General features: G+C 40.0%; 9 protein-coding genes across 26 annotated transcripts; 2 read left to right on the plus strand and 7 right to left on the minus strand.

Moving 5' to 3' along the window:
• Positions 1-7,189: 7,189 nt before the first annotated feature.
• Positions 7,190-44,537, minus strand: rasef (RAS and EF-hand domain containing). Of its 8 annotated transcripts, none has more exons than XM_051951195.1 (31): positions 44,337-44,537; positions 41,938-42,085; positions 41,604-41,764; positions 41,018-41,064; positions 40,784-40,888; positions 40,262-40,422; positions 39,282-39,436; positions 38,883-38,966; positions 38,377-38,443; positions 38,056-38,178; positions 37,825-37,952; positions 37,582-37,698; positions 37,268-37,375; positions 33,113-35,559; positions 27,931-28,263; positions 21,997-22,143; positions 21,293-21,383; positions 19,796-19,891; positions 18,294-18,371; positions 18,069-18,184; positions 15,902-15,970; positions 15,694-15,760; positions 15,286-15,371; positions 13,844-14,147; positions 13,337-13,477; positions 12,515-12,665; positions 12,135-12,216; positions 11,857-11,971; positions 11,265-11,372; positions 9,341-9,417; positions 7,190-7,845 (listed from the first exon to the last, which is right to left on the minus strand). In XM_051951195.1, exons 14-31 carry the CDS (start codon positions 33,427-33,429, stop codon positions 7,743-7,745), a joined length of 2,481 nt encoding a protein of 826 aa, XP_051807155.1. In that variant the 5' UTR covers positions 33,430-35,559; positions 37,268-37,375; positions 37,582-37,698; positions 37,825-37,952; positions 38,056-38,178; positions 38,377-38,443; positions 38,883-38,966; positions 39,282-39,436; positions 40,262-40,422; positions 40,784-40,888; positions 41,018-41,064; positions 41,604-41,764; positions 41,938-42,085; positions 44,337-44,537; the 3' UTR covers positions 7,190-7,742. The 8 variants fall into 8 exon arrangements, with proteins under 8 accessions (XP_051807155.1, XP_051807156.1, XP_022052547.2 ...); XM_051951196.1 differs by having other exon boundaries at positions 27,931-28,260; positions 40,741-40,888; XM_022196855.2 differs by having other exon boundaries at positions 40,741-40,888.
• A 117-nt stretch (positions 44,538-44,654) lies between these two features.
• Positions 44,655-109,638, minus strand: frmd3 (FERM domain containing 3). 4 transcript variants are annotated; one of them, XM_051950520.1, is made up of 16 exons: positions 109,067-109,638; positions 89,710-89,814; positions 87,613-87,655; positions 81,145-81,226; positions 75,782-75,879; positions 73,725-73,848; positions 72,087-72,174; positions 70,406-70,494; positions 70,064-70,127; positions 69,643-69,678; positions 66,420-66,508; positions 63,870-63,944; positions 62,414-62,482; positions 62,203-62,327; positions 51,298-51,535; positions 44,655-49,927 (listed from the first exon to the last, which is right to left on the minus strand). In XM_051950520.1, exons 1-16 carry the CDS (start codon positions 109,169-109,171, stop codon positions 49,447-49,449), a joined length of 1,911 nt encoding a protein of 636 aa, XP_051806480.1. In that variant the 5' UTR covers positions 109,172-109,638; the 3' UTR covers positions 44,655-49,446. The 4 variants fall into 4 exon arrangements, with proteins under 4 accessions (XP_051806480.1, XP_051806481.1, XP_022052541.2 ...); XM_051950521.1 differs by having other exon boundaries at positions 81,145-81,223; positions 109,067-109,636; XM_022196849.2 differs by lacking the exon at positions 69,643-69,678 and having other exon boundaries at positions 109,067-109,632.
• A 323-nt stretch (positions 109,639-109,961) lies between these two features.
• Positions 109,962-118,095, plus strand: LOC110953037 (IDNK gluconokinase). Its single transcript, XM_022196852.2, has 6 exons — positions 109,962-110,390; positions 111,262-111,310; positions 111,862-111,892; positions 111,980-112,066; positions 114,246-114,289; positions 115,076-118,095. The coding sequence occupies exons 2-6, from the start codon at positions 111,273-111,275 to the stop codon at positions 115,446-115,448; spliced, it is 573 nt and encodes a 190-aa protein (XP_022052544.2). The 5' UTR covers positions 109,962-110,390; positions 111,262-111,272; the 3' UTR covers positions 115,449-118,095.
• Positions 118,096-141,098: 23,003 nt separating this feature from the next.
• LOC110954508 (ubiquilin-1) lies at positions 141,099-148,444 on the minus strand. The gene is given in 12 exon segments (XM_022199074.2): positions 141,099-142,496; positions 143,969-144,137; positions 144,251-144,366; positions 144,704-144,787; positions 144,934-145,055; positions 145,273-145,375; positions 145,497-145,529; positions 145,532-145,669; positions 145,856-146,118; positions 146,351-146,454; positions 147,740-147,882; positions 148,078-148,444. Coding segments are annotated over 12 exon segments (1,671 nt in total). The 5' UTR covers positions 148,330-148,444; the 3' UTR covers positions 141,099-142,352.
• Positions 148,445-149,588: 1,144 nt separating this feature from the next.
• gkap1 (G kinase anchoring protein 1) lies at positions 149,589-158,725 on the minus strand. Of its 2 annotated transcripts, none has more exons than XM_022199076.2 (12): positions 158,613-158,725; positions 157,914-158,180; positions 156,143-156,301; positions 155,768-155,845; positions 155,044-155,179; positions 154,815-154,843; positions 153,785-153,946; positions 153,422-153,508; positions 151,065-151,128; positions 150,870-150,940; positions 150,690-150,767; positions 149,589-150,070 (listed from the first exon to the last, which is right to left on the minus strand). In XM_022199076.2, the coding sequence occupies exons 2-12, from the start codon at positions 158,160-158,162 to the stop codon at positions 150,029-150,031; spliced, it is 1,155 nt and encodes a 384-aa protein (XP_022054768.1). In that variant the 5' UTR covers positions 158,163-158,180; positions 158,613-158,725; the 3' UTR covers positions 149,589-150,028. The 2 variants fall into 2 exon arrangements, with proteins under 2 accessions (XP_022054768.1, XP_022054769.1); XM_022199077.2 differs by having other exon boundaries at positions 158,585-158,700.
• Positions 158,726-159,479: 754 nt separating this feature from the next.
• Positions 159,480-169,809, minus strand: LOC110954510 (kinesin-like protein KIF27). The gene is made up of 15 exons (XM_022199078.2): positions 169,228-169,809; positions 168,330-168,530; positions 166,271-167,277; positions 165,913-166,056; positions 165,602-165,766; positions 165,200-165,396; positions 163,957-164,078; positions 163,648-163,785; positions 162,889-163,106; positions 162,301-162,324; positions 162,010-162,180; positions 161,696-161,872; positions 161,329-161,556; positions 160,841-161,039; positions 159,480-160,696 (listed from the first exon to the last, which is right to left on the minus strand). The coding sequence occupies exons 1-15, from the start codon at positions 169,523-169,525 to the stop codon at positions 160,095-160,097; spliced, it is 3,891 nt and encodes a 1,296-aa protein (XP_022054770.2). The 5' UTR covers positions 169,526-169,809; the 3' UTR covers positions 159,480-160,094.
• Positions 169,810-170,887: 1,078 nt separating this feature from the next.
• qng1 (Q-nucleotide N-glycosylase 1) lies at positions 170,888-179,412 on the minus strand. Of its 2 annotated transcripts, XM_051951182.1 has the most exons (6): positions 177,136-179,412; positions 175,980-176,127; positions 175,101-175,213; positions 174,331-174,474; positions 171,601-171,796; positions 170,888-171,494 (listed from the first exon to the last, which is right to left on the minus strand). In XM_051951182.1, the coding sequence occupies exons 1-6, from the start codon at positions 177,334-177,336 to the stop codon at positions 171,265-171,267; spliced, it is 1,032 nt and encodes a 343-aa protein (XP_051807142.1). In that variant the 5' UTR covers positions 177,337-179,412; the 3' UTR covers positions 170,888-171,264. The 2 variants fall into 2 exon arrangements, with proteins under 2 accessions (XP_051807142.1, XP_022054779.2); XM_022199087.2 differs by lacking the exon at positions 177,136-179,412 and having other exon boundaries at positions 175,980-177,004.
• A 138-nt stretch (positions 179,413-179,550) lies between these two features.
• Positions 179,551-193,096, minus strand: hnrnpk (heterogeneous nuclear ribonucleoprotein K). Of its 4 annotated transcripts, none has more exons than XM_022199082.2 (17): positions 192,978-193,096; positions 191,882-191,959; positions 191,595-191,758; positions 191,087-191,184; positions 190,698-190,754; positions 189,668-189,711; positions 188,046-188,118; positions 187,508-187,621; positions 186,998-187,126; positions 186,397-186,722; positions 185,802-185,849; positions 183,996-184,035; positions 183,210-183,225; positions 182,719-182,751; positions 182,473-182,540; positions 181,745-181,914; positions 179,551-180,432 (listed from the first exon to the last, which is right to left on the minus strand). In XM_022199082.2, the coding sequence occupies exons 3-17, from the start codon at positions 191,650-191,652 to the stop codon at positions 180,402-180,404; spliced, it is 1,305 nt and encodes a 434-aa protein (XP_022054774.1). In that variant the 5' UTR covers positions 191,653-191,758; positions 191,882-191,959; positions 192,978-193,096; the 3' UTR covers positions 179,551-180,401. The 4 variants fall into 4 exon arrangements, with proteins under 4 accessions (XP_022054774.1, XP_022054776.1, XP_022054775.1 ...); XM_022199084.2 differs by having other exon boundaries at positions 179,551-180,731; XM_022199083.2 differs by having other exon boundaries at positions 191,882-191,955; positions 192,978-193,026.
• Positions 193,097-193,159: 63 nt separating this feature from the next.
• On the plus strand, positions 193,160-202,686 carry rmi1 (RMI1, RecQ mediated genome instability 1, homolog (S. cerevisiae)). Of its 3 annotated transcripts, none has more exons than XM_022199079.2 (9): positions 193,160-193,421; positions 193,535-194,176; positions 195,860-195,970; positions 197,306-197,455; positions 198,302-198,372; positions 198,589-198,712; positions 198,859-198,940; positions 199,752-199,941; positions 200,656-202,686. In XM_022199079.2, the coding sequence occupies exons 2-9, from the start codon at positions 194,015-194,017 to the stop codon at positions 201,905-201,907; spliced, it is 2,142 nt and encodes a 713-aa protein (XP_022054771.2). In that variant the 5' UTR covers positions 193,160-193,421; positions 193,535-194,014; the 3' UTR covers positions 201,908-202,686. The 3 variants fall into 3 exon arrangements, with proteins under 3 accessions (XP_022054771.2, XP_022054773.2, XP_022054772.2); XM_022199081.2 differs by having other exon boundaries at positions 200,683-202,686; XM_022199080.2 differs by having other exon boundaries at positions 193,556-194,176.
• Positions 202,687-218,703: the final 16,017 nt, after the last annotated feature.

A 218,703-nucleotide genomic window follows, 5' to 3' on the forward strand; every position in this document is an offset into this window, starting at 1 on the left:
CAATCTATCAGACTTTTGCTGTGGTATTGCATACTAAATTTCATGTTTTTTTCTGTTTTTTTAAAAAACGTTTTTAAAATTATTGAAAGCTGAGCTGAAACACTGGATGTAAGACACAGAAAAGTTGCCTTTTTGCAGATACAAATGCTAATCTGACATGTTTTAGTATTTGCTTGTGAAAATTCTCAGACTAATCCAGCAATGATACGTTACTGATTAGTCCACAGACTCATTGGTAAATTCAGTTTTACAAACCCAGGCCATTTTTCCTTGTAAGCACGCAGTATAATAAGCTAAGAAGGTTTATTTTGGTTTATTTTTCAGGAAATTAAATTCTAAAAGTGCAGTAGTTTTAAAAATAATTCATCAGGTACAAAGAAATTGAAACAACACGATGATACACATTTCATATATTACAGCGTATACAGCAATAAATGTTGTTTGTAGTGCAAGAAGACTTACGCACAATGCAACAAGCCCTTCTTGTAGTCTTGTATTATAGAAGGCTGCTGCCCTCTTGCCTGCACAAGTGGTATAACACACAGCGTTGTGAACCACTAGATGCACACACATGAACTTACGTTGTTGTTTTGGAATCTACAGTGAAGAGAGTAACATATGATAAAAAAAATGCACAGGTTCCAACATCAATAAAATCACAATTTACAAATCACAATGGGGGCGGCATGGCTCAGTGGATAGAGTGGCTGTCTTGTAACCAGAAGGTTGCTGGTTCGATCCTTACCTGCTGAGCTCATGTCGAGGTGTCCCTAAGCAAGACACTGAACCCCAATTGCTCCTGGTGGGTCATAGTTAGTGCCTTGCATGGCAGCTTCTGCCATCAGTGTGTGAATGGGTGAATGTGATGTATTATGTAAAGTGCTATTTGCAATTCATGCCTGAAAACAAACATTTAGAGCTGAAGACTTGGTGGTGCTTTATGCACTTTGATTTACTGCACTTGATTTGCACACACCACACACACACAGGTGTTCCCGAGGGAGGGGGGCATCTGTGATAGAGGAAGTGGGGTGTCACCATCTGGAGAGGTCAGAGGTCAGACAATGGGTCCACTGGTCACTCTGATGACATCTGGGACAGCAGACTGTCTGTCCAAATCCACTTCCATGTCAGACACACACCAGCACACACACACACACACAGCCTGGTGCCCCAATTTATATCTGTCTTAATGTTTGTCTGGTTTTCGCAGCGTCAAAAGGCACACAAAGTCACAGAACTGTCTTGCAGTCTGGCTCATGCGGTAGTGATGTGTGTATGCATGTATTTCTGTACTAAATTGAATTTAATTAATAACTTTTAAATGAAGGTTCAGGAAAATCTTTGAGCTTGAAATGTAAGTTGAGCTTTGAGCATTTTTTTTTTTGGCTTTTTTGCCTTTTACAGTAAGTGATGCTTTGCTCTTCTTTGAAAGCAACAGATGCTTCATCAATTTTTATTCCACATTTAGTAAATATAAATGGATAGAAAGGTGTGTAGGTTTTTATACCAAAGCAACAATTTAACAAAAAACTTAAACCAGAACATGAATAAATGCTCAAAGGGATTAATTTAGCTTTACCGTGTAAACATGTTTATCTATTTTCCTCTGCAAACCATGTTCCAATATCACAAATCTGCCTTTTTTCACTTTGACTTTCAGAAAGAACAACTTATTTCTCCAAAACTGCACAGAATCATGCAATGAATTAGTGGGTTTTGCGTTGTTGTGCATTTGCTGAACCTGCAGGTGCAGAACAGGAACGACAACCTGCTCTGTCTCCTCTACACTAATATATTCATTACTGTCATTAACCTTTCGGATGCACAGTCCCCTTATCTAATTATCCCCCTGTTACCGCCGAACACACACTCACACACACACACTCAAACACACACCATTCAGCTGCTTCTACATACACACCCCGTCCCCACCACCGCTACCCCACATGTTGTTTGACAAATGAGTGGTCTCGCCTCATCAAGCACATGACAATGTAAACAGATGGGAGGTGGAGACAGGGACCCGTGCCAACTCTAAACACACAAACACACACCTGCTAACACACACACACACACACACACACACACACACACACACACACACACACACACACACACACACACACACACACACACACACACACACACACACACACACACACACACACAGTGCAAAATCCCCAACATATGTTGCAGTTATTCTAACAGCTATGCTTAGAGACACTTCCAGACGCTTGGGGAGCTCCGGCTAACAGGAGGGTCTTTTAGAGCTGCAACCAAGAAGAAAATATCAGATTTATTGATTTGTCTTCTCCTTTGTGCCTTTAATGAGGATGCAGATTGCTTGTATTTGAGTTTGAAAGAGACAAGACAATCAAATCAAATATCACCAGGTCCTATTGTCTGTGTTGTAGTTGTCGTACAGTGGCGGCAGTACAGTGTTAGATCAGTGCTTTTTAGGTGCAGTATTAGGGTATCTGCATGTGTGACAGATTAGTGGTGACCTACATTGTAAGAAATCACTATTTTGTTGATGACAAAGAAAAGTCTGGGCAAAGTTGAAGGCCGTTGTAGTGTTAATGGCCCAATAAATTTATTTATTACCAATTTCGCATTTTTGTCGAATAGCATTATTTTGTTTGTGGTCTCTTAGCAAATACCTTGAGGTTTGTAACTGATGAGCTGCCCAGAATTTGGGAACCTTTAGCTTATGTACATTATATAAAGGAGGTAAATTTTTTCTCTCTTAACAAGCTGTAAAATTAAAATATTGCATGTAGGCTATAAGAGCATCAGTGACAACAATGCCACCACAAAATAAAGAGCGTAATATCACCTAACAGAAGCACTTGAGTTAAACATGCACTTATACTTGCATTTTGCATTTTTAGGATATATTTTTTAAATTAGAATAATCCAGTTGTTTTGACCTGGAGCATGTACAGCTAGTTATAGAACATTTCCTTCCATCCAGCAGGCGGCGCTATGACTTTAGCTTTAAATCAGCATGTGAATGTGATCAGGACAGGACATTGATCATACATGTAAAGTTTGAGACAGATTGGTGCATGTTCAGGGCAGTTGCACAGCATTTCCTGGTTCATGGCAAATTGCAAATTTCCAGAGGTCACCATTTCTACGCCCTCAGACTTTTGTGGAGCATTTTGATAGCTTTTGATCACCCATGCCTGCTGTACATCCTGGCCAAATTTCAGCTCTGTTTGAGTATATAGCTTTCGAAAATGTGTAAAAAATGGCCGAAAATCGTCAAAAATATGACACATAATTCAAAATGGCTGACTTCCTTTTAGTTTTTGGGCATAGATGTCAATTACATTTTTGTGTGTCTCGACCAGTTACATATGCCTACCAAATTTCATAACTCTGGATGACACGCACTGGCTGTAGTAAATGTTTGAAATGTTCCAGGTGGCGCTGTGGAGCCATTTTGCCACAGTCAGGTGAAATTCCCCTAAAATATATCATGGTTTACCAATCTCGATGTGTTTTTGTCAAGCTGTTGAGCATCTTTAACCTGTCAAAAAGTACTTTGTTACAGCAATGATTCGTTGCCACCGCAGCAACGTTTTATGAATCGTCAAAATCTTCACACTGTGGCATCATCTAGGCATGAACACTGAGCTGTCAAATTTCTATAATGATATGACAAAATATCGGGCAATGGGACATGCAAATGTAATGACAAGAACTCCCTGTTGCCAGTAGGTGGCGCTATGAGTATTTCTAAATTCATGAGTGTGGATATGTTCTGACCCGGCCTGATGTCCATCACATGAACTTTTTTCCAGATTGGACCACATGCAGCTGAGATTTTAATAATTCAATTTTCATGGCGAAATATCGAAATTCGCCGTGCCTCCACAGACACGCCCTTTGATGGCGAGTCACCATTTTCTCTGGGAATCATCATCAACATGTTTAGGCTTATGTCACCGAATTTAGGGTGAATCTGATAAACCAGTTGACAATAGTACATCAAAGTGTAAAAAATGTGTATTTCCTGATACCACAAGGTGGCGCTATGACTGTGAATGTGTATAACTACATGGATGTCGTCAGGGTGGGACTCTGATCATACATGTTAAATTTCAGGCAGATTGGAGCATGTTCAGGAGAGTTAGACAACACTTCCTGTTTGATGGCGAAGGATCGATATTTCTGGGAGTCACCATGGCCACACCCTTTGACTTTTGCAGAGCATTTTGATAACTTTTCATCAGGAAGGACTGTTGCATATACTGGCCAAATTTGAGGTCTCTCAGACTTACCCCCGATGAGTTATTAATCAGAAAAAATTTACAGCTAATTCAAGATGGCCAACTTTCATGATGTGCTGTATATGCCCCCCAAATATTGTGGCTGTCGATGAAACTTCGTGGCAGTTGGCCTAATGACCACTTTTTCAATTGTACAGGGGGCGCTATGGAGCCATTTTGCCACACACATGTGCAACTCCCATAAAATATCAAATTTTTCGCCAGTCCTGATGTGCACGCTAAGTTTAACGCATTTTGGGGTATGTTTAGGCCACCAAAGTGGAGTTTGAAAAGATGGGAAAAGAGTGAAGAAGAAAAAGAAACCCTAGGGTTTCAATAGAGTCCTTCAGCACCGTTGGTGCTCGGACCGTAAACACGGACCATGTTGGAAGTCAGATGAGACTGTGGCATGTGGCATCTAAAACATGGTGAAAGGATTCAAAGTGCTTCAGACTGAAATATTTCTATAGTGTGACATGGGAATAGCACATAGAGGCAGTGTAGTTTTTGTTCCGCGAGATGAGATGTGATCATACATATGGGGATATCAAACAATTTTGAACAGTCTGTCCTCTACTGCATGTACAATATTGAAACTGAATTGTGTAAATACTTAATTTAAATTAAAAATGAAAGCTTTAGAGAAAAAATCAAATCTTGCTACATACCTAGTTTATGTTGCAAAGTTAAAAAACTGTTGGATACTTATGTAATTGATTTGAGTATTTTTTATTCTTTTATTATGATGTATTTGTGCAACACGTACATACATAGATACTTGCATTTGCATTTTTAGGATGATTAAAAAACAGTTGTTTTGACCAGTTGTCTGTTTATCATCTGTTAGGACAACTTTTGAGTATGTACACACGTGGACAAAATTGTTGGTACCCCTCAGTTAAAGAAGGAAAAACCCACAATTCTCACTGAAATCACTTGAAACTCACAAAAGTAACAATAAATACAAATTTATTGAAAATTAAATAATCAAAAACAGCCATCACTTTTGAATTGTTGATTAACATAATTATTTAAAAAAACAAACTAATGAAACAGGCCTGGACAAAAATGATGGTACCTCTATAAAAGATTGAAAACTATTTGACCAGAGTGACATGATTAACTCAGGTGTGTCATTTAATTGACATCACAGGTGTTTCCAAACTCATAATCAGTCAGTCTGCCTATTTAAAGGGAGACAAGTAGTCACCCTGCTGTTTGGTGAAAAGGTGTGTACCACACTGAACATGGACAACAGAAAGCGAAGGAGAGAATTGTCCCAGGACATCCGAAAAAAAATTATAGACAAACATCTTAAAGGTAAAGGCTATAAGACCATCTCTAAACAGCTTGAAGTTCCTGTGACAACAGTGGCTCATATTATTCAGAAGTTCAAGACCCACGGGACAGTAGCCAACCTCCCTGGACGTGGCCGCAAGAGGAAAATTGATGACAAATTGAAGAGACGGATCGTTGGAATTGTATCCAAAGAGCCCAGAGCAACCTCCAAAGAAATTAAAGGTGAACTCCAAGGCCAAGGTACATCAGTGTCAGATCGCACCATTCGTCGTTGTTTGAGCCAAAGTGGACTTCATGGGAGACGACCAAGGAGGACACCACTGCTGAAAAAAACTCATAAAAAAGCCAGACTGGAATTTGCAAAAATGCATGTTGACAAGCCACAAAGCTTCTGGGAGAATGTCCTTTGGACAGATGAGACCAAACTGGAGCTTTTTGGTAAGGCACATCAACTCTATGTTCATAGACTCAAAAACCAAGCATACGAAGAAAAGAACACTGTCCCTACGGTGAAACATGGAGGAGGCTCAGTAATGTTTTGGGGCTGCTTTGCTGCATCTGGCACAGGGTGTCTTGAAAGTGTGCAAGGTACGATGAAATCTGAAGACTATCAAGGCATTCTGGAGAGAAATGTGCTGCCTAGTGTCAGAAAGCTTGGTCTCAGTCGCAGGTCATGGGTCTTCCAACAGGACAACGATCCAAAACACACAGCCAAAAACACCCAAGAATGGCTGAGAGAAAAGCGTTGGACTATTCTAAAGTGGCCTTCTATGAGCCCAGATCTGAATCCCATTGAACATATGTGGAAGGAGCTGAAACATGCCATTTGGAGAAGACACCCATCAAACTTGAGACAACTGGAGCTGTTTGCTCATGAGGAGTGGGCCAAAATACCTGTTGACAGCTGCAGAACGCTCATTGACAAATACAGAAATCGTTTAATTGCAGTGATTGCCTCAAAAGCTTGTGCAACAAAATATTAAGTTATGGGTACCATCATTTTTGTCCAGCCCTATTTCATTAGTTTGTTTTTTTAAATAATTATGTTAATCAACAATTCAAAAGTGATGGCTGATTTTGATTATTTAATTTTCAATAAATTTGTATTTATTGTTACTTTTGTGAGTTTCAAGTGATTTCAGTGAGAATTGTGGGTTTTTCCTTCTTTAACTGAGGGGTACCAACAATTTTGTCCACGTGTGTATTGTTGGCAGTTTGCTTCGATCACATTTAAAACAGAACAATATACATTCACTGTATCTGAGGAATGAAAATAAGAGCTCTGCTTCCTGTCACCTCTCCTTCATATTTACCTACATTTTCATTGCGTATACCAGATTATAAAACTAGTTTTTAAAGCATTTGTGGAAACTTAAAGTTATCTGCTACATATTCAGTTCCAAATATAAATTCTATAACACGAAGTCACCCTCAGTGGGAAAAAAGTAACACTGCTGTGGTATAAAGACAGTAGTTTAAAGACAGTATATGTACATATATTGTTAGCTTAAACTTCTCACAAAAGTCTCTGTGTCACCATGTTGATAATCGATGACATTCATTTTCAATAAAGTCTGACATCATGGTTGGTGCAAACAACAAACTTCTAACATGCTGAATAAACTTTTTATTCCAGAACATAAACTAAAGATAACTAAAGTCATGAGATGAGTTTATAATAATATGACCAGGTATGAGTCTATTGTTATTTGTGTTATTTTCACATATGAACCATCTACTAAACTAACTTTCTGTCCTCTGTCATCTGCAATTACTTTTCTCATCACATGAAAATATCACTTTTCTATCACATTCATATACTTTGCTTCACTTTCTTCTCATGAATTTTACACTTTCCCAGGTGTTGTTCTCTTTTCATACTTTTCTTGCATCTTCACAACATGGCAGCACCAGTGTAGGAAACTGTGTGTTCTGGGAAACATCTGTGAAATATGTGTAATAGCATAATAGAAAGTGAATGTAACTTTCACAAAGCAACAGGTCTGTACGGACCATCCACATGTAAAATTCTTCTGGCTGTTCATGATGATGATTGTTCCTGTTGTTGTTTTGTCAGGTTTATGCTTTTTTTTCATTTCCTTGTTCCACTTGTTATGAGTTCACATACAATTACAAGTGGAGGTCCAGCGCTGACGAGTTCAATCAGGTGCAGCAAGAGAAGTTTGGTTTTTTCCTTGGAGCGTCTAATTTGGGCATCGACTGATAGCGACTTTTTTCCTCAAAGGTGGCATACTTTGTTACCTGCCTGTGAGATGAACAACAAAGAGGAGGAGATGCAATAAGGGAAAAGGGGAAAAACAAATCAGATTTTAGCATTGTCTTTATTATTTGTCCGAGCGTCACCAGTCACCTGTCTTCATCAATCACCTACTCTCACTACAGCCTCGATAACAAGTACTATAAAAATGTTCATGAAAATGTAGACATGGGCTATTTTTTGTGGTTTCTGTTTAAAATTATCAATTTTTTTGGAATATGTACAAATTTGAGGACCAGTTTGGCCTCCTTTTACTTATGAAGGCAGAAAATGTCAGGATTAAGAACTTAAGAACTACTGAACCAGTTAAATAAAAGATAAACCTGAATTTATTACTATTTTACACAAGGATGGTATCTTCACAGTGTTGATGTCAGAAATCGTTTTTCTCTGGATATTTCAACTTGTGGCATGAAAACTTCTTAATTGATGCATTCCAGTATCCCACTATCTCAGCCAGCGTAGACTTAGATTTTATTGCTGGGGAAGGCCCCGGTGCAAACGGCATCCCAGCAAATGTGCTGAAAGACTGTGCCCATGAACTCTGCCCAGTGCGACACTAACTATTCTGTGAATCCTTTGGGGCTGCGACCCTCTGGAAAACCGTCACCATAATACCTGTACCCCAAAAAATCTCAATCATTATCACCTTGTCACCCTCATTTCAATAATAATGAAGTGCCTGGAGAAGCTGCTTCTTAACATCATCTTGTAAGTCCCCACCCCACAGCTTGACCCCCTTCAGTTTGCTATAAGGCCACAAGGGGCACAGAGGATGCCGTTGCCTGTCTGCTGCACATCACTCTTCAGCATGTGGACTCTCCGTGTCATTGGGCAGGAATCCTCTGCATGGATTCCCGTTCAGCTTTCAATGCTATCCAAAAGCACCTGATGATCCAGATGTTACACCCTCGTCATGGGTTTTATGAGCTGGAAGCCCAAGTTATGTAAAAATAAACAAATAAATACTTGAAATCATTTAAATTGTGGGCCCTGAATCTATAATCTATGAAAGTTTAACTTTTTGAATGGAGTTATGGAAATAAATAAACTTTTCCATTGTATTCTAATTTTTTGGAAAGGGTCTGTAGATACAGAACACTGAGATCATAGCAACCCTGAACAAAAGGCCAAGGTGATCTGGCCAGAGTGAAAACTACACGTGCATGTTGAACAGTGTTTTTGTAGAATGTGTGTTTTTTTGTACTTTCCTGTCAGTGTAAATAAGCAGAATGGTGCTGTGGTGAATAATTTCCCCATGGGGACAACAAAGTGTAAGTCTAAGCAACTGATATTGAATGGAATGCATCTAATAGTTATTACTTACATCTTTGCTCAAAAAATGAAACATCTACTACATTTCTGACAGAAAAATAAACTATCGGTGCTTCAGTGTTTTCAATGTTAACTAATAAGGTCAATTTGCCTTAGAAATGTATCTAAATATACACGTTTTCTTTTGACTGAAACAGCTGTATCTCACCTGGCCAGGTGCAGCACAGCCTCCAGGATGTTGGAGCCATCTTTAGCACTAGTTTCACAGAAGAGAGTGTTGTATGTCTGTTGGGTAAAGACAAGAAATGATTATTGTTTAAAGATTAAAGCTTGCATTTGTATTTGGGTGAAAGGAGGATGTTGAAAGGAGAAAGAACAGAAACAGAAGAGGCTTTTTTTTCTATCTGGAAAGGAATGAAGAGGAAGAAGGGAGGAGATAAATGAGGAACACCGAGATGCTAAAAAAAAAATAAAAGAACACAAAGGCAGGAGGACAGAGTGAAGAGAGAGTGTTGAAAATAGAGATCTCTGGAAGAACAGTCCAGTTTCCAGTTTCTGTTCATCTTTGCTTTAAAAGTGTGATATATTGAAGGTAACCGAGTCGCTCTGGATCCAAGAACTGTCTGGATTTGCAGAAATTTGTTGGGCATAAGAAACTCCTGACTATGGATGGTGGCGGTGGATATCTGTGTTTTTGATTGACTATAGTTGAGCTGAGTTTCGTGTTTTTATCGTAATCTTCCTTGTCTCTTACAAACACATCAACACCTACGAGAGCTGAACTGAAATCATTGTTACGAACTACAAAGTGTTCATCTACTTCTAAACATTTTCTCCCATACACACACAGTCTCTGTAATTATTTGTGCAATTTACATAATCTGAAGGCCATTTGATTTTTCTTATCAGGACAGTGAATTTGAATTTGGCTATGGGTTGATATTTGACGTATGTCAGGGCCCTCTCCTCGTCCCCTTCCACCTGGCATCCCATTTCCTTTTTCCCATCTTTTCCCCCTCTCTCCTCTCTCCCTCTGCTTCTCTCGCTCTCCCCTCTCTCTCTCCCCAGCACAGCACCAAGTGGAGCGCAGCTTCACGGCTGCCTCCACTTGGCAATTACTCCTGCTCCAGTCCTCCGGCAGCTGTGGCTCGTCCCGTGATTACACTCTCTGCAATGAAAAGACCGGTTCATCCTCCCACACGCCGCCAGATTGTCAGACTTGCTCCCTCAGTCAGTCACTCTCTAGCCTGCCTTGCTTTCTCCTATGTCTCAGTGTGAGAAACATTAACCCTGTTTTTCCTCTGCCTTCAGAGGACCCAGCTGCCCGGATTCCCTCCTGCCTTGCCTGTCTCCGCGTTCCCCACCTTGGACCCCAGCCGCATCGTGTCTCTCCTGGTCCCCTCTCTGTGGCTTCCCTCCTGCTCTCTGGACCCTCCTGCCGTCTCCAAGTTCCACTCGCCACTCTGACGCGCCCAGGCCACCAGCTCGCGGCTTCCTCATTCCTCGGCGCCTCTCCATCCCCGGCTCCCACTCCACCTGCTGGCCTCTGTCCGCCAGGCGTCCTCTTGGCCCCATCTGCCACACTCTGTCCTCTCCTGAACCGCCTACGGCCGCTGGTCCCCGGCGCCGGAGCTCCCGACCCGGTCTCATTCTTCCACCTCCCTCTGGTCTCACCCCTGGCCCATGCCTCACATCCTCACCTCCTGTCCCTACAACAAATCTTGTTCAACTTTATTTTCTGCCTCGGTGGCATGGTTCTCTGCTCGGGTTCATTCCAGAAACGTGACAATCTATGACTTTAACTTTGGTTCCTGATGATTTAAAGGCCATTTCTGTGGGAGATACTTTGATATTTCAATAACATTTGGCTTGTATATGACCAGATTTAAATGATGAAATTGAACTGATGGCTGTGGTTCCTTTTATAAAGTGCATTTTTATAGCGAGCGTGGCAAGCTTGTGTTTATTCCCCTGCCTGATGCCCAACTCCATTTATGAATATTATGGATCACATCATGCTACAAAGGTAGGAGTTAAGTGTAATGAATTTACTAAATGTTAAAAACAGTCAACAAAATATAAAGTAAATAATATAAAGTAAAGTAAGATGTGTAGGTTTTATTTGTGATTACCATGGCCAGTTTTTCGCCATAGCTGAAAGGAACACAGTTCACTGGATCTTGTCTGAGATCACACTTATTACCCACAAGCATGATGGGAATATTTTCACGGGATACATCCTGTCAAGCAAAAATAAAAGAAACTCAGTATTGTAAACTTCTCTGTTGTACATCAGAATGTGATTTCAGGATTCATGCACTGAATACACACAAAAAAGAAAGAAATGAAGATTCAAACTTGGTGTGACATCAAACAGCACTGTGTGTACATAGTTCATTATGCCAGATTACACACCATACATGCACACACAAAAAGTTACAAAACAGCAGATCACAATCTGTACATGCTTCACATCCAAACACTTACAGATCTGCTGCATGGAGAAAGAGAGAAACAAGCAGGATCAATTAGCAGGACATTTCAATTAATTTCTTTTTACTCACAATGTCTTATGATACAACAAATGCTGCCAGTATGAATCACCACTGTACTGTAGTATCGCCATGGATAGATTTTTTTACTGTCTCCAATATTATGTTTCTGGAAATGCCTTGCAAAGTGCATCGGTGAGTAACTTCCTGGCAGAGGAGAGCATCGCTTTACCTCAATCACGTCCACCCAGTCTCTGACATTCAGGAAGCTCTTCTCACAGGTGACGTCGTACAGCAGCAACACGCCGTCTGCCCGGCGGAAATACGACTTTGCGATACTCCGAAACCTGAGAGGACGACAGAAGATGGGTCAAGTTAGACCTGAACACGTCGAAATATAATTTTTTCCAAGTGAGGTGTCAAATGAAACCTAGATAAATATCGCTTGTCCACTTTAAGCTCGAGTTGTAGAAGCCCCACACCTGTAATAATAATCACAACAGTACACACCTCTCCTGTCCTGCAGTGTCCCACAGTTGTAGTAAAACAGGCTCTCCATCCACGATCAGTGTCTTCATCTGGAAATCCACTCCTGAAAAGCAAAGGAGACACAACCCAACGTGTCAAAAATACTCAGATGGTAGGAATAGAAAAGGCACATTTTGTATGAAAGTACAAAGTCTGTGTATCAGTGGCAGCGTGTGATCAGATTAATAGATTATTCAACTATGAATTCATATTTTGTGCTAAAATCTAATTCTTACTCTGTCAGCAGACACCTTTTATTTATTTTTAAGAGTTTACAGATAATAGTTTTTGCTAGAAGAGACAATAAATAGCTAACTATGCTACCTGAGTATTAACAAAGAGTTTAAGTTAGTCTGACTCACCCAGAGTGGCGCTGGAGTTCAGTTTGAACTCATTCTTGCAGAGGCGGAGCAGGAAGCTGGATTTTCCCACAGCAGCATCTCCAGCTAACACGATCCTGTAGGCCTTCTCTGATGTCATGTAACCCAGATCAGCACTCTCCTTCTCCTCCTTCTGCAGAAGACACAGAAAAAATCAGATATCAGTTATGTTTTTGGAGCACTGATTAGTTGAATATATTTGAATTCTACACATCCGAATGTATTTTTGTGGGTAGCATGGGTCATTTTTCAAGTTTCTGTTTTCCTTTTTGTGTCACTCTTATTGTCCGACTCAGCAATGTCCAATACATAAAAAGAAAAACCCCGAAAGTCCCACCAGCAAGGGCTAGAGATTTCAACTACACAATACAAGGAGTGCTTCAATAAATAAAGAACACAGCGATGGTTTTGCTAAGCTTGTCCAGAGGAAAGTGTTAGTGAAAAGAAAAACAATTATAAAAAATCCTTTATCTTGTGATAAAAAAATCCCCAAATCCCTCAATATTTTTTTCAGCTTACTGTTAATGAGATTCACATTTTTCCTCATAGATACCTGCAACATTTCACTAAAATCTGGCTGTTGGTTTTAAAAATACATGTTGGAAATTTTCATATGGTTGCACAAGACAAAGGATCAGAATCAGTGTCTGTAAATAATAAATCAGATTTGACTGAACTTTGACTGGGAACTGCAGAGATATTTCACTCAGAGTCAACAGAATTCAACAATCTTTTTCTTGACTTTTCAGAGTGGTAGAATGCCTCCCACACTCCTATCTTTAATTCATAACTTTCCTCTCTTACCTGAACACTGATGGCACTGAGGGCTTTCCTCATTGTTGGTGCATCAGGTGTTGGGATGCTGATTGATTCTGATGGCTTCCAGTCCAGAACTGAGCTGCTGTCTGACCCGAATGAGTATTCGCCGTCCTGAGTCTCTGCTGGCTGTGACGTGGACACAGAATCAGACAGTTCAACATCTGGAAAAATCTGCACAGCTAAGTCATGTCAACATTCTTGCGTGATTGTCTGTGTTGCATGTTTTGACTGTCAAAGCACCTTGTAAACGCTGTTTTTAAGGGTGTTATATGAATAAAGTCAGTATTGTATTGTTATTATACAATTTATATGACAACATATTTGCGAAAAATATATTTCAATCAGATTCACCACATTTCAGTGCTAAATAGCAAATGTCACCTGCTAAACATCTCTGTACTAACTCTGTGAGTGTGCTCTCAGCCTCACATAAGCCATGCTTTTCTATGATAGATGAATGTATGCAAAGCTGAGGATTTCTTATTGCCTCACATCAGTGTCAGAGTTTTCTCCCATCATGCTGTCATTGTTGTAATCCTCCCCTTCCTTCTTCTTCTCCTGCCTCTCTTCTTCTTCCTCTTCTTCTTGACCTTTGACGTCATGCTCTGAGTCGTAGCCTCCGTGCGAGCCTCTGAGCGTCGACATGCCGCTGTCCACGTAGATCTCCGGCAGACTGTCCTCCTCGCACTCGCTGCTGTGTCGGCGCCTCAGGCCGGGGTCACACATGGCCAAGGCCAGAGTGTCGCAGCTGGGCCGGTGGGTGTACAGAGGAAAATCGTCTGCACGCCGGCAGACCCTGAGGAGGAGGTCATGAAATAAAAATGTGAAAGCTGCATAATCTCTGTGTGCTTCAGGGGGAGACTGACTACCTAAAAAAAAAAACTCTCATACTTGTAAAGACATTTCATGCAGGAGTTTTGCCTTGGTGTATTACCTACTGTAACCCATATCTGATTTTTTTATTTTTTTTATTTTATTCACAACAACTACCTGCATGGCAAAATACAACTATAGTAAGCAGGATTTCCTATTCATGTACTGCTTTTTCCAGTGATTTTGGCCTTTCACAACATGTTAGGTCGCATACTAATATTCATCATTATCTTTTTCATGCATATACTATATTTAATTAGAATGGCCAATCTCTGTTTTTCTAATGCACTTTTTATTTTTTCATAAAAATAATTGTTTAACCTTCTGAACCCCATGCAATTTCTAAATGTTTTCTTTCCATTCCTGTGACATTTTTAGACATTTTATTGCATCCTGCTATAAGTTTTTACTTACCAAGGAAAAGACTGTAAACATTAAACATGCACTCCATCATGACACCAAGACATCAAGACATACCATCAGATAATACTATAATACTGTGCTGAGAGGTAGAAATAAAGATCACACACTCATATTCATTCCCTTCAAAAGAACATACACTTGTGCATCCCATATTTAAGATACAAAAACTTGCTATCGATCAGTTGATCCTGCTATATCATATGAAGACAATACTGTTATCATAAACACCAAAGAATCACATGAGTCTCCTTTTGGTTTGTACAGCATCTTAAATAAATATTTCACAGCATGTTTAACATTTATTTTACTACTCTCTAAATAAACAGTCAAGTGTTCCTGGGGGGAAAACTTCTTAATTTGAGGTGTTTGTCACTGTGTACCATATGCAGATTGATTAAACCTGAAAAAACAGATCTGCAACTAAACCGCTGAAGCTGCTAACTCTGATGAGTTTTGGAAACCACTTGTTTCTGAAAGGATAAACTATAGTAAAATTATTCAGGAATAAGAAAATAAAGTGGCCAATAGTGTAAGATTGGTTCTTGTGCAGAGGATAGATAGATGATAGAAATTAATCATCTCATAATATTCAGGCTTCAGAAACCCTTTGGACAATCTACATTGTTCGCAGGTCTTACCTGTCCATTAGGACGAATGGTGATGTGTAGCCGATGCTTTTACTTCTGTTTCTGTTCTTAACCTCTGGTGACCCACCGCTACCAGACTGGAACAGACAACAGTGAAAAATGAGTCTTCCAGTGTTTATGTTGATTGTTTCCTGGCTGTCTGAAGTGTACTACTTTTGTTTTATTTTACAAGTCCCTTTGAATGAATATTTTTGCTTTAAAGTGTGATTTTAAAGACTGAATGCTGCTCTGTAACATCTCTTGTTACTATGACTGCCTTTTAATTCTTCTAAAAAAGGTTGCAGAATCACAATACTAACTTTACACAGAGTCCAACCAATGGATGAAACACCTTCAGTCTCTTGTAATGAATTAAATGAAGAAACTTTTGAGGTAGTTTTATTAACCGTGCAACTTTACCTTTGCGATCCTCTCCAGAGCAGCTCTCAGACCATCGTTACTGTCATGAAGCTTCCTGTTAGCTGTCCTATTCACACACACACACAAACGCAAAATGTATTGTTATCCACATATTCAAACATTTCTGAGTATATCTCATGTGTCATTTTGTTATCTTTAATATACTAAAATCAGTTACAGTAAATGTGTCTGTTATTCTCTGACTTACTGCAGAATCTCGATCTGACTCTCCAGGATGTCTCGCTCATCAGAGAAGTGTTGCATGAGCTCCTCATCTCTGCAGCAAAACACACAGTCATTGAATTTAAATATTAACCTTAGTTTAAATACATCATTCTGAATTTGAATTAGTAATGCATACAGTAAAGACACAAATGTTTATTTTAGCTTCCATTCCTGCATGAAACACTAAAAACTAGTTGTCTAGTGTATTGATAACTTTAAACTGATAAATAATACCTAAAGTTTGAACAATACAGCATTTGCTTATGCTGTACAACCATTCCGATGCAATGTTCAGAAATAAACGCAGTGATGTAAAAGAACGTGAAGAAATAAAATGAATGCAACATTTGGTGCCACAATTCTGTATCAGGTCATAGCCAAACCTTTTAACAAAGGTAAATATATTTATTCTTTGAAACCTGGAAGGTGCTTGATGTCCTTATTGATTACATTTCATAATTTGATAATTCAAATGTTTCTGAACGACTAAATTCAGCGGCAACCAACAGTCACATGATAAAACATCAGGGACTATTTAGATAAACTTTATGCTGTGCTTCTAGACAGCAGAGATGAGACAGGTAAGGAAATAAAAAAACAAATTGAAAATATAAGTAGTAATCTATCATATATAACACCACCATTTATTTTTCCAGTACTGGTAATGTCTGTGAACACTTGGAAAAATGTTTTTTTCAATTATTTGTAAGGAATCCAACTTTTAATTATTCTTTTTTGATGATTGATTGTGTGATAACTTTGCTTTGCGGGCTGCACAGTAGCTCAGTGGTTAGCACCATCACCTTGAAACTAGAAGATCCCTGGTTCATGTCCCAGCCTGGGATCTTTCTGCATGGAGTTTACATGTTCTTCCTGTGTATACGTGGGTTTTCTCTGGATACTCCAGCTTTCTTCCACAGTCCAAAAACATGCTAAGGTTAATTGGTGATTCTAAATTGTCCGTAGGTGTGAATGTGAGTGTGATTGTTTGTCTCTATCCTAGCCCTGTGATAGACTGGTGACCTGTCTAGGGTGTTACCTGCCTTCGCCCTAAGTCCACTGGGATAGACTCTAGCCCTCCCGTGACTAAAATGAGGATTAAGCAAAGTAAAGATAATGGATGGATGGACTATATTTTGCTGCATAAATGTAATTTTTGAGTTCTCTCTACTCTTAGCCACAGGGGGCTGTATTCATAGAGGTACAGACTTCAAATGTAGTGAAAAATGCCCACAGTGAGTAAAAATGTAGCAGGAGCAAAGATACAGAGAATGTGCTTGGAGTTCATGCTGTTATGTGCTATATAGATTGCAAAAAGTAAACTAAATATTGAAACTTCTGCATATTTCAAGTGATCACAGTATCATCATGGCCCTACTTGTACATAACATGTACATTGTGACTTCATGTGGCTACTGAAAGACATTACATCTCATATATGAATATCACAAGACACCTTGAAGACGGAGAAACAAGTGTCAACATGATGGGCTGGTCTGAGGAGTGTCTACCTGCCTGTGGCTCTGTTGCTGTAGTTGCTAAGTAACACTTCTGAAGAAGTTATTGTGTGTGTGAAGTCACTCCAGGATATCCTGTTTCAGCTCTGACAAAACATAAACCCCCCCGAGAGCGAACACACTGGAGGTGGGTCCTCCATCTCTCTGTCTGTCTCCGTCCCACTGAAACTAAATTTCTCAGGGGTGGGTTGTTTGAGAAGCAGCTTGAGGTCAGATTGATTTACTTAACCTATTGAAAAGTATGAATTTGATCACTTGGATCTTTCTGCATGTAATGTAGAACAAAGTGCAGGTATTTGTAATTCTCAAGTAAGCCTTTGAATGAGGAGAGACAAATGTGGAAAAAAAACCTGCTCTGCAACTTCATATCAGCAGTAACTCTGGGTTTAGACTTTCAGAGTAGACAGTGAAAGTAAACAGTGTGTTTGTGTGTGGACCAGCTAGACACTGTGTACTCTTATGACACAACTCATTTTTCTTCTCAAAGTGAAAAATGAAAAATGTATCCACTAATTTATGACCAGCAGAGGCATTCCAGAAAACAACCCAGATCAGAACTTTGATACTGAAGCCTACTATACTGCACAACAAGTGAAGCATGCTTGCAAATACCCCAAACTATGATCGACTCACCGTTCAGAGTTGATGCTTTGGTCTGTTAACTCTGTTTTCAACGAGTCCATCTCACTCTGCAAACAGGCAACTTTGGTCTGAGACTTCAGCAGCTCCTGTTTTATCTTCTGGTTTTCCTGCAGAGACACAAAGCAAAATGGTCCAATATGGATAGGAGCAATCCAAAATTTACAGATATAACAGAAGCATTGGCTTAAAAATGAGCTAAAGTATAGCTAGTCTCACCAGTGTTAGCTCACTGATCCTCTTCTTCAGAGCTGAACTCTCATCTTTCACAGCGATGTTCTTGTACTTCTCTTCAATCTGATGGACAAGTTCATGTATTTAGGATTAAGATTATTTGACTTTCAGGTAGGTATCAGTCAGAATCTGTGTAGTTTCAGAAACTGCATATACTATATACTATGCAGAAAAATGCTTTTTCTTGACATCTAGTACAGCTATACTGCTTTTAAATAGCAGTTTTTTTTCATATTTAAATAGGTTAAATGCAAGCATCTCTGGCTGACAGTAATTAGGACAGTACATCAACATATGATTGTATTTGCTTAAGTACATATTTCATATACTGTAACTGTAATGTGAAACATATTATTACTGTGCAAATACTGCCTATTATCTACATGCTGGAGGGGACATTCTAGTACTAAACAGGTCTGAATTCTACTTAAAGGACAAGGACTACTTTGTGTCTGGTAATTACAGAACTTAATGGTTTAAAACAGCATGTGGAGTTCCCCAAGGCTGCATTCTGGGGACTCTTCTGTTCAATATGTACATTCTAGCACTAGCTTCAGTTGTGGAAAACAATTAAATATATTTCCATAACTATGCAGACAACACTTAAATTTACATTACGATGTCACGAGGGAACTGTAATGATTGGATGGGCTAGAATTTTCACAAAATGAAGTGATTGTTTTTGAAGCAAAGGAAGAACAACTGAAAGTCAACAATCAGCTTCAATCAGTTGTGATCTGTTTCAACAACAAACAACTATGTATATATATATATATATATATATATATATATATATATATATATATATATATATATATATACTATATATATACTATCAGACAGCTGCAGCCGATTCAAAAAAGCTGCTCACTAAGTGGATCACATCACCTCAGTTCTGAGATCACTACACTATCCAATAGATTTCAAAACACTGTTGCTGGTTTATAAAGCACTGAGCAGTTTTTGACTAAAATACATTTCTAATCTGCTGCTGGGTTGTAAGATCTCTCAGATTGTCTGGGACCAGATTACTTTCTGCCCCCAAGTCAAAATGAAACTGAGACAGCTTTAAGTTTTGATGCTCCGCACACTTGGAACAAAATCCCAGAAAACTGAAATTATGCTGCAACTCTCAGTTCAGTTAAATGAAAGCTGGAGACTTTTGTGCTTGCCGTTCAACGCACTAAATTTTGAATATCTGTACCTGTAACTTTTACTTTCCATTTGAACTTTTTATTCTCTATTTTAACTGTATACTTTGATTTTTCAATTTACATTGCCTTGTTTTCTTTTTACACATTGCCTTGATGCTTTTTATGATTTATGTGAAGTTTGAATTGTCTTGTTGATGAAATGTGCTGAACAGATAAACTTGCCTTGCCTGTTTTGTTTTCAAAGGTGTGCTGGTATGATGTCAGTTCATTTAAGTCAACTATAAACTTCTGTGCAGCATCTGACCAAAAATAGCAAAGAAGTAAAAAGTTTACCATCTGCATCCTCTGGACCTTACACTGCAGCTCACACACTTCAGTTTCATAACCTCTTCTTAATTCATTTAGCGCGGCCTCTGCTTGCTTTTTCTCCTACAAAAACACACATACAAACACGAACAATGAGCAAAAATGAATTAATTACACATATTAAGATGACAGTGGGTCTCAAAGTGTGTATGTCTCTGCGTGTGTGTTTGTTTTTTCACTTCTGTGACAAAGTAATTGATGCTATTTTAAGGCAGATTGTGAACCTCTGATGGAGGAGCTGGAGAATCAATAAGTGTAGAAGCAACTGCACTTCCACAGTTTCCAAAAATACCAGGACTGCGTGCACATGAATTACAGTGTGAGAGAGCACAGGTGAGAGCCGCTCTAATTTTGTTTGCTTTTCCTCGACAAAACAAACAGCAGCTTGCTAAGTGGAGAACACTTACATAAGATTCTTACACGCTGAGATAAGAAGCAGTTTATGTTTCCGCTGAGTTTATAAAAAACTCCAGGACAAAAGATAACATTAAATTACCTCACATAAATCCTGATCCAGAAAGTGTGCTGCTCTAAAATCGTCAGTCTTTAATATATTTCTTAAATTTTATGTCAAGTCTGAGCTAAATATAGTTATCAAAGCTAATCATTTCAAAGGATTCCAGGAAATATCCTCAGCTTTCATGAAACTCACAATCCAGCAGGTTGTAGTTAATAGAAAACCGGTGATGGAGGATTCTTTACTTTTGTAAAAGTGCAAATACATCATTGTACGAGTAGTTCGTAATGAGTAAAGGTCCTGCATGAACAAGCCTAGTTAAAGTGAGTATTGTAAATTAAAGTCCTTTTTCAGTTTCTCTGGCAGATATATTATTATTATATACATATATAACACCATTATATTATTAATACTGAAGTATCAATCTGTCAGCAGCATTATATTGTTGTAGCTGCTGCAGGTGTGAACTACTTTACAGACAGTTTTATGTACAGGAACAGCAGATAAATCTGAGGTCACTGAATCAAAAATAGAATCAACTCTTAACTCACTGTTTTCTGCAAACTGTGTGAACAATGATTCAGTGGTCAAGTTTTCTACAACTTCACATTATTTAGAACCGCAGTGTTTTCATGTCAGACTTAAATCCCCATTGGTATGCAGCCGGGACTCTTTACAGGTTATCATTTCCATCCACACACGGCCCACAAACATGGACATCCTTATCATTTTAAACTGGAGGCTCAAACATGCTCCAGCACCTCCATCTATCTACTGTTTTATATCCACAGCATTGTGAAATCCAGCTGATCAGCAGGCGTGTCTGAGTTTGCATCAGTAATCTGATATACAGCTGCGTATGTTTGTTTGACATGAGGGAAGAGCTGAACAAACGCAACCTGCTTATCACTTTGCCATCACAACCTCCAGGACAGGATACATAGCAACGAACTAAAAACTTATTTGAATGTAGTTCTTCTGTGTTTGTGAGTCTGAGTCTGTCCCACCTGCTCTCGAGTTCTTCTTTCTGCAGCATGAATACGTTGGTCCATCTCCTCCTCCATCTCGCTGAGCTGCATTGCTGCTTGGTCCTGAGCTCTGTGGAACAAAAACATCATCATCACTGTACTCCATAAACCTCCATCTTCCATTATCTACTGTTTTTTAACTCAGCCTCATCACAGGCAGCTGAACAAAACTTAAGAAAATGAACCTGACATACATGTTCAGCATGACAAAAAACTGGAGCACAAAACCATATAACAAAAAAGGGGCACACAATCCTTTGTATCTGAATCTTCTAAGGAGGTTATAGTAGATTTCTACAGAATACAGTCATGGCAGCACAAAGATCAACCACGAGATAAGCGTTCATCATTCAGACTACATTTGGCAAATGTAATCCTAATACATGGCTTACTGTCTCATGGAGATACACATTATCGTCAGGTTTTTCCTTTACAGGTTACATAGGAAGAAATTTCAGGAGAAACTTCTCCCTTGTAGGCACATAATCCCCCAAATGTCTCTACAGGTCATGTAACAGTGGATTTAATTATACCTGTGTTTTACTAAAGAGGCCTATAGTTTCACAAAACATCCACAGTGCCATTGAATATGAATTTCAGAGGTAAAACCTTCGTTCTTCATGGTCGCATAAAGGATGCAAAGACCATGTGTGTGTGTGTGTGTGTGTGTGCGTGCTGGTCACCGTTTAATTGCGAGCGCCAGGTTCTCCATCTCTGAGTTCTGCTGTTTGATTTCTTTGGTGAAGTTAAGGATGACTTTCTCAAAGTGAGGAATCAGTCTGGGCTCAGTCAGGCTGATGTTCTGGTACAGTGTTGCTGCCTGTTCATCCCTGGAAGAAAATACAGAAAACTGACATCAGCTCTGCTTTCTCAATACATTATTTTGTTTCCTGACATGTACACAGTCAGATTTTTCGCAAACACAATTTCAGACCAAAATTAAGGAATTATAGTTTAGCTTTATCTAAAATAAAGCTGACATTAACTGCAGCTTGCTGAAAGTAAAACTATGTGCATTATCAGTTCTAGCATTAAAAACAGGCGGCTGACGCAAAACAATTTGATGTGCTGTGAAACTGGATTACAATAACCAGCAAACTGAGCTCAAGAAGTTAAACTGTGAGAAAATGTAACTTTTTGTGTACTAAAACTCTTGCTCGTTCCTGGAGATTGTGCATTTCTACTTTTTGACTAATATACATTGATCAGCTAAATCATGAAAACTGCCTGCTTTATATTGTGTAGGTCCACCTTGTGCCACCAAAATAGCCCTGATCTCTTGAGTTTTGGACTCTTCTGAAGGTGTCCTGTGGTTTCATGCACAAAGACGTCAGCAGCAGATCCTCACTCAAGCACACTGCCACCTTTCTATCAGAGCCAGCATTAAGTTTTCATCAGTCTGTGTTTCAATAACTCTTTTGTGGGATCAGACCACCCATGCATCAGTGAGTGGTGCATCTGTTGTCCCTCTTTGGACCACTTTTTCTGAGGACACCAGACAAGATCTGCTGTTTTGAAGATGCTCTGACTCTGTCGTCTAACAATCACTATTTGGCCCTGATCAGATCTATCAACTGCTTCCAGCACATGAACTTCAAGAACTGACCTCATATGTGCCACTGTAACTATTTAACGTCAATCCCTTCACATGCATAATGGCAGCAAAAACAGTCTTTGGAGTTTAATAGGCCAATGGGAGTGCAGTGCAGCTTCGAAATACATTAACATTATTACAGACAAATTGAGAGCATGCTTTGAGTCAGACATTTTGGAAAACTGCGCAACTTGTTTCTGACTGCCTAAAGAAAAGATAAAGACTTTCCCTTTGGTGAGTTGCACGTCATGACAAAGAGCAGAGAGTGCAAAATCAACAGTAAATTGTTGTTTATTTGATACTAAATAGTAGAAAAGTAGAAAATGTACTAAAACACACACTTATTTAAGAAATATGCATGTAGCTCCTGTTCTAGTTCCCTAAACAGGATTTGAAACGACTTTAAAAGACCTGACAGCTACTTTTGATGCATTTCACTTTGTTTGTGACACTGACACGCCACACCGTTTGTCTCCATAATTCTCTGACAAGAAAATATCGATCCCATAAAGTTGTGTCAGATTGAAATTAAACCTCAACAACATCAGCACCATTACACATTTTACCCACCGTACATTATTACCGTCATTATTGTAATGCAGTCATAAAATGATCTTGCATCGCAGCAGGCAGGTAGAAGTGGGTCATGTGAGTGCACAGCGTGTGTTTGACGTCTGACAGGGTGGACTGGCTGTAATCCTCTGTATATAGACACTGCTGCACGTCAGTCAATAGCTCTCGGTGACACAGCACACGGCAAAGTTACACACAAGATACAAGTTAGATTGTTTGTGCTTGTTTCTGTCGTGCTGATCATGATAGAAACAAGCACAAACAATCCAGCGTCAGACCTGCAAAGGTATAATTTAAACAGAGATAAACAGAAGCAGCTGTTAGGAAGCAGCTGATGGAATCAAAAGCTACTGAAAGCCATAAAACCCAAAATCTAAAATATGATGAACAATGTTTTTGCACCCAAATTAAGTCTTTTTTATGTCCTACAAGGATTTTCTTTTGGCTCTTTTTACAAAACCTGTTTGTTTTTAATGTATTTGCTACTTGCATTTAGTACACAAACTTCCCATAATTCATAACTTGCCCGCTGTACACAAACACAGATAAACAGCATTTGGCTCTTTTATCAAAAGAAGAAGGGGATCTTATGAATCAGGAACCATCTTTTATGGCACATCATGACCCCTGACAATTTTATTCACTTTCTCAGTCAGATGAAATATTACCAAAATAAAATACCAAACCTAATAAGTAGGTCCAAATCATATTAACACTATGGATAGAATTGATTTTTTGCTCTTAATGTCTCTTCTTGCACGCACAAAACATGCTTTCATCCCCTTAAAAACAGACATTTGTCTAAAGTAGGCAGTGTTCGATATTTTCTAAACCATCATCGCTCAGCTGACCGATGTAACAGCTGCTGCAACTATTTGAGGATAAGAGGGTGCATTTAGCAGACAGGACCACTGTGACAATCAATGTCCTGATGCCACAGCACAGCAGCGCGAGGAGGAGTCCCATGCCAGGCCTGAGGCAGCGTACACACACGTACAGTACATTTTTACTGCCGAAACACAGTCACACGCAATATATAAAATGTATAAATACACGGATGCAGATACAGATACATGTCCGACGAAACAGGACTGAGTATCAGTGAAAAACATATTGATACTAACGTTAATTTGATAGTTTAGGTGCTGATAGAAAAAACAGGAGCAATCAGCAGAGTTGTGTTTTCTGCAAAAAAAGTTGAGAAGTTGTTGAAATGTCTTGATAACAGCAGCTGAGCAAGAAATTTGGAAGAGATTTACAAAAATGTCTTTCCAGTGATTTCAAATTGTATCACCTCTCAACGTCTGCATTATTTATAAGTTGATTAGTTGAGTAATTTGTCTTTTAAACAATCCAGTCAGCCCAGCTGCATGAACAAGGTTACAAAACCACCTGTAAACTCCAGAACTCTCAGTTTTGGATCAGGGTGTGTCTATCTGCATGTTTGCACCATGGCTCTACATCAAAAAGAAGAGGAATTAAAAAAATCTTATTCTGACTCTTCACAAAGATGGAAAAGGGCACATGAAGAGCAGCTACCAATTAAAAATCTGTCACACATTTGCAGCAGGAATTAGGAGGTAAAGAACTAGCAGAAATGCAGAAATGCAGTGGTCATCTTCCCAGAATGACTCCGGCTTGCTCTTTAGCAGGAAACCGCTGTACTGCTAAAATGCATGAAAAGTAGCCTGATGTATATTGGGAGTACATTCTTTGGTCATAAATTTGTTGAGCTCAGATGGGGTCCAGCGTATTTGGTGTGAACACGGTCAGAACTACCACAGTGAATGCATTCTCCCCACAGTGAAGAACAGAGGTGGGAGTGGATCGATGTGCGGCTGCATGAGTGCAAAAGACACACAGACAAAATCACAAGAGTTTTTAAAGATTAAAAAAAGTAAAAATTATAAACTGACCCGAGTATGTCACCTGACTTAAACCCAACAGGAAATCTTTGGGGTAGCAAACAGCAGCTGAAACAGAAAGTCTCTGAAGAATATAAGAATATCTCTAAAGATGTTTTATCCTCCATGCTGAGGAGGTTGAAGTCTAAAGGTGAACATACGTACAGCACATTGAAAAGCAGAAGACGTAAATCTCTGACAAACAGATTTTGTTGCGCTGACTTTCAACTGTCCTGCATGTTCGACACTTTATGACATTTCAGCAATTTTGCACAGAGGTGTACTCACTTCTGTTGTATACTTGATCAGGAATATTCTGGTCAAGGAAAATTAATTAAAGGTAATGAGGGTTAAAGTTAAATTCAGGTCACTTTAAAGAAATGTAGTTTTTTGCTAAATTATATTTTAAAAGACAGAAAGCTAAGACTAAGTTAGATTTGCTTGCATTCTAATGTTCCCATCAGTGAATAAGACGACTGTAGATAGTAGCAATAGATGATAGACATCAATCCATGGCTCATATAGCAGACGCCTAACTGTACACTTGAGTTAAACGTATGTTGTTTGAGTCTTTGCCTTTCCGGTCATTGATTAAAGCCCTAAAAACTCATCTCTGTTTATCACAGGTACATGTCTACAATGCAGTCAGCTTCACTAACCCATTCAAAGAGAACTTAAGCAATTGAATGACCTCATAGAGAAAATTTTGCAATAATTAGCGTAAGTTCAAAACAGTGTAGGAAAACTATCAGATTCATTAGCTGCCGGTTGCAATAATACAGTACATATGATAAAACTGTGAGATAAATGAGGATTTTATTTGCAAAATGGTTTCTCAGTTTATAAATAAATAGTTTCCTTCCTGAGCCTGATGTCCAAGAAAAAAAAAACTGTGCTTGTTCATAAAACCTGTTTCTCCTTGGATTTAATTTTATATGCTACCTCTCCCCTGTCAAACAGCAAACAAAAGAAAGAAAAAGAAAAACATGACATGTGACAATCACAGTCCTGAACCTAACGGAGCAAAGTGTCCATCTGTCGACACTAACTCTACAGTCCTTCATTCCTTCAGTCATTAATGATAATACTATCATTTCTTAAAGTAACAGTGAAATAGTATTGTGATTAAATTATCTAGATTGTGTAATCTCCTTCTAAGGTTACAGTTAAAAACAAAAAAGTGTTATTATATAGATTTTTGCATTTTGTGTAATAACAGAATTCAGTGCACCAAGCATTGGTCTTTTTTTAGGTGTTTCTTACACTTTTATTTGTTATTTTATTTCCACAGGTATTATCCTGTTATTTCATTATCCCAATATTAATTCCATCTAGCCCGAAAGTTCAGTTTCACCGTAACACCACAGAGAATAAGTCTGATGGCTGCAGGGGAAAAATATATGTAGTGATAATTCTGACAAATATTGTGATATTAATTATAATTTTAGAGGAAAAGGAAACAGTTCCACTTTTTTCCCACTGAAATAAATGTAAAAATGATTAATTTTGTTACGTCTCTGAACCAAACAAGCCTGTTACCCTAAATCAGGAGAATCAGATTTGTAGGCATCTGTTTCATCACAATACTTCATTTTTTTTTGTATATTGTGACACATTTAGTAAAACTCTCAGTTTCTGCAAGCTGGGTATTGCTCTTGACCATATCGTGAATTAGATTAAATGTTGGTCAGTCGGTCAGTTGCTGTAAAGAAATGTCACTCGGCTGACCTAAACGTTATGACTGGCCTTACACAACTCAGAGAGCTCAGCCGCTGTAAAGGATGCAGCCTAGATTCAGTCGACTCTGCTTGGCTACAGTTGTGATACGAGACTTTTTGAAAATTCTATACATTTTTATCTCAATTTGGTTTACTGGCACAGAAAAAAATGTCATTTTTGAGTGGATGTTGATGCTTTAACGCCTAGGATGCAGAATAGAAGGTTCCATTTTCTCTTGGAAACTGATTTTTTAATCAACAAATCATTAATTAAACGTGTGTCAGGAAAATTTTCTGACTGAATAGTTGATTAAAATGTTTAAACTTTTAATCAGCTGGTCTCTCTCTCCATGCATCTGCTTGTTTGTTAGAAACTGTGCCCTCTTCTCATTTTATTGCACACAGAGAGCAGATACATAATTTTGTCTTTAAATCTTATTTTTCTGTTTACCTCTATTTATGTCTGAGATACATTCAGAAAAATATGAAGACCTGTAACACATCTAGGAGAACATACACACACCTTTTACATAACAGCACGGTCACTGACACAAACATGTCATCCACATGTTATATTATGGCTGCTCGAATATTTTGTAGAAAGGTAAAACAGTCTACTCTACTAACCTTTTCCACTGTTTTACGGTTTTTCCTTTTTATTTCTGAGCTGCAACATTTAACTTCCCTGTTGGGATAATTCATGTCTCACTATCACCTTTACGCAAACTGCGCTCACTGTTGAACACATCCCTATCACCTCAGCATTTCCATAATTTAACTGCATCCACCCATCTGTGCCATCTCCAGCGGACAGGTGTGCGCTCTTACCTGGGGATGAACTTTGCCTGCTCTCCCAGCCTCCTCTCGAAGTTCTCCCAGCCGGCGGACACGTCTCCTCCGTCTGACTCCATGAAGTCTCCGTAGCGGTCGTGGAACCCGGTGATGAACTCCTGGAGGGTGACGGTTCCGTCGTCGTCGATGTCCAGCCGGCTGAAAATCCGGTCCGCCTCGGCCGCGGACACCTGCAGCTCCGTACAGATGGTGAGAAACTCGTTCTTCTCGATCCGCCCGGAGTTGTCCACGTCGTAGGTGTGAAAGAGGGCGCGCAGCCGCTCCTGCTCCTCTGCGCTCATTCCCTGGATGTGGGGATGTGGCTGCCTGCTTAAAAAAAGGGAGGCGTCTGCGTCAATTGGGGTGAAAATCCAGCAAAACAGTCGCTCTTTTATTCTCACCACAAAACCGAAAAGTTGTAGCTCCCAACTTCCAGACTTAGTCCACTTTTATCCAAACATTTCGACAGTTGTTGCGCGTTTCCAAAAGTTTGGATGGAGTTAATCCACTTAAATGTTTCTAAAAAATGATCAGTGAATCAAATAATGTGATACTTTAGCTCCACTGGCGTCTTCATCGAGTTATGATCCGTTTTGTTACAGCCAGCAGGACGGACAGAAAAGAGCTGCTGTGTCTGACGCAGGTAGATGACCTGCTATACCTGTGTGTGTGTGTGTGTGTGTGTGTGTGTGTGTGTGTGTGTGTGTGTGTGTGTGTGTGTGTGTGTGTGTGTGTGTGTGTGTGTGTGTGTGTGTGTGTGGTCACTCCTCTATTTCTAACAATACAGTTCTGGGCTTCAGGTCAAACGAAAGTCACTCCACTGTGGGGAAAAGCTAAATAGCCTGTAATGTAATTGAACAAACTTTAAGAATTATAGAACCAAATATGATGATCCTGCTTTATTCCAAATCACAAGAAAATAACTTTATGTACCTGAAGTGCAGGAATACACACTGATCCACTATGTACTGCAGTCCGTGTAATTTGCATCTCTACACTGTAAAAGTTTTTATTTTAAATTTTTTGAACTATTTACCATTATGTTACATTTTTCCTGTTCTCTTATATTATTGACAAAGACTTGTAAAATCACAGGAAACATATTTATTTACAAATTACCTGTAAGCCAAAACTGTACATAAGGTTGACATCAAAAACATGCACTTTTATAAAAGATCATTCATCTGTTTTACATTTGCCTGTTAAAATATCCCATTTTCTAAACTGTATTTTAATCAGCAGAAAGTACTAGTTTAAATAGAATCAAACTGTGTAATTTTGCAGTCACACAATGCAAAATAATGGATTACTATTTGTAAAAATATAACATTTTTGATTTAAACAATTTTTGCAGTTTTGGCCATTTTTTGAAAATAGTCAATTTGAAAATTAGACTTTTTTCTGTGATATTAACAGGCATAGGCGTCAGTTTAGGGGGGGACGGTGGGGACGTGTCCCCCCCACTTTTTGTCAGGGGTCATTTTGTCTCCAACACATTCAAATTCTTCACATGTAAGCCGTTGTAAACCCAGTTATTTTCAGTAGTATAGAAAATTCCGACGCCCTGAACGCACCATCCGCACTCGGCCGAGAGTTGCACAGACATGCAGCACACCTTCGTGAGGTTAAAAAAAAACAAACAAAAAAAAACGCCCAGATGCTAAATTTGCGCCAGTGCCAAGTGGAAGCTCCGACCAGAGGCGTGCAGGGGCAAAATTTCGGCCTGGGAGAATTAGTACTATAGCGGCCCACAGACCCTTTTACCTGCATTTACCGATACCCCAACAGCTTGAGCCACCGCCTTTGGTGCGGTGGTTGTGAGTTCAAGCCAAGCTTGTGGCATTTTGCCGCCATTCTTCGACATTTTCTCAAAGTGCTGTGGTCTCCATCCCCCCCACTTTTAAAAACAAACTGACACCCTTGTTAACAGGTACTATCTGTAGTTTAACAAACTAAAAACTTTTTACAGTTTAAAAATTATTGACCATTTTCTAAAATAATTTTTATACAATCTCCCATTTACAATAATAAAATACGTAAAGATTCTGAACATGATCTTTCAGAGGGTCAGATTTGTCACATGTTCCTTCACATACCTTTTTTTTTTTAGTCATGTACTAATAGTTGCAACTTATTTTTTAACCCCATAATGCAGATCCACTAAGAGGCCATGAGGCAAGAATGAAACATGGACCTGATATGTTCAGCCTTGTGCTCCCACTCAACTTGATGAAATGCACCATGTAATGAAAATATTGATTGGCTTGTTAAAGGACAACACATTGCACCATCCATCCATCCATCCATTCATCGTCTTCTGCTTTTCTGGGGCCGTGTCGCGGAGGCAGCAGGCAAAGCAGGTCATTCCAGACATCCCTCCCCCAGCGATACTTTCCAGCTCTTCCTAGGGGAATCCCGAGACGTTCCCAGGCCAGATGAGATATATAATCCCTCCATCAAGTTCTGGGTCTGCCTTGAGGTCTCCTCCCAGGTAGATGTGTTTTGAAAACCTCTCTGGAGGCATCCAAATCAGATGGCCAAATCACCTCAAGTGGCTCCTTTTGGATGTCAGAGCTTCTCACCCTATCTCTAAGGCTGAGCCCAGCCACCCTGCGGAGGAAGCTCATTTCAGCCGCTTGTATCTGCGATCTTGTTCACTGCCCAGAGCTCTTAAGCATCGGTGAGGGTTGGGACATAGATGGACTGGTAAATTGAGAGCTTTGCCTTATGGCTCAGCTCCCTCTTCACCATGACAGTTCGGTACAACGCTTGCATTACTGCTGACACTGCACCAATCCCTGTGTCCATCTCATGCTCCATTTTCCCATCACTTGTGAACAAGATCCTGAGATACTTGAACTCCTTCGCTTGGGGAAGCAACTCCCCCCAACCCAGAGGGAGCAATCTACCGGTTTCCAACAGAGAACCATGACCTCGGACTTGGAGGTGCTGATCTACATCCCCGCCGCTTCACACTCTGCCACAAACCACTCCACACCGCTGTGAGGAAGCCAACAGAACCACATCATCCGCAAAAAGCAGAGATGTGATCCTGAGGCCCCAAACCAGACACCCTCCTCACCCTGGCTGCACCTTGAGATCGTGTCCATGAACACGGTGAACAGGATTGAAGACAAGGGGCAGCCCTGGTGGAGTCCAACACCAACTGGAAACGAGTTTGACTTTGTGCCGAGTATGAGGACACAGCTCTCACTTTGGTTGTACAGGGACCGAATGGCTCATATCAGCGAGCCTGGTACCCTATACTCCTGCAGTGCCTCCCACAGAGCCCCTCAGGGGACACAATCATAGGCCTTCTCCAGATCCACAAAACACATGTGCACTGGCAGGTCGAACTCCCATGACCCCCTCAGCAGCTCCGCAAGAGTAAAGAGCTGGTCCACCGTTCCACGACCAGGATGGAATCCGCATTGCTCCTCCTGAATCCGAGGTTTGACAATCGGTCGGAGCCTCCCTTCCTGCACCCAAGAGTAAACACTCCCAGGGAGGCTGAGAAGCATGATACATTGCAACATACTGTAACCGTTTAAGGTTGCATTCCGCCTGACAGGAACTTCAGAAAACGCCGAGTCATCAGTCAAAAAAATGAAAACTACTTCAAATTTTGCTGCAAAGTATATTCTGTGACGCCAACCTGCAAGGCACTGTGTTCACTACTTAACATTTAAGTGAACAAAGGTGAAAGATCTTTAACTTAATTTACAATTGGACAGATGTGCTTTATTTTGGGCTGAATTGTACTCTTCATGCAGTGGAGAGAGAGTGAAACAAGTTGCTGGTGGATCACTTTATCAGGTAAATCTTCTTCTCTATGGTGAAATTTAAAAGAGTTGTGTCCTGTTTGTGATCACTGTGAACAACTGTGTAGATAATGTAACAGTCCAACTGGATTTCCTGGATCCTTTTGTTTAAATGTCTCACTGGTACCTTAAATAACAAACTGCCACCAAGGGAATCCCTGAGGGCTGTTTTCCATTTAAATCTCCACTCAAACTTAAAAACAGATTTTTCCATGTCATGTGTTGCAGGCCTGACAGCTGCTTTATCTGTGAATAGTTTGCTTTCATAAAAAAACAAGACAGAAACAAACACATCAAGCTTATTAAAAGGTGCTGAGTCAGATTACTGTTAATCTATCATATTTTAATTTACATTAGAGTAATGCTTATGCATAAGGCTTATTGTTTAAATAAGTTCTTCAGTCATTTTATGGTTTCACTCACATCAAATTCAGTAAAACCTACTCAAGACATGGTTGATCAAAAAATTATGTTTATTTTTCACTGTATGAAGTAGGCCAAAGTGACACTCCAGACATGTTCTGAACTCCAGTATTAGCACTTTAAACAACATGAATTACTTTATTCCTTTTCTAGATTTAAAAAAAAAATGTTGTACTTTGGCAGCAGCATTGTAATGTGTTGTTTTCTGAGTTCACATCTTAAAGGCATTATGGAGGATTTTTTTTTGTTTAATTTGTCTGATTCACATAAAATGAATATACTGACCTTTAGTGGACTTGTATGTATGGTCTCTAAAAGAATTAAAAAAACAAAAACAAAACTGTGGACATGGCAGGACCTGAAAAACATCAGCCAATCAATGCGCTCGGGCCGAGGCGTTTAGTTTGCTCCCTTTCCTGTCAATCAAAAATCTTCCGGCTCAGGCCTAGTTACGTAGATTACGTACACCTTGGACTTACGTGTTTTGTGTATGTGTATGTGTTGCTTTGGTATAGCTTCATAGTTAGCTGGCGACTTGTTTTGCTCATCTTTTTGTACATAATGGCAGATAAAGATCCAGGGGGACCCAGCTGTAAAAGAAAGCTTCACGAGTGCTACGCAAGTTTCTGGAGGGGGGCGTTTCTTCGTAAATGTTAAGAGGGGGGAGGTTAGAGGGGGGTGAGGGAGAGGTTGTATGTGCGCATGCGCATGCTACGTTCAAAGTCGTAGGAAATTAAATCTCCTCTAACGCCTTTAAACCTTGAACTCCCCCAAAAGAAGACTTCACCCTGCAGGACAAAACATGAAAAGTGAAGCTCTATAAACAAAATTGTCACTAAATGTGATCCACTGTGCAGAATATATTCTTTGCAAATTGTCAATAACTGCACTCAGATATATGCTTAAAGCAGCACCTATGACTTTCCACCTCTCACCTGGATGCGACATGTCCTTCGCTGATTGAAAATCCTTCCACAGTTGAGGAGCTCTTGTTTTCTCCGGCGTCATCGTGTTCTTCCTGGTGTTGTTCTTGAAAGCTGCTGATGAACTCCTCTAAGGTCACTGTCCCGTCTTTGTCGACGTCCAGGCGGTTGAAAATGCACTCTGCTTCTTGGGAGGACACATTGAGTTCTTTGCAGATAATAGAAAATTCATTTTTTTCAATGCGCCCTGAATTATCCACATCATAGGCGTGAAAGAGCAAACTCAGATGGTTTTGTTCTTCCTGGCTCGTGGTCCTTTCAGATGCCATACTTTTTTTCTCTATTTTTTTCTTTTTTTCAATAATGTGGCTTTCGAGAAAAAGAAGGACAGGAAGAGGGTTGAGCTATTTAAATAAATTTACCATTACATTCCCTTTGAGATGGTTGGAAGCCAGCAAGTAACCTAAAAAATTCTGCTACATGCCTGAAAAAATACTATTGTTGAAAGGAGTTAGACTACAGCTGTAGGATTTGATTCATTCCCTCTGATACCTCACTTTTATATTCTTACTCCTCCCTTGCCTCTTGGCTTTCTTACATGCAGACCCCTCCTGACAGTTTGGCACCAGTAAAGCTCTCCATAATACAGAGTTGGCTCTGTTGAAGGTTTACAATGGCATCCTCTTGCCAGTTGATTCAAGTTCTCATGCCATTTAGTTCCACTTGATCTCAGAGCAGCATTTGATACTGTTAATAATTATCTATTAAATCGTCTGTTATGTGAAACTGGTCTCAAAGTACTGTGTTAAAATTACTTACCTCCTATCTGAAAGACAGAACGGTGTCGGTCAGAATACCCAACTGTTTATCTTCTCCTGGCATCCCTCAGGGTTCAATCTCAGGGCCACTCTTTATCTGCATATGTTGCCCCTGGGCTACATGTTAAAAACTATATAGGATATCACTGTTTTTATCACTGATATACCGACAACACACAGTTTTACCCTCCAGTTACACCTGACCACACTGGTCTACTGACAAGCTATTTTTTTTAGCTCTCTTGGCCTCTTTGAAAATGTGCAAACAAAAGTTGGCATCTTCCTGGACTCATCCTTCAACCTAACAAACTTGTAGCAGCAGCATTGTGAGAGGCAGCTTTTGTCAGCTCAGAACCATCACCAAACTGAAACTGATTTTATCTCACAAGAACCTACAAACAGTGATCTATGCATTTACAAGTCTGCAGTCAGACTACTGTACCTTCCTGTATATGGGGTTGACACAGTTCAACCATGTTTGATTACTGTCAGTATAGAATCAAGCTGTTCTGCTTTTAAATGTTACAAAGAAAAAACAGCACATCACCCAATTGTGGCTCATTTGCAAAGGTGTCCAGTTAAAGGCAGAACTGAGTGAAAAGATTTCACTATTTGTCTATCACAGATGGCATGATAAATGCAGTTATGCAGCTACAGTGGCTGGTATCAGAGTTGAAGACTACTTCTAAACAAACCAAAAACAGGAAAATGACTGTGTCCAAAATGCTGCAGATGGAGCGAGTAGATAAAACAACTTTGTTTTACCTTGAAACAATAAAGAAAACCTCACTGAAATACCATTAACATACAACTGACATGTTTCCTAATGTGCTTTTGTTTGACAGTTTGCCATTTACTACAGATGCAATCTACAAATGTCTTTGAATGTCAACAAAATGTTCATTATTCCCATCTAATCTTCAGTGGCACATGTATAGGAAGACACTGTAAGTGATGCTTGCATGTATCTTAAATGTAGCAGTGAGATGCCTCTAACTCGCTAAACAAACAAACCAGCATAGTTTAACAGTAAGTACATCTTTTCTGCTTGATCTGATGAGAGAGTGTGGAGTTTTATTATAACTTAGAGGCTATTAATGACCCAAAGCAAACATTAAAAGGTAGCGAACTCCATCTAAACTAAAAAACACAAAAAGCCCTTTCAAAGCCTCCAACACAGCTCCATTATACAGATAAAAAATATTCAATGCCCTAAACGTCAGGATATGAATTTATAACACATCTGAAATCCATATCTAAACACACACAGTCAGGCACATATAGACTACTTTAAAGGCTTTTCTAATAACCTCTGTAAGAAATCGTCTTTCCAGACCACAGAAAAACTAATTTAGTCCATTATTGTAATGTCACAGTGGAAATAAATATAAAATGCTTTATTATTAGGATCTGAGCACCAACGGTGCGAAGACCCTATTGGAATGCTAAGGTTTTTTTTTGATTTGTGTCCATTATCTGTTACATTAGGCTCTTTGATATGTTGTGTTTATCTTTTCAGTTGTGTATGTACATTAGTGCCTGAGTCAGGGCAAAGGATAAACTCTAACAGTACTGTTAACTTCTCTGATCTCCTCTTCAGTGGGGACACTGGCACAGCCATAGAGATGCAGCAGCTTCAATCTAAAAGGAGAGAAACAGGAATACAGCACAAAGTGTTGTGAATGGAGGTTTCCATACATTTGTAAAGACCATGTACATAATGACAGTCTTGAGTTTCCAAGTGTGTTTCAATGATTCCATCACAGAAAATTTAAAGTTTTAGGCATCATTGGGAAGTCTTGTCTGCCATGATATACACTGATCGGGCATAACATTATGACCACTGATAGGTGAAGTGAGTAACACTGATTATCTCTTCATCATGGCACCTGTTAGTGGGTTGGATATATTAGGCGGCAAGGGAACATTTTGTCCTCAAAGTTGATGTGTTAGAACAGGAAAAATGATCCCTTGTTACACCACCAACAGCTGATATTATCTGTCTTCAAAAAGTCACACCAAACAGTTGTATTCATTGTTGCAGTGTTGTAACACTTTTTTCATGGTTGGTGAAATGAACGAATCGAGCACTGTGCTCATCATGAGAAGGAAGAAAGGTCTGATTATTTCATGTTTTGTAAATGTCAGATCTTACAAAAGCAGCACATATTTCACACCAGTTAACTTTCTCTGCATGTGATTTCTTTAGTGTGTGTCAATAATTGCAGTTCTTAAACATTGTTGTAATTTAAGCCCAAGACAGACACAATACATTATGTAACTGTTTATCAAGTAAGTGACCACCAATATGTAATGGCTGCACAGAAAATGCTCTCCTGTTAAGTAAACAGCAATGAGGATTCTGATAAAAGAGGTAATCCAGTCAGACAAATGCAAACAGTAAACCATCTGGACACAAGGAGGATGATGCTGGGGTGGTGGAGAGGCGCTGGCAAGAGGTACTGGCATAAGTGTGATCTTTATAGTAACAGTGATAAGTGTCAGGTTATAATGTCCATGCTTTACACCTGAGTAAATATGACTGGATGCTGTGCAGCTGTGAAGGAGCCAATTAAAGCATATTGTAAAAGATTACAAGTACAGTGCTTCATAACGCATCCCTTCATGAGTGCTCCCCTCCTGTCAATCGAGAGCAGAGACTCAGCTCTCTGAATGGCCTTTCAAATGTGGCATCAGACAACAGCGTTAAGAGCCACTGAGACATTTTTACACATACTCCCTCTGGTGTTAAAATTGAAGCGGCAACACTCGAGAGCTTTTGACATTTAACTGTGTGGAGAATTAACAGCAATTCAGCATGAAAAAGTGTTGAGGAGCTAATACTAGACCTGAAACTGAACCCTAACGATCTAAACCCCGAATTCACCAAAAATGACACCATTTGTCAGAACTACAATCTGTCTTTACAGAATCGACGGTACAAATCAACTGTAACATGCCCATTCATTAGGAAACGTGACCAAATCGGAGCTTTGAATTCATCAGAATCCCTTCATTGCACGTCTTATTGAAACCCATAATAAAGTCAATCAGAACAACCAGGAAGCCACGAGTGATCGACCTGCAAACGATCACGTGACAAAAATTCAAGGACTCCTTTTCAGCTGAACTGCAGGCAGTGCAGTAGATAATAATGGAGCCAATTTAAAACTAAGTATTCAAATATCTATATTATGTATAGCTGCCATCCCTTTCATGATATAATATATCTTGGAAAGAATGCTGCACATGTTCATTCTCGGTTATGTGAAACTGATGTTGGCACGAACTGACTCCTGAAAAAATAAAATGTATTTCTGCTTACATGTGTGTGTCTGTGTATGTTTACCTCTGGCAGTGTCTGCAAAGCTTCAGTATTTTCTCTGAGGTGATGTGGCAGAAATTGAGTTTGACAATTTGAAGCTGGCCACTGCAGTAACTTGACAACAGAGAAACCCTGTGTCACACATACACACACATGCAGAGGGTCACAGTAATATTAACTTATCTGTGTCATTGCTGATACAAAACTGCATGATGAGATGGGATCCATTTAAAAGTAATGACAATTTCTTTACCAAATAAAGACATCACATGATGGGATCATCATGTATGACACATCACTACGCCACAGGTCAGTTTGCTATGTGATATGCGACATACCCTCTGTTTCCTGTTCCAGTGGAGCTGAGATCCAGCTGTTGAAGTCTCCTGCAGCCCAGAGCCAAAGACTGAACGCCTGCATCTGTTACTGCTGGACAGCCACTCATATTGAGGGATCTGACTCACAGAGATACAAAAAGATACACAAACTCTATAGCTGTTAATTGCCAGGATACACCTACTTTGTGTTTTAGTGATATTCTGCAACGGGATACTTGTAAGTCAGTTTGTGCGTGTCTGTACCTGATAGAAGGTAGGTATTTGCAGATGTTATGCAGCGTCAGGTCAGTAACTTCAGGACAGGAGCTAAAGGTGAGATTCTGAAGTTTGACACAGTTCTGGAGTAAAGTATCCACTGTGGCATCATTGACCTATTTGGAGATAAACAGAGGGAGATAGTATATTGAAATCTCCAGGTAAGAATGTCTTACTGAGCTGTGCCAGTGGACTGAGTCACATATTTTAACAACTTACCACCTGCAGTCCGGTGAGATTCAGTGAAATGAGACATTTGAGTTGCGATGCCATCACTGTGAGACTGTGCACATTGACTTTTGGCACCCGTCCGATGTTTAGATGCTGAAGGCCAGGGCACATCTAAAACACAGAAAGTGAAAAAGTTATGTATTGGATGATATATGTTGCACAGCACATGCACAGTTCTACAGAAGAAATGTAAAGGCAAGAAAAATGTTTTTCCACATGGTTTATGATGCTGAACAGCACAGCATGCCAATTTGCTAGCAGTTTTAAACAAGACAAATCAGGTTTAATTGCTTTCTTCAAAATAAATACCTCAAATATTGCTTGCAGACAAGCTGGAGTGAGGAACTGACAACCAAACACCTCCAACCTGCACAGGCTAAAGTGAAAACACATTAACATAAACACAAACAAGCAGGTGCATCCTAATAAGATGTTACAAAAATCAATGACAAATTACGCATTATATGCTGTCAGATTGCAGTGTTGAGAGTGAATATCATCATCTACAAAAGGTGCAAAAACACAGGCAGTGAAACTGTTGAGATTGTATTTTAATAAGTAATCAGGTTTCAGTTTCGCTAAACAAATATAGATGCGACATGGTTGAATAATATCATTTACATTAAAATACTTGGTGCATGAATACATTTATGCAAACAATTTACAGAAAGTAAAAGACAGGAAAACACAGCCATAAGCACGTGTAAATGTTCTGCCTGCTGCATTTTACTGCCCCCATTAGCCTGCAGTATAGTGTGAGCTGCAATAACATTGTATAGTGCATACATGTAGTCATACATGGGGAAAATTCTGACCTCTCTTTGTGTCTCATGACAACTTTTTTAAGAGGGACATCAGTGACATGGCAGCCATTCAGGACAACAGAGCTCAGCTTTAACCTGTAATCAACAAGGATAAATGAGGGATTATTACTGGAAAGCTTCTTTATGTCAGATATCCATCCATATATCAAGTCAGTTGTATCTTTTCTATGACTGTGTGTGTGTATTTACTTGCATTACTCGTGTTGTACGAACATAAATCTGTGTTCATGTTGCAGAAACCCGACTCCCTTCAAGAGATAAAGATGATGTCCCCATAATATAAATCATTAAACTGTAAAGTGAAGACATGTAGCAGTAAAAGCATCCCAGGAAATGAATGTAAGCCAGTGTGTTGTCCTCTGATTTGATGGAGACTCTATGTTTACTGACCCTGTTCCACAGACACTCAGAGTTTCCACTCCTCTGTCTGTCGCTCCACTCCAGCTTACGTCCACACTGGTCACATAAGCACACAGCTGACCAATCAGAGACAGCATCTGGTCACCATGGAGACCAGGACCAACACAACTTGTGACCTTGAGTTCCTGTAATCAATAAATGACTTCATGTGAATGATTTCACAGAATGTAAGGTTTAAACTGTATTCTGGGTAATTTGCATAAAAGGCAATTAAAATACTTCAAAAGAAAAGTTTGTCACTGAAATTCACTCACAATATACAGAGTGTCCCCAAAAAACATATACACCTTTAGCAGCTGATAACTAACCTCACACCACTAGACTTCTTTTGGGGATACCTAAAAGACAAAGTCTACACAATGAAACATCAGTTTGAGAACAGGCGGTGACAAAACAATAGAATGAAGTTTGTAAATTCTTCTAAGTGTTGAAAATTAAACAAATAACAATAAACACCTAGTTTACAATTATTTAAAGTGTGTATACATTTTTTGGGACACCCTGTATTGACCAGCAGGAAGTAGCATTTTATGTTCTGTATTTGTATGTGTTTCATTAACACTGACAGCAGGAAGATGCATTCAGGATGAGGGGTCAATAAATAAGCTCTCAGTGCAAAAACAGAAAATGCATCTAAAAATTCCCTTCATTATTTTGTTTTTCTATTTACTCCATTCTAAGTGGAAATATTTTGACGTAACACTCAACACAGTGGTTTATTGATCAGGAAGTTAGAATCGTGTAATTTCAGGGCCACGCTGGTTAATCATGTCATGGCAGATACGCAAAAGCTTTTTTCAAACATCCCTTCCTTAAAGGTTTTCAACAGGTGCTCTCTGATTCTGAGACTCTCCTCTGAGTAATCATTAAAATACTAAAGAATAAAATGTTGCTTGTCACAGCAATCTCTCGATTTGACTCAGCAGATTCTGATTTACTTGTACTTTTACCTCCAGAGAATTCCTGCACAGAGAGAAAAACCTCTCCAGCCCACAGGTGGAGACGGACAGACCACTGCAGCTGTACAGACACAGACTGTGGGGATGACGTCTGCCCACATTCAGCAACCAGTGGTCAGTTAAAGACGAGTTTTCAATCCTGAGATCTTTCCCTTCAGAAACATAACGAGAGAGACCAAAACACAGACTTTTGTTTATTCTATGAAACTTTTCTTTTACGTCTAAACCTCGGCTCTGACCTACAGTTTGTGTGCAGGTCTGGGTTATCTCACCTATGTTTGTCCAGGGAGTGGTGCAGTACAACACTGCACTGCTAGGACTGACATCATGAGAACACACCATGTGCTGCGACTTGGAAACGTTTGGGTGATCCCACTAACAATATTTCACCTCGACTTTGAAAAGCAAAATTATACTGAACTCACTGCTGTCAAGACACTTTTCTTCCCCGTGAGAAGTGTTAAACTCACAAAGCATGCGATCAGAAGCCAACGTGTGCAGGCGGCGGCAAACCTGCATCAGTCTGCACAGATCCCCATGAGGCAGCAGACACAGGATGGACAGCCACACTTCATCAGGTAAGCACAGCCAGCAGTCACTTACAGGGACACCTGCTGGCTGATGGGTGCAACAACAACAACAACAACACAGGTCATGTTTAATCCAAACAGACAAGGTTACAAATATGTGATTGCTCTATATGCTTAAAAATCTAAAAAACACAGAACAAATGTAAAGATCTCTTACACTGTACTGACATCTGTCATTGTTCAAGCTGGCATGCACTGTCACGCCTGTAAATGCAAACAAAAAGTGATATATTTATATTCTGGTAGTATTCTGTTATCATTATCAGGACTAGTGGGATGTACTTGCTTAAAATCAGCGTAAGTTTTAGTTTAGTAGCTTCTCCTTTGCTGCCCTTTCATTTCATAACTTAGAAATTAAATATATTACTGATATAGTCTGACTAATCTTAACCCTAAAACCTCAAAATAGCAAGATTTTTTTCCCCCCATTTTAGAGGTTACTCTCCACAAAGTGGCTGCATAAACACACTGTTGTCACAACAACATGCCCAAGTATTTTAAACCTCCAAGAAAGTCACTTTTGTCTGACTTCCTGCTGGATCGATGCCTGATGTGTGAAATTAATTTCAAATGAGGTCCTAAAAAGGAACAGAAACAAATTTGCATTACAGCTGATAAAAATCAGTTGGTCATATCAGGTGTTGGTGACTTGACTTTAAAAAAAAAAAAAAAAAAAAAAAACATTTACAGTTTTTTTTCAGATGTTTTGTAAGGTTTTGTCTATCTTTAGTTTCTAAACTTACCCTCAGTTGGTGATCTTGGTAGTGGGTCATCATGATGATGAAGTGTGTGTGTCTCTGTAGGTTGCAGAATTGTGTGTGCGTCCATGTGTTTTCCTCTGCCATTTGGACTGGTGTGTTTCGAGGAGTTCAGTGTCTTTGTGTACTTAGTTGTTCCTTGACAGCTGCTCGAGACACAGTATATCACAAGTCAGTAGGTTTTATGTTAAGTAAGCCAGGCTTTTATTTTGAAAAATGAATATGATTTCCAGTGTTCAGTGTTTTAAAAAAAGAAACAGATTCAAGTTTGCACACAGAATTAATTAATTAATGTTCATGTGACTTCTTGATCTGTCACCTTTGCAGTGTTCCTCCAGACAAGGACATGTTTGAATTTCCATGGTTCTTCCACAGACCTCGAGCTTCATTTCTCTTCTGGGGACCTTTGACAGTCCTCAGATGACTCCTCCTGCTTGGATTATGTCTAGTTTTGTTTTGCAACAGGCCTGACCACAGACAGAGAGGGAAGAAGACAACATAGCTGACTACTTGACCCTTTAAACGTCAGGATGCCTTGGATTAAATCCTCGACGCATGATGTTTCATGGTTTTTCCACAAGAAACAGGCAAACGTTTTATAATAACATATGACATTGTTTGGCAAGTCATTTCACAGGCCCTAACATCAATCCTGTGACACCTTGGAGGAGCCCTGACCCCTGGATAGTAAAAGTAAAATATATGACCTTACAGTATCGAACATCTGCCTTCATATATGATATTTATTACCTGGTTTAGCAGGATGAGCAGCATTTTCTTCCACTGAGGAAACAGCATCAGGTTTGGTCCTCAAGGGCTCCATTGGTGTATTCATGACATCAGTTTTGATTAAGTATTCTACAGCTTTCTTCATTAAATCAGGATGGATTTTGCCATTAGGGTCCAAATGTGCATTGTTAATAAGAATTTTCTTCCCACACAAACTCCTACTTTTAGTTCTGATGCCTGTAGATTTTTCTCCGAAAGTCATGTTGTCACAACATTTAAGATCTGTGTGTTCAGAAAGTGTGGCCCTGTTGCTTTTGTATTGAGATTCGTCCTGGTTTTTACTGGTGACACATGAACTCCTCTCCTCTGTGTTTTCTGCACTTTCGCCTCCTGTGTTATGAAGATGTTTTTTAGTCTCTAAGTTTGTGATGTGAGAGTTCACTTCAAAGTGAGATGCAGGTCGGACTGCTGCTTTACCAGATCCTACAGTTTCTTCAGATGTCTTCCTGCCTTTTTCAGGCAGCTGTGTGAAGCATCCTGATTCAGTATGTTGACTTTGTCTCATTCTGAGGTGATGCAGCTGATCCACACATAGTTGGTACTGCTCATATACAGTCAAATGTGATGCTAGCTTCAACTGGCAGGTGAATCTGGGCGTTGCAACTTTTGCTATCTCTTCAGGTATCTTCTTTGGACCACTGTGGCTCATTTTGTGATGTGAATACATGCCAAAATCTGAGCTGGATTCTTGTAGTTTATGCATATTTCCATAAATTTCCTCCATCGTGTCATCTTCTGCTTTCTCCTTTTCATCTTGTTGCGCTTCCTCAACCTCTTTCCCAAATCTTTTTTGATTTTCTGTCATTTCTGTTTCCGTCTGAACTCCAGCTGTTTTGTAAATCATGTAAGTAAAATCATTGCTTTTTGGTTTTAAGGTAGTCACAGCACCATAAGCTGTGCTCTTTTTATGAGTGGCATTGCTCCTGGATGATGAGGACTCTTTGATGAAGTGTGCTGCAGGATTTGTATTGCTGTCAGATACGTCTATGTGCTGCCTTTGATTAGACACGTGTAGTTTACTTGTTTTACAATAATCTTGGCAAACAGTTTGTTGATAAGTGGTATGTTCTAGCCCTCTACTTTTCATATCTTCTCTGTTCTCCGGCCAAGTTTCCTCATTTTTCCTAGGGGAAAAGGTGAAAGGAATGTCGAGATCGCATGGAAAGGACGGGTTATATCTACCGAGGTAATTATTTTGTTCGCTATTTTTATAATATGATGATCCTGGTTGCCAAAACTTCTCCAAATCCCCTCCTCCATGCACCTCATCATTACCTACAGCACGGAAAACTGCACGATGGTATGTAGCTGCAGATAAATGGTTATATGCCGGGGCTCTTCTGTCTGTTTCTCCCTGTTTGACATAAGCCAGTATCAAGCTGTCAGCTCTGCAGAATTCATGGCAAACCTCTGATCTGTTATGGAGGAATCTTTCAGCTCAGTCCAACACATGGCTCAGCTTCTGCTGCTCACTGAAGAGGGAATCACTGAGGAGATGAAGCTCCTGATTGACGCTCTGCCTACAGTTCCCAGCATCCTCCAGGAGATCAGACACAGGATGTCTTGCACCTGTAATGTTATGGCTTGTCTCCATTGATGGATGTGGCGTTTGCAAAGTTGTGTGTCAAATTTGTTATTTGTTCATGGTATTTGTCTTTTGGAAATAACTAATCCAGCTCTAAATTTCTTTCTCCTCACAACCTCTTACGGCCTTCATGTACTGTCTTGTGTTTTGTCACAGTCTGTACAAATGAATGACAACCCTGTCCTGTTGACAAGAAACAAAGCAACCATTTACACTGATTTCATACATAAGCAACACATGTACACATTCTCTCTATTATTCATATAGTGTTGGATTTTGCATATTTATGCCACAAAACAACAGCTAGTGTGATTCAGCTTTGGATAATAAATAGTTGCTCTTACCCAGAAGATTTCCTGACTTCTGTTAATCTCAGTTCTAGTTAGAGAAGGAATAGCAGCATCCACAGGTGAAAGCATTGGCCAAATAGAACTATTTGTGGCTCCAGTCCTGACAGTAAAATCTGAACACTCCTTGTATCCCAGAAATCTTGTGTTGCTCTCACACAAACATCACCATAGAGATGGCAACACAATCTGTAGTACCTCTGTTCTACCACACGAGGGAAACAAAACTCTAAAAAAAAAACATGGAAAGTAGTAATGACAAATGTGCATTCAACAGACTGTGACACAAAAACAATCCACACAATACTGGCCATATTTCAATATATAGTCATTAGGGAGTTTTATTGTGGCAGTATTAACATATAAAACAATCCATAGTTTCTTTTATAACATACAAACATTCAAAATTTTCACTTCACAAAGTTCATAAGGCTTGGTTGTCCCAGAAGAGAGAGGGTCATTACTGAGGGATTTTTTTTTCCTTTTATTTGATTCTGCTTAAATTAAATCTCCCAGAGTTTCTTATTAAAGAGATTGAAAGAAAAGAAAAACAAAACAGACAAAAAACAATTAGACTAACAAAGAGAACAACGAAACAATCAGTCTGACTAACAGTTGAAAACAACATAGGGACCGTGCAAGAGAATCTGCTACTGTACATGCCCACACAACACTGAAATAATATAAAGTATATTTTCCTCTTATACCATGTGATGTCCAGCAGTTTTGCATATAGTAGACCTGAGTTCAAATATTTAAAATCTCAAATAAATGACTTAAAAGCAGTGCTTATGAGTTGAATTAGACGGTTAAAGCATTTTTCTTAGATTTGGACAGGTAATTAAATTTAAGGTTTGTAAATACTTGACTCCTGTCAGGAACGTCTGAAATTGCATTAAGAAATACATCAAATGTGACATGGACTGCTGTGTGATCTTGGTGTTTTATATAATCACAGTTTTATTTATGTGTATAGGCAAAAAAAAAAAAAAAGTTGTACTCTCAGTCCATCTATATGTTGTTTGTCAAACACAAGAACTCAAGTTCAGTAGCTCAAAATAAGAGCTGAATCTCAAAGTGGTTAAATTCCCCGTTAAAAGGCTGCAAAACTTAAAAAATGAGCTACAAACTAATATAATGCTACAGTGTCATATGGGCCAAGATCTGTTTTCATCACAGAAACAAAAGGCCTTTTTTGTAGTTTGTAGTGAGCTGAGGTGTAGTTTTACTTTCTTTTAACTGTCCAGTTGTTTTAATGTGTCTGATTACAAACTGAACATTTCTATAATGTTTCTGATATTCAATTAATAGTGTAATTAAGTTTCTTTGAACTGAAAGTGAATGAACCCCAAACCCTGCTTATGGTATACAGAAGCTAACATGCTAGCATGCTCCGTTAGGAATGAGGTTAGGTGTTAGTGCTAACATTTAGCTTTAATGGTTTACAAACACACAGCGAAAGCACAATGAAGCTAACTAGTCAAACATTTTCGGGGTGCTCTTTACGAGATTATAAAATGACATTTTTCCAAGGCGCAACCTCTTTTTTTTTTAGATTGAGATGTAATCAGACTGGATCTACTGAGAGGAAGCTAACAGATTAGCAACCACATAGTTAAAATGAGGCCCAAAGCACAGTGCAGGATGTGTTTTGTTTTTTTAAAGAACTGCTTAGGTGACTAATGCCTAATTCTGGGTGACTCATGTCTTTCCTCTTGGTAAAAACAGAGAACATGCATTTATCTAAGATGGATCGAGACAGCCAAGCCTATATCTAGATCGCTTTACAGAGACAAGACACACAGAGGGAAACAAAGGAAATCTTTACCCGCACTGGGGTTTCTTTTGCCACAGCTATAAACACGGTATTTACAGATGAGGGCATGCAGTTTGCATTGAGAGGTCAGCAAAAGGAGCCGAGAGAGAGATTCCTCGGTTTAGTCACAGAAATAAAGGGCGTCTGTGTAGCTGTGTACATGAAGCCTTTACAGTTTCTTTTAATTTTAAATCTACAGTGAATCCCTCGAGCATTTTGGCGCCAGTGCATCAACCCAAGGAGATGTTACAAATGAAGACAGGATGATATCCCCCCTCTGTTAGTGATCATGGGAGGAAGGCGATCATTCAGCAGTCCTTACAGATCAGCAAAGCTCTTTTCTCAGGATCTGCGATATTAAATGCAAACATTGTCATCATAGTGGTTTGGCCCTTTGCTTGGTTTCACCGTTGAAACTCAGTGCATGTGCTGTAGTAGGAAAATAAATGCTTTGTCCCAAATAAGCATGTATCTGTTGTTTCTGCATATTTGCGATATGCATAAAGCCCGTTAATGCATAAAGTCTACGGAGTTGCACGACAACACAGCTGATAGTATGCAGCAGCAACAATGGAGAGAAGTAAAATGAGGGGACTGTGATGGTTAGATGGAGTATGGAAATAAATTTTAAAGCATTAGTTCAGTTCTTTATGAGAGCCTAAATACTGTCTGAGAGCTTTAATAGAGAAACTGGCCAATGTAGCCCCAATGCTGCTCATTTCTAGCAGCATGGACGCTCAGCTATAACGGCCAAACTCCTGGCTCTCAACAGTGAAGACTTTTTGTGTAGATTTTTAATGAAAATGACACAGATGCATACATAGTGGAGTGAAATTAGGCTACAACAACCCAGACAGTCTGCAGCCATCTTTATGTCTGGCTTTACACAGTGTTTGGATACTCCTAATAGCATAATAGCAAGACATATATGAATGTCATGAGTAAATTATATAGTGTATGCTGTGATTAGATGCAGTGTTCTTTTTCTTTTCTATTGTTTTTATTTTCTTTAACATAAATTGATAATGCCCTTTCCTGAGAAATCTAACTATATTTTGAACACAGCATTATTGTTTTTTTTAAACATCTGTTTTTTTTTATTTAATCTGAAGTCATCTCTCATCACTGTTCCTCTTTGCTCCCATCTGTATTTAGAGCCACTATACTATAACCAACAGGCACCATCTCTACGCTGCACTAATAATGTTTCGATGGCTGGAAGTTCCCTCTTCTGATCATGGCTACAGGAGTTTCAGATTTGCTTAAACTCTCACCTTCATGTACTTACAGTACACACACTTGTATCACAAAGACCAACACATTCTCATACAAACTAACTTTTGCATTAAGTCACAATCTACATTTTCAATCCTTTGCCTATTTTTTTCTTAAAATTTTTCATAAGTTTTTGCCTTGATTGTTTTTTTATTTGACTCCACAGACTCCTAGCGATCTGGTATTAAAACATTTTCACAAGTGCATATCCATGAACGCAGCCCGACTCAAACCAGAATCCCATCATTCAAAATTCACCATTAAACATCTTCCCTATGTATAACATCGTACCTCTGTCATGTTGGTCACAGATTGTGAAAATACTACCATGTACTCATATGTAAAGACATGTACACCCCATGATGCTATCACAGATCTTCGAAAATGCTACAAATTGTGTTTAAGTTGCTTCAGAGAGTAAAATGCTGATCTGTTTCTACAAGCTAAGTAACTGCAGTTGAATTTGTTCGTCTGATCAGCATCTTCGGCACAAATACATTATTTGAATGAGAGGTTTAGACAATTAAAAGCATCACTTGTCTCTTCATGTGTCATTAGTAGTTGGAGTACTCAAAGCATTCTGAATGAGTCAATATATCTCTTCAGTTTCCCCTAAACATCCACAGAATCCCAACTAAACTAGCACATAATAAACCAACAAATGACCAGCCTCAAGTCTAAAATCATGGATAACTGTCCCATATAGTCATTTCACCTCATGAGCCTTTATGTACCATTTTCTTCCTTTAGCATTTCTATACATGTTTTCTCTCAAATCTCTCCGTCATGTCAAATGATACACTTTTAGCCTTAACCAGTGAGCTAACATTTAGTTCAGAAGACATTTATAAGTTCAACAAAACACACATCAGCAGGCTGAAGTTTTACACCTGCCTCCCTCCTGTTTCCAAAATGACATCACATAATCTGAAACAGTTGAAATCTGTGGTCCGTGTAAAAGATTTTGTGCTATAACCTCTGTAGGAAAAAACCCAGGGTGCTACCGGGCCAACAAACGCTGACGGTAGACTTAAAAAATAGTTTAAATTTATCGACACCCATCACCCTGATAAACTTCATTAAATGAGCTTTTTTTTTGTTGTCTTTTGTAAACTCTTAATTTGAAAATAAGCTCAAAGTAGATTCTCTGACTGAAAAATTCCTGAAAGATCTGATCACATAAAAATGTACAAAACGTTAAAAACAACTTATTTAAGATTGGTATTAATTATCAATATCTCTCTTTTGTTTTTTTTAAATATATAATGTACCTCTGACTGTGGCTATTGTGTTCAGTGGCAAATCGATCGTTTTGCTTTCTGTTTCCACCCACTCCGTCATGACTGACAGGCTCTGCGACCAATCAGGTGTTCTGCTCTGAGGATGAGAACCAATCAGAATGATTGATACTTACTAAAGAGTCTCTCTATCAACTTGTCAGCATCAGGAGTGAACAGGCCTTTAAAATAATTTTGTAACAAACCAACTCCTTTTGACCTTTCTCTGTCCATGACTTCCCTCATGAATTTCTTTCATCAACAAGTTCTTCCATGAACGCAGTACTTCTTGTCTTTCTTTTCTGCTCATTCCTGCCAAAAGTGTCAATCTTAACAAGTGACTGAATCCTATAATTAAATCTTATTTCTCTCTTATCTATCTTTTCTTTAAGGCAGTAAATCATGGTGCCAAAGGGGCGAAACAAATTACTTGTTTCAGTGTAAGTCAGTCAGAAATACTGTTCTGGGAATCCTAATAGTAAATCAAAGTTTTCCCCCCTTTTGAATCAAAAACACCAATTTGCAACCCATCCTAGGTGATGCAGTGCATCTTTGCATAAAATAAAATGTACTTGATCACAAGTGAAATCATTTCAACCACTTGGCAGATTGTTTTTATTGCCTCAAAAGATGCCTGTTGTTAAGACTGAACATAAGATTAATTCACATGTTAAGACAGACATTTGGGCTTGTTTATTTCCCCTGCAGTGACTCTCCTTCCCTTTCCTTCTGCTCCTCTTCAGTCAGACCAGATGTTCTCCATGGCCGTGCTGATCTTACACAGGATCCAGCGCCGCAGCGGGCAGTAATACTCGTAGTGAAACTGCTCAAACTCTGGCGTCTGGCGGATCTCGTGGAGGAATGACACGTCGATGTCTGACTCCAGCAGCAGCAGCAGCATCGGCACAGTGACCAGCAGGACGCCCATCACCACAGCAACGAAGCGGGCCATGCTCAGCACACAGGCGTTGACTCTCTCATTGGACGACAGCAGGCGCAGGCTGCTGGTCAGGACTCCACTCATTCGACTTCTTGCAGCCTGGCGGGTTCGTTCGTAGGCCCGGTCTCGCTCCCTCTCAGCCTCCAGCTGGGCCTGGATGTCGGGGTCAGCGTGGAGCTCCCTCAGCAGCCTGGCGGGGCTCTGAACCGGAGAGGAGAAGAGCAAGTCGACCCCTCCCTGACCGTCATCTACCGGGGTGGGAAGCATGCTGGCACAGGGGCTGCCGAGGAGAGAGAAGACATTCAAACACGTTTAAAAAAACACGTTTTGTTGAGATGCAATGGGCCTAAAAGAGGAAAAAGTCCTTCTCGCAGGTTATGTCTGAAGTGTCATTGTCTTTTGGCAGTAGCAGAAGTAAAAGTAAACAGTGATAGTTATCAGGTGAAGCAAAAATACTTCAAGGTCTTACAGATACATAGGACTATAGACATGTGTGTCTATAAAATAGGAATATCAAGTTGGTCAAGTGAAACATCTGAAACACTCCCCAAAATCTAAATGTGATGTTGTCAAGAGCAATTATGTTTGAAAGAAAAGGGCCAAGGAAATCCAAAAACATTCTGCAAAAGAGCAGAATATATATCTGTTGTATTACGGTACCACAGGAAACAGTGGCTAGCATGTTTTGTTTAGACAGCAATACATAAGCAATGTTCTGCACTTTCATACCATTACTGAACATCTATTTACCTCTTACTCTGTTCAACAATGTGCAGTTTGACCCTACATACTGCAGATATTTTGCTACTTACATTTTTAATTTGTTTAAATTCTTGTCTGCCATTTTCTCACAGCCTGCAGTTTAATGGTGCCACAGTTGTGCAGAGGAAAGCAGTAGTTGTTGTTTTTTTGTTTTTTTACGGAACCCGAATACTGCAAACTATTTATTTTGGCAAATTTTCAAATAAGACATGTAAAATAAAGCACTTTTTTGATTAAACATTAAATTTCAAGCTTAGAACCGTTAAACTTTAGATACATAATCAGTTCAAGAAACACTGAACAGTTTACTATACAGTGATTCTGTTTTTTCATTTTCAGACTCTCATAAATGATGGACTTAAGGTTAAAGAGTGTGAATTTGTTTTTTACTGCATGAATAATTATAAGACACTTTGGAGGTATTTTTTATTTTAATTTTATTCTATATATTCAGAGCTTTAATAATTTCTTGTTAGCAAACCGAGGCTTATTTATAGATGCAATAGATGTGGTGAACATTAGCAGTAATTCAGAGGCACATTTCTGTTGACCAAATACAACAATCAGTCTCCTTTTAGTTCTGTTTTTGGACTATGGTCTCTATGGGAAAAGCCTTGCTATCAAACTCATAAATGCTCTTTTTCATTGCTAACTTTTGTCTTTGTCAACTGTTTCACTGAAGCAGGCAGCTAATGGGTTTAACTTGGAGTTTGTTCTCAGAAAAAAGCTGCCTGTCAGAACCAAAAACACTGTGATACTGTGTATTGTGAACTTAAACAACCAGAGCGAGAAAATTAAACATTCTGCTGAAAGAACGAATAAAGTATTGCTAAAATAAAAATGTCGAATGAATGTGTTTTGGATAGTTGATTACAAAACCCTACAGACCTGTAGGTGAGCTCAGAGATAGTGAGTGGGCCACTGCCCTCGTCATCTTCCTCCAATTTGTCTTCAGGTTTGGGTGTTTGAGGTCGCAGATTTGAGGTTTCCATGGAAACACGGGGAGGCTGCAGGTCGATGCCCAGAGCAGAGTTTCCTCCATCAGGACTTTGTTGCTCAGCGTCTGTAGGTGCAGCTGAAGGTTTGAGAGGCGACAACGGGACAGAGTCCTTCACAGCAACAACACCTGGTCAGGGAAAAAGACAGAAAGACAGAAGAAGATTCATCATATACTTGAAAAATAAGCAAAATAAGGCATTTCACTATGCTAACTCCATAGTGTGACTAGCACTATAGAAAAATGTAGACATTTAGTATTAATGTTAAAAGCTTGTTATTATTATTATTATTATTATTATTATTTTTACAGTTTTCAGGATGGAAAAAAATACACAGGATGCCACAGTAGTAGCTTCAGTTTGATATGAAGGCTACCAGATTATTCATAATAATTTGGCTGAACAGAGGTGCCACACCTTTATCAATATTCAGTTTCTGGGTAGTTTTTAAATGTCTGTTGCATGTTTCAGTGTGGGAAAACAGTGACCAATCTCACAAATTAAATGTGATTTTTGTATTCAACAGTTCCTAAGGGCCCTCATAGCTGTTTTCATGTTACAGTTGAACACTTGAACCACATGATGGCGCTCCTGTATCACCTAAAGATTGAGCATTTGGCAGTGAAATGAAAAATTTGCATACCAGCATGAAATAAATGCCCTGAAAATGTAACAGCAATTCTCCATTTTGTTAACTCCAAGTGCGCGTTGCAGCTGTAAGCCACTGCATTTGGTTTACGGAGACAATAACTCCGGTTACTGTGCGAGTGACACAGTTAAGGCTGTGATGATTTTCCTGATGCCGTTTAAACTGTGACTGTGCTCATATATGCTAATTTCAGTTTCTAGTAAAACAAAAATGATGCACTGTGTACGTCATTCCTGATGACATGACGCAGTCTGACAACAGAGCAGCTGCGTGTGGACGCTTTTCACTCTGAGGTGTTGATTTAATGATGAATTTTTGATACATAACTGATGCCCCAAAGCACACGATGAATCTGAATCTGTGATCAAGATGTGTGTGTGTGTGTGTGTGTGTGTGTGTGTGTGTGTGTGTGTGTGTGTGTGTGTGTGTGTGTGTGTGTGTGTGTGTGTGTTAGTGTTAAAAATAAGCCCAGCTGTCTTCCTGTGGTGGATTAAGCAGGAGCTGGGGGGGGTAAATGTCCAGTGATATATGACTCGGCTCATTAACACCTCTAATCCAGACTCTGTCTTGCTATCTTACGATCACACGTGAAAAATAACAACCACGCTTAATGGTTAATCATACATTACCAAAAAAAAGAAGAAAAAAATACAATTTTTGAGAATCTGTAGCCTCTTAGTTCACCAGCTCACAAACAAAGGCTGACGATTCATTGTGAAATAAAGATGTTTATATTTGCCACAAACCTGACGCCGACAATATTCTCTTATACAAAGACTCAGCCACAGAAACTCATGGCCAAACTGACTAATCAGTTACCATGCCAACTGATTCAAATATGAATTGAGAGAAATTAAAGGAGAGAGGACAGAAAAAAAGAGTGAGAGTGGAGAGCCTGAGGAGCAAGTGGTGACAGCTACCATGGAAACAAAGTCAGCAAAAAGCCAACAAGTGTCTGAACTCAGGGATGGGAGAAGAACGACATATTGTACTTGGAAAAAGGGAAGCAGGAAAAGAAGAAAAACTAGGCAGAGTCTATGATGCTGGAAGTGGACAGATGAAAATTTATGCAATTCAAAAAATGCTGCACCAGACTTGGCCTGTAATAAACTGAGTTTATTGTAATTAATCATCTCACTACCTACTGCAGGGTGAGACCAGATTGTTACAGAAAACAGATTTAATACTACAAATCAAAGGATGTCTTCGTACTTGGGTTTCACGTGCTTCAAATGTTAAAGTAGCTGCTTTACAGTGAAGAAAGCGTAATTCTCTGATGTTGATGGCACTGCATATAGTGTTGTGCAATTTTTCCAAAATGAATACAATATATAATAAAATCACGTGTCTTTAACTGGCTTTAATTTGCAAGTGAAATACTAACTTCTGATAAATACAGTTTTGGTCTTCCCTTACTTTTTGCCTTTTGTTATTTGACAGAATCAACTCAAACATAAAGCCCAAATATTGTGGCAAGAAAATAATCATCAGATGATCCTACAGACATATAGAAACGCTTTAAACATGCTAAATGCTGTATTCTCTTAAAACACCTCGTTCACAATGTCTTTGCAGTCCAGATCCAACAGAAGTACCAGGATCACAGCAGGTATTTGACTCAGAAGGCTTACAAAAATGACTATCAGGAAATGAAAATGGCAACATTAGTATTTCCTTACTGTTAACAATGTCTGAAGCAAAGTTCAGCTCAGATGATAACTAAATAGACTTGAAATCAGGAGGATTGAAACATTATTTGCAAGTCATAAGAAAGAAATCCTATGTTGCGACTTTTAACTGAAGACAGCTATGATGCTACTGCTGCTGCCCCATTTATAATCCTGTCTGCTTTCTGTCCTGTTAGCTCAGAGTCAAACGTCTCCTCGGATGAGGTGATTCACACCACGAGGTGTTAGATTCCTGCGTGGCCACTGAACATGCACGCAAACACACACTAATGTACACACAGCACAGAGGTTTCCCCTGTTCTGCAAGTAACAACAGACGTATTCATCTCTGACATGTAGCCTCATCTTCAGCACCCAGTCATCTTCAAAGTATAATTATCTCTACGACTGCACATGTGTGCAAGAATAAATCTGCAAGTTTTTGTATCAAAGGTTTACTCAGCTCTCAGTATATTTGTTTTTTTTTTTAAAAAAACATCTAAATGTTTTAATTTCTGCTTGAATAATCAGTTCATTGTCAAATAAAGTTATAAATCTAACTTTCTCGCAAAACATTTTTTAAACCGTTGTTGCAAAGTGCTAAAAAGATAAATGAAGCACCGTGCTTTGTAGTAAAAACACCTAGTTTTCATCTAGAAAGCTACAATCTCACTGTTCAGTTCAATTCACCGTAACTGTAAATGTTTCCACTTACTTGTCAGGAAACAGCCTTTTTCACTTGCTCCTCTAGTCTCAAGTGAAAAGCAGGATCAACTGTATCACTCCTAAGGCTGTGAAGATTCAGTGTCAGAGTCAAGAGCACCTCAGTAAGAGGTGAGCCAACAGGAGGACTAGAAAATGAAGCCTGTGTGTGTATCCTCAAGTCCAAAACACAAATTTCAAACGGGTTAGTGCGAATGCATGAAGAAACCTTTGGTACATCACATGATAACAGTAATTAAGGGTAATCAATAATAATTAATAGCAATTATTGTATAATTTTTATATCACTTTTGAACAAATAAGCTTTAGTGTCACTTTGCGAAATGATGCAGCATTTTTTCATGTTGTTTTTGAAGCCAAAACTTCTCATAAATGATCATGTAAACAGAAAAAGAAAAGCTCAAAAGTCTGTGCTTCAGCTTTTCTCTTCTCTTCCACTCAAACTTTCTACTAAAAAAAAATCTACCATCTAAATAATTAAAGTGCCTTCTTCCAATCTCTCATCCTTTTATGTCACATTTAATCTGTTTTCCATTCACACATAAAACATAGCATGCAGAAGAAGAGCACTATACTGAAGGTATTATGTTTTTTTAATGAGCTGCATAGTGTAAAATGTTGCAAGTGACATGCATAGTACATTGTGGTTGACTGTTCAAACACATGGCAGCCCACACACACACACTCGCATCTAAGAAGTCTCCTGAGAGTCACAGGATGTTTGCTAGATTACACTTACAGTTTGCACCATGCTGTTGCCACAACAGATCTGGCAACCCAACAACTGATCTAAACAAGCTCACACAGTTAATGTGCTTTTGTCTCTTGGTTGGATTTTCGACATATGTTTAACCCTAGTGTCGTCCTGCAGGTCAAATTGACAAGTTTTAACATTTGAAAATGTGTGAAAAAATATATTTTCACAGTGAAACTTCTGATGTCCACATTTTTCAACATTTTTGGGACATTTTTGCACCTTTTTTGGTGGAAAAAAGAATTGTTTAAAAAATGTTTCTTTAAGAACATTCACAAAAAATTAACCATGGTTGACTTTGATGTGAATGTTTTTTTAAATACAATATCAGAAATTTTGCTGATATGTACGTATGTAATCACTTTAGGTATTTTTTAGGATTTTTTTGGAAGATTTTTACTCATTTTTGGAGAATATTTACGAGAATTTTCTTTCAATTTTTTTAAATAAAAAATTTTAAGGGAAATTTTAAGGAATCAGTGGAATTTTCTTCCTGAAGGTTTTGCAAATTTTCAGAAAATTGGGGATTTTTTTTGCTGAATTTTTGGATTTTTCAGACACGAAAACAATATTTTTTGGTGCCCCAAAACAAAGACAACAGAAGGGTTAAAACTGAAAGGCGAAAGGCCTGTTTTTGTGTGTGTACTGAAAGCATAAAGAAACTTCACTAAATGACATGTATGAACTATAAAAAGTTGCACCGCATTCACTGCTTATATAGCCATTCATCTTACTCTGTTCCAGTGTATTTCTCTGATGTGCAGTATTGGTTCCAGCGATGCGTCCCCCGTGACCCACCAGCCGCACATAAACATCCCGCGCTGTGTGATTGGCTATACGTAGATGCAGGCTGCGACGTGTCGTTATCTTCACCTGGCACCTCAAGGCCTCTGCCACCACTATTGATGCTGCTCGCTCGTCTGCAGCCTCCCCTGGGTGGAAAACCTGGAGAGGCCCTGCCTGTCCCTCCTCCATCTCCTCACCCTGCAGTATCTCTGGCGTCAGGTCGAGCCCAAGTCCCCCTGCTTTGCTCCCACAGTGCAGCGTCTCGTCAACACTGTCGCTAACTCCCAATTCCAAACTGCCCTGCATGAGGCCGCCTCCAACATCACTGCCGTTTCTGTGTTCAAGAAGCTCCATCATTTGACCTGACGACAAACCTCGGAGCAGCTGTCTGCAGAAAGACTCCCACACCCCGACTGACTGAGCCAGCAGCTGAACTCAAACACACTCGTGTGGACAAAGACGCACACGCCGAAAGAGATGACGAAAGATGTCCACTAGACACTCTCTCTCTCTCATACACAGACATGGTGGGCCCTCCTGTGAATGTCAGCGATGTTAACAAAGAGTAGAGGGGGCATTAGAGGAGGATCAGGCCCAAAGCTGCAGTTTCTATATATAACCAGGTGGTCCTGACTGCAGAGGGGCAGCTAATCTAACTGATTACAGCGGGGCAGGCCTGACCCAGGACGGGATGTGGATCACTTTCTTTTCCTCTCTGCAAGTCTCTCTTTATCTTGGTCTTTCCTCTATAAGACACTTAGTTCTGTTCAGCTACACTCACACAAAGACAAACTTCATTCACTTAAATACAATCCTCTGGGCTTTGTGATGACAGATGAGTTAAAGTGGACACTGAAAAGACCAACATTTGACATTAATATAATGTATACAGTAGTTTGTTTCAGAAATATTTTAAACTTGTGTCGCTTCCAGGGTCTTAGTTGTGTTAGCTGATGCAGGAGTGTTGATGAAGCCTCGACTGGGAGGCACAAATATGAAGGCGATGCCCCATGAAACACCCATGAGTGATAACCCCAGTCTAAACACAACCATTGTGTGTGTGTCAGTGAGTGAGCATGGATTTTGGTAGATAAGGAAAGAACAGGCTGTACAAACAGAACAAGGTCAGCACTGACCTTGGGTCAGCTTCTGGTTTCCACTCTAATGGCTGAGATTAGTGCTCTGAATATAGACGGTGATCCTAGACCATCTCGAGGACACTTTATCCCAAAGTCCTTGCAGCAGTCTTCTTAAAAAACAGTCACCATTTGACTGTTCATAGGTGAGAGGCATGTTTAAAGTGGACTAGTTGGTATTATGTCTTGTCTGATTACATAAAAAGGGTGAAAGCAAAATAGCATTTTTTGGACCATTCTTCCAGCTCTTTCCACATCCAATAATGGAAAAGGTATGAGTGAGAAGATGAGGGCCATCTTTTACCTTCCAAAACTACAGTGCAAAGTGACAAATCACTTCACCCTGTTACTGAAACCTTTTGTGTTCTTCATCCAACTACTTCAGTCAAGTTTGTTGAGTACAGTTAAATGATAATGGAGAGAAGAATAACAAAATATGTATAATGCTATCCCGATATTGTACAATTCATCACATTTCACCATCCTCTACAACAGTAGGCATCTTGACTCTTTGAACTACAAAATTCAGCATCAAGTTTGAAATGCATGGTACCTTTACAAAAATGATTTTAAAAAAATCACACCATTTATTAGAGCCTCAAACTGTAAAAACAGATTTGTGATGGGCCGTTCTGTCTGAGGATATCCAAATTCAAGCTTAAAATTGTGGCATTTCATCAAAAACAGTTTATTTGCCAAAATAAGCTGTTTGCTTTAACTAGATTCTATAAAATCCCAAAGAATCTGCACTCCTTCAAACTACTGTAAAACCATAAGTGCTTCAGCTGCAATCAACAGTCATGTGGCAACAATTCAGGGAAGGTCTGGAGAAAATTCAGGTTTTTTTATACAGAAAGCAAATAGGAGACAAGACAAATAAAAAATGAAATTTGCACAATATCTATAGAATGTGGAGCCTCTATTTTCCCCCTAGTACTGAAACAGTTGCACATGTTGATTGCAGGTTTTTGTTCCAGTTTTATAAAATAAATAATTAAAGAAATTCAATTTTTGTTTCTTTTTGCTTCTTTCAATTACGGCTTCATGACTAAAGACCCATTTGAGTTCTCTCTACTTCTAGCCATGGTTGTGCGGTAAGCCTCTATTTAAAAAAAAAAATAAAAAAAATTAGCAACTACAACATTCACTATTTCACTGAGTAGCACACAACACAAAGTGACATGAAGTGCAAAAGGAAACGAGGCAAACTGAATCTCATGTTATTACTCAGCATGTTTCCTGTCGGTGGTGCATAAGGCCTTGATTTGATGACTACCTCCTGCCCCTCCCAAACTAACCAACTGAGACAGCAGAGGAAGAATTGATTTTCTTGTAAATGGGATGACGGGAGATGAGAGGGCAACACAGAGGAGGAGAGGCAGATAAAGTGTGGGGGATGGCCGTAAATTCAGTCACAAAAAGCAGGAAAGAGAGAGAGAGAGAGAGAGAGAGACAGATGTAGGGAAGAAGTCTGTCAACAGTTTAAAGAGAGTGATAGGGACAACAGCAGCTTGATTGTATTGTTCACGTGTGAAGACCTGCAGAGGAGGTTTCAGGTCGATGTGCAGAAGTCAAGGAAGGTGAGGAGGGAGAGTAGGGTGTAAAGTATGGAGTGAGTATTTAAGTAATACGAGAGGAAATGGAGCATGTTGATGAAAAAGAAAAGGTCATGTGATGGATGGATGGATGGATGGATGGATGGATGGATGGATGGATGGATGGATGGATGGATGGATGGATGGATGGATGGATGGATGGATGGATGGATGGATGGATGGATGGATGGATGGATGGATGGATGGATTTACACACAACAGCAATGACAACCCAGCAGTAAGAACACACCTGTACAAGCGCATCATGTCCAGTGAGAATACAATGAATGTTTCGGGATTTTCTTTACCCCAAGTTCTGTGTCTCAGGCTACAGGCTGCTCTGCCAGAACTCAGCTAAAAAGAGACCCTTCAGACATTACTGAGGGATGAAAACATACTTCCACCTCCTTCTGACTGTTGGATTATAAAGATAATTGCACATCATACATTGGAAAAAAAAATGTAAGAAAGGGTAATATTCCAAAAGCCGGGGCACAAAAAATATCTCATGAAACCATTTCATACAAATATAGTAATTAAGAGTCAGTAAAATGAATTTTCAACCCTAATTTTTTAAGAGACTATCTGCTTTTATTTGGCTTTCAATGTTTAATGAAGAAAGTTTACATGCTAAAAAACAATGAAATTTCTTCTAAAATCGATCTATGAATATATACTATTTTGTATATGATATTAATATAAATAACAATAAAAATTGTTTTTTTTGGCAGATTACCAGTGCTTATAGATGTTATACATCTATTGTGAAAACTCTCTCACTAACATGAAAATTTAGTAAAATTGCAGAATCAACTGTCAACATAGTTTTAGAAATATATTCACAGGATTAAACTTGAATTCAACTGCTTCATCTATTAAATAGAAATCATTTTTAAAATTCATAATTATATATTTTAAAGTCTTATTATGCCAAAAATTTAAATTTTCGCAAAAAATTGAATTTTATTGTTATTCATAGTGACAGATTTTTAAAGATATTTACGTTACAAATGTCAATTCACAACGTATTTATGTAATTCTATTTATAGTCTTGCGAATCACAAATACATGTGAAAATTTCAGATTTGGTTAAGAGTGTGACGTCTGAGAGGCAGTAAAGAACGTGCCAGGAGAAGGTGACGTGAGAAGATGGTTCCTAAAAAAGCAGTTTGGGCCTTAAAGTGAGGTGTTATTACATTTTTGTTTAACAAAAATTCTGTATGAGTGGCCCCTTAAAAACAAGTGATGTCATGGCCCTTGTGCAGATGGTAAATAAATACTAATCAGAGCAATCACCAGCTGTAAACAATGTGTGTAAGTGATACAGTTTTTAGTCTGGTAGTGTGATATGCACTCAAAATAACGAGGAAACACAAGAATAGCGACATCTCCATTTCCCATCACAGAGCGTCTGTGTTTCTGTTGTTCTGATCGAGCTTCATCCGCTCAGTCAAGGTTGAACAAAGGTGAATTCTGACCAGCAGGTTTGCCAGAGCCTGCCGGTGATCGCATTGCAAACAGGAAACACTCGTTTGATTTTGTCCATCATTATGTAACATGATTGCACATTTTCGTATTTGAAATGGCTCAACAACTGACAGCACTCTTTTCCTCTCTTCAAAGCCTCCACAAGCTACTTCGGATTAGGATTTTGTGTTTTCTTTGCAAATCATCCACACAGTGATCTGACTGAATATCTTACTTTGGCTTCAGTTCAGAGAAAAGCAAGTGTTTTGAAACAATTGGTCATGTATGACTTTTATTTTTGTCACCTTTTTCGCACCAGGTTATGTGAGAAACTGACTAACGCCACTATTTTACATAACTTTGCCTTCCTCTTCTTCCACCCCTCTCATATCCGGTGTCTGTAAAATGACCTTCCATTTGTCTTACATTCACCCTTCCTTCCCCGTTCTGTGCATCCATTCCTCCACATATTGACCATACATCCTTCCTAACCTTTATTCATTTTCTCTGGCCTCATATTCTCTCCATCCCTTTTCTCACATCATCTCATGTAACCCTACCCTCTACTCTTCCCCACCCACTTTCTTCTCCCCAACAACAAGATTTATGCTTCAATCAGATAATAGGTCGCCAAGGAGAGTGTCAGGAATAATAACAGCGAGAGCAGGCGACAGAGAATGATGATAACATGCAAAAAATGTCACAAGGGACACACTAAAACCTACTGTGTTGTGAGTACCTTTTATGGGCTACATAAATCTGCTGTGGGAAGGTTGTGTCCTGGGGGGAAAAGCCTTAAAATACCCACCATTCTGTGCTGTTTCACTGTTTTTTTCTCTTGGGCAGTGTTGCTCTATTCGGTCACATAACCTCATGAGGGAGAAACAGATCCTACACCCCCTCCTTCCAATGCACTGATGTAACAACTATGGCTGCATAATTCTGCTGGAAATGCCCCAATGTGTAGGCTCAGCATTTCTTAATAATGTTCTAATAAGTTTCTTTCCAAAGAACTCTGTAATGTGATACTAGTTAGAGGGGAAAAGATGGCGTAAACTCCCCTTAATTAATTCTGATCAAAGTCTTTCAGTGTTTTGGGTGCAGCAGGTCGGCTGAACATGCAAAGTGTGTAATTTCCTCTACAGGCAAGTACACGATTCAATACTAGCAGAGGATAAAGTTTCAAATAAAACATAAATAATAGATCAATATTTACTTGGAGCTTTTCTTTCACACAAAAATAACTATATGGTTCCTAAAATTTGTACAACATGCCACATTTCTACTGGAAAATTTCTAAGAACCTTTTGGGAAATTCTTAGAATGAACAAAAAGGTGTAGAAAGGTGCATTAGGATGACAGTCTGGTAAAGAACTAAAAAAAATGCAAAAACCGAAGAAGAAATAGCATCGAAAATGTGATAATGAAAACACATTCATGCATTATTTATGCATACAGGGTTCACTGTTGAAGGTATATCGCAGTTTATAAGACTTTCACTTTTATGATGCGGAACTGAAAGCCACAACCAGTATTTGTTCACAAACAGGAAAACTCATAATGGTATACACAAAAATACACACACACACGTACAAGCACACAAACAGAGTCGGAACCTCTTGGGAGCCTAACAAATAACGTCTCAGAGACTTTTTCCAGAACAATCCGGGTATATGGCAGTGTTTTTGTGATGTCACAACTGTTACCCTGTGAGAAAACACACACACACACACACACACACACATATACACATGGACACACTCAGACACATACAGGCATGGTGGGATCCTTAGGGAGGATCATGGGAAGGGTATTTTTAGTGTGCTGCAATTGGTGTCTCCAGGGAGACAAGACTGATGGAAGGATTGGAGCATCAGCTGCTCAATTAACGCTCTGTCTGCGCGTTGTGCATGTGCTGCTGCTGCTTTCAACACAAGGGAGACTCCATGTGACTTTCCACAGGTCTCTGACAGGAAGGCACGAGTGTGTGTCTGTTGTGTGCATGTGCGTCGTCCTACCGCTGTCCGCCGCCGTCTCCTCGTACTCGTTGGTGGAGGGCAGCGCAGGTACCAGAGGTTCCATGTTCATTATGAGATTCTTGTGGCTCAGAGAGTTAAAACTTCGACTCTGACCAAACTGGGCTCTGAAAAATAATCAACAACACTGATTGTAAAGCAGTTATAAAACTCTGCATAGTTGTGAATACAGGTGATCCGTCACCGGCCTTACCTGCGCACTTCTGGAGGCTCTCTCAGAATTTTGGAGCTGGCTTCTATCACCTCCTTGGCTACTCTTCCACTAATAAGGAGATATACACATTAGAAAGCAAGACAGGTGCAAGTGTGGTAAAAGAAATACTTTAATCAATATTTTTTCACATTGCACATTTGAAAATTCAACCACAGAAGACTTTGCAAGATAAAACAAATGCAAAAAACATGAAAACGGCACAAAAGAATCAAAAGCAGCCAACAAGCGGCACTGATAGGTGATTACTGTTCATACTATAGTCTGTTAAAGAATCAATCATTTCTGTTTTTAAGCGACCTATTTCAAAATAGTTACTGCACAAGTGAAATCTTTAATATGTTTTGAAATTGAAATGGAGAGCCAGATGAAAACTGCTAAAATCAGGACATGATGTTTTCAGTAGCTGCTGTAGGTTGGAGACCAGAATGTCTGAGATAAATCAGGCATCAACACATGAGGGGGCTGATATCATAAAATAAAACAGTTTTGCTGTTGTTGCTCATAATCCTCACGGTTTCCGCTGTGCAGACAGTTTCCTGCCAGCAGGGTCCGCAGCTCCATTAGTCTGATTATTGGGCAGTTTGAGCTTCTGGATTGTGATCACTCAGTTTGAAGCCAGCAGGCTCCACCATCCCACCTCTTAGCCTCGTAAAGGTTGTAAATTAGAGGGTGAAATAAAACATCTGGTGCGGTAGACATGCACTTCACATCTCAAGAGACAGTCACATCAATACTCTGCCGAACTTGGCTGGATCAACACAAGTTGGATAAAGATCTGATCTGATCTGCTCTGTTTCACACAAATTACCTCCATTCGTGGGATAAAAATCTCTCTTCTGTTTTGCTTTGCACAAATGACCAATTTCCATATTTCCGAAACAAACTCCACCATATGCTATTACTCATCGTTGAGCCCTTAAGCCAAACTGCTTTAGCTAGCTGATGAAATGGAGCAGAGTGAAGTGTAAGCCTGGTAAAGAGCTTTGTCTGAGAGCAGAATCAGGGATAACATGGCTCCAATAACAGACTTATACTGAGGCTTTCCTGTGTTATTAGGGTCAGTAAATCACAGAAACCAGGATATAGCTGCCGATGTACAACGAGGAGAAGCAGCATTTGGTTATGCAGGGTCTTGATAAGCTCAAAGAAAAACCAGCACACTGTATGCAAAGTGAGTAAGTTTAACATGAGGTTGTTGTGGTTCCAGAAATTCAAAGATAATCGTCAGTTTGGCAGCAAAACGCCTTAAAATATAAGGTGCTTGGAAGACAGTGGGTGAACGTAAATGAATTCATGTCCCTAAATTCCAGCAGAACGTTCTCTTAAGTGGTTCCTTTATTTACTGTTTTCCAACTCCTTTCTTTCTTTCATCACATATTAAACATCTTGTTCGCTGCACCCACACTTATGAAAACTAACTTGAACGCCGTCTTACCTGTATCTGAACCTGCTGCCTTTGAAGAAGATGTTACTGCTAGAAACTGTCTTTATCTGACTCGACTTCGCACACCTGTCAGAAAGACAGAGGAAGGAATGAAAGAGACACATGCAAAGACCTTCATCAATACCTGGCATTTAAAGCACAAACGCTCAATCATACATGTGAATGACACTGTCTCATCTACCTTAAAACTTTCAATAGCAGTGGGTTGCTGAGTCTCTTATTACTGGAAGGTTTTTCATTTCAAATGTTTATGCTGTAGGTCAAGCTTTCATTTTGTGGTTCAGGATCATTCATCATGTGAAACCCAGACTCCAGATGAGCAGGGATGGTGCCACAGTGGAGACACATACACCTCCGCCATGTGTCCGCACAGCTCTGCTTGGCTGCCATTTACAAACTCAATTCACTCTAAATTTGATTTAGAGGCTCTGATGCTTGTCTGACATCCGAGACGACATCCACTCCCGCTCTGGTTGCCTCTCAGAGAGACATGAGCTGCTGTCATTAAGAAGTCAATATGCAGGTCTGTACAGTGTGGGCTATTATCACAGAGCTTTTACAACTTTTTAACTACATCTTTTGTAAGATATTTGTTTTTTTTGACGATCAGTGAGGAAATTCATTGCTTTAAAAAGAGAAAAGCAAAGGAAAATCAGGTGGAAGTATTTAAAAACTAAAACGAGGAGAAAGTATGAGTGAGCAGAATGACTGCAGTGAAGTGGGAGCAGTAAGACCTTCAGCGTGAGTGACAGTGTGGAGGAGGAAGGGCATCATAGCGACTTCAGTCACAAAGCGGCCTCCAATTCTGACGTCAAACCTTTGGAAAATCTCATCTCCTCCGGCTCCTCTGACCAGCTGTTCACAGCCGGTGATCCTTCTTATCCTCCTCCACACCTTCTTCACGCCGCATCCTTCGCTGTTTGTTCTTTCACTCGGTTATTTTCTCTTCCCTTTGTTCTCACACAGCTCATAAGATGATATCGAAGGCTCCAGGAGAGCAATGCGATGGGCCTCAACTGCTGTTTCCAAGGTCAACTATGAAACTTGAACCTCGTGAAATCAGCTTGAAAAATGAGATGTATCAAATTCTTGTCTTATTTCTCTCTGCGTGCAGAAGGCAAAAGCGGGAAAAGCTGCTGGGAAAAGGAGAGATGGTTCTGCTATTTTTTTTTGTGCAACAACACCGACAACTGTTTCCTGTGTGGTTCCATCAATTTCAAGTTTATTGAACTGCTTTGCTGATTTTCACTCTGAACCCTAACTGAGGTAAAGAGCTTATCCATTTTCTCTGCTCCTGTGCATTCTCCTTGGCCACAGGTAAAAGGTGATTTTAGTCTGTATTGTTAGAGTTTGCCTTCACCCGAAGCTCGGTTCCATTCCTGCAGTGCCAGCAGGGTCAATCGTCTTTGCAGTTCAGAGCGACGGCCTCAGAGCAATCAGCTGCTCCCCAGTGAGGGACAGCAGCACATTGTTGCAACACCACAGAGGGGAAGTAAAATGAGAAGAAAGACTGACAACTTGCTAAAAATAAAAGTGGAGCTTAAGGGACATTTTGCCTAGATGTGACAGTCAGAGGAAAAACTGAATGACGTGTAGAAGTAATTCTATCTGAATATATTTAAACACATGTAAGATCGGCTGCAACAGATATTCACCACATAAGTGCAATCTACATCACATTATTTGATAAAAATTGAACTTTGTTTACATTTTTTATCTATTTAGTCTAAAAATATGCCGAGGTTAATTGATTATTCTAAATTTGCCCGTAGGTGTAAGTGCGAGGGTGACGGTTTGTCCTGTTTTTAAGCTACTGTATTGTTTTAAGTTATTTTCTTGTTTTACTGTGAAGCACTTTGGTCACCCTTTGGGCTGTTTTAAAGGGCTATATAAAAATAAATGACTGATTGATTGATTGATTTACTGAGAAGTTTTTTCTGTATTTCTGAAACACACAAAACAACAATAAATAGATAGAATTTCCATATAATGATGATAAATATCATTAAAGCTATAACTGTGAATAACCAAAAAGAAATCCAATTTAATTTCAAAAATTTTTTTTCACGTAAAAGATAAATCAGTGAAATATAACTTTAAGACTGCAAAAATATTTCTAAAATAAATGCAGTTAATGAAAATGAACTGAAAAATAAGCATTTGCTTGGTAAATTTTTAGATCTTCTATAATTACAGAAGATTTCATGATCTATATAGATTGTTACTCTGTGAAAATACAGTTTATCTTTCCATCTATCTATTGTTTTTACACATCTACCGTAAATGTTCTCCAGTAAACACAAGAAAGCCCATAAATACACATGATCACATGTACAATTGTAGTTTAATCATGGAAAGTTACTGTATTTTATGAGATTTTGTGGCACCTCAGTTAGCGAAACACTGTCCAGTTTTAACAGTGCAAATCATATGGGTTTTCCGATGGAAGTGGTGTTTCGGGTAAATAATCCTGCATAGTCTCACTGATTTCAGGATAATCTCAGTAAAGGTAAGAATGTGTGTGTGTATTAGCAGACGTACTTATAAAAGGCCTGGTTCTCCACTCCGCACTTCCATAAGTGTTTACACGCTGCAGGGGTTGAGGTGTGAAATGTCAACACCAGTTTCTTCTGCACAGAAAAAGACAAAGACACAGAGAGAGAAAGACACTGTGAGGATGAAAAATGAGATTCCTGGAAGTGCGTGAATACGGACAAGAGAAGTGCTGAACACAATAGTGAGGGAGCTGAGTAAAATGCTGACCTACAGACCCAAAGCTGGAAGCTTAGCACCATATAAAACAGATATAGTGATTCGGCCACAGCGCTCAGCAGTAAAAGGGCTTGTAGCTTGCAGAAAATGGGTCTTTGAGGGCTAGGACGAGGGATTTATTCCTGTAAATGTCTGGTTTTCAGTCCTGTGTGTCTGGTAACACGAGATATCGGATCGATACCACTCAACAACGAGGATGGAGGGTGAGCAAGAGGCAGAGAAGAAAGAGTGAAATCAATAACACAGCAGTGACTGACTGTAACACAGAAACAGGCATGAAGATTGGGGTTTGAGTCAAAAATTGGTCCTTGTTGTACAGTTCACAGCTCTGCAGTGGTCCACTTTCTTCCCTTTTTTCCAGTCAGCCAGATTTCTCAGCCCCCTCATTGTTACACATGTGTTGTTTTAGGTACATATGTACTGGTTACACACATGCGCTGCAGTGGCCATGTGTGTGTGCTCGAAGGCAGGTGAAAGTGCCAGAACTTGGTGTTAAAATATAACAGATTGTCTTTCGTCCCACTTTGGCTGACATGCAAAAGTGCTTTTACAGCAAGACTTGACCTTTTAAGATGCTGATTTTATTGCTTCTCAACTCTGAAGAGAGGCATTTACATGCAACATTACACAGAACATTCAGGAGTACGAGCAGCAATTACAGAAGTGACGTCGCTCTTTCTGTTGTCACAGGTTGTAATGTAAAAAAAACTTTTAAATGAATGCTTAAAATTTACTTCTAAGCTGCCCCCTCAATAGGTAACCACAGAGGTGGGAGCTTGGAAAAAAAATTACATGACAGATAAATTGTTTTTTGAAAGACACGTGACGTGAATATTATAGAGCCAAGAAAAGTTGTCATCAGCTCAAGGTGGGACAGATAGGTTAAAGAAAACAGAGGGGAGGGCAAAGAGTGAAGTCATGGAGTGAGTCGTCACACAGTGCAAAAGGACATAAACTGTTTCAAATCCTGATGAATTACAATGCTAAGTGAAAAATCTACACACACACACACGCACACGCACGCACAATTACAATGAAGAAATCATTGACACTGACAGAGTTCTAGATTATGCATCACATTGTTATATTGCATAATCTATCATTTACTCATAATGGAGCTAATTTTGATGATGTGGTTGTGAGAAAGAATCACACAGGACAGGAATAGTAATTGAAAGCAAATATTTTCACTGACAAAAACACAAAATAAAAGTTTGCAGAGCTGATCTCAAACAAAAATGATTAAAAACAGTGAATGAAACAACAATACAGACAACCATTGTGTACCAAGACACAAAACAAAATGACACAAACAATGATGAACAACAGCAAAATGAAAAAGATGAACAAGGCTCCTCCAATAATAAACTAAGGTGAGGGCAGGACTGTAGGGAGAGGTGTCAAATTGAGGATTTAACAGTGCTTTGTGCTACTATTATTGCTTGTATTTACTCACCAGTGATGACTATGTTTACACACAGAGAGAAGAGACAGAAACACAAAGATAAAACTGCATCTTCAGCCCTTCATGAGTTGCCAAAGAGACAAACAGGCAGACAGACTGACAAGTTAAGCAGCAATGAGAGAGCTGGTTTAAGCTTCTGTAATGAGAAGAACAGTTATGATACTGATTGATTGACTGATTGATTGATTGATTGATTGATTGATTGATTGATTGATTGATTGATTGATGAGCTGGCTGACTGGTAGATTAAAGAGCAACCTGGCTTTATGTACAGTAATCTCCATTTTCAAGGGTTTTTAAGCCACTTCTGGCTGAATCAGTGAGGATTACTGTGGGAGCTAAAGAGCAATATCAGCTGTAGATGCTGCAAAATAAAGTATGCAGATGCTCAGAATCTACCACAGCTCTGCTGGATGATAAACACCAAGCATACGGATGAAGCATGTGTCCCAAATACAAGACACCTGTTATAGTACAGTCAATATTTGTCATCTAAATTTCAAGTAGAGACATCCAATATGTTACACTTATTGACTTCTGCATAATGTCCAACTTGAAAATTACTAAGGGACTGAATGTTGACCTACTACTAGACTAAAATAATATATCCATGATCATGATCATACATATTCATATAGATGTAGATATACACACACACACACACACACACACACACACACACACACACACACACACACACACACACACACACACACACACACACACACACACACACACACACACACACACACACACACACACACACACACACACACACATATATGTGTGTATGTATTTCATTTGATTTTTATTTATTTTTTATGTTTTATCGTAGGTCTATTTTACATATTTACTGCAAAATACTATTTACTTGGTCTGTTGCAAGTCTGAATGACAACAAAACTGAGCAATGACTGCATTTGCAACTGCAAATGAAACAGCATTTTTCTGCAGACTTGGACGCTGACCGTGTTTATATATTGTACTGGAGAAGGTGTTGAGTAAATTTATTATTGAGGTGATTTATTACTAATGTTAATGTTTCCTGTTTACTGTGTTAAATGTTATCTGCTTGATTTGTGGATATGGTGTAATGTTTCCATTGTAAATGCAGGTTGTGGATGCTGGCAGGTTTTGAGCATTCTTGTATTTTAGTCTTTTAATCTAAATAATTTGGGGGTTTATTGATGATTCTAACTTTCTGTGTTATTAAAAGTTGCAGAGTTATAGCCACTTCTTATTGAAAATGGCTTTGTACCAAACATTTGCTTGATGAAACTCCAGCACTAAAGTGTTGCAAATAAATATCATTTTGCAAGTTAGACTGTATGCAGGAGTCTGAAACTTTCGGAAAAGCTTTTCCTTCTCCTACGCACCTGACTCATGAAATAAATGAACAAAGAGTTCCTCTGTCTTTATTTTCTACTTGTCAAAGGTGTATATGACATGAATGAAGTGACGGAGGCTTGTATTTGGGCCACAGTCGACACATAATGTGAGTGAGGAGGTTAGTCGTAACACACCCACCATCCTGTTACAGTGAATCCTGCCTGTTAAGGAGATCTGAAACAGCGGCACACATATACAGTGTGTGTGATGGTGGACAGGATAACACACAGTAGAGTTTTTTAGCACATTTATCTGACATAACCATTACACAGATGAGGAAAGGGGGAAAGGGAAGGAGGGAAGAAGGGGGAAAGAGAATGAAGGATGCACAGTTCACTTGGAGTCCACAAACAATCACTAACACAAAACTGAATCCAAGTAAACACAGATGTAACTGTTCATCTATAGCAAAGTCTGTTTGTATAGGAGTACTGAGAAAATGTTAGCGGTTGGGATCTCACAAGCCAACATGATGAGGAGTTCAGTACGAGAATACACTGATTATCATCATGATGGAAGAAACTACAGTCATCATTTTAACCGTTAAGAAATGACTCACCTCTTTTTGAATCCCGATAACGTAAAAGGTTTTCCCTTCGAACTTCAGTTTGCTGACATCAGCCCTGCAAAGAACCAGGATGTTATGACTCAAAAAAACATGTACAGGATCAGGGTTAAAGCAGACTAAATGTTAAAAGCTAATTAATATTAGCAAAAATTTAAAAACAAAAATAACCACAGTTCAAATTGATACACCATGCATACTTTTGATTTGGCAAATCAAATTCCTCCTAGTTAATATTATAAACTGTATTACAATTAGGTTCTTGTATAATAGAGGTTACACATTTAATTTCCATGTTTGCAGGTTTATATTTAAACCTTGGGTACAAACTTATACCATTTGAGGAGGTGGATCCTCTTGTTTCCCTGGAAGACCACAAACCCTGTGGCTGTGAACCCAAGAAAGGCGGTGGAGCCTGTGAAGTCCTGAGGACACACAAACACAGAGGCAGCGTGTGAGGCAGTGCACGGCATGAGGGGATACAGGTGGACTAACAGCAGGGATGCAAGTAGGCTGTCCCTGTTCGCCATAGTAATTGCTCCTACACAAAATCACGTTTGCTTCAAGCGTCAACCCCTTAATTAACTAGAATCAAGAACAAGGCAGAGAAAATGCAGAATCAGTACACTCAGTTTGGTGTAGTGAAGCAAAATGAAACTAATAACAGCTGCAGAGTGAGAACAGACACAATATGTTCCCGTCACTCTGCAGTATTATTGTTTATCATCTCTAAATCTCCTTTCCTCCGTGCCTCTCTGCATTTCTATGTAAATCACCCTCTTTTCATTTAGTATTTGTCACATTTTCTTGCTTACTCTCTGATTCTTGATCTTAACAGCTCTGCATGTGCATGACGCATCAGTGGCAGCAATAACGCCATTTCCAGCAAACTGAAAGAAAAACAGCCCGTCTGACAAGAGTGGAGGAGATAAAGGAGATCCTCTCCAATAGGCAGAATTTAAATATCTCGTTAATCTGCTTAGCATGCTCTGATATGTCTGTTCATGAGAGGGTGTCCCTGTTTCACTCTGACTGACTGGATCAAGGATGAGAGTGAGCGAATGGCAAGCTGTAAAATACTGTTTTTCTTTATCAGATTCAGTCAGTTCCTTCTATACTGATAACGCAGGCTAACACCAAGAAACCAGTACAAGCAGATAAAGTAAGATGAAACACAACAGTATATTACAGTATATCCGTGTCAATAGTGTAAAGATAGAATCAGTGACATTGATTTGTTAAAGCTGTGACCTTTTCTGACCAATCAATAAGATAATTGATTCCAGAAAGTGGTGGTTTCCTTGCAGACCAGGCAACTTCAGTTCACCAAGTTAATGTTTCCAGAGGTGCAAATGTAAACTAGAGGCCGTCTTGGATCTGATGATACTCACTGACTTTTCCTCACACTCGTCACTCCTCACAGATTTGCTGACAGATTGCTTGCTGACAGCAAAACTACCCGTGTGCATAGTTGTCAGTTTAATATGCAAATTAAGGGTAAACAGGGGAAGGGTAAACAGGATGGGTGAGTATATGTCTCCACTGTAATTGGCACAGTCATGCATGAACAACTAAAGTGAATATTTACAGTTGTTTAATTGATAATGAAGCCAGAATTTGCCAGTTTTGTTTGCTACGGGCCCTCATAGTAACACATTTTAAAAGAGTAAACAGTGGCAACAGTATGTGTAACTTAAATTTGCTCACCTTGAATACTGACCACAACTTTAATAAATTCATAGTAGTTATTAAAACTGCAACCAGTAACGGATGAAAGCTTTGGGTCAATCTATGTTGAAAATACTGGATTTCAAGTCATTAGGTTTAAAGACATTATGTAAGGACATTTTGGACACAGCTGAAGACATGACATGAAGGTCCTCTAAGACACGAAACAATAATGAATTACTGAGGCATCAAGAACAAACTGTGGCACTACTAAATGGGAGATCTGCATGAGTTTAATCGAGAAACCTTCAATATTTGTTAGAAAATGCAGATTCTCCACTACTGTTACCTTGCATGGATGAGGATCGACTCCATACGTTTCAAGGCTGTGAGCTCTTTGGAGCATATTCAGCTCTGCTAAAGCAGCACACTGGCCCCTGAAACAGAAGACATGACAGGATATTGTTTTTTTCAAGGAGTTAGAAACAGCAGGTACTGTCCACTGCTTATCTACTTTATTGTGTGTAGACGCAGCAGCAGAATTGACAGTCGCTTATGAACTATGAACTGAGTAAGTCTTATACTGTGTTTGTTTGAGAAAAAAGTAAAAATCATGGAAAGACTGATGAACATTCTCTGTTGTGCTTAGACACAACATTTTACTGCATTTCTCACTAATCAGAGTCATCACTTTGGCATTGTTTTTGATTATCTGCTAACATTTTGCAGAAACAGACATATTAGCAGAGGCCAAGCGTCTGGTTGGAGTGCCGATGCTTTATTTTCTCATTAGACTAAGTGCTGCAAAGTCAAGAAACTGAGTGAGAAATGTTGCTTCTCACCGAGACTTTAGACACATAAATTAAGAATAAAACTACACGCACATATGCACGTGTCTACATGCACATAAAGGAAAGCATTAAACCCATTAAAAAACTTCTTGACTATGACTTGCAGACATACGAAGTCCACAACATTCAGAAACCACCTGAAGTCTCTACAGCTCAGCACTAATCTACATGCTGTTAATCCTGTCAGTCAGAGCCACTGGGGCAGACAGAGGGCACTTGGCATCATATCCCTCCGTGCTCTGGGAAAAGAAGGATTTGTCTTTGATGTTCTCTAATCACTGTAAGTGTGACGGTCACAAACCTCATGACACTATTCATCAGCTGCAGCAACACACAAACAACCCAACGAACGGGATTTATGTGTATAATATTGTGTTTACTGTTATCATATAATGTAGGAACTTAGTCTGCATGTGCAGTGTATGGAGTAAGACAATGCATGAGTCCTAAATTTAAACAGTTTTCGTTTTTTTTTTTTTCTACTCCCATCATTGTGTTTGTACAGAAACCTCGGGTGCATTAATCTCCTCATGTATTAATTCACCCTCTCCCTCGTACTGGAATTTAATACCTTAGAGATTTTTTCTCTGTAAATAGAGGTCAGACAAGTTAACCGTACTGCTGAACAAAAGTCCTGAATCAGGGCTTATGCATATGTATTGTGTCTGAGCAGTTTTCAAATGACCTAAAATCTGAGCCTCTGATGCTAAAGAACATATAAAGATCTAATTTATCCAAGTCTGAGTGGTTTTCAACTGAATTTAAATTCAGATCATCCTGTAGCTACAAGCAAAGGTGTCCGAGCCAAGCTTGAAATAAATAATTCATGCTCATTCCTCCGCAAATTAATTTCGTTTTTTATTTGCTTTTAACTGAATCTCGACTGAAATACCTTCTGCAAGACAACAAACAACAAATCTGTGGGTCTCATCCAATTTTGTCTTTATCTAGAACAACACACAGCATTTTATTGTCTGCAGAGTAGAAAATCGTCTCAGCAGCCCATTTTGAAAAGCACAAATCACAGGAGTGAGCATCTATGCCTGTCACTGACATCAAACAGTAAACTGATAACAGAGACTCTGATCCAGACAACAAAGAATCCCACTGAAAACACAGAAACACATCTCTTCTACCTGAGCTCATTCTTGTGAATTTCCATAATCTTCCTCTCCAGTTTGAGGGACTGTTTAGGGAATAGTTTGAAGTCCCTGATGTAGTCTGACGGGTGCTCCTCTGGGTCATAATCCCCGAGCTCAGCTGAAAGGACAGAATGAAAACAGCGTTAAGATGATCTGGAAGCAGATCAAACACTTTTGCAATAGTGTACATGCAGCTCGGATTATCTGTTTTAAAGAAATACATTAACTCTTTGACAAATACGCTTCTTGAACTTGAAACGAAAACAGGTGAAAAAGGAGGCAGCAATTACCAACAAGCAGCGCCATTAAAGGTCCCTAATAATGACATTTTATTTGTCAAATGGGAAGTGATGAGTTACAAGTTTATGGGAAATTAAGCGGCAGACTACTCCCTGTCCTTGTACAGCTATTTCCTGGAGTCTAATGGATTTAACAAATATATTAATTTGCGACTAGAGATGTTGATAGGAGGACAATGTTAACCTTGGACAGAGTCATGCAACAAGTTTCCAGTCTTAATGATGACTTAGATTTAGCATACATATATGATGCCAACCTTCTAATCCAACTTTACACTAGAAGGAGAAAGAATACTTCCCAAAACATCAAATGATTTCTTTAAAATCTGATTTGAGTCATCAGCATATTTGCTAGTAGCTCTAGCCTTAATAAAGGTTGAAAAAGTTTATGTTATTTCCACAGGAGATGATGTTCATAAGCAGTTGAGTCTGATAACCCTGATGGATTTGTGGTTTCAATATTGAATCCGGGACAAACTTCTATCAGACACTGATTTGTCTTTTAAATCCATTCTTAATTAGCACTCATAGTAAAGGTTAAATCTAAAAGTTGCCTGGAGTTTAATTAAACAATAATCCTCAAACTATTCCCCAGCTCTATAATCAACACCATGACAAAGTGGGACAGAGACCTGTCCTCGTTAATCAGAGCAGCCAATGATACGCCACAGACACGCTGCACGTCGAGATAACTCAGCCATTCATGCTCTGCTCTCTGGGGATCCGAGCCAATCAGAGTGTGTTAGCTCAGTGCAACGATTTGTGTATCAGCCAGAAGCTTTCATTTATATGTTACATCTCAGCTAATTCTTTTCTTAATCCACATTAAAGCAAGTGGCTCTGCACGGTGATACAACATTAAACTGTTACTGCTAACTGACTGAAGAAAAAAATCCCCTTTTTATTTCTGGTCCCAGCGGTACGTACACGTTTCTTGGTGTTTTATAACGTAGGATTACAACAACCGCCTGATGACTTCACATGGAGCCAGTTAATGAGGCGGAGACCTGACGGAAGGTGGGACTGATTTGGTGCTAGAGCTCAGAACCTAACTGCACCAGCTCTTCATAAACTCAGCCTTAGCCTCAGTAACAAAACTCTTTGCACCATAAAAACTAGTTGTGTAAAATAATAATAATGTACTGCATGGTGAACTGGGAAATAAAAAAACTACATTTCACAAACTATGCCTCTAACTACAAACTGTGAAATAAACTATGCCCTTAGCTAGCTAGATAAATAGTCCTGTACAGGCATGCATAGTTTGACATTTACCATTAATAAATGATATTTAAATAGCAGAGTAAAACCTGCAATTAGTGACTCCTAAAACTCTTTTTGTCTATTTCATATAGCAGCTTATGTATGCTGCTGCACAGGCTGTTGACTTTTGATCAGACAGAACTAAAAATACCAGCCAGCATGTTTAAGCTGCAGGAATTCAAAATGCAATTCAAAGCAAGCAAGAAAACATCTAATTATTGAACACACAGAGTGATAAGCAGAATATAAACTAAAATCAAAGTATTTAAAACCATGATACAAGCAACATGAATCTGCACATCTCATCTAATGTGCCTTTGTAATGCCTATCAGAGAAGCTGCTTCTTATACTCAGGAGTAAATCTTAAAAAATCATAAACAATAAAATACAATATGATAATAGTCTGTAAGGATTCATTTGTAACATGTTAAATCTTCAATGGAGTCACTGGATCAATATCGGATAAACGGATTGTCAGCAGGCCTCACCCTGTATGATGCAGGCTCCCAGATATGCAGCTTCAGCGAAAGGACAGAGGAGACGACCGTGGTAGATATCTCTTTTCAACTGGAGGTACAGGAGATACCTGGACACACAGCACACAAAAAGACACAATGATAATGTCAACCTTAAGTACTCTCTGTTTGTTCTTTAAGCTGAATTTATGGTTTATTTGGTTTACAGTCAGGCAGCGCATGGAAGCAAAATGTCTGCCTGATTATTCTCACTGCATCAAAGTGTGAATTTAATATATATATTTTCATAAACTTACATGACACTACACAAAGTAAACTCCTGCGTTATTTCGGAGCATCAGTCTTCGCAATAGTATTTCTAAATAATTGAGTCGAATTCATTAAACCAATACAGCCACAGTCCACAGCAGAATAATAATCTGGCTGTGTTGCTATGGCAGCTAGATTATCACCATGGAAACATCAACCCTACAGCACATTGGTGCTGTAGTTACTATGGAAACTGCCTCAACGCAGGCAATTTTACGCATGCCGCTGACATTGGTCTTGTGCTACCACGAAGACAAAAAATTAAAGTGATGCCAAAACATGCGTTGCCATGGATACAAATGAGTTTCCGGATGAAACAACATCAGCCAGTCAGAGCACTGAGTCAACTGACTCATTAAACTTGTTTTTAAAGTTGAGTGAAAGAAGCAGCAGAAGGAAAGCATGAAAGATTGAATGGAGCGAAAAGCCTGCTGCCGTAGCTAAATAGTTTTATTTATAGAGTCGGTCTGCAGCCGCATGGAGGTTTGTCAAATTGGCCTAAAAACACAGCCATCTATATTTACATGACCTCCTCAGTTGTGTTCAATTTAGTTGTCTTTCTTTGTCAGATGCTGAATTTCCTCCTTTTTCCAACTGTCTTGACCCTGCAGTTACTGTGTCATTTACACGCTTCTGGTTTTATGTGAGAGGAAGTTTAGTGTGTTCCTCAGGTTTGCTTTTCTGGATTCACTCAAATTCTACTGTGCTGACTGAGGTACCTGTAGGCAGATAGATCACAGGTTCTTTAGTCTATCGTTCAGATTTTTTGTGACATAGTAAATTGTTCCTAATGACTTCATATCAGTGTTTTCTGTTTATTTTGTGTTATCTGGAAAAAAAAAAGTGCAAAAAAACAATTGTATTAGGGTCTGAGGGGGCCTTGTCAAAAGCACCACATTGCATCTTTGCACTTTTAACAGAAGGAAATACTTGTTGAGTTCATGTGTTATGGACATTAAATTAATGTTTGTCTTCTATTATAAGATAAGACTGTAAAGCAGTGTGTCTGTGAGTGAGGGGAGAACAAATAACCATTTTTGAGGCTGCAGAGGGAGGAGGTCTGCAAGGAGAAAGATCTAGGAAGGTTTGCTCAGTTTGTCAGAGCTCCAAAACAATCTAGAGTATAAAATATAAAGCAGTGAATTGTGAATGACCGGGAGTCTATTTCAGTTATTTAATATTCTGGTCAAAATCACCAAAAATACCAGAAAAAATTAAATACCAGAATTGTAAACAAGCTTGTATGTAGAAAAAAATGGGTTAATATTTGCTCTGACAGCTGTTTCTTAGTGACACTAGTAGGTTGTCCTTGTTTGTGAAATATGTTGGCAGATTAACAGTTAATTATGAATCGGTGCCCAAAGTATGCATAGAATCAGATGCCATAATTGCAGAACGACAAGTGAGGACTTGAAAGTTGAAGTAATTTGAAGTCTTTTCTCTTTCATTTAGCTCTCTCTCAATCTCCTGTTTGTTCCTCTTCTGCTCTGAGGTTTTTATTTCCTTTCTCGTTTACTACATTTCTAAAAAATATGATTTTATTTAACCTTTATTTATGCAGATAATCTTATTGAAACACAGGCTCTCATTCTCAAGAGAGACCTGGCCTCAAGTAACACAACAAACAACATTGAGTCACTGACAAACAACACTAAGGGATCTGTGCTACACAATATAGTAATATAAAACACTGAGATACAGACAGACAGGTTAGTGACAAAACACAACACAGATATCAAAATGGATGTACGAAGCAATAAAGTTAAGATGTAAAAACACTAAGAACAAGAACAAGTCCTAAAAGATATTTCCGTAGTATTTAAAAGAGGTTTGAAGTCCCCAGGGGAACAAGTGGGACAGTTTCAGACTCTACTGAGTTCTCTGAGGGGGCAGAGTAAGAAAAAGCTGTTTTACTGAGCTCTGTGGGCACTGAGAGGACGGTGAAAGCAATGAAGTCCTGGGAACGTAGACTATGGATGAACAGTTTATGTGACATGAAGGAGGATAAATATGTGGGCAGCAGACGAAGGATGGGTTTGTAAATGAAATGATACCAGTGGAGAAGTCTGCGTGTCGACGGTGATGACCAGTTAACCATTGAGTACAAAGTATAGTGGTGTGTGAGGGGTTTACAGTCTGTTATATATCTAAGAGCTCCATGATAAGGAGCATCCAACTGTTTGAGAGAGTGGGTGGAGACATTCATGTAAACAATATCTCCGTAAACAAGTGCAGGCAAGAAGGTGGCAGCAACAAGCCATTTCCTGGCATTAAAAGAAAAACAGGATTTGTTACTGAAAAAGAAACCACAATTCGAATTTCAGTTTCTTTAAAAGATTTACGATGTGGGTATTAAAAGAGAGGCTTTCATCAATTGTGATACCGAGGTGTTTGTAAGAGGGGCACCTTGTGTGGTTATAAAAGCAGGGAGAGCTTCTGGCACCGTCTTTTTTTCTTTTTCTTTTTTTTTATATATCAGAAAACAACATAACTTTTGTTTTTTCAGTATTTAACACTAATCTAAGGTGTAACAGATGTGACTGAATGATGTCAAATGCTGCCTGAAGATATAAAACAGAAGGGCAAGAGTGTTCGTGCAACAGTAAATGATAGTGTCATCAGCATAAAGATGAACAGATGCATTTATGTTTTGACCCACATTGCAGACATAAATAGTAAAGAGAGTGGGTGAGACAGAATCTTGTGGTACACCTTTGGTAATATCAGGAAAGCTGGAGGAGAGACATAAGGGTTTATTTTGTGTGGGTCAGCAGCAGATGTGCTTTGGGATATCTGAAAAAGCAGCAAACATGCAACTCACTTATATAACCAAACTAAAGATCAAATTGTATCAGAAGAGCGACTTCATAAACTAAAAGTATTTTGTCATGACATGAATGTCAGTTCTAGAAAATCCTGTCAAACCTTGGATTACATCCAATGCTAAATATTTACTTTTAATTCCTGCTTTCCACAATAACTCTGCATGGAAACTATCTGTCTGGATCTGGCTAGAGAAATTTGGATAAACACAATAATTATTTATAAGTGTGTGATGACACAAGAACTGTGGTCTCCTGCATTTAAACCAGACATGCTCCCTGCTCATCCTTCACCCTGACCTCCTAAAGCATAATTTGTACCCAGACATGCGGCGCACTGGAAGCAAAATATGAGGTGCAGAATAATCTAATGCATATGTGATTCTAAAGAATACTGTGCTGTTGTTTTTTGGTCATCTATTACTGATATTTGGGGGGAAATGAAGCAGCAGAGGAAACGGCAGACCTTAAATAACGTCTTGCAAACCAGAGCACGTACAGCACATGCTCATTAGCATAAAAGTTTTGTGGGTTTTGATGATGAAAAAAATCCTCTCAAAAATAACTCGATATTGAGCACTCTGCAGGATTTCATCACTGGCTGCACTTCCTTCTGAACTTTCAGCTCAGCTTCATCTTCCTCTCCAAACTCATCAGTAGACTGCCAGGGTAATTTTATTCCATTAGGACTCTGAGATGAGGCTGTTTCTTTAAATCACACCAATGAACAGAAGTGGACACAAACCCACATAAGCTGCAGCAATTTCAAACTGCAAGGGCATGAAAGGGACTTTTAATAAATATATTTTTTAAAAATGAATAAAAAAATCTAGTGAGACGCATCAGAAACGGAAGAATCTGAGAAACAAAAAAGAACAGAGAACTAAGTTTTAAGGACACCGATGATGCACAGAAACACTTTCAAGTAGTAAAAGTTTAAAAAAGACAGGGAGAAATGCCAATTTGAGCTGAGAGAGATGTGGAGAGACACCTGAGGGAGGAGAGGAGTTGTGCTGGCGGGGAGGAAGAAGGAGGACAAAGAGAATCCAACAGAAGGGGAGGAGGAGACACCTGAGGGGTGAAATTAGACAGAGTCGGAGTGGAAAGACTCTTAAAGGATGGAAGAGAGACAGTCAGGAAGACGGGAAAGCAGGGATGCAGGAGGAGAAGAGTGATTGATGGTGAAAAGCAGAGATAGTGAAACATGACAGCTCAGATGGGGCAGAGAACACGAAACAGTTTCCCTGCTGAGTGAGCATTTCCAATTATCACGGCGCCTGAGAGAAGGTGTGTGTGTGTGTTTTGGAGGAGGTGATGTGGAGGTGGGGGGTTGAAATGCTGCAAATGTATTTTTCAGTATCTGGTTTTGCCATGTTAACCTGTTCCCAGCTACAATTTCCAGAGTTTTACTGCCTTCGGTTCCAGCAGACCTCAACACTACATTTACATGTAAAAGTACAGATGCACTCCTTCACAGAAAATGAGTCTCATGCTGGACAAATAACTACCAACCAGCACTACAACTGCGAGAAAACATTTAAGCAATTAATTGCACATGAAAAGAAAAAATATATATTTAGAAATAACCTATGTGTGTAATTTTTATAGACTACCAAAGACCAAAGAAGGAGAAGCAAATATATCTCTGCAATTTGATAAAAACTGAACAATCAGACAATTATGCCAAAACTAGACTATTATGTTTCTGGGATATTACATTATTTTAAACAATAAAACACTTAGTGAAGGCTTGGGATGGTACAATACAAACAACATGCTGTTTTTCCCATGAATTTCTGCTTTTATTAATATTATCAATCATGGTTCATGCATTAAATTAGCCTATTACTGATCCATGAACCCAGCATGAAGGTGATTAATCACCAATTAACTTTAATGAAGATACATGCAAAGCTGTTCTCGCCGTCATTATCAAAGCGTGGCAGCGCAAAATCAGAGATTTCCCCCCACTTTAACTCAATGATTAGAAAAGAAAAATAAACTCTCGATATAGTGTAAAACCAAGCAGAACAAGCAAACCAAACACAGTAGCAGCTACTTTTAATCTGTTTTTTTATTGTTATTGGTTGTATTTTTAGTAATAGAAAGAATGATAAATAAAAGCAATCCAATGCAAATGTTGAGTCTTTCCTTTCTGACTGTGAAAAAGTGACTAAAGTGAGCTCCTCCACAGTAAGCACGCACACTGCTCATAACCCATCCTTTGTCTGTGTTAGTTCTTACCTGGTGAGCTCTTCCTTGATTTTCATCGGCTCGTGGGGATAAAACTTGACCCGGAAGCACATAGTGTACGGCTGCTGAGCTGCTGAAAGCAACAGACACACAACAAAAAGAAGAAATGTTGAGAAGAGACCAGGAGTGATAAGACAGCAAGGAAACAGACCTGGAAACTAGTAGTAACTTGTAGAAAGGAATTAAACCTGAAAGAAAGTTTGGAGAAATGAAAGAAGGAAACAGAAGAAAAGTGGAGGATGAAAGAGAGGAGAGGCGAAAAGACGAGGACAGATAAATGAATGAGGTCAAGAGAAAAAGGGAGCAGAGCGATGAGGATTATGTAAAACTGAAAAGAAAAGGAAACTGAGGACAAAAAAGAAATCACAGTGCGCCTCTAATACTGATTAGTCATTTGATAATTACAGTAATTACTCATCACACATGCACACGCTCGCACACACACACTTGATTTGAACTGGGGTCTGTTTCTTCTCCTTTGATCCGAGTCCTGAAGCATTTCATTCCTGCGTGTGTGTAGCTGCAGCTGGAGAGGATTTCAGCTTTGAATGCTATTTAAATATGCACAGTAACATACATACACACTTACGTAAGTGCTCACACACACACAGAGTCAATAATAGGCTGTGGGGTTTGGATCAAATGACAGCAATAGTTTAAACTCCCTCCTGAGGTATCATGCATCTCACAAAACAGCATATAAACACAATCATGCACACACATGCTAATATTCAACGTTTGCTTTGTGAAGTTAGTACATTTGGAACACTTATAGGCAAATAAATCAACATTAAAGCCTCACAAGTACCAAGTCTTCATTAGTATATCCATGTCTATATATAATACTTATACTTGTAGTAAGAAGTCTTAGTTACAACTGTGAAGAGAAGACTTCAACTTGGAGGTCTGACAGGTCAAGGTGCAGCAAGAAAGCCTTTGCTAAGACGTCAGAATAAGAAAAAGAAGCTTACGTGGGCCAAGAAACACCACCCATGGATTACTGAAAATTGGAAGAAGGTATTATGAACTAATTAATTAAAATTAAAATCTCTCTGGTTCATCATGAAGGATTTTTGTACACTGTCGAGTAGGTGACTCTATATGTTTGACATCAACTGTCAAACATGGAGGAGGAAGCGTGATTTTCTAGGGCTGTTTTCCTGGATCCAGGGTCGGTGACTTATACAGAGTGAGAGGAACCCTGAAGAAAACGACTACCACAGCATTCTGCAGCACCATGCAGTACCCTCTGGTATGTTCCTAATTGGTCAGGGGTTCATCCAACAGCAAGATAATGACCCAAAACATAAGTCCAAGCTATGACAGAACTACCCTATGAAAGAAGAAAAAGATGGTAGGATTGAAAACATGGAGTGACCAGCACAGTCTCCAGACTTAAAGCCCATGGAGCTAGTTTGGGATGAACTGGACAGAAGAGTGAAAGCAAAGCAACCTACAAATGCCACACATTTATGGGAACTTCTGCAACAGAGTTGGGAAGAACTTTCTGAAGAATATTTGATTTCCATTGTGGAAAAAATGCCACGAGTGTTTTCAGCTGTTCTATCTGCCAAAGGTGGTGCTTTGATGAGTCAAAAGTTTAGAATACACTTTGGTTTCTCAACAAATTTTTTGCAAATTTTTTACTTCATTTGTTTATTTGTTCTATGCTTGCATTTCAGAGTACAATGGGATATTTAAATGCATAATTTCCAATGAAAAAATGGAAAAATTTGGGTGTTCTAAAAGTTTTGACCGGTAGTATATATCAAATGATTCAAAATTGTATCACCTCAAAATATTTGCACTACTTCTGAGTTGAACAGTAGGGTATCTGCTTGTGAAAAAAGTTTAAATGTACCATCATAAAATTACATTTGGAACTGAATACAAAAAGACAATCTTTTATTTTTCATTACTTTGTATGTTCAACATTATTTTTAGTGACTAACTCAGTACATCTTGGCATAGAGGATACCAAGTTTCTGAAGGGATGTTCTGGTATTCATCAGAGACATTTTTTTCAGCTGCTCTTTGTTGGAGGACTTCTGTTGCTCTGCCTGTGTTTATAAAAATATCCAAAAGGTATTCTATTGGATTCAATTCAGGTAACATACTTGGTGGCCAAGTCACAGTTTTCACTTTTTCCTTGTTAAAAACTCTTGTGTTATTTTGGTAGCATGCTTTAGATGATTGGTGGACATAAATCAGACACCATTTAGTTCACCGCATATTCGATATCCAGTAGCTTTAGACAGAATTGCACTTGTTCTTAAAGTAAAGCTTATTTGATTGATGAGAGCAAACAGCGTATTAAAAGTAGTGATGTTACGAGATGTGCCGAGGCTTCGAAGCGTATGCCGAGTAATGGAGGGGGCGTTTCCACGAAGCGCGTATCGAGGCTTGCTTCATTTAGGGGAGGAGCCAAAAATGATGACGTCCGAAGCCTCGTTGCCTGGCTGAACCATCTGACTGCTTCGGAAAGTGGTTCAGATTTTGCATTGAATTGAGACATTGTCGTTGGAAAATCTTAAGAAAATCCTGTTTAGTTGTGAAACCATGTTTAGTGGTGAATTTTGAAAGCTTCCTTCTCGAGCTCTGACCTGCTTGGCCAGTTTGAACTGGGAAGGTACGCCCACTGGCCTGTATTTACAGTATATATAGGAGGAGAAGCAAAGGAAAGTTTGCTCTGAATGCACCAAAGCTGAGAATTGTACTCACTGATATGGCTTCAGTGTTGGAAGTAAATGTTTGAAAGTTTTTTTCCCCTTCATTAACATTTTTGCTTTTGGAGACTGCAAATAAATGGCTTCCTATTTTTCCATCATTTTTTTCCAGCAGTTTTGTCCTCCACAAAACCTCTGTCCTACCTCCACCTCTCCTTCTCCATCCAGGGCTTCAGACTCTCTTCAACCCTCCAGCCTGAGACTCAGGTACCCACCACCTACTCACTCTTCAGGCAGAATTATAATTTGATAGCACAACATTACAGAGCCTGTCATTTGCTAAGTAATCATGGTGTAGTATATTTTACTGTTATAGCACGCAACTAAAACTGTGAGGTCAACACAGTGATATTTAAGAAAACTTAAATTAATGGAGCAAATTTAATTTAATCACGAAGCAACATACAGTGCCTATCATAAGTATTCACTCCCTTTGATGTTTTACCCTTTTATTGCTTTCATAAATCAATCATGGTCAATAAAATTTGGCTCTCTTAACACAAAAATTTATTGGAAAAAACTCTTTAATGTCAAAGTGAAAACAGATTTCTATAAAGTAATGTTAATGAAAGAAATTTATATAAATAAAAATAATTGTTTGCATAATTATTCACCCCTTTTTTAATTTAATGGTCTAATTCAATAGAGGTCCATCAAATTGTTGCCAATAGTCTCACAATTAGTGAAATGAAGATCACCTGAGTGGTGTGGGTGTGTTTCAAGTGATTGAGTTGTAAAACACCTGTGTCTGAAGGGTCCAGAGAGTGGTTGATCAGTATTCCTGGCTACCATTACACCATGAAGACAGAAGAACACTAAGCAACTCAGGGCAAGGGTTGTTGAGAAGTACGATTCAGGGGATGGTCACAAAAAAATTTCCAAGGCACTGAACATCATCATCGACATGGAGCAAAATTGCAGTGGGCAGATGTGCAAGATTGATTGAGACCTATCCACACAGACTCACTGCTGTGATTGCAGCCAAAGGTGCAATTTTTTTGTTAAAAAAGCTAAATTTTATTGACCATGATTGATTTATGAAAGCAATAAAAGGGTAAAACATCAAAGGGGGTGAATACTTATGATAGGCACTGTATATGAGTTATGATTTTTATGGAGTTACTTTCAAAGGAGATGCTTAAAAAATGCTCTGATAGGCAAAGATTCTAAAGGGAGCATCAAAGAAGAAAGGGAAAGTGAGTATCCTGTAACATGGGACCAGGAATCATCACAGAGTGCCCTCACCACTCTCCCTTTAATGGCAGGATCCTCTGCGGTATTATCTAGCTATGAAAAACAGCACACATCTACATAATACATGCTGAGCCATATGAAAGACGCAATCCTCCCACCCGCTCCCAAAGAACTTGAGCTGCTTATTTGCTCGGGCTTTAGGGACGAAGATGCTTTTTCTGAAAACATTTTAGAGAAAGTGAATTGGCACAAAGCACACACTCGTGCGATGTGTGACGTACGCACGTAAGCTGGGACGCACAAAAATAAATGAAATACAAGCCGAACAAATACATACAAACCTAATTTGAGAGTAAATCCTGCCACGGGGAGAACTTATGTGTCAGTGCAACTCAGATCTATTCAACAGTCTTCCTCCATCCCCCCATCTCATCTCTTTTTCTTTCTTTTCACTTTCTGTCAGCGTCTCTCATCTCAAACTGCCTCTCCAATCTCCTTTTTTTGCTTTTTTCTTCCCTAATCTGACTTCTCTCTTTAGCAGCATTATCTATCACGGTCTCCTCTCTCTCTCCCCCACACATTTCCCCTTTATCACTCTCTCCCCCTCTCTCCCTCCATCTCTCGTTGCAATTTTCCCTGATATCCTCAGCCTACCCCTCCTGTCTTCTTGCACATGTTCTGATGAAGCAGAATGCACCACTAATAGCTCTTTTATTAATTTATAACGGGACAGAAAGAACAGGACAGTCATTAGAAGGTTGGGTGAACTTCAGACGATGACTTGAAGAGAGACAGGGAGGAGGAGAAGGAGGAGGAGGAGGAGGGAGGAATGAAAGACCGAGGCAATCTTTTTAGACTAGATGGAAACTAAGTGATGTCAGAGAACACGTACGGAACGATTCCACGTACGATGCTTACTTCTAAACCTGCTCTTCTTTCACGGAAATCTCAAAAGCCCTGCATAAAATGTGGCTGAAAGTGTAATTCGTCTTAAAATTTCATGAAGCAAAGGCAGAGTTATCCCCACTGGTTCCGTCTGTTGCTCACATCTTGCAATACAAACAGACTTTCACATTGGCATTTTAGAAACTCAGGTCAGCCAGTGCAAGTGCTATAATGTCCCATTTACAAGGTTCTCATTTTATATTGACTGCCTGCAAAATGTAAAGATTAGTCTTTTTTTAATAAGAATTATAGGCAAACATCAAGAAAAACCAAATGCAAGATGTTCTGTAGAGTAGCTCAGAAGACTATGAATTTCTCCTCTTCACCTGTATGTAACCTTTTGTTTAGATTTCATCTGAATCTACACTGTTCCAAATTCCCAGAGGTTTTGTTGAGCTGGTGTGACACTGTAATGATTAAGTGTTCTTTTAAATTCTTTAAGCAGTGCGCATATTAACGTACACAGACCAACATAAATGCCAACCTCAGAGTGAGATGCGAGAAAGAGCCTGGATCATTCACCTACCAAAAAAAATGCAACATCACTAAGACCAGTCAAATTCTGTTATTGGTCATGTCCAGTAACAATCAATACTCTCTGTGTTGCTGTATGTAGTTAGTAATGTCCATCCATCCATTATCTATACACCGCTTAATCCTCATTAAGGATTACCCTGGACAGGTTGCAAGTCAATTGCAGGGCTACAAATAGAGACAAACAATCACCCTCACATTCACACCTATGGACAATTTAGAATCCCCAATTACCTCAGCATGTTTTTGGGCTGTGGGAGGAAGCCGGAGTACCCAGAGAAAACCCATACTGCACAGGGAGAACATGCAAACTCCATGCAGAAAGATCCCAGGCTGCGGTGGGGCACGAACCGGGGATCTGCAAACCACTGAGCTACTGTGCAGCCCTAGTTAGTAATGCGACCGGTAATTTCCACAGAGTTTCAAACATCATCCTTTCAATGCTACATGTTGCAAGGAACTTTACATGTGGATGCGCTTCTCCACTGAAGGCAGCTTGTTTACTTATTCTCGGTTGTAAGCTTGAGCTCCCCTGCCATGTCTGTGTGTTTGACTTTCTGGTTGAGCTTATTTCCTTTTTGGGTTGCTTGTCCCTCTGGCACTTTGCTGTGTTTCTGAGAAACCCTGCTCTTGTCAGTCTGTCTGTCTTCATTGTGTCTGTGTTTGTCCCCCGCGGTATCACTGAAGGAAAAAAAAAACAACTCACTGTCCGACACGGTCTGGCTCTGTCACTAGTTCCAGCATAAATGTTGGGTGATAAGGTCCTAAAACTTAAATGTAGGACTGTTACAACCATTTTTTCATAGAAGAGGTTCATGCACATATATGAATTTTTAATTCTTCTTTTTTTGGTCCTTGCAGCCACTTTGACTCTGTTGCGTGCTTGATGTTGTGTCCCTGTTGAAGTCCCTGTGGTGTTGTCTGTTTGTTGCAGAGCTTGACCCCCTCACACTACAGTGACCCTCAGAAGACAAACACACACACACAAATATTCACACACGCACTCCTCATTGTTACACACACACACTGATGTAACAGCAGGAGCAGAATGGACACTTACACTTCATCTGCCTCACCACGGGCTTATTGGGCTCCAGCCAGTGCTGAAAGAGAGAGAGAGTGACTGTGTGAGTGATGCAATGTTACTGTACTGTAGAAAAAAAGTGAAAAAAAAATGGAAAAATGTTGTTGTGGTTGTCATGACGAATGTTAACCTATAATAAGGTGGTCAATTTCGAAGTGCACAGAAATGAATATAATATGCAACAATTTTCCAGATCAGAAGAATCTTTGTGTTTTTGATTAATTATTGAATAAAAATATTGTTTAAATTCAGCAACTCTCATCACACAACCTCAGTAGATTAGAAACAAAATTAAAATCACATCATAAATCATATTAAATGCATCACTGGATATATCTTAGACTGCTATTAAAAGATGTGATACCATGTGTTTGCTGTATATACGCTCATTTACAGCGTATTACATACTGAAGTTAACCTTGAATTAGGCAGAAGGAACAACTTTTATTAAGAACATTACTATTTTTTGTACTATTCTGCTCACTTGGAAGCTCCTCAGTAGTCTGACCTGTTTGCCCCTGATCAGCCACTGGAGCAGTTGGGGGTTAAGGGCAACTTAGAAGTGACATTTTTGTTCTCTGACCTTTGTGTACATTTGTAGATTAGGTGTAATAGCTGCACCCATGATAAAACATTTTTCCTGACAGTTGCTTTAACAACTTTGCTGTGGGTTTGGACTGTAGTTTTAAATCATCTTGCGTTTGAATACAAAGCCTTTGACTGTAAGATTTGTTTTCATTGCACTGTATTGTACTCTTTAGTTTTGTATTGTAACACGTCTCGCTGGTTTTCTTGTTATTGCTTTCTCACGTTGCACTTTAAATACAGTCTCGCTGGGCTCCTGTTGAGACGAGTCGTCTGGTCTCTTCTCTGTGTGGGCTGTTTGAAATATGGAGCCTGGTCTTGTTAATATTAGTCACTTGAACTTGTAATGTAATGTACCGACTGTATCCTGACTAATATCAGACATTTCTCAGTTTGGCCACACTGACTGAGTACAACCTTTTCCTGTTAGTAAGAGTGATTCAGGTTTTGTGTTTTCGTTTCTCCACTGCCCATATAACTTTAGAATGGAGTAAAAGTGTAAACTGTGGAGTATCATTTCTAAATTGGCAAGTAGATTTTGTCAGCAGAGGCAAAATGGCATTAAAGCTGTCCAATATAGTGCCTGGGAGACGGTCTTGGAAGCTTTCACAGAAAAGCACAGGGAAGTAGCTGTTCAATACACTTCAAGCGAGTTGAGGAAGTTGCCAAACTAACCAAACTAGTCACCAACTGTAAAGTCTTTTGTCTTGAAAAGCCAAAGAATGCTGTTTGAGAACCCTTCCAATAAACACTAATCTCTCCTATAACTGCAGCTCCTGGAGGTACCAACAGCTCTTTGAAACCAGTCGGGGGAATAATGAACCCATTGTGGCTCATGGCACTGTTGTGTCATAGTGCACCGTGGTGAGCCAAAAGAGACACTACAGTAGAGGATGTGTAACAAAAAACAACATAAAAGTGAAAATTATGCTCTACCGAAAGGAAAAATTAACGATTTGCTTGGGAACTGTGCATCTGGTCAATGTCCCCACCTCAAATTACTTGACATCTGCGCAGTGAATGAGAGTCAGCACAAAACACTCAGAGAGAAAGCTGCCATTACAGAAACACTTGCTGCTTTCTTTCACTGTAATTGTTTTGGAAAACAGCACAGCAAAGAAAAATGCATGAAAATCAAAATTTTTACAACCATTTCTTGTCTCAAATTAAACTCAAAGATTAGTCAATTGAGCAGTTAAAAACAATAAAAATAGTTCAAATTAATTCATTAATCAATCAGAAATGAACTCATTATAGAATCTGAAATATTTCTCTATTTTAAATCCCTACAAGTTAAATAACTTGCGGTTTTGGACTGTTTGACAGACAAATCTAGATTCACTCTGGGAAATAGGGATGTGCATTTAAACTGTCCGTCTAGCACTTTTTACACAAAATGACAAATCAATGAACAAAGTAAATTGACGACGCTTGCTGAAAATCTTACTGCCTCAAGACTTTTGGTTGCTGTGTGTTTGTCATAGTTACCCTTTGTTTCTCAGGATCCACATATCGAATCCCAAAGTAGTCTTTCTCCAGCAAGTTGTAGTGATTACACACATGGTCCAACAGGAACTGGCCTTTGGTGTCTCTCTGTAAAGATACAAAACACATCAGTCCAGAATGTTATTTTGTGATCTAGAAGCGTCCAATACTTTGATCTGAGCAATCTTTGCCGTTATACCGATAAAAACCCATAAAGTTCAGTAAAGATTCTCCATCACACCACCACATTCCCAGTGAACAACCCCCTCTTTAATAATATCCCTGTGATGCACATATAATGTCATCAGGGTAAAACATGTTAATGGAAAGAAATACGTCAGCAACTTTTTGGTCTCTTGGTGAAAATTACTCTTTCTTCATCATATTGTGGACTCAGCCTGCTAACGTGCCAGTCAATACAGTCTTTATGTTGTTCCTACACAGTGCAGGCACACTACAATCAATAATCACTCTGCCTTTTATTACTTGCTCCTCAGTCAATATCTACTTATCACATGCAGACGTTCAGAGGGATTCTCAGTCGCTTCTGTCAGTACCTTAGCACAAAATATGTCTTGGCATGCAGGGAAGCCATGATTGTACTCACACACATACATAAAACTAAGCTCATATCCATGGATGCTGTTTACTTGATTTAAGGACACGTTTCAATGTGTTTATCCCATATCGGAACAAATACTATTTCCATTCTTACCTTCAATCGACTGACTAAAGCCGTCAATATTCATCAGATTCTCATTTTGTCATATTACATGCATCACAGATCCCCTCTTCCCTGAGTGAGCTTCATTCCTGTAATGGCTCTATAACCTGCTGATGGAGGTGAATACTGTGTTCAGTTAAGCAGGACTGATTGATTCAGTCAGAAATCGTCCGATTGCCCTTGTTGTGATTTACTCACCACCGGGGAAACATAAACGTGCACATCAACGCACACATATAGAGTCACAGCTGTCTATTTGGCCACATCTTCTCAATAACACAAGTCAAATTGCGAGTCATCACTAATGTCAGCACACCATGAAATAAAGAGAGGTCTCCATGGCAACTGATTACTTCCTCTATGCATTTACTTAACACACAAAGTCTTACGGCACTTGTCTTGATTGTCGTTTTTTGAATGTGAGGCACTTCAGACACTATTTCTAAGAGCGTTTCATTTCTTTCTTGTTTATTTTGAGTTGAGAATGACTAAAAATGATGCAATATAAACTTAAAGTAGCCCACATCTCTGTTGCTTTCTCCTCCTGTCCAATGGCTGCCACATCAGCAGTGGTCAGTCTGTTCAGCACCTCGTCAGCAAACAAGCTCCAGACTTCAGCTTAACTCATTAGCTTTGCTCACAGTTTCTATGTGCAGACATTTGCAACTGAAATGCATCGCAGGCTAAGTGACCGACGTCAGCTGACTTTGTTGGATGTTTGTCACAGAAGCACCTTTTCAGCACAGACTGGTGGTTTGTTAGACTAAAAGCTGAGTCTCTGATGTCCAGTCTGTTCAGGTGCAAAGTTATCTTCCAGAAAGTTCAGCATCTGAGCCAGCAATTTCTTCAATTATAGCAGCACCATCAAACAACCTGTCCGATACCTGAAAGGTGATCATTATCGACTCTATAGGAGCACTTTGCTTATTCTTTCAGTTTAGATCTTCTTCATGGCTCTGGCTTTCCCACTTTTAAAGGTCAACTCTTCGGGGGAAAAGGAAAGTAACATTTAAGAACACTAAATGGTCAAGGTTGAACTGAGGTTGAAAGTATTTTAATTAATAAGAGGTTCTTGAAATGACCCCATAAATCAGCACAGGTTACACAAAAGAAGGACCAAAGGGCAGTGGATTCTATTAAAAAAAGGAAATTAATATAAACAGCACGAAGACTTCCAGCTAGACATTTTAAGATATTAGACATTACAGGGGGCAGTTCAAATGAAATTTCACTGTATATGAAAGTGTGCAATGACAATAAAGGCCTGATTGATTGATCGATTAATTGATTGATTGATTGATTTCAAAATCCTACATACCATAATTCTAAGAGGAACACTCCTAAACCTGACATTTAAAAAATTCTGTTTAATAAAATAGACTTCAGGGTAACCTCTTAACAGTGAGGCATGTTTCCTGCAAGCAACCACACAGCACACAGGTCTGCTATGAACAAAACTCCAGGATAATGATCATGAGACCTAGTGGCAACCTGGATGTACCAAATCAGTCACTCCAAGAGACAGTTTTCCAGAGATTTTAAATGGCAGCTGAGATGACTGGTACAGCTTGATTGGACTGTAGCACTGAGGATTTGGTTGAATCCATCAGAGTAAGAGGCAGGGCAAAGGAGGAGTAGTCAAGGTGACAGACTGAGACGGTCACCAATTCAAGACCAGGGGTTTGCACATGCTAATTTGCTAGCTTTCGGTTACTTTTTTTTTTCTTTTTTAAATCCGCTTCATATTCAGAAACAACAACAACAGTAGCAACTTACAAACTGAAAATATCAAGTTTTGCCAAAAAGATCTGGATTGTGCAGGAAGGCAGCCCTGCTTAACTTCTTTGATAAATTACTAATTTTAATAACCGTGCTTGCCTCCCTTTGCAAGGGCATCGTTGCTACATCCTGGGCTTCGCAGCACCTCAGATTGTGATTGGTTAAAAAAAAAGATACAAACATCACAGAGCAGTTTCTCCCTGTAGCAGAGTGATAATGAAATGCAGCAAGACCACTGTCCAGTGCTGACATAGCACCATGGAGAATGGTCTGGTAATATGCAACTCAGCATCTCATCAAAACAACTTTGATTTTCACAGTGCACAGACAGAGTCAACTTAAATAGTCCACTCAGCTGCTTCCAGCCGTCTAGATTTTCTGCACTCCTGCTAGTGTTAAATAAAGATGCTTCATGTTAATTGAGCTTAACAGTCGAAGTCTTTTTTGTTGTCAGACTCAATAAATGATATTTACCTCCAATTAACTGTGCCTTTACTCTTTCAGTCATTCTCATCTCCTGCAGCCAACTGTTTAATGTGTTTATTATTAGGCTTCTTCTGATGGTAGAAAGGAGAAACAAGTTTTTTTTTTTCCTCTTTTTTTTCAGATGACCTTTAAGTGCAAAGAGTCATGTAGTTATTCTGTGCAAATGCTGTATACCTAGAAATATGAGTCACGCAGCATCTAATGCCTTTATTTTAAGCTAATTGAAAGAGCTCATCATGACTGCATTATGTCACAGATTCAGTTTATTTTCTGACAGTCGCCTGTGTTGACTCACCTCTTGTCTCCGGTCATCTTACTTCATTTTACACAAACATAAATTCCTGTTTGTGTGTCATATTGGGTAAACACTGCAATCTCTTGCCAAGGGAACCTTTAAATACATTTCTTGGTGAGTCATACTCCATTTCTCAGTAAACAATCTTTTATGCACAGTAATTGTTGGATACTGAAGGTGTTGACAGAGCAGCCACAAAAAAGCAAGATATCTCTTGTAAATATCACAACAGCAGCTAAAAAAAAAAAAAAAAGTAAAAACAGAAACAGCTCAGTGAGTAGGAATAGTGGTCTTATAGGACTGCCCAGGATACTACAGCTGCCTTATGCTGCACACCAATCAAAGCAGAGCAAACTAAAACCCAGGTTTAGTAGATGCATAAAGGACAAACTTTTATGAAGCAGTCAACAACTTCAGGTCAGTGCAAACAATGAAGTCAAATTAAATATAAAAAGGGCGCTCCAGCACACTATCCACAGAAGGAGTTCATATATAGGTTAATCTTACAAACACACAGCACAGTGCGGATTATCACTTCAATATTTAATTGACCACCATTCCCAGCTGATCAGCTATTTTTACTGAAGACTGTCGAGCACAAACAGGAAAACATGCAGTTGCCATATCAGCAAGATGGATTGACGTGTTTTTGAGTGCTGAAAAGTAACAGTAATGTGATTACTTAAAAATGATTTAGGGATTACACAATGTAATCTGTGATTACATTTTGAAATTCGGTAATTTTACATACCTTTGACAGTTAGGAAGCTTGTTCATCATCTTTCTGTAAGTGAAGGATTAATATCAGTCCAGATGTCTTGGAAAATGTTGTATGTTTTGTCTTTAATTAGTCTCAATGACTGGATGTACTGTAGATTGCAGACATGATCCTGTCATTGGTCACACATTTCATGAAGTGCTGTGTTCTCCCCTTCTGATATCCATGAACTACCATTTTCAAAATCTACTGATCTCTGGACTGTAACTTACACGCTGAAAATTCCACACTGTGCTGCGAGCTTGGATCGTGTCATAAAGCAGCTCTGGTAGTTTGGGTGAACATCATCAGTGTGTTCTGACGATGCACGGTGGTTGTGATTGGTTTAAATAAATACAAACACACCAGAGCTTTATTTTAGCATGACAGCAGAACAATAATGAGATGCAGCTAGACCATTCTACACAGCACTGTGTCGGCACTAGAGAATGGTCTAGCAAAAGGAGGCTAGTAAGTAGCTTGTGTAGCTCTGCCACTGTTGATCGTGCTTCCAAGTTCACTACGTTTTTATTTATTGCAAGGCTGCCGGTTTGATTCCCAGCCCCTCCGCATGGGGAAGTGACCTTGGGCAAGCCACTGAACCTTAAGTTAACCCCAACGGCAGATGACATCTTTCATGATGGGTTCTCTGCTATCTCTGTGTATGTGTGAATGGCAAACATTAAACAAGGCTGTAAGTGCCAGTCAGGTAAAAAAAAAGAAAAAAAAAAGTGATGTTTACTAGTAAGTGCAGAACGCTTACCAATTTTGGTCTCTGCTGAGCAAAATATCCAACTCCTCATTTGCTAAATGCTCCACTATAGTTGAGGAGATAGTCTCTAGCTGTTGGGGATGTGGAGTTCTTTACAGACTATAGAACAGATAATAGTGTTCAAAAACATCTCAGCACAGTTAGGTGGAAGTCCTCTGTGGCCTTTGTTATATCACCACAGCAACAATCAGCTATAAGTGATCTGAGAGACAGATTGTCCCTGTTGGCTGGTTCAGGTTCACCGTTATATCACAGTGATACCAGTAAATCAAGTGTGTGTTCTTGTAGCCGTGATTTTCTGCCTGTGTGTGCACATATGAGTTAGGTAAAAACTCTCTGTGTAAGCTACATGCCTCCATCAATATTTGTGTGTTTGTGTGTATCTGTCTACATCTCTTTAGGATTTTCGGCTGATCCATGACAGCAGTGTTACTAAGCCGTTAAATCTGAGCAGCAAGCAGACAGAGACACGTGGAGGGAAGAGAAGAATAGAAGAAGCAGAGTGAAAGCAGCAACGCTGTGAGCTGCTTCCAGCCAGATCATCAAACGACACCTTTCCTCTGTCTGGTTCTCGGGGCAGACGCTCGTAGGGAGAAGAGAGGTGGACTGACGCCAGGCGAGAAGAAAGAGAAACAGACCAGACAGAGAGTGAAACAGGGCCAAACATGCTGAGAGGCTGAAAGAGAGAGTAGGCAAAGACACGGCTAAAAAAAGAGGGAATAAAAACAGATTGGAAGATTGACTAGCAAGGTAGAGAGGAAGAGGCAGAGTGAGGATGAGAGATATAAAGAGTCTATGCCATGTCCAACAAGGGCTGGATACATATTTTATATATCCAAAGGCTGGACATTAAAAATTAACCTGGTCATTCTGTCTCTACATGATCTCACCTAATGATGGCAAAGTGCTCCTCTTTCAGCCTCGCCTTTCACACACAGACACACATTTTAAATACAGCCTCAGCGTGGAGTGTGTTCAGTTTAGTTTAGTTTCAGTTTAGGCAAAGTGCACTTTCAAGTGTGTGGTTGAGTGTGTGTATCCTATTTTTTTCTCGTTAAAGCAACTTCCAGCCAGCCAAGTCCAGGCGCTGGCCAAGCGGAGAAAAAAACGAAGCAGAAAAAGTAGAAAACTCATCCACACGCTGAATATAAAAACACGCAAGCGATCAATTATTTATCCCCACATCTATTGTGGACTCACAAAACCGTCTGCTAAATCAAAAGTTTTGACCTCTACAGCAGTGTGGAAAGAGTCCTGAACAAATTGAGCCACACTTTGTGACTCTCGCATAACTTTATTACATTTGAGTTTGTCTGAAAGATAAATCAACCAACCAACGAGAAAGATGCTCGAAAACACTATTCTATACTGTTTAAAGGTTGTCATAGAATCTTCACTAATCTTGATTTAAAACTAGATTTTTTATTTAAAAACTCTCCATGTATAACATGAATTTTCATTTCTTGTAGTCAGTGTAACAATTGTACAGATGAGCAACAACTGGGATTGACTCGGCCAATAATCGAGTCCTTGAGTTCACCAGAAACTTCATTTCTTACACGTATTTCTCTCATTTTGCTACTTGTCTCTTCATGTTTATTGATTAGAATCAGAAATTCGATGGAACAATTGCACGTTTAAACATTTTCAACTTATGCAGCCTCAATGTGTCTGCTTCTTCCCACTGACTTTGCATGCGGTCAGATTGTATGTGCTAGCCAGACCATTCTGTGGTAGAAAATGGGGTGGGCGCACAAAAAAAATGCATAGGCTCTATGCTCATTCATAGTTCTGATGCCTTCAGTGACAGCCTACAATGTAAATACCATGAAATGAGAGGGTAGTTTATATTGCAGTTTGGAATCCAACACAGGTGAATGAGAAGTTCTGCTCATGACTTTGTGCCCACTGTAAGTCATGCACTAGGACCCTGGGCGCCTTGGCCCAGTTAAACATGGCTTGTTGTTTAATTAATATGCATGCCAGCTCAATTATGACTGGTCCTTATCGAGTGCGACGCAATTCATTTCATGACACGGCATACCTAATTGGCTGAGCTGAAACGTTGCGAGAGAGGAAGCATTAAATTCCTGCGAGGCCACTGTGAATTCAGCAGTCCTATCTGCATGCACCGGGCAAGAGGGAACCACAGGAGACAATGAGAGGGAATGGAAATTTAAAGATAATGATATGCCCCTCTTTACCTCCATGCAAACCAGTTTAAAGCCTAGTAACTGCTGCTCAGACAAATGCTACACTAATTCATAGCTTTCGTCTCTCTGCTGTCGCTGCGGATCTTCAGGGAAATGGAGATTTAAGACACTAGCAGACCAATTTGCCAATTTATTTGCCAATTAGGATGAGTGTGTAAGCAGGCTTTTGTGTATGTGTGGCAACATTGTCCTCCTATTATTAACAGTGCCAGTATTCGTAAAGCCACTTTGTGTTTACCACCCAAAACCAGAGGCCTCGAGCCACCCAACGGATCAATGTGGGGGTTTGATGAGGATACAGCGGAGACAAATCAATGTGCTGGCCTTGGGGTGTGGAGAGAGCAATGCAGAAGATCAAAGTAGGAGATAAGACTGAGTTTAAACCTCTTTGCTTTCTGTTTCTCATGATGCAGCAACCCCATTTTTTTCCTCTTTTTCCTTTTTTTTCTCCTCACTGTCTCACAGAACCATACATGTTCTGCTTTGGTTAGTTACAGATTTTCATTGAAACCACCTCTGTGGAAGAAATAGTCAAACCCCACACTAGTTTTTTTCCATGGGTGCAAGGTGTTGACAAATGAAAAAAAAATGTTACATGTGCTTTGTGTGCCAGTTGTGGCCTCACTCATCTGCAATATCTAAAAACTTTAGTCTCTCCTCTAGGATTTAAAGTGAAGCTTTGACTGCACAGCAATAGTTTGTAACGTTCCATTCAATTCCTCTTTTAAAAGGTTATTTTTTGATCATTTTAATATGTAGACTGCAAGAAAAAAACAGAGAAAACTGGGATAGTAATATCTTGAAAACAGATTTTAAAAGTAAGCTACAGAGTCAGGATGCAAATACAAATCATCTGAAGGGAAGCTGACTCCAAGATTAGAGCAGAGCAGCAGGGGATGAAACACTTCCAGTCAGGGAGCTGAATTATGGAACACATTCAGTATATTTTATAAACAGATGAACCTTTGGGTCGACCTCAACACTATCATCCCTCCCTGTAATAGCTTCCATTAATCACACCACTCATCAGCAAATGTTTAGTAAAACTATGCTGTCTTTGTTTATTTTTAACTGAAAGGGGTCACTGAATGAAGCAGTGAAGAGAAAAGGCAGGACGTCGTATGTCAGAATAAAACCCACACAGCTGCAGTTTATTATTGATCTCATGAGCTGCATTAGAGAGTGTGCCGAGTTTAACCTCTTCAACCACTGACCCACAACAGAAATGGACTCTTGCCTGGAGCAACAGACTTGGCAGCTGGAAAGATGTGCATGTCTCATCATTAATGTGGTGTGGACAACTGAATATTTTCTACTCTTAATATTTCACTGCAAAAATAAATAAATAAATCTTGTTTAAATATGGTTAAATACCATAGTTTTACACTCACATATGTAAAAGAAACACTTTCTGTTTTTTTTCCACATTCAAAATGCAAATTAATGTTTTTTTTCTGTGATTTTACTAGACATTAGCTGGAATTGAACAAAAACAGCAAAAAATCTACTCTCAATATACTTTTTTTCTTAAATAGCAGAAAATGTATGTAGAATAATGATATTGTTTTTCTTGAAGATAGTTTAAAACTGTACAAAAATAAATACATTCTTGTAGTGTTCATCCCCTGATTCAGTGGTTGGTTGAATTGCACTGTTGGTCTGTCAGTTCACAAATTTAGTCTTGACCAATAATATTTTATTCAAAGAAACAGTTATGTCACACATACACACACACACACACACACATATATATATATACACATATAAACACTGGAGTGTTTATACTGGAGTGTTTTGCTCCAATACTGACTGTTTTGGTTTTTCCTACTTCTACAACGGAGGTGTAAAGTGCAAAATCAACATGACTTATATAGAGTTTTTTGTTTTTAAAAGGTGTTAATTAACAAAATCTTACTTTACTTACAAGTGATTACTTCTGATTTTCTAACATGACATTTATCTTTAGTCTTCTTGTTTCAAAGGGATAAAGTTCAAGTATCAGTCATGTGGTCACATCTCAAAATGATTTTATTTCTAAATATACTTCAATTCCTAATCTTACATTATTTAGCTGATAATCCTCCTCATCCCTGTGTATGACACTCATAATACAGTGACAGTGACCTTCTTCCAGTGTGAGGGAGAGAAGCCAATTACCTTATCATTACCTGCAATGCTCCAGAGATGCTCACAAGCATACTACAGAGGCATGCACACATGAACACACACAGCATAAAACATGTCATGTGCACCTACACTCAGTGAGTTCATAGCTGGGCACACAGCCTGATAAGCTTTGAGGTAGAGCCATAAATTACCAATACAGTGCCAATCATAAGTATTCACCCCCTTTGATGTTTTACCCTTTTATTGCTTTCATAAATCAATCATGGTCAATAAAATTGTACTTTTTTAACAAAAAAAAATTATTGGAAAAAATTATTTTATGTCAAAGTGAAAACAGATTTCTATAAAATAATGTTAATGAAAGAAAATTATACAAATAAAAATAATTGTTTGCATAATTGTTCACCCCCTTCAAGTCAGTATTTAGTAGATGTACCTTTGGCTGCAATCACAGCAGTGAGTCTGTGTGGATAGGTCTCAATCAGTCTTGCACATCTGTCCACTGCAATTTTGCTCCATTCTTCTTTGCAAAACTGCTCCAGCTCTGTCAGGTTGCGCGGGTATCGGGCATGAACAGCCCTTTTCAAGTCCAGCCACAAATTCTCTACAGGATTGAGGTCTGGGCTTTGACTCGGCCACTCCAGAACATTTACCTGGTTCTTTTTTAACCATTCCTGTGTAGCTTTTGCAGTATGTTTTGGATCATTGTCTTGCTGGAAAATAAATCTTCTCCCAAGACGTAGTTCTCTTGCAGACTGAAAAAGATTGTCCCCCAGGATTTCAGTGTATTTTGCAGCATTCATTCTGCCCTCTATCTTTACAAGCCTTCCAGGTCCAGTTGCTGAGAAACATCCCCACAGCATGATGCTGCCACCACCATGCTTCACAGTGGGGATGGTGTGTTTTTGGTGATGTGCAGTGTTTGGTTTCCGCAAAACATGACGTCTTGTCTGATGGCCAAAAAACTCAATTTTGGTCTCATCAGACCAAAGAATCTGCTTCCACGTGACCATGGAGTCTTCCACGTGCTTTCTGGCAAACTCTAGTCGAGATCTAATATGACTTTTCTTCAACAGTGGCTTTCTCATTGCCACTCTCCCATAAAGCTTTGACCGGTGAAGAACCCGGGCAGCAGTTGCTACATGCACAGTCTCTCCCATCTCAGCAGCTGAAGCTTGTAACTCCTTCAGAGTAGTTGTAGGGGTCTTGGTGGCTTCTCTCACTAGTCTCCTACTTGCACGGTCACTCAGTTTACGAGGGTGGCCTGATCTAGGCAGATTCACACAAGTGCCATATTCCTTCCATTTCTTGATAATTGATTTCACTGAACTCCAGGGGATGTTCAGTGCCTTGGAAATTTTTTTGTAACCATCCCCTGAATTGTACTTCTCAATAACCCTTTCCTTGAGTTGCTTAGAGTGTTCTTCTGTCTTCATGGTGTAATGGTAGCCAGGAATACTGATCAACCACTCTCTGGACCCTTCAGACACAGGTGTTTTACAACTCAATCACTTGAAACACACCCACACCACTCAGGTGATCTTCATTTCACTAATTGTGAGACTATTGGCAATAATTTGATGGACCTCTATTGAATTAGACCATTAAATTAAAAAAGGGGGTGAATAATTATGCAAACAATTATTTTTATTTATATAAATTTCTTTCATTAACATTACTTTATAGAAATCTGTTTTCACTTTGACATTAAAGAGTTTTTTTCCAATAATTTTTTTTTTGTTAAAAAAGCTAAATTTTATTGACCATGATTGATTTATGAAGGCAATAAAAGGGTAAACCATCAAGGGGGGTGAATACTTATGATAGGCACTGTATATGGAGCAGAAGAAGTTTCTGTTCTAACGAATCTCTGTGTGGAGCTGGACACTAACTCACAGGTTGGCAGGAGAGAAAGAGTGTGACGATAATGACATGACTGCAGCTGCAGCGCTGCTGTTATGACTGTGTGCACATGACGTCTTATCTTTGCACTGCAGCAGGTTCAAAATATTGTGCCAGACAGCCAAGCGAACCATCGGAAAAGAAAAGAGGAGCTGTGTGTTTTGAAAAGAAACAGCGAGTTTAAATCTGTCACTTAATGTGACTGATCTGTTTGTTTGCTCATTTGCACCTTTTTTTTTGTACCACAAATTAGTGCATCTCTGTGTCTGCAGACTCGTCACTGTCTCTCAGTGATGCACTAAGGAAGTGTGCGTGCTTCCAACAAAGGTTAATACACAAAATGAGGATGTTTATGGCATCACAAAAACACAAAGAACATTTTGTACACTAGACAAAACTCTGCTTTGCAGATGGCGTGCTGTACCTGCAGTTTTCTTTCTATCTATTTATACTCTAAATGCATAAAAAAACTACATTAATGCAGATGTGGTTAAACTGATGCTTGTGAAGATGTTGTGTATATTTATGCTGTTTGCTTCAATTAAATTAATGTTCCAGCAAACAAAGTGCACTTCTGTATACCTTCACTATTAACTCATGGAAATACAGGAGATTGTAGACTGCTACTGTTTAAAATGATTCACTTCAATTTACATACTCAGACGTCCTTTAAAAAGTATAAGAACTGAGTGGATTATCCGGTGGAAATAATGTAAATTAAATGCAATTATGTCAAACTTGTTATTTTCAGTAGTTAGCTCAGCTGTTCTGAATAGAGTTTTTTATTATTAGAAACTGAGACAGAAGCAGCACAAAAAGCTGATATTTCTCAGTTTGAGAGTATGAATGACACCTTAAACCATATCTGCCAGATGTTGATAAAAACAAAAAGATACAAATCATTTAGAAAAGGGCTTCAAAACACCCTCTCAGGTTAGGATGTTAAGCTCTGTTTCCATTCTTTATCACATGTCCGCTCTTTGTTTAGCCTTTCTTACACACTGGAATTAGTTTCAAATTTGTTTTCATAGAGATAACAAACGAGCTTGTTTCAAAAACAGGTAAAATTATATCTTTTCTTGTCTCAATAACTTTTCCTTAACCTTCTGAGCCCAAAACTTGCCGGGTAGTTTGTAAAAGCATGTTATCTTCACAAAAATTGCCAAAATTACAGCATTTATCGGAGCCGGAAACTGTAGCAACATAACGAATTGTAGGATTTTCAGCTTTCTGACTTTGTTTTACCAGACAAATAGCTAAATATAAGCTGATAATATTTAACTGGTCATGAAAATTACTCTATTCTACACATAAAAAAGCAGCCCTCATCAGTTTAATGCTGAAGTCATTAATGACTCGATAGGGATCAGCAGTCAGATTACAAAAATATGGGAATATTCAGCTAAACTGCAGACTGTGCTTCCACTGAGCTGACAGGAGACAAATCAAAAATATAAAGAGCAAAATATCTACAATATGTACATCACCATTTTTTCCCAGAATGAGTAACACTTGTGAGCACGACTTAATTTTTTCCTTTTTTTAAGTTTGGAAAAACAATAATTAAGAAAATTCAACTTTGTTTTCAAAATAGTTTGTACAATATATGGCACTGAAACTTTAAAATACTGCACAGAAGACATTTCTGAGCTCTCTCTACTTCTACCCTTGGTTGTGTTGTTTCCATAGAGATGCTGGGCTTTACTCTGCAGTGAAAAATGGGCCTACAGTGAGTAAAAAAATGAGACGGGAGCAGAAAATGCACCCTGAAATTGCTTTGGTTTCAGAAAGTTAAACCAAATTTAAACTGGTGCAAATGACAAATCATGATAAGAATCAGACAACACTCACTTCATAGTCTTGAGGAGGTGTGGAAATGGGGTGAAGATGAATTGAACTTTATGTCCGTCCTTAAAGCTTTAAATTAAAGGGCCAAATTCAAAAACAGACAAAGCCAGTCAGAAGTCAGAGGCATGCAAACATGTAAACTGAAGGTAAAAATATCTGAAATGTCATTTTACAATCACCACTGATTTCCTAAATAGATTCACACATGCATCATTTTAACAAGAAGGTGGCTAAACCTGTGTTTGTTGCATGAAATGCCATGTTTTCTGTGTGTTTGTTCTGGTTGCCGCTCAGCACGGTGACAGGGTGTGAAATGTTTGTCCAACAGCAGGATAATCTGATGCTGAAGTGTTCTGGAGCAAAGCAGAGCATACCAATCAGCTCCGTGGTCGACCTCTGACCTACCTGAGCTTCTCTCCCTCCTACTCTTTTGTCGGCTGGTTTTCATCTTTCACTCTTTGCAGATTCTTTTCTATCGACAGTTTTATGCTTCCCCCTCTCCTGGTTTCCCTGTTTTCTCTCCCCCGTCTTCCTTTTTCAAAATCGGCTTGCCCTGCCAGTCTCATTTCAAATCTATTTCATGTTTTAATCTGCTTAATCTTTTTTTTCTCCACAGCCACTCCAAATCATTGCCTGTCCTATCCTTTCCTACACCCTGTTGATTTTTTCCACTGCCATGCTCACAGCTCATGTATCGCGAACCAACCACGTCAACCTGTGTTTTGTCTTGCCAACCATCTCACGTCCTCTCTCCCTTCGCCTTGATGCGTCCCTCCCTCCTTTCCTTCTATCCTGCTGCCTCATCTTTCACTGCTCCCTTTCAGTTGCGAGCTCAAGTCAGAAAAGGATTATTTTTCTTCCTCTTTAGTCATCTTCGGGGAAGCATCAAAGAGGTGCCGGCAAGTGGGACAAGAATAGAAAAACTGAGGCTATTTATAACTTGCTCCAAAGAATGCCTTCTACCTAAAACAAGAGCACTGTCTCAGCTTTGCTCTTACACACAAAACAAAGCTGGCAAATAAAAGACCACCAACTCACACACACCTCCCCTTGAGCAAGCAAAAAGCAGATGCAATTGAAAAGCAAAACCAGCATTGACGTGCACCTTTAAATAGACAGTATTAGTGATGTATTGATGATACGACCTACAAAAGAATAGAAACAGAGCATTCAGCAGGATATATTACAAGCCTCCGAAAGTTAAAGTTGTTGCAAGTTCCTATGCAGCCAAGCAGTAATTTCTTACTAAGTATGGTGAATTAATGTCCATAACTGCAGAACTTTGGCTCAGTGGCTACTTTTAAATCTTTCATGCACACTCCAAACGCACACACGAACTGTATGCACACATTTACACACACCGGCGATGTGGCGCATCGCTGACAGCTGACTGATGTTGGCCTCATGAAGAACAGTGATCTCCTTTAATTATACATGATGTGTCACAGAGAAGAGGGAGAGAGAGAGAAAGAGAGGGAGAGAGGGAAAGAGGGAGGGAGAATGAAGATATAGATGAGCGATGTAAAAATAGAAAGTGAGAAAAGGTGGTCGCAGGAGTAAATGCGGGGATGAAAATGGAGCAGAGAGTAAGCGGGGGGAAAGAGGGAGCAGGAGATGGAGGAGTGGAAAGGTAAGATGTCGCGATGGAGGAAAAGAGGAGAGTGAATGATGGCGAGGAGAGGAGGTGGAAGCAAAGGAGGTCACTGTGTATTGATCTGGACATGTCTCTCCTGCTGCAGGTCTGACTTAACATTACCAGTGAACATGAGAGCAGCAGGACCGACACGTTTGCTGCCCCCCCCCCAGGACTGTTACCACACAGAGAAAAACACACAGAAACGTACCCAAACCCTCTCTACCTGCCTTATACTCTGCTGTCAAGCTATTCTTAGTGTCATACAAAACTTAGAAGTAAAAATAATTATGCTGTGCTGTAAGCTGCCATCATGTCTCATGACCCACAAATGGAAAATCTTTCTAAAAACAACATTCTTCTTCTGTACATATTGAGGGAGAAAATTAAGCTTGCTCTTATGCAGACATACTGTATGTATTCATTTATTTCTCAATTCATCATACTACGTTCAGAGCAGAGAAAACCTTTTCTTTCTCTTGACATTGCTGACTAAGGTTTATATTTTCTACCACAGATTACAGCCAGACTACTGAACAAAAATGTAATATTCTAACCATTCTTTTTTTACATTGGGGCATATGGACAACATGAAATCACCGGGTATGCATCGTATGTGAAATGCTAATGAGCGGATAGACAGTGGGGTCATAGACCATAAACCACAAGCCAAAGCAAAGAGCTAATGAGGTTGTCAGCGCTGCTTGTGAACGTTATCCCTCTCATCCTAACGGGCTCGGTGAGGTTGGCAGACTTTTGGGGGGGGGCAGGATGCTGTTGTCAGACATCCAGAGCTGTCTGGAATGATTTTGTAGCCAACAGTGGTGGAGTTGTGGACATTCAAGCAGCCCTGACCGACTTGCCAGCAGCCAACAGCTCGTTCCCGTCTTTATCTTGCCATCTGGGGCATCATGTCATTTTAAAAAAAGCCGCATTTTAAGGTGGACATTTATTCTCCCTATAGTCACAGAAGTGTCCATGTACTGGTCACATTCTGTGATCGTTGCTATGAAAAAGCCACACTTGACAAAAACGTGGATTAACTCCGTGGTTAAGAATTTGTCAATAGATGTACGGTTAAATAACCTTTTGCACACAGCTGGCTAAATTGAACCACTTCTGAACAAAAATGGATATTAGATTTTTCACTTTTTCTCTAAGTCAGAAAAGAAGATCATTTGCGTTGTACTATTATTGTCACTTCTGCATATCTAATGAAAAACAGGCTGAAAAATAAGGCAGAATGGGACTGAAAATGGTTATTTGACCGTTTAACCCATAGACAGACCTCACTGTACCCAAGGGGCAGTTAATTTTCACAGCTCTGTGCATCACCTTTACACACATTATCACTCTAGAATGACATACAGCTTAAATAATGTAAGACACAATGCCATATCACAACCACAGCCAGAACAACGTGAAAGCTGCTTTAACTGCAGGGTCAAGTATGAGCCCAAAGAGCAGCATAGTGAAGTGGGCACTGAGTGGGAGTGTGATGACCTGTGCTGTGGTATTTGTGATGGCCTTAAAATTGAGGTCTGAGAGGGTGGGTGGGGAAACCTACTGTCTTAGCAGCAATACTGGTTTTGCGGTTTTTGGCAGAGAGCACGGTGAAGAAACAGGTAGAGCAGTGGAGCAGGAAAGGATGGGCTGAACAATACTTTCATACAACAGGAGGAGAAGAAAGCGGACGACATACTGTCCTTTGTGTTTACAGATAATCAGCCTTTATTGAATGTTTTTTGGTGAGTTGGTTATTTATGTGTTTGGATGAAGGAATAAGGAAGATAAGATAAGGACCAATACTCTGAAAAGATGTCTCCAATGTCATGTTTTCTGTGTTTCTCTTGTGATTTGTTCAGCCAAGGGTAATCACATTTTCTAAGTAATATTTTGGGTTGAACAAAGTAAACTGATAATGTTCTGTAGCAATAAATGCTATCTGTGACTGATCAGTGAGTTGTATATGAGAAAACAGCCTCAGGTAGTGTTCAGCCCTGATTACAAGACAGACAAAGACATTGGTGAAGAAAGCATGGTGTACTAGAGCAAAAAGTCCAGTAATATAAGGCAGGCCACTTTTCCTGACTTCCTCTGTAAATTCTTTCTGTATCTAAACCAAGATTTCTGCAAAAAATGTATCTCTTGACAAAAACTCCAAGAAAATACTAAAATCTGCTTCAACACATGCACAAAATCTGTTTTAATTGTCTTTGACTCGATCAGATTTGGATGTATTCTTTCAAAACTTGCACTGCAATGAAGCTGTGTATGTAGTGCTTTTACATCTTTCTTAATGCCTTTTATGTCTTGTGTGAAGTTTGAATTGCCATGCTGATAAAAGGTGCTATGCAAATATACTTGTCTAGTTATTTTTGCATTTGAAGTCATAAATCCGCATCCACATTTAGGCAAAATTGCATCGTCTACCGCCTCAGAATTATTCACACTTTCTGTGGTGTTTCAAGATATTTTAAAGTCTTCAGGATTATCCATGCAGTGCCAAATGTTGTGCCCCAAGGGGAGCTCAGTATTATACCCCTGTGTATGCAAAGTCAAGAACTGATGCCTCAAAGGAAAGTAAAAGGAAATAAGGGCATCACAGACTCACCCTGAGCACACTGTTCAGCCGTGACTCGTGCTCAAAAACACAATTTGACCAACAATTTGAAAACACAATTCTTGTGATTTTATGCATTCAATCTGGTGCCGTCTTTGCCATCTTATCCTGACCTACATATTCTGCACAATGGGGAAAAGCAGAGCAGACAAAATAAGAAAGACAGACCGTGGCGGTGCAGAAGGGGGGGAAAAAAGCAAGCTGATAAAGTAGGAGATGGAAGTCTCTGTATGGTGGAAAGACGAGAAGTGCTGTTGTTGAGCAGCAGAAGTGTAGCATGAGGAGCACAGGATGTCATGAAATATGTAGGAAGGAGCAGCTCAGCACCGGAACACAAAGCCATTAAAGAAAGCTCTGGAAAAATGCAGTCAGCTAGAAATATAAATGTCCATTTCCTTATCGTTCATAGATACAGACACAGCTAAGAGCACTTTTCACAGTCGTGGGGCCCCTGCATTCAGGCTTCTCCGGGTGAAAAGCCGCACTTTAATATTCTCTGACGTGTACACACAGTTTAACACACTTTTTGTGCTCTCAAAGACACAAGCACAGAGGCGTACATGCATGTGAGCACTAAACACAAAGACACAGACACTACTCACCCTCCTTCTCTTCCCTGTGCACCTTATGGTGTTTTGTAAATCATTAATTGGGTACATGCAGAAGACCGGCAGGACAGTTAGTCTGACATGCAGCGAGTTTTACTGAGTCTGTTCAGGGTCAAACAGCAGAGCCGAGGCAGCAGGCGAACTCTTCTGAGGGCCATTTAGGATGGGATGAGGTGCAGCTCGGCTCAGTTTGTTCAACTCACTGGACTGTCAACAAGCTTTGGCAGCCATATTGTGTGTGTATATGCAGTTCAGCGCTGCACGTTTTCCGCCTTTTTAAACGTGTGATCTATAAAAATGAATCATAATTTGGCAGATTAACAGGATTTTACATTTTCCTCTCTGGCAGCAGTTGCAGCTCAGGGCTGTGGGGGCCGTGAAGCCACACTGGATGCAATTTGTGTAAGAAAACAGGAAAAATTGATATTTTCCTTTGTTCAGGCAGCCCAGGGAGGTTTCAGTAACAGAACTCAAAAGAGAATAGTAAAGCATCCACGGACTGGAGCCAGTGATTAAGTTTTCTCTCTTCCTCTTGATCTCAAGTTTACTGGAGGTGTTGGTTTGTGCATCAGTTACTTGTCTGCTTAAATTACAAATCCAAATCGCACAGGAGTCACTCAAAACTGAACACTGTCATCAGCCACACCCTCAAGAGTCTGCTTTTTTCTGATAATTTCTGATGAGTGTTTTAGAAATCACATCTTCCTGCTTGTATTATTCATAAGCCGGATCTAGAATTTTCAAAAATAATAAGGAAGAGAGGTATTTTTTGAGGGGTGTAGTTACTTATTATTCAATAAAGACTCTGACTGGAACTTCTTCAGTCATTCTGAAGGAAAGAAAAGGCTCTGAATTAGTTGCAGCTCTGATCGCCTCTGTTCACAGACAGATTTTAATCTAATGATTCCACTTAAAAGCTCATATCTGAGGAGCAGGTGAGTCTTTCAGCTCAGAGCTTAGATTAAATCTCCAGCAAAAAAAACAACAACCTTGCATTTCCAAGAACGGCCTTCATTTCAGCTTCAATGCAGCCACTTCTCAGCTGTACAGTGACTTTTCTTGGCTGTCTGATTGGGTGGAAACAACACCATCAGCTCCAGGGCAGACTACAGACTGTGTTCCTCTCTCACCCACACACATGAATGATGCAATCAATAGCCCAAACAGTAGTAGTTTCCATCCCTGTCATCATTACTATCATCACCACCACCACCACCACCACGCCCATGGAGCTCCATCATATCCTCTAAGTTCATCCCAACTTCTCTCCATCATCACTCAACTCATCACTGTTGCTTTTTTCTCTCCACTACATGTCTCACATGGAGCCAAAGCAGCCTCCTCTCCAGTAAATCACAGCAGCAGCATGGAAACAAGAAAAACAGCATGGCTTGAACAGAAATGATGTTGATGGTGATCTAATCAGCAACATAATCAGCAATAATGGGTTGCTAGAGGTTTCAATCGATAATTTTAACTCACTCGCAGCGCTTTAATAAACAAAAATTAAAGGTATTTCTACTACTGCATCCACGTGATATTTGTAATAATCACAGACCACAATGCATGGGCTGGATGAGGCGCTCCGTCTACCTGAATACTGCAGGAGATCTCGGAGTCGTCCAGTAACCGGATCGTGCACAGGATCTCCTGGTCCAAGGAGCGGATGCTGGGGCTGCGAAACCGGAGCATTTTCATCGTTCTGTCGGTTCTAGTTTCAGCTCCTCATGCCGGCGGTTCCACAACACACAGACCAGACGTGCACAGGAAAGGCTGCTTTACGCGGAGGACTCACGCATGCAGACGTGCGCTAAACCCACATGTATGTCAGACTCTCGTCACCCCTTGAGACGCCCTTGGAGATGAATGGGTGGATGGAGAGGTGGATGGGTGGAGAAGAGGATGGAGGGATGCAACAGAGCGGGAAGGAGGAGGAGAGCTTGTATCCGTCTCCTGCCTGCCCACTGATGGATCTATAGGATGGAGGATGGCTTTCTCCCTTCCCCTCTCTCTCTCTCCCTCCCTCTGGCTCAACCCCACTTCACTTGTCTCTTCAAAATTCAGCACGAACCTTCACACTGTAATTACAGGCTTATGTGGTGATGCTGATGAATGTAAACACCCCCTTATAAGAATTTTATGTTTTCATAATTCAGGAAGAAATATTTACGTGATCCGCTCATCCAAGTTTTAAAAATTAATAATTAGTCTGTGAGCTCTCTGAGGGCGTTTTTAATTAAATTGTATGGTTAAAATCTATATATTCCCCAGAGCATGTAACAGCCGCTGGAAAATGGAATAATATCTTTACTACATCTCCTGTAAGTTGTGGATTTAGCTATGTGATGGTAGGTAATATGATCTTCATTAATAATTCATATTATTATTCATTATTTCAGTTGGTGATATAAACATAAGCAGTTACGAACACAACTGCGTTTGTCTGTGATTATTTAATTTCCATCGATAATGACGTCAAAGACAATTTGGACGCACTTTGAGCGCGCTGTCCCTTTAATTGCAAACGTAACCGACGTGCTCTTCGTGCGTCATTACGCATCTCAGCGATACAATCCGCCGCCACGGAGCAAAGTGTACGCAGATTGTATAATAAACAGAGCACACGAGATTCTCAGATTCAGCAGCTTTACTGGGTGTTCCGCATAATTCCATGTTCTTCCTCTAATACTAGGCTTGTTTACCTCAAACTGTAGCGTTTATTCTGTTATTCAGGGGCTGAAAAAGCTTCAGTATGGTTACATGTTGTGTTCACTGACCGGCCGCACATGTAGCATGGTTTTTGTATGCGACTGTTTGGGAGAAATCCCGGAAGCTCCAGTGTAACGACCTCCATCTGCTGATGGAGTGCAACTCAGTAGGTTTTTACTGAACCGCTGCACCTCAATGCAAATTTAAGGTAAATGGACGCTACTGGAGTATTTTCTTTTCCGTATCACACTACATTACTGCCGTATTTATTTGTCAACTACAAATAAAAGTGCACACAGAATTTAGGAAAAGATCTTTTTTTTGGTAAATGATACAGTTAAGTTAATATGTTCGCTTGGCAGTAAATCATTCAACAAGTGCTGTGATCATATCAAATCATTTTCTCAATTTCAAATGTATATCCCATTATTGGCTGCTTTAAAAATATTTACATGTAGTTTTATTCAATTAGAGACGATTAGGCTATTACTTAGACAAAACCACCATTTTCAGTTTTTTTTTTTTTTTTAGCACACTAAGCAATTTATGAATCCAGCAAGTTGATCCTTAAGGCAAATAATCAAGAGTTGCACTCTTGTAAAATGCAGTTTCTCTGTACTTCACATCATTCCATAAGCCACCTTTCCCTTCCGACACTCCTGGACATATTGTGATTGTGATTATGATTATCATTATACTGTTGTTTACTGTTGCTATTGTTGCTCTACTGTATGATGTATGCTGCTGTAACATGGGAAATTTCCCCAGACACGGGGAGTAATAAAGGATTAATTATCTTAAAACAAGTGGAGCAGTAAAATCCTGTTTTTATATTCATGCATAAGAAGTAGTCATAATACATGCGAGTCACTGTAGCCATTTATCTCTAAAGTGTATTTAAATCTTTAATATTTTAGGTAAATGTTCCTGATTCTGCTTACAGGCATTTTAAATGCTTACTGTTGCTTGTGATGGAGTATTTCCACATCGTGATATTAGTACTCAGTTTTGCTTAAAGGATCTCAATACTTCCCTAAATACTGACTGAATTAGATTTTTTTTCTCTCTCTCTGTTTTAGGACAGGACAAGATGATCTACATCATCATGGGAGTTTCAGGTTGTGGAAAGTATGTGTACTGTCCGTTTTTATTTATTTTGTGCAACTTTATAAGGTGGTATCTCACATAAGAAGGAGAGTGCATCCAGCACATGTACATTTTTGAATCACACAAGGGAAAAAATAGGTAAATGCTTTGGAGAAAATAAAATAGTTTATCAACCACGAGGTGATAGTTCATCAACTATTAATGTATCGGTTACATAACTAGGTACAGTACACTGGTGTCTGTTTCCACTTCATTGAACAGCCAGACCACTATGTCACAGGAATGTCATTTAACACCTAAGCACTAGAGAAGGGCTGCTAATAATGGTCTTCTAAAGCCTGAGCTGATGGTCTCAGATGATTTCCAAACACCAGTGAGGAAGAGGAATGCTTGGCATGAAAAATGGCTGAAATGATTTCCAAAATAGTCTCCTATCAACGGACAAATCTGATAATTCACTTGATTTCTACCATTTCTGTGACAGTGCACCATCTTGAAAGTGTTTTTTTTGTGTCCAATGATTTAACTGCATCAATTCTGTCGTTTGTCTTGGTCTGTTTTTGTAAATGCAGAAGCAGCTTAGGGATGTTCCTGTCTGAGAAGGTAATTATACCCTCTACACACACACCATCATTTGTTCCCATGCATGTACACCTGATACTCACCTGTCCACGTGCATTTACTCATCAGCTCAGCTGGCCGCTGCACGAAGGGGATAATTTCCACCCACAGGCGAACATCGACAAAATGTCTCGTGGTGAACCTCTCACAGACCAGGTTGGCCTATTTGTGTGTGTGTGTGTGTGTGTGTGTGTGTGTCCCTGGAGGAGTCTTGTCATCTCTCGTCAGTCATTCATGGAGTTCACCATTTCACTGCTGTCATGCCTAAATTATTCCCTCAGACTTGCCGCCGCTCAACAAGTAGCTGGAGGGAGAAAGCAGATAGAACTGCAGGGAGGGCTGCTGAGATTTTCATCACAGCCCCCGGTCCTAAAACTCACTGGAGTCATTTATTTTCTGTTTGTTCAATATTTATCTGTTGTCTGTCCATGCTGACTTTTACAATAAAGGGAGACCTCCAAACAATTGGCTGGCTCCCTGCCAACGTCGAGTATACAAGCCTACAGGCGGAGCAGCTTCTGCCAACGTTTGGCAGCAGTTTGCTGGTAGTGGTGTTTGGTGGCTCATGATAAACTCCCACTCAGAAGTCTGCTTTGAACGGTGAGGAGAATTACCCGGGGACCCGCTCCATCCAACGTTTTGGCATATTTTAAAAATAGTCAACAGTTGGCAGATTGAGAATAAATGATGAAGTGAAGCAGAAATGTAAATACAGGATTACTGTCAGGCTTTGGCAAAAATGTGTCTTTCATGCCAGTATTAGAGTTGGCAGGCTGGAGCTGGTGTAACCAAACAAGACATGGGAGTGCTCAGAAGCCTGGATGTAAGCGAATGTGACTCCTCTCAAAAATATGGAACTTCTGTTTCGCTGTAACCAAAATAGGACCGATTCTATTTTGGATCGCAGAGTAATCAAAGGTACATTTGTGCTGCTACGTCTGTCTGCCTGTTTGATTCCGATTGGTTCTTTAAAATACTATTTCAGTCCATTAAAGAGAACATATTGGGAATGTCAGCCCGAAATCTGAGTAGTCAGAACCACTGTAAATACATATTCTGCTGCATCAAGCTCACTACAACTATGAGTGTCGATAGCTGCATACATTTTTTTTAGTGTTTTCAGGAGAATCATCCTTGCATAGGTTTAAGAATATGTTTTGTTATTTAAAGAAACAGCTTATCTCAGTGGTGGCCAGTATAGAAGTTCATGTGACTGGATTTACGTATCTAGTTGCAGTAAAGCTGTACTCATGACCCTGCAAGAGAGGAAATGTCTTGTCTTGGTTTTCTCTGCAGCCTAAACGCTGTAAACTGTAAACCCCGTAAAACCAAGAAAATAAGATTTATTTTCCTTCTTTGCATTATTTTAAATTACCCTTTGAGGAAGACGATAATCTCTTATTTCTCAGGCAAAATTACATTTTTTTTTGTCCTTTTAAAGTAATTTTTCAGGGACTTTTTATGTCTATATTAGGCAGTGCACAATAAAAAAATTACAGGAAATAAGAGCGAAATAGGGAATGACATGCAGCTAAGGTCAATGGGTGACGCAGACTGGAGACGATACACATCACAGTCAGCGCTGTGACCCTCGGGCCAACAGGGCTCACCTGAACATCTCTGAAAAAGGTTAAGAACTGCATCTTTAGACAACAGTAGATCTAATTTGAACAAATAAAAAAAAAAAACCATACCAACTGGAAGATTAGAGTATTCCAATGTGCGGTCTAACTAACTGCCCCTGTAACCATCATCTAATAACTGAGAAATTTAATATACAATCTTGAACTACAGTGCCTATTGAAAATATTCACCTTTCTAGGAAGTTTTCCCCTTTTATTCTTTTTCAGTGTTGAATCATGGTGAAAGGTATGTGGCTATTTTGACAATGTTTCACAAAAGTGTCTTTAATGTCAAAGTGAGAATGCATTTCTACAAAACACTGTCAGCTATTTAAAAATATGAAACAGAAAATAAATGACTGCACTTAAATTAATGCATATATGCAACCCTCTATTCGTGCCACAAGTCCTACAGATAGTGAAATAGAAACCATTTGAATGCAGTGAACGTGTCTCAAGTGATTATAGTATAATGTCCAAGTCACGGAATATCCCTTGGAGCACAGTTAAATCCATATGCTGAAATGCATTTTTTTTTTTTGCAAATTCTTGTTCAAAAAGGCAAATTTGATTGACAAGCATTCAAGGTTGAAAAGCAATAAAAGGGCAAAACTTTCAAGCAAGGTGAATATTTTTATGAGCAGTGTACAATCTGAAAATATGCTGCTTACAACTAAAATGTATCCTGTTATGTTGTTTCTTTGTCTCCTCAGGACAGATTGCCTTGGCTTCTCAAACTGCATGAAGTCATTGAAAGGTGAAACTAAACCAGTTCTTACATCAACACACACAAATTCAGTCGTGTTTCCATCACTTCAAAGGACATTACGTTGACTTAACTTGAATTTCCTGCAGGCTTGCCCTAACCTTAACCTCAAACTAAGTCTTCATTCTAAAACATAATGATTTACATGATGGGGATTTTGCTTCAAGTCCCCAAAGGGTAGGTGGGTCCTCACAATGCCGCTGTATAAGCTGATTTATGCCCCCACAGCTTCAGTAATACAAATACACACTCAGAGATTAGCACACACACAGACACCTTTGGGAAAACACAACACATATTTTAATGACAGAGAGGAGAAGATGATGGGTTTAGAGAGTGACACGGAGCTGAAGAGCAGAGCGGCGAGGTAAGAATATGCAGGCGTGAAATTGTTGAAAAAGATCAAAAATATCAAAGATGGTTTTGAAAATTGAGATGAAAACCAGAGAGCGAGGAGCGGGAGTTTGGGAGAGTAAAGACAGATTAAGTGAGTGAGAGTCTGGAGACGAGGTGAGGGAGAAGTAAAAACTGTGCCATCTTTTTCTTAAAATGTCTGTGGCAACATCAAAGGCTTCTTTTCCTCCACACTCAATAGCACTTTTTTCTCCGTCCGCTCATCCTTGTATCTCTCTTCACCTTCTTCTCTTATTCTGTTGCTCACCAAAGTTTGCTTTAAGTCAGTTTCCCCTTCATTTTTACCATTTTACTGTTGTCCACACACAACTCAGCATTTATTCCCATTTATTCACTAACTGTGTGCATGTTTTCCCATGGCAGCGAGAGGTGTTCAGGTTCGGATGCCCTTGTGGCCTGCTCTGCCCTGAAGCGTCAGTATAGACAGATCCTCCTCCATGGCTCCAAAGCCCTCACTTCCTCCTCCAACCCATACCCAGACATCTTGCCTCCCTCTTCTCCTGATGTCTGTTTTGTCTTCCTGCATGGTGACTACAACTTCATTCACCAGAGGATGGTGGCCCGGAGGGGACATTATATGAAAGCAGACCTGTTGCGCTCCCAGTTTGACTCTTTAGAGCCTCCACTGGACGATGAGAACGTGCTGTCACTGGACATCAGGAAGAGCATCGCTGATATGGCTGCGGAGGTCGAAAAGCACATTGTGAGCTCCAAGTCGGCAGCAGCGAATCTGTAACCACTGCAGCCGACCAGAAGTGCTTTCAAGTTGCTGTTGGTTAGATGTCAAACCTGAATAACTCAAAAACTCAAGGGGCTGGATAGCCGTGAAATTAAATACAAACATTCGTGGTCCAGGGATTTGGTACTCTCCGACTTTTCCTGTATCACCTCAAAGAATGGGACATCTGTAATCCAGGGTGACATGTCTATATATTATGAAATAGTGTATGAATATCAGCACTTTTCTGACATTTGTGTTTCACATGACTGAACACTACCCTCCCATACATTAACCTCAAGCCTAAACGTTTTGCATGTCATGTTACACACTTCAAAACTTAAAAGTGTACACTTAACATGCAAAATTTAACCTTTATTTGAGATTTATATAGACAGAGAGACAGCAGATACAGGGGATGTTTGAATGTCTGGGCTAGCCGGGAATCAAACCAGGGACTTGAGGCTTTTGCACCCTTGCAGTTTGCGCCCTAATCTCTCAGCTACAGGTTAAATTGCAATTACCTTTTTTTCATCTACAGACAGCGACCTAGTGGATTTTTGTTCATGTATCTTTACAACTATTGAATGGATTGCTGTGAAATTTGGTGTGGACAGTCAGGGCCCCCAAACAATAACTGATTTGGTAATTCAATAAAATTTCATTATCATGATGGTCACTGACATGAGGCCTCTGTTGATGGTTGAAGACAAAGGCTTCACTGCAATGATCTTATTTGCTTTGTCAGTCCAAATCTTCTATTTCTGAATAAAGAAGCAGAAATTAAAAATGTGTTTTTTTTAATCCGATTCATCGAAAAAATAATCGACCGATTAATATTAAAATAATCGTTAGCTGCAGCACTAGTTCAAACGATTAATGTGCCTAAGTAGAGGTTCACAGAGCTCCCAGCATGTAGCATTTAATCTTGTAACAGTCCACATTCCACATCTATTCTGAATCTAGTTTGCATTTTAGTAAAGATGAAAAATAAAACACAGTTTCAGTTGTGCCTCAGAATCACAGAAAAGCATGTGCAGTAGTGGGCGTTTAGCTTTGATCCACTCATTAGTGCTTCAGCAGACAATGAAGTAGAGAATCTTTGTGATCTTCGGGCGCATTTATGATTCTGAAAACTTCTAGTTAGCCGAAAACATTTGAAAACACTGTCGAAGTGTCATTCCAGTAAATGGTGCAGAGGAGTGTTTGAACTGCAAACCATCTGAACTGGAACTAAAAAGTAGGTTTTTAATTTTACTTTATGAAAGTGGTTTTAATCTGCAGTAGAACACAGGGTCATAGTGATGTTAAAGTTTGCACTGTGAAGATTCAGGGGTTTTACAGTAATTGTTGGAAAATCGTCAGTCTGATTATCTATTTTTAAAAATCTTTAATAGTTCAAATAAATGCAGTGGAGTTTCTATTCCTAATTTGTCTGACCAGTTTTGATCACAAAAGCAACAGACAAGCAATAAACTGTTACAATTAAGAAACTAGAACAAGGGAATGTTGATTTTTTTAAATTATGGTAAAATCAGTGCATGATTTACTTCCACTCTACAGAAAGTAAACTGCCTAATGTATGAAAAGTTTTTGTACGTTTCTCTAAGCGTGGTCTGTTATTTAACACAGATTTTAAATGACTTGTGATCTTTTACATGTTACCTTAACTATTAAATGTTTCTCTCCTGCTCCATAACAGACTTTTAACAATGTTCATTTATGACTAATTTGCATTAGAAAACTGATTAATTTAGCAGCAAGCAAATGATGTTTTTATTCAGTCTACTGCACCGACATCAAAAGCACCAAACAACAGTTAAATCTTCACACCGAATAAAGTCAAATGATTCAAATTCAACACCTTCTCGCACAGAGCAAGTCAAGGCTTCGGGATGACTTATTGACATGTTCAGGCGACACACACAGGTGACCCTGACTGTGACACACACACCTCTGTCACACAGAGCTGTTTTTGTGGTGTGACTCATCTTCAAACCTCAGCCTAAGTATTTTTGGAACTTCTAATCCAGAAAACCCCCCTTGGCTACTCTCATATCTCACACACCCAGTCACACACACACACACACTGCTGGAGATTAAAACCCCCTCAGTCTGGCAGCAACAGACAAACACACACAGGTTGTCAAGCAGATCACATACACGCATATCTGATGACGGACTACGTGTCTTGTTTGTCAGGTAGTTGTAGGGTCTGAGAGAGAGGACCCAGAAGCAAAAATGCAAAATGGAGAGGAACCTGTCTCACACACACAATACACTTTAGATGGTGAAGCATCACCTTTTAATACTATCATGTGCTTAATTTCCATTACTTACAAATTTACATAAATGTACCCATTAATTACACAACAAATGTCACAGTTTGTAAGTTATTTTGATGTTGAGAACTCTCGCGTTTAAGATGAAGGTTTTTGCCTCATGTTACACTTTAGGTCAGTGGCGTGCACAGACATTTTAAGGGGCAGGTGCTCAACGGGGGGAAAAAGGGCACCTTGTGTGGCGTGTAAAACCACTGGCTGCCTTAATATAACAGTGTAAGATTTGAAAAAAAAAATCACTTTCTGTAACGTCATTTATTTTGATATCTTAATAATAACACACAAAGGGTCAATAAAACATTGTACCGTAGCATTGTAAATGACATGTAGCTCCCTTTCTTTGTCTTTCTTGATCCTTTCCCTTCTGGGCATGCTGCGATTGGTAAGTGAAAAGAGATAGACAATACCAAGACTGATTCCTGACACTAGGCTACAACAAGGCAGAAAGCTACTTTTTCTTTTTGTCATTTAGCAAATAAGTCACAGCAAGTGTTACCTCTACCTAATGTAGGCTAATAATAAACCTACACAAACTAAATATTCAGTTATAGCATACTGATCATATGCTGTACCAATTCACCAAATAACTTTGGTTGTGTGATCATCATCATCACATTATGTTGATTAATTGATTATTAGTATGGGGAGCCTGGGGCTTGTTAAGCAGGCAGGCTAAAAAGGAGAGAGCGTCTCCAGGTGGGTGGTTTCAGAGTAGCACAAGGTATAAGGTGGTTCGGTTAGAGGACAGGCAGCCAGACTTTGCAGGTTATTGGTATTTATTGCTGGATAACTCAAAACGCTGTTGTACTATAGGAGTGTTTCAGATGACGTCACATTTCCAGGCTATTAGCTGGTCCACCATATTGGGTGGCAAGTGTTGCGGTCAGGAGTCAGCGAGCAAGAGAAATAGTTTGAAGTGGCAAGATAAATATAGTTTGCAGTGTGACTGGGGACAAGAATGGTGAAAGCCTGTTGTGTCCACGGCTGCCACAACAGGGCAGAAGGCCCAGTTAAACGGAGCTTCTTTAGAATTCCCACAATAAGGCTTGCCGAGGGTGAACAGACTAGGAAACTCAGAGGGCTGAGGCACCACACTTGGCAATTAGTATCCGTTTTTTTAACCCGTATTGTCATTTTCACCTTTACTTTGTATTCTATCATTCAATTTGTCTTCCATAAATACACTTTATTGTGGTAAAATAAACTTTTAGTGCAGGAACTGCTTTGAAAACACAATTAAAATCTCGCAAACAGTTAAAAGTCTTACTCAAATTTGATTATTTTATTTAAAAAAAATACATTTTGGGAGTTTTAATGTATGCCGAATGAAAGATAACAGATGTATAACTTAGACAATTGTGGAAATTAGGTGTTTCAACTATTATTATTTGCTTTGACCTAAAGATCTTTTCAAAATAGCTGCTTCTCAAAGCAAGGATTCGCGTTGCCCCAACACGACACCATACTGGGAGGTTAGCTCACATTAGCGTGATCCTAGCCAGACTCCACTGTTTATTCCAGTTAATTTAATTTAGATAGACCAATGATTAATAGAAAAAAATCATTAGGTTCATTGTTAGTTAAATCGGCAACCTGAATTAATGCTGTTTTCGGATGAATTCCACACCAAACTGTGTTCAAAATCTCAGCAAAAAAAAAAAATCTGTGTCTGTGCTACTTCCTCATATTATGAGCGCAAACAGCTGAAACTTACTCAAATTACTTCACTTCAGGCAGGCCGTTGTGGGTGCTTGTCCAGTCCTTCTGTGTAACCTGATAAGGATCGATGCCATCAATTAACTCCAACTTCCTCTGATATCTGTCTTTTGAAGTGCTATCAAGTGTGTCAATATACTTTTTCAGCTGAGTGGCAGCCATAGCCAACAAATATTAGGCTAAAAGATAAACTCCAGTCACGGACTCAACAAAGTTTGCCACTCAAAATGGCGCTGAGCTACTTACTGACCTGGATGTGTGATGTCAGTGAAACACTCCAGCTGTGGCAGATAGCAGTGCTGTGATAGCTGTGTTTCTGAAATATTACAAACAAACAGGAATAATAAATCAGTGACACATTTGCCATAGGTACAGCCACAAAAAAATAATAATTATACTGAGAAATAACATAAAATACACAATAGCACAAACTGCAAAATACTGTGAATGGCTTAGCATTTCAATCACATTAACTCACTTAACATTAGCAACGCAACCAGACAGGCGCTGACAATTGACAACGTGATAGGCTAATAGCTTAAGCTAATGTCCATCACATAAAGTATCAGCAACAACCAACAGGTAACAATGAACAGTGAACGCTCTACACTGGGGGAATACAAGACCACTCACATTTGGTCATTTACACACAGCAAGTAAAGGAAAAATGCAACATGCATTCAGTCCGAACATCTGCATGGGAGAAACGAGTCAACAAACTGCAGCTACAGAAAAAACACAAGGCACTCGAGGTGCGTTCAGAGACATTAAAGAAAATACATTAACATTCGATTAACTCAGCAAAGGACGAAATGCACAGCACAACCCAGACAATATTCCAGTCGAAATATGAAGGCCTTCTAACACGGGCAATTGGCTAATTTAGCGCTGCATGAGACAGGCAACTTCACAACAGAGACAAATAAATGCACCGTGTGGTTTGGCAACCAAAGCTTATGAACAATACACTTGATTCGTTTAGGTGTTACCTGGATGGTGGCTACAGTCAGGGTGGAGATGCTGTGGACTGTGCAGCTGCTGCCACACGCGTGTCCGCTCCTCGTGTTCACGTTACGAGATGGGCGGGGCGAGTCGCGGCAGGTGGTCGTTTGTGTGAGTCCGTGCGTGTGTTTAATGTTTTTTTTTTTTTTTTTTTAAAGAAGAGACGGGAGGGTACCTGCTTGATACTGAGGGCAAAGAGCAGGTGCTCTAGCACCACCTGGTGACTATCTGTGCACGCCACTGCTTTAGGTAAATAACATAAGAATAATGATGATAACTCAGATCTCCATTTTGTAAGTCTTAGACACCAAATAATTCAGTTCTATAAACCAAAATAGTTGAAAGAAAAGAGGAAGTTAAGTGTAACTGTCCCCTTGTGTTACTGCGGTCAAGCCAGCCGCCTCTCGTTTCTCCGTAGTCAAGCCAGCCGCTCCTACATTTTCAGTGCGCTCTTATCGTCAGCTTACGGTAAATGCACGACCGCGCATCAACTATTTCCGGTTTAAAAAATAAAGCGCTGCATTCGCAGATGTATTATACAGGGATGTTTTAAGTAACTGACTCAGCTTAACTGTTAACTATCGAATTGTACGGCTAATATTTACACTAAATAAATAGCTTGAAGTATAAGAAGCTGAAAACTTGTTTATCTATCTATCTGTCTGTCTGTCTTAAAAATTGTGAATTCAAATAAAAAGTGATGTGTGTCATCCCAGTGATCTATTAGTGTGATAATAAAATAAACCTCAGTCGAAAAGTCACATGATCTGGACCGAAATGAGAAGACATGCTGATATTTACATTAAAAAATGTTTAATTTTTTGCTTTAAAATCTTTTAAGCAAAACTATTTCTTCTTCTTTGGCGTATGTTGACCAGGTAAGGTAGCATTGTGATTCTGCATTAGTTTGGGGTCAATACGTCACATGACCTGAGAGCTATTGAGCAAAAAAAGCTAATATTTACTGTAAAAAAACTGTTAAAAATCAATAATGTCCTAAAATCAAATATAAATTGCCGTATATTGACCATCTTTAGTAGCACTATCATTCTGCATTAGTTTGGGGTCAATAAGTCACATGACCTGAGAGCTATTGAGCTAAAATGCTAATATTTACTGTAAAAAAAACTGTTAAAAATCAATAAAGACCAGAAATCAAATATCAATTGGCGTATGTTGACCATCCTTAGTAGCACTATCATTCTGCACTGGTTTGGGGTCAATACGTCACATGACCTGAGAGCTATTGAGCAAAAAAGCTAATATTTACTGTAAAAAAAACTGTTAAAAATCAATAATGTCCTAAAATCAAATATAAATTGCTGTATGTTGACCATCTTTAGTAGCACTATCATTCTGCATTAGTTTGGGGTCAATACGTCACATGACCTGAGAGCTATTGAACAAAAATGCTAATATTTACTGTCAAAAAACTGTTAAAAATCAATAATGTCCTAAAATCAAATATGATTTGGCGTATGTTGACCATCCTTAGTAGCACTATCATTCTGCACCGGTTTGGGGTCAATACGTCACATGACCTGCGAGCTATTGAGCTAAAATGCTAATACTTACTGTAAAAAATTAATAATAAATTCATTAAGTATCCAAATGGTATTAAAAGTGCTGTGTCTTGATCAGTCTGTTTCATACTATAATCCCAAATAGATTTGGAGTCTTTGGGTCACATGACTTGGTAGCTATTGAGCTAAAATGCTAATACTTACTGTAAAAAAATAATAATAAATTCATAAAGCATTCAAATGTAATAAAACCTGGTGTGTCTTGATCACCTTTTATAGTCCTGTCAATCCTTATTGATTTGGAGTCTCTAGGTCGCATGACCTGGGAGCTATTGAGCCAAAATGCTAATATTTACAGTTAAATATCAATATAAAATATGCAAAGTATCCAGATGGAATAAAAAGTGCTGTGTCTTGATCACTCTATGAGTTGCTCTAATCCTGCATAGATTTGGTGTCTGTAGGTCACATGACTTGGGAGCTATTGAGCTAAAATACTAATATTTACATATTGAAATTAATTAAAAACTCACTAAAAAAATATTAATAGTCTCCAAAAGCAATAATAAAGTCTCTGTAATAAACCAGGTCTAAATCTATTTAGCCAAAAGATCACATGACCTGGGACTTATAGAGCTGTAATGCTCATAATTACAGTATAAAATACATGAAAAATTCACAAAACATATTAATTGTGTCCAAATGTTCATTCAATGTTTCTAAGTGTGACAAAGAATCTATGAACTACAAATCCCTATATTTGAGTGCCGTAACGTATCATAACATAATGTAACATAACGTCACGTCAGGTCTTTGCTCTTCCTTTTTCTGCCTTACGTAAGTTAACCGATAATTATCAATGAAATAAGTATCCAATCGACTGAGCCCGTAACACACGTGCTGCATAATATCCAGAGTCAGAGTTGTGGGATGGGTCGTTTGAAAAAAGGCAGAAGTATAGCTCAGTGGGTAGAGTGGCTGGATGGCACCCGAGAGGCCGGGGCTCGATTCCAGGTGTGAGTAAGTGAGATAAGCATAGGGACTTTAGGAGTGAGTGAGTGTGATGAGTATAGGAGTGAGTGAGAGAGGTATAGGAGTGAGTGAGATAGGCATAGGGAGTATAGGAGTGAGTGAGATATGTATAGGAGTCAGTGAGTAAGATAGGCCAAGGGAGTATAGGTGTGAGTGAGTAAGATAGGCAAAGGGAGTATAGGAGGGAGTGAGACAGGCATAGGGAGTGTAGCTCAGTGGGAAGAGAGGCTGGCTGGCACCCGGGAGGCTGGGGTTCGATTCCAGGTGTGTGTGAGTGAGATAGGCATAGGAAGTATTGGAGTCAGTGAGTGAGATGAGTATCGGAGTGAGTGAGACAGGCACAGGGAGTATAGCTCAGTGGGAAGAGAGGCTGTCTGGCACCCGGGAGGCCGGGGTTCGATTCCAGGTTTGAGTGAGTGAGATAGGCATCGGGAGTATAGGAGTGAGTGAGATGAGTATAGGAGTGAGTGAGATAGGCATGGGAAGGAAAGGAATCAGTGAGTAAGATAGGCAAAGGGAGTATAGGAGTGAGTGAGATGAGTATAGGAGTGAGTGAGACAGGCATAGGGAGTATAGTTCAGTGGGAAGAGAGGCTGTCTGGCACCCGGGAGGCCGGGGTTCGATTCCAGGTTTGAGTGAGTGAGATAGGCATCGGGAGTATAGGAGTGAGTGAGATGAGTATAGGAGTGAGTGAGATAGGCATGGGAAGTAAAGGAATCAGTGAGTAAGATGGGCAAAGGGAGTATGTGAGTGAGATAGGTATAGGGAGTATTGCTCAATGGGAAGATAGGCTGGCTGGCACCCGGGAGGCCGGGGTTCGATTCCAGGTGTGAGTGAGTCAGATAGGCATTGGGAGTATAGGAGTGAGTAAGTGAGATAAGTATAGGAGGGAGTGAGACGGGCATAGGGAGTGGAGCTCAGTGGGAAGAGAGGCTGGCTGGCACCTGGGAGGCTGGGGTTCGATTCCAGGTGTGAGTGAGTGAGATAGGCATTTGGAGTATGTGAGTGAGTGAGATAGGCAAAGGGAGTATAGGAGTGAGTGAGATAAGCATAGGGAGTATAGGAGTGAGTGAGATAGGCATACGGAGTATAGCTCAGTGGGAAGAGAGGCTGGCTGGGACCCGGGAGGCCGGGGTTCGATTCCAGGTGTGAGTGAGATAGGCATAGGAAGTATAGGAGTCAGTGAGTAAGATAGGCATAGGGAGTATAGGAGTGAGTGAGACAGGCATAGGGAGTATAGCTCAGTGGGAAGAGAGGCTGGCTGGCACCCAGGAGGCCGGGGTTCGATTCCAGGTTTGAGTGAGTGAGATAGGCATTGGGAGTATGTGAGTGAGTGAGATAGGCAAAGGGAGTATAGGAGTGAGTGAGACAGGCATAGAGAGTATAGCTCAGTGGGAAGAGAGGCTGGCTGGAACCCGGGAGGCCGGGGTTCGATTCCAGGTGTGAGTGAGTGAGATAGGCATTAGGAGTATAGGAGTGAGTGAGATGAGTATAGGAGTGAGTGAGACATTCATAGGGAGTATAGCTCAGTGGGAAGAGAGGCTGGCTGGAGGCCGGGGTTCGATTCCAGGAGTGAGTGAGATAGGTCTCCGGAGTATCGGAGTCAGTGAGGGAGATGAGTATCGGAGTGAGTGAGATAGGCATAGGAAGTATAGGAGTCAGTGAGTAAGATAGGCAAAGGGAGTATAGGAGTGAGTGAGACAGGCATAGGGAGGATAGCTCAGTGGGAAGAGAGGCTGGCTGGCACCCGGGAGGCCGGGGTTCGATTCCAGGTGTGAGTGAGATAGGCATAGGAAGTGAGTAAGATTGGCAAAGGGAGTATAGGAGTGAGTGAGACAGGCATAGAGAGTATATCTCAGTGGGAAGAGAGGCTGGCTGGGACCTGGGAGGCCGGGGTTTGATTCCAGGTGTGAGTGAGTCAGATAGGCATTGGGAGTATAGGAGTGAGTAAGTGAGATAAGTATAGGAGGGAGTGAGACAGGCATAGGGAGTATAGCTCAGTGGGAAGAGAGGCTGGCTGGCACCCAGGAGGCCGGGGTTCGATTCCAGGTGTGTGTGAGTGAGTGAGATAGGCATTGGGAGTATGTGAGTGAGTGAGATAGGCAAAGGGAGTATAGGAGTGAGTGAGACAGGCATAGGAAGTATCGGAGTCAATGAGTAAGATAGGCAAAGGGAGTATAGGAGTGAGTGAGATAAGCATAGGGAGTATAGGAGTGAGTGAGATAGGCATACGGAGTATAGCTCAGTGGGAAGAGAGGCTGGCTGGGACCCGGGAGGCCGGGGTTCGATTCCAGGTGTGAGTGAGTGAGATAGGCATAGGAAGTATAGGAGTCAGTGAGTAAGATAGGCATAGGGAGTATAGGAGTGAGTGAGACAGGCATAGGGAGTGTAGCTCAGTGGGAAGGGAAGTATAGGACTCAGTGAGTAAGATAGGCAAATGGAGTATAGGAGTGAGTGAGACAGGCACAGGGAGTATAGCTCAGTGAGAAGAGAGACTGGGTGGCACCCGGGAGGCTGGGGTTCCATTCCAGGTGTGAGTGAGTGAGACAGGCATGGGAAGTATAGGAGTCAGTGAGTAAGATAGGCAAAGGGAGTATAGGAGTGAGTGAGATGAGTATAGGAGTGAGTGAGACATTCATAGGGAGTAAAGCTCAGTGGGAAGAGAGGCTGGCTGGCACCCTGGAGGCCGGGGTTCGATTCCAGGTGTGAGTGAGTCAGATAGGCATTGGGAGTATAGGAGTGAGTAAGTGAGATAAGTATAGGAGTGAGTGAGACAGGCATAGGGAGTATAGCTCAGTGGGAAGAGAGGCTGGCTGGCACCCAGGAGGCCGGGGTTCGATTCCAGGTGTGAGTGAGTGAGATAGGCATTGGGAGTATGTGAGTGAGTGAGACAGGCATAGGAAGTATCGGAGTCAATGAGTAAGATAGGCAAAGGGAGTATAGGAGTGAGTGAGATAAGCATAGGGAGTATAGGAGTGAGTGAGATAGGCATACGGAGTATAGCTCAGTGGGAAGAGAGGCTGGCTGGGACCCGGGAGGCCGGGGTTCGATTCCAGGTGTGAGTGAGTGAGATAGGCATAGGAAGTATAGGAGTCAGTGAGTAAGATAGGCATAGGGAGTATAGGAGTGAGTGAGACAGGCATAGGGAGTATAGCTCAGTGGGAAGAGAGGCTGGCTGGCACCCAGGAGGCCGGGGTTCGATTCCAGGTGTGAGTGAGTGAGATAGGCATTGGGAGTATGTGAGTGAGTGAGATAGGCAAAGGGAGTATAGGAGTGAGTGAGACAGGCATAGAGAGTATAGCTCAGTGGGAAGAGAGGCTGGCTGGAACCCGGGAGGCCGGGGTTCGATTCCAGGTGTGAGTGAGTGAGATAGGCATTGGGAGTATAGGAGTGAGTGAGACATTCATAGGGAGTATAGCTCAGTGGGAAGAGAGGCTGGCTGTAGGCCGGGGTTCGATTCCAGGAGTGAGTGAGATAGGTCTCCGGAGTATCGGAGTCAGTGAGGGAGATGAGTATCGGAGTGAGTGAGATAGGCATAGGGAGTATAGGAGTGAGTGAGACAGGCATAGGGAGGATAGCTCAGTGGGAAGAGAGGCTGGCTGGCACCCGGGAGGCCGGGGTTCGATTCCAGGTGTGAGTGAGTGAGATAGGCATAGGAAGTGAGTGAGATAGGCATAGAGAGTATAGCTCAGTGGGAAGAGAGGCTGGCTGGGACCCGGGAGGCCGGGGTTCGATTCCAGGTGTGAGTGAGTCAGATAGGCATTGGGAGTATAGGAGTGAGTAAGTGAGATAAGTATAGGAGGGAGTGAGACAGGCATAGGGAGTGTAGCTCAGTGGGAAGAGAGGCTGGCTGGCACCCGGGAGGCTGGGGTTCGATTCCAGGTGTGTGTGAGTGAGATAGGCATAGGAAGTATTGGAGTCAGTGAGTGAGATGAGTATCGGAGTGAGTGAGACAGGCATAGGGAGTATAGCTCAGTGGGAAGAGAGGCTGGCTGGCACCCAGGAGGCCGGGGTTCGATTCCAGGTGTGAGTGAGTGAGACAGGCATAGGAAGTATCGGAGTCAATGAGTAAGATAGGCAAAGGGAGTATAGGAGTGAGTGAGACAGGCATAGGGAGTGTAGCTCAGTGGGAAGGGAAGTATAGGACTCAGTGAGTAAGATAGGCAAATGGAGTATAGGAGTGAGTGAGACAGGCATAGGGAGTATAGCTCAGTGGGAAGGGAAGTATAGGACTCAGTGAGTAACATAGGCAAATGGAGTATAGGAGTGAGTGAGACGGGCACAGGGAGTATAGCTCAGTGAGAAGAGAGGCTGGGTGGCACCCGGGAGGCTGGGGTTCCATTCCAGGTGTGAGTGAGTGAGACAGGCATGGGAAGTATAGGAGTCAGTGAGTAAGATAGGCAAATGGAGTATAGGAGTGAGATAGACAGGCACAGGGAGTAAAGCTCAGTGGGAAGAGAGGCTGGCTGGCACCCGGGAGGCCGGGGTTCGATTCCAGGTGTGAGTGAGATAGGCATTGGGAGTATAGGAGTGAGTGAGTGAGATGAGTATAGGAGTGAGTGAGACAGGCATAGAGAGTATATCTCAGTGGGAAGAGAGGCTGGCTGGCACCCGGGAGGCCGGGGTTCCATTCTAGGTGTGAGTGAGTGAGATAGGCATAGGAAGTATAGGAGTCAGTGAGTAAGATAGGCAAAGGGAGTATAGGAGTGAGTGAGACAGGCATAGGGAGTATAGCTCAGTGGGAAAAGAGGCTGGCTGGCACCCGGGAGGCCGGGGTTCGATTCCAGGTGTGAGTGAGTGAGATAGGCATAGGAAGTATAGGAGTCAGTTCGTAAGATAGGCAAAGGGAGTATAGGAGTGAGTGAGACAGTTATAGGGAGTATAGCTCAGTGGGAAGGGAAGTATAGGACTCAGTGAGTAACATAGGCAATGGGAGTATAGGAGTGAGTGAGACAGGCATAGGGAGTATAGCTCAGTGGGAAAAGAGGCTGGCTGGCACCCGGGAGGCCGGGGTTCGATTCCAGGTGTGAGTGAGTGAGATAGGCATTGGGAGTATAGGAGTGAGTAAGTGAGATGAGTATAGGAGTGAGTGAGACAGGCATAGGAAGTATCAGAGTAAATGAGTAAGATAGGCAAAGGGAGTATAGGAGTGAGTGAGACAGGTATAGGGAGTATTGCTCAATGGGAAGATAGGCTGGCTGGCACCCGGGAGTCCGGGGTTCGATTCCAGGTGGGAGTGAGTGAGACAGGCATAGGGAGTATAGCTCAGTGGGAAGAGAGGCTGGCGTGCACCCGGGAGGCCGGGGTACGATTCCACATGTGAGTGAGTGAGATAGGCATTGGGAGTATGTGAGTGAGTGAGATAGGCAAAGGGAGTATAGGAGTGAGTGAGACAGGCATAGAGAGTATAGCTCAGTGGGAAGAGAGGCTGGCTGGAACCCGGGAGGCCGGGGTTCGATTCCAGGTGTGAGTGAGTGAGATAGGCATTGGGAGTATAGGAGTGAGTGAGATGAGTATAGGAGTGAGTGAGACATTCATAGGGAGTATAGCTCAGTGGGAAGAGAGGCTGGCTGGAGGCCGGGGTTCGATTCCAGGAGTGAGTGAGATAGGTCTCCGGAGTATCGGAGTCAGTGAGGGAGATGAGTATCGGAGTGAGTGAGATAGGCATAGGGAGGATAGCTCAGTGGGAAGAGAGGCTGGCTGGCACCCAGGAGGCCGGGGTTCGATTCCAGGTGTGAGTGAGATCGGCATTGGGAGTATAGGTGTGAGTGAGACAGGCATAGGGAGTATAGCTCAGTGGGAAGAGAGGCTGGCTGGCACCCAGGAGGCCGGGGTTCGATTCCAGGTGTGTGTGAGTGAGTGAGATAGGCATTGGGAGTATGTGAGTGAGTGAGATAGGCAAAGGGAGTATAGGAGTGAGTGAGACAGGCATAGGAAGTATCGGAGTCAATGAGTAAGATAGGCAAAGGGAGTATAGGAGTGAGTGAGATAAGCATAGGGAGTATAGGAGTGAGTGAGATAGGCATACGGAGTATAGCTCAGTGGGAAGAGAGGCTGGCTGGGACCCGGGAGGCCGGGGTTCGATTCCAGGTGTGAGTGAGTGAGATAGGCATAGGAAGTATAGGAGTCAGTGAGTAAGATAGGCATTGGGAGTATAGGAGTGAGTGAGACAGGCATAGGGAGTGTAGCTCAGTGGGAAGGGAAGTATAGGACTCAGTGAGTAAGATAGGCAAATGGAGTATAGGAGTGAGTGAGACAGGCATAGGGAGTATAGCTCAGTGGGAAGGGAAGTATAGGACTCAGTGAGTAAGATAGGCAAATGGAGTATAGGAGTGAGTGAGACAGGCACAGGGAGTATAGCTCAGTGAGAAGAGAGACTGGGTGGCACCCGGGAGGCTGGGGTTCCATTCCAGGTGTGAGTGAGTGAGACAGGCATGGGAAGTATAGGAGTCAGTGAGAAAGATAGGCAAAGGGAGTATAGGAGTGAGTGAGATGAGTATAGGAGTGAGTGAGACATTCATAGGGAGTAAAGCTCAGTGGGAAGAGAGGCTGGCTGGCACCCGGGAGGCCGGGGTTCGATTCCAGGTGTGAGTGAGTGAGATAGGCATTGGGAGTATAGGAGTGAGTGAGATGAGTATAGGAGTGAGTGAGACATTCATAGGGAGTAAAGCTCAGTGGGAAGAGAGGCTGGCTGGCACCCGGGAGGCCGGGGTTCGATTCCAGGTGTGAGTGAGTCAGATAGGCATTGGGAGTATAGGAGTGAGTAAGTGAGATAAGTATAGGAGTGAGTGAGACAGGCATAGGGAGTGTAGCTCAGTGGGAAGAGAGGCTGGCTGGCACCCGGGAGGCTGGGGTTCGATTCCAGGTGTGTGTGAGTGAGATAGGCATAGGAAGTATTGGAGTCAGTGAGTGAGATGAGTATCGGAGTGAGTGAGACATTCATAGGGAGTAAAGCTCAGTGGGAAGAGAGGCTGGCTGGCACCCGGGAGGCCGGGGTTCGATTCCAGGTGTGAGTGAGTGAGATAGGCATTGGGAGTATAGGAGTGAGTGAGATGAGTATAGGAGTGAGTGAGACATTCATAGGGAGTAAAGCTCAGTGGGAAGAGAGGCTGGCTGGCACCCGGGAGGCCGGGGTTCGATTCCAGGTTTGAGTGAGTGAGATCGGCATCGGGAGTATAGGAGTGAGTGAGATGAGTATAGGAGTGAGTGAGATAGGCATGGGAAGTAAAGGAATCAGTGAGTAAGATAGGCAAAGGGAGTATAGGAGTGAGTGAGACAGGCATAGGAAGTATCAGAGTAAATGAGTAAGATAGGCAAAGGGAGTATAGGAGTGAGTGAGATGAGTATAGGAGTGAGTGAGACAGGCATAGGGAGTATAGTTCAGTGGGAAGAGAGGCTGTCTGGCACCCGGGAGGCCGGGGTTCGATTCCAGGTGGGAGTGAGTGAGACAGGCATAGGAAGTATTGGAGTCAGTGAGTGAGATGAGTATCGGAGTGAGTGAGACAGGCATAGGGAGTATAACTCAGTGGGAAGAGAGGCTGGCTGGGACCCGGGAGGCCGGGGTTCGATTCCAGGTGGGAGTGAGTGAGACAGGCATAGGAAGTATTGGAGTCAGTGAGTGAGATGAGTATCGGAGTGAGTGAGACAGGCATAGGGAGTATAGCTCAGTGGGAAGAGAGGCTGGCTGGCACCCAGGAGGCCGGGGTTCGATTCCAGGTGTGAGTGAGTGAGATAGGCATTGGGAGTATGTGAGTGAGTGAGATAGGCAAAGGGAGTATAGGAGTGAGTGAGACAGGCATAGAGAGTATAGCTCAGTGGGAAGAGAGGCTGGCTGGAACCCGGGAGGCCGGGGTTCGATTCCAGGTGTGAGTGAGTGAGATAGGCATTGGGAGTATAGGAGTGAGTGAGATGAGTATAGGAGTGAGTGAGACATTCATAGGGAGTATAGCTCAGTGGGAAGAGAGGCTGGCTGGAGGCCGGGGTTCGATTCCAGGAGTGAGTGAGATAGGTCTCCTGAGTATCGGAGTGAGTGAGATAGGCATAGGAAGTATAGGAGTCAGTGAGTAAGATAGGCAAAGGGAGTATAGGAGTGAGTGAGACAGGCATAGGGAGTGTAGCTCAGTGGGAAGAGAGGCTGGCTGGCACCCGGGAGGCCGGGGTTCGATTCCAGGTGTGAGTGAGTGAGATAGGCATAGGAAGTGAGTAAGATTGGCAAATGGAGTATAGGAGTAAGTGAGACAGGCATAGGGAGGATAGCTCAGTGGGAAGATAGGCTGGCTGGCACCCGGGAGGCCGGGGTTCGATTCCAGGAGTGAGTGAGATAGGTCTCCGGAGTATTGGAGTCAGTGAGGGAGATGAGTGTCGGAGTGAGTGAGACAGGCATAGGGAGTATAGATCAGTGGGAAGAGGGGCTGGCTGGCACCCGGGAGGCCGGGGTTCGATTCCAGGTGTGAGTGAGTGAGATAGGCATAGGAAGTATAGAAGTGAGTAAGTGAGATGAGAATAGGACTGAGTGAGATAGGCATAGGAAGTATCGGAGTCAATGAGTAAGATAGGCAAAGGGAGTATAGGAGTGAGTGAGATAGGCATACGGAGTATAGCTCAGTGGGAAGAGAGGCTGGCTGGCACCCGGGAGGCCGGGGTTCGATTCCAGGTGTGAGTGAGTCAGATAGGCATTGGGAGTATAGGAGTGAGTAAGTGAGATAAGTATAGGAGTGAGTTAGACAGGAATAGGGAGTGTAGCTCAGTGGGAAGAGAGTCTGGCTGGCACCTGGGAGGCCGGGGTTCGATTCCAGGAGTGAGTGAGATAGGGCTCCGGAGTATCGGAGTCAGTGAGGGAGATGAGTATCGGAGTGAGTGAGACAGGCATAGGGAGTGTAGCTCAGTGGGAAGAGAGGCTGGCTGGCACCCGGGAGGCCGGGGTTCGATTCCAGGAGTGAGTGAGATAGGTCTCCGGAGTATCGGAGTCAGTGAGGGAGATGAGTATCGGAGTGAGTGATACAGGCATAAGGAGTATAGATCAGTGGGAAGAGAGGCTGGCTGGCACCCGGGAGGCCGGGGTTCGATTCCAGGTGTGAGTGAGATAGGCATTGGGAGTATAGGAGTGAGTGAGTGAGATGAGTATAGGAGTGAGTGAGACAGGCATAGAGAGTATATCTCAGTGGGAAGAGAGGCTGGCTGGCACCCGGGAGGCCGGGGTTCGATTCTAGGTGTGAGTGAGTGAGATAGGCATAGGAAGTATAGGAGTCAGTGAGTAAGATAGGCAAAGGGAGTATAGGAGTGAGTGAGACAGTTATAGGGAGTATAGCTCAGTGGGAAGGGAAGTATAGGACTCAGTGAGTAACATAGGCAATGGGAGTATAGGAGTGAGTGAGACAGGCATAGGGAGTATAGCTCAGTGGGAAAAGAGGCTGGCTGGCACCCGGGAGGCCGGGGTTCGATTCCAGGTGTGAGTGAGTGAGATAGGCATTGGGAGTATAGGAGTGAGTAAGTGAGATGAGTATAGGAGTGAGTGAGTAAGGCATTACTCACTCACCGGGGTTCGATTCCAGGTGTGAGTGAGTGAGATAGGCATTGGGAGTATAGGAGTGAGTAAGTGAGATGAGTATAGGAGTGAGTAAGTGAGATGAGTATAGGAGTGAGTGAGACAGGCATAGGAAGTATCAGAGTAAATGAGTAAGATAGGCAAAGGGAGTATAGGAGTGAGTGAGACAGGTATAGGGAGTATTGCTCAATGGGAAGATAGGCTGGCTGGCACCCGGGAGTCCGGGGTTCGATTCCAGGTGGGAGTGAGTGAGACAGGCATAGGGAGTATAGCTCAGTGGGAAGAGAGGCTGGCGTGCACCCGGGAGGCCGGGGTACGATTCCACATGTGAGGGAGTGAGATAGGCATTGGGAGTATGTGAGTGAGTGAGATAGGCAAAGGGAGTATCGGAGTGAGTGAGACAGGCATAGAGAGTATAGCTCAGTGGGAAGAGAGGCTGGCTGGAACCCGGGAGGCCGGGGTTCGATTCCAGGTGTGAGTGAGTGAGATGAGTATAGGAGTGAGTGAGACATTCATAGGGAGTATAGCTCAGTGGGAAGAGAGGCTGGCTGGAGGCCGGGGTTCGATTCCAGGAGTGAGTGAGATAGGTCTCCGGAGTATCGGAGTCAGTGAGGGAGATGAGTATCGGAGTGAGTGAGATAGGCATAGGAAGTATAGGAGTCAGTGAGTGAGATGGGCAAAGGGAGTATAGGAGTGAGTGAGACAGGCATAGGGAGGATAGCTCAGTGGGAAGAGAGGCTGGCTGGCACCCGGGAGGCTGGGGTTCGATTCCAGGTGTGAGTGAGTGAGATAGGCATAGGAAGTATAGGAGTCAGTGAGTAAGATAGGCAAAGGGAGTATCGGAGTGAGTGAGACAGTTATAGGGAGTATAGCTCAGTGGGAAGAGAGGCTGGCTGGCACCCGGGAGGCCGGGGTTCGATTCCAGGTGTGAGTGAGTGAGATAGGCATCGGGAGTATAGGAGTGAGTAAATGAGATGAGTATAGGAGTGAGTGAGACAGGCATAGGGAGTATTGCTCAGTGGGAAGAGAGGCTGGCTGGCACCCAGGAGGCCGGGGTTCGATTCCAGGTGTGTGTGAGTGAGTGAGATAGGCATTGGGAGTATGTGAGTGAGTAAGTGAGATGAGTATAGGACTGAGTGAGATAGGCATAGGAAGTATCGAAGTCAATGAGTAAGATAGGCAAAGGAAGTATAGGAATGAGTGAGTGAGTGAGATAGGCATTGGGAGTATAGGAGTGAGTGAGACAGGCATAGGGAGGATAGCTCAGTGGGAAGAGAGGCTGGCTGGCACCCGGGAGGCCGGGGTTCGATTCCAGGTGTGAGTGAATGAGATAGGCATAGGAAGTATTAGAGTCAGTGAGTAAGATAGGCAAAGGGAGTATAGGAGTGAGTGAGACAGGCATAGGGAGGATAGCTCAGTGGGAAGATAGGCTGGCTGGCACCCGGGAGGCCGGGGTTCGATTCCAGGTGAGTGAGTGAGACAGGCAGCGGGAGTATAGGAGTGAGTGAGTGAGATGAGTATCGGAGTGAGTGAGACAGGCATAGGGAGGATAGCTCAGTGGGAAGATAGGCTGGCTGGCACCCGGGAGGCCGGGGTTCGATTCCAGGTGTGAGTGAGTGAGATAGGCATCGGGAGTATAGGAGTGAGTAAGTGAGATGAGTATAGGACTGAGTGAGATAGGCATAGGAAGTATCGAAGTCAATGAGTAAGATAGGCAAAGGGAGTATAGGAATGAGTGAGTGAGTGAGATAGGCATTGGGAGTATAGGAGTGAGTGAGTGAGATGAGTATCGGAGTGAGTGAGACAGGCATAGAGAGTATATCTCAGTGGGAAAAGAGGCTGGCTGGCACCCGGGAGGCCGTGGTTCGATTCCAGGTGTGAGTGAGTGAGATAGGCATAGGAAGTGTAGGAGTCAGTTTGTAAGATAGGCAAAGGGAGTATAGGAGTGAGTGAGACAGGCATAGGGAGTATAGCTCAGTGGGAAGGGAAGTATAGGACTCAGTGAGTAACATAGGCAATGGGAGTATAGGAGTGAGTGAGACAGGGATAGGGAGTATAGCTCAGTGGGAAGAGAGGCTGGCTGGCACCCGGGAGGCCGGGGTTCGATTCCAGGTGTGAGTGTGTCAGATAGGCATTGGGAGTATAGGAGTGAGTAAGTGAGATGAGTATAGGAGTGAGTGAGACAGGCATGGGGAGTATAGCTCAGTGGGAAGAGAGGCTGGGTGGCCCCCGGGAGGCTGGGGTTCCATTCTAGGTGTGAGTGAGTGAGACAGGCATGGGAAGTATAGGAGTCAGTGAGTAAGATAGGCAAAGGGAGTTTAGGAGTGAGTGAGACAGGCATAGGGAGTATAGCTCAGTGGGAAGAGAGGCTGTCTGGCACCCGGGAGGCCGGGGTTCGATTCCAGATGTGAGTGAGTCAGATAGGCATTGGGAGTATAGGAGTGAGTAAGTGAGATAAGTATAGGAGTGAGTGAGACAGGCATAGGGAGTTTAGCTCAGTGGGAAGAGAGGCCGGGAGGCCAGGGTTCGACTCCAGGTGTGAGTGAGTGAGATAGGCATCCGGAGTAGAGGAGTCAGTGAGGGAGATGAGTATTGGAGTGAGTGAGAAAGGCAGAGGGAGTATAGCTCAGTGGGAAGAGAGGCTGGCTTGCACCCGGGAGGCCGGGGTTCGATTCCAGGTGTGAGTGAGTGAGATAGGCATAGGGAGTATAGGAGTGAGTGAGATAGGCATACGGAGTATATCTCAGTGGGTAGAGTGGCTGGCTGCCACCCGGGATGCTGGGGTTCGATTCCTGGTCTGAGTGAGATAGGCATAGGGAGTATAGGAGTGAGTGAGTGAGTCAGTGAGATGAGTATAGGAGTGAGTGAGAAAAGCATAGGGAGTATAGGATAGAGTGAGTGAGATGAGTATAGGAGTGAGTGAGATCGGCATAGGGAGTATAGCTCAGTGGGTACAGTGGCTGTCTTCCACCCGGGAGGCCGGGGTTCGATTCCAGGTGTTAGTGAGATAGGCATAGGGAGTATAGAAGTGAGTGAGTGAGTGAGATAGGCATAGGGACTATAGCAGTGAATGAGTGAGATGAGTATAGGAGTGAGTGAGATAGGCAACGGGAGTATCGGAGTGAGTTAGTGAGATAGGCATAGGGACTATAGCTCTGTGAGTAGAGTGGCTGGCTGCCACCCGGGAGGCTGGGGTTCGATTCCAGGTGTGAGTAAGATAGGCATAGGGAGTATAGGAGTGAGTGAGTGAGACAGGCATAGGGACTATAGCTCAGTCAGTAGAGTGGCTGGCTGCCACCCGGGAGGCTGGGGTTCGATTCCATGCGTGAGTGAGTGACATCAGCCTTGGGAGTATAGGAGTGAGTGAGTGAGATAGGCATAGGAAGTACAGGAGTGAGTGAGATAGGCATACCGAGTATAGCTCAGTGGGTACAGTGGCTGTCTTCCACTCGGGAGGCCGGGGTTCGATTCCAGGTGTGAGTGAGATAGGCATAGGGAGTATAGGAGTGAGTGAGTGAGATAGGCACAGGGAGTATAGGAGTGAGTCAGTGAGATGAGTATAGGAGTGAGTGAGAAAAGCATAGGGAGTATAGGATAGAGTGAGTGAGATGAGTATAGGAGTGAGTGAGATAGGCATAGGGAGTATAGCTCAGTGGGTACAGTGGCTGTCTTCCACCCGGGAGGCCGGGGTTTGATTCCAGGTGTGAGTGAGATAGGCATACGGAGTATTGGAGTATATGTTGACCATCCTCAGTAGGACTATCATTCTGCATTAGTTTGGGGTCAATACGTCACATGACCTGAGAGCTATTGAGCTAAAATGCTAATATTTACTGTGAAAACACTGTTAAAAAGCAATAATGTCCTAAAATCAAATATAATTTGGCGTATGTTGACCATCCTTCGTAGCACTATCATTCTGCACCGGTTTGGGGTCAATACGTCACATGACCTGAGAGCTATTGAGCTAAAATGCTAATACTTACTGTAAAAAATTAATAATAAATTCATTAAGTATCCAAATGGTATAAAAAGTGCTGTGTCTTGATCAGTCTGTTTCATACTATAATCCCAAATAGATTTGGAGTCTTTGGGTCACATGACTTGGTAGCTATTGAGCTAAAATGCTAATACTTACTGTAAAAAATTAATAATAAATTCATAAAGCATTCAAATGTAATAAAACCTGGTGTGTCTTAATCACCTTTTATAGTCCTGTCAATCCTTATTGATTTGGAGTCTCTCGGTCGCATGACCTGGGAGCTATTGAGCCAAAATGCTAATATTTACAGTTAAATATCAATATAAAATATGCAAAGTATCCAGATGGAATAAAAAGTGCTGTGTCTTGATCACTCTATGAGATGCTCTAAGAGCAAAGACCTGACGTGACGTTATGTTACATTATGTTATGATACATTACGGCACTCAAATATAGGGTTTGTCGTTCATAGATTCTTTGTCACACTTAGAAACATTGAATGAACATTTGGACACAATTAATATGTTTTGTGAATTTTTCATGTATTTTATACTGTAATTATGAGCATTACAGCTCTATAAGTCCCAGGTCATATGATCTTTTGGCTAAATAGATTTAGACCTGGTTTATTACACAGACTTTATTATTGCTTTTGGAGACTATTAATATTTTTTAGTGAGTTTTTAATTAATTTCAATATGTAAATATTAGTATTTTAGCTCAATAGCTCCCAAGTCATGTGACCTACAGACACCAAATCTATGCAGGATTAGAGCATCTCATAGAGTGATCAAGACACAGCACTTTTTATTCCATCTGGATACTTTGCATATTTTATATTGATATTTAACTGTAAATATTAGCATGTTGGCTCAATAGCTCCCAGGTCATGTGACGTATTGACCCCAAACCAGTGCAGAATGATAGTGCTACTAAGTATGGTCAACATACGCCAATTTATATTTGATTTCTGGTCTTTATTGATTTTTAACAGTTTTTTTACAGTAAATATTAGCATTTTAGCTCAATAGCTCTCAGGTCATGTGACGTATTGACCCCAAACCAGTGCAGAATGATAGTGCTACTAAAGATGGTCAACATACGCCAATTTATATTTGATTTCTGGTCTTTATTGATTTTTAACAGTTTTTTTACAGTAAATATTAGCTTTTTTGCTCAATAGCTCTCAGGTCATGTGACGTATTGACCCCAAACCAGTGCAGAATGATAGTGCTACTAAAGATGGTCAACATACGCCAATTTATATTTGATTTTAGGACATTATTTATTTTTAACAGTTTTTTGACAGTAAATATTAGCTTTATTGCTCAATAGCTCTCAGGTCATGTGACTGATTGACCCCAAACTAATGCAGAATGATAGTGCTACTAAGGATGGTCAACATACGCCAATTTATATTTGATTTTAGGACATAATTGATTTTTAACAGTTTTTTTACAGTAAATATTAGCATTTTAGCTCAATAGCTCTCAGGTCATGTGACGTATTGACCCCAAACCAGTGCAGAATGATAGTGCTACTAAAGATGGTCAACATACGCCAATTTATATTTGATTTTAGGACATTATTTATTTTTAACAATTTTTTGACAGTAAATATTAGCTTTTTTGCTCATTAGCTCTCAGGTCATGTGACCTATTGACCCCAAACTAATGCAGAATGATAGTGCTACTAAGGATGGTCAACATACGCCAATTTATATTTGATTTCTGGTCTTTATTGATTTTTAACAGTTTTTTTACAGTAAATATTAGCTTTTTAGCTCAATAGCTCTCAGGTCATGTAACGTATTGACCCCAAACTAATGCAGAATGATAGTGCTACTAAGTATGGTCAACATACGCCACTTGATATTTGATTTTAGGACATAATTGATTTTTAACAGTTTTTTGACAGTAAATATTAGCATTTTAGCTCAATAGCTCTCAGGTCATGTGACGTATTGACCCCAAACCAGTGCAGAATGATAGTGCTACTAAAGATGGTCAACATACGCCACTTGATATTTGATTTTAGGACATAATTGATTTTTAACAGTTTTTTTACAGTAAATATTAGCATTTTAGCTCAATAGCTCTCAGGTCATGTGACGTATTGACCCCAAACCAGTGCAGAATGATAGTGCTACTAAAGATGGTCAACATACGCCAATTTATATTTGATTTTAGGACATTATTTATTTTTAACAGTTTTTTGACAGTAAATATTAGCTTTATTGCTCATAAGCTCTCAGGTCATGTGACCTATTGACCCCAAACTAATGCAGAATGATAGTGCCACTAAGGATGGTCAACATACGCCAATTTATATTTGATTTCTGGTCTTTATTGATTTTTAACAGTTTTTTTACAGTAAATATTAGCTTTTTAGCTCAATAGCTCTCAGGTCATGTAACGTATTGACCCCAAACTAATGCAGAATGATAGTGCTACTAAGTATGGTCAACATACGCCAATTTATATTTGATTTTAGGACATAATTGATTTTTAACAGTTTTTTTACAGTCAATATTAGCATTTTAGCTCAATAGCTCTCAGGTCATGTAACGTATTGACCCCAAACTAATGCAGAATGATAGTGCTACTAAGTATGGTCAACATACGCCACTTGATATTTGATTTTAGGACATAATTGATTTTTAACAGTTTTTTGACAGTAAATATTAGCATTTTAGCTCAATAGCTCTCAGGTCATGTGACGTATTGACCCCAAACCAGTGCAGAATGATAGTGCTACTAAAGATGGTCAACATACGCCAATTTATATTTGATTTTAGGACATTATTGATTTTTAACAGTTTTTTGACAGTAAATACTAGCTTTATTGCTCAATAGCTCTCAGGTCATGTTACCTATTGACCCCAAACTAATGCAGAATGATAGTGCTACTAAGGATGGTCAACATACGCCAATTTATATTTGATTTCTGGTCTTTATTGATTTTTAACAGTTTTTTTTACAGTAAATATTAGCATTTTAGCTCAATAGCTCTCAGGTCATGTGATATATTGACCCCAAGCTAATGCAGAATGATAGTGCTACTAAGTATGGTCAACATGCGCCAATTTATATTTGATTTTAGGACATAATTGATTTTTAACAGTTTTTTGACAGTAAATATTAGCGTTTTAGCTCAATAGCTCTCAGGTCATGTGACTTATTGACCCCAAACTAATGCAGAATGATAGTGCTACTAAGTATGGTCAACATACGGCAATTTATATTTGATTTCTGGTCTTTATTGATTTTTAACAGTTTTTTTACAGTAAATATTAGCATTTTAGCTCAATAGCTCTCAGGTCATGTGACGTATTGACCCCAAACCAGTGCAGAATGATAGTGCTACTAAAGATGGTCAACATACGCCAATTTATATTTGATTTCTGGTCTTTATTGATTTTTAACAGTTTTTTTACAGTAAATATTAGCTTTTTTGCTCAATAGCTCTCAGGTCATGTGACATATTGACCCCAAACTAATGCAGAATGATAGTGCTACTAAGGATGGTCAATATACGGCAATTTATATTTGATTTCTGGTCTTTATTGATTTTTAGATCATGTGACTTTTCGACTGAGGTTTAATTTATTATCACACTAATAGATCACTGGGATGACACACATCACTTTTTATTTGAATTCACGATTTTTAAGACAGACAGACAGACAGATAGATAAACAAGTTTTCAGCTTCTTATACTTCAAGCTATTTATTTAGTGTGAATATTAGCCGTACAATTCGATAGTTAACAATTAAGCTGAGTCAGTTACTTAAAACATCCCTGTATAATACATCAGCGAATGCAGCGCTTTATTTTTTAAACCGGAAATAGTTGATGCGCGGTCGTGCATTTACCGTAAGCTGACGATAAGAGCGCACTGAAAATGTAGGAGCGGCTGGCTTGACTACGGAGAAACGAGAGGCGGCTGGCTTGACCGCAGTCTTGTGTTTATAGTAGAGAAGTACAAGATCAGACATTAGACTGAAAAGCCTTACTAAAATATTTCATTTAAAAGTCTGTTTAGGGGCATTTTATGTATGTTTTGTAATACATATTTTTATTGGGCACAAAGAATTGCAGAGCAGCTTCTTTGTTTGACTTGTGCCTTTATTAAAATTGTTTGGTTAAGATTTCTACTCTGACAATATTGTTCTTACAACTTCTACTTTTCTGTTCAGTGATATTGTAAATTGAAGATCTTTGAGTTTTGGACTCATCTAAAGATGCCACCTTGGGTTCCTGAAAGTTATAATTGATATTTTCTCTGATCGTTTTGTTGACTAAATGTTTAATATATTAACCATCTAAGAAAGAATATTCAACAGATTCCTTGATTTAAAAAATAATATATTGGAGCAGCTCTAAAACAGCTTAATATTACAGTGAACACTGAGGCAAAGAAGGAGCAGAACATGTTTTATAAAGCGGAACATCATTATGAATAAAAAAATGAAAGAGCACCTGATAAAATGATGGACGACAAAATTGAATTCACGGACAAAAAGATGCAAGATAAATAGAGGGACAGCATTTATTAGTTTTGATTGTTTACATCAGTGCAACAAGTTAGTTGAAGGAGTGAAAGTTTGTTGCTCAGTCAGTTGTTTTCTAGTAAAATCTACAAGGATATAAAATGCACCTTATGGCACAAAACACTGTAGCGTAGCAGCTAAAGGAAGAACATCATACTGCAGGTACTACTGGTTAGTGCAGTGAAAGGCATTTAGGCACGTCAGGTTTCCTAAGAAGAGCCTCACTTACGCAAAATAAATTATAATCGTCATCATGGCTTGTGTTGGTAAAAATAAATTCTCCACTCAAATCCTTTTTTAATGACTGATAGAATTTTCTCCTGTGAGAAGATTAGAGTTTCTGTGTCTCTGTAGCCTCAAAATAGACACTGACATTTGAGCACATTTTGCCTTTTCACAAAGTTGTCCTCTCTTTGAATAAATCATTTAAAACTGGGAGTACCTTTTGAGACGGGCTTTATAATTACCTAGTGTGTCTACTTTCTTTACAGCCTGTGGTGAACAAGACCCAGGAGCAGCAAGGGGGAGTCTGAACATCACAAAACATATTGCGCCTCTGGTTCAATCTGTTGACTGAGACTGTGAATCCTCCGTCTGCTTCCAGGACATCTGACTGTCTCCAGGTGTTAAAAGCTTTCATTAGACTCTGTCCAGGTGGCAACATGAAAAGAGGCCTGGGCTTCATAGAGTGGCTGCGCGGAGATTAATAAAACATGGCCAGCTTCTGAATATTTATGCAGTTGCTACAAGGCTACAGTGTGTAAGGTGAATTTAAGTGCCTGTATAAACCTGCACTGCTGCATGTCAGGGACAGAGTGAAACTGTATTTTTTTTTGTTTCTACACTATTGTTAACCCAAAGTACTGACTGTGCAAGACCAAAAATGAAGCAAAAATCCTCCTAATGTTTCCTAGTGTCAGATTTTACATGTATTTGTATGGCAAATATCGCAAACTTACTTTAGAGTCTGTGCAGCACCCAACATCCTGAGGAAAGAAGGATAACTTTGCTAGTATGGATTGAAGTGAATATAGGAAGTTATTGAACACAAGTATATCTATGAAAGATACTAATATGGCTTTGTGTTTTTGCAAAGTACTTTGTAATCATTGATAATATTTATCGCTATAATCTTGGAGCACAGGTGATTTTATATAGGTGTTCGGGCATGTGCAGTTATTTGTGTGCACAGATCAAAATGTACACACATTGTGTGTGTGTTTGTGTGTCAGAGACGGAGCAGATGTTGTATAGCAGTGGTGATGTCTCCTCCTGTACTGATCAGGGCCTGAAGGTTCGCCTTTCTGTCTCTGAAGCCCATCGAGCTCAGCTGCTGCAGCTCCTCCTGGAACTCGTCGTCCTCCTGATGGACCTGACACAACATGACAGGAGAGTCTTTTAAAGTCCTACTGATTGCAATAACAAGAAATTTAATTAATGAAGAGGTCTGTTGCCTCTGGGAGGGAAAATGCACCACCCAATTTGTACTTAAGACGTGTTTCTCCTATTTTAACCTCTACTCTTTTTAAGGAAGTGCAGACAGTGTTGGAAAGGAACTAAGTAAGTACTTTTGCTAAAATACTGTACTTGACTGCAATTTTGAGGTACATGTAACTTTCTGAAGAATCTCATCTCAATTTTATGCTACAATAGATAACAGAGAATGCTTTTGAAATAAAATTTGTTGTTAGAAAATTTAACCAGTGGTTTCCAATCCTTCTGGCTATTGACCTCTTCCAAAAAAACAGTCTGTAGTTGGGGTCACATTTCAGAAGTCTAGAAATTAACAACTCCAAACAGTCTTTTTCCATCGAACTTCTCATATTTAATTTTATTAAATGTTCTAATGGTCCGATATGCCACCAAAAATCCAAGATCAAAGAAAAAGCCCTAAAACTAGGACAGATGTGTGTATCAGACCTTGCATGTATGTGCTGTCCCTGTATAAGAAGCTCTTTACAAAGTAGTTTAGACTAGCTCTACCTGCAGCATACTGCCAACACACTGACTGTTCAAAATTAATAATCTAAAAAGGTCAGCTATAATAAAATGTGTGTTAAAAAAGACCAAACTTTGCTGTAATACTTTACATCTTGGTGCTAATATTTTTGGTCTTTAATAGTAGGATTTTCATGTAGGGCTCATGGATTACTTTTACATGGAGGTATTCAGAGCTCATACATCAATTTACACTGTAAACATGTGAATAAACATTTACCTGTTTGCAAGAAAGATTCAAGAGCTTTCTGTAAATCATGCAGTCTATTTTTTAGACTGAGTTGTGAAAGCATCATACTCCACATCATACCGCCTGAATTTTGTCACACTAATCAGGTGTGGCACCCGCAGCGAGGTGCTCTTACTCCTGCTCGAATCATGTGATAAATTTTAACAAGCATCTCAGCACAGATTTTTGAAAGGAAAGAAAATGCACTGCATTCTATGGCCTCTATGGGTTAAAAGATATAAATCTCTGGAACCCTGGACCACAGCAGACATCACAGCTGGATGTGGACAAATGAGGTGTTTGGCGGTTTTCTGGTGCTGTCACCACCAGCTGTCAGTGCAGATAAGACTGGCTGCAATTATTCTCTCTTTGGAAGAATAATTTTAAAAACTATGCTTTGTACACTAAGTTCTGAACCATTAAAAATTCAGTATTAAGGGCATGTATCACTGGGGTACCCTGTGTGGTCGTAATAAGAAGGAGCCAACATTGTAAAGAGAGGTTTCTAATCATCTTTTGGTCTAAAAATGTTATTTACTGGTAATATTTCAAATTCAGGAGCAGTTCAAATGAATTACAATGGCAGATAACGAGGTTATAAGGAAACACTGACATACCCCATCATCGGTGTTAGCCAGTGCCTGTAGCATCTGTTGTACAAACTGCTGCTGCTGCTCTGTAACTGTGGCAACCTGAGGACCACTTCCTGATTGGCTGTTCAGGACAGACTCAGATGTAGATTCAGGGGCAGCGTTAACACTGGCTCCAGTGTTCCCAAGTCCAGCCCTGCAGCACAGACATGGTAAATTCCCAATAATTTTAAAATGTGATTTTTCAGCGCAGAAAGTGAATCTGATTTGATCTCTTTAGGTTGGTGTGTAGTGTCTTTATTTACTCACGCAGGTATGAGGGCAGGAGCCTCTACAGCCAGAGTCTGTAGGCCGTGTTGGATCTGCAGCAGAGCCTCCATGGCTCTGGGGTTCAACATGGCTGACAGCAGCTCTGGACTCTGCATCTACACATTATTGACAATTAATAAAGAACATAGTGATGATAATACTCTCAACAATGAAATCAGCGAATTCACTATGGCAGCTGTATTTGTTAATGAAAGTCATTTTTGATATGTACACAAATCCTATAATAAGAACTGACAGATGCTACAGATGGCTACTTCTGGAGCCCTTTGCTAATATAAAGCTCTCAAGCTACTGATGAAATGAACATCTACCTTAAATGAAAACACTTGTATCTACTGAATGTTGTTCAAGAGAACAGTGGATGATAAATGTACTAAATGCAGGTGTTTCATTTGCACTACAGCAGGGTAATAGTGAGGACAATAAACAGACCTGTTGCAGGAACAGAGGGATCTGTTGTCTCATTTGTTCCTGCAGCTGAGGATTTCCTGAGAACAAAGGGTGGCTGAGCAGCATCTGAAATATTATTCAAATGAAAGCAGTGTGGACAATAAGACCAGAGGAAGAAGTACATTTTCTTAATTTACCTGGAGAAAATAAATGATTTCAAACTTGTACATTTAAGAGTTCGTGCACACACACATAAATTGTGTTAACATCACCTGTGCAGCCAGGTCAGGATTCTGACTGAGGCAGTTCAGAAGACTGCTGAGGTACGGCCCAGACAGGAGGCTCTCCATCAGCCCTGGACTGGCTGTGATCCCCTCCAGCAGTGACTGCATGCCTGTAGCAAGACGAGGGAGGTCAGAGGTGGAAAATGAGGAAAAGCAGGGAAGAAGAACTGATGAGGAAAATGGCAAAAAAAAAAAAGATAGTGTATACCTTATAGTTTACATAAGTTTCTGTTTCTTGTCTATACATTGGCTCTGTGTTTGTTTTCTAGCAGTTGTGCGATGAGGGATGTATTATTTTGTGTGCTGTGTGGATGCCTATTTTCTTGCCTGCCGGAATCGTGCTCTCGGAGTGTGGAGCAGCTCTGGGTGCAGCAGTCAATAATCTGAGAGGGTCTGTGGAGTGGCTGAGGCTGTTTTCTCCTCCTGCTGTCTGTTGATTCCCAAACATTAAGAGAGAGTAGATATACATGTCTCAAACAGCAGGTTGAACACAGTTATTTTGACCTCATCTACAAAGATAATTCAGGAATGTGATTTCCTCAAAGCTGCACCTGGGATACTTTGACACTATTCTCCTTTATTTTTTTTCTGTCCTCTCTCGGCCATCTGAATCCTTAGTCAGGGTCTCAGAGTTGTCCTGCTCCGGCTGCAAATTGCCTAGTGCTCTGTCTTCATTTTCCATCACTCCCTCTAACATGTCAGGGTTCCTGATGAGCTCCAGCACCTGGAGAGGGAAGTGAAAGTAAAAAGAACGAATGAGAAATGAGTCCAAGAGGGTACAATTATGTTCAGTTTGTAGGTAAATTAAACTATAAATTTTCAACCTTAAAATATATTAGTACATATGTCTATCTTATTGCAGACTTACCATGCACACTCATAGTTTTTTTTTATCCCAAACTGCACCCACCTGTGCCATGACATCTGTGTTGTTCAGCATATCTTCCACTTCTGCGTTTGTTTGCAGCAGCTGCTGAATTTGAGGATTAGAGAGAATGAGCTGTCTGGTGAGTTGAGGGCTGGAAGCAGAGAGGGTGCTCTGCACAAAGGGGCTGGCCAGGACACGACGCATCATCTCTGGGTCCGCCAGCAGTCGACCTTCCATCTGGCGCTGGAGAGCAGGGAAGAAGCCAGGCTCGCTGTTTTCTAGGCCGAGGTTGTCTAGACCTTCTACTACAGAAACAAGACGTGATCAAAAGAGCAGAAGTATGCAAATGAACTGGAGAGCTGAGTCAGACATAATCATCCAGCAGAAGAGGTCCAGATAGAGAGGACTGAAAATAAGGCCTGAAAACCATAGACACTAACACATATGAAATGCAAATGTGATGTGAGATTTGAACAATGAGAACAGATGGAAAATGATTAGAAGTTAGGGGAGTTCCTCCATTCTGCAGTCTCTTACCCAGGCAGAGGGGAGAAGTGGGAGACGGGGTGAAGTTACTGGGATCCGGTTGGACTGTTTCCGAAGCTGGATCACTGGTGGGGGAATCAGGAGAATGCTGAGGCCTGAGATAGATGGAATAAATGGGAATCTAGGTTTGCAGGACTGTTGTACAAACTCTGCATACAGTTTTGGTGATGAGCAGATTTTACATCAAAGAAACTTTATCAAGTTCAGGACAAGAAAAAAAAAATCTAAACTGAAAGCAGACGTCTAACAGAAGACTTGCACTCCGATTATTTAGAGTAAATCAAATTTGAAAGAACTGGCAGAGATACAAGCTAAGACTGCTGATCTGTCTGACTTAAGATGTCTACATACATCATTTTGATATCAGATACAGAAGCCTGTCTGTCTCCATCACCTATTTCTTAGAAAATTAAGTAAAAACAATAGTTATATGGCAAAAATAAAGCATTTTAGAGATAAAATGTCCTATACCCACATAATTTTGGCAACAAGCATGTCTCATGACACAGAAAAGTGGCATAACCAGATCTTATGAGGCAAACACTGAAAGACCTTGAGCACTTCTATAAGTCAGTGTCAGATTTATCAGTAACATAAACACAATATGCACTACAATATATGTTTAAAAGGCAGTTTTTGAACTCACATTTCTCTATATTTTCAACACACAGCTTACTGTTTTTATACAATATCTTTATTATTACAATTAAAGATGCGTTTATGAAGTAGAAGCAGGATTCTGTGTGCATCTTTCTGCAAAAAAAACAAACAAACAAAAAAAAAAACAGCCAGTACAAACATTTCTCAGCTTAAAGACAATAAAGTCAGAGTACAAAAGAGAGCTGGAGGACATTTTTTAATTTATAGACTGTTACTGGGACTGTGACCGACATGAGACAAACAAATGTACTCAACTTAAACCAGGTGTACAATTGCTAGGATAATTGGTTGAAGAACATTTCAAATCTACTGGATGATGGATCTGCTATCGTCAGTGTAGAAGAAATAAAGGAACACAGATTTATTTTTTAAATTAAAGGAATAGAAATACAAAAAGTATCAGAACAAACCTCCATTAAAGGAGAAAAGAAAGATAAAACATGAAACATCAATCATGTCATATTATCAGAGGGATAACTCCATGCCAGAAACAAAATGATCCCCACTAAAGCATGCAAACGGTACAAAAAGGTACAAGCCACATGCCAAGTGACAACTTTACACCTGGTTTTGGTTTAAAATATATCCATTCTGCCTCATGTCTTTGTCCACTTTCTTATTAAGACAGTTTTGTTGAACTAAAAATCTGAGCTGAATTCAGCAGGGTGCTCCTGTCCTCTTTTGCCTAGAGCCTTCTCTCCATATGTGTGTTTGTGTTACCTTTGGATCATGCAGAGGCTGACTGACCCCTTCTGTCCTTTAAGGTGACTCATCAGCTCGGACTCTCTGAGGATCCTGCCTGAATGGATCAGCACCAGCTGCTCTGCTGAGGCTCCCAGGCGCTCTGACAGACCCCATTTCAACTACACAAACACAGACAAACAATGGCACTTTGCCAGCCAAAATCATAACAACAGTGGCACTAATAAAAGTCTTTATTGCTTTTTTTTTATCACAACAATTTATGACATGGAAACAATGTCCTGGAATCAGAACTGACATCAAATCCAGCCATTTTTACGCACGCCCAGACACATGGCTGCTCGCAGCCTGCTGACCTGTCTGACGGTGCAGTCTCCTCTCACGGTGAAGTCTCGGCTCTCAGTCACACTTCTGACGGCAACGTGGATCATTTCAGACCCGTGACGGTCACTGGATGCTCTCTGTCGGCCTGACATCTCCGTGCTGCCCGGTCCACCGATGGAGACGAGAGGAACCTGGATCGCAGCGTCCCGGGGCGGAGATGACTCGGCAGAAAGTTGAGTTGGATGTGAGTCAGCTGAGACCCGACTGCGCAGTGAGGTGTCCATTCAAACCTTACACCTGATTAATATTGTTATTTTTATTAAGAGATGCGACACGTTACCGGTTACAGCAGTATGGGTACTGAGACTAAATAAATTCATACTTAATGGGCCACTTATGTAACTGGATTTGAACTTAAAGACATAGTACATCACAAAATTAATCAGCAGTTTAAAGAATGCGCTCTCAGCAATTTCACTTTAAATTCTCCTTCCAGATCTAAACAGAAATCTCACAATAGAATATACTGGCTAGTCGGACATATATTTCCAAAATGGACGCACAATACGTCCAAAGTCAAATATGAAAATTTCTATCCTCTCTATGGGCAGAAATGTTCCACTGACTCATTTATAAATACATTTTAATTGTTCAGCTTGCATGAAATAAATAAATATGGAATATCTGAGTTTCTTGACTTAAATATTTGTGAGAGAAACTTCTGAATTTAAATTCCATAGCTTTAATTCAGTTTTATTACATTGAAATATAATTTTATAAATCATTTTGAGGTGAACTCAGCTGTTCTGATGTTGCATTTGATCCTCGCCTAAACTTTAAAATTGCATTTAAATTATTCAAATTAAGAAGTTAAACTTAATGCATTAATATTTGTTCTTCTTAAAATATACTTATATTTATTTAACTCAAAGTTCTTATTTTTAAAAATAGCCTTAAGTTGTAATAACCTTTATTTTATTCTGTATCATGAAATGTATGATTTAGTAATTTGATAGATTAGATTTATTGTGTGAAGCTGGTTTAACCTCTGGCTGCACAGTTGCCCAGTGGTTAGCACTTTCGCCTTACAGCAAGAAGATCCACAGTTCAAATCCCGGGCTGGGCCTGGGATCTTTCTGCATGGAGTTTGCATGTTCTCCCTGTGCATGCGTGGGTTTTCTCTGGTCACTCCGGCTTCCTCCCACAGTCCAAAAATATGCTGAGGTTAATTGGTCACTGTAAATTGCCCATAGGTGTGAATGTTAGAGTGATTGTTTGTCTGTATATGTAGCCCTGCGACCGACTGGCGACCTGTCCAGGGTGTCCCCTGCCTTCGCCGAGTCAGCTGAGATAGGCTCCAGCACCCCCTGCGACCCTTGTGAGGATAAAGCGGTGTATAGAGAATGGATGGATGGATGGTTTAACCTCAGGTCTTGTATAGTGTTCTATAAATTACTCCAGAGCAATGCTTGGGTCTGTGCAGCTGCAATCTATATTTCATGCAAAATGTTTTTCTTAACATTCAAGACAACACAGAAACACCTTCTATTTCACTGAAAAAGTATTTTATTTACTTAACAGTGATAAAGAAAAACCAAAAGCATACATTTCACATCCGTCATATTCTCATCAGAGCACGTGGAAACATCAGGCACACAGCCTCCAACAGTACTGAGATCCAGTAGCTCTCTACTGCCTGCAGAGGGCAGCACAGAGAGCCAGGCCACCATTACAACACAACCTTAAAATGTACTCAATCATTTTTAAAAGCTTCTGAAACTCTCGTTCAGTTGTGTTACACGTCGTGCCACACCAGGAGTGTATTCTGTGTGTGTCATTAGGAGGGCATGCATTATAGGCTGACAGGAAGTCTGATCTAAAAAAATAAGGAAGAAGAACCCCAAATATGATCAGCTGTGTTTTTCTTCCTTTGTTCATTTGTTTATTTATTTTTTCTTTTCAGGTATTTTCCTTTTGAAATCTTCATAGATCCGTCTCGGAGCCTTTCTTTCCCTTTTTGTTTCCCTGACAACCAGAAAAGGCCAGAAAGAACACAATCATTCATGAGTATGGGAAAGAATTCCACTGAAACACATGTTTTATAAACCTAATTCACGTGAGGTCAATTAAGTAACACAAGAACAAAAACATCAATATAGGTTTGTGGAATTGTGCATCCTAATTGACAAAGACAAATTATTAATGTCCTGTGGTGTTATAACTAAGTAAAATCTATTCAAATACTCTGACCTGAACCTAAACTTACTTCTACTCCAACAGTGCTGGGAAAAGTTGTAAACTCAAATATACACTTATTACTGTACCTCTGTGGCTTACTGCAACTTTTCTCACCTGACTTACTAACTGCTGTTCCTGTGATCTATCGAGAGGTAAAGAAGCCAACATGCATGAAAGTACACAAACCCATGGAATCCAAAAAATATGAAAATCTTAACCATAAGAAGGGTCATGTCTTTTTTCACAATACATGTAAAACAGCATTTCTACTACCGACAAATCAGCTCTGACAAGCATGATTTTATACAGACAACACTAGAATCTGAACCTACTTGTTTCCGTCTATGTAAACGAGGTAGTACACATGAAAGTAAATTAAAAAGTGAGTCACCGTTCGAGCTCTTACCTGATGTTTTGGTTGTTCTGACTGAAGTCCTTTGACTTTAGACCTTTCTTGTTCGAGGGCACCGTGTAGTAATGTGACCTAAATAGAAATAAACATGCCTTATTCATGTGCACCTACATAAAAGTAAAAACATCTAACAACACTAATATTCCACTCTCTCAGTCTCTCACGGTTACATACCTGTGATGACAGTTCTTCTTTAATATGCAGTAGTTCTTCTACCTGTAGAAGGATTTCTGCTTTGTCCTTCACTGAAGAAGAGAGATGAGAAGCATCATAAAACATCAGACGGACCACATGAAATCTTCATCAGCAAAGTAAAAAAAGGAAAGAAGGGGAAAGAATGAGGGGTATCAAATGTAACGCTGAACTCACTTTCTCCTTGTTGGAGCATCTTAAGCAGCTGCGCATTTCTTGCTTTCACTTCCTTGTATTTCACCTGCACATTGGAGAAGCAAGAAGTTTTTGTTTGTGGTAAATTTTAAAGCATTTTCCACAACAGAGAGGCAAAGAAGAGCGTGAAAATTATGTGAAAACTGCCTGGATATGCCTTACGGACATAGCGTATAGTTCAATATCTGGGCAGCACAAAGGTTCCTTTACATTAATGTGACCAGAGTGGCAGCATTTGTTATTAATAAAAAAATAAATACATTTATCCGCCTTTTTCCTTGTACTTCTTCCTGTCTGCTCAAACCATCTGAAAGCAGGCAATGCTAACTATGTAATCAGGAGTAACTCTGTTGCTGTTTCTCAGTCAAACACATACCAGTAGATTCCATCCTCTGGTTCAGTGTTCTACAAAAAGACATTACAATAGAACAGAGACGAGGTTTACTATATCTCCTCTTTTCCTTAACTCTCTTTTGTCTGAACCTAGACCTTTTGCATTATCTTTTGTTTCCTCCTTCGCATCTTCTGTATGCCTTCCTCCTGATTACTGCAAGAATGTCTGTTGGTTTTTTTGGTAACTATGTTGGCTAGTTTCATCATGAGCAGCTGGTCCCTGGAGCGAACAAGCTGAGTGTGGAAATGCAGAGCAACAACAGACGGCTGAATGAAATTTATAGTAACATGGTGCAAAACCAGAGCAGAAGTCTTCCAACCAGTGATCGCACAAAAGTCTCCAGCAACAATCCACATTAGCATGATAAAAATTAAAGTTAAAAGCATTTGACACTAGAACGATTAGAATTTTGTCATAATTAGCATTGAACTTCTTGAGTTATGGCCAAAAACCTGTCAAGAGGCCAAATTTGGAAAAAAAAAAAAAAAATCCCTGAAGGTCATCCTGATATGACATTTACAAGAATGGGACAGGTGTGTGGTCACTGCAACTTTGATCATTGAATACCAAAACACAATCAGTTCATTCTTGAGTCCAAGTGAATGTTTGTGCCAAATAAGAAGAAATTCCATAGAGGTGCTGAAGAGTTACAGAGTTAACGGATGGACGTAAATATAGACACACAGGCAACCTGAAAACAAAAAAAGACTTAGCCTTGGATGTTGCTGGGACAGAAGAATAAAAATGTGAAAATCTGAAAACAGCTAGGAGCAACTGTAACAGGCTGAACACAGTTAGTACATCTGGAGTCCACTTTGGTCAGATGCTGCATTTTAAGACTGAACAAATGATAAAATTAGATGAACAGAATGTGAAAACCAGACTAAAGAACAAACAATGATAAGACTGGAAGGCCGAACGTGTCAACTGAATTTATGCACACACTAAATAATCCTGTGGGAGACAGTAACCCAACAGAAGCCTATGAAGCCCGTATGAGGCGTTAAGTCCAGAAGTTCATGACCTCTCTTCGTCTGCACTCGTGAGTTAAATCCAAGGTCATGCTGAGCTAAGCAGAAATAATGCTAACCTAGCAGAAATAAAAAAGAGGAGATGGTTAAACTTTTGACACAATTCCATCATATGCATCCTGATTTGGTCTTAAGATGATGGGTTGTACTTTCCAGAACGGAGGAGGACAGTTTAGAAGTTTGCTTACACTTTGTATAGTCTGTTAAAATCTCAAGATTTAGCTCATGTTTGTTCTTTAGAGCCTCTGTATTGAATTAACATTATTCGCATCAGACTCTGAAAACTCTTTCTTGAGAACTTTTTAAAGAGTCCAACTTTTGATCCAGAATTGATTTTCTATTATGTTTGACAAAGCCGCCTGATCATCACTGGCCCTTAGCAGGCAGACTGAGTCACAACACGGCAGTTACAATTTAAAACTGCCCACAGCCTCTGTGATTTGAATGACTTAACTCTCAAGTCACCATTCACGTTTGATAAAGACGACAATAATAAACAGATGGTTAAGAAGGAACTTCCACTGACCAAACATGGTCAGTCTACTCCACACTAACACTGTTCAGCTGTCATTGGTTCATTCACTCTCACCACCTTATCTCCTCCCCTTCTTGTACATTTCTGTATTCTCAACTTCTCTCTGTTGCAGTGATTGTTCTGGTGTTTTGTACTCCTCCAAGAATTTACTCAAGTGACTCAAAAAGAAAAAGTTACACTGCTCTGGTTAAATCCTCAGGTTTAAGTCTTAGGAAGTCCTGCTTAAAAGCACAGTAGGATTCGCATGTTCAAGAGTAAGTCTCAATTACTTGTTGACTACTTTAACTTCGTGCTGAAAAAAATGAGTCCAAATATGTAGCTAATACATAATATGAAATAAATAACCGTGAAGATTGGGAAACTGTTTATAAAGGCTGACCTCCCACTGTGAGATGGTCTTCTTTAGCTTATCAATTTCCTGGTCTTTCTTCTCCAGCTCGTACTTCAGCTGCTCTGCTCGGGGGTCCTAATGGGAATAAAGAAGAATGACTTTACATTTCCTGCTAATTCTACATAGTAATAAAACACAAACTTTGCTTTAGTGATGTTGTATTTATTCAAGAACTGGAAACTGAGTGCACTGTGGGTTTAGAGAACAGCCACAATAGGCAGGAGGTGCAAAATGCCAAAAAGATGATGACTTATAAAAAACTTAACCAAAAAGCTTGCACAAGCTTTGTTTATTATAAAATAAACACAGACATCTTGAGGAGTATTCTGTTGTACATATTTGTTCACTCACAGGCTCATGCTCTGTGGAGGTGTTGACTTCTTGCCCCTGGCTGTTAGCGTACTGCTCCCGTCTTTTCTCCCTCTGGATAATCCGACTGACATCATCTTCCAATTTGTTAAAAAACCGCTCCTCCTGGCCAGTCCCTGGCACTGGGTTAGCCGCTCTGCTGTCCTGGAAGGAAATTAGTCACTGTGTTTCATTTGCAGTCTATCATAACATGCATGGTATTCAGTTACAAATAAAACAAATAAAAAAATGTATTGTTTATATGCAAGTCTATTGGTTCTGTAAAATACAGTACACAAATATATGAGTAGTTACTGAGGAATAAGTTAAAAATAAGTGAAGAACAAATCAGAACGAAGCTAAAAATCACTCAATTGTTAGTGAGTAGTTCTAGAATAACCATCAATCCAGGACTGTACAGTTTAAATAATGAGTAACTAGAGAACAGATTGTGAAATTCTGTTTTAACAAATCAATAGCTAATCTTATAAATTTGCTGAAACAAATGATCTCCTTTTATTCTTTCTAATTAATGATGCATTCATTTCTAATTATTTAACCCTCATCTCCCTTTTGTTTTCTCTCTGGTTTGCCATGAAGGAACTCATTGTTTACTTGGTGAAAGTTAATATGCAACATTTGGTTTTGCTACTTCAGGGAGCACACAAGGGTAAATAACGGTTGGATAACAATGAATTGGTGTCATTTTACTTTGACTTGAACAAAACAATTAAACTAATGATTAAGTAATTAGTAATGATGAGGTGCTACTATTTTGTGCTGCTCAACGACTGGTTAATTAGTCAACAATGAGTCAATTAGGAACAGTCTATGACAAAACTGGCATTGTTTTTGACAGAGATTTATGAATTTGCCATTACCTAATGATTCACTATTTTAGTTCTCCCAGACTGTGATTATCCACTGTGCACTTTTTGCTTCTGATACATTCAGGAACTTCTCATGAACAATTAATAGGTTGTTACTGATTTAAGTAACATTCATATGCAGTCTATTGTAATGACTTGCTCACCTCTTTTTCTTGTTTCCTACTTAAATGGTCTGCAAAGAGAAAATATTAAATGTTAAAATTCCTTAAACAGATTTACAGAGAAAAATACATGAAATATAGTTAGGGTGTCTTTTCAATTCCGAAAGAGTACAGTTACAGCTCCTGTTCTGGCAGCCTGCTGTGTGACGGACTGCAGCACACAAGATCAGAGTTTCATTGATTCTGAAAATGATCAATATGTTTCTCTCACCCGCACTACCTTCAGCCTGGAAGTCCTGCAGAGAAACTGTCTTTTTGTCTTTTGCCTGCTGATTTTTCTTTTTGTCCTTCTTCCCGCCACCCTCTTTTCCTCCTCGTGACTTTGGTGAGGATGTGTTTGTGGTGCTCTGTTGAATGAAAGCAGATTTTTTAACCTTCACTCATAATTTAGACTTTTAACTTTTATTAACGATTCATTATGTTACAATAACATTCATATTAACGACAATGAGCATGACTTTCAGATAAATCCAAAATTAAATTTCCATTTCAAAACAGCAAACTACTTTGTTCCTCTTTTCTGTTTTACTGAAATGCACAGACGTTGACACAGAAAATCAAGGGCAAGCTGCAAAAAGAATTTGGGCATGACATAACTTAAACATCTTTGCTCATCTGAATGTCTTACAAGTGTGTCAGGGGGCAAAACAACTTGAATAAAATCTAACAAACATAAACAGCAGTAAGAGACAGGATGCAGTACTGTGTTTTCTTCATGTAAAAAAAGACTCAGTTCATGTCATGATGATTAAATAATATTTTATACTTGGCAAAATGGAATAAGTGTTGCAATAAATTAAGAGATTTGTAAAAAGAAATTATACATATCTACAAGTCTTTCAACTCTGACAAATGTGATCCCAAATTTCACTTTTAAAAGGGTTAAATCTATCTGTGTGTGTGTGTGTGTGTGTGTGTGTGTGTGTGTGCTGTACCTGTTTCTGTTGTTCGTACTCCAGTTTACTTAGGATCAAGGCCTTTTCCAAGTCTGCCTCATACAGTTCTGTGGTTATCTAAGTAGTCAGAGAGAAAACAGAGAAAATACATTCACCTGAGAAACATGGCTGCTACTATCTGTAAGGTCAGACATGACTTGTTTAAGATGCATGCAACAATATCCAGCTTCTAGTTCACACTGTTGCACCCATGGAAGATGCCAGTCCTGACATTCCTCTACTGTTGATCTCTGACCAGCTTGACTAAAGAGAGCTACAAGCAAACGAGCTTCAAAGGGCACATTGGTGACACTATGATTATCAAACAAAACTCACTAGCAAACACACTTTTTGTGAAGAGTTGACCTTCCTTACCTGCTCATCTCTCTGCTTCCACTGCTGCCACCCATCTGAAGGTATATTGTGGTCTCCTGACACAGGGTTGAGAAGTTCACTGGCTATTCCTGACAGTGTCATACAGGGTGGCGGGGCACAAGACTTCTGAGGAATCTTTTTGAAGGCCAGATTACGCAACTAATAAAGAGAGAGAGAAAACTTGATCCAAACACTGACTTATTGTCACTACAATGAACACTACTTTACCCTATTACTAGCTGTAGAAGCCATCACTGTGTGCATTAATCAGTGAGTATCTTGATCATTAAAATGAGAAAAATAATGAAAAAAATCCCCTTAAATTTTCCAAATGTCCAGCATGACTTCCTTAAATGTTTCATTTTTCAAATCAACTTGCCATTACAGAAATAAGCCAAAATTGCAAAACAGAAATACCACTTTGGTTAGTTTTTTCTGGGGTTGCTGGAATACTAGGGACACCATCAGACGCACTGCAACAGGCTTTCTCCAAATTACAGGATGCTTTTGATGAACTGCAGACTCAGTTTAATTAAAGTTGTTGAGAATTCCAGTAAGAGAAGATGTATACGTTTTATATGAGTGCACACCATTGATAATCTCGATCCTTTCAATGTCATAAAATGATGGTTGAAAAGAGCCAGTTGAAAGCAACTGGACTTCTCTTTTAGGTAAAGACATTTCACCTCTCATCCGAGAAGCTTCTTCAGTTGTGTGTGTTTATATTCACCAGGACTCTCAAGGTGTGAGTGATTGTGGCACCAAGTGGCCCAACAGCAATAATGATGATGGAGCTGCCAGTTTACACAACAATACATATGAATCTGACATGCCAGAAATAACTCATGATGTTAATGATGGTGAACCTTTCTGGGGAGAGATCTCAGCACTGTATTGTAGGTGCTTAATAAGTGGTGGCTGACTCTCTCTCCAGAGGAGGCTGTTTCCGTTTGCCACAGATGGCTTTCTGCAGTCCTCTTTCAAACCATTCTGCCCTAAATGTGTACTCTGCTGTCCTCAAATGAGTGTCCCTTATCCTTCAAATGCAGGTGGACTGCTGAGTTATGTCCTGATGAGCTAGCTCTGCACCGTTGAGTCACACACTTGTGGAGCTGTTGTTTAGTTTCCCCTATGTACAAGTCTGTGCTCTCCTCCCTGCATCGGACTGCATATACAGCGTTGTCGAATCTGTGTGTAGGGCTTTATCACTGGGGAATGTGGCTGGGTCTGAAGTGCACTGGTACATTGTGTCTGGAGAAAACCCTTCTGAATTTCTTGGACACCAACGACATATGGAATTACAATGTTGCTCCTCTTGCTTTTTTAAAAGTTTTTATCCTGGATTAGAGGAGAAACATCTTCAAGAACCTAAAAGAGAAGTCCAGTTGCTTTCCAAATTAAACACCTAGAATCACTATGACACAGATATATGTTCACTAGCACTCAGGTCTCCATTGCAAAAGTGATACTGATTCCAATGATATTTCCTGAACAATAAAAAAACAAATAAAAATCTGTACAACCTAACTCTTCCCATTTTACAACTGCTCTGGCTAATTATTTCCTCTTTAGCAACGAGTGAAAACAATTAAACAACAGCATATGCTCCTGTGCGGGTACCTGACACTGCTCTCTGTAGTTTCAGTTCAGGTGAAGTGAAATTGTGGTAGAGCACAATACTGTGATAAAACGAAAGCCATGAGCGCAGTGCAATAACACAGACAGTAGGAAGTAATGGGCCACGTATTAGATCTATTCCACAGACACTTACTTCATTTGCCTCACTCTGCTGCTGTTCCTTCTTCTTCTTTTTCTTGTCTTTTTTCTTGTCGTTGCCCTGAGCAGCTTTGCCCCCGGCTGCTCCCGATTTTCCTTGTCGTGTCTTCCCAGAGGAGTCCCGTCCGTTTTTGGTAGCAGTCTTCCCCGGCTCGGAGGTATCAGAGTCCGAATCTGAGTCTATCTGGAGCAGGGCAAAGCGGGAGGCGGTAGTAGGGACGGTGATCATTGCAGACGATGCCATCACTTAAGGAAAAACTAACTGATCAAAATATAAAGAAAATGACAATATAGTTAGGACAACTCCAAGGGGGTTATACAAAGGCTTAGCTTTTAGTCGCAACCTCTTTCCACTTAACACCAACATATCTCGTACAACAGCTGTGTTTAAAATCACAGACTGTACCGTCAGTATGTTCTATCGAAACGGACAACAGCGCAGATAAATGTAAAGCGATCTTAAGTGTGCCGTTATGAGCAGCGGCTAGGTTAGCATCACATAGCAGCAACGTCACCTAGCTAACTGCACAACGCTTAGCCGGTTTGGTTAGCTTCTAAACAAGTGCAAAAGTATTGACACATACACGTCTACAACCCATTAACGGACTCATGTTGGTCTTTTCTTTTCAATAAATTCACAGACTTGTGCTGTAGAGGCCTACTCACGAGAAAAGTTGTAAACGAGTACTTTCACCTGTTCCTGAAGGTGCAGTCGGTTACCGTTCGTTTGCTACCAGCGATTGTCTGACCGAGTACAGTAGCCCTGCGGTGCCAAAAAGGATGAGATTGGGATTCCTGATTCCCGAAATATTTAAAGCACCCTCTCGTAAATCTGAAACTCGCTCTTTCTGTGCTTATAGCTTAATTGAAATGTTTTGTGTATATTATATAATAGACGTTAATTGCACTTGAACTGTTTTCTAATAGAATCCACAATTTTAGGGAGGAAAAAATAGGCTTTATTCAGTTGTCATGGTGATATCTTAGCTGTCATGATTTCGCTCTTGAACATAAGGTCTTAATCACCATGGCAACCGAGCAAACTCCTTCCGCTGAAGAAGACGCTCGTGTTTGAAAATTCGGGGAAAAGCTACTTAATTGCCCTTGAGTTAATATTATAGCTCATAATAAATGATATTAATATATTAAATATTGTACACCATTTTACATTCATAGAATACATAATAAACAGTTTGATTTTAATCAAATTATTTAAGCATTAAATAAGCTCATTCATCTTATTCTTCTTGCTAACTGTTGCACGAAATGTTGTAGATAAAATTTAACCTTAACTCTTATTATTAGCATCCACCTGATCCTACACAAACTGACATATGGATGCTAAAATATATTTTGAGTCAAACCAGTTAAGGAAAGTCAATGTCAAATATGTCACTGTTCAATTTCAGTTTGATGATAAATGTCCAAAAGCTTTTACCATTTTGTGTTATTGTTTACTTAATTTACATTTATACACTCACCCAAAAACCATGGCTTCATTAATTAGTTGGAGGTGAAAAGACTGAAAATGATCCCAAAACAGTGAGATATGAAAACACGGTACTTTAATACATTTAGATTTTATTAGGAACCACATATAAAAAACGATTTACACTGCAATCAACATAAAACCACCAGTCTAAAGTGCACACAAAGGTTGTATCAAAATCTCAATGCATAGAAAATAACCAAGCTTTATGTTATTGTCATCATGCAGAAAACTATTCTAGATTTAGTGGTCAATTTAAGTGCTTAACAGTGCTGAAAACGAAGGACAAAAGACAAAGCACTTTTTGAATACATTTAACAACAGGATTATGAACACTCCTTCTATAACTTATATATTCTGACCCTATAGTGTTTGTAAAAGGGGGTGAATCTATTTATTGGACATAAATGGTGCTGACACAAGGTGATCTACTGTATTATTATTATCAGAAAAGTGCTGCTCCTTGCATCAAATACCCCATTCTCACAAATTGTACATAAGGTTCTAAGTAATGCATACAATGTATTTATATCAGGATGATTTATGGCATTGTGAATATAGGTTTTGAAATTTGTTTTATGTCTTTTTCTAGGACAAGAGCTTGAAGATTCAGAAATAAGACAAGGAGAAAAAGTAAGTACTATCGTCTATGTAAAGCCACAGAACAGATCCACAAGTGATGCAACATTATCTGTCAGTGTTCCTGGACACTTCAATGGAGTCCTCTAATATTGACTCTGTGCTGTTATCCACAGCGGACTGTCGCCTCCTTGTGGCAGAACCAGAGATGTGCAGGTCAGCTGCACAGATCTGTCTCACCTCCCTGGGAGACATACGGACTGGAATCATCTTTAAACTTCCACCAGACTGACCGCTTACACTCCTCATCTGGGACTGTGTGTGCATCTGGTTAGATTCTATCATTTTTGTCTTTTTGAGAGCTTGGTAACCAGAGGATGAAGATGGACGCTGGATATGGTGTGAATTTCTGTTTGTATGAGAATCACTGTGTGTCTTTTTGTCTGTTTGGTCAGCATGTATTTTAGTGTATGTCGGGGCAATATGTGTACTCATCTGTACCTCCTCAGGATGAAACTGGGGTTCACTATGGTGTACTTGTTTGTGCTCCTGCATGTGTGAGCGATGATCGTCAGGCTGCAGGGCTTCACCGAGCAGTTCCTTAACTTTCTTTTTGAGCTGGCGACTCGTGCTTTTGTAGAAAAACAGCTCTTTCTCCAGATGCTGCAGTCGGTCTTGTATAGCCTTCTGTTCCTCTGTTGAAACACCCTCTAACCACACATATGCACAAGCACACAGGGAGACAAAAGCATGTGAAAGCAATATTTAGGTAGCAATTTTTGTACTAATTGAGAGGCACAAGACAAAATAGTTCACGTTTTGATCATTTGTCCAAGCTGACCCTATTTCTTCACCTTTAAGTTTCTGTAGTAGTAGCTGAATGTTGCTTTGGTGATCTTGGTGTTGCTGGGTGAGCCTTCGGTCTGCATTCAGGGCCAGATGCTGCATGGCTGCCTCCATTTCCCTCAACACCATCTCTTGCTCACCAGCCTGAAGCTCCAGCTCTTTGCAGCGCAAACGTAAATGGTGCTCTGTCTCTCGAAGGCAAATAACCTGAACAGGATCAAAAAGGGGTTAAAATAGAATTAACAAAACACATACTGCATATATAATTGCAAAGATAATATCTGAGTGTGGTACCTTTATTTACTTTTACACCTACAGAGAAAATGGCAGACTAAAAGAGGTGAATACAAAGTAATGGAACAGGAAAAGCAAAACAGAGTAGACAGAGTGAAGATAGCCAGACAATATACAGGCCCTAGTAAAGAGCTAGAATGGAATCACGTACACTTTAGAGTAGAGCTTAATGTTGCATATATGTTCATGTGTTTTATCTTGCCTTGTTAAAATATTTGACGAGTAGGTCTGAGGCCTCACACAGTGAGAGCCCCTTCAGCTTCCTGAAGATATCACCGAGTTGGGCGGGTTCAGTGCTTTGTGACTGATTCAAAGAGAACTCAGAGACTAACAACTTCTGCTGTTTGTCCTGGATGGAGTGGTTTTTAAACTCTAGAGCTGCATCCAGAGCTTCAATAGCTTCCTCCAGTTGGAGAAGGGAATGCTCCTCCTACATGACAACACATAAATCAAAGTTCCCAAAAAGAAATGTGTAATGGAATAAGGTCTACTAAAAGTGTAGTTTACTAAAACTTGTACAAGAAATACGTCATGTAGTTCATATACACAATTTGCACTTTTTTTCTGACCTCCTCAGTGAGCACTCTGTTGTCCTTCAGCTGGGCATCCAGAGCTTCTCTTCTTTTTTTAAGCATGTCTCTCTCTTTCTGCAGTTCCTCTACAGTAACTCCTCCAGCCTTCCTTTGCAGCTGCTCCTCCACAGACTCTAACTGCATTGACACATGCAGCAGGTCCTGATTCAGAGCCTGGAAAGTAAGTGATAAAAAAAAAACCCTCATAATTCCAGTTTCAATAACATTTGTTTATTGTAATCTATACATAGCACAAATAAAGAGACTTGTCACAATGTTGAATTTAACTTATGATAAAAACACAGGCTGACCTGGCTGGAGCGTAGCATCTTGATCTCTAGTTTGCTTTTCTGTTGCAGACAGGCCTCCCTCTGCAGCAGCACCTCCTCTCTCCTCCTCAGCTCCTCCTCCAGCTCCTGTAGCTCTGCTCTCTTCTGAATAACCTGTTCCTCTTCCTGTTCCAGCCAGCTACTATGACACGGCTGCAGTGAGGACATAAAAAACACTGTGAAAATGACAGCCCAGCTTTTGAAGAATTTACAGTGTCTGTATTTAACAAGGACTTTTCTCTTTGTCTCTTCCAAATGATAGTGTCGACTCACAGTTGAATCTTCTGCACTTTGCTCCTGTAAACAAAATAGAAATAATGATTACCCCAAAATTAAATTATACATGCTGAGAGCTAACTGTTACATTTTTGTGGTTCTGCATTTCCCAAAGACTTAGATGACATTTGGATGATATCCATAATTAACTTAATTAATAATTAACTTCCACCAAGGTTCAGTTAGGACCTAGATTTGTCCAAGTGTCAAATTAGTCCTATTATAGACACAATAGAACCAGATGCATATGTAAACTTCTGTTAAACCAAATTTAAAATAGGTGTAAAGATCACTGACCAAAAGTACCACCTGAGCAGAGCTGTCAACACTTTTTTTTTTACTCAGGGCTAATATCTTTTAGCTTCCTGACTTAACTGGCAATAAGATATAAAAAAATGCATATCCAAGGGACCATAAACACACCTGTATGAACACTTTTTACTTGGAAATTAGCTCATTTTATTACCTGGACTCCAAAAACTAAACTGAAGTTTCACATTTTCATTGCTTTTTCTTTTTCATTGATCATAAAATACGTAAGTTCGATGCTGCCGAGTTTATTTTTTAAAAATCTTCATAACTAACCCCAGTTTGGTGGAGTTCTTTGTTCTTCTCGCTGATCTGTCTCTGCTGCTTGAGGCTGCTCTGAAGCTGTGCTCTCTGCAGTCTCATGTGCTGCAGGCTGTGGTACATCTCTGCTCGGACCTGCTGGCTCTGCATGGAAAGTCTTGCCAACACACTGGGCTGTCTGCCATCACCACCGCTGTGCCTGACACGTCTGTCCACTGCTTGAGTTTCCTTCTCTGTCAGACAAAAGCACTAATTTAGAGATGCAAATATTGTTCAAAATTGGAAATAAGACTGTAATACACTGTCAAAGTTTGCAAACTGTCATGTGATGATTCGTTGGCTTTGTACAGTTGCTGCCTAGGAGTTCAGTACAAAGGCCAAAATGATTTAAGGCAAATAAGAATTAATCTGCCAATAGGAAACAGTGCAGGATTCTGAAAGTTCACATGTGTATTTTCTGCCTTTTTGGTCTTTTACTGAGACCTTGGACGGACAAAGTCTTGTTATTTTCATGGTTGAAAATGCTCGACTTTTTCCATACTTTAACTTTAAACGTTCCCTGGCTCTAGAAAATCTAAAAACTAAAACAAATATCTAATATGGCTGGTAGACTATCACCATAGCTATCTTGTCTTTTCCCTCCTAAAGAAGCAAGAAGTTCATATCAGTTGTGCAGGAATGTTTTGACCAACCTGGTACACAAACAAATCCAAAGCCAAACATTTCCATTGCCAGTATAACCAGGAAAGACAGTATGTAATTATGTAAGCACACCAGTTTTGTTGAGCTCTTTGATGAGCTCCTCCTTCATTCGCATGTTGACTGACAGATCTCGGATTCTTCTCTCGGTGACACTGGCTCTTACTCTCGCCTTCCTGATGTGGCTTTGCTTGAGCTGGTTTTCCTTGGTGCCTGAGAAGAAATAACTCATCACAATAAGTTAAGCAAACAATCTCTGGATATAAGATATCTCTTTTGAATATCATAGATAGGATCTGAGAAAGGAATGCATGCGTCAATCAATACAAAAAGACAGAAACATGAATGAATGCAAAGAAACAGGTCAGAGCATGTAAAGGCTACCTGAGGCTGGGGGATGCTGTTGCACTGCTGGGTTTCTGTCACATGTTGGATCCAGTTCAATGTTTTTCTCTTTCAGAGCTGATTTCTTGTGTCGGCTGGTCCATGTTCGATTTAAAGAACGTCTGAAATAATGTCACAACATTCAATTAGTCAAATCCTTTTGAATTAACTTGCTGCAGTTAAAAAAAAAATCTGAATGAGAGATGGCTGACATGTGAGACTTAAATCATGCAAAACAGACCTACAGTACACTTAGAACCAGGGATTTATTAAAAGTTAAAAATTGCTAAACCCTATCAGGGTATATTAAAGACTGGAATCTCATGATGTCAGCTCCTCTCATTCTCTTCAAAAGTAGTGTGCTCCCTGCCATGTGTCCATATTCAGCCCCTAGAGTTCTCCTATATGCCCAAAAGGCAGCAGGGAACACCAATTATTTTTGACAGGTCTGAGGTGCTGCAGAAAAGCACAGACATCAGTGTGGCTATTCTGAAACAGTACTTTGTGACAGCTTGGTTGTGCCATATGTAACTCTACAGACATTCAGAGCTTCTGCTCTCCTCACCTGTACATGAGTACATTCCTTATATGATATATGCCATGTGCAATTCATTGCAATTTTATTCAGAAATTAAATTAGCAGCTGTCAAAGGAACCATTGCTGTTAATATTATTACCATTAGTAGACCAATTCACACAATTAAAACTGTATTTTTACTGTAATTTAAATGTTTCTATCAGCATAAGCTTATATAAAACAGGTGAAAGTGAAAAGCTGAACATTCATGGTATGTGTGATTTGTGAGAGATCTACTTGTGTGAAACAGCTAAAGTGACAAGTTCTTTGTTGTCTGGACAAGCAGGTTGCTGGCAGCACATAAGGCAGTCAGCCCTGACACCAAAATTGTAGCGTGTCACTGAATTTCCAACTATATATCCATCTACCGAGTCTCTCTACCCATACTGGTGCATGGAACATCAGTGCTGTGCAAAGTGTGAGGAGGACGTGAGGAATAAGTATTACCACATCTGAAGGAAATGGCAGTTGGCCCCTACAAAGCCAATCATGGCACTAGAACTTTTGAATAAAGTTTCAGTTAATCTAATTAATAACTGAATAACTGCTGTGCTGTGAACATTTTTATTGCAGCACATTAACTCAAACTATAGTAGTTGTAGTTAATATACTGACTATAGTAACGCAAAGAAAGAACCATTCGACTTGTATTATACAGGCTCTCACCTAAACCCCATTCTGTCCATAAAAAATCCATTCTCGTCCTCCTTCTCTAGACCCACGTCTTTGCTCTCCGCATGTTGTTCGATGAACGGACAGTACACTTCATCCTTTTCTTCAATCTCAGCCAGCAGGAGATGACCCCGCATCTTAAATGCTGCCATCACTCTTTCTAGTGAATAGGCTGGTGGACTGGAGTGAATCTACAAACACACAGTCAGTTGGACAAACGTATGCACAGCCATGGACAACAACGTGCAAATGCACATATAAATTAATCTAGCCACATTGCTCAGTACGTAAGACAATCAAAGACACAAACAAAACTCATGTGTAGCTAGCACAACAGACCAACAACTGCACACACACACACAAAAACACACACACACAACAAAACAGTGATGCTACCTTCCTGGGGGGTCTGCGCACACAGCTGTGTCTGATCAGAGGAACACTGTGGGGTCTCCCAGAAGTCCTTGCTTCCACTGTTGCCTCTGAGGTTGTCCCCTGAAAGGTCATCAGGTCGCTGCGAAGGCGATCAATCAGAATCTGTTGGTTCACCAGTTGCTCCGTCTGAACATTCACAGACACACAGCCACATATTTAAACAACACAGGAAACTGTAGCAGGTAGCTGTTGATTTCTGGGACAGTTTTAAAGTTTTACTGGCAGATAAAATGCATATTACAAATACTGCAATGACTCTTTTTTCTCCTCACCAGTATACGAGTTTGCTCCTTTTGTTCCTCTGAGGCTATGAGGTGGGAATTTCTCTCTTGAAGAAGTTTCTCAACTTCTGTCTGTACCCGTCTCAGTTCTGCATCATTCTGCTCCAATAACTGCTCTTCTATGCGGAGGGCTTTCTAAGGATACGGGAGAAAATTAATTAGATGGGAAAGATATAAAATTGCGAAGCTTGTTTGTCTATGCAACATGTGATGCAGTGCATATATTGCTGTTGTTTACTTGATTTTAGGCTCTTGAGGATGCAAGATGTTGCAGAAGAAATTTTGACTTGAAAAACTAATATCTGACACCTTTAATGGCAATATTCCATTGGCAGCTTTGGATCATTACCTGGCATTTGCTGAGTTCTTCTCTGAGTTTTAACATGGCAACATGGTCAGGTTGGTCTCCATCCCTCTTTGAAGAGTTCCTATCACCAGTTTGATGTGAGTGCTTGACAGCTGACAGTCTCTCCTGCCATTTTTGCACACGCTGCTTGCAAGAAAGACTTAAAGAAGGGCCACAGATTTCTGCAAGCAAAGCTTCAGCTTCCTCTGCCAAGACGCGATACTGTGACAGCTCCTCTTGGTTCACCTTCTTATCTGGTTCACATACCCTGATCTGACTGGACTGTTTGAAGCTGTCCCCCTCTTCACCTTTTCCCCATGTCTGTTCTTTTTCCATCTCAATCTCTCTCTCCTTCTCTTTTAGCAACTCTCTCAGTGTCTGTACTTCGTATTCCAGCTCCCCATGTCGAGCCTCACTAGGGTGCCAGGTTGCAGGACATGACTTAACCTCTGTTTGAGCAGATGTTGCTCCTGGACTGTTACGAATGTGACGAGCTTTGGATGCAAACTGCAGGACACTCAGAGTCTCAGCTACAAAGTGGTGGGAGGGGCTTACACATGCCACCATCAGTGAGTGGGTGGTGCCTCCTAATGAATCACGAAGGAGGCGTGTGATCTTGGCAGCACGGTATGGTATATGTGCACTGCTACAGCTGCCACCACGCCGATTTCGACTGTGGTCAGAGAGGGCACGGATAACGTTGCCCAGAGCAAGCAGGCCTGTATTGATATGAGAAGACTCTTTGAGTCGTGTCCCAGTGTTTCCAGTCTTACCAGCTCGTTCTGAGCCTGCCAGGTCAACCAGACAGAGTTTGGAGAGGCGGACAGACTTTAAGGAGGAGCTGTTGCTCTGGCTACACATGATGAACTGAATGGTGAGGATGGCATGAGAGCGACTGGAGTGCTCATTCATTCCTGTGGTGCCGGTTTGGCGCAGGGCATTTCCCATCTCTATTACACTGAGCAGCTCCTCTGCTGAGGTGACGACCACCTCTTTGGCTCCAACCACCACTGAAAGCACACACAAAACCACATAATGATGCTGTTTGCTCAAAGAATTTAAACTATTTGCTCATTGTGAAGCGATTCCATATTTAATACAGTGTATAATGTCTTCATTTCACTATGTGACTTCCTTACCCTCTATGGAATAATGTCTCTCATTCATTAAATGAAGCTTCCAACAATGTTAAACATCAAAATCAACTGACTAAACACAGCAATTGCCATACACTCTGTGATTCTGACTGATTTCATATCATGTCTTTTGCAGCACTAGTAATTTTACCAGTGTTATTATCTTTCCAGCTACAAAACAAACAAAAAAAAAACAATCTACAACAGAAAGCCTGAGTTATACAATCAGGTTTTGGAGTTTAAAAGCCATGGACATTAATGACGTTGGAAGGGTCTATCAAAAAGACATTGTTGAGGTGCGGAAAGTCCCCCAAACTTATGAATGCACCACTGACTTGTTAAAGTACAGTTTGAAAAAATACTACATATACATACTACATTATATCACTCAGAAAGGAATAGTAGTGACATTAAAGCACAACTTTGTGATACACTGGATGTAGGCTGCACAGCCAATAGAGGTGAACAATATCAAAAAAATACTATATTGCAATTATTTTCATAGACACTGCAAATGAGTCTTGATTTTAGTTGGAATGGTAATTTTCTATTTCTTTCTCAATGAAGAAAACAAACTAACAGTTTTACTGTGCTCTGTACCAAATAATTACTCTCTCTTATGTCTGGAGAACACAATATGAAGTCTGGGACATCATTATGGCACCACGATGCTTAATTTATGATGGTATTTTAGCTTTACCAAAAAACATTTAAGTTTCCATGCTTTGGAAACTGCACTTGGAGACAAAGTGATTTTGATAATAGTTTGAGTAATTGTTCAGCACTAACAGATATGGGCATTCTGTTATGCATGTAAGTGTATATCTTGTGCTTTTCTACAAAATTCTATGAGCTCATTCCATCATGTGGACTCAGATTTATGTAGAATACAAACACATTTTATCACATGTGCGTGTCCGTCGTACCTGTGTTTCCCCTCTCATCGTCTCTGATATGAAGTTCTTTGTGAATGGTGTGGGGCTCCAACAGGTCTCGCAGATCTTCTTTGTACAGCTCCATATATGAGGCGCGCACTGTGGCCTCCACACCATCACTGTCCCCTGTCTTCTTCCCCAGAAGCAAGAACACATCTTGGGCCACACGGTCGATAATTCCTCCCTCTTCATCTGGGAAAGAATTTGGAAGGAAAATACACAAAGTTATGACATATATGTTGCAAAGAGAGTGAAACACTAGATGTCTGTGTAGATTCTTAGTCATTCAGGCCATGGTAATCCTAAGAGCTTCAGTAGAAAGCAACCAGACTTCTCTTTTTGGTTCTTGAAGACGTTTCACCTCTCATCCAAGACAGAACTGAAGAAGCCTCCTGGATGAGAGATGAAATGTCTTCAAAAACCTAAAAGAGAAGTCCAGTTGCTTTCTGCTGAAGCTAATATGGTGAAATGCAAGATGCCCTTTTGGTCACATGCCTGGTACCTGTGTAGTACAACAATGAGGCAACAGCAAACTACTGACCAGGGAAACCATTTAATAGCTTTAATTTTAGGTCTATGTCTTAATTACTGCAAACAAAACTCTCCAAACAATGTCCTTAACACATTCTTCTGTTTCATCAATAGAAATGTTTGGGTGCCAAATAAAAGACACAGCAAAATATGTAAGCGCGAAAAGCTGATTTAAAACATACAGTAAAGACGTCACAATAATCCCATAAATAATAATAACAATAATAATACTAATAAAGACTCAATTTGAGTCAAAACTGCAGCTCTCATATGTAACTTCCCCAAATACTGCACCTAATGAGGTAGTATGTTTGACTACTTGCCTCGTGGTTCTTTCTACTTGAATCCCACAGTTTACCTTGATTCCCTCCTCCGAGTGTGTACGTCTTGCCCGACCCTGTCTGTCCGTAGCAAAACACGGTAGCATTGTATCCGTCCATCAGCGACTCCACCAGCGGCTGGACGCAGGACTCGTACACCTGATCCTGGCTGGCTGTCGGTCCGAACGCGTGGTCAAAGCAGAAGAGTCGGTCCGAGCCGAGCATCACCTGTGCAGAGCTCGGAACCACTCGTACACACACCTGGTGGTGGTGAAGGACTTCTTTAGGGAGCAACGGCCGAATACGGACCGCAACCCGGACACACTCCTCGCTCATACCGATAAATTACACAGATGTACTAGTAATGGAGGTTAATTTTGCTTTCCTGATGTCCCAAGATGAGTTGCGGCGAAAACTCTTAATTTAGAGTCTGAAAGTTTCCACTTCCGGAATTACCACGACCCAATAACCTAACATGCATTAAACTGACCGTATAATGTCGGCTGTGTGTGTTTATCTACCGTCCTTGTCATTTGTCGTGTTCTTTTTGTTAACTTCGTCCCATTTCGTTTGTTGTCGCTTCCCGGTTGCCCGGGAAACCGCTGCTGCACTCGACGAAACAGGAAGAGAGGCGTTCAAGAACTTCTAAGAAAGTTGGACAGAGCGGGCCGTGACGGTAACAGCGCCATCTTATGACTAATCTGCTCCGCCTTTAATGCTAGTTATCATCTTTCTATAAAAAAAAAAATCACCTGTCTTGGAACTTGTCCCCACTGTGTTGCATTTCAATAATGAACCATAGTCAGTTTAATTTGTTTTTTTGACAAGAATTTACCCCCCACCCCCACCCCCAAGGATTTTATTTAATACAAAACAAATATTAACTTGCACAAGTGTTTACCGATTTCAAGTTAGTATAGAATATTTTGATTATCCTAAAAACTTTTGGCCGGTAGTGTGTAATCTACACAAATATATAGAACATCCAGTTAAAATCTCTCAATTCATTTTTCTGAAGGAAAGATAAGTTACTACTGAGAGGGATTTTTAGAGCTTCAATTTTAATACTGAATTTAGTCAGGCAATTTGTATTATATATTACATGGTCTTAACCCTAAAATATAAATTAGTCAGGTACATTTATATAAAAAAAATATTCGCAGTTGTGAAGTAAATTTGCAACTTTAAATCTTATTTTTCTATTTAAAAGCTTTGGCTCAATGTCTGTTGTTTTAAACATACTACAGAAGTTATTATTACTCGACTACTTTACCGCAAAATATTCAACATCAAATATTGATGAAAATATGTCCAAAATGATCCCTCTAAAGATGACATATTGTATAATATTTCTGATATACTACACAATGCTTTTTCTTCCTCTTTCCGTCTAAAGAGGAATTCAAAGCGAGATGCCTCCTCATAATTTGAGCAATAGACTCATTTTTCCAATTACACATTATGCACAAAAATTTCAGAAACTGAAATTTTTAACCGTTTCACATCAGCTTTCAGCTGCCACAATGTTCTTAACACTAAGCTTATCTACTTGCTAACATTTGAGGGTAATGATGATTGTTGACACTTTCATTCAAATGGGTTATAGAAGATTTATAAAGTATGCAGTAGAAAATGTGAAAATTTTCATCTTCAAAAATGTAGATTCAACACTTCCTCAAAAAAAGAGGACAGACAATATCAATACAAAATATTTTACTTTTGCTGCTGTTTGGTAGGCATCATTTAATGTCAGTTATACATGCACATAGTACATTTAGCTTATCAAAATGGCATCCCTTGCTCTATATTACAGTGTGAGGTTTGTGAGAAAATGTTCTATACCATCAACAGGAAATATTTTAATCGACTGCAAATGGGCAACGGTGCTAGACCCACGTAGACAAATAAGCTGCATTAAGCCTTCACACCTGTTTCCATCACAGCTAGAAAGAGTGTGCCAGATACATATATCTGGCACAGAGATGTGCTTGGCTTTTTCCCAGGGACAGACACCGGTGCCAAGGCTGCACACTGAGAAGTGCTGTCTACTGTATGTACGACTGCCAGCCAGATCATCAATAGTAAATACAGCGTGTGCGGTGTATGGGAATGTGGGCCATTTCTTTGTGGTGCTGCTTGGCATAAGGCCACAGGTAAAAGTCGATGATTGCTGAGTTGACATTGCAGGTCTGTCCGTCTCTCTCCTGCACCAGCTTGCAAAGACGGTCTTTGATCAGCTCCACAGACCAAATGGAACAACCTCGGATTTCGACCTCTCTCCGGTCCCCTGAGCAAAGCAGTTCACCTTAGAGAAACAGGAGATAAACGCACAACACACCGAGTTATGTTAGCCTATGACTTTTGAAATGATATATTTTCTATGACCAGACATGCCCATGATCCTCGCTCACCGTTCTTCAGTGTCTGCATCAGTGTGTCAGAATATCGTAGTGCTTCTAGGTAGACGAGTGCCTGAGGAACCCTGTAGTCAGCAAACATGGTGAGCCAGTCTATGTTAATGATGTCTCCATGTCCTCTGGCCTCCATCACACCCCATAAATCTGCCACTAGGATCTGAGCTCGCTTGTAGAATGAAATTCTTTTTCCCTGGAACAAACAGAAGGAAAACACCACGCTGTGTGCACAATTATTACACAAATGATTTCTCAGTCAATCTAAAAGGGTACTGAAACTCATGAGTTTATTCTCACTTTTAGATCAAGATTATCAAATGAGTCATGCAAAATGATAATTAAATGTCATTTTTGGCCTTTAAAAATCTTCACTGACCAATACAGGCACCCTTCTGTACAATAATTGCCACAAGTCTTCTGTCAATGGACTCAGTTTCTCAGTATTTTCACAATCAAATCTAACTGAAGCTGCAAACATGAACTTCCAGCTGCTCTAAAGGTCACATTTTAAATGGATTTACGTCAGTTAAGGGAGGGGCGCCATTACATTATTCAGTCATCTTTGAGGTCTTTTCCACACATTCTGATTCCAAAGTGTTTAACACTGGTCCTGTACCAGTATGATTCAGTTTATTCATTAAGTTCATTCTGATGTATTTAAGTTTCTATTGTTCATAGGTGAGGAGCATAGCATGAACACTGTGAAGAGGTCTGGGTAGGCAAAGTGTTATGATCCTGCTCCAGCATCTGCCCTTTTCCCTCTTTCTCCTATTGTTCCAGTTCTGACCTGTCTCTCTTTGGGCTCCCTCTGTCTGTCATCTCTCCCTCCTGTCTCTCTCCCTGTTCACTCGCCCACTTGCTCTCCCTGCTTCACCTGCCTGCACTCTACCTGCTGATTACTGCAATGAGGGTCAGCTGCAGTAATCAGCTAACTCAGCACACCTGCTCACTATCTCACCTCCAGGTATTTAGGCCTCACACATTAGGTATAGTTCTGTCCCCTCAGTTCAGTTCTCCATTTAAGTATGGTTTGTTTGTTTTTTTGGTTAAATAAAACTCCTTCCTTTATTCACTTGTCTGCAGCTCCAGCTCCCTCCCCCGTAACACAAAGAACTGATAGTCTGAGCTCTAATTGATTCTTCTGAGAGGTTGGAGACATTTCCTGCTGTGTCCAAGGGGGCATTAAGTTCTGTTTTGGCAGTAAACACCGTCTTGTTTGTTGTCTTCTCAGTTGGCCGCCAACTAAACTTATAGCTGTGAAAGAATCCTTGGATTCTGTTCGGTATCTTATCGGAGCATTTAGAGCATCAAGATCAGGGGCCTCCTTGAATACAGGGGATTTCTTCCACTTCTTAAAGTAGAAGCTGGCAGTTGATTTATGTGCTGATTATTATTATTATTATTATTATTATTATTATTATTATTTTTGTCAACCTGAAAAGGTGCACGTAGCTCATCTTCAATGATAGCGGCTCAAACAAGTAACACTCAACCACCAGTAGTGCCAGGCTCAGCACATTGCCCTGTGTCCATCATTAATCCAGCAAGTCCCATCCATCTGCTGCATTGTCGGACACTCTCATTTCATTTGTCCTTTAAACCTCCGAAAAATGTGTCTTCACGTATTTCTTGGCACTTCAGGTGGTAAATCTTATTCAGTGGTGGTAGTGTTTCTTCTTCTTTACCTTTGCCACGTCTCCAAGCACTTAACACATTGTAGGTTACAATTCTGAAGGATGTGTGGAAAACACTGCATTCCTAATGGCTTCATGTGTCATTTTTTTCACAAGCCTGTTGCAGTTATTTTGCACCCTTTTGCTTTTGAGACCTTGATGATGATTTGGAACAAGACTTGTGATTGTCCCGTGATCACACCTAAGTAGTTTAGCTATTTTAAGAATCTGTAATTTTTTTCTAGCAATTTTTGACTCCGTCAGTATCTCTTTTTTGTCCTTTTTAACCAGAGGGAATGAAGCTGCCTAACAATTATACACACCTTATTATAAAACGGTAATCACTTTAGGCTATACCCTCCATCATTAAACAAATACCATAAAAAGATTAAGTCCAATAAGTGTTCAAGTTCAAACTATTTTGAGTTGGAAAATGTGCATAGAAATATGTTCAGAATACTCAGCTGCCTAATAACTGCATGCAGTGTATGCTCACAATGCATGTGCTGTTTGACAACCTGTTTTGTAGCCATTGCTATTTATTACTTTACAGATGTTCCTATGTAAAGATAATACCATAGTAGCAATGTACAATATGTGCAAAAGAGAATAATTTTCTTCTTCATTGGATGTATAATATGAAGTGTGCATGAAAAACTTGCCACACTGTCTTTGGCCAGAAGGTGGAACTCTCACATCACAATTTAGTTCTCCAAATGCATACATTTATCTCTGATCACATATGCTTCCTATATCCTGTCTTACATTCATTGTAATATGTATTAGAGAGAGAGAAAAAATTAAGAAAGCAGTTGCTTCACCTCTATATTAAGAAGATAAAAAGCTGAAATATTTCAGAGGGTATGACATTTTAGTTTTGTATCTATATTGTAGCAAATCATAGAATTATTGTTTTATTCCTGTTGCAACTCAACAGCTTGACTACAATTCTGCAAACAATTACAGCAAACACAGAGCATCTGTGTGTGACAATTTCTCTGCACATTTCCAAAAGTCAATCACCCCAGAATTTTGCAACGGCCCAAACTCTAACCTCATACGTCGCTTCGTCCTTGTAGGAAGGAATCTTCTGCACAATAAGCTCTACCATCTTCCTGGCGTCGCTTCCGGCCTGGCTGATAAAACTTCGGAAGCTTCCACCATGTTCCAGCAGCACACGACCTCCTTCAGTCAGCACCTTGTTAGAAAGATTTGTTATGTGATGTGTTTAAAACTAGCAAAGAAGCAAAGAGCTGCATACTTTCAATTTACACTTTTAAAGGGAGTACAATGGATGTAATGATGCAGCACTGATATACAAATAATTTTTTCTTTTTCTGTATCCAAAACATATGCAGGATGGCAATGCAAAAAAAAATAACAAATCAGTAACAGGTCATGTTAGTTGAGGTTGAACTTTCATACATGTATACAACTTATCCATATGAACATGACACAGAATAGGATGATACTTGTGTGTACAGTGCAGGATGTGAAAGTACACTGACTTTTAAAATCAGTGCACCTTCTTTGTTCAAAGTCTACTGAGTTGAGATGATACACTCTGTTTTTCCCAAGCGATGGTCTGTACATGAAAAGCTTGTTTTGTGCTACATAAATACTGAGAATGTTGCATTGAGTCAAATGATTATACTTTTGTCCATGTTTAAACAGAAAGTGAAAATTCAAGGCACAATCTTAAGATTTCCTTTTCACCGCTGGACTGATACTAATGCAACATTACTGCAAGTGACCTACAGATTAAGTGAATCATTGCTTCCCTAATACCATGGCTGTTGCATATTATCATGATAATGTTAGAACCTGGTGGCGCTCCTGAAGCATCGGCATGGGTGTTTCATTGTCTGATCGAAGGACATGACCCAACTCCTCCACACTTATCCGAGAGAAGTACTTTGGATCGGTAATGGGTATACCTGTGGAGTGTGGAGAAGAGAAGTAGCTAGAAGGATTTATCTTTAGACAGGAACTGCTGGAGAGTAGGGGGACTCTCAAGGCTACTAAGTTATGAAGTTATAATGTGCTGTAATAACAGAAATATAACTCCATGGTAGCCATTTTCTGTAAGAGGCTCAGAAGACATATTATGTTCGGATCTCACGCTGTCAGCCCTTGAGATTGACACTCCGGAGGAAAGCTACCTGTGCTTTTCTGAGAGAATCGCTTGTAATTATAAAGGTCACAGCGACCACACATTGAGAGCACTATACCATACGAGACATAATTGATTCATATCCGGAGTCATTCATGCTAATTATAAATGATGCACGTGCAGAGCTACAAGCAATTTCCCAGCAGTGTAAGTTCAAGATAAGGGCACATCCACAATAACTAGCAATTAAAAAAATGCTAAAAAATCAAACTGAATAGAGGAACAAAAAAAGACATCACTTGTATTTTTTTTCCTCTAGAGACCACGCTAACAAAAATTAGAAGTCAAAACTCTTAGAAAACAATCCAACCTTTACTACAGACAGTTACATATTATAATTCAGAAAATATCTATAACCCAGATTGCTTGATTTCTGGACTAGAATCTGGTTTATTTTCTGACCACTTTATGTGACTACTGCAAAATTCCTATTCAGCAAATAAATGCATTAGCTGTGGGAACGAAGGTCAGATGTGTACAGACTAATTAAATGTACTTCTAAGTCAAAGAAAGTAAAAACATGCTCTCACCTTCTTCCATGGCTCTTGTGATGGCAGCACACAATGTCATATAGCCTGTGTATGTTGTTCCTTTATAAGTCACCTCACACTGTTCAGTTTCTTTCTCTGGCCAAAAGGAAAAGTTCATGGTGTCCACCACAAACACCCAGTTCAATGCCTGTAAAGAAGTTATAAAGAAAGGAGGATGAAATGCTATAAATCTAAGCGTTGCAGTGAGAGAAAACACACTTAATGTACTATCATACAAGATGGGCTGATGACAAAAATATGTTCAAAAGGGTTTCCACATTTCTGTGTGCCACCGAGGGATGGACACTTATGAATACAGAATCCAGTTTTTAATTTCCTGATGTCTGCATAAATGTGATGATGGTCATTAATAACTGACTTCTAGGATTGATTTTTTTTCCTCCCCAATCATTGTGCTTTTCATTATTTCTTGGACAGTTTTTTATTGAATAGTGGAAGGGTCACGCAAGTTGGCCATGTACTTAAGAGTTTCTAGAATTTTATTTCAAAATATTTTTTGACTGTTTTAACCCAGTACAAAATGCCATTTTAACTAAGGCTGATTTTCTTGATTACTGAATAATCCTCAGATTATTTTTCCGAGTATTCATGTGAAGGTCACAACAGAGTGAAAAATGCTCTTTGCAGATTCCTAAACCTAAAGAAAGCCTCCTCAAATGTCTTTTTTTTAAAAAGCTAACAGCCTTCCACCCAAAGATATTCAGCTTATAAAAACACAAGAAAACAGAAAAGCTGAATATTCTTACAGAATTGATAAGCTGCAATTATCAAATAACTAGTATTTAAATAACAATAATCTCTGTTCTTTATTGTCCAAAGCCACAGTTAATTATCTTTGCAAAATTACTGAAATGCAGAAATAGCCTACAATAAACGATGCCAAATTTCAAATTGTCGAAAATCTCTCTGTAATCATGCCCATATTATGAACAGAAGTGGTGATGTGAGCAATTCATTTGTGCATCATTTTGAGGTCTCTCTCCATGAGTGAGCCCCTCAGTCTGTCATCCTACATGAGTATTAGTGCAGTGCTACTGTTGGTGTTTTGTAGTGAAAAAATCCTCCATGTAGAATGTGGTTCACTATGCACGTATAAAATGACAAATAATTCGGCTCTCTGTGTGGTCCTGAGTGCTGACAAACTCCCCTGGTCAGAGGTGGGTGCCGGGGCCAATGGATTTGCCTTCTTCCAACCACTGGCAGTCAAATCGTCGCTGTGCCGGAGAGCATAAAGCATCTCTGCCACCTTCTGCACTCCTGCGTCCTCCACAAACACATCTCGACTCCGCTCTGCTATGAACTGGCCAGACTCGCGAGGAAACAGATGTGCTTCCATGATGGATACTGCACGGAGGAGAAACACAACTGAAACGACATATATGGGCTAACAAGCACACATAAATGGCAATATGTTTCTCAGAAAAGCCTAGATAACTATGAGGTTGTTACTCTGAATGTTTTAAAACATAATAACGCATATTAAAAGAGTGTACATTAGACTAGTTCTAGGCCAAAACATACTGACATCAGGAACAGCTTCTATGATCATAAGTGGGTGCAAGGTGCCCTTTTCATACTAAAACCCCAATATCACTCATACATCTCTGGGGAAGTGCCATTTTAAAGATGATCTCCCATCTCATTGCTTTATTAAGCAGTTCTCAATGAAATAATCAAGATGAAAGAGATGAAGCAAAGCAAGAGGATTTAGATTTTAAAAGAAAGCCTTGCATGAGGAGATCAAGTAACTCCAAAGTAATGATGGAGCTTTGGAGTAAAGTTTTCCAAGATTTGTGCTGGTTTCCAAACTCCTTCTACGGTGTTAAACTATTCTCTCACCTTGCGTTCATAACTAGAATGGAAGCACATAAACATAAAAGGTCGATGTACACAAAAGTGACCATTTACCAAAAATAACTAGCAAATACACAAAAAATGTCTATGGTAATAGTAAAAATTTCTTGAGCCTGAATGAAATGAAACAAAATAAGTGCTATCAGTTTATAGTTTCTGATGTTTAGGCTGTATGTGTTTGATTTTTCTAATATCCTTATCTAGAATGATATTACAATGACTGACTTGTGAATTTTATGTGTAAAATACAGACATTGCTATTTCCAATTATATCATCTGTAATCTTTAAAATATAACTCCTTCATGAATAAATCAAGTCATTTTGATGCATTAATTCAGTCACAACGTAGGAGTTGCGATCACTTTTGGAAGAAAGGAAAACCTTATGGCTTAAACGATTTGAACTGGGTACTGTTCGGCATTTCAGTCATTAAAAATTAATGCATTGATTATAATCCAGGGCACAGTGCTGGTAAATTAATGCAGAGACATGAGGATAAGTGTTCTGGCAATAACTTTTTGGCACAACGCCGCCACACAAGAGCATCCCTGATCAATCCCTTTATTTAGAAGATAGTTATATCCTAGTTTCTCTTTATAAGTGTCCAGTGGATGTGTGGAAATAACGACAATTATGCACTACCACAGCGATCTACTAAAATGAATTAATTTACAGTAGTTTTTCTCTGGTGAGTTATATGATTCATTCTCCACTTGGAAATATAAAAAAAATGTCCAGTGGTTTTGCGTTTTCTTGTTCAGTTTTTATCGGTCAGTCTGAAGACTCGCTTCATTAGCTTTCATTGTAAATGTGGACGAGCAAAGTACAAGAACTGACTGAACACATTCACGTTGCCCGCTGACTTTTTAGTTATTAAAACAGCCGTTTCTACACTTTCATATTCCACAACAGTTCATCCAGTTTTTGGATAGAAACCTACTGTTAAGCAACAATTTATTTATTCATATGCAAGCCCATGCTGGACCCCACTTACCGATAAACAGACACCACTCTGCAAGCTCGTGTTGCGTTGTTGCCACTACCTGGTTTCTAGCTGTTGGCCAATCATAGTCTCGCTTGTGGGCTCGTCACTGACTAATCAACCAATCACAACAAGCCAGGAGAGGAAACCGGAAAACAATGTCCGTTAAGTATTCCCCGCAAAATTAACCTCGTAAATTGCGTCATGCTCGACTTGTGAAGTCTAGTCTGTGGCTATAAAGGCTCCTTAATGAAAACAACGAGGTGATCACTCAGCTGGTTGACAGACCAACAGAAAACGATTCTGCATCAATTTCCACAACTGATGGACATTAGTAAATTTGGACGCTAAAACAACATAAGAAACCCGCACATTTGCAGTTTCCATTTTATTTATTGAGATTATTGCTTCGTTTCTTCATAGTATAATAAATTAAATTTATGTAAGTTTAAGCCAAAAACAATTGGCAGATATTTCTTTATACGACTATACTATGGAGTATCCTGGATCATCATTTCATGACAAGTCAAGTCAGATAAAACTCAATCACCTCAGAGAAAACACCATATGCAGTCAAACAGATAATAATTATCTAAAGTTTTGGCTTTAAATATGTGTCTGCATTCTGGCCTAAATGCCATCAGTGAAAGGAAAACTGTTCCAGCTGCAAAAACAAAAGTTTACCAAGCATACTCATTAAATATTCAAAATGGTTCTGTAAAAAGTGGCATCATCTTTATTTGTCTTACAATTTGACAATGTAAAGTCTACAGCATGGAGAGCAAACAAGTGTAGAGCACAGGAAATATCAGGGACAAAATAGATAAGTTCATTTTCATTTGTCATACCTCCATTAAAATGTTTTACCAAATTTCTAACAAGCTTCCATATGTAAGGGGTTAAGCAAATGATTCAGTTTTGTTTCATCACACAACTACTATATTCATAGAAATTAGACTGTCCTGTATCTGGTGTGTACACAAGTCCCAATGTAAACATCCCAGATCCCATTCTAAAGGGTAAAATTCCCCACAGACTTCAAAAAAAGAAACAATAAAGAAAAGAAGCTTACATTCTGCATGTTGCACTGAGTGGTAATGTTGTACAACTGTGAGTGAAGGGACTGATATAGACAACAGAAAGCACACCAACCCACACACGCTGACATGCACGCACACACAGGACAGATTCACATGGAGACAAACTTAACACATAAAAAATAAAGTCATAAAAAACAAACCTATCAAAAAATAAAGGTTATGTTTATTTTTGTCTGTGAGAAGTCTGAAGGATATTCTGATATATGAGTGTTAGAAAAAAAAAAAGCAAAATGTATTCGATAAACTAATGGACTACACTCTTAAAAATGCAGAACATCTACATTTTATTTTATGCACAGGAATGTTGGACATCTGTTTCATTAAAAAATACAAAAATAAAATTAAAAAAAAAAGACACCCACAATCCAGAATTATAGTCTGAAGGGGATGTGTTGGACAGGGGCAGAAAGGTTGGGAGGAAGGGGAGGGCAATCTGTGTTTGCTTCAATCTGAGCCTCTTGGGTCTACAGCAAATGACCAGAGTACTGCTTCACACTGAAATAAAAAGAGTGGAATAATAAATAAAATACACAAGAAAAATGCAATTCACAAACAAATGACTGTGTAAATATATTGCTATGCAACTGTGGGTGGGATGAAGTCTCGAGAGGAGAAGGATGGGGATGCAGAGCGGGAAGAAAGACAGACGGCGAGTAAGAAAGACAGGCAGAGAGAGAGAGAGAAGACGAAGATGTGACAAGTGGCTGAAGGAGAGCGAGGAAGAGGAAGAGGAGGAGGGGGAGGAGGAAAACGAGGGGTGTGGTTAGTCCTTGTGTCCAAGCAGGTGCAGCACACTGAAGGAGGAGGAGAGGAAGGAAGAGGGAGGCAGGTTTAGTTACCATGGCAACACTACACTACTCATGAGACAGGGCAACAGGTCTACAGCTGTATTAGCATTCGGGCAAAGCTCGGATAGCATCAACAAGGAAGTAGTGTGTATTATACGTGCCTACTGGTTGCCAGGGGAGACAGAAGAGGAGGAGCCTGTGCTATTTGGCAGACTGTGATTTGTTGTCGGTTGATCTAACTAAAAACAACAAAATCACTAGTCTTCCACACAGCAGCAGCCAGGGGAAGAATCAATCCACTCCCTGCTTCACAGTGAAACGGCTTAGATGGCAAATAGACATTGTTGTTTTTCTCCATTTTTTTTTTTACTAATAATATTCAGTGGACAAATGTGACAGTCAAAGAAACATGTCAATCACATTGACCCTTTAAAAAAAAAAAAAAGCTACGTAATATGTAAAGCTTTTAAGTTTGCCTACTCCTTCACAGCCATTTCATGTAAGAGGAAGGTTTGAACTAGTTGCAGGTTGCATGGGGAAGAAAGGAAGGGAGTTAGTGTAGAAGAGACAGCAGGCAACAGAATTGCATAACCCAACAAAAAGTCAGCTAACTAGTATTAGGATGCAATTTCAGGGGAAACATTTTTTTTTACACATTTACAGTCTCAACAAAATCTATAATATGAGGATTTAAAGACAGGCGAAGAAAATTAGCATCTTTAAAGTGTTTGCAGTTCTTTTTTAGCATGTGTTTGTGAGACAGCCCTTTCTAAGAGGGCAGCTCTATACAGAGTAGTACAACCCTTACTGATGCAACAATGACACGAGCTCAGGTCGGGTTAAGTGAAATAGAAGAGTTGTATGAAAGTTTTCAAAAAGGGTTCCAATCTAAGAATGCAGGTTAATTGACTAAATGAGTTCATTCTGAAGAGAAGAATGGTTTAACTACAACTAGCATGCTGAATTAAGAATTTCTACAACTAATTAGATGAAATTCGGTGCAATACAAAAAGACTTGCCTGTTCTGTAGAAGGTACTGGGCATTCTGGATCTGATCCTGGGTGCCAGTAATAGTAATGATTCGGTCCTCAGAACCTTCCAGAGGTTCATCAATCTTGATGGAGGCCCCTGACTCATGGCGGATCTGTTTGATCCGCTGGCCTCCCTTACCGATGATAGAGCCAGCCAGCTGTTAGGAGGGTAAGAGAAGAAGAGAGGTGGGGGGCAAAAGAGAAAATATAACAAGTAATAGGCTGAAAAACAAGCACTGGGGATACATGTGTTTAGCTTAAAAATGTGAAAGACAAAGAGGAGACAGACACAACAAAATAGAGTAATGTATGACTAACAGAAATGTTCAAGAAGATACGGTTTCAAATATTCTAGCCGTTTTTTTTTTTTTTTGCAATCTGTAAATGTGAAGAGATGAAAAGTTTTCCAATGATTTCTATAAATGATACTGAATGGTGACTATGACCTTGGAAATTGTGGAGTGCATATGGAAAAGTTGGTTTGTGAGAAACAACACACCTTATCGGTCTCTACAACTGGAAAACTGTACCTGTCATTTACATGATGTACACACACGTCATAGTGCTATAAGGATGATGACTGAGTACAGGCATCATAATCACATTTGGTATTGAAGAATGTTGTGTCCATATATTTACACTGTGAGGCAGTGGGTGAAAAAAACAGATCTTTTTTGTTGTGCAAGTTTGTACTCATGTTTCTGTCATTTACTCACATCTTTAGGGATCGTCACTTGTGTGGTGATGACTGGACCCCCCATGTCATTATAGGAGCCCCGTCCACCTGATGGCAAGAGGGAGGGGAGAGGTGAAATCCAGAGCAGACAACCAGGGGCAAGGAGTGTGGACACAGTGGGGAAGTAAGTAGAGCACTAAAAATCAATACTTGGCTGCCAACATTATCACACATGGCTCTGCAAATTTTTTTAAATCATCCAGATTGAGGAAGTGTAGACACTCACCTGACTGGTAGCTATCCCAGGAGGAACTGTTGTCTGACCAGGAGAAGAAAGAAGGAACACTGACTCAGTAACTAACACCAAGATAAATTATTTCTGTGACATTTGTAAACAAATATTCAAATTACTCACCACAACATTAACTCAAACATGGTTAGACGTGTTAAAAAGCTCCTCAACAGCCATCTATTGAATTATATATAACCCATTCTGTATGCACATCCTGAAGATTTGTTGTCAACACATATTTTCAGTAAAATGGCGTGCCATTTTAAAGTACAATATCATAATAAACCAATAACCCCAAAACCTTACTGTTAGCTTCAGCGTCCCATCAGCCAGCTTACCATTATACAGATGTTATGTCTATGGCAAAATACTTGGGACATTTTTGAAAGAGCCCTGAGACCTGTAGTCTTTAGGTACATTAAGACACATAGACCTGCAACCATTTAAATATAATGTCACAGAAAAACATAAAGCTTAGCACTTACCATATCCTCCGCCACTCTGGAAAAAAACAAACAGAGACACAGACGGGTTACATACTGCACAAACGATTCCTTAACGGATTGTAAGAATAAATGTATGGATAATGCACCAGCCTCGTCCATGGAGTAGACTAAACTAAAAGCCACCCAGTTTTCATCCACAAGACAGACTCCTCCTTCTTCCCTCCCTCCATCCCCCCCTTCCCGTCTCTCCTTGCATCTCCATCAGCCCCCATTTTCAGCTGCTATTCAGCTGCTGCTGTCACCAGGGCAACAAGCAATTCAAAAAGCTGTTGCTGAGCAACGGCAGGCAGTATCCTGCCAGCTCTCAGAGAGGGAGAGGGAGAGAGAGACCTTCCAGTCTGTCAACAAAGCGTTATTAGTGCTTAGCAACGAACCATGGCCACCCCCACCCTCCCCACCCCCAACATCCTCTCTCGCTTTGCAGGAAAAACAGGCTGGCCGTGAAAAGTACACAGTAAGAGGGCAATTATAGCTGATTATTATGGGGTGTCTCCGGCTGTGGTGATTACGGTCATTTGGTGGGATGGTTTACACCATGGCAAAACTAGCTTGGATCCATGACTCAGATGAGTGTATGCACATGCATGTGTGTAAGTGACCAGCTTTGGTTGTACGGTCAATAAACCGCTATTGTCATAACAGGACAATGGACAATCACAGCATATTGTCTAGTGCTAGGACCAACCAGTATGCTAGCCTGAGGATGTTGGCACCCAGTGAGATGCTAGTACCAGAACTGCATGCATTTAGCAAAGGGTCACTAACCATGTTCTCGCTATAGCGATCCGGTCTGCCTCTTCTGTCACTGTTGGCCGGGGGGGGGGGCAGAGACAGGCAGAGAGAGACACAGAGAGAAATGTGGGTTGGGGTGGAAAGAAATAGAAAATGCTTTGAAAAAAAATGCTTGACAACATTCCAAAGAAAATTTCTGGTCTAGGTCAAACTGCACACACACGCTGAGCAAGATTACAGTATAAACACATTTCCTCTCAGCCATCTTCCCACACAGTAACAGGAACAGCTCTGACAGTGTTATGGTGAGAGGAGTGACAGGTGGTGGTGATGATGATCAGAGCCAAGGGCTGTTGCTTTTTTTCCCCCACGACTTAGCTCAAATAAAGGAATTAGCTTAAGAAATGTGTTTGGATTTACTTGGTCCTCTTGCTGTTCCTGAAGAACATACATGCATGGATGTTAATATCATGTCAAGCTACAACCTCAGCTTAACTTCATATTACTTAATTTTTGCTTGACACCATCTATCTGTTGGATTACAAATTTAGATCATTAGCTATCATGTCACTAGTTAAGAAAAATATTAAAACCAACATATTCAGACAGGCATCAGCTATATCAGTTTGATATATTTTATCATTGTCTAGATGTAGACAACTGACACTAAACCTAGAACATATATTGATATATTTCTCTAGTTTTGTGGAGAACATAGGTTCTCATTTTTAAATTTAATGGAGCTCTCAGCGCTCGATTTCGACGGTCGCCAGGTCGCCATTTGCGACGTTTTTAGTCGAAATGGCGACCGTCGAAGTCGAGCGCACGATCGAGCTGAACCGCCTATCATGTTTTCTTCATGGAGGCAGCCACTTTGTATGATGTCATCAACCTCCCATGATTCCCGGCGCTCGCGGTGACCGTCTAAATCGAGCGTTGGCTCTTAAACAGACTATCAACTACCAAAATTATTCTTTTTCAAATTAATTTGTTATTGGAAACCGGACTTAAGAGAAGAAACTAATTTAAAAGTCTGTCGAAATGTTGCATTTATGTACAACAGTAAATATTAGAAAGATCCTCTCTGATTACTAGCCAGCTTGTGAAAGCATGCCATTTTGCAAACGACCCAAGTGACAAATGTCAGCTTCACACCAGCACATGACCCTCATACACACCACAAGAACTATATTCTCTCAAACATGGTTTGTGTGGAAGGAATAGCAGATTGAATGGGTTACTAGCACAGGAAAGACAAAAGAGGTTGTCATACAACTTTACTGTCATTCCCTAATAATTACTCTGAATATGTGGACTGTGAACAGGTGAATGAGGATCAGGGGAGGGGGCTGTAGGTAGTACATTACAAACAAAAGCATCACAAAGTAAGTATTAAGAGTTAGGTATATGACAAGACAGGAAAAGTTTACAAAGAGTGTTAGTTTCTCACAAGGCATCAGAAGAGGATACCAGACATATTCAAAAGCTGTAACAATTAAGTTAGAAGGCAAAGGAAAAAAGAATGTATAGGGATACCTCAACACTTGCAACTTAACTTGAATACACTGCCACCAAATGATTTGTCACATTAGTGAATAGAATTTATGCAGAGCACCTGTCAGCGAGTAAATCATTCCTGACAAAGACCAAAGGGTAAAATGCTGCACAACAGGAAGCCCCACCCAATGGTATTAACAAGGAATTATTGCTGCAGTAAATTACAAAGCACCTATTTTGCGGCAAGTGCAGGTGATACAAAACAACAAAACATCAGAATGTCAATGTATCCCTGTTAAGATGAATTAGAACAGTTAATCAGAGGTAGGGACAGAAACTTACTTTGACCTTTCATCTGAGCCACGGTACGAGTCATAGTAACGATCATCTCTGTGGGCAAGATGTAAATGGAGAAAAAAAGACAAACACAAACACACCCAGACATACAATGATGAGCACATACACTTAATGGAATGATAATCATGAATACCACTGTTTCAAGAAAGGTGCAGAGTCTGACACTGATCACATGCAGAACACCGGACTCGATTTATTCTATAAAAGACAATGCAAAGCAAATCTAGTGAATCTGTTAACAGAATGCACCTGAATGGAAAATAAGCAAATGAACAAGGACTAAGCTTTGAATATGCAGATGTAGGAAAAAAAAAGTTCTCTGGAAGAGGTCTGCCTTGTATGTCTAAAATATCACTTAAAAATCAAGAGATTAACACAGGAAAATGACATCTTAACTTTAAACTAATGAGTGGGGTCATGCAGTCATTTTGCACTGCAGTATTCAGTAAAACAGAGAATGCTCACAAGACTTTATTTGTACCATACTCAATTAAGGCCATGCCTTATGACAAGACTCACATCTGTGAACAAGAAAAAGCAAAGCACGAGCGTGACAACCTGTATATAGTTTATTTCTTACCCTCTGTGTGGGTGTCCCATGGGCATGTTGCGTCCACGGCCACTCCCTCTTCCAACCCTACTTGGGTGGGGTGGAGGACCTCGGCGAGGACTCATCTCATCATAATCGCGGCGGGAGGGAGGCATGGGTCCCCGTGCCCCTCTGCTCGAGGGCATTCGGTCAAAGGCACGGTCATTACCGCTGGACCGCCCTCCGCGTATGGGAAAGCCTCCCATGAGCCTACGGCCACCCCCTCTCTCCTCAAACATCATGGTAAAACCACCATATTCATATGTTTCGTCATAGAAGTTGGGGTCATAGGGCTGTGTACGGCCCTTTATGGGAGCCTAAAAAGGAAGAGAACAAGAAAAAGATATATTGACCTGCTTGAGAAGAAGAATAATCTAATAATATCATCTTCCTGCTGTTAAATAAAATGGCCTAAAAGAGCAGTAAATGCTGCCATTCTGAAATCATTACCAACAAAATTCAAAAACTTAAAAGTAACAGAACTTAAATTTTTCCAAGCATCAATGTATCTTGAACCACAAAGAAAACATTCAAATAGGCCAAAGCATGGAAAACTACAAAAGGCCTCACAAACACTGTAAAAGGTTCTTACTTCAGAGACGAGCTCCAGCATAGTCTTTATACACTCTACCACCCTCTCCGTTTTACCGCCAACCAGCACTACACGGTCTGTCGACTGGGGACAACACTCCTGAAACAGCTTGATGCTGGTCTTTGTGTTCTGAAGACACACACATAGAAGCACACATGAGTAGGTACATAAAAAAGGACTACTACTATACAGTACAGTTGCTTATTTACAAGGGGAAAAAACAACTAAAAGCACTCATGAAAACACAAATATGTAATTTTACTATATTTTTAAGGTATAACAGAACACATTTTGTACTATGGGCATTGTGTAAATTTAAGGCAGCAAAATGAAAATATTAACTCAAGAATATTAACAACATAAAACAACAAAACAAAAAACAAAAACCATATCCTGTCTCAATACCTCTAGCTGTCTTCAATTTGAAGAGATGCATTCTTGTTACAAGTGGAAAACGGCAAAAACAGAGAACTGTGGGAAAAAGGACACCCACTAATTGTGTGAACATACCTCACGGAGCTCCTTGATCTTGGCTCCCTTCACCCCGATGATCGAGCCAGCCAGGCTCTGGTGGATCAGCAGACGCAGCTCACAATCAAAATCCATGCCATTGTACTGCTGGTACTGTGAGGACATTAAACATGTTCATAACATGATGCAATCCATTCCATCCCCCAAAAAAGACTCAAACCTGCCTGGGTCTTATGTTGGCAAAATCATTCAAGTTCAAGTAGAATATATAAAAGATGGCAAAAAACATATTACCATACGTCACATAATAGGGTGTCATACACCCTTATAATGACAAAAATAATAATCTATGAATTGTTTTCAATTTCAGTTTGAAAGTTCTTATTGACATGCCAACAGTGTCATACACAGCCTCAAAACAGAATGTAAGCAAAAGCAATTGAACAGGATTCAAATGGGTCTAGTTTAACTTACCTGCAAATACAAACAAGGAGTAAAATGCACTGTACATTTTCAAAAGACAGTTTGGAAGTTAAATTCAGAAAAGAAAAAGACGAGGACTTCAATAAGTGCTCACCTCCTCCAACGTTGGGATAATCTTCAGCAGGATTTCTCCAACGGTCTCAATGTCGGCACTGATGCTCAGGATGCTTCATATTTCATCCACCAATGACAAAACAGAGCACAGCCACACAAAGGGTGGAGGTGCCAGCAAGGCATCGCAGGAGGGAGGGAACAACATTTCAGATCATAGAATTCATAATGGACCCCTTTTTTCCCCACAGAAAAACAGTCAAACCCCATTGAAAACTCTCTACTGAGACTAACACAGCTGAATGAAATGTTAACGTCCAGTATTTTCTAAATTTTACATGCTAAATTCCTGATAACTGTACCCTGTAACTGGCAAAAAAAGCTGGCACCCAAACAATGCAATGAAAAGAAAACAGTCTTTATCCAGAGAAAGGAAGTAAAGAGACAAAATTAACAAAAGGACCCAAAGAAAAGTGACTGCATTTGGTGACCACTGAAGGGGCAAGACGGGGAGCGTGACGTTTAGGAGAATCTGGCAGGAATAAGCACCAATGGTGCTAGAGAGAAATCTAAAGTCCTAAAGCATAGGTCGGTGGATGCACACCACAAAGACTTTGACAACATATACCTCAAATAAGGTGCCTCACCCAACTATTAATATCGGTGAAGACAGGAAGGACTAATAAAACTTCACTTCCATTTCTCATTACTTGCAAGTTGCAAAATGCTTGAACTGTGATCATGGTGATTCATTTGGCCTACAAATTGAAAACAAATTTTTGTTGTCTGCACCCACCTAGTGGCATAATAAAATAAACACAATGATTGTACTGATCAGGAGAACTTAAGCAAAGTCTGTACATGGAAGCAGAATGGTAGGCTTCTAAGGGAGAGTAACAGAGCAGATTATACCATGGTAAATGAATTCTGCCACCACTCGAGTTGATGCTCTTTAAAAGGATGGGAGAAGCAATTAATATAAAACCAAAGAATGCAGAGATGAGCGGGACAGAGAGTGATATCCTATACTTTCAATAGCTCCAGCAGTCAACCACCAAGTTCAGATGAAGCAGAAGACAGGAAAGGAAAAACACACAGACACAATCACACAACACTTGAATCTTAGCTTGAAAGTTCCGCTTTAGAATGGATGGACAATCTGAGTCTATCGATACAAGGAGGACATCACAAGGAAAGAATGCGATGATGCGAGAAACAAGTGAGCTCATGAAACTAACAAAAAACACGAACACCAGAATATCCACTCTGAGGGGGGAGGGAAGTGAAAACGCGGAAGATAAAGAGGATAGATGATCATCAATTAAAATAATAAAATAAAATAAAAAACGGACATATTGCACAGATTATTATAGCAAAGATTAAAAAAGACAGTGGCAGATTGTAGAAAAACACCAGCCTAAGTTTAAATGCTGACGTGACTTTAAAAAATGGCATATAAAAGGATGTTCATATGGCTTTTACAGGCTCAACAGGCAGATTTGGACATGAACGCATTTAGGCATTTTGACTCAGGCTAATATACTGTGAGAACAGGTAGGTTAAAATACAGTGACTTGACAGAGGCAGGATGACTATTATTATTCATCTCTTCTTGTTTGTTTGACCTGTAGTCAGGCAGTGAGAGGGAGGAGCTTAGGGACATACCGCTCAGGCCCACTGCTGTCTGGGACTGACACACTGGCATTGTACTGGGCGTGGCATGGGCAGGGGCCAGGGCCATTCGAGCACAGATGTCAATCAAGTAAGGCGCCCATTTAGGGACAGGGCGCGATTATGGGCAGGGCCAACCAGGGTGTCAGGTGGGCGGGCGCAGGAGGGGCCATCCAGAACATGGGCAACAGAGGAGGAAGTGGGCAAAAAGTAAACAGTAAAATAATAAACAAGGGAGAGGGAAGAGGGAAGAGGAATACATTTTTAATATACAGGCTCTACACTGTTCAAACGTGACTTGAATTTGATTCTCTCAGAGATTGGTTTGTCAAAGAGAGAAAAGGAGAAAAGGTGACATTGGAAAATGGGTAATGGCATATTAAGAACATGAAGATTCAATGTTGGGGAATAAACCAGAGACAGTGAGAAAGAGGGGAGGGGGACAAACTGTGGAGGGCTAGAGAAAAGAGGCAATGACATTGAATGAATCAAGAACTGGCCAAGAATTGGTTTGCCTTAACAGTTATTTAAAAAAATGTTTACTTAAATGATAGCGTGCGCTGCAGGTGACCTCACGAACTCAGCACTGTGCCCATAAATTTAGATTAACAAGAGCATCAGTGTTGCCGCAACAGCAGTGCTACAATAAATTCTCATTATGGAGAAACAAATAGACATTAAATTGGACTTTTGTGCCTAGGGTCAGTTTAGCTGAGGCAATCACATAATGGTCATGTGAAAAGCAAAAGATAAAACCAACTTCAAAGGGTTTACCAGGAGATCTCATGAACAGAAGGCTAATAACATGGGCATCAGCTGCCACACCCCTTAGTTACTTGGAAAAAACCAATATCAATGCCAAATACCAAAAGAAGTTTTAATCAGTTACCAATCTAAAAAGAACTGCTGCCCTACAGAGGAGACTGGGGAGGTTTGAGAGACCAGTAAAGAGAAAAATATACAATACAAAATAAAAGTTCTAAACTAAAAAAAATTGCAGGGTGTACAAAATATAAGTACTCACGTCTGTGCGAAGGGCTTTGATGTTTTTGCCACCCTTCCCAATTACAGCTCCTGCATTCTGAGAATACAAAGAATACTTACAAAAACTGCTAACAACAAGACAATGTGAACTAGGGTGTTTTAATTAACAGTCAAGATGCAAAATAATATGACAAATAATCTAAAGAAAAGCACAATGATTGTACAAATACCTGTTGTCAAATGCAAAAATTAATTATTGAAAGAGAAAAAAAATGTGATCAGGGCAACAAAAAGAAAACTGCATAAAAAGGAGGGAGTATGAGAAATCTGCAGTCTTACAGATGGGGAGCCCAGGAGAACGAGACAAAAATACCAATAATCACATAAGGGTTCAACATGAAACGCGAAATGAAAGGGAAGCTGATTTACTTTGCTCTGCAGGAGGATGCGAAGCTCAACCATCTCATCCGAGTTCCTGGAGCGCTTGAATGATTTCTGCTCATCTGCATCCTCAGCAGGGCGCTTACCTGGCATAAGAAGATAAAAACACAGCCTAACAAGTCTGCACATATCACCTTCAACAAGAAATTATCCAAAAAGACCACAGAAAGCAGTGAATCATACAATTACAAGTCTTATATTTTGAGTCTGTTCTTATATTTAAGCTAAATAGACACAAATCACTGTGTGCAAAGGCAGGAAAGTGACAGATTTTAAAAACCTTCTCTGAAAGGTGAACACAATTTCACGTGGAGATCAGTTAATGTACAGATAAGGATTGCACAACAAAAGACTTGACGTACGTAACTTGCAGTAATCTTAAACATGTACAGTTGTAAATACACTGCTAAAGGATTGCAATTATTTCTTTACAAACACAATAAACCGATGCATTTTCACAACATAGCCGAAAGAATAAAGAAGTTACGCTTTATACCATTAGTCTCTGTGTTGCTGAATGAAGTCTCTTCTTGTTGATCGATTTCTGTGTCCATGGTCTTCTGACAGAAGCAGAGAGGAGGTGAACACCTCGGTCTGGGATACAGGTGGCAGCAGCAGGGAGAGAGAAGCACAAAACCGGCCCCTGTGAGCTGTGGTTGTCTGTCAACATCATAAGAGCCAGAAGGAAAAAAAACAATTAGACAATTCAAGCAGTGTGATGGAAATCCAGCTACTTGTCTGAGGGATAAAAATGAGGAAAACTGGCTGAAACCCAGCACTCACCGATATTTATTACAGCGTCAAGGGCGTGTTGATAGGCGGATCTAAAAAAGCAAGGACCAAACAGCTCCTACGACCTGTCTGGGAGGGAGAGGCGACTTTAAATGCTGAAATGTCGCCCTATGAAAGACTCAGTGATTGCAAAGTTTGAAACGCACGATTGAACATCTTGTATTTAACTCTTGCGTTTGGATCAATGTGACTGTAATGCAAGGCAACATGACTTGAGCACATCTCGAGCGTTTATTAATGACTACTGTTATATAAAGGAACCCGATATCATTTTAAAGTTATCAGTAGCCATATCAGCACATGAATAGGAGTGTTTGGCCGGAGAGAGAAGCGCTGAGCAATGTTTCGAGATGATAGAAGAGTGCGGCTGCCACCGTCCAGGAATCAGCAGATGAGTTAATCACTGGTGAATGGTGACAAGGAATGATAACGAATAATGTTCACGTCAAATGCCCTAAAAATAAACGTGATCGATAATTTAGTAATAATCGCCAAACAATGAAGCGAATTCTCATTTTCAAGCAGTCTGATAACCCACAACAGAAATGAAGTCGTTAAAAGTATGACATCGACTAAACCGAAAGTGAGCTCGCTCGTTTGAAGCTAACTTAGCGCCCGTTACCTAAGCTGTAGTTAAGGTTAGCTACCGGGGCAGCTAACGAAGCTGGAGGGAAGTGCGTTAGCATCGAGCTCCTTCGCCTTTATTTGAATTACAGATTTCTGCCAAATGTCGGTCGCAATCTTTTCACTTAACCAATCGGTTATGGTACGGTGGGTAGTGATATGGTTGTGATCGAACGGGAGTGGATTTATAAACCGTTACCAATCGATCAATACAAAGACCAGCCCGAGCCACTCAAGCTAGCGGTTGGCTAATTTCGCCATGTTGCCATAATTTCGGTTGAGCACAAATGGAGCTACCCAGGGCAGCTAGTTAGGCAGCGTTGCCTCGGATACACAATTACAAACGAATAGACTGCTGATAATATACGACAGATGTATTTCTTTTCCCAGCACCGGTGCACTTCAACTACATTATGCTCAATGTAACAAAGATAAGGGGGGAAAATATCGACAAAACACAAACCTGCGGTGCAACACCTCGCTCGACCCCTTCCTTCTCTACCGAACCTGGAAGTATGTGACACAAAATGAGCTCCTGTGACTTCATTGGTTGAGCGGAAAGCAAATCAAACAGAATATAATTATGATTGGCTGCTAAAGACGTCAATCACAAGGATGGCGGCGTTTCCATAGTCATATGATCCGCCCTGTTTCCGGGTGCGGATCAGAAACGCACAGAGGCAGTTGGAGTTATTCGTGTTTGAAAGGTTTGAGCAATGCTACTGCTGTTGTGTTTCTCAAAAGTTGTGAGGCTTGTTTGTTTGTTTCAAGGTTTTCTGGTGTAAGTAAGCCATTATGTGAGCATCTAGTATGGACGCAAAGCTGAAATACAGCAGTATGTGTCAGTAAACTTTGGCGCCTTGGCTTCTTTCCAAAATATTGAAAACAGCTGCCTTCGTCTTCTCAGGTAATCTTTATCAATACATACTTTACGTGCTCAAACTCCTTTTTCCACTTTTTATAATTCGTCTGTTGTTACTGTCTGCATTTCTCAAATCTTCTTTTCTCTGTCCTCCTCAGTCCACATGTGATCTGCTGCAGAGACCTGGACCTGTTCATGCAACTCCGGAGAAAATAACAGAAAGCAATTATATTTTATTCTTGTATATAAACGGTCTAATTTCTGCTGCCAATAAAGGCCGCAAGTGGCTGAGTTAAGTAACACAAAACCTAGAAGTGTAGGGATTGTTATGCCATATATTAAATTAAATGTAGCCTTTGAACCACTTCTTGTATATTAACAACATCAAAATTCATTTACCATTGCAAAGCTTTTTCAAGCATCTATGAAAAATAACAGTCCATTGTAGTTATAATATGCAACTTTCTAGTTCAGTAACACAAGTGGGAAATACAATTAAATGTAAATAACTGAATTTTATCATCAACAATTTGGCTGCAGCATTGTAGAAATGAAAGAAACACCTTCTAGAAACTAGAGTTTAACAGTGCAGAATATAGCAGAATTTGGCCTAAGCTAAGTACACACTACAGCAGAGGATGGCCCCAGAGATTCAAGTGATGGTGCGTACTACCCAAGCCTGGCTGCAGTCCTCCCAGCATGTCCAGGTGCCCTTTGCATGGCTAGAAGCCTGCATGGAGTGGCTACAAGAAGAAGCAGGAGGAGCAGCTCGTCTGTCACAGCAGCAAATCAACCGGCAGGTGGGCAGGATGTCAATGTGAAATGATCATGTTCTGTGCTGACATAAAAGGCACTCAAGACCCAGCTGTTTGTGGAGCTTTTTTCCTCACGGGCTTTTTTACTAGGGGGAGTTTGCTGAATTGTTCTAAGTTGAGGAAATCAAAAGTGGTCATAAATGTAGGAGGAGGGTTAGATGGTCTCTGGTGTTGGATTTGAATGTCATCTTCAATTCACTTTGACAGTAATGTTCACAGTGCTCATGCATACTCCATTCTGCTGTTCTTTCCATTTTCTCTGACAGTATATGTGTAGTGTTCCCCACACTGGAAATCTAGTTAATCAATCAATAGAAAAAATAGCTAGCAATAATTTTAATAATTTGTAAGTCCTCAAAGCCACTGAATTAAGCAAATGTCACGCAATTTATGTTTTTCAGGTCTCAGATGTGTGATTTTGCTGCCTTTGTCTACAAAATGCCACGTTGGGCTTTCAGGCTATGTGATGGGCAGTTTTTAGAGTTGTTGAGTTTGGTATTTAACAGAAAAATTATTAATATGAAAAATAATCCACTGATTAATCGACATTAATGAATGTACAAATATTTGCAGCCCCACGGCTGCTGCATGTGGTATCTTTTTCCTCTCCCTTCATGTGATGATGAGGCAGATATTTCTGCTTCTATCACCTACCACTCGAGTACGACTAAATCTGATTCAGATGAATAATTCTCTTGATGTTTTGTGTCTCTTTCCTTCTTTTACGGAAGGAAATCCCAAACTCAGTGTGAGCGAAATATTTGAGAAATCCTGCACAAATATGCAGCCCGCAGAAAGCAAATTCCATTGAACTATGGGGGAGGCAAACAACAACAACTCAAGCCGATGCGTATTTCTATTACTGGCAGCTGAGAAAAAGAAGATCATGCTAGAGTAGGTAATGATCAACAAAAGTGGGCGACTGAAGAGTGAAGGAACACCTCCTGGTCTGACAAATCCTGGTTTCTGTTGCAACATGCTGATAGCAGGGCAAAATTTTTGTGTAAACAGCATGAATCCATCCTGCCTGGTGTCAGCTGTACCAGCTGGTGGTGGCGTCATGTGGGGTATGTTTTCCTGCACTGACGCATCATTTGTACGCCACAGTGTCCCGAAATATTGTTGCTGAACAGCTGTGTCCCTCCGTGGCCAAAGTCTATCTATTCTCAAATAGATACTCGAGGAGGATAATGCTTCATTTTTCAAGGCACGTATCATCTCCTCACGGTTCCAGGAACATGACAGTGATGTCAGTTCATTCAAGTGGCCCGCATGGTCAGCAGATCTCAACTCTGTGGACTTTTTAAATGATGCGAATACGCATGTTTATGTCATAAATGAGAAATATAAAATCTGCAGCGACACAATGACACAACTGAGTCAGTATGCCTCTGAGTCTCTGTGACGTTTTTGTTGAATCACTTCTTTGGATAATTGAAATCTTTTAATGACCACATTGGATCTGATGTAAAGTTAACTGTGTTTACAGTTGAAGTTATTTTTAAATGTCTTTTAATAAAATCATCACTCTTTTCATTAAAGTGAATGTATCTAGTTCTTTGTCATGCCGAGGAAAGGTACATGTTTTTAAAAAATACAGAAGAACTTGCTGTGAATGATAGAAAAGCCTTAAACCTTACGTGCCCTCTGCATGTTATGAAATTATAGGTGCTGGACCAGTGGCTCTTGACAGACCTGAGAGACCTGGACCACCCTGTTCTCCCTGAAGGGCTCGCTCAGGCCCAGAAGACTGAGCTCAATGGTGTCTTCTGTGTCCAGGTACAGGCTTCATTATCATATATTTCATAGTACATGTTTTATTGAATTTATGTGAGAAACAATGCCCACTTCTGTTCCTGTCACATTCTCACTCACTGTGGTCTCGTTTTTCACTTCCATCTAAAGTTATGCACCTCTATGGAAACAGTACAGCCATGACTAGAAGTGGAAAGAAGTCAAAAATGTCTTTTGTGCAGAATGACGAAGTTGGAATGGCATAAATCATAAAAAAGGGAAAGTGGAAATTTTTGAGAATTTATTGACAACAGTTATAGACAACTTGAAATCAGTATGTGCAGTATTTTCCCAATTTCCCACAGGTGTTACTAATACAGGAAAAACTGAACAATGTGAGCTCAGTATGCTGTGGATATATTACCACTTGCATTTTAAATTTGTTTCCATATTTGCCTCCTGACTGCTTGGTGGAAGCCTGTAGTTCACGTAAAAAGTCCATGAATTTTTGTCCAGCAACCGGTGTTCACTGCCAAGTCACAGAATCTTAGAGCAAAGCGTTTATTCTTGTCAATTTTTAAAATGACACATGTATAATATTGTAATTTTGATAAAATTTTGTGTTTTTATATTAAATTTGGTTGAGAGTTGGTTAAGGCTGAAGGAATGACACATGATTTGCCTAAGGACTGTTAAAAATTGTACAGTTTTTGTTTTTCTCTGTGCAGTTTCTGGCTTTGATAAGTAGTGACCAGTGGGTTTTATAGTTTAGAGGGTTAACAGGCACCTTAAAAATCTAATGAGACATCCTTGTTGAAAACTAACATAGCAGTTAGTTTTAAACACTGTGCTGACGACTGTATAAACTGTCACACAGCCAAGAAGGACAAAAAAAAACTAATTCAGACACAATGGCAACAACAGTTAATGGCAAAATAATGTAAAATGAAATCATCGTAAGAAAATATGATCTTCCTACAGAATTGATTTATTGTAGATGTCATTTTTGAATGATCACAATTCAGTTGTTTTTTATCTTGTATCATGAAAATATTTGGTGATTTTTTTTTTTTGCTTAATTTTATAGCCTGTTTACATGTTCATGAACAAGGTGTTGCTTTGTGCGACATAGAAAATCACACATAAAGCAACTGAGGCAAAAGTCGGACTGTTGTGGAATTCAAGGAAAAGATGGGAATAATGTCATTTTAGAAGCCATATTATCACAAAGCCCTGCTGGATTCCAGCTTTTCTTGATGGCAATTTGAAACCCAGCTGGAAATCCTGTGAGACAGATTGTTAGTTACATTTATAACGAATATTTCACACATTTCACTTGATGCAAAAGGAAATGTAATAAAAGGTGTCATTCTCATTTAGGTTGACTCATTACTGGACGTCAGTCAGCCTGCGTATGGTCAGCTGCAGAAGTGGAGAGGCACAGACTGCGCCAACGACGACGTGTCCGCAGTCACACAGTACACTCAGAGGCCCTGGGAAGCCAGACCAACCCGTATGCTGGTCCTGCAGGTCAGTGCTGTTTGTGAACTATGTGTGACAACTAAGACAATCTGGTGGTCGCAACAAGAGGTAGCCAAGCACTTCCAATTTTGAACCTCCAAGTTGATTTTACAAAAAAGCAAATCATTAGTAATTGCCTTTCATTATTCGTATGCTTATATGTGATTTTTCTATCGGGCATCACATGCATGTCTGTGTTGTAGCACAGACTTTTGATACCATTTATCATCTCACAACAAACAACAGTAAAGCATGTAGCACTTAGGTGTGATAAATGTTCCTTTAAGGTTACTGGTAGAAGTCTTTGTTGAGGATGGAGCTGTATTATTATTATTTTGTTAATGGAAAAAATATTTTCACAGCAAGAATCCTGAGCCAAAGTTATGCTACAACACCTTTTTGCATCATACTTGAATGAGTCTTGATTACAGTGCTACACTATTTACCAGATTGTATCTTTGTGTGGTTGATTTGGTAGAATAATAAAGACTTCTTCATCTCTTCCTAACTGAATCGGAGTCGACAGGTTCAATCAGGGAGAGCATATGAAAAAGTAAATTGCAGGAATATATGACTAGGACTGTAATTTTCACCTTAGGAAATACACTTGTCACTGCTCTCTGATTTTTCAAGAATGGTGCTGGTGTTGCTTAGAAACGTTGCAGTGGCTTTTTAACTTTTTCTTCTTTTTTAAAAAAAAAACTGTTTCTTCGACTGTTCTGATCAAATCCCACAATTCTCGGAGTAATGGGATTTTAATTTGTGATGGAACCAAACATAAAGCAGTAATAATTAATTTAAAATATAAACACTAAATAATAATTTCATGTTCATCATTGTGTCTGTGTTGTACAGGTAACAGATGGAGTCCAGAGCTTGGAGGCGATGGAGTGTCAGCCGATTCCTGCTCTAACTCCAGCACTCAGGTTAAGAATTGATCTGGATAATTTAACACTTAAATGCGTGATCTTGTTGCTTCTACTTTGCAAAAAAAAAGGCTATGCTTTCCTAAAGTTTAGTATTACTGTATGTCCTTTTAACCACTGAGCCTCCAGTCCTCTGTTATATCTTGTCAATTAAAAGAGCCTCAAGTGATTTTTAGACATCTAAATAATTCACTAAAATACTGCTGTCTCTTCCAGGCCTGGTGCAAAGCTGCAGTTGCAGGGGCGAATTGTTTGCAGACTTGGTATGCTCCTGCTGGGGCCGTCCAACATCAAGATCCTGGGCGGGGAGGTGGAGGACTTGGTGGACAGGAATAGCCAGGTAAAGTATAACCAATCCATCCTTTTAAAAATACGTCCAAGCGTTGTTGGTCAGTCACTGTTTTCAGCCTGCTGTTTTATACAGCAATGAATAAGATGCAGTAATTTCTGCAGATCCATTTGATGATTTCCATATTATTCTGACAGGGCAGAGTGCTGTGTCGGACGCTGGGACTTCCTGAGGAGCAGCAACAGGAGGAGGAGGAAGCCCCACCAGCACCACAGCAAGGTATATTCATGAGACTTTTTGTATCTTTCAAGGTAGATCGTGGACACAAGGATCTTTAATTGTATGAATATTGTACACCATGACCTCACAGTAGGGCATCGTCGGTTTATTTAGAAATATAGATTTGACATCTATTAACCCTTTGAGCAACAAAACCTGCTGGGGGTTTTAAAAAGGATGTTATCTAGGGAAAAAAATGCCATAATTATGCCACTAGGATCTGAAAAATAAAGAGGAAGAATTGTTGAACTGTCAAATTGTCAATTTTCTAATGGTGCTTAAACTAATTATTTGTGACCTCCAGCTCCTGTTGGGGAAAATAAACCAAATTTAAGCTCAAAATCAGGATATTCACTTGATTCTATATGTGTCATTATAAAGGTTGCTAAAAGTATACTGTTGAAAATAAAAAATAAAAAAAATTCTGCTCCTGTTATTGCAAATGAGAAAGGGTTTTGTCACTCGGCCACAACCAACACTCATGTGACTCAAGTTTTACAAGTTTGTATTCGAACTAGGTTGAACAGGCTGCGTTTATGTAGAGCAGAAAAAAATCTAGTATGGACACAAATGAAAATTGTAAATAGTAAAATATCAATAGGCCACAGAGCCACTATTTGTAACACCTGTGAGCACTCGGGACATGTTAGAAACACTCCTACAACTCCTTTAGAAGGTTAAGGCCAGTTTAAATATGCTTATTTTTTCCTTGTGAGTTTGATTGACATAAATCAATGCTCTGACTGTCAATCAGATAGCTTTTCACCACTTGTAGAAATCAACATAATTATAATGCGGCTTTCTTCTACAGGTAACCAGGACGTAGAGGACCTCGAGCTCGATGATGCTGAGCTGTTGGCCAGCCTGGGAGGTCGGGAGGATGCTGAAATGCTTGAGGTTTTACCTGCTCCTGATAGCGGCTACGGGACGCTGCATGAAACCTCCGCTCAGTCTTCAAGAAGCTCCTCTGTCAGGAGCTTTGTCTCAACAACCTCATCCAGGTGGGTGGCTAACAATGTGATGCCTTGACATTTTGATGCTCAAACACCTCACTTTACTCCGTCAGACAAATATATCTTGACATTTTGAATTTCAGTATGTTTCTCTTCAAGAAAAAATACCTTCAGCCACGTTTACCACGTTCATTCCTCAGCCTGTTTACAGACTTATAAAATGCTTTTGAGATTAATAGTGTTGCTGTCTGTACCTTTGTATGCTGTCGTGTCAACAGTTTGCAGCCAGTGACAATAACTACCATGTTTTTAATAGATAATTACTGAGGATAGTTATAGCGATTCCTCGACAGTTACTGAAGATAAAGTTACAACTGTTGCATAAGGAGGACAACAGAAGCCTGAAATGATTTCAGTTGAAGTATACTGACCACCAGTCTCCTGTACAAACAGAAGCAGCTGAGAATAAAGTAAAATATGAACTGGTTATTTTTAGTTGAAGGACAAAAGCAGTTCACAAAGCTGTATGATGTCAAATTATTTTCACTTTACCAACTTGAGGCTGCAATCATATACAAGACTGAACTGTCTTGGTCTTGTTGTTTCTGGAGTTTTTAATTTTTTTCAAAAGGTCTCTGAAAAATATCCTTCACATTTAAATCTTCTTACCTAACATTGCCCATCCGAACAATGAGCCCATTAACACTGATGGCTTAAAAGCTCTTTTCATTCAGTCCAACATATTTGGCTGATGTCTTTCAGAAGTGAAACCTCCACTCACTCTTACAGAAGGGGTTTGATCCAGAGCAACGGCCGTGCTTCTGCCCAAGGGCTTCATGATGCTGATGGACAGCACATTTCCGAGGCTGACTTCTTACCTCCTGATGGGGTTCATCAAGAGATCCAAGATGACAGCATGGGACATGATAACTTTCCTGATGAAGACTTTGACGATCTTCCTCTAGATGAGTTGGACAGAGCGATTTTTCAGGAAAGTAATACTGCTGCTGCTCAGTCTGACAGCAGTCACAGAAACACACCACAGAACAACAACAGAATAACAGGAAATCCTGACAGTTTGGGCAGAGGAGCAAAACCTCAAACTGCTCAGTTTGAACCACACACTCCGAGTGGCAATTCCAGATCCACCGCACAAAAAAGAGACTATGAGGGTTGCATGAGAGCAACTTCAGGGCAGTTAACCACAACAGCCTTCAAACCCTTCATTTCCCCAGCAGTTTCAAATGAATTTGTTACCAATAATCAGACCGATATTATGGATGACGACATGGACTGCTTTTTGGATGAAGTAGAAGTCTATGAAGCAGGAAGTGTAGAAACTGCACCAGATCAGCTCCCTGTTCAACAAGGATTTAGTAAAGACACAGAGAGTGCTGCCTTCACAACAGAAAAGTCAACCTCCAGCTGTAGACTGTCCAGCAAATCATCAAGACGTATAACCGATTCCCACAGAACACCTCAGGGACAAACATCCACCTCAAGCACTGCAGGATCTGACGCACTGCCTTTAAAACAAGATCCACAGAGCGACAGCACAGACTCTGCCGTCACTCTGACCTCTTCACCCTTTACGTACTTGTGCTTGCTAGAAGAGCTGATGTCCAAACCACATCCCCACAAAATCGAGATCCATGTCAAAGCTTTCATTGTGACTCTCGTGGGGAAACTGAGCAGCATCAATGGTGTTTGGTCTGTCTCTGCCACAGTATCTGATGGAACTGGTTACCTGGATGTGGAGTTGTCAAACGAGGTTTTGACGAGCCTGCTGGGCTTCTCGGTGGCAGAGAAAGGGGCTCTGAGGCGTGATCCAGCCCGGAGAGGTGAGCTGGATGCCGGGATGAGGAGATGTCAGGAAGAACTGGTGGACATGTGCTGTATTATGACCATTGTGGTGGAACCAGGGGAGAGGAAAGCGGTCGTGACCAAGGCAAATCCCGTCAGCGAGAAAGCAGTTCAGGAGCTGGAGCAGAGGGTGAAAGACAGAAGAAAATAAACACAGAAGTTGAGGGGAAGTGGGCGATAATGAGAAAATTACAGGAGGCGGAAAAAGTATATTGACCTTAAGCAGAAATGAAAAATTGCCAACAGACTTGAGGTAAATATAACGTCACACAACAGCATTGCCTCAAAAGTGTTCTTTCATGTAGCGACACAGAGGTGCTTTTTAGGTCTGGTGATCAACCTGCTTTTCTGCTTTGGATTTGGAGAACAGAGACTGTAAACTAGTTGTCTGATATTTAGCAATCAGTGCGTTGTAATTGCATACCATCTGCTAAATGTGAATGACGTTCTGCCATTTGTCTTTAGAGGATTTCCAAAAATGCAAAGATGTAACTCTACTGTCTATAAATCTGTTTTAATTGTTTGTTATTACCATATTAATTCAGATAGCCCACAGTTAAGCATCCCACGTTTTATGCAACATTGAGAACTACTTGAAGAGAAAAGTGAAACATGTGAGATGAAGAAGGGAAAGGCGGGTGTTCATATTCTGATTGTGGTAATGAATTGCCAGCCTTTGCATTCATTCAGTACGACGATTACTTCTGACTGAGAAGTGATTGAATATCCAGGGGCAGTGTGGGTCTTTAATAAACTCCCTCAGAGGAGAATGAGAGGAGAGGAAGATAAAGGAGAGGCCACGAGCTTCGATTATTGCTGTTCATTATGGAGCCTCATTTTTTTTTTTTTTATCTTTGAGGAACGCGCGCTACAAATGTAATATTTTGCATGTATTTACTGTATATTGAAATAAAATTGCCCTGAAGGTTTTATAGTTGTCGTTGACTGTGTTTGACTCATAAAACATGCAAGCTTGTTGCTAAATTTATCTTTCTATTTTTCCTCATTAATTAAGTGTTACATTAGATGAAGGCATATCAGACTGCTGAACTGCATTTCATGTGGTTTGTAGCAGTTTTATAACATGCACCTTTAGGATATGCATTTCCTGAAGCACACATATTGGCTATTAAAAGTGTCCATATGTTGTAGCTCTGCAGACACGTCTCTTTAAGATGAAACGTCTCATCAATTTGTACTATTCAAATTAATTTGTGTCATATCTGCCATTATACAATATAATTAGGGGCCAGTTTCTCATACTTCAGTGTCTTTGGAGTGATAATGAGCAAAAGAGATGCCTCTGAAGGTACCACAGGGAATGTATGTTAGTCCGTATGAGTGCATACGTTTGTGTTTCTTTGTGCGTTGGTGCAGCGCGGCATACATGCATGTTATTGTCTTCTGCTGCTGTGTGCACTTCCATTCCAGGTAGCCAGTCTCAGTTCATTAAGGGCTAATCAGGTTGAACATCTAAATCAGGACCCTGCTATGCATGTTGATAGCCTGTTATGTGCTAATGAAGCTGGATATGGTGGAGGAGTGGGCGAGGAAGGGGAAAGAAGCAACCCATAGGGAGATACAAGTTGAATAAATATTGGGTGATAGAGTAAACGAGAGAAGAGCGCTGCCTCGGTGGATATGGAACTGATGCTGCAGTCAAATCTCCCTAAACACAGCCTCAGTATTCTGGGGGATTTTGTGCTGAGTATCAAGCGTAGCTGTGTACACCTTTGCAAAATTATGTGACAAAACACATTCCCCAAATGTGAGTACTTTGTTGTTTTTGTTAATTTCATGTTTGTATGTGGTCAGGCTGCAGTGCAAGGTACAGAAGGAACGGAAGGATGAAGGAGTCGAGCTCTGCATGAGTGTACTATCAAGGTATCATTATGCTTCAGGAGTGGTTATTGATTTGAGTTTCTTCAGAGCAAATTGTGTTTTGAATATCAGCTGTAAATTCAAATCAATTAGTTTACAGCAGAGCCACATTAAGAGCTAAATCATGGTTTTGATTAATATATTTTATAATAACAGTTTACACTTTTTGTCTTTGCACTAAACTGAAGGACTTCCTTTAGCATTATTAACGTACAATGAGCAACCATAGAATGAAATAACACCTTCTAATATTGTCCCAGTTCCCCCCTTGTCACCAAAATTGTACAAGTCTCACATCATCACCCTACCTCACTGCTCTGTATCAGCACTGGAGAATGGTCTGATAACACCTAATATCGCCCTGTTATAGGGAGAAAAACACTCTGTCTTGTTTGCATATCTTTGAAGTTAAATCCTGAGCTAATAGCCAAAAAGAAGAGGGGAGAGAATGCCACATGAAATACATGGCAAGTTTATACCCACAGTCTACGTTCAGAGAGTCAGAAGAAAGAAACTCTGCCCTGTGGCTTCATGGACTCACCAAGACCTCTGAAGCTGTTCTGTGGCATTATATTTAAAAACCTTGGCAGCAGATCCTCAGTTTCTCACAATTTTTGCAGTGTTGCAGGGTATGATGTGCTACTGAAAGAGGTCATTGCCATCAGGGAACACCGTTGCCATTAAGAGGAATATGTAGTCTGTAGCAATGTTTAAATAGTTGTCAGCTTCCACATGAATGCCAGGGCCCACAGTTTCCCACCAGAATACTGCCTAGAGTATCACTCCATCTCTGCTGGCTCTCCTCCTCGCCATCTTTCCAGAGGATCCTACTGCCTTTTCTTTGCCAGGCAAATGAGGCACATTCACCTGGCTGTCAATAAACTGTAAGTCATTAGACCAGGCCACCTTCTTCCTTTCTCATGTACAGGGGTCAGCAGGCTCCAAGCGGCGATGCACTCTGTGTTCTGACACCTTTCTATCAGGGTCAGCGTTTCAGCAATTTGTGCTACAGTAGCTCTTCTGGGGCCAACTTTTGCTTGCTCACACTTTTATGAGCGTTGAGTGCCCATGGTCCTGTAGCCAGTTCACCAGTTGCCCTTCCCTGGACAACCTTTGGTTGATACTAACCACTGCATATGAAGAACACCTCACAATTCCTGCTGGTTCGAAGATGCTCTTAGCCAGTGTTCTAGCCATCACAGTTTGGCCTCTGTCAAAGCTGCTCACATCTTTAGATGCTTGTTTCCAATGAATCAACTTCAAGACTTGACTTCTCTTGCTGCCTAATATATCCCATGTCTTGACAGGTATCACTGTAGAGGCTGGTGGTAGATAGTGAATGTTATTCTCTTCAGCTGTCAGTGGAGAATATCATTGTCAATAACAATGTTGTAGCTGATGGGTGAATATAGATGTATCGTTTTAGCTTCGGGAATATTTTACTAGGGTGGAAATAAAGAGAATGCAACAGTCATTTACAGCAGAAGTTGTTTTCTCACGTATCTGATGACCTTTCTTATTTCCTCATAAATGTATGGTGAGTGTACTTTATCTCTTTATTGGACAGCTGGACTGCAGAGTCTTGTGAGGTGAAATTTTTCGTCTTTAAAAGTTTGTCATGCGGTGGATAAATGATATATTTCAGAAGCAGCATGAGAAAGTGCTCGACTGTCCTAATGGCTTTCCATTTTCAATATTATTTCCATGATTTTGTTAGTTTTCCACTTCTGTCTGAGGCTGGAGCAGTAGCAGGAGATAAAGTAAGCTTTTTCATTCCCCTGTGAGTTTGGATGTACCTTTCCAAATTGCAGATAGGAGGCAAGTGGAGGAGACTGAGAGAGGAGGGATGGAGCACAGACAAGAGACACAGCACTGCGCTAATTTTTCTAATGTCCATATACAGCTGCACTGAACCTCTTTGGTCATTACAAATATCCATGTAAAAAGTGCATGAGCAATCCTAATGCCCCTCCTGCTGTAGCAGCTGTAATTTTCTTTGCCCTATTACATTCAGTAATGAAAAATCCACTTAGACAACTCAACCTCTCTTTTAGGCCTCCATCAAAATGAGCAAATGGTTTCTCTTCATGGCAAAAACATACTTCTTTTTGTCTCCCTCTATATATGTGTGTGTGTATGTGTGTACATGCCTGCTCTGGCTTGAGGATGTGAGTCATTAAAGGAATAGAAAAATTATGAGGAAATTGGACTTAGGAAACAATAAAGTACCTCTCTACTTTGTTTTGCCTCATCTGGATGGATGGAGGGGATGATTATTGTGGTTTGAAAAGGAATGAAGAACGAACCCATTTTGTGCTCATATTAAAGTTTTCAAGGATTTTTAGCTTTAAGTTTTTTATGACATGGCCACTGAATATGTTCTTTAAAAAAACATTACATTCAGTAGAACTAAATGAAACGCAGTTCGTTGCATCGTAAAGCCTATTTAAAGGCAGGATGTCGACGTAAAGTATTAAATAAGGCATTATATATTGTTGCGTTATATTTTTATTATTCAGGTATTTGTGGTGAACATTAATCCCAAACTGCAGCAATCCCATACACAAATTTTTGTAAGAGGAAAAAGAAAAGAATATGTACTGAATGTTGCAAACGGAGCAAAAAGAGATAATGGATGCTCATTGTTCGAAGGAATATAGGATCATTTACTGAAGTGAAACCACAACGGTGTAGAAAGACGAGTCATACTTCAGGAAATTTCACTTCAGCAAAAGGGCAGAAAAAAAGTGCACCAAAAGAGAAACTGGGCTCATTTTAGAAAATCACTAATGGATTACTTATTAATTAGAAATCACAATTCAATTTTATTTTGCACTAGTATTAATCTATAAAACAACAGAAAACTAAAGCTATATAGTGGAGAAATACAGTTAAATTTAAGTATAGAGCATAGAAAAAAATGTAATAACGCAATCTGTGCTTAACTATTGTATTTTTTCCACCTCTTCAGATCATATAAAAAGGCAGCTGAGTCAGTAGTGTGCTTTATTTGTCCTAGTTAAGGATGTCCCCACAGCTGTAGATAGGACCACAACTTATTTCTATCACACCTGCATAAAAATGATCAGTTCACAGTTTTTTATGTCAGTCTTCAAACAACATAAACGGAGGATTTCTTGCTCTTCGTCCTGTAATCTATCCTCCTATTTTCACTGGCCATGAAGGTGTTCCTTCCCAATGTCCTGTCATTTTAAGAGATGAGGGACAGAATTTAGTCTTCATACTGTCTAAAAATGTATTCAGAAGTCTATCCAAGGCCAAAATGAAGCGCTTAGTAGCACGTTAATTAAATCAAGAGCATATTCTCCTACGCTGCAGCCTTTCTGGTTTAAAATTATCCCTGTGGACAGTGTGTCCCTGTTCAACTATAGCAGAGGATGGTAAGAAAAGGTCAATTCTCTATCTGAAAGACTGAGTGAAATAATTTTATATACTTGTACACTAAAAACAATCCATGAAGACAGCAATGTTTGCCAACTTACTGCTGTCCAGACGGAGCCTGTGAAGTGCTATCAACTGTAGTGACCGCCTGATTCATTTTAATGACTAACTGAAATTTCTAAAGCCGATACTGCACACTTTTGCAGTGTTCCAATACAACAAATGCAGAAAACATATAGGTAAGACATGGCGTGTATATTTTACCTCTTTGTTTACCACATTGTATTTTTTTTGTAGTTGTAGTGACAGAAATAAAGCAATTAGAACCACTGTAATTACATAGAAATTCTTATGCCGCCTAAAAAATGTGAGTTAAGTAAATTCAGACTGAATATTTCATTCAGTTTTTTGAGTACTTAAAATGTAAAAGCAGCTGAGTTAAGGTACAGTGCTTAACACATGTATTAGAAAACCTGTCGTAAAAATGAGAAATATTTTAGAAATCTGTGAAAAACTTGTTTCAAAATGAAAATTGTCTTGTTATTTATTAGGCAAATAACAAGCTGGAACAACCAGATAGTCTACTATGCTGTGAGAACACTGTGTGTCTTGCCCTATTTGTCTCAGAGACTGTCCAACATCATGAAGTGTTTTATTCGGACTCAGTTTTCATCAGTGAATGCCCTTCGCTTCACCGTTTTGAACGGGAGTGAGGAATTTCAAACTGAATTCACATTTTCATACTCAAATTTGATCCAGCACAGTGGAAGTCAGAGATTAATCAAGAGAAATATATAACATCAAATCAATGTTTTCTGTTCAGGAATGCAAACAAATAACTGTAATTTGGCATCTCAATCAAAAAATATTAAAATGCTTTACTGTTTTTTCTGCTTTTTTGTAACAGTAAATTTGAGAATTCATAGATACTAACAATAATTTTATTTTAGCATTAAAGATATTTTAATGCTAAGTTTGCACATACTGGTGGAATAGCCATTACAGAAACATAAGTAAAATATTTTGGTAATCAGCAATATAGAGCAGTGGTGGCAAACACCATAAACCGGGCTAATACATTTGTTAAGCACTGTATATAAACGTGAAAAAATAAGTTTTTGTAAACTTAAATTATAAACTGATCTGGCGTGCTGACAGCAGACATTTTAGTTTTTCATTGTTCTCAGTCAGTTCACGTCATTATTCATTTGAAATTGAGGACCTGCTGGAGCCGCTGTGTGCCAGAGTCAGTTTAAAGAAATCATGCACAGCAGCACCCTGTGATATTGTTCAATTATGAGTATGGACTGAATTAACATGTTCAGGGGATAGCATTATTTTCATTATTATGTGAGAACAACAAGCATAGTTACTTAATTGAAGATGCATTAAAGACACAGCAAGTTACCATCATGAAGAATATTTCAAACTACAGTACAAAAGTGTCTCTGCCACAGGGGGACTGATGATCCGGATGGTGTACCAAACTCCAAACAGGGCTGAGCACAGTCAGCGACTGTTAGACCTGCTGAGCTGAGGCAGGTTAGCCGCTGGTCTAAATACCCTTCAGTTTCTACTTCTATCTCAGTCTTCTTTTCCTTTCGGCTTTTCCCTTCAGGGGTCGCCACAGCAAATCAATTGCCTCCATCTAACCCTGGCTTCTGCATCCTCCTCTCTCACACCAACTACCTTCATGTCCTCTTTAACCACATCCATAAACCTCTTCTTTGGTTGTGGTTAAAGAGGACATGAAGGTAGTTGGTGTGAGAGAAGAGGATGCAGAAGACAGGGTTAGATGGAGGCAATTGCTTCGCTGTGGCGACTCAATTGCCTCCATCTAACCCTGTCTTCTACTTCTTGCCTCCATCTAACCCTGTCTTCTACTTCTATCTCAGTAATAACAACCATTTCAACCTATTACTTTTGACTGTCTTCATTATGCTTAAATGCTTAGATGTCATTTGCCTTTTGAGACATCATGCCACTGCCATGAAGTCTTAATAATCCTTTTTTTTTTAGGAAAACAAGTGCAATATTTTTTATTAAACACACAATTTGATGAAAATTATACAGAAACTGGTGTTGAAACTAAGTCCAAATAATTTTGTCATTATTATTATGTTAGGATTCTTTGCTTCTGGTACAATTTCATGATCTCTTTGCAACATGAGAGAACAAAACAGTGAGGAAAAACTCTGAGGAGCAATGCAAAACCGATATTAGCTGCCTGCTATATTAGCAGCAGAAACAACAGCCACAGAGACACAGACATGATAATCCAGCATATGCATCGATTGTTTAGGATATTGGATTAATATGAATGAATGATAATGTTCTGACTGCAGTGACTGGATGATGTGCAGTCCTGGTGTGGCTAGACAGACGTCTCAAAAGACTTTTATGCTTATTCCGGATGAGGATTTACCAACAGGCAAAACAGGATGAGTGAGTGCAGTTGTTCAACAAGAAAAACATGTTTTTAATACTGCCACTGTATAGTACTGCGAAATAAAAACTGCATTCATGTGCTTTGGGCTGCAACTCTGCGGCTGATTTAACGTCATTTCAACTCAGTGATTGAAATTCAGAGTTCTGCAGTGGTCTTAAAGTAATGTCTTGAACGTTTAACTTGACATTTATTAATAAAGCCTCTTTGCATTTATGTTTAGCTATTGAGAAAAGATGACCAAATTCCACCTAATGTCTACATTATTGGAAAATACAGTAAATGTATAAAAAGGTGTGAAAAATGCATAATGACTTTGAAGATGTAATGTTAAAATTATGGAGAAACAATTAATCCAGTACTTGACCTCTTCCTGATGACTCAGGTGAATGATGTTAACTGGCCTTAATGGAAAAGCCTATTAACGAGGCGAGTCTGAAAGAGTGCAGACAAACGATTGACAGGCTCACAATACAGCTGGCCTCTCTCTACATCCTGTTCTCATACTACCAAGTCATTACTACCATTTCAATATGAGCAGGATGTACTTGAGGAGCCGGACTTAAAAGACAAGAAAGCAAAGGTAGCATATAAAGAGATGAATGAATGATTTTTGCTATGACAAGAAAGAGAATTGTTCGCTCCCCCTACTTGTCCTTTCTTTCTCCCCAGAGGCGAGGCGGCCTGACAAGCTGGCCATTAGGAAGGTAATTTGACAAGCTGTGTAGAGTGCTTTTGCTGTGCCCTTACACCTCTTGAACATCATGAAGCCTTGTTCTGTACTCCTAGTTAATATTAGGAAAATATACAGCCTGGAAAAGACTACAGAGGAAGGCCAATGAATGACAGCCAGTGAATCAAACGTATGTTCTGTTCAGCTCTTAGAACTCGGTGGCACTCTGAAGAGTGAGTCAGTCAATCAGTCGTCAGCCAGCTGCTCAGGGTTGGCACACTGACACCGAATTCCTGTTATGATTTATTCATAAAGGAGATTACTGCAGTTGATCTTCTTGTGATCTGGTCGCATTTTTAGGCGAAGGCGTCGTAGTCGTTTGTCACATTAGGGTGTTAATTTATGGGCAGGCACACCTGTTTGTGTGTGTGCCTGTGTGTGTGTTTGTTGGCAGAGCAAATGGCTTTAATTCGAGACACAGGATATGAAATGAAAGGTCACCATCAGGAAACCACTGGGACAAGGAGGAAATAAGGGGAAATGAGATCCATCAGAAGAGATTATGAGGTTTGTAGGTTACACAGAGACAGAAAGATAAAATACTTATTAGGTAACTTCTAAACAGAAAAGATGTAGAAAAACTTAATACAGTTACTGTCTTAGAGGATTTTTTTTAGTATACTTTATGCACATTAGTGCGAGTGGGACTGGCAGAGAAGTAAAGGTGACAGTGTGAATCCAACAATCAGTAATGTCACACAGAGCTGTGCTTCAGTCTCTTCATGGACGATGCATTAACTTACGCTAATTTTCTGGAGACTTGCCCCTAACTCTTAGGCTAGCCTTAAATTGAAATCTTCAATCTTAATAACAATAATCATTATTAAAGAAAATTGGTTATTTTTACCTAAAAAGGCTGGTAAAATACATTACACAATTTTATTCATAATTTATTAGGAATTATTAGAATATTCTTATTCATTTTAACTGTCACTAATATTTGATGTTTATTAAATATATGAACCCAGTAATTTCAAGTCTAATACTGTAAACATGTGTCTAAGATGAAAAAAAAAATGACAGAATTAATCAAACTTTTTCTGTCACTAATTGTATCTTATTTTGGTTCCCTTGTTGATTCTGCAATTTAGCTTACATGTTTGTGTTAAATTAGAGGTATCTTGTATAATTTCATGTGTTTGTGAAACTAAAATATTGAGTGTACAGTATCCATTGATTTTGGAAATAGTCAAAATACAGTGTTTGTCTACCTATTATAATTATTACTGTTGTAATATTTTACATTTACATTCACAGTTTATACATATAAATAGCTTAAATGCGGAAACATTTCACTATGCATTGTACTATGTACAGCTGTGTATGAGGCAAATAAAATTTGATTAGATTTTTTTCATGAAACCTTAAAAAGCAAAAAAAAAATTAACAAGATTAGATGCATGAAATGAAGCACTTATTTTAATAATGAAAAATTAGCATATTTTTATGATGTAGTTATTTTACTTTATTTTAGTATTTTTAGTGCCCCACTGCTAGAATGTGGATTTTTTTAAAAACATATTTCTCCTATAGTACACACACATGCACGTTTGCACCTTTAGGAAGGAACTGATGCAGCTTCTATTTGTGTAGAATATGTGTACCATTTAAATTCCTGATCCTAAGTCTAATTCTAACCTGAACCCTCCTACCAAATCTTCATGCTCAAACACTCCTTTGCATTTATGTCAGAAAGTAAAGATACAGGCACACACACACACACACACACACACACACACACACATATATATGTACACTGACAGTCATTAAAAACTTTGAGACCATATTTTTCAACATCATTTTTATTTTGAAGCCCGAAACTGGATTTTCTTCACATGAATCATTTGTTTAGCATATTGGCATACAGAAACAAAAATCTAAAGTTTCAAGAATGATTTCAAAATAAAGAATTTCACAGAAGAAAACGGCACCTGCCAAACACAAAGTCACAACAGTCAATACCGAGTATGGCCTCCATTTGCTTCGATGCAGGCAGCAATCCGTCGGCGCATGCTTTGGACCAGGCTTCTGATTGTGGGTTAGGACCAGCCCATACGCCTGGCTACATCACTGTAGCTCAAACCGGCCTCCACCATACCCAGTGCCCGGAGACGTTGTTCATGTGATAGACGCGGCATGATGCTGTTCACTGGACTAACAATGGTGGCCTTTTTTGGGCCTTTATATAGGCCTTCAAAACCCATTCTCAAATTGTGCAGATACTCACTGAGTATTGCTTGGTGTGTATTTGGTTCACTTTTGCAAAGTGACCAACCCATGTGCAATGAATCATGACAAAATGACAACTCATCATTATCTCAACTGCCAGGGCACTAGATCATCAGTAAATCCACAATGAATAATTACAACCCCCCTACAAGTAGAATTCTGCCTACATTTCTACCTCAAAGTTTCTATTGACTGTCAGTATATACAGTGCCTTGTGAAAGTATTTGGCCCCCTTGAACTTTTCAACCTTTCGCCACATTTCAGGCTTCAAACATAAAGTTCTTTTAATATGTGATTTTTAATTTGTGTCTTGTGTTTTGAAGTGATCTACTTTCAAAGGCAGCTTTGAAAGATTTGTCAGATTCATACTACTTTGTCAGATTCATTGAAATTTCGGAATGTTTGACTTGTAATTCGTGTATAATCTTCTCTGTAAAGAAATCTCCTTGAGTGTTCCACAATTTAACAATGTCTTTCATTCGGTTATTTTGCAGTTGTTGTGAATAAATTTTTGCAGTGGAGGCTTTTGTTGAACTTACGTCTTTTTCACCTCTATCCTACTGGCATCCATAAAAGCACACACGCTCACATTGATCTGTTACTTTATACGCTAACAGTTGTTAAGAGTACGTTCATTAGGTTCTGGAAACCTGCAGATGTGTGAGAGTTAGAGTGGAATATCTTGGCTTCCATTTTTAAAGCTAATGAAAGCAGACAGAACTTCTCATTCAGCCCACACACTGCAAGTCGCTTAAATGTAACAGACGGATTCCTCACCACTTACTTTCATTTGTGGCAGCCCCGCTAAAAAAATCAAGGACGTGTTTGATTTATTTTTTTATCCTGTACGTTTATGTGTGTGGTGGAGACACTATCTAGTATTGTGTGCTACTTCTATTTTTTTTTTTTTTTTTTTTTTTACATTTTAGACCATGGAATTCTGAATTAATTGAAAACATATTTGTGCAATATTATAATTTTACCACAGCCATTATTTTATGAGCTCATGGTGCACCACTCACACAGTCCTCCTATTGACATCCCCAAAGCAGCAAAGTTAGAAAATCCACACAAAGCGTAGGTTGCGATGGTTTCAGAGTGGACCTAGATAAAGAAACAGAATTAATTTAAATTGTTAAGGCATAAAAATGTCCACTTTGTCTTTTACTATACTATGTGTAAAATGTGCTATAAAACAGCACGAGATGACATTTTGCAAATTCCTCATTGTTCAATATGCCAATTGGTCATTTTTCACTACAGATTCATGATAATGGAATGATATGCCATTACCAAATTGTGCTACATTGGGAGATAAAGAACTTAGCATATAAACAACTTTCTTAACCCTTCTCAAAGCCAATGTCCACAGACAAAAGATGATTTACGAAAAACTTCTGGTCAGCTCACAGTAGGATATGTAATTTTCCTCAAATGAAATTCCATTTCACTTTTTAAAAATATTTTATAATCATGAATCCGTGGTGGTGTATACCTGTTAGAGTAATTTTAGTTTTTCTGCCCGTGTTGTGAGATATTTTCTAAATGGTAATTCTGTAAATGTAAATACACGAGGTCAATGGTGTAAACAACACAAATGAAATTCAATTAACCCTAATAAGGTATCTCAAAATGACGACAAATTATGAAGTACAGTGCCTTGCGAAAGTATTCGGCCCCCTTGAACTTTTCAACCTTTCGCCACATTTCAGGCTTCAAACATAAAGATATAAAATTTTAATTTTTTGTCAAGAATCAACAACAAGTGGGACACAATCGTGAAGTGGAACGAAATTTATTGGATATTTTATACTTTTTTAACAAATAAAAACCTGAAAAGTGGGGCGTGCAATATTATTCGGCCCCCTTGCATTAATACTTTGTAGCGCCACCTTTTGCTGCAATTACAGCTGCAAGTCGCTTGGGGTATGTCTCTATCAGTTTTGCACATCGAGAGACTGAAATTCTTGCCCATTCTTCCTTGCAAAACAGCTCGAGCTCAGTGAGGTTGGATGGAGAGCGTTTGTGAACAGCAGTCTTCAGCTCTGCCCACAGATTCTCGATTGGATTCAGGTCTGGACTTTGACTTGGCCATTCTAACACCTGGATACGTTTATTTGTGAACCATTCCATTGTAGATTTGGCTTTATGTTTTGGATCATTGTCCTGTTGGAAGATAAATCTCCGTCCCAGTCTCAGGTCTTTTGCAGACTCCAACAGGTTTTCTTCCAGAATGGTCCTATATTTGGCTCCATTCATCTTCCCATCAATTTTAACCATCTTCCCTGTCCCTGCTGAAGAAAAGCAGGCCCAAACCATGAGGCTGCCACCACCATGTTTGACAGTGGGGATGGTGTGTTCAGGGGGATGAGCTGTGTTGCTTTTACGCCAAACATATCGTTTTGCATTGTGGCCAAAAAGTTGGATTTTGGTTTCATCTGACCAGAGCACCTTCTTCCACATGTTTGGTGTGTCTCCCAGGTGGCTTGTGGCAAACTTCAAACGAGATTTTTTATGGATATCTTTGAAAAATGGCTTTCTTCTTGCCACTCTTCCATAAAGGCCAGATTTGTGCAGTGTACGACTGATTGTTGTCCTATGGACAGACTCTCCCACCTCAGCTGTAGATCTCTGCATTTCATCCAGAGTGATCATGGGCCTCTTGGCTGCATCTCTGATCAGTCTTCTCCTTGTTCGAGGTGAAAGTTTAGAGGGACGGCCGGGTCTTGGTAGATTTGCAGTGGTCTGATACTCCTTCCATTTCAATATGGTTGCTTGTACAGTGCTCCTTGAGATGTTTAAAGCTTGGGAAATCTTTTTGTATCCAAATCCGGCTTTCAACTTCTCCACAACAGTATCTGGGACCTGCCTGGTGTGTTCCTTGGTCTTCATGATGCTCTCTACACTTTAAACAGAACCCTGAGACTATCACAGAGCAGGTGCATTTATACGGAGACTTGATTACACACAGGTGGATTCTATTTATCATCATCAGTCATTTAGGACAACATTGGATCATTCAGACATCCTCACTGAACTTCTGGAGTGAGTTTGCTGCACTGAAAGTAAAGGGGCCGAATAATATTGCACACCCCACTTTTCAGTTTTTTATTTCTTAAAAAAGTATAAAATATCCAATAAATTTCATTCCACTTCACGATTGTGTCCCAATTGTTGTTGATTCTTGACAAAAATTAAAATTTTATATCTTTATGTTTGAAGCCTGAAATGTGGCGAAAGGTTGAAAAGTTCAAGGGGGCCGAATACTTTCACAAGGCACTGTATGTATGTAGACACATAACACACCCAGAGACTGAAAGGCTGTTTGGTGACTGCCTGTGTTGTTGCTTTAGTGATTGGCACAGAGGAATGAACCTCCCGTTGTCTTGAAAAAACCCACCCACTACCCACCATCCAGCCTGTACTCTTCTGTTATTACAGTCTTGTTTTTTGCTTTTATCTCCTCTTCATCCTCCATTGTCTCTCTCTCTCCGGCTTGTCCTTTTTCTTTTTCTTTTGCAGGCTCTGTTCTGGTTCTTTTCCCGTCTTCCTGTTAGGTCTCCCTGCTAGTGAAAGTGGTGTTGTGTGCATTCAAAGCAATTTTCGTTGACAGGCAATATAATGTGCTATTTTTTTTACTACCCTGCACCTCAATTTAAATTTTTTGTAGGCAGAATATATTCACTAAGGAAATACAGTTTTTTTTCATTACATCTGTGTCCAAACTACTGTGTTTTATTGTTATGCTTTAAATCACTGAAGATGTTTGCATAATCTGTGCAGGGAGTAAGTGATTCTCATCTGGTTTGTCGGTGAACATCAGAATCAAGTCATCTAAAATTAGCTACATCCAAATACATTTACAGGTGGCATTTACCTCATGTTGTGCTCTCCATATTGCCTTTCCATTTTCAGGGTATCAGTATCAGGGAAAGTAACTCTGATGCAGGTTGGCACCAATATGGCATTTACAAAATTAGATTAGCTCATTAAATGTGTAACAGTGGGACAAACACACAACTCTAAATCAGTGAACATGTGTATATGATGCTTATGAATGGATAAATAATGAACCTATTGCTCTTCTATGTAAATGGAATGAATCACACAGGATGCTAAATATGTGTTATAGGCAGATATTTTCGTAACTCAGACAGAAAAATGCTGTCATTCAGATAAACCTGCATCTGTAGCTGTAGAAGTCAGTGGACACCGTGGTCCCATTATATTGGCTATTTAGCCACAAAAGCAGCACGACTCTGTTGGGTTTGCAATGCTGATCAATCACATTTTTTTTTCTTTCAAGACTTTGTTGTGTATATAGTTTCCAGCACACTCTGGTGTAAGACTTCTGATGTGGATTTTTACCCAAAAGATTTAATCAGACAAAAAAAATAGAAGGAACCTCGGGCAGCGACGACACAGACAGATGTGCAATGGTATATTGACAGAGCTGAGCAAATAAAGCAAGATTACAACATGAAAAAAAAAACATATGTGAAGGAACTGATGCAGCTTCCAGATAAAAGAACCATTATGAAAACATCTGGAGTGAAGCCCTGATCATCAAGGAAGAGAGAGTCAAATGAAACAGAACTTTTGATGGCATTAAATAAAACACTCATCATACCAAACAGTGATGATTTCTTAACTTTTTGCCTAGTGCCATTATCAGGTCAAAATTTCAGGTTTTCCAGTAATTTGTTTGATTAAACAGCTGTAATTACTTTCTTAACAGTGAGCATTTTGGCTTCACTGAGCTTCCAGCGTGGCCTCGGTGACTTTCTCATGTTTCTGTCTGTGTGCTTTAGTTACACTAAAATGCTGAATCATCTTGATTTTGTGTTGACAAAAAGCAAAATAAGACATTTTTTCAAGGCATTACTTAGGCGTTATTGTTGTTTGGCTGTTATTTCATGAAGTCCTTTTTTTCCTCTTTGAAACCTTTGCCTATATATCAATCTCTCACATTGTAAGTGTATCTCCGTCCGGCTCTCTTTTAAATCGTCGTCTCATTCTTCAGCAGGTTTAAGGTGCTCGTGCTGCTTTTCCTGTCTCTTAAGTTTTTTTTTATTATGTGTGCGTGTGTCTCTGTGGCGAGTGTGAGTTGTTACCATCAGGATAAAGGGCCGCTGTAGACCGCATGTGCTCAGAGATCCTCCAGTGGCTTTGCCAGAAAAGTCCTCGCGCTGTGATAGCTGTGTTATTTTCAGTTTGACGCACACACGTCGTAAAATCTTTATCTTGCAATCCCCACGGATGCAAAATATACTGACAGCGAGATAATAAATCTATCACACCAGATAACATTCTGACTGATTTTGTTGTAGTTTTCTTTACATTAAGATTTAATTGGGAAGATTTGAGAAGAAACTGGTTTCTGAACAAATGTTTGTATTTACTACTCACCATACACACACAAACACACACACACCAGCTGAACATAAGAAATTGCAAGAGCAGGGTTATGTTGCATGCATGAGGCAAAATTATACAAGCAGCCAAAATTAGTCATTCATTTATGCACATTCACACACACGAGACACAAGTCTTGGATGTCTATGGGGACATTATCAAGTCTTATTAATGGACCTGATCAGAAATGGTTCAGCAGGCTGCTAACTGTTGCTCATCCATTAGAATGCATTATCACACTCTTGCAAATGTCTTCCTCCGTAGCCATATTTATTTATCTATTGACGCCAATGCCACCTAATTATATTTTGCTGCATTTTCCCAACAAATTTAATTGGATAATTTATTCAATTTTAACATAATTGTGCTGCGTCCACCCCTCCCCTCCTGCTTCCCTTTTCCTTTAAGTCAAACTGCTAACAAAGAGGCTGCAAGTACATATTTGAGGGTTCATCATTTCTGCATGGTTTGAGCAAATGTTCAGTCCCAGTTTTCGCAAATTTAGTATAAAAGTGGAACCATCTGCTCTTATAAATTGGTACTCGAGTTTTTTCTTTATTTGGGGTGTGCAAACTTACAATTAGCTATTTTAAACAGGCCTAACTTTGTAGTCGCTATATTTATTTGCAGTCCTTTTATCCTGTTGCAGCTCCTTAAAATCACCTCCCCTTTCTCGCACTTTTCTCTCATGTTTCATGTTGAAACCTTCTGCTTTCAAACTACTCAATTCAATCATCTGTTACTGAAGAAAACTGAGATGCCTCTCACACTGAAATCCAATTTGATGAGCCTAGAGGGAGTGTGGAGGAGAATGAGAAGGGGAGGGAAGGAATTTTAAGGA

Source organism: Acanthochromis polyacanthus, chromosome 7 (genome assembly GCF_021347895.1).
Source record: "Acanthochromis polyacanthus isolate Apoly-LR-REF ecotype Palm Island chromosome 7, KAUST_Apoly_ChrSc, whole genome shotgun sequence".
NCBI classification, from domain to species: Eukaryota; Metazoa; Chordata; class Actinopteri; family Pomacentridae; genus Acanthochromis; species Acanthochromis polyacanthus.

Excerpts from the sequence above, each read along its gene's own strand:
- rasef (XM_051951189.1), bottom strand. The coding sequence starts at position 43,494 with ATGAAAAGTAGAGGGCTAGAACATACCACTTATCAACAAACTGTTTGC. Across the intron at positions 41,765-41,937 it reads TCTGGAGGAACACTGCAAAG|CTGTCAAGGAACAACTAAGT; the intron begins GTGACAGATCAA and ends TGTCTCGAGCAG. Across the intron at positions 41,065-41,603 it reads ACCAAGATCACCAACTGAGG|GCGTGACAGTGCATGCCAGC; the intron begins GTAAGTTTAGAA and ends TTGCATTTACAG.
- frmd3 (XM_051950520.1), bottom strand. The coding sequence starts at position 109,171 with ATGAAAATGCTCCGGTTTCGCAGCCCCAGCATCCGCTCCTTGGACCAG. Across the intron at positions 87,656-89,709 it reads TGGATCCTGAGAAACAAAGG|CACTGGCTGGAGCCCAATAA; the intron begins GTAACTATGACA and ends TCTCTCTTTCAG. Across the intron at positions 75,880-81,144 it reads ATCAAGGAAGAGCTCACCAG|GTATCTCCTGTACCTCCAGT; the intron begins GTAAGAACTAAC and ends CTGTGTGTCCAG.
- LOC110953037 (XM_022196852.2), top strand. The coding sequence starts at position 111,273 with ATGATCTACATCATCATGGGAGTTTCAGGTTGTGGAAA. Across the intron at positions 111,311-111,861 it reads GGAGTTTCAGGTTGTGGAAA|AAGCAGCTTAGGGATGTTCC; the intron begins GTATGTGTACTG and ends TTGTAAATGCAG. Across the intron at positions 112,067-114,245 it reads GTGAACCTCTCACAGACCAG|GACAGATTGCCTTGGCTTCT; the intron begins GTTGGCCTATTT and ends TTGTCTCCTCAG.
- gkap1 (XM_022199076.2), bottom strand. The coding sequence starts at position 158,162 with ATGGCATCGTCTGCAATGATCACCGTCCCTACTACCGCCTCCCGCTTT. Across the intron at positions 155,846-156,142 it reads GGAAGCAGAGAGATGAGCAG|ATAACCACAGAACTGTATGA; the intron begins GTAAGGAAGGTC and ends CTGACTACTTAG. Across the intron at positions 150,941-151,064 it reads GATGCTCCAACAAGGAGAAA|TGAAGGACAAAGCAGAAATC; the intron begins GTGAGTTCAGCG and ends TCTCTTCTTCAG.
- LOC110954510 (XM_022199078.2), bottom strand. The coding sequence starts at position 169,525 with ATGAGCGAGGAGTGTGTCCGGGTTGCGGTCCGTATTCGGCCGTTGCTC. Across the intron at positions 163,107-163,647 it reads CAAAGAGCTCAACAAAACTG|AGAAGGAAACTCAAGCAGTG; the intron begins GTGTGCTTACAT and ends TTTGTCTGACAG. Across the intron at positions 161,040-161,328 it reads TCGTCAAATATTTTAACAAG|GTTATTTGCCTTCGAGAGAC; the intron begins GCAAGATAAAAC and ends GATCCTGTTCAG.
- qng1 (XM_051951182.1), bottom strand. The coding sequence starts at position 177,336 with ATGGAAGCACATCTGTTTCCTCGCGAGTCTGGCCAGTTCATAGCAGAG. Across the intron at positions 174,475-175,100 it reads TGCTTCAGGAGCGCCACCAG|GTGCTGACTGAAGGAGGTCG; the intron begins GTTCTAACATTA and ends CTTTCTAACAAG. Across the intron at positions 171,797-174,330 it reads AGGACGAAGCGACGTATGAG|GGAAAAAGAATTTCATTCTA; the intron begins GTTAGAGTTTGG and ends TGTTTGTTCCAG.
- hnrnpk (XM_022199082.2), bottom strand. The coding sequence starts at position 191,652 with ATGGACACAGAAATCGATCAACAAGAAGAGACTTCATTCAGCAACACA. Across the intron at positions 187,622-188,045 it reads TTATCCCAACGTTGGAGGAG|TACCAGCAGTACAATGGCAT; the intron begins GTGAGCACTTAT and ends ATGTCCTCACAG. Across the intron at positions 181,915-182,472 it reads AAGTGACGATCCCTAAAGAT|CTGGCTGGCTCTATCATCGG; the intron begins GTGAGTAAATGA and ends CCCTCCTAACAG.
- rmi1 (XM_022199079.2), top strand. The coding sequence starts at position 194,015 with ATGGCCCCAGAGATTCAAGTGATGGTGCGTACTACCCAAGCCTGGCTG. Across the intron at positions 194,177-195,859 it reads AGCAGCAAATCAACCGGCAG|GTGCTGGACCAGTGGCTCTT; the intron begins GTGGGCAGGATG and ends ATGAAATTATAG. Across the intron at positions 197,456-198,301 it reads CCCGTATGCTGGTCCTGCAG|GTAACAGATGGAGTCCAGAG; the intron begins GTCAGTGCTGTT and ends TGTGTTGTACAG.